Source organism: Bicyclus anynana, chromosome 2, assembly GCF_947172395.1.
Source record: "Bicyclus anynana chromosome 2, ilBicAnyn1.1, whole genome shotgun sequence".
NCBI lineage: Eukaryota > Metazoa > Arthropoda > Insecta > Lepidoptera > Nymphalidae > Bicyclus > Bicyclus anynana.
In genome coordinates, this window is record NC_069084.1 from 16,363,014 (window position 1) to 16,651,371 (window position 288,358).

General features: G+C 36.9%; 17 protein-coding genes and 1 long non-coding RNA gene across 25 annotated transcripts in view; 7 read left to right on the forward strand and 11 right to left on the reverse strand.

Moving 5' to 3' along the window:
- Positions 1-2,077: 2,077 nt before the first annotated feature.
- Positions 2,078-8,555, reverse strand: LOC112055754 (uncharacterized). Its single transcript, XM_052885504.1, has 14 exons — positions 8,510-8,555; positions 8,041-8,123; positions 7,566-7,761; positions 7,252-7,324; positions 6,877-7,004; positions 6,317-6,388; positions 5,511-5,594; positions 5,130-5,175; positions 4,693-4,862; positions 4,254-4,321; positions 3,985-4,120; positions 3,660-3,769; positions 3,365-3,458; positions 2,078-2,286 (listed from the first exon to the last, which is right to left on the reverse strand). Exons 1-14 carry the CDS (start codon positions 8,553-8,555, stop codon positions 2,078-2,080), a joined length of 1,515 nt encoding a protein of 504 aa, XP_052741464.1.
- A 459-nt stretch (positions 8,556-9,014) lies between these two features.
- On the reverse strand, positions 9,015-19,869 carry LOC112055760 (mitogen-activated protein kinase 15). The gene is made up of 7 exons (XM_052888514.1): positions 18,977-19,869; positions 14,985-15,191; positions 13,963-14,103; positions 13,067-13,206; positions 12,307-12,505; positions 11,822-11,983; positions 9,015-11,581 (listed from the first exon to the last, which is right to left on the reverse strand). The coding sequence occupies exons 1-7, from the start codon at positions 19,297-19,299 to the stop codon at positions 11,137-11,139; spliced, it is 1,617 nt and encodes a 538-aa protein (XP_052744474.1). The 5' UTR covers positions 19,300-19,869; the 3' UTR covers positions 9,015-11,136.
- Positions 19,870-19,967: 98 nt separating this feature from the next.
- LOC112055757 (plasminogen receptor (KT)) lies at positions 19,968-22,381 on the reverse strand. Its single transcript, XM_024095952.2, has 4 exons — positions 21,991-22,381; positions 21,783-21,913; positions 21,565-21,674; positions 19,968-20,877 (listed from the first exon to the last, which is right to left on the reverse strand). Exons 1-4 carry the CDS (start codon positions 22,069-22,071, stop codon positions 20,744-20,746), a joined length of 456 nt encoding a protein of 151 aa, XP_023951720.1. The 5' UTR covers positions 22,072-22,381; the 3' UTR covers positions 19,968-20,743.
- Positions 22,382-23,662: 1,281 nt separating this feature from the next.
- LOC112055759 (flap endonuclease 1) lies at positions 23,663-30,515 on the forward strand. 2 transcript variants are annotated; one of them, XM_052888943.1, is made up of 9 exons: positions 23,664-23,846; positions 23,918-23,983; positions 24,792-24,995; positions 26,012-26,121; positions 26,269-26,304; positions 27,315-27,482; positions 28,439-28,657; positions 29,081-29,230; positions 30,046-30,515. In XM_052888943.1, the coding sequence occupies exons 1-9, from the start codon at positions 23,765-23,767 to the stop codon at positions 30,148-30,150; spliced, it is 1,140 nt and encodes a 379-aa protein (XP_052744903.1). In that variant the 5' UTR covers positions 23,664-23,764; the 3' UTR covers positions 30,151-30,515. The 2 variants fall into 2 exon arrangements, with proteins under 2 accessions (XP_052744896.1, XP_052744903.1); XM_052888936.1 differs by lacking the exon at positions 26,269-26,304 and having other exon boundaries at positions 23,663-23,846; positions 26,012-26,157.
- Positions 30,516-31,044: 529 nt separating this feature from the next.
- LOC112050247 (glucose-6-phosphate isomerase) lies at positions 31,045-39,370 on the reverse strand. Its single transcript, XM_052888918.1, has 12 exons — positions 39,129-39,370; positions 38,130-38,269; positions 37,477-37,645; positions 36,478-36,586; positions 36,149-36,313; positions 35,769-35,881; positions 35,443-35,569; positions 35,058-35,152; positions 34,611-34,769; positions 33,365-33,497; positions 32,614-32,755; positions 31,045-31,859 (listed from the first exon to the last, which is right to left on the reverse strand). Exons 1-12 carry the CDS (start codon positions 39,353-39,355, stop codon positions 31,669-31,671), a joined length of 1,770 nt encoding a protein of 589 aa, XP_052744878.1. The 5' UTR covers positions 39,356-39,370; the 3' UTR covers positions 31,045-31,668.
- Positions 39,371-39,959: 589 nt separating this feature from the next.
- On the reverse strand, positions 39,960-58,870 carry LOC112050245 (heparan-alpha-glucosaminide N-acetyltransferase). Its single transcript, XM_024088465.2, has 10 exons — positions 58,509-58,870; positions 55,992-56,208; positions 55,750-55,873; positions 54,609-54,785; positions 53,909-54,080; positions 52,828-52,901; positions 45,737-45,870; positions 44,809-44,976; positions 43,963-44,186; positions 39,960-43,383 (listed from the first exon to the last, which is right to left on the reverse strand). The coding sequence occupies exons 1-10, from the start codon at positions 58,753-58,755 to the stop codon at positions 43,205-43,207; spliced, it is 1,716 nt and encodes a 571-aa protein (XP_023944233.2). The 5' UTR covers positions 58,756-58,870; the 3' UTR covers positions 39,960-43,204.
- On the reverse strand, positions 45,881-52,820 carry LOC128199444 (uncharacterized). The gene is made up of 2 exons (XM_052888966.1): positions 52,045-52,820; positions 45,881-49,189 (listed from the first exon to the last, which is right to left on the reverse strand). Exons 1-2 carry the CDS (start codon positions 52,432-52,434, stop codon positions 48,164-48,166), a joined length of 1,416 nt encoding a protein of 471 aa, XP_052744926.1. The 5' UTR covers positions 52,435-52,820; the 3' UTR covers positions 45,881-48,163.
- Positions 58,871-60,616: 1,746 nt separating the features above from the next.
- Positions 60,617-62,314, reverse strand: LOC112050251 (dolichol-phosphate mannosyltransferase subunit 1). The gene is made up of 5 exons (XM_024088473.2): positions 62,151-62,314; positions 61,854-62,064; positions 61,422-61,612; positions 60,999-61,082; positions 60,617-60,756 (listed from the first exon to the last, which is right to left on the reverse strand). Exons 1-5 carry the CDS (start codon positions 62,276-62,278, stop codon positions 60,621-60,623), a joined length of 750 nt encoding a protein of 249 aa, XP_023944241.2. The 5' UTR covers positions 62,279-62,314; the 3' UTR covers positions 60,617-60,620.
- Positions 62,315-62,454: 140 nt separating this feature from the next.
- On the forward strand, positions 62,455-70,511 carry LOC112050262 (NF-kappa-B inhibitor-interacting Ras-like protein). 2 transcript variants are annotated; one of them, XM_024088489.2, is made up of 3 exons: positions 62,455-62,946; positions 67,274-67,443; positions 67,804-70,511. In XM_024088489.2, exons 1-3 carry the CDS (start codon positions 62,724-62,726, stop codon positions 68,062-68,064), a joined length of 654 nt encoding a protein of 217 aa, XP_023944257.1. In that variant the 5' UTR covers positions 62,455-62,723; the 3' UTR covers positions 68,065-70,511. The 2 variants fall into 2 exon arrangements, with proteins under 2 accessions (XP_023944257.1, XP_023944258.1); XM_024088490.2 differs by having other exon boundaries at positions 62,457-62,934.
- Positions 70,512-71,170: 659 nt separating this feature from the next.
- LOC112050257 (sodium- and chloride-dependent transporter XTRP3) lies at positions 71,171-118,513 on the reverse strand. 3 transcript variants are annotated; one of them, XM_024088479.2, is made up of 14 exons: positions 118,402-118,513; positions 101,691-102,480; positions 95,589-95,821; positions 95,032-95,262; positions 94,732-94,842; positions 93,983-94,224; positions 89,564-89,714; positions 89,068-89,269; positions 88,465-88,624; positions 87,976-88,138; positions 87,326-87,526; positions 86,340-86,417; positions 79,292-79,362; positions 78,026-78,162 (listed from the first exon to the last, which is right to left on the reverse strand). In XM_024088479.2, the coding sequence occupies exons 2-13, from the start codon at positions 101,953-101,955 to the stop codon at positions 79,294-79,296; spliced, it is 2,106 nt and encodes a 701-aa protein (XP_023944247.2). In that variant the 5' UTR covers positions 101,956-102,480; positions 118,402-118,513; the 3' UTR covers positions 78,026-78,162; positions 79,292-79,293. The 3 variants fall into 3 exon arrangements, with proteins under 3 accessions (XP_023944246.2, XP_023944247.2, XP_023944248.2); XM_024088480.2 differs by lacking the exon at positions 86,340-86,417; XM_024088478.2 differs by lacking the exons at positions 79,292-79,362; positions 86,340-86,417 and having other exon boundaries at positions 71,171-78,162.
- Positions 118,514-128,657: 10,144 nt separating this feature from the next.
- Positions 128,658-227,189, reverse strand: LOC112050265 (uncharacterized). Of its 2 annotated transcripts, none has more exons than XM_052888208.1 (13): positions 226,938-227,189; positions 190,317-190,526; positions 187,644-187,831; positions 186,257-186,352; positions 156,118-156,267; positions 148,344-148,439; positions 145,470-145,583; positions 145,005-145,171; positions 144,571-144,778; positions 139,063-139,221; positions 137,785-137,855; positions 136,001-136,174; positions 128,658-134,986 (listed from the first exon to the last, which is right to left on the reverse strand). In XM_052888208.1, the coding sequence occupies exons 2-13, from the start codon at positions 190,486-190,488 to the stop codon at positions 134,800-134,802; spliced, it is 1,782 nt and encodes a 593-aa protein (XP_052744168.1). In that variant the 5' UTR covers positions 190,489-190,526; positions 226,938-227,189; the 3' UTR covers positions 128,658-134,799. The 2 variants fall into 2 exon arrangements, with proteins under 2 accessions (XP_052744168.1, XP_052744170.1); XM_052888210.1 differs by lacking the exon at positions 226,938-227,189 and adding an exon at positions 200,595-200,781.
- LOC128199303 (uncharacterized) lies at positions 159,238-165,877 on the reverse strand. Its single transcript, XR_008251967.1, has 2 exons — positions 164,703-165,877; positions 159,238-164,624 (listed from the first exon to the last, which is right to left on the reverse strand). It is a non-coding gene; the product is annotated as an uncharacterized LOC128199303 (long non-coding RNA).
- A 295-nt stretch (positions 227,190-227,484) lies between the features above and the next one.
- LOC112050243 (uncharacterized) lies at positions 227,485-229,941 on the forward strand. Its single transcript, XM_024088463.2, has 4 exons — positions 227,485-227,746; positions 228,084-228,221; positions 228,404-228,568; positions 228,883-229,941. The coding sequence occupies exons 1-3, from the start codon at positions 227,621-227,623 to the stop codon at positions 228,482-228,484; spliced, it is 345 nt and encodes a 114-aa protein (XP_023944231.1). The 5' UTR covers positions 227,485-227,620; the 3' UTR covers positions 228,485-228,568; positions 228,883-229,941.
- Positions 229,942-230,480: 539 nt separating this feature from the next.
- On the forward strand, positions 230,481-237,248 carry LOC112050242 (cytochrome c oxidase subunit 5B, mitochondrial). Of its 2 annotated transcripts, none has more exons than XM_024088462.2 (4): positions 230,481-230,664; positions 232,310-232,483; positions 234,633-234,676; positions 236,953-237,248. In XM_024088462.2, the coding sequence occupies exons 1-4, from the start codon at positions 230,577-230,579 to the stop codon at positions 237,013-237,015; spliced, it is 369 nt and encodes a 122-aa protein (XP_023944230.2). In that variant the 5' UTR covers positions 230,481-230,576; the 3' UTR covers positions 237,016-237,248. The 2 variants fall into 2 exon arrangements, with proteins under 2 accessions (XP_023944230.2, XP_052744206.1); XM_052888246.1 differs by lacking the exon at positions 230,481-230,664 and adding an exon at positions 231,370-231,445.
- A 4,524-nt stretch (positions 237,249-241,772) lies between these two features.
- On the forward strand, positions 241,773-253,726 carry LOC112050253 (uncharacterized). Its single transcript, XM_024088475.2, has 8 exons — positions 241,773-242,412; positions 242,718-242,871; positions 243,466-243,559; positions 245,045-245,288; positions 246,280-246,414; positions 248,962-249,084; positions 251,794-251,917; positions 252,682-253,726. Exons 1-8 carry the CDS (start codon positions 242,406-242,408, stop codon positions 253,469-253,471), a joined length of 1,671 nt encoding a protein of 556 aa, XP_023944243.2. The 5' UTR covers positions 241,773-242,405; the 3' UTR covers positions 253,472-253,726.
- A 4,253-nt stretch (positions 253,727-257,979) lies between these two features.
- LOC112050254 (coiled-coil domain-containing protein 102A) lies at positions 257,980-264,566 on the reverse strand. The gene is made up of 2 exons (XM_024088476.2): positions 264,330-264,566; positions 257,980-261,342 (listed from the first exon to the last, which is right to left on the reverse strand). The coding sequence occupies exon 2, from the start codon at positions 261,323-261,325 to the stop codon at positions 260,186-260,188; it is 1,140 nt and encodes a 379-aa protein (XP_023944244.2). The 5' UTR covers positions 261,326-261,342; positions 264,330-264,566; the 3' UTR covers positions 257,980-260,185.
- LOC128199297 (uncharacterized) lies at positions 261,363-266,884 on the forward strand. Its single transcript, XM_052888256.1, has 2 exons — positions 261,363-262,004; positions 266,730-266,884. Exons 1-2 carry the CDS (start codon positions 261,787-261,789, stop codon positions 266,833-266,835), a joined length of 324 nt encoding a protein of 107 aa, XP_052744216.1. The 5' UTR covers positions 261,363-261,786; the 3' UTR covers positions 266,836-266,884.
- A 952-nt stretch (positions 266,885-267,836) lies between these two features.
- The window catches only part of LOC112050261 (uncharacterized), a 23,982-nt gene continuing 3,460 nt past the window's right edge, over positions 267,837-288,358 (forward strand). Inside the window, exons 1-10 of one of the 2 annotated variants that reach the window (XM_024088488.2) lie at positions 267,837-268,060; positions 268,527-268,592; positions 274,298-274,472; positions 275,035-275,470; positions 275,963-276,243; positions 276,715-276,920; positions 277,780-277,954; positions 278,282-280,445; positions 284,816-286,435; positions 287,462-288,358. The exon at positions 287,462-288,358 is cut by the window's right edge and continues 3,460 nt beyond it. In XM_024088488.2, the coding sequence (XP_023944256.2) occupies positions 274,299-274,472; positions 275,035-275,470; positions 275,963-276,243; positions 276,715-276,920; positions 277,780-277,954; positions 278,282-280,445; positions 284,816-286,435; positions 287,462-287,529 (5,124 nt within the window). In that variant the 5' untranslated portion in view covers positions 267,837-268,060; positions 268,527-268,592; position 274,298 and the 3' untranslated portion in view covers positions 287,530-288,358. The remainder of the gene's footprint in view (positions 268,061-268,526; positions 268,593-274,297; positions 274,473-275,034; positions 275,471-275,962; positions 276,244-276,714; positions 276,921-277,779; positions 277,955-278,281; positions 280,446-284,815; positions 286,436-287,461) is intronic. The other variant, XM_052888178.1, reaches the window with a different exon arrangement.

Sequence of the window (288,358 nt, forward strand, 5' to 3'; positions counted from 1 at the left end):
ACATAGCTCAATGAGTCGAAGCTGAAGTGTCAATGGGCGGGGCACATAGTTCGAAGAGCCGATGAACATTGGGGTCCCAAAGTGCTGAAATGGCGACCCCGCACTAGTAAGAGCAGTGTTGGCCGACCCCGCACCAGGTGGACTGACGACATCAAGCGAGTCGCAGGGATTACTAACACTTTAACATGTCAATTGTTATTGTTGATTATTCTGCCTAGAATATGTATTTATATTACGCTTTATATTATTTTTACTCTATATTTTAAATGTATCTCCTATAGTGTACAATTTATACACTAATCAAATCGTAATCGTATCGTTACATGTAAAGGTCCCTTCATCCGATGTTTTTATCTCTTTCGTGTTTCAGTTGCCTCATATAAATAAACAACAAGGTATGTCTGTGTATAACAGAGCTAATTTGAAATAGCATTGACTCAGCTTCAACATAACGTGAAATGTGTGCTATTTTCAAATGTCTGCATTATAACTAGTACATATTTAACTAACGAACGGCGACTACGTCAGTCTAATTTTTTTTTCTGGATAGATCTTTTCTGATCAATGGTAACGAAGACTGCAACATTATTTAATATCTTAATGTAATTTGCAATGATTTTTTGCATTTTGGATTGGAAATAAATGGGCTTATTATTATTATTATTAATTATATAATCAAGATCAAGAGATAAGCGGGTTGCAGGGAGCTCGAGACTGTTATGCTTGGAGGTCCATGCAAATTGCAAGAGGCCTATGTCCAACAGTGTACGTCTATCGTCTGATAAGGTAAGGTTAGGTAAGGTTTAAAAGATCATTTTTTCCTTATATCGGATCTTTATGAAATTGCCTCGTTTATCTAGTGGTTAGCCTCTATGGCTTCCGATAGTGATCATGAAGTCCCGGGTTTCGAGTCCTGGATTGGCCTATGATATATATCTAGAGCTTACTTTTTCCTAGAAATTCTTAGTAGATACGTTGCCGGTCGGCTTTTCGAAGTTGGTGGTGTCACACGGTGCATCACATTCCTCAGAAAGGCATAAGGCTTAGCCATCTGATAGATAGCCATCTTACTCGTAAATTTCCGAGAGGTCAGCCCCATGGTCTGTAAAGTTACAGCGATGTGACATCGCTCATTTCCATGCCACAGAAATTAAGTTCAAATTCTAATAAAACTTGCTATATTACATCGACGAGTAAAAATTGCGGTTTCACACCCCAGGAACCCGATCAGAGGAGATGGGTAAAATAAATTTGTACAAATTCCAAGCCCGCTTCCATCTTAGACTGCAGCGTCATTAACATACGATGAGATCATAGTGAAGAACTAACTTGTCATATAATAATGAAAATAAAACTATTAACGTGCTGTGGTATGAAAAAATCAAAGATTGTCAAAGGAAATACCTAATACTTAGTTATTCTAAATTTCTTTAATTGTCTCTGATTGTCGTTATGTTAATAGCATTCGAAAGCATTACTTCACGGGCGCCGAAGCCTAATAACCCAGCACAGACTCCTCGGCTTCAGACTCATCTGAAAACAAATATACTTATGTAATTATTATCTATAAAAAAAACAAAACCTAACTACGTAAAATAATGGTAATTTAAGATTTAATTAAGGAACATAAAGAGCTTCATTAACTAAAAAAATACTAGGCTTAGTCCCAGCTGGCATATTCTCTTACTAGCTATTCTTGGTGATTCTCATGTCACTTGATTTCGTATAGAATATTCATTGATAACAGAGGGCCTAGTGGCAGTTTGATACTGTTACCGTCAACGTAAACGCGAATTTCTAAGGAATTGAAACAGCGCCATCTAGTGGCACTACTGCGCAACTGTTTTAATTCCATATAAAATTTGCGTTTACGTCAACGTGATAGTAACAGTATGAAAATATTGGAAACTCCCACTAGGCACACTGATCAAGAATTACTAACCAGTGTGCACACTAACGATAAAACGCAATAGTGATCTCTTCCAGGCTACCTAACATGAAGGTGTATACATATAAACATGTGAGACGATTTGATGATGATAAGTTGATTTGGCAGAGGTGGCGCGTGAAAGTGAAGTTAGTACATGATGATGATGATGATGATGATGATGATGATGATGATGATGATGACAATGATGATGATGATGACGATGGTGCTATAGTGAACCCTACTCTTCATGCGTTGGTACAGATCCTCCGTGTGCGCAGTGAACGTGGCCTGCTTGTAGTTCCCGTAGCCGTCGCACTGCACCTCGGCGCCCGTGCGACACTTCTCGCGCACGCAATCTAGGGAAAAGTATTATAAATAGAAATAGTTTATTTGATTAAATTTCTAAAACAGAAAAAGTATATTACATAAAAAAAAGAAATCTATATAACATATGACATTGTGCAACAATAACAAAAAATCGATAATACTACTTTACTGGAACACTGTGTTGCATTTATTATCGCCCATCTCATATAATCTTACACTCAAGTACTGGCATTTTTTTTTCTTTTATTATTATTAATGGTTAGACATTATATATTATATCAAATAAAATTTCAGCATAGTTATAACGCATAACGCAGCAAAATTATATATACGGATTATGTGAATAAATTAAAATTAGATTTAGCAAAAACAAAGACATGGAAATTATTAAGTAATCAATAGCATTTTACAGTTAATAATGTGCAGAATAATGAGAATACAAACAGCAGAATTAATGTTAATGAGATAAATTATTAAGTGTAATGTTAGTGGAGTAGTAACAATGGTCCATTAGTTAGTTTATGTGGTTTCGAATCACGAGGTCTTGGGTTTAAGTCCTGCCCACAAATTATCGGCGGCGGCCTACTACAGGGCTAGGTCTCCCTCCTTATAGAAGAAAAGATATAAATCGTAGACCCACCACGCTGCTCTAATGCAGGTTGGCGGACTTAGAGTGACCGGGACCGACGGTTTAACGTACTCTCCGAGGCACAGGGGCGTGATACGGGCGATAAATCTTCAGTTCTAACTACGCAATTTTAACTGTACAGTTTTTTCTAATCAAAACATCATTAGAAACAACCGTATAAGTAGTTAAAACTGTGCAGTTTTCAGTTGTGTATATACAAGGACGATTTAACTGAACAGTTGAACTGTGCAGTTATAACTGCAGGTTTGTTGACTGCATTACACTTCCAACTTCCAACTCCAGGCTGAGAATTTGTACTGAGAATTTCTTGGAAAAAAGAAAATCACAATAATATAGCTGGTCGTAAAACTAGAACGTCGTGATTCGAAGTCCTATGACTTCAAATCATCATCTAGTCACTGGAACACCGAGGTAGGCTGAACTGACCATACTAAAATGAACAAAACAATAATTCTAACCACAATTCATGTTGGAGACCTCAACGCGCGGAACCTTAATGCCGTCTATGAAGGTGCCGTCTTCCAAGGAGCAATAGCAGACGAACCGTCGACACTGTCAACAAAATCTCCACTTGCATAGCTTGCTAGCAACAAAATCTCAATTTATTGAAATTCTGTAAGAATTAGGAAACAGACTTCAAAAGAGAGTTCCATACGTCTATTTAATATTAGTATAGATATTACTTTTTTAATAGTTTTTACATCCTTATATCTTTTATCCTATTATCTTTTTATTATTTTTATTATATTCTACCTGAACTGGAGCGTAGAGCCAAAGCGGAGTGCACTGCGGGGCGTTGAAATGCAGATGGCCGTTCTTGCCGTACTTCTTCTTGTAGTACTTCAACTCCTTCTTGCATGGCTCTGTCATCAAATACAACTAATCAATTGTTAATCCTTTCAACAGCTTTTACCTGAAAAACCTAATTTTTGCTAAACAAAATATTTAAATTTTTAGGTCTAACCTACCTATCTGTTGGTTAGTACCGCGACCAATTGATTAGGTACAATCAGTCAAATAAAATAATATGATGATATAGCGGAATGGATTCCAAATATAAAAGAATCATCACAGCTACCTTTAGCTTCCAGGATGTTCTGGTCACGCTTTTTCCGGAAGCCAGCCGAAGTCTGCACGGAGTGTATGTCCTGACAGAAGCCCTGGCGGCAAACCAGCCCATCGTCACAGCCTGGCTCCAAGAACTCTTCTTCTATCTATTAAATAGCAAAACATTCAAACAGGCGAATATAGAACATTCTTCTTTTTGTAAATCAGTTAAAAATAATTAGTTTCAAACACTCTTAGTGAGTTGTTATAATATAAATACGTAAATCTTTAATTTTTTACCTCCGTTTCTTCGGTTCCATTAACGCGATGAATAGTCTTCTTAAATTCTGCACATTTTTGATTGAGTTCTAAAAGAAAATACAATTGTAAACTTTTAAAGGTAACTTCAAATAAATTAATTGTGTAATTTTTAGTCCCGTAGGTTTCAACTGCAACAAAATCTACAAATTACAACGGGCAATTCGGCAGCAATTCTAAAGATGCTCTAGTAGACAAACTAAAAATTCTGTCAAGCAGTGATGATGATGAAAAAGAAACACTGTAGTAAGCCATAAGCAAAAGGTAATATGACGAGTATTTATTACTTTTTGCTTATGGTTCACGCATTAAGAGGTCAATGGGTTCACGGGACGACACGACGAGACAGTAGTTGCCTTCAATGAGAGGCTCGAAACTAATGAGTCCTAATACTGAATCACCACAACACAAAGACACTAACGTTGGTAGGCGCTACATTTGCCGCAGCAGTTGCACTGTTCTTTGTCCGGGAGGAACGCGCCCGCAGCGCAGTCAGCCTCCTTCACCAGTCCGCCGCGACAGTCGTAGCCGCGACAAGAGACAGGACAGTCGCTGCCTTCAATGGGAGGTTCGAAGCGGTAAGTGCGACGGCTGAACAACAAAAGCCAGTCTACATAAGTTTATTTGTTGATGGCAGATTAGTCATCGAGCACATAGCTTGCTTCAGGCGCTTGCGAGTGAGCTATCGAGACGAAAAGACGTTGAGATTACCGTCCTTTATGCTTTTTACAGTATAAATACGTGACAGCTTTAATGTCGTGGCAATCCATTGTCTTTGCCTACCCCTCTGAAATACAGTGATGAAGTTATGGATGTTCAAACAAATTGGTCAAAAACAATGCGGTGTTTAACACTTACATGTTCAATGTTTCACTAGGTAACGAAGGCACGGTAACAGGTACACCTTTAATCAAAAATTTTAATCTATTTCAAAGTACTTTGAAACCTCAAAGGTTAAAGAAGTGGGAAGTAAAAACCAAAGATCAGGAGAACACATGTAATGATACTGCCATTAATTGTGTATCAGTAATCAGGATATTTCATAATTCATTAGATATTAAAATAAGGTAGAAAAGTGGATTTATTTTTGCAAACACAGATGGTACACTATAATCTTCTGTGTAGAGGGTTAGTGGCAACATAAGATTGCCCTCGTTTAACCAAAATTCGATTGCGAGGATGTTATTGCTACTATTATTATCGAGATAAAAGTTATCCAGTGATGCTATAATTTCTTACATCTCCTTAAGATTCCGTCACAGCGCAATGCCCTGTACTCCTGTTCCGGATGACCCCAATAGGGGTTGCAGCCAGCTGTGAAGTCTGCAACAAATTATATAATTTATGTTGTTTAGGAATTCAATTTAAAGGCAATTTAACAGAAGTAATCGTAATTTAACACGCGGAGAAAAAATAAAGTCTTGCCCAGTTACCACCTAGAATAGATCCCTCAATTTTTTACGTAAACAGAAGGTGATACTTGTCGAAGGTGGTACTCGTATAACTACGATAAAGACAGTCATGATTTATCTCACTCAGCCCACAAACTACAAAAGGTGGGAAAAGTTTCGTGCTCGTACTTCTAGCTCTTGACCTCGACTCACTCTGATAGAACTTCTGCGTTCACCCAATCAGTCTAGTCCAGTTACTAACTAGAACCCCTCCATTCCTTTACGTCACTCGGAGGTGGTTCTTGTCGCATGGTTGGTAAAACTACGGTCACGACTGTCAAGACTGATCTCACTCAACCCACAAATCACAAACGCTGGGAAACGTTTCGTCCTCCTACGCACTTTTAGCTCTCAAATTAAACTCTGCAAGAGTTTCTGCACTCGTCCAAATCCCCGATGACGCCGATGCGGTTCCAATGAGAAAGCTACAGCAATTAGAACAAAAACGCTAATGACTCAATATTTCTCCGGTTAAGGTTCGGACTCATTAGTTCTAGACTGCGATACCAGTCTGTTAGACCCACTCCGAGCTTAAGCTCTTAGTTCTTTCTTTCGAGGGGAAAAGGTAGGAGTAAAAGGAGGGGTAAAATTTACCAATCGTGGCTACAGGCAAAAATTCGTCAGCATCAAAGTTATATTCGTCAGCTACACAGGATTGATCCATTTCTGCAAAACCAAAAATCTTATTAGAAGAATTTTCTTTTTATTGGAAGAAAGAATAGCTTACCTACCTACCTATACCTAGGAATCGAGCCCACCTCTCGGTATTGGACCTCATCCAAAGCCACATAGAGCCACCGATGAGGCAGTACATTTTCAGTTCATTTTATGTTGCTGGACATAGCCTCATGATGCCTCTTGTAAGGACATCCAGACACCTCGGTCTGATTCTGACGCAGCATGCGTCCTGCAACTCCTTGTTATTCGCTTGATCCACCTATTGGGTCGTCAGCAAATACACCACTTTTCGGTGCGGGTCGTCATCCCATCACTATAGACCAACAGTGACATAGACCAATGTGTCCTGCCAATTGTTACGTCTGCATCGTGACTTGTAGAACTGTGTCTGTAACTTTAGTTCTTCTACGGATTCCCTCATGTTTGATTAGATCGCGCAGAGATACTCCGAGTTATGTTACTTATGAAGCAGTTACCTCTGTAGAACACGCATTCGTCGCAGCAGCGACACTGCGAGTAGTCGGCCGGGACGAACATGGTTCTCCACCGACCGTACTTTTTATCACAGTACGTGCGGTACTCCGACGGTAACACCCTGCGTTCTCTACAAACACAGTGTAACAATAGATAATTAAGTCCAGGTCAAAGTAATTAAGACTTTATTATACCTACTCGTACTCGTACTATATTAAAACAAAAGTCACTATCACGAAATATCTAAAAGCGCTTCACGTACACGTCGATACAAAGATGGCAGGATGTAGTATATAGATAGTAGAGCTCCGCTAAGAACAGATTTTGCGAGAGAGATTAAGATCTAAGCTCGGACGCTAGTAGCTAAAACAACTCACTTGCATGAATCACTGAATAGTTCACACTCTGTGATGTTGTTAAAACGTGGACATTGAGGACAAAGCTGGAAATCTGTAACAAAATTCACTGACAGCTTGGCAGCACTTAAGGAGGATATTATTGTATTGCCTACGAGTAGGTAGTTGTTTTAAATTGATCAATTTTGCGCACTCTGGTGCGAATTGGGTGTTCAAATTACGCTCCAATTTAGAACTCATCATGCCTTTCGATCAAGAGTGATCGTATTGAAATGCAAGCCTATAAAGAAAATCGTTGTTAAACTTCCTACCTATGAACTAAATAAGAAGCTTACCGTTATTATTCCTACATATCGGTCGTACGGTCCTTCTGGTTGGGATGTGCACCAGCATCTTCTCAGGACTACTCATCTCGCACTTCTCGTAGTCTATGTTTGCGTCGTTGTTCTTTACCAGAGACAGAATCTCAGTCTCTCGCCAGTACTCGCTCGTGTCTTTGTCACGATCGATGAGCATGATGAACGGGAGGAACTGACAATGTTTAGATGGTTTAGATGGATGGCAATTCGAGGTAGGAATTGGAAATATACGTTAGGATTGATGGCGTAGCGACCTCACAGGGGGAAGACAAAAGCCCTCTAAGCCAAGGTCCGTGTCTCAAAGCAGAAGCCCTTAGAGAGTCGCTCCACCCTCATTTGCTTCTGCCTTCGGGCCCCATCAGCCGATGTCATGAACCCCGGTGACGCCGCTGAAGTCCCAATAAGGAGGATAGTGGATACGGCACTTACTCAATCAGAAAAAAAAACCTACCCTCAAAGGTTCATTGACAGTAGTTTCTGTTTTATTTTCTTTATGATCCAAAGATATCACGGGTACCTTTATGTCTGCGCACACTAAAACCATAGGACACAAGAAAAGAAATATAAATTGGAATACAATTAAGAGTTTCATTATGATTTTACTATTTTTGGAGACTATTTATTCTGTATGTAATAGAGGTGTTGACATCTGACGTTCTTTTTTATTATAAACTATTTTATTCTTTCACTTTGAGCCTTAGACGAATTATTTGAGTAGCCTTAGCTGCGTAGACAGAAAAAGTTGGTTAGCGTAAATCTATGGTTAGCCTGCTTACGTCTTAGATTGCATCATCACTTACCATCAGGTGAGATTGTCAAGGGCTAACTTGTAAAGAATGAAAAAAAATGTAATGCTATTAAAAAAAATAAAGAATGATGACTTAGAAGAGCAGCTTTTGAGTTGCACTCTTCTTAGTAACCTGCCTGCCTTCTGAACAGCTGGTAGTCTACAAAGTTGCAGTGCATTATTACATCTATGAAGTGCACTAAGTACCACCAAGTACCTACTCTACGTAACTAGCGGACGCCCACTACTTCGGTCGCTCTTAGACCTCTTTAATCCGACCTTCTCGAAAAATCCGGTAATAGCGGACTTCTACTAACTACCTCCCGGCTCCCTGCCAAAGCAAATCCGGTGCGAGGCATGCACCTTCAACTTTTCAGTAAGATGTGTGCATTTTAAGAAATTAAATATCACGTGCCTCAAACGGTGAAGTAAAAACAATATGAGGAAACCTATACACTTGAGATTTTTCTTAATTCTCTAAGTGTGTGAAGTCTGCCAATCCGCATTTGGCCAGCGTGGTGGCCTAACCCCTCTCATTCCGAGAGGAGACTCGTGCTCAACAGTGAGCCGAATGTGGGCTGTTGATGATGATAATGAGATAATAAAGATGATAAATGAAACATCCAAGTTAGGTCCTGAATAACCAATTTTATTATTACTATAATATCACCAACATTATAGGTTTAGTTAATTCTTGTTCTATGGCAGTGTTGTGAATTTCATACATAGGTAAAAAGTAGGTCAGCATAATTAGTCATTATATCGAATACAAACACGTTTCATATAGGCTTTATTTAAATTATATTTAGGACCGCGAGCCTGCGATAGTCAGACACGCCGCATTCACAGTTTCTATGACGCTTCATGCCGGAACACCAAGTCGCTAAGTGGCATGTCTTCGCCAGTAGAGTGGTTACTAACCACCGCCGTAGCCTCTCACCGAGCAAGTCTTGAGGCAGTTTAAAAATATATAAATTACAAAATTGAGTCAAACTGAGAATCGAACCCAGGGCATCAAGGTTTATATGCGACGCAACCACGCCAAACTGTTCGTTAAAATATGCCTCGGTTAGATCGTCCACTTATAAATTTAAAAAGATCTCAATCTAAATTTAATAGTCTACAAACACTCGTTAAGATACTTTCCGCACAGCGTCGAATCCGAATCTGGGATAATCGAGATTTATAAGAATTGGATCGAATCCAGATAAGCTATTAGCAAATAGTCCAGCTGCTGGACTATAGGAGTTATTCCTCACTGAAACCGTAATAGAGCTAAATTTAAAAACAAGCCATAGTAAAGCTTTGCTTGCGTGATGTGTTGAGACTCTTCAGAGATGTTTTTGAGTTTAGACAATATTAATTGTCAAAGAAAGTATTAATAGAAGAAAAACATTACCCTCCTTCTGACGCAGTCGGGTAAATATTAAAGCACAGGGTATGGCTCAGCTAAAAAGAAACGTTTTCTACACACGATCACGATTTACTGACTAAACAAGCTTCTTAAATATTAAAAACCTGATGGAATGAGAAACCGGAGTTTGTATCAAGCATTAAGAACTTCCTTTTCTTTGGGATGGCTTTCCTTCGTCAAAACTCCATCATTCGCCACTGGTAGGTATAGGTTATATTTAGGTTCAATAGAACCTAACGATGTCAGTTTTCCAAGAGTCGGATTATCTGGCGACCATCCTGGTTGCAGCACGAGGTCAACACATCACGTCAAACTTATAACACCCCTTGCGTGGGGGTTAAAAACACATCTGGGTCTCCCAAATAGGTATTACAATATTAGACTAAACCTGAGACTTTTCGGATTTGAACCTGCTGCGGAAAGAGTACCCTACTTAAAATTATCCATCTAAAATATTCGAGTACTTCATAAGAATTCCATTTGCATGTCTTGGCTAAATTGCTTTAGATACACTATACGCTCAATAAAAAAAATACGACATTTAAAAGTTATTAAACACAAATATTTTCGAAGTTTGTAGAATACCTGACCAGAAATACAAACGCTGGGGGCCACAAGTATTTTTTAAATAATAATTGCTAATTAAAGAAATTACTTCGTATAATTTCCGCAAAATGACGAAATTTTTTATTTCTTTGGTCAGGCTGAACAAAGCATCAGTAATTCAGTAATGACTAGAAAATATCGAGAAAATAAAACATTTGTCTGTTGTAGACTTTAATAACGAATGACTAGAAAATGTTTATGGTGGTTACATTATCAGTTTAGTACAAAAATACAAATAAAATGGTACAAGATTTTCACTTGCCCTTTTATTTAGTAAGAGAGTTTTATTGAACTCAACTATTACTCATGTTTTGAGCGTGTTCAAGTTGTAGCTATCAGGTGAAGAACCAGGAGAAAAAGAAATCCCATCAGGTTTCCAGAGTTTCACTTGAAATAGTTGTTTTTTTTAGCAGAGAATAGCAAAACAAATCAATCTTGCACTAGAAAATATTTAGGCATTTATAAAGGAATTTATGTCGATAAACGGTATTCGTATTTTTAACGACACAAACAGTAGTATACAGTAGTGTTTTAGTATCAATTCGAAAGTAACGAGATTACCACGTATAGACAACTGAAACCTCTCTAGATCTCTCTAGCCTCTCTATTCCTAAAGAGCTGTTTCTAAATGTTGTATAACACATCAATTGAAAAAAAATAACACTATAAAATCCAATCCAAAAAAACTATCCACACTAATTATTATACTAAGAGATTCTACCAATAGTTTACGCTTCTTTTCACCGAATGCTCGTTCTTAGATCCATGAGTGCACTTGCAGTTATGACTCCATGCTTCTGGTTTCCAAAACCATAGCCATCACCACCGATGGTTATGGTGGAAAAAGATGTGGAATTTCTCCTTTGTTGAACAACTTTTTTACCCCCACTCATGTACCCAGCATCGGATGGACTTTGTCTCGTCACTGGTTGAAAGTAATCACCGTGGCAATTCACCATCCAATCTTGGTGGCCTCTGTTTTCAAATAATTTGGTAGCTTTGAGAGGTTTCCCAATACATTGGTCAGAGCGGTATTCTTTGAGTGGTTTTTCGACTTTCGGTTTAGGTCTCACTTTTTGGTCAGCTGAGACACTTAAAAGTTTCGACTTGGCGTAGGATTTCGAGAGCTCAGACGTTTCTTGGAAACTCTTGCTTTTAATTGTTGTTCCGACAGTCTGAGATTTGCTGGAATAACACAAATTTTATTTAACAAGTAAAACTCTTGCTAGTGGTGTTAGAAGCTTTGACTAGACTAGAAAACAATAACGTAATTTTACTTTGCAAAAGGATCTAATAAGTACTCGTAATAAACTCATCCGAAAAACACTACATGGAATGCTACAAAATATGCTTGACTTCTCAACTTTGTAAATATCTGAATGGTTCACATGCCCAAATATGTGGCAGCGTCCAAAAGGCACTCACCTGGAATGTGGTTTTCTTAATTGGCTGGTGTGATTCTGAAAGCCCTTGGCCATGATGCTGTACAGTTTGTTCCTGTAGTCGTCCACTGACATCTGCTTATCATCTCGCAGTGGTAGGAGGACGTCCGATGGTAAGATTGGTTCGTCTTTTTCACGGTGAAATCTAAAAAGATATTTAATCTATTCACTTCTTAAAAGCATGAAATATTTATGTTCTGTACAACATCTACTATCGCTTTTGCATTTACAATGGCTTTAATAAACAAGAGTGTCTTCTAAAAATGCACAAGTATTTTTATTTACTTTATTGCTGTATTTTTTATAGTTTGCAGACATCCTCAACCGCAAAAATCTTTGGTTGCTTTTGTAATACAACTTTTTTCGCAAAAAAAAAATGTTTTAACTAACACCCTAGTGCATATCTTTTAAAACGTTCAAAACAGAACTTAATAACAAAGTTTTTTGATATTATTCACAAATTCATACTTGGCAACGTATTCATGATGCAAAGCGCGTTCAGCACTCAGCCGCTTGGCCGGGTTGAACACCAGCAGCTGGTGCACCAAGTCCGCCGCGTCGCGAGGGGCGCAGGAGACCAGCGCGTTGAGGCTCGCTCCCCCGGCGTTGGTGGCGGCCTGCTCTCGGATCAGAGAGGAACCGTAGCCGCTGCAGACTGTTGCGATGTCTGGAAGGCGACGATGTATTAACATATTTTGTTTATTTTTAGAAAAAAAAAAATATATGAGCTCTATCTTTTGATTATGCAAACGCATTTAATGTGCAAGCGGTGCACATCTCCATTGCGAAGGGTTTGGGCACCTTTAGGGCGTTTGCTGATAGCATACAATATAAGTACGCTGAATATAGGTTAGCTGATAGACTTAGTCAGTAGGTATCTGAATCACAGTTCTATGGTGACTATGATTCATGTGCCGAAAAGTCGTAAGTAGGCTTAAGTATCTTACTAACACCTAAGTTACGATATTTACTAACACCACTATAAATCCTTCTTGAGAGTGGAAAATTATTATTGTATTAAAAGAATGAGTTAGACTGGATACGTCAGTCTAAGGGGTAGTCTGTAAACCTGTCCTTTTAAGCCCACACGGTCCAATCTCCATAGTTACCTACAGCACAGTAGAAGCATGGGTTATCAAACTTTCCGCTTTTATAAAATGAAGGTCAAGCCATCACAGACTTACAAAAGAATACTTAAAAGTTTTAAAAGAATACAATTTGAACAAACCTTCGGAGGATGGCCGTGGCAGAGCACCCATGATCCTCTCGATCTGATTGACGGTGGAAGATCCCGGGAACAAAGGCTTGCCCGTCAACATCTCCCCTAAAATGCATCCCAAAGACCACATGTCTATGCCCTTTGTGTAGCTAAGAGAAAACAAATGCTTAAATAAAATTTTGAATCTCATTAATTAAAAGTGCTCAGAAGGATTAATGAGCTACATAGAGTTTTAATTACTTTGTCATCTATTTAGGACCTCGTAAGAGGATTTACAAGTCGACCTCGACGAGTGGTCGAATAGCACATTCCAGAGCTATACTCGCATGCTTTTGGTTGATCAAATTCGAAATGCGATTCGCATGGCAAAGCTAAATAGGCGGGGCACTTAATTAAGAATCAAGTCTCAGTCTATGAATACCACTGTAAGAATCTTAGTCCAGAAATTGATGTCAATTGACCAATCTTTTTCCTCTCTCTTGAATAACTCCAGGACCCACAGCCACAGGGAATAAAAATATAATAACGCATAAGTTGATAAAAATTAAATATTATTTCATTGCCAAAGTCTATCACTAAAGCGCAAGAGCACCAAGATATCTTGAGACAAGAGAAAGACAAATGGCGACCAATAGTAATGCAACCGGAAATATCGCTTTCTCTTTCATTGCGTTAGGACGAATGAGCTGAGACAACTCTGCCGTTATTGGTTGACAATATATCTTTATCTCTTCACAAGATATGTCACACACAAGCTATAGCTTGGCAAGTTCAATCATGACACTCCCATGATATGCGGGCGACAGGGGGGAACGACGGCGCGGGCCATCGGGAGTGTTACGAATGAATTTGCCAAGCTATAAGGCCTACCGGACATCACGTAAGCGATAAACTTCGATACTTACTTCTTGCTAGCAATGAGTATCTCAGGCGCGCGGTACCACCTCGTGGCGACGTAGTCGGTGAGGCAAGGGTCGGCGCCGTCCTCCCCGCCCGAGTACATTGCGGACACAGAGCGGGCCAAACCGAAGTCTGCTATTTTCACCCTGGGGAAATAGTACAGCGTTATTTTGGGATACAGAGTGGTAAATTACACTTACACTTGAACTCAATTTCCTTTTGAGTGTTGTTTTTATTAAAGTATTTCCATTTTCGCATTTAAAATTAGGTCTCGGTATTTTTCTTATAATTTGTAAAACTACGTGTGGAGGTAGCCGTTTACTGACAACGGTCCCGGTGAGCAGCACATCCCTTATCTCTATTGACATTTATGACCCTAAAGTGTTTTTCAGATAGCACGCACAGATGGGTACTGTGACAGTTGCCTTATGACGTTCATAATACGTACTATTACCGTGCATCGCGGCAAACTTTTAAGAAAAACACTATAAGGGACAGTTCTTAATGAGCTAACTATAAATATAATTATGTACCCACTTATAAAATATTTTCATGAAAGAAGAAGAAGAAAGAAAAGAAGAAATACTTTATTGCACACAGAAATACAATAAAAATTAAAAACATTCATAAAAAAACATTAAATAAATAATAAATAAATATACTTAAACAATACACATCACTATCTAGCCCCAAAGGAAGCATACAGAGTAGCTTGTGTTATGGGTGCTAAGATAGTTGATATTATAATATTAATATACAATTATATACTACATATAATGTATAAATACACACAGACACTGGAAAACACCCATGTTCATCACACAAATATTTTACAGTTGTGGGAATCGAACCCACGGCCGTGGACGCAGAAAGCAGGGTGCCCACTGCGCCACGCGGCCGTCAAATCATTGTCATTTGGTAATGACGGTCTTAATGTCATTTATGTAAGGCGACGTCAATTTTAGTTCAGGTTTTAGCCGCAAGACTTCTTTCATGAAAAGGACTCTACAGTCTCTCATTCACTCACCTGCAAGCGCTATCAATGAGCACGTTACTCGGCTTCTGGTCTCTATGTATCACATTCCCCGAGTGTATGTATTTGGTCGCCTTCAGCATTTGATACATGATGTACCGCTTGTGGATGTCCTTGAGGATGTTCCCGCGTTTGATCACGTTATGCAGATCCGTCTCCATGTACTCGAAGCCGAGGTAGATGTCCCGGTTGTTGAGGGCCCTGGAATTTCAAGGTCATCAACATTATCACCACATTTTAACTACAGGGCCAGGCCTCCCTTGTTTTAGGCAACACCGGCCCAAAGTAAACTTTAAAATGGAGCGAGATCCAATTATGGCGCCTCTCCTGTTTGCTCCTAATAATATGTAGGTACCTATACCAAATTATGAGTGTAAAGTATGGAACACGAAGATCTCGACCAAAATCTGGAGTGACCAATTGAAAATCTGGCGCCGTAACGTCTACAGTACTGCGCCTGATTTTCGTACATGACCTACGTAATATCGATAACATTTAATATCATACTGACATCTGATAGAGATGCGATGCGACCTGTGCACTATACGCGCGTGTCTTGTTGGTCTCTTCTCCTTAAATATAGACAATTAAAAAAAATTCTTTTATTTTTCTTTACCATTTAAGGATTCGGCGCCTGGAGCGACTGCTCTTTTCGCCGTATGGACGGGCCGGCCCTGGTTATAGGAGAGGGTATATGGAGTATAGATTCATCAACGATGCCCCAACGCAGGTTGGCAGGCTTACCTAATAGTATTTAATAAAATGATTGTACGATATTGACAGGAACCGATAGCTTTTTGCACTGAAATATACCTACAGACATAGAGGAGTAACCAACTTCCCAACTCCGAGCTGAATTTTTTTTCTAAAAAAATCTTTTTGAAGGCTCAACAACTCAAAGAGTAAAGGGTTAATGGACTCAAGACGGAATGGCTATGGGCTCGATCTATCTCGACCATATTCAAAAGAAATTGTCGGGGACAGAGCAAAAGCGCGTGACCCAGCATTGAGAAATCCCGAATGTCTAAATGAAAATGAAAATGAATTTGACATTTCGCTTTTTCGATTTTTTTTAGGGAATAATTAATTCGCATTTAGTTAGACTAAATAGAACATCAGAAATCGCCTAAATACAATACTGCAATAGATACGATATACCTGGCAAGTGTCGAATACTCGATAGGTGGATATGTTCAGTGAATTGACAAAACTATTTTTTAAAGAATATCTATTAGGTTCTTAATCATAATCATCATCATCATTTTGTCATTATCAACCCATATTCGGCTCACTGCTGAGCTCGAGTCTCCTCTCAGAATGAAAGCGGTTAGGCCAATAGTCCACCACGTTGGCAGACTTCACATACGCAGCGAATTAAGAAAATTCTCTGGTATGCAGGTTTCCTCACGATGTTTTCCTTTGCCGTTAGAGACACGTGATATTTAATTTCTTAAAATGCAACTGAAAAGTTTGAGGTGCATGCCCCGGACCGGATTCGAACTTACGCCATCCAGAATCGGAGGCAGAAGTCATATCCACTGGGCTATCACTATAAGCTGAAACCACGACTTTCGTAAAATTCCAAAGAAAAAGGAATTCGCCGATTCCAAACAGCAGATTTTAAATTGTTATCTACGGAATTTGACAATTATGTTAATTTTCGAATTTGCAGGTAACAGGGGCCGATGCCATGGAGATAGCATGATGAATATGAAACTCCGTGATGCTATCCAGGTCAAGGGCGCATGGAACTGCTTGGAGCTACTAACCACCTACTTGCAATTCGTTTGTCGACCTCTCATCGAAGCTTCATTCCAGGTCGGGTCAGTTGCAATGGCGTGCAATTCATACATTAATCAAAACACTGCCTATTTACTGTGATTTTATTGATGTATTCTTCTCATATTATAAAGTTTGTTCTGTTTCGGATACAAAATTCTTTATACTGTCACGCAAAAATGGCCCAACCTCACCATTATCAGCCTATTTTAATGGCCCAATACAGGACCAGGCCTTATAGGAGACGGGAATGGATCTTAGACCCACCATATTGCTCCAATGCAAGATTTTTTAAAATAGTATTTGCCATATCTTTGTTATTATTATGACCAATATTCCTATTCCCCTCCAACTAGTCGGGAAAGGCTGTATTAGGAGAGGGTACGACAATAGTCCAACGGGGCGGGTCGAAACCACCACCCCTCGATGATGAATCCGATAGGTTGAGCTATTGAGGCTCTCAAAAGGTCGGTCCTATGTGCAGAGCATGCATGGAGGAAGAAGAAACCCCGATACATGTTATGCTTAGATGCAGAGGTGTATCTGAACAACGCGCAGCACATGTTGCATCCCCAGCAACACTCCATGAGGCGTTCGGCGGGCAGCCTGCTAAGCTTCTGGAGCGAGCTCGGTTGCCTGGAGTGACTCCAGCGGGGACCAGCACTAAATGGACTTACGTACAACGGCCAACCCCTAGTGATCAAGTGCGGAAAAGGCCCAGGAAAGAAGAAGAAGTTCGGGCGTAGGGTGATAATGTTTTGACTATTAACGCTTAGGTACTATCAGATAGTTATAATAGGTAATATCCGGGGACCAACGGTTAACATGCTTTCTGAGGAGCCATTGTTATAACGATGCAGACCAAAAACTTTATACGGAAATGGATGAGATGTCGGAAAAAAATGTTGTACCAAAAACGTTGTACAAATAACTGGACGACAATCGCGGATTTCTTGAAGAGTGAAGAGAAAATCAGAAAGACAGAAAAAAATAGACCATTGCCGTGTTTTAGGCTCAAAAGGCTACCGCCTTACAACCATGGACAACCTGAATGAGCTAGTTGTCCACGAGGATTTAACCTTCCCCTTTTCCACTCAAATCCACCCCGCCTAGTCACAACAAGAGATATGGACGGCTCGAGCGCCACGAGTATACTGAAATCGACCGCACGACGAGCGCCTTTCATCGCAAGTCGTTCCCGCCAACCGATCGGTACCCGTCTCTAACTCCCCCCTTTTTACGGAAACAAGTCGCGCCACCTGACGTCATATCCGTCTCAGACTACTATTTCCTACAGTATCCAGTATCCTACTCATCTTATATTATTTTTATAGGTATCCTGAATTTCTATTTTAAACTGGAAACACGATGTTTACCTTTCATCCGATACGCAAAAAGTTGTTTAAGCTTTTAACTGCAGTTAGGCTATACCTACTATACTTTTTATAATCTACACATTGGTCATTGATGGTCCCGTGGTGGTGGTTTTCTTACAAGAAAAATTGGAAGTTGGCGGTGTTAGTACACTCCCGTGCCTCCGAGAGCACGAAAGCCGTCGGTCCTGCGCCTGATCTCCCACCGGTCGTGTCAGACTGCCGTCCCATCGGATTATGACAGTGAGGGAATAAAGAGTGCACCTGTGCTTGTGCACACACATGTGCACTGTAACATTTCCTTCGAATGTGGTTAACTTCAACCTGAGATTGGCCGCCGTGGTCAAACAAATCGGTCGAGAGCATATTATATCAACATCTTCAGCCAATGGACAGCCATTGCCTTTTGTAGGGACTTCCAAACATCACGATCAAGCCGCCTGCATCCAGCGAATCCCTGCGATTCGCTGGATGTCGTCAGTCCACTTGATGGGGTGTAGACAAACACTGCCGTTTTCTAGTGCGGGGTCGCCATTCTAGCACCTTAAGACCCCAACGTCCATCGACTCTTTGAACTATGGACAGGGCGCATAGTTCCCACCAGCTCGACCTGGACCAATTAAGAAAACCTCAATCGCCCCAGCCGGGGATCGAACCCAGAACCTCCATCTTGTAAATCCACTGCGCCACGGAGGCCGTAAAACCCTAAGCCCACCAACCCACATTGAAGCGTGTGTGGGCCTATGCTCTCAATCCCTCTTTACAGGCGGCCTAGATTTGTAGAGGACTATTAAAAATAGCTTGATTACATTGGAATTTAAAAAAATAACTTACCTGTGTATACTGTGTAATTTAACGATGTTAGGATGATTCCTGAACGACTGCAAGAAGATAATCTCACGGAAGGTCCGTTGCGCGTCTGTTTGATTTCTGAACGCGTCAAAAATCTTCTTTATGGCCACGACGTCCTTGCTCTTCTTGTCTACTGCCTTCCACACTATGCCGTAAGCGCCTTTGCCCAATCTCTTTTTTATATCAAACCTTTTTAATATATGCTCATCAATCTCTGACATATTTTTTTCCGGACTCTTTTTCGCCACTTTCGGTACATCCTTCTTTTTTTCATCCCTTTTCACGTTAGCAACGTTGTGATTCATTCTCAAACCGCCTTACACTACAGCTTGACTCTGAAATAACATAAATTCATGTGAAATACCTAGCAGAGGCAAGTCTCGAATATTATGCAAAATTATGTTCAAATCGTTACAACCTAATTTGAATACCGTAGCATGACGAACGAAATTTAAAATCACAGATATCGATTATATTGTATATTGGTAAACCAAGCAACGAATGAAGTGTTGGACGAAATACAAACATTTTTTTTATTAAAAAAAAAACAACTTAAATCATACATCTCAACGTACTTACGATATAATATTTATTTCAACGTGCACTTATATTTCAAGTAAATATGGATTTTACAAATCATTTTAAAAATGTCTTCAATAGAATAGGGTTTTGTATAATCAAAATATCACCACGTTTTGTTCCGATAGACAAAATTCATTTGTTTACGTCGCCAAACAAGTTGTCAGTTGCCATGACAACCGCTGAACCGCACAGTCATATCACATTAATGATGACCTTACAACAAATAAGGTTTGATCGATATAAAACCAATTATTAAAAAATCGATTTATGAGTCCTTTTCAGTTTCGGGTTATTCGGATAGGTATTATATTGTCGTTAACCGTAAAATATCTAATAAAATATGTGGTAACTAAATGGAGAATGGCTTAGGTACTCAAATAATAAAAAATAGTTTATATAATAATCGTTTTATTTGAAATAACATGAATAGGTAAATGTAATAAATAATAATTTCCTATTAACTAGTAATACTTATTTATTTGAAATTGGCAATGTTTTGTTTAGGATAAATAGATACCTACATTTAGAATATCCAATCCATAGGAATCTTAAATCACATTTAGAAGTTACAAATTACAATTTTAAGTTAATTTCGTAAGATATAATAAATTATCACTTAAACATATAGCACAGAAAAATATTTTTTATAAATTATATAAAAAAAATAAAACTTAAAATATTATTTTCAAATAAAAACATTACAAAAATAAGAAAAAAAAAATATTTTTTATCACAATTATGAGTAGGTAAGTATTAAAACTTAAATATAAAATAATTTAAAAATTATATAATTTTATTAAAAAATCCCTGAAATAAATCTAATCAACATAGTTTTACTAACAATAAAAGCATATATTGCAAACAATCAAACTTATTACAACATTTTTACATTGAAATGTGCGTTAAAACTAGTTTTAAAGTCAACATTTAAGTATATCCAGAAAATGGATATTAATTGAATTATATAATTAATACTTAAAAGTAGACCAACAGCTTTAATTTTTATATAGTAACTTCGAATATTATTATTGCACACTTTTATTATGAAAAATTTTACTTAATTTAAGTATCAATTTGAGAAGCCAACTAGCACATACATATCTAAAAAGCCTTCTAAACTACAATGCAGTGAAGGCACACTTTATGTCAATTATTGCTGTATTTCCACTATGGCAGAGGAGGGTGAATCTTTTTCTTTTCCTCTTCGTCCATACGGCCTTGGTCTACTGAAGATGGTGTTGGCAGACCACATGGTAGCTCCAGCATGTCAGACTCATGTGTCATAATATGCTCTGCTTCCACTAAAAGAAATTTTTCAATAATCAAAAATAAGTACAATAAAATAATTTCAGTGTATGTGTATACAGGGTGTTAAATTAAAATACTAAAAAAGATTCCAACAAATTGATATATATCCTCCTTTTTTTGAAGTCGGTAAAAAATACCCACAAACATAACTTTATACTAGATAATAAGGTCAAAGATTTTTAGAAAGATTATTTGATTAATGATCTACTTTAACATTATCAACTTTAGAACAATCAGTGAGATTTTAAATATTCTAACTATGTACACAGATTTAATGTAGTATTTTATTTTTTATTATTTTTAAAGTGTGTAAAATAAAAGATAGACTATTACAAAAATTACAAATACAGAAAAAAAATGGAAAAATACTCATTGGTTTTTTATTATTATAAAACCATACCATGATAGAATTATATGAAAAAAACGAAAGTAAAAAGTAAAACTTGTCTTTTCTTTATGTATGTATGTATAGAATAATACTAAAATAAATACTATAGTAATGAATGTAATTGGCAATGTTTTGCTTAGGATAAATAGATACCTACATTTAGAATATCCAATCCATAGGAAATAATAATAGTAATGAAGTCCATAAGATTATTATATGTTGAGATTAGACGGTTTTGATATTTTAAGAAGGCATTGCAATAGCTTATATGTGGCACTAGGCATCTACTTACTTCTAATGCGGTGAATTTTGTTTCCATATGCAAGATCCCAATAATATAGATTCACAAAAGTAAGTGGCAACAATGGAAATAAAAAATACGCTCTTTTAGTGCGCCTGAACCTGAAAGTTAAAAAAAACATTTAAGAACACACCAATACTTACCTAAATACGAAAATATCAAAACAGGTAAGTACATATTAGTCTTAAATTAGTATTTTTGTAACCTACCCTGTAAATAAACCTGTAGCTGCAGCAAAATAAAAAGCTGTAGTCCAAAGAAATAAATCTCTGCTTTTTGCTATTTCCATAGCCCGCTGCCTTTCAGCCATTTGGTTCCTCAACTGAATTTGCCTTTCCATCTAGGAAAGATATACAATTATTAATGCGAATATTAATTTAGTAAGTAAGTTCAACTAAAAGAATATCAATTACTTACAGCAATTTCGTTGAGATTTTGAAGAAATTTCTCATTGTTTCGGTAATGTTCTTCCAAGTTAATTGAAAAATAATTCCCCATTTTCAGAACTTTATTAAAATTGGACTTCGCTTTTATCCTTTTCTAGTTTAATAAAACAACACCCTCTATTTTCAGTTGTAAATAGGTACCTCTGCTAACTAGTCCAAAATAATGTTTTTTTGTTTAGCCAATAAGTACTATCAGTCTGACTAGTACCTAACTGGATTGTATTGATTAATATATTTTTACAATTGGGCTAAGAACACAACGAAGACAACACGATTATTTAATTCCATTTTTAATATGTAATCAACAGACATCAGTAAAGGTCTTATCACCAACCAACCACAGACTCTTAAAACAAAACAAAATAAGAATGATAAGTCTGTCAAAAATGACAATTTTCATTATCACTGATAAGCAGCGTTGTCAATATCTAAACCTATTTTTCATAACTCCACACAAATAGTAGCGTAATTCCTCAAACTGGTGGTAGAAAATATCCCAATTCCTCGCAAATTTAACTTCGCCTACATGTAGAAATAAAGAAAAAAAGTAATTATCCTTATAATTTAACAATTTCTTAAATGTTAGGCGCCAAACGGCGCTAGAGCGTAACTCATATCTGCGAACAAATTATTCTGTATCAAAATATTTATAAAAAAATATTTTTTAAATAGAATAGCAGAATTATTAAACTAAATTGTCTTTAATCGATTTTATTCAAAAGTTAATACTAGCTCAATAATATGCCATATTAACGAGCTTCTAGCATTAATGTGTCTTGAATTAGATTTTGGGACTTAATGAAATGAAATGAAAATACACACCACAAAGAAATAATACAATAAATACAAAAAAATAGGTAGTTTTATTGATTCGTCATCAGGCCCATAGAAAACTTTAGTTTTTACTCGAAAAATTAATTGGTGGATTATAGAAGTTGGAAAATCGATTTTAGATTGCTGAATGATCGACAACAATCAATCGCACGCAATCACTATGTTAGAATATATTGAAACTGTCAATCCCTCAGACGAATTATATATAGACCTGTCTTGCCAGACGTTACCCTTCTGTATAGTTCTGTATTTATATGACCAACGATCTAACCCGTTTATAAAGACTATAGAATCGAAGTTTCATTGTTGTAAAAGTTTTGTCGTGTAAAGAGCTTTCCAAAAAATGACGGTTTTTGTAGATGAATGGCATAAAACGATTAACAACCTCTAGCTTATTATAAAATGTATAACATAATTAAATCAAATTTGTAACAAAAATAATGTCTAAAAAGAATCGATGTTTCAGCTGAAACAGCAAAACTTCGTTCAAGTAATCGAATATTCTGTGTAACGACTTAATGTGACGTGTTTATTAATGTGTTAAAGCGAATCAGATACACAATATATTTATTGGTGCTAAGTATTTTCGATGTGTCAGTTTACCAAAACCATCAAAATTGTTTTTCTTTTTTGAGGGAGACGCCCTAAAAAAACGACAGATATTTTTGTTGGTTTTGGGTGCGACTCAAGTCCATAGGTATTTGGTCTGAGCAAAATACTGTAGATAAGGAAGGCTGTTTACCTTTGCCTTTGCCTTTTTTAATCTTTGCTCTCTAAAAATGACAGACGTGAGACGTCAAAATCTGTATTGATTTTGTTTTTGGCGCTTTTTTAGTTTTTTGAAACGCCATGCGAAATTTTTACAATTGAATTTATAGTTCTTGAAAAATACTTTTACTAACGAAAATAAAATGGGTATTTTAGGCTTATCAAAGTTGATTGCAGACATTGCACCGCAAGCTGTAAAGGAAATGGAAATTAAGAATTATTTTGGTACGTAAAACATGTCTTTTTTATTGATTAGTATTGCTAGCAAGATTCTTACTGTAACGTTCGGATTACAGGGCGGAAAGTAGCCATCGATGCGTCTATGAGCTTGTACCAGTTCTTGATAGCTGTAAGGAGTGAAGGTAAGTGTTTTAAATATTAATTCTGGTTATTTTATAATTTCTGCCAATAAAATTATTGGTATCCATACATGCCACACCTAAATACTGTGACTCGCTCACTCGCGTTTTTTTAAGATTTAATTATTATTACTTGTAAATTCTCATAGTGAGTTTTGATGTCTTGAGTGTTTGATTTTTTCACATGTTCATGGGACCATAGACTCGATTCAGTTTAAATTTTCACTTGATACATCCATACAAATAAACATTTTATATTATTATAGTTGAAGTTATTTTTTAGCTTAATTGCAGATGGACACCAAGGTCAAATCTTTGTGATTTTTGTGGTTGTCTGTTTAATTCATCTTTTTATGTTTTGTAATTTTAATAAAAGTTCAAATGATCTTGACAAACAGACAACAAAGTGATTTTGTAATGGTTCAGTTTTTTCCTTTTGAGGAACAGAACCCTAAAAATAACTAAAACTGCAATATTACATAGTTTGTCTTCTAGGCAAGCATGTTCCACCATAGGCTACATTCAATCATCATTGCTTATCCTCATTGATTGCACCTGAACGCTTGCTTATATAAAAAAAAAGTATTAACAATAATATTTTATGAAATATTGTATAATTTAGTATATTAAATAGTTTACCCACTTGTTATTTTACATTTTCATTTAAATCATACCAAGTTATAAATTTTCTTAATAATTAAAAATTAACACTAAACTATAAGCAACATTGTAATTGGTTGTGCGAACAGGAGATTAGTGGACTATAGTAATTTATTTTAAATACTTCAATCTCCTATAAATTGATTACTAGGAGCTCAACTGACATCAGTGGACGGAGAGACCACATCACATTTAATGGGAACATTTTACCGCACCATACGCCTGGTGGAGAATGGCATCAAGCCAGTGTATGTGTTTGACGGCAAACCACCAGACATGAAGTCCCACCAGCTCAACAAGAGGGCCGAGAGACGAGAGGAGGCTGAGAAGGAACTGCAGAAGGCTACAGAATCTGGTAAGATTTTATGGAAAACAGTAAAGATAGAAAGAAAATTATTTTAACTTCACAAACAATACATCCTTTCTAACAATATGTAACAAATAAATGTAAGACTGTCTGTACCACCAAAGAGGATGGTCATCTATATATCTTCTTGATGTAGCAGCTTTGCAGCTCTTCAAGAGGTTCCTATATGGTCTGTAATGGTCATACAGCTCAGCATATGCTTAGATACAAAATAAACAAGTGACAGTAAATATACAAAAGTTATAAAAGTGTGTTTGTCCTGCCCTTGACAATAACTAACTATTATAAATTATATTATTATCATCATCAAATTAGCAGATGGACACCCACAGCATGACATGGGTCTTTAGGAGGAACTTAAAACACCACATTCCTGAGTCACCTGCATCCAGCTTTATATTGTCAGTCCACCTAGTAGTCACTCCACCTATTGATCAGTCCCCTTGTGATGAGTCCACCTAGTGATCAGTACAACTATTGGTCAGTCCACCTACCTAGCGATCAGTCCATCTAGTGGTCAGTCCACTTAGTCATCAGTACACCTATTTGTCAGTCCACCAAGTGATCAGTCGATCTAGTGGTCAGTCCACCTAGTGATCAGTCCACCTAACTTTTTAGTGTAGAATTGCCATTCCAAGACGACAGACTAATATCCAATGGCTCTTTAAACTGTGTGCACTTTTGCTGTGCAGCTTTCTGAGCAATGTTAGTAACTTCAATTATTTTCTCTTCTATAGCTTGATCTATTGCACTTTTAATGACTGACTAAATAAACTCATTATTATGGTAGTTTAATGAGTTATTCAGTCTAGTGTAGTCCACTTGTAGTAGTGGGCCCCCGCGACTTTGTCTGACTTTAAACCTTAATATTAGCAGATGTCTACTAACTGTAAACTACCTCTCTGTCACATTTTATATGTTAAGCTGTTTTTGAGATTTCATGATGAGTGACCTTTCTCATTTATGTATATTTTGATAGACATCATACCACAATATATTAACAGGAGACACAGCGTCAATAGAGAAGTTCAACCGTCGGTTGGTGAAGGTGACCAAGCAGCACGGCGAGGAGGCGAGGCAGCTGCTCAAGCTGATGGGCGTGCCGGTCGTCGAGGCGCCGTGCGAGGCTGAGGCACAGTGTGCACAGCTGGTGAATGCTTTGTTATATTATATTGACAGGAGATTGGTGAAGGTGACCAAGCAGCACAGTGAGGAGGCGAGGCAGCTGCTCAAGCTGATGGGCGTGCCGGTCGTCGAGGAGGCGCCTTGCGAGGCTGAGGCACAGTGCGCACAGCTGGTGAATGCTTCATTACAATATATTGACAGGAGATTGGTGAAGGTGACCAAGCAGCACGGTGAGGAGGCGAGGCGAAGGCACAGTGCGCTCATCTCGTGAATGCTTCGTCACAATATATTGACAGGAGACTGATGAAGGTGAACAAGCAGCACGGCGAGGAGGCGAGGCGAAGGCACAGTGCGCACAGCTGGTGAATGCTTCGTCACAATATATTGACAGGAGACTGGTGAAGGTGACCAAGCAGCACGGCGAGGAGGAGAGGCGAAGGCACAGTGCGCACAGCTGGTGAATGCTTCGTCACAATATATTGACAGGAGACTGGTGAAGGTGACCAAGCAGCACGGCGAGGAGGAGAGTCTGAGGCACAGTGCGCACAGCTGCTGAATGCTTCGTCACAATATATTGACAGGAGACTGATGAAGGTGACCAAGCAGCACGGCGAGGTGGAGGCACAGTGCGCACAGCTGGTGACTGCTTCATCACATTACATTGACAGGAGACTGGTAAAGATGACCAAGCAGCACGGCGAGGAGGAGAGGCAAAGGCACAGTGTGCTACGTACAAAAACAGCGGCCGGTAAAATACTGAACTTATTCATAAGAAAATTATTAATTAAATTAAAAAATGAAACAATTTCATTGTCAACCTTTAACGGCTTACAAAATGGTCAGGCCTCTTTCCTTACAGGAGAGAGAGCGCTTTCCTAATGATCGAACCTGACATTTAAAAAGTACTTGTAAACTAAGCCTACTTTAAATAAAGGAATTTTTATTTTTAACTAAACCAGCTTACTTCGGCTTCCACCTGCAGGTGATATAAGGTCAGAAACAAACATACAACAGGGGACTGATTTCTCAAACAATTAGATTAGGTTGGTAGTTAAGTTAATCACCTGCAGGCGAAGTAAGCTCAGAAACAGACATACTAAAGGGCACTGATTTCTCAAAAGAAACCATTTGAGAAATCAGTCCCCTGCGGTATGTTTGTTTCTGACCTTACTTCGCCTGCAGGTGAAGGCCGGCAAGGTGTACGCAGTGGCCACGGAGGACATGGACGCGCTGACCTTCGGCGCGGACGTTCTGCTGAGACACCTGACGTTCTCCGAGGCGCGGAAGATGCCGGTGCAGGAGTTCCACCTCAACCATGTGCTGAGCGGACTCGAGCTTAACCACAAAGAGGTAAATATAATGATAATGATATCCAGAAAGAAGTTTTTTGGAATGCGCTTTTATATTTTGTAAATAAACGAAATTTAATAGACACGTATTTTTTTCTTCAATACTGGTAGGCGGGCAACTGTACTGTCAGAATATGTCAATATGATAATGATGACTTAACATGCTCTCAGAGGCACAAGGGTAGGTGTCAAGGGGTGTATACCAGTTTTTCAACTTTGGGTTGACAATTTTTAACTGAGAAAAATAGAGAAAAAGTAATACTAAATATTTCATAGTCTAACCCAAGACCTTGTAACCCAAAGCCACATAGGACTAGAACCCAACTAGACCTTGAAGGCAGTTGAAAAAAAGGATTTGGCAGATGCTCAAACCAATTACCATAGGACCTGCCTCGTTACATGGTACCCCTCTGTCAAAAGTATATGATCACGATCTAACGAATTTATACAAACTGCGTCTATAGGTGTTAAAATTTCACTTGTGTGTATTACGATTTATAGTTTTGTGTAGTGTAAGGACATAAGATATATTTATTGGTGTTAAATATTTTCAATGTGTGAATTTACCTCGTCCTCTTCAAAAAACGACAGACAATTTTGTTGGTGAATTTGAGTGCTAGTCCATAGGTCTGAGGGCATCATTTTATTTTTATTCTTTAAAAGTTAGCTCTTGATTACAATCTCACATGATGGTAAGTGATGATGCAATCTAAGATGGAAGCGGACTAACTTGTGAGAGGAGGAAGAAAATCCACACCTCTGTCGGTTTCTACACGACATCGTACCGGACCGCTAATTCGCTTGTCGGTACGTCTTTGCCAGTATAACTAGCCATGGCCAAAGCTCACCAGCTAGGACTGGGCCAATTAAGAAAACCTCAATCGGTCCAGCCGGGGATCAAACCCAGGAAAAAAATCCCTCCTGTAAATCCATCAGGCACATGTTTTTCCATTATAGTTCATTGACCTGTGCATACTGCTCGGCTGCGACTACTGCGGCTCCATCCGCGGTATCGGCCCCAAGCGCGCCATCGAGCTCATCAAGCAGCACCGCTCCATAGAGCAGGTGCTCCACAACATCGACACCAAGAAGTACCAGCCTCCAGAGAACTGGGACTTTGAGAACGCCCGAAGACTATTCGTTGAACCTGAAGTCGCTGATGCCAAGGATATTGAGGTAAGGTCAGCTTTACAGCTCCCAACTCCAAGGGAGAATTGGAATTAACTTGAGGGGTCTTGGGTTCAATCGCCGCTTTATAGACTGTTGGCACTTACATAATCTTCACAGAAGAAGAACGAAGAAATACTTTATTGCACACAAATGTACAAAAATAAAAAAAATACATTAAAAATGAACTAAGAACTAGCACGCAAAGACGGCTTAGAAAAAATAATAATAAATATAGTACATTGTTATGACTAATTTATCAATAATTGTGCCACATATCATAATACTTCCACCACCTGGTCATGTCAAGACTAAAACCGAAGTAGTGGAAGCATCAAACACCACTTTGTTATATTCGGCACAAAAAAATACCAGCTTAGCATTATGCTGCATGATGGAGCACACAACGCTGATTTTTGACAATATTTCCAGCTGAAGTGGTGCGACCCTGACGAGGAGGGGCTGGTGAAGTTCCTGTGCGGCGACAAGCAGTTCAACGAGGAGCGCGTGCGCAACGGAGCCAAGAAACTGATGAAGGCGCGCACTGGCACCACGCAGGGACGACTTGACGGGTTCTTTAAGGTATTCAAATTATGTGGCTCGAGCTGATTACTCCAAAATTCGAAGCCCCAATTTTGAATTTTTTTAACCGACTTAAAAAAACTTTTTATAAATGTTTGTTACCTCATAATTTCGTAATTTATTGACCAAGTAGCGAAAGTGACTTCGTCCCCCCTAGTTACCTCTTTAATCTAACTGTTACAGTAAGTAAGTAGTACCTGCCCAGGAGTATGAAGAATAATTATTGTACCAAATTTCGTTAAAATCCGTCGAGTAATTTTTGTTTCTATAACAAACATACAGACAGACAAACAAAAATTTTATTGATTTTTGGCATCAGTATCGATCACTAATCACCCCTTGATAATTATTTTGAAAATATATTTCTTGTACAGAATTGTCCTCTTTACAGATTTATAAGTAAAGATTTTGAAAAATATTATTTGTTTGAAACGTAAGATATTTCTAGATTGGTCTGTAATTTTTAGTAATTTTTTGTTAAACTCAAAATAACTAAAATATGTGTACAAACTTGCCTACAATGTGTTTACGGTCACTATGTTAAGACACACTATGCTTAAAACAGAAAAATAATATTGTACCACCATCAAACCGCTCAATAGGGTCCTAAGGTATGCCAAATAGGTATTTTTGTTTTTGGCACCGCCTTCGAAATGATCAATAGAAAAGACATAGACGATGTTATTTTTCGCTTTTAAGGGTAATGCATCTTTTAAAGTCGGTTAAATTTTTTGTTTTTTTTTTATATTACGTATAATTAAATTAAGTGATTACTTTTATTAATTAAAAAAATCCTGTAACTGTTTCTATTTCAGGTATTATCAACAACACCAAATCCTAAACGTAAGGCTGAAGAAGAGAAAAAGAACGCGAACAAAAAGGCCAAAACCGGCGGCGGCAGGGGTCGGAAACCCAAATAACAGTGTTTGATTTAAAAAAAAAATAATAAGACTGCTAAAAGTTAACTTTAAGAGGTAACATCTCAAATCATAAAAAATCCTTTTAAATTGAAAAAAGTGCTGCCAAATCGAAATAAGACAATAACTATTTTTTAAATTAATACAATAAAACAATTTGCCCAAAAAATATAGCCAGATTAAAATATAGACATGAAAGATTTATATTTTTTCACAATTATAAAATTTTGTATGCTGTTGTTAATTAAATGTTAAATATAAAATGTTATCAGTCGCGGGTTCGATGTTTTCATGTGACGAAGTAATAACTTTTTATTTAGCTGTATAATTAAATGTAAATAAATGATAAGTAAGTTACTGATTTTAAACTTTGTATTACTGAATATCCTTTCACAATAAATAACTCTCCGATTGAGGTCTTCTTAATTGGTCCAGGTCTAGCTGGTGGGAGGCTTCGGGAGTGGCTAGTACCACCCTACCGGCAAAGACGTACCACCAAGCGATTTAGCGTTCCGGTACGATGCCTTGTAGAAACCGAAAGGGGATGTGGATTTTCATCCTCCTCCTAACAAGTTAGCCCGCTACCATCTTAGATTGCATCATCACTTACCATCAGGCGAGATAGTAGTCAAGGGCTAACTTGTAAAGAAAAAATAATAATAGTAATTACTTTCGAAACGTCAGGTAAATAATATTATAAGATAATGGTGATAATAATTAGTCGAAAACTTGAAATTAAAATTACGAGGGTTCCAAACGTGCCTTGGTCCGAGAAGCACAACAAACTCAGCCAGGTTTTTCCATTAAACGTTAAACCTAACTCTAAGCATTGATAATTAAAAACATCAGTCCCCTGTCTTGTATTTGCAAGGTTTACCATAAAATAAAAACTCAAGATAAATACATAATATTTATTCTAAATCGAATAAAATACATCTATAAACATTTAAATGAGATAAAACATTTCAAAATACATCTCAAATACTTTTTCCTTACTTTACAATAAATACATTAATCAATCACTAACATACCAATAAAAATTTCTCTATACGAATTAAATAATAATTTAAAAAGTTTGTATGTAATCTAAATTATATTTTAGTTAATATTCGCTACTGCGACCATATTACCTCATTGTAATTTCTATAAAATATTTGCACTTTTATATAAAACTTTTAAAATGTATAAATCTATGTGTTTACAAAAAAATATTAAGTTGGTCAATTTCAAGACTTCTGTCTGTCTTATTGATTTTGTTAAATTCTAATAAAGATCTAGTTTTAAGATTTCGGTCAATTAGGAAAAATTAGGAGATTTAGAAAATAGCAATAGTGCCTTGATTTAAAAATGCGAGTGAAAATAAAAAAATGGAGTTTTTACAATTAAAGCTCAGAGGATATACTAAAAAATTAGACAGACCCAAATCCAAAGTCCCAAAGAAACCATAGATTTAGACAGATCCTCTTTATACAATTGTGAATCACAACATCAAATATATGTTTTGCGTCAACTATTGATGGTTCAAGCGAAGTTGGCCTTCAAGAAGTTGATGAGTCCGTTGGTTGAGCCGTCGTGGGAGGAGACAGGACTCTTGTCTTGCAGCTCTGGCTCTATGGCTTTAGCCAACTGCTTGCCGAGCTCCACTCCCCACTGGTCGAAGGAGTTGATGTCCCAGATCACGCCTTGGGTGAAGATCTTGTGTTCGTACATGGCTGGAATTAAAAATTTTTATAAACATTAACCCGCAAACTCATATTGAAGCAGTGTTTTAGCTGAAAGGCCTGTAGTGGACCGTTAATAGTCAAAGCCAAAGATAATGTCTTTCTACGTTGTCTTTTAGAGCAAGAGTCTTGTTAGTTGATCATCATCATCATCACCATTTTCGGTGTACTGCTGAGCACGAGTCTCCTCTCAGAATGAGAGGGGTTAGGCCAATAGTCCACCACGCTGGCCCAATGCGGATTGGCAGACATCCCACACGCAGAGAATTAAGAAAATTCTCAAGTATGCAGGTTTCCTCACGATGTTTTTCCTTCACCGTTTGAAAAACCTGAAACTTAATTTCTTAAATTGCACACAACTGAAAAGTTGGAGGTGCATGCCCTGACCGGATTCGAACCTACTCCGGAATCGGATGCAGAAGTCATATCCACTAGGCTATCACGGTTCTAGGCTAAGTTATATCAACGTACTGGCGGACGCCCGCGACTTCGTCCGCGTGGAATTCAGTTTTACACAAATCCCGCTGGAACCATGGATTTTTCCGGGATGAAAAGTAGCCTATGTGTTAATCCAGAGTAAAATCTATTTCCATTCCAAATTTCAGCCAAATCGCTTCAGCAGTGTAAAAAACGAACAAACATACTTACACACAAACTTTCGTCTTTATAATATTAGTGTGATTCCTACAAGAACAGAAGTCTGCCAGTTAGTCGACAATAGTCTAAAATTAGTTCAAAATTTTACCAATCAGTGCCCCAAGTACAAAGGGGGTGACTTTTTTCACAACGATGGAGTTGGTGGGGCGGTTGCCCTTGAACACCTTGTGCGGCAGGATCTTGGCCACCGCCTCGGGCGCCATGCCGGACTTCTCCAACTCCGCCTTAGCCTGCGGACGATTGAAATAATCAGAAAGGCTGGAACTCAGAGTCTTAAAGCCAGTTTAACAAAAAAAAAAAGAAAAAAGTTAAACACACCACAAAATATTTGTAAATCACAGACAGACATTTATATTTTATTTAAGGAATAAAAGGTGTTGTTTAAAAACAAAAATAAATCAACTGTCAGAGACATCAATGTGGCGAAGTCATCTCAATACAATTAATGAGAAAGCGATGTTTCAGATTATGCTGATATTGGTTGACATATTTTGTCTATTTCGTTGGTTTCTAAACTGTTTCGATTTAAAATATCGACTTTTATTTCTTTTTCTCCCATAAATTAAACGTAAATATTGAAATGTGTGTCTGTGATTTCAAAATAAACTCTTTTTTCTGCATATTCTTATTTTGATGATACTAAAACACGTTTTATTTTAATTTTGCCTATCTATTTGTCCAGGCTAATCTTTGAATTTATTTCAATGGAACTTTCACTGGAAAATAGAGGAAATTGTTGCAACATATAGGCTAATATTAAACACTGGGCTAGAGTAATGTATAAACAATAAATTAAAGAGTGGGGACAAGCTTAACAGGTCTCATCTTATAGTACTTACTTCATCAGAAGTCTTCCCCTTCATGAGAGCTTCCGTTTGAGCCAAGAAGTTAGCCAACAGGATCTTGTGATGGAGTCCACCGGATATCGGATTGTGGGTTTGCGCTGGCGCTATGAAATCACAGGGAATTAACCTATAACAAAAATATTACTATAAAAATAATTATAATGAAAAAAAAGAGTGTGTTTTAACCAAACTGAGGTAAAATTTACAAAAATAAAATAATACTTGTAAGAGAAACTTAAAAATTAGTAACGGTTATCTTTTGTGTTGGACTTCTTTTCCGTCCCAAAACGGAATGGCGACTACGCACCAAACAGCGCAGTTTTGGTCGACCCCTTGCTAAGTGGACTGACGACAGAGATCGGAAGTAAGACATTGGATTGGGGCGGCTCAAGACCACTGGCTAGTGCAGCTCACCTGGTGCCCTGGTAGATGAGCTGGTAGAAGGCGTGCTGGCCGTTGGTGCCGGGCTCGCCCCACACTATGGGCCCCGTGCTGGAGGCGCCTGTTACCGTCACTGGCTAGTGCAGCTCACCTGGTGCCCTGGTAGATGAGCTGGCAGAAGGCGTGCTGGCCGTTGGTGCCGGGCTCGCCCCACACTATGGGCCCCGTGCTGGAGGCGCCTGTTACCGTCACTGGCTAGTGCAGCTCACCTGGTGCCCTGGTGGATGAGCTGGTAGAAGGCGTGCTGGCCGTTGGTGCCGGGCTCGCCCCACACGATGGGCCCCGTGCTGGAGGCGCCTGTTGCCGTCACTGGCTAGTGCAGCTCACCTGGTGCCCTGATGGATGAGCTGGTAGAAGGCGTGCTGGCCGTTGGTGCCGGGCTCGCTCCACACGATGGGCCCCGTGCTGGAGGCGCCTGTTGCCGTCACTGGCTAGTGCAGCTCACCTGGTGCCCTGGTGGATGAGCTGGTAGAAGGCGTGCTGGCCGTTGGTGCCGGGCTCGCCCCACACGATGGGCCCCGTGCTGGAGGCGCCTGTTGCCGTCACTGGCTAGTGCAGCTCACCTGGTGCCCTGGTGGATGAGCTGGTAGAAAGCGTGCTGGCCGTTGGTGCCGGGCTCGCCCCACACGATGGGCCCCGTGCTGGAGGCGCCTGTTGCCGTCACTGGCTAGTGCAGCTCACCTGGTGCCCTGGTGGATGAGCTGGTAGAAGGCGTGCTGGCCGTTGGTGCCGGGCTCGCCCCACACGATGGGCCCCGTGCTGGAGGCGCCTGTTGCCGTCACTGGCTAGTGCATCTCACCTGGTGCCCTGGTGGATGAGCTGGTAGAAGGCGTGCTGGCCGTTGGTGCCGGGCTCGCCCCACACGATGGGCCCCGTGCTGTAGGGCACCTGCTGGCCGCTGCGCGTCACGTATTTGCCGTTGCTCTCCATGTCACCCTGCTGGAAGTACGCCGCGAACCTGCCGCAACACAAATTACAACATAACTCTATATTTGTCTCCAAATGTAGATAAAGCAGTAGTGCAGATAAAGCTTCAGGGTTAAGTCACTGGGAACCATGAATTCCAATAACGATCATGGGGTCAGAACTGATCTCAATCGCCCCATAAACTTCATGGTTCAAGTATGAAAGGTGAGAAACATTCTGAGTCAGGGCTTCATTTTGAGCGTTTGGAGTCACACAAATCCGCCTGTTTTCAATAAACCTATTGATAAGCCATTAAAATAGTGCATAGCATATTACACACCTGTGTAGGTACTGGTCGTAAGGCAGCAATGCGTGCGTTTCAGCGCCATAGAAGTTGCTGTACCACACGCCGAGCAACGCAAGAAGTACTGGTGCCTGTAATGATACACTTTTTGAAGGCTCTCCCTAAAAATTCAACTGAAACTAGTCACCAATGTAAATGGAGCTTCACAACGATGGATTAGTCTCTGATATGAGCGACAGTTTCTCGCAACACAATAATCTATATTTGCATATGGTGGAATTTTTGGTTATCTAAAGGATATCTACTCCTGGGAATTTTCGGCTAGCTTATACTTTAAGGGATGTTTCTAATTCCCAAAAAAATCTTGAAGTAAAACAAAATAGACTCTTAGCAAATTATTTAATAATGATACTTTACTTACATTTTTCTCCAAAGGTGCCGTCGTGAAATGGTTATCCATAAAGTTGGCACCGTCCAACAGTTTCTCAAAGTTATCATAGCCAATGTAGAGAGAAATGGACAGACCGATCGCAGACCATAAGGAGTACCTGAAAATGTCACATCAACTTTCTATAAACTCCAAAAACAAAGTACGGCTTCAAGGGCCTCTTTTAACCTACGCCTGTATCATGGCCTTCATTATTTATCCGATTACTGTATGGTGAATCAATGGAATGGAACAAAATCAAATGAAACAGAAATATTGTGTGTCGTAGGATTTTGTATAGAGTATAGAGGTTCCCTCACCTGCCTCCCACCCAATCCCAGAAGCCGAACATGTTCTTGGGGTCGATGCCAAAAGCGGTCACCTTCTCGGCGTTCGTTGACAAAGCAACAAAATGCTTCGATACTGCTGATGGCTAAAATAGAAACAAAAATATGTTTCACTAAATTGCATTGCAATACAATTCCGTTTGTTGACCTCCCTAAAACTAAAAACGGCTTGACCCATTTGAATTTGTTTTCTTTTGGTTCCTCTAATATGCTTAAGAAAAGAAAAACAATAGAAAAACCATCAACGTTTTAAATAAATGTGAATTGATAATTTTGGTTTGGGAATTGCCACATCTACAATTTCAGACAGAGAGCAAAGTCTAGTTAACTATTTAAATAAAATGATGCCTTACATCTTTAGCGACTTCAAGGAACCAGTTCTTGGCCGAAGTGGCGTTGGTGATGGTCTCCTGTGTGGTGAAGGTTTTGGACGCGATGATGAAGAGCGCTGTCTCGGGGTTCAACCGTTTGAGCACCTCCGCTAAGTGGGTGCCGTCGATATTTGACACGAAATGCACCTAGAGAACAGAGAAGCAATAAATGTAATGGAGGGCAATGGACAATGGTCATTGAATGCAAATGGCAGTAGCAATTAAACTGTAATAAAATTTTTGGGAATTCTTAAGTTCCTTTAATTTATTTCAATAAAAACTCTCAGATTTTGTTGTACAGGATTTTTTACCTTTAGTTGATTGGCGTATGGCTTAAGCGCCTCAGTGACCATGAGAGGGCCGAGGTCGGAGCCGCCGATACCAATGTTGATGACATCTGTGATAGATTTGCCAGTGTACCTGCAGGTGTACAATATTAGATGGTTATGATTGAATCAATGAAGGACATATTGTCAACCAATAGCAGCGGAATCCAAAATATCGCTTTCTTTCGTCCCATCACAAAGACAGCGATAATTGTCTTAATCAGATTTTATAAAATTGTTTTGGATGACTCTAACACTAGACTCCAACACACATTCACCAGTGTCTTGACACTCACCTTGTCCATATTTCTTATTATTAACCGACTGATTGAATTTACCTCAGCACAATATGTATGTCAGTTCTTCCACTCACTTCTCTCATACATCAACTCACAACTCCTACTTCTACACTTTTTACACACAAATTCTTTTTTACACAAGCTAACCATATGTCTATGGCCTGCCTCTCCATTTGTTACTTGACATTTTTTATGGTCAGGCTAAAATGGGACACACTTGCCTACAAAGTGCTTATCCACACTTTGGAAGTGTTTAGATTGTAGGTGGCAGGAACTCAGACGCCGGATGAGCATTCCACACTTTAACAATTCAAATAAGAAACATACTAACTAAAACATTTTGTGTGAGTTGTCTGAAAGTCAACAACATAGGGATGCCACCTTGTAATGCCATCATTTCTGTCACTGGTCACTTTCAGACTTCCCCTTATATCATTCTCTGTATCTTAACTATTCTTGACAACACGGACGGTCACCCATGCAATGGATCCACCAGATTAAATCTGCTGTAGGCGGACCCTTACATTAATGTACACAACTCACTACACACAGGGAGAAGTGGCGAATGCTTGTGAGGTGTATCATCTATCATGTACATCTGCCTCTAACGCGTCCTAAAGACCACGACCACTCTGTCGAGAGTACAACAACATAGAAAAAGATCTTAACTATAAAACCCACATACCCTTTCCAACTGCCACTGATAATTTGTTCAGAGAACTCCTTCATGTGAGCCAGTACAGCGTTCACATCAGGAGTGACGTCCTTGCCATTGACCAGTATGGGCTTGTTCTGTCTGTTGCGGAGAGCTATGTGCAGCACTGCTCGGTCTTCAGTGAAGTTGATCTTTTGGCCTGAGCATCATTCAATTACAAATTGTTAATTTCAAGTAAACTTTTTATTCATCACCATCATCATTAACAACCCATATTCGGCTCACTGTTGAGCACGAGTCTCCTCGCAGAATGTGAGGGGTTAAACTTATTACTATATATTATATAATACTTATTTGAAAATTTCAGTGAATTGGTAAAATGGTTTTTATGTTTTATAATCTGTTTTATTTTTCTATTTATGGTTTTAATCTTATTACTATTAATATTAATATATTACTGTTAATCTATTTAACCTAACTTGTCAAAATCTCTGGAAAATCTATAAAGTTTGATAATTCTAGAGATTATCAGATCCAACAGACGGAATATGTAAAGATTGATTTTTTGTATACTGTTACACTACATTGCCAACTAAATATTATTTAAAATATACCTAAAATAAGAATTCTTTTTTTAATGTATTTATAGATTAAAGTACTTGTGATGTAATATAAACACCTACCAGTAAACATAGCATCTCTAGCTTGTTCCACATTGCGACTTCTAGCCAGTTGTAGCAACAGAGCTAATGCAGCATCGTCCACTCTGTTCTTTGAGTAATCCAACAAGATGTCTCCATCATTAGGTGTGGGGATGCGTAGACTAGTGACAGAAATATTTTTATAAAATTAATTCTTAAATTAATTGGGAATGAAAATTACAAATTTCACGGCAAACATAAAAAATAGAATAATCTCAGTACATAACAGACTTTCATGCACTTTACACAGATAGATTAAGAAAAATCTAGAGACTGAGAGTCCTCCAAAAAATTTTTTCTTAAAATATTTAATTTAAAGACTTTGTCGCTTTGTGACATACTGACTCGAGAATATATTACTTTTGGAATTCATATTTGAAATTGCTGCATCGCTGCTGTTCCGTTTTTCTGGTTCCATGTGCTATATCTGCGTATTATTCTTTAATCTTTGGTTTTAAATTGAAAATAATTATATACCCAAGCTGACAAAAACATATCCAAGGCATTTATAGTAAAAATGCTAAATAAAATTACAATACAAATTTGTTTAAAAAAATATTTTTATTGTTATTATATATAGTAATTTAATTGCATAGATAAATAAATTGTAAAGGTATTTACAATAATTATATTCTGTCGTGTACATTTATAAAACACAATTAAATAAACAAAAAAGTGCATTACAATGTACAATTATAACAATGCAACATATTATTAAAATACCTACTTGTAGTTGCATACAGTTTAGTAAACAATTAAACAATAATTATTGAACGCCGAAAGTGCGTTAATCAAGTATGACATTGCTTCGTTACCGGTGACCTTTTAAAACACTCGAACTTGAATGATATAACTTTATGAAATTAGAAAGTAGTTTTAGAGGACTTAGTAAAGTAATTTAACAAGAGCTTGATATTATACACTTTAATAATAATACGTGTTAGAATAAATTACAAGTATTATTATTTTTTAAAAAAATACCTGAACTTGTTGAAACGTTCGGGATCCTTTTGAAAGAGTTGTTGAATATTAATTTTATCGGCGTTCGAATTGTAGAATTCTTGTAGTTTCACGTATGCCGGGTCTTCTTTTAAATTCACTTTTGGTTCCATTTTTATTTTACAAAGTTTACATTTACGGGTTCTCGGCAAAAAATTACAGCGAAACTGCCGTATCAACAATATTGATAACGTATGTCGATTTGACATTTCAATGACAAGCGAAGGTTATTTGCGTTTTGTTTATGCACTGAGGTCTTTGGAGGAAAAAAATGAATTTTTTTATGGACATTTTTTCGATAAAATATCAATTTCATTACAATTAAATCTATGCATTTTAATAGGACACAATATGATAAAAAAATTTCAAGTCAAAGCATTTTTATATAATCTATATTAATTTGTGAAGGTCACAATTCATTTGTGGTCTGTGGTCACAATCATTGTATCGAATCGTTAATCTATGGTCACAATCGTTCTTGTTTTTTGAAAATAAATTTAAATTGATTTTATGGCTTGCTGCTGTACCAACCGACTACAGTAAGTTGGTGAATGCGTTACGAAAAGTGTAATCGAGCGAGGCGTTTATGCGTGCTTGATCTACAGGCATAGCAAAACCGAGTTTGCTATTTTAAACTACCAGTAAATGGCGTTCGTAGAGAACTTTGAAACAATCCCTTTTTGTACACATAAAGACTGCTGCGAATGCGATGCAGTTATATATTTATACTACAGCCTTTCTTGATAACTTTTTAAATAATAAACTTAAAAATAAAAAAAATAGTTCTAAATATTTTTTTGAATTAAAACAACATTATAACGCGTAATATAACTTGTTTATTTGATCAAAACATACAGGTAGTTTATAATACACCATTGCATAGTTAAAGTTGCTGCAAAAATAAACGTCATTTAAATCTAAAATAAAATAAATTGAAAGTCGTTTGCACATGGTGATATTTTGTATTTTTAAAATTTGGTTTTTTAGTTAGGTATGTATTGTTTTTTCAATATGGTATAGTAAGGTAAGGTATTGAAAAAAACTGTAAAATACCATAAGTTAACATATTATAGAATTTTAAATCAAAGGTTAATTTTTTTAAATACATACTTAAAGGTAACTATGTATTTACATGCTCACTTTTCTTATTACTTTTCCAGAACATTTTGCTATGATAACATTTTCAAAAATGATTTCTAAACCACATAAAACGGTATGAAAGTCTAATAAAAAATTAAATAAATATTTTTTTGTTCAGGATTGTACGCCAATTTAACAAATAATTTTGATGCTGTTTCACAAGTAGGTATACTAATTTGTCAAGTTGTTACTTGACAAATTAATATACCTACATGTGTTACGAATGACAATGAATTAATACATAGAAAAATCCGTGCAAAATATCACCATCTACAAATTACATATTTTACTATCCTATTAATATAAACTGGAGCGTAAGATTATTTTGATAAATAAAAGTTTTTAAATCTAACAAATATGTATGTTACTTATTGGTGCAAATTCGGTTACACATAAATTATAATCTGTTATGAGTAGGTATGCTTTAACTAAACCGCTTATCAGAGACCTCATTTGCGCGGTACAGTAGCGCGGGTGACTGCAATTGTTTTTTTTTAACTTAAACTAACAGACGCCCCTCAGTTTTACCCGCTTAGTTGTCATTCTTGTGGAATAAAATATACATATTAAATAAATACAGCTATAGAATAAGTTATCAGTCATGATGTAGTTTTATATTGACGAAAGAACTTTGAAAGATTTTCAGATAATCACAAACACAACTCAACGAACAAACAAAAAATTTAATCTTACTTTTTATAATATTAGTTTACGTAGGTTTGCGTTTGACTAATCATGCCTGATGGAAATCAAGTATGAGGTCCGAGATGAGACGCGCTTGTCTAGAAAATGCCTATTCACTCTTGACTTGAAGCTTGACTTGAAAGTGTGAAATTGTACGTTGGCTGGATGGAAACAGATGACAGAAAGGCATTCCATTGTCCATGAATGAAAATGAATAATGATTGCGTTCTGCCACCCGCACCCGTCGCTCCCTTTGGACATCATACCATCCATTAGCGATAAAGCCGTCAATTGTGTATTAGTTTTTAAATGAATTAGTATATTTTATTAATTTATTCATCCACGCACACTGCACCGTGCAAGCGAGTTACTCTATAATATAGTTTGGCTATAAAATGAAATCAAACAATTATATCCATTTCCTTAGTGACCATTAAACAAGGGTAGCTTAATAATATTCAATTTATAGTACAACTGAACTAGCACCATGATTTTTAATTTTTTATTCTTCTAAAATCCAAAGCAATATAGTCAATTACAAACTATGAGATACTTTGTTTAAATATACTTCTATGGAGTGTAGAGTCAAGGAGTCAAAGTGTACTGAATTTCAAAGTTCAGTAGGCCTACAATGCTTAGACATATATCACGAAGACAAAAATACATAGTCAACCGATCAATGGAGGCCAATACAGCTCTCACTTTCGTTTAAGCACAACGAAAGAGAGCGATACTTCCGGTTCGGGGCTATTAGTCGACAATATGTTATTTTGTCTTCACGATATATGGGGCGCGCATCTTAGGACTTCAGAGCTTACGCAAATTGACACTAGCGCCATTCTGGTCGCATTATGAACTCCGATTTACCGGTAATGGCGGACACATGATATGATTCTCCTTACTTCTACCATCCATATAGTCTCAAGTCTCGACCGATATATACTAATATCAAATATCTTTCCCAAGGTCACTACAGCCCAGTATTCTAGGTCTATAGTGCGCGCCACGAATTATCTCGCGCTGAAAATGACATATTGTCAACCAAGGGCGAAACGAAAATATCGTTCTACCTTTGGTAGAAAGAGAAAGCAATATTGTCGATTCAGCCGCTTTTGGTCGACAATTTCTTATCACCACGAGATATTTCGTTGAGGCATCTCGGCCATACTGGTTAAGGTTATAAAAATCCAGATAAGACACCTCCCAGTAGTTCCGTTCTGCTTTTTATGCAACGTTTGGAACTTTTATCACTACACAGCAGGTGGTCAGACAGCGAAACTAAAACTAATGGGGGCTTAATCAAGTTTGTTTCCTTCATCCAATTCAAGCACCATGTGTAGGTATAGTTTAGGTCTTAGGACGTATTATTGCTATAATTTTTATTGAAACGTCTTATAACTAAAATGTGGGTTTAGTGTTTGTCAGATAGCATGAGTACGGTGACAGTTCGTTTTACTCTTGACGTTCGTCTTTCAAGAATAAAACGAACTGTCACCGTATCCATGCTACCTGAAAAACACTCTGAATACCCAGTTCAGGTCAATTAAGGATTTTACACCTTTAAATGCCAGTCCAGATGAGGTGCTTTACGACGTGTTAGCATCTGGACGGGACATATGTTATGGAGGCAGCGGCTCAGGATCATGATGTTTGGAAGTCCGACCATCAGCTGATATGATAATGATGATGATATATTTGTTCGAGCACCAAATAAAACATTTTATTATTTTGCATATACCAACACATAGCATAACAGCCCTGCAGTGTTAGCAATGTAAATGTAACAAGCAAATATAGACTTTATTACAAGATATTAAAGATGAATCTCTTTTGTAGAGTCACGTTTGTATGACAACTTACGCTTGTATGTAAGGACACTTACCTGCCAGGCACCAGGCATTACTGTTTAATATGTGTTACTAACTTAATGTAATAATCAAATATAGACTTTATTACAAGCCAATAAGGCTGACTGTTTTTTGTAGCGTCACATGTATACTCAAGTATGTGACGGTACATGCCTTCACGCTGTATTAGTCTCAAACACAAGACAATAAAGATCAGGTTCCTGCTGACACGTTTTCCAAATCATAACAACATGGGCACGCCTGTACTGTCTTAGTAAAATATTGTAACAAGCAAATATATACTTTATTACAAGACAATAAGGTTGAGTCTCTTTTGTAGCGTCACATGAAGCGATGGTACATGCCTTCACGCTGTTACAGTCACTATTACAAGGTGATAAAGATCCGTTTCCTGTGCAAAGCCACGCCGACAGCTAGCCACATTAGCATGGCGGCCGCGTGCGTGGCTAGCAGCTGTGAATGTGTGGGTGCGAGCAAGTGCCAGTACAGTGGGAAGTGACGTTTGAGTAACTCGCTGCCGATGTATAGGAACAGCGCGTTTTGACCTAAAAAGACAAAAAAAATATTAATAGAAAAAAGAGAATATTTTAGGTTAGGACAATACACAAAAATTAAAATTAGCTTGTGTTTAGAGCACTAACTACTTCGCAGGTGAAACCACGGAAGTCGGCTAGTCTCTGGATATACTGAACCGACGACTTTTGACGACCTCCGTGGCGCAGTGGTATGCGCGGTGGATTTACAACACGGAGGTCCAGGGTTCGATCCCTGGCTGGACCGATAGAGGTTTTCTTAATTGGTCCAGGTCTGGCTGGTGGAAGGCATCGGCCGTGGCTAGTTACGACCCTACCGACAAAGACGTACCGTCAGGCGATTTAGCGTTCCGGTACGATGTCGTGCATAAACCGAAAGGGGTGTGGATTTACATCCTCCTCCTAACAAGTTAGCTTCTATCTTAGATTGCATCATCCAGGTACATTGTAGTCAAGTTTATGTAAGAATAAATAAAAAAAAATCCGATTTTGAAAACCCTTTTACCCCTAGAAAGCCACGTTATTTATGAGTGTAAATGGGAACGGTATAACCGCGGCGCTTCAGCTAATAAACAAATAAAGTGTACTCACCAGCATAGTACAAAGGCCGGCCCCCCCATTTATTCTTAAGGTCCACCAGGAAGTAAAGCACGGCCTGCAAGAAGAAGGCCATGCCAGCCGTCACCAGGCAGTAGGAGACGGACCACAGGTTCTTGTTGATGGGTATGGGGCCACCATTCTTGGAGAACATGCAGAGGGCGCCACCGGAGACGCCGAACACTATCGACCAGAACACCCAGCGCATTATCCGTGCTCTGAAATAAAAAAAAAAACAAGTGTGCTGTAGACCGAAGTAAAACTTTAAAAAAAGTATCCAACGAATTGAGTATCTCCTCCTTTTCTATAAGAAAACTAAAAAACAGCGCCATCTATGAGCTTCAGGCATAACTGCGTCGCAACAGGAAATGTATAAAAAGGGATTGTTTCAAAGTTTTCTAAGAACGCCATCTACCGGTAGTTTAAAATAACAAACACTGCTTCACTATGCCTGTAGATGGCAGCATGCATAGCCCGATTAATTTTCGTAACGCATTTACCAACATACTCCTCAAGTCAAGCATGCTTAAAGAAGTTGTACTTCTACTATAAATTGATTTTTTTCAACCTATTTAAAATGTCCTAAAGGGCTACGCCTCCCACTTTATAGGGTTAATGCCACTTAGGGTAGTGTTTAATTGGGTATTTCCTTTCAATATATTGACTTTTACGAGTCATCGGGAAAGTCAACATTAACTAAATAATACATAAAAAATAAAAAATGCCAGAATATTAGTAACGTTTTAAAAAGAATCAATTTTTTTTGGCGTCAATGTCATGTGTAGTTTAACACCTGCTCTTAACTGTATAAGACTAAATAAAGATCAAGATCAAACTCACCTAGCATGGTTATAGACCAGCATGATCCTCGTGGCATGAGCTCCAGCTTGCACCACCAGCACTCCAGACAGTATGCCGAGGATGCCCTCCGGGTCATGTGGCACCACTGTGTGGTAGATCTTTTTGAATGTCCCGTGGTCATATAGATGGGACGGACCCAACAGAAGCCTGAAATAAAATTGATAAATACAAATAATATACACCTGACTGAATTATTTTTTTGACCACTGTGGTCTATCTCATTTTGAAATAAACCATATATACAGGAAATAATATAGTGCACTCTCCATTTCCTTACTCTCATAATCCGATGGGACTGCAGAAAATTTATCAATATACAAAAATGATAATTATCATCAAAACATCTTCGTCGAGAAATAACTCATTATGAGACAAACATATAAAACATCGCGAGTATCCAGCGGCACCTTGCAACCCGCTTGACATACTCAGTCCACCTAGTGGGAGGTCGACCAATGTCTACGCTTTACGGTGCGAGATCGCAATTCTAGCACTTTGGGACCCCAATTTCCAACGGCTCTTCGAAACATGTGGCCTGCGCATTGCCACTTCAACTTCGCGACTCGCTGAGCTATATCAGTGACTTTGGTTCTTTTGCGGATCTCCTCATTTCGGATTCGATCACACAGAGGAACACCAAGCATAGCTCGCTCCATCGCCCGCTGAGGAGTGATTTGAGCCTTTTTATGAGGGCCACAGTTAATGACCAGATCTCGGATCCGTCAGTCATCACTGGCACGCACGCACTGTTCGAAGACTTTCGTCTTCAGACACTGAGGAATTTTGGACGAAAAGATGTCGCGGAGTTTCCCGAAGGCTGCCCAACCTATGTGGATCCGGCGGTTTACCTCCTTCTCAAAATTAAACCTAATTGAAGTAAATCAACTCTGACTTGAATACAACGAACCTGTCAATATATCCAGCGATGCCTCCAGTACAGTTCCGCAGCGAGAAGTCTCCCAGGGCGGTGCGATGTAGACCACCGGGTCCGGAGTAACCGGGGGCACAATCAGGGGCTGGCACAAACAACGTTATGCACACCTGCGTCAAAATAGGAAGTTTAGCGTTAGTTGCTCAAGATTAAAGTTATTATTGGCTGTTCCACCTTCTATGATGGACAGCGAGACATCTTGAGATTGTAGAGGGGTAATTTTAGAATCTTTATTAAAACTTATATCCTGAAAAACACACACACACACACACAAACGTGCAAAACAACTTTTTTATAATAATTTTGTAATGTTCATTTAGAACCTGATATTTCTGTACTAGCTATGGAAGAGCGGAGCCTTCTAATACAGAGGTAGTTTTTACTACTCCTAAAAGAAGGTTTTAAACTCGCACTAATTTATGTAAATTTATAAAACTGAAATAAACGATTTTCATTTATTTATTTTTTTAAAAAGAATATTTGCTATATACTTTAAATATATTTATTTTTTGTTCTTGATATCTGCGATCAGTCGTTAGACTAAAAGCAAGTGAGTTGCGTGACTTAGGCGATTTCTAACAGGAGAGCCAGAGCTATGCCTTGTCAATGACAAGGCATAGCGTAGTTGACAATTATATAATTGTAGTAGTATAATTGTATAAGTATATAATTGTAGTGCTCGATGAGTAGTTGTCAAGTTGTCAACTAGTCATTGAGCACGTCAGCTATGCCTTGTCAATGACAAGGTCCGGAGTAACCGGGGGCACAATTTGGAGCTGGACCAAACAATGTTATGCACACCTGCTAAATTAGAAGCTTTGCTTCAGTCACTCAAGATTCAAGTTATTATTGGCTGTTCCACCTTCTATGATGGACAACTGCTTTTTTTTTAAAAAGTATATTTGCTATGTCCTTTAAATATGAACAATATTCCTGTGAAAAGAGCAGTGATAGCTAGTGAATATGACTTCTGTCTCCGATTCCGGAGGATGTGGGTTCGAATCCAGTCCGGGGCACGCAAAGTTCGGAAAAGTTACTTTTGTTCAGCTATTTCAGGTTCAGCAATCAAAAGTTCATCAAAGCAAAAGTAAGTAAGTAAAACTTTTTTTTTTTTTTTTCAATCTATAAGTTTTAAGGGACTTTTATTATAAATAACATGTCAGTCCCATCGTACCCTAATTAACAATGACAATAACATGATAAAAACAAAGCTACTTAAATTAATTACAAGAATCTTCCGTTGATATTACATATTATATAAAAAAAACAAACTAATTTTTCTAATCTTAATTAAAATTAAAATTTATCTTAATTATAACTATGAGTTGGAATATTCAAAAGATTATTTATTCAGAAATATCTCAATAAAAGATTTGAAACCTTCTGATGTTGGTTGACAAAGAAAGCTCACCAGGGCTCCAACATCGAACTTACTAACTCGATATTTCTGAATAAATTCTTCTCTTTCTGCGTTATACTTGCCACATTCCATTATTATGTGCTGGACATCATCTATCGTATCACAAACTTCACATATGGCGGAAGGAACCTTTTTCATTAAAAATGCGAACTTCTTAGACGGATAATGTCCAGAACGCAGCCTATGAGCTAACACTATGTATTTTCTGCTTAATTTAATACCGCCAAACCAGGGGAACCGAGGAGGCTGATATTGTATAGTTCTATACCAAATTCCTTTTTCTTTACTTCTTAAATCAAAATATTCTCTAAATTTATTATAACATATAATTTTGAATTTATTCAATATTTCTGATACACGACTCTGTGCCTTCCATTATTGCTGATTTTGCGAGTCTGTCAGCCTCCTCGTTTCCTCTTATACCTATATGAGATGGAACCCATTGCAACTTCAGACTAATATGACGTGAGTCATATATATATTTTAGAATTTTGTAAGCTACTGGCATACCTCTGCTATAACCAGAGGCGCACAGAGCTAAATGCTGCAAGGCGCTTTTGCTGTCTGTAATAATAACAACATTTTGCTTATTTAAATTCCTAATATATTCAAGAGCTTCTAAAATTGCAACGAGTTCCATGGTCATAATAGAAATTTGGCGGTCAGTTTTGAACATAGCCGAGTTACTTTGCTCTAAATGAATAAAGGCTGCGCCTAATCCTTTTCCATCTTTAGATGCATCAGTATATATTTGTGAAAATCCCTTATATTTTTCCAAAAGTTCTTTTATTACCAAATATTTTAAGTGACGATCTTTTCGATATATATCATAACCACTAACACGCAGATCATAATCTGCATCCAACCATGTTTCAGAGATAACGGCTAAATGAACTTTTTCTTGATGTAACAAGTTATCCAACATTAACAATTTAGGTTTCAAACTTTGTGCGTTCCATTGAATTATGTTTAAATTGAATGCTTTATCCATTAAATATTATATTTGTAAGAATGTCATATAACTTTCCTTCTTTCAAAAAATCAACTAAAAACAACTTACATTCTTCAAAAACAGCTTTTACCACTAACAAAACTTTGTCACCAACGTTTTCTTCACAGACAATAATTTCCTTAATTCGTTGAAGTAGTTTCCACACGTCAAACTTTCTTTTTCTTCTTTTTTCTGCTTTTTCTGTAGGATCTGTCGTATCCTGATCGCTGTCTTCGCTTCGGTCGCAATCCATTTCGAAGTTCTGGTTTTCACTATTATAATTATTTGAATTAACCTTGGTTTTTTTATACTTATTTTCTGTTTTGTCCTTATTTTTACTCTTATTAACTTTATTCTCAACTAAAGGTTTTTTTTCATTTTTATGTATTTCCGCCTTGGTTTTGAGTACACTGCTGTAAGTTCTATTCACATTCGTTGGAACTTCCTTTATAAAGTCTGTATCTATTTCTATGTTTATTGCGTCATTTATGTCGTGATATTTTTCATCTTCTTTTTTATTTTTAAGAAATAACTCAAGACCCACCTTATATGTTACATTTCTTTGATTCATTATTTGTCTAATTTCTTTTTCTTTAATAAAAAAAGGGCAGCTCTTATCAAGAGCCATATGGGGACCTTTGCAATTTACACATTTGAATTCCTTTATTTCACAGTTATCATGATATTCAGTACATTTTGGACATATGCTTTTATTTAAATTACAAAATTTCCTAACGTGATTAAATTTCCAGCACCCAGAACATTGTGTCACAGGAAACTCGTATCGTTCAACATCGAATCTACATCCATACGCGTTTATGTATAAAGGCGCAGTAGGGTTATTAAAACATAGTCTCACCGATTCGCTTTCAACCCATTTACCCTCATTATTCACACGTCGCAACCTTTTAGCAGAAATTATGTCGTAATCACAACTTAGACTCTCCAATAGCTCTTTTTCGCTAGTATCCAGATCAACACCTTTGATAATGCCGTAGGATAATAGGCTGTCAGTTATTTTTTTTATTTTATTTATTTACAAACTTACAAACTAGCATTACAGGTCGTCCCCAATTCGCTAGTGTAGCCATACACAATTTACAAGTAATAAAAAAAAAACTAAAACAATAAAAAATCAAAAAAAAAAAACTTATTTTACCTAGGTACTATAACAAATAGCCCACTGGGCAGCCTTTGTGAGTTCACTCAAAGTACAATTAAATAAATCTATGTTGTCAGCGACGATGTTGAGAGTGCGAAGTGCGCGCGTCAACGGAGCCTTGTTGAGTAGGTTGGTGCGCCCGCTCGGGACCGCCAGCAACTGCGGCTTGCGTCGCCGCCACACGTACCGCTCCGGAGCACGGAGGCTCACCTGGCTTAATACATCCGCATTATACATCTTACCTCTAATCACTTTAAAGATGTATAAAACAAGTGCAAATTCCCTCCTAACCCGTAATTCGGTATACCCGACCATTCCCAGTACGAATAATGTTGGATACATTAGTGGGTAGTACGGGTATACGCCGTATAGCCGCATATATAAATACCTAATGAATTTATTTTGCACTCGCTCCAACATGAGACTATATTTAACCTCATGTGGAGCCCAGATGACTGAGTTAGTTTCTAACTGACTTCTAACTAAAGCGTTATACAGCACTATTACCGCCTTAATGTTACTGAAGCCCCTAACGGTACGAAGTAAGAAGCCTAAGTTTTTATAAGCTTTCTTGCAACACTTCGTAATGTGGCAACGAAACGACAGTTCCGAGTTCAAATTCACCCCCAGGTCCCTAACATCTGAGACTCTTAACATCGATACCCCATCGATATTGTAATCATAACGAAGGGGGGACCGCGCCTTAGTGAATGAAATAATTGCGCATTTCAATGTATTGAATTGTAACAGGTTATCCCCACTCCATTTGACTACTCTATCAATGTCACTTTGTAATTTCACGCAGTCTTCTTCGTTATCCACAGCCAAAAAAAGCTTGAGATCATCCGCAAACAACAAGCAAGTAGCGTCCTTAACCACCTGTGGCAGGTCATTTATCATCAAAATAAACTGTAAAGGTCCTAGGTTGCTTCCCTGACTTACACCGGATCTGGTAAAATACGATTCGGATCTATAGCCCCTATAATCTACATATTGTCTTCTATCACGCATGTAACTCGCAAACCAATTTAAAAGATGTGGAGTAAACCCGACTGATGCTAATTTTTTTAACAGCACATCGTTGTCTACTAGATCAAAAGCCTTTTTAAAATCAAAATAAGCTGCATCAGTCTGTCTCCCCCCATCCACAGCCGGAACAACGTGAGACATAAAAGCGAGAAGGTTGCTCGTCGTACTTCTCGCCGGTCTGAACCCATGCTGAGCGTCCGACAGCTGCGCACTAACCTGTTTATATATGATGTTATGGATTGCCGACTCTAATACTTTCGCGGGTGTGGACAGCACCGCTACAGGCCTATACCCCTCTACCTGTATTCCTGAGCAACCTTTAGGTACCAGGACGACCCGTGTTAATTTCCATATATCAGGGAAAACAGCTTTTTTCAGACATTGATTAAATATGTGAAGCAACGGATCCGCTAGTACAAATCGACAGTCTCTAAACAAGTAAGGTGGAATGCCATCCGGTCCCGCGGACTTCTTCGGTTTGAGCTGTTTAAGTGCCTGCCTTACTTCGTTCAGTGTCAGTCGTTCTACGTGGACTCGCGCCGCTGCGTTGGCTCCACCCGCTGCCGCTACCGCTGCGTCAACATTCAAATCTGCTCTCTGCGAGGTATAGATCGAATGGAAGTAGTGAGCGAACTCTGTGGCGCATTGCTCCGCAGTCAACGGGATCCCGTTTTTCAAGATTTTTTGTGGACCCCTGTTACCTCTTTTTGATTTGGTAAAATTCCAGAAGGATAACGGATCCCTGATAAGTTGATTTTGAACTCGGTCCTTATAGTGTTCGTGAGCCACTTCTATCATTCTTTTAACCGTAGCCCTACTCTGCGAAAATTTATCATAATCCTCTTTTAAATTAGTAATTTTGTACTGTCGGTGAAGATTTGCTTTGCACTTTATGTTGCGAATTAGTACAACCGTGTACCATTCAGGGTAATTATACCCGAGGGATACAGGACTTCGCTTTTTTTTCGGAACCCAGTCATCGATAATTGATATTAAAACTTTATAAAAATAATCTAAACTATCTTTTAAATCCAAGTCATACATCGGAGTCCAGTCTGCGGCGGCCATTGCTGAGTACAATGAGTCAAAATCAGCTTTATAAAAATTCCAACCTAACGACGGTAACGCTTCCGCCTGATGACGGCGTGAAGGCAAAGTCACAGTAATGTCGAGCGGCGGGTGGTGCGCGTCGACCGGTACGAGCGGCGCCGCGGCCGCGCGCACGTTCACACTGCCGTCTGCTGATAACGCACTCAAAACCAGATCCAAACATCTATCATTACAATTCTTTATTGTGTTACTCTGAGTGAACTCGCAGTAAGTCTGAATATATTCAAAATAATTTTTTATATTTAAAGAGCACGAATATAAGTTGAAGTCGCCTACAACTACTACCTCGGTACAACTACTACAAAGTTTCTCAATAATTCTAAACAACACCATATATTCGTTTTCACAACTATTAGGCGGTATATGTATACACGACGCATACTGTCAACAAAAATCGCTCGCGCATATGTATTGTGGCAGCAATCAGTTCGAATGAATGCGCGTCTATGTTTACGTCACACGAAACTCGCCGTAGTTCGAAGCGCGGTGTGGCCACGAGAAATGCGCCGCCTTGCTTGCGGCCGTCCGCTCGGTCACATCTTAAAATTGTATAACCGGGAGGAATGAATTATGAATTGAGCCCTTATGTTCAATTCTTCTAATTTTTTCAAATTAACCAATTTTTGGGCATTATGTTTTTCGCTAAATCGTATTATTAATTTGTATGGGCTTTTATATTTAATTTTCATGACATTTCCAATATTTTCGTCTCTCAAAAATCTTGCAAAGGCCATCTGTTTCGGGAGTGTATGTGTTCCAAACAAACTAACTTCAGTATATTTTTCCTCAGCACTCCTTCCCTCCTCGCATACATTATCTCGCCCGTGATTTTCTCGCTCGCCTCTCTTCGACTTTCGTCTTGTCACCGTTGTGAATCCGTCATCACTACCATCTGACTCCCTCGGCCTCTTACACCCTATTTTTTCCGTCGATTCTGAGTCACTCAAACCATCTTCCTCCATTGTAAAAAAAAAAAAAAAAATAGCGGGTAGATTTATAAAAAATTACACGTTGGCGCAATACTTGACTTGGCAACTTGCGTTCGCTAGCGCGGTTCGCGCGCAACTGAAGTAAGTAAAACTTTTTTAAATGTGAAAGTTTTGAGTTGAGGTTGGTCATTAAAATATTCATAAGATAGTTATTATTCAAAACTAGTTAAAGTTTTCATTAAATGTATTAATATTTATAGTCACAAATCATTGTCTGTGATAAGATAACCTACTCTACCTAAACTAAGCTTCACGGAAATGTGTTTCGTGATCGGTTTGGTCAATAGCTATGTCGACTAGTCGGCTAGTCGGCTAGTCGGCGCATCTCTAATAATTATAATGAAATTAATAGTGAAATGTACATACTTGTATAGCCACAATCAGAATGGTCGCGAGCCATTGTTGCCAGCCGGCCGATATGTCACGGAATAGTGAATGACCTGGGGATGTAATATGGAAAATATTTATCAATGATAACTAAATAATTAAAAATAATAAATAATAAATAAATATACTTAAACAATACACATCACTATCTAGCCCCAAAGTAAGAATACAGAGTAGCTTGTGTTATGGGTGCTAAGATAGTTGATATTATAATATTAATATACAATTATATACTACATATAAATACTTATATAATGTATAAATACACACAGACACTGGAAAACACCCATGTTCATCACACAAATATTTTCCAAAATAAAACTCATCTTATAGTATTTAGGCCTGGGAACAAAATGTTTACGATGATCACATTGCTGAAACTTGTGATATATGAATACATACACAAAGATTCAATATTTTCAAAACTAGTTTTGAAAGTAACAAACCATGGTGATGGGTCATTTTTCTTCTAAGTCATCTTCCACATTTTGGTGAGTCCAACAAATATATTAATATTAATGATAATGATTATTTGATAAAGTTTTTTTTTTCTCCTAGAATTGAGCATTAGATCAATAGTTTTCTTATACAGGGTGTTGTGGAGTATTTTCCATAACGTCAAGGTGTTGACAAGTCCACTTATAGGAGCCGAACTACTTGAATATTTTTTTTAATTTAAAAAAATCTTTTTATGTTTTCATATAAAGTAATTCAAATAATTCTGACTATCCTTGCATTTTAAAACATGTAATGGTGGTAAGACTGTCAATATCGACGAGATATTGCAACTGGCACACCACACTTCACTAGTAAGCTACTTCATGATCTTTATCAATGAATACATTTGACTAGGTCATACAATAAGGATGTGACTTATGGGACACAATTTAAGTTTTTTACTCCGGAAATATTAAATTTAGATCACATGTTTATTAAACATTTTTATTTAATTTTCCTTAAAGAATAAAGTTATGGCCCGAGCATCCTGTATACTTACACCATACACAAATAAATTAATCCCACCACTGCTGGTGTTTGTTAGTTATGCTGTCAGCTATACCTGGTGTAATGTTCTGGCTGGTCCTCATGAAGGCACACTCCAGGGCTCCCGTGATGAGGTACATGGCAGCCAGTCGCTGTAGGACTCCGGGCAAGCGGACGTTGCTCCACGAAGAGTTCACCGAGCTCAGGATTATGCCTATGAGGGCCAGCAGGAGGGATCGACGAGCTACCTATGGAACATTGTTTTTTTATTCTTTACAAGTTAGCCCTTCACTGCTATCTCATCTGATAGTAAGTGATGATGCAATCTAAGGTGGAAGCGGGCTAACTTGTTAGGTTAGTTTAGGTAGATATTTGCAAAATAAATGAGATTATAAAATTTCAAAATCTATTAAAAATCTTTTATCGTTAGATTGATTACTTTTATCATTTCGATGGAAATTCATACAGTTTTAGCTTCCTTACATTAAATGTGACATTTTTCAATACATGAACTATAAAGATAACCGCTCTCTATCTAGATATAGAATCTAAAGATCATTATGACCTCCGATGTCATTAAATCGTACCATTTTGTAAGGGGCCTTTTTTTAGGGATCCGTGATAGAGCTGTAAATCTAGACTCTTTAAATCCCTATAGCTTCGAAAGTAATGATCACAGATACCGTTACTTTTACAAAATTTCTTTACTATTAGCATACCTACTCCTAATATATATACAATTTAAAAAACTGTCATCCCTATTGTATGTTACATACTTGTGCAAGAGCAGTGGTCCTGGGCATTGCGGTCCTAAGTCTAGCGTTGAGCGAGAGCACCAGGGCTTCGCCCATCGCGAAGGCGAACCACGGGAACACCACGTCAGCGATGGTGAGGCCGTTCCACGTCGAGTGGGAGAAGATGCCATAGCCGCCGCCGCCTGCGTTCACGAAGATCTGGGCATAATCAGACACAGCTTTTAATGTCATCATAATCATTAAAGCACGAGAGCACGAGTCTCCTCTCAGAATAAGAGAAGTTAGGCCAATAATCCACCCCGCTGGCCCAATGCAGATTGGTAGACTTCACACACCCAGAGAATTAAGAAAACTCTCAGTTATGCAGGTTTGAGACACGTGATATTTAATTTCTTAAAATACACATAACTAAAAAGTGGACTGAAACTGAAAACTGGAGGTGCATGCCCCAGACCAGGTTCGAACCTACGCCCTCCGAATCATATCCACTGGGCTTTCACGACTTACGGCTTATGCTTTTAATGTAATAAGCCTCAATAGCTATTTTTGTACCCACTCCCATATTTCTATTTGGAGGGGAATCAGAATATTTAAAAGATATAGCAAATCTACACTAATAATAAAACTGTAACAAGTCAAATTCTGTACATTAAGTACCTATATTTAACAATTTGTTTTGGAGGGCATTATTTAGTCGATATAAAGTAGTAGTAGTCCAAAAATACCTTTTTTTTGTGTCTGTCTGTCTATATTTTTGTTTATTGGATAGAAGCAGGCGTTACTTTGCGGAAGTTCATCAACGTGCAATTGCAAAGTCTTGGACTTTGCAATTGCACGTTGTAGAGTCAACACCTCCTGAGGATGCTCCGGTTTCGGGGTGAAACGTACGTAGAGAGTATTTTGTCAGACCTGGGTGACGTTGTCGCATGGGTTCGCCGAATTTTCGCGGATGATAGCAAAATAAATAAATCATTATATATATTTTTGTTGACATCACACTAAAATTACTGAATGAATTAAAATGAAATTTGGCACAATTTAAGACCATAATACGAAGAAGGTTACACATATATACGGAAAACGAGTGTATGCAGCCAGCCTCATTAAAGCCAGCCTAAAAAGATAAACCTGTTTTGTTATTAAGCCTGGCCCTTACACTTACCATAAGAGCAACAGTGAAACCTCTGAAGATGTCAAGCGAGCGAAGCCGTGAGCGTGTGGGAGAGCGAGGCACACTCGCCTCTGTAGTCAACACTCTAGTCTCTGAACCCAACTCATTGTCTTCCCTGAAATAATTATTATAGACTTCAAGTGTTTTGTAGTTAGGTTTAATGAAAAATTCTGTTACACAAAATACTTAACAATAATTGCTTGATAAATGTAAAATTTCAATCCAATATTTACCTTGCAAAATAGGTGGCATAAAGTCGTCCAGCCACAATCCGCTTGCCGATTCCCTTGACAATGTACCATAGTGTGGCCATAGACAACAACACCACCACAGCGGTGAGGATGGGCAGGTAGGCTGCATCCGGCTCAGCTGTCATGCGCGGCAGACATTTGTCCTCCGCCGCTGACACATTTATACTGTACTGACCAAACTCTTGAAACTGATAGGTTCCTGAAAAATAAAGAATCATTAAGTACAAAACAAAATAAAGTATATAGAAATCAAGTAAAGTATATAGAAAGTTTATTACAAGGAGGCTCTTAAAGTCCAGTCTATCTTTATAATATAAATGTGAAAGGAATCTCAAAAACCTATAAATAAAAAAAATTACAAAATTTGGCAGACATAGTGTCCAAAGGCAGACAAAGTCGAGGGCGTCTGCTAGTATATCTATGAGACAGTAAAAGTTCTTTTTTTTTTCGAGTTGAATCTTCCAAACAGTCAAAGACTATGAGCAGATGGGTTTTAGATTGAATGTTAATGTGATATGAGTGTCCCCCGTTGCAGACAATCATATTGTTGTTCTAAGTGGAGTATTGCATATCCAGCTCCAAGATTCTTTTTCTTTTCAGGCATTTAAAATAGTCTTGTATAGTGAGCTGAGCTGAGTTGCCAGTGGATTGGGATTGTGTTCAACCTCTGTTTATTATTTCTGCTATTTCCTCTTTCACCGTTTTGATACACAAATACTTAGGATCTCGCTTTTTTAATGAAACATGGTGCTTTCCTCATTTCCTTTAGTATGTAGTCCTCAGCTCTTTGAATTATTGCAATGCTGGACTATAATAAGTAAATAAATTTTATGTAACCTAACTTAACTAGGTTTAATTATATTATACAGTACAAGTGTAGTACTATACAGTAGTGTAGTACTGTGTGAATGAGAGTATACCAGCACCTACAGCCTGCTTATAGACCTTTGCCTGACTAAAACTACAGCTAGATAAGCAGTGATGCATAATATCAAGAGGCCCCTAAACCTACACCCACACCATAAATTCAAGGATCTGCTTTGAGTTTTTTCTCTGTCACAAAATAGACCCATAGAATGAAGAATCCATAAAATGCTAAAAGTTAGATATTTCTATTTTCAAAATCTGCTCTGAATTATTCTCTCCCACACAATATATGCTTAATATGCAACCAATGTATATTGCCAAGAGAAAATATAGACAACCTATAGCAGCACAACCAGAAATATCACTATCTCATTCATTGTAGGGACAAAAGAGATGGGTCTGGGACTACTCTGCAGCTATTGGTTTCATTGACATTTTGTCTATTTCTTTTACCAAATATGTTGTAACTAGCATGCTAGGCCTACAGGCACCCACACAATGAATCCACAGAATGCTAAGATATTTGTCTCTCCCTACTTTTATCAAGCTCCCTACTTTAATAATCTAATGTTGGGGTTATTACCGTCAAATATTTTTTGTCTAAAACATCACATTATTGAAAAGTAGAACAGCTCTAGAGGCCATCAATTACATACACATATTGTTACATAAATAGTAATTACTTTATGCAGTTCAATGTGAACTACATTCACTACAATCCAAATGGTGTGTTATCTTTATACTATTTATGCAAGTGGTTATTATGTAAACTAAGTGTAACTAGGTAATTTTATTTATAATATTTATTTCTAGAAAAGTTTCATAAGATTATTTTAAAGCCTTTTTATAAGATTATTATTAAAAACTGTTTATAAAAAAAATTAACAGTTAATAATAAATAAATTTGCTATAGTGAAAAAGTTTCATAATCATTGTTTACTTAGTGAACTTCCACAAAGTAACATCACTACTTTTCCATACTAATATTATAAAGAGGTAAAGTTTGTGGTATGTAGGATACTATCTCTGGATCTACTGAACCAATTTTGAAAAATTCTTTTACCACTAGAAAGCCACATTAGTAGCGAGTGTCATAGGCTATATTTTATCCTCGTATTCTCAAAAGAACACAAACTATGTGGTTGAAACTAGAGGGTGTTAATATAATTGGTAAAAATATAATTTATTTATGACACAAATATTATTTTGAATTGTAAATAAGTAAGTATCATAATAATGTTTGCATTATTTTATGGTAATGAATTTAAAATTAATATAGAGCTTATACCCACCAAGCTACTGTAAAATGAAATAGCAAGCTTAGATTATCATCACAATATTTATTTATATCAGCTAATTAGTTCAGGAAATCATTGTTTAGCAATACAAATCTGTAATATTCAATTACATGACTCATTTGACCCTTATATTTATACATTAGGTAGGTATACAAATAATTAAATTAAACTTTCCTTCATTTTGACCTGTAAGAGGATACCTATATTATATTACAGTTGTATCTGTAATATGTACAGGTTTGAGTGTACCCAACCGGTTCGAGGACGACATATGCATAAATTGGTTAATAACAAAGAAGAACATGTTTGTAACAAAATCCCGACTCATACATACCACTACATATTTGTCCAGAATGATCTCTTATCGCATATTGCAGAGGACTGAAGGTTTGGAGGACCACAGCCCCAGTACTCGGCAAATTCTTTGTTGGAAGCAACATACACTTCTCGCATTCTTTATACTGGCTCCAGAATGTTATGTTTACTTCTGTTAAAATCTCCAAACAAGCTTCGTCGTATTTTAACTTGGCGCCGTCGCAGTTGCGTATGAACGCGCCCACGTTTTCGAAATTTCCGAGCATTTTTTACAACTTCTACATCGGTTTTACGAGAATAATAGAATTAATTATTCGATACGCACAACTGAAGACAATGCACTTGCAAAATTGTGAAATGTGAATTTGCAAAAAAAAACATTCGGTAAATATGTCAACGTTGAATCATCAAATCCACAGATTACTATGGACACAGATTAAAACTATGGTATAGCAAATCACATCACAGATTAATATGTAGGGATTCAGATTCACAGTCTCACAGATTAATAATACGATTACACGAACTGCATGCGAGTCTTAGACCATTAATAAGCGAGCACGACCACGAAATGACCGCGAACTCCTTAGACCAAATGGTCTAAGGATTGCAATGATAGGCGATGTCTCGGATTTGCGTGTAAGGACGGTACCATGTTTAATCCATACAAATTTATGTTTTTTTTCGAGGGCCTTTCCCGACACTGTCGAAATAAAATTTTATTCGCTAAAGTTAAATGCTCATTGCAATAGATAGTGTGCGGTTGTCCGCTTATTCCAAGTTTGTTTGAGTCCACTCCTTTTTTCGCTTTGAAAGCTGCGATGAAATTATCTCTTATTATCTTGGTTGCAAACTTGACAATTATGTTTTTAGGGCGCGTATTCTGCTGATCTGCATGCGGAACCCGATGGATAGACACAATGTTGGATGATGCTACGGGATATTTAATTTCAGTACTCAAGCGATCCATATAGACAAGAAGGTTTTCGTTTTTTTTTTCTGGCATGTTTGAAATTTCCATGTTGCACTGTCGTGCCTGTTGTTCCATAGATGCTATTGTGTTACTAAGTAATTGAATTTGCTCTTCGTATTGGGTCAACGTGGCCTGTTTATCTTCCACTAGTTTGAGCCGACTGTCGAACTCACTCAGGCGCTCCTTGTTGTAGTTTAACGATTTGTCGATTTCGGCCAGTCTGCTGTTGACGTCCACCAACGTTTCTTTAATTGTGCTGTTATCTGATGCAATGACAGAAACTGCCGCCGAGATGTTCTTTAAGGAGTCTGTTATCTGTATCAGTTCTGTCGATAGCACCTGCCTCACAGTGCTTGTGAGGATCTCCTTCAACCCACTGGTGCCGTGTTCCAGGAGCCAGGTGCTTAGATCCAGCTCGTCACCTTCAGAATCAGTCTGCTTCCGTTTACGAGTATTAATGAACTTGTTTAGGTCGTTCAGGGCCGTTAAGTCTGGATTTGACTTAGATTGTCCTGGCTGGCCGGGCGATGCACGACGTGACGTCATGATTATATAATTAAATACACAAGTGCGACACGAACGACAATTATTATGACAACGATACTGTTTCGCGAGCAGCAGCTCGTAGATGCGGCGCAAGACAGAGATAGGTATACGAACGTCTCACTAACACAGTCTGAACAAATTGATATTTCAATCAGAAATAGCACTTATTGTCATAACGTTAGAAATGATTTTGATATAAAAAAAACTTTAATATTTAATTGAATTTCGAGTACACGTTCACTTTCAATAGATGCACGAAGACGAAAGGAAATTATTACATAAACATCAAAATAACAAAAAATCATTAATGTACATTATAATTTTTATTTAACTCAATATACAAAAATCTTTAGCTTACAATTTTTGTTAATATTTTATTTGTAAATAATGCATATATATATTTTTTTAAAAACAACAATACTGTAGAGTTTGAATATACTCAGTTATTGTTCACTATAATTATTTATAGTGTAGTAATTTATTGAATATTTTAAATACAATATTTCTATTATTGTAGAATTAATAAATATTGTTTTTGATTTATTTATCATTATATACCTTAAAAGTCTATGTATTTCTTTAACCATATACTATTTTTAAAATTAAAGTATGTTATGTGGTGGCAAATAAGTACAATAATGCTTTAGCAAATTGTAAAATTTCAGATCCACCAAGTTTAGACTCTCCATACACACGATCTACAAATGTTATTGGTATTTCACCTATAGTATAATCCAGTTGCCTTGCTCTGAAAATAAATACTGTGATTAATATAATGCAAAAAATATACTCAGAGGCACAATTATCTGCCCACTTTAATATGACGCGAGTATATTAAAATGGGCGGATAATTGTGCCTCTGAGTATATTTCCAAATCCAAAATTATTTAAAAATCAACCTTATTAATCAATATTGATATGTATAATAAATAGGCATTATACATTGTTACTGATTTGTGCATTATAATATCTTTCTACAAGTTGTATTACCTTATTATCATTTCCATTTGAAAAACATATCCTTTGGATACACAGCTGTCTATTAATTTCTGCAATATATCCTTTTTGTAGAGTCTGAAATTAATTATGAGGTATTTTTACTTATTATAAATTAATTTAATTATATCAGTAATATTTTTTATACATAAGTGGTTAAACTATTGCCTATACAGGATATAAATTCTTCAGACTTCAACTGAAGAAGCCTCAATAGCTCTGTGGTTAAAGGGGACAGACTCATCACAAGAGGTATTGTTTCAATTCCCACCTCGCATGCTGGATTATTGGAACAGAACAGAAATATTGGTCATATTTAAAAGAATTGGCAAATATTTAAAAAAAAAACTGCTTATAAGCAATTGTACCCTCATAAGCAAAGAGGCAAAGAGAGTAAGTAAGTTTGAGTATTATTACCTAAAAGATCCTGTTAAATCAGATGCACCAGGCCTTAATAAAAGTTGGGTTATGAAGTTTGCACCCCTTGATATAAGCTTTCTCTTGAAATCCCATCCATACACTCCACCACCGTCTTTGTACCGAGTCCCTGATACCAAGTCAAGGTCATGTTTCTTTTGTAGCTCTATAAAATTTGGAATGAATTTTGGCTGAAAACAAGCAAAATATTCTTATAAGCTTTTAAATATTACAATTTGTGTCAGTTGCTCATGTTATGATTCTAGATTCTACAGATATCGAAGTGTATTTTTTCAATTTCTTTTAGCTTTGATTACTTTCTTTTAGCGTTGGTTATTGTAATGATTGGAAGGAAGAATTTCTTTATCTCTAGAATAACTAATATTTTTAGACACTAAATATTGTGGATTTATTTTAAAAATACAGGCTTACATGGTGGCTTAAATCGGCATCCATAATGATTATAAAATTCCCGGTAGCATGTTTTATACCATGTATGTAAGCAGTTCCTAAGCCCAATTTTTTTTCTCTTGGCCGCAATACGATTTTGTTCGATCCATACAACTTTTGCAACTGTTTCGCCACGTCCAGGGTACCATCAGGACTTCCATCGTCGATTATAATCACTTCGTAATCATAACCACTGTAAAAAATCCCGATAAATATAAAAAAAACAACGTTGTTTATTATGATCTCACTATGGTTGTTATAAAAGTAATATGATCTTACCTTTTATCTAAATATTTGGTTATAAGCCATATTATGATCGGTAAATTCTCCCTTTCGTTGTAAGTGGGCAATAATATCGAATATTTATCACTTTTTGTTATTTCTGAATCTACTACCGTGGAAGCCATGCTGTCAAATCAAATTAAATTACGAAATTTTAAATAATGTCATCACAGCACAGCTGTCAATTAGAAAATTTCCATAAATTGTGATTTTTACCGTTGATTCCGTGAAAAGGAATATAGTGGTCAAATGTCATTTCTCAGGTTTGTCTTTGATCTTTGTTGTCTTGTCTTGTCCTACATTTGACGTTTATGGTCTTGTCAATTGTCATTTCATTTGTCAAATTTTTTAAATAAAAATAATGCATTTGAAATTAATTTTGGATTTTTAATTAAATAAGATATTCAAAAGAAATATGTAGCATGTTAATTTAATGTCTTGAAGAATATCTAATTTATATGAAGTCGGATTATTATGTACGGTCGGAGACTCGGGAGTACTTAACATTGAAATGTATTAGTGAAAGTAATACAATATTTACAGTGAAATTTATCTTTTTGGTTAAAAAAAATGGGTAAAACTAGTAAAGTGGTTGTATGCGGAATGAAAGGAGTGGGTAAGACGGCTGTATTAGAACAACTTATTTACGGTAATGTGAATTTAAAGGCTTCGTTTTACCCGACAATAGAAGATATCTATGTGGCGAACATAGAGACCGACAGGGGGACTAAGGAACGTGTCTGTTTCTACGACACGGCGGGGTTGGAGCCCCCCCTTACAGGCGAGTTGAAAGGTTTACTTCAGATTAGTTTATTTATTGCTTCCAGCTGATGCTTTGACGTTATCAGGGTGTCCACACATTGAAAGTCAGGATTGCTCAATATGGTCAGATAAATCAGGGAGCCAATCAGAAAAGTGAGGGAAATATTGTTTTCTTTTTATCTATACTAATATTATAAAGAGGTAAAGTTTGTAAGTTTGTAAGTTTGTCACATTTTTTAAATGGGGTAATCTTCGGAACTACTGGTCCGATTTTAAAAATTCTTTCACCAGTAGAATGCTACATTATCGGGGAGTGCTATAGGCTATATTTTATATTGGTATCATATATATTAGCCGAGTTATCACAGTTTTTGTCATACAGGTCGGACCGAAAATCCTCTTAGGCAGACTTATTCGCATGCGCTGCCTTAACCATTGTGTAAAATTGAAATTAATGTATGGAGGCTTTATGTATCTTTAAAAGTTCTACAAAAAAGTCCGCGACACCATATACCTATCTTCTATACATTAGCAGATATAGTACCTTTTGTGTTTTAAAAATTATTAATTTTATATACTTAGGTTTGCGTCATTATTTATGCTACTTAACTTAAATCCTTATCAAAATAAATTATTTAATAATCACAAGGATGTTATGGAGATAAGATTTGCCCTTTATAGTATGTTAATTAGTTAAATAGTTTCGGAGATAATACAAAATTTCTAAAAGGCGGAATGCCGCTTATGTTTAAGCGCCAACCGCCAAATTAAGTTGAACCTTCCTCTATAGGTTTCTACGTATTTTATAGGGATCAGCATTTTTGGTTACTAAACTCTATGTAGGCGTTTTATCCATTTACCAATAGATGGCGTTGAGCAAAAACACCATATTTTTGTACGGCGCTAGGGAGATTTATGCCGACTACATGATGATCGAAATTGATTGTTCATACATTGGTGTTGGTGGTGAAAAATTTACTTATATTTTGGCAAGTCGATGTTAATCTATACTAATATTATAAAGAAGTAAAGTTTGTAAGTTTGTAACAATTTTTTGAAATGGGGTAATCTTCGGAACTACTGGACCGATTTAAAAAATTCTTTCACCAGTAGAATGCTACGTTATCGGGGAGTGCTATAGGCTATATTTTATATTTCTATCATATATAACTATTAACTACTGAGATATCGCGGGTTTTCTCTTACAGGTTTCGCATGCGCTGCCTCAACCATTGCGTATAACTGAAATAAATGTATGGAGGCTTTTTGAACCTTTAAAAGTTCTACAAAAAAGTCCGCGACACCATATATCTATATTTTATATTTTAGCAGATATAGTACCTTTAGTACTTTAATAAATTATTTAAATTTTAAACTAAGGTTTACGTCATTATTTACACAACTAAACTTAAATCCTTATCAAAATAAATTATTTAATAATCACAAGGATATTATAGAGATAAGATTTGCCCTTTACAGTATGTTAATTAGTTATATAGTTTCGGAGATAATACAAAATTTCTGAAAGTCGCAGAAATGCCGCTATATGACGCCCCGCGGTTTCAATTACGTGGTTCCCGTTCCCGTATGAATATGAGGACCAAACATAGCCTATGACACTCGCAAATAATGTAGCTTTCTATTGGTAAAAGAATTTTCCAAATCGGTCCAGTAGATACAGAGATTACCCCCGACAACCACACAAACTTTACCTCTTTATAGTATTAGCATAGAAGTCGCTTGGGAAATTATAGTCTTTTGGTCATTGCACCACGCACAAAATGCTGGACCAATTTTGCTGAGGGTAGGGATAGGATAGAGGTAGGGAAGGGGTAGGATAGAGGTAGGGTAGGGGTAATTTAGGGAAAGTGTAGGGTAGGGTAGGGTAGGGTAGGGTACGGATAAAGTAGGGGTAGTGTAGGGTAGGGGCAAGGTAGAGGTAGGGGAAGGATATGGAACGTCTAGGGTAGGGGAGGAGTAGGATAGGGGTAGGGTAGGGTAGGGTAGGGTAGGGGTAGGGTACGGGTAGGGTAGGGTTAGGGTAGGGATAAGGTAGGGGTAGGGAAGGGTTAGGGTTAGCCGTAGGGTAGGAGTAAGGTAGGGGTAGGGTAGGGGTAGATTAGGGGTAGGGTAGGATAGGGTATGGATAGGTTACGGGTAGGGTTAGGGTAGGGTAAGGTGGGGGGAGGGAAGGGTTAGCGTTAGCGGTAGGGTAGGAGTAAGGTAGGGGTAGGGTAGGGTAGGGTTGGGTAGGTTTACGAGTAGGGTAAGGTAGAGGTAGAGAAGTTTACATCAATTTTTACGCGGACGAAGTCGCGGGCGTCCGCTAGTAGTGATTATAAAAGAATTATATTTGATCTATGTTATAACTAATGTTGTTGATAAGAACACATTCTTGATCAGAGCTTCGACAGCTCTTTGGAGAAAATATTATTATAATAGATAAAACATTGAATTTGCAAATGTGACTACGAGTGCCAAGAAGTTGTTTGGCACTCATTGAGTGGGACATTTAGGAGATTGATGGTCCAAATGCACCGAAAGAGAGTGCCATGTTTCTAGTTATTAGATGCCATTTATCTTACTGATTGATTTGTCTTCACAAGATAGTGGGTTGCACACACAACATTCATATTATCTGAATGATTATTCTTTTTAATTTCCTTTTTGATGGAGCTTATTACATAATTTTGGTAATATGTCAGGTATTATTTTTTAATGTGAGGGGATTTATTCAGGTAGTAGTGGATGCCCTGGTTACTTTTAAACAATAACAATTATCAAGTTATAAATGCAGTTAATTTGCACCAGCATTGCCACATTTTGCACTGTGCTAATAAATGTCCTTTAACCATTATGATACTGTCATACTTGTGTAACAGTTACTAATTGATCGTTTTTATCTCTATAACAAAACAAGGGCAAATATGTTAAGTGATACCAATGCCAAATTGACAACAGCGCTACTGTTTATATGTTGCCAGCTTTTGAGGAAATTTTTGATCTGCCTCCTGTGTGACAAAAATTGATCAAATTGAAATCAGTGTAAATTGTAGTTTACCACAAAAGTTAAAAAAAGTGATGTTTTAAAACCCAGCTTATAGTATGAAATTGAATGAAGGTCTATTACAAATGCCTAAAATTGAAAATGCAACACTGCTTTATTAAAAATCATCATATTTTAAAAACGATGTTTGGGAATGATACTTGGGAATGCAGTTGTTGTATTTGAATGATTTTTTAATGTCTGTTAAAAAAACTCTCGTGCAAATGAGGGCTTACTGTGATGTTATTGTAGTTCATTATTAATAAGCTGAGACTTAATTTTGTCTTTATTTGTGGTGTAAGAACTTGAGACTGGACCAAGCTTTTTAAAATAAAGATTATAGAAAAAGCCTATGATTACCAGATCTTCATGTTTTTGTAAAAGGCTCATGTGTTGGTCCATAATGCTCAATGATACCAAACACTGAAATAAAACAATGATTGAATTTATGGATGGTTGTTCCTGGTACTACACAGGTCACCATGGTGCAAACTTTATTTAAGTACTGGACCTATGGTAGGAGTGTGGGTTGAGAAACTTTCAGCTTTAATAAAATAATGAAGGTCCACCTATTACAGGCCAGACTGTAATTGTTTAAAAAATACATGTTTTCATATGTAACTTTGACTAAAGTTTTGGACTTTTGCCACAGAAAACATGTACAAGTACAGAAGATTCACTCCTCAACATCTTTAAATAAAAAGCGACTCTCGCTACGACACAATACAGCGCAATTCATATATTTTACAATGATTGCCCTACTCTACGAAGATATGCCTACACTATATTAAGTTACTGTGTATTTTGTCTAAGAAACTAAACTAGAAATGATTTAGATTTTATGTTAAAAATGATTGGTACGAGTACATGGGAATGATATTTGGAACCTGCTAAGACGCGAACTAAATAATAGACATAATAGTCTAGGAATCGCCACATAAAAATCACAATGTTGTATAATGCAGACTCAAAGCTCAGAATTCAAGATTTTTATTAAATACTAGCGGACACCCGTCTTCCGACCCGACTTCGTCCTCGTGAAATTCAATTTTCACAAATCCCGCGGGAACCATGGGGTTTTCCGGGATGAAAAGTAGCCTATGTATTAATCCAGAGTAAAATCTATTTCCATTCCAAATTACAGCCAAATCGCTTCAGTAGCCGCAGTGTAAAAGAGAAAACATACTACAACAACTTTCGCCTTTATAATATTAGTGTGATTTCAAAATAAATTGTCAATCTTAGGCCCTTAGTATAGTAGTACTATAAAATGAATTTTTGATATTTAGGTATAAATAAATCCCCATTGCAGGACCACCTCAATCACCAACCATGCAGTTGACTTCAAACCAAGTGCTGCAACGGCACTACCTGGGCTTTGCCGAGGGGTTTGTGATGGTGTACGACACAACCAGGCCTGAGTCACTTGATGTGTTGATCTATTTGAAGAAAGACATAGACAGGAATAAAGATAAAAAGGAGGTCTGTATAAATTAATTAAAAAGTGACTTAGGAAGAGTGAAAACTAAAAAAATGTTTTTATCTGTGACTACATTTAGAGCTTAACTGCAATCTCACCCGAAAGTAAAAGGTCAAAAAAATATTGCGGAACAAGTCAGTCCTTGGTTTATTACTACAGTTTATTCAAACCATAATCATCAAAAGAAACTTAATCCCAACGGCGTGACGTGTTAAGGTTACACCTAGTCACCAAAACAGCTCATGCCTTATTTTTCTCCCTAGTAGAGTGGTAATAAGGCTGACTTAGAGTTGGTTCCAATCATTAAGGCAGTGGAATATTTACAATCATTTTTTATAAAAAAAAAATAATTTCATTCACAGGTGGTAATGATGGTGATAGGCAATCGAACGGGTCCAGATGACCTCAACAGTTTAGAAAACACATGCTCCAAAGCAGCAAACTGGTGTGCGCGTGAAAAAATACGACACTTCGAAGTATCGGCAATGGACCGACCATCCCTGTATGAGCCCTTCATCTTCATGACTTCGAAACTGAACCCGGTTCAAAATAAAACTGCCTTCCCACAGCTCAGCACGTTGAGTAAGCTAACACAGAAGAGTAGTAGAAGCGACGCCATGTAACATTACGTTTTTAGACTGTGCCCCTTTTGCTACCACCCGTGAGGGTTTTGTTTTTGTAGAAAAAAATTCATCAATTCACTACTCACTGTTTTCACAGAGAGATTAAGCTAAAATTGAGATCCTTAATCTTCCTCAGTAAACAATATGAAATTCCGTTAAGTACTTCTTGGAATTCGCGTGTAAAAATACACAAAAAATCATTTTTTATGGTCCATCTCAATTTTTCGTCTAATTAATAATTGCATTATACCTCACTGTGATGTTAAAATCGTAATAATTTAAATAAATAATAATAAATATAACTATATGATTTTAGTTTTCTGAGAATCTCATGAATTTTGAATATTTAAATAAGATATTTATTATTGTTTTCAGTGTATGTACTTCATACTTATAGGCATTTTTTTATTGTTATTGGAACTTATGAACGAGTAAAATTATTGTACATATCATTTAAAAGTTCGAACTTTTCTAGTTAGCAGCATTGCTTTTTAATCAATTGACATATTATTGTACCTGCTATACTTCATTTATTCGTTCATTTGGCTGGTGGAAGGCTTCGGCCGTGGCTAATTACCACCCTACCGGCAAATACGTACCGCCAAGCGATTTAGCGTTCCGGTACGAAACCGAAAAGGGGCGTGGATTTTCATCCTCCTCCTAACAAGTTAGCCCGCTTCCATTTTAGACTGCATCATCACTTACCATCAGGTGGGATTGTAGTCAAGGGCTAACTTGTAAAGAATAAAAATATATATATTTAAAGAATACGTGTTAAAAATTCACGTTGCCTCTCGCACGGCACACTTCTCTCGCTCTCCTTTGTTATGCGATTTATTCGTTATTTAATTTTTGTATTTATTTAATGGTTCAAAATAATGTACTTATTATTTTATAGCAACCACAAAACGACAAAATATTACATAATATGTAATATGTAAGTAATCGGTTTAAGTTTGAACTATGTATGTATGGTAATTTTTTCAGTATTATATTTTATTATTTTGTTTTATGTACTGCCTCAAACTATTGCATTGAATGCATTATGTTTAAAAGCTTTACTTTATGAAAGTTGACAGTAATAATATTATGTTTATTTTATTATTTTCTACGGAAACTTTTGTGGCGTAAGACAGTACCTCCCACATTGAAAAGCTTCAAAAACCCTCACGGCCTTATTTAAAAACATGGTTTAGGATTTACACCTCAAATTTCTACAAAGTAAAGTGAACTTTAAACATCTGTGTTTAGGTCCTATTTAAAGGACACACAGGAAGAAAATTGTGGTTTTAAAGCTTAATCGATGTTTATGAATATGGAGGTCGATGCTCAGTTCACTGCACGACCAGGCACCAGAACTATTGACTAGACAATATTATAGTTTGTCCATATTGCCGAATATGTTGAAAAGTAATAAAATAAAGCCATTCTCTTTATACACTAATATTTTAGACAATATTGTAAAATTTTACAGGAATTTTCTTTCTGTTTTTCATTTACATCTACTGTTATTATTTAAATGAAATGAAAGTAGTTGATTTTTTTTTACATTCTTTAATAATAGTACATATTATATTCAAAGCATTCCTACTGTATTGAAATTCGCCCCATACTTTTATTTTTACATCCGTCTAAAAAAATGAGGGGCATAGGTAGATGAAAAAATATGTAAAATAAATTAAAAAGTTAGAAAAGTAGGAAACTTTTCAGTATTTTTATAACTAATTTTTAGCTTCTATGTAAGACAGATCTCCTTTAATGTTTAAAATTCTTTAGGAAACATTAATTTACCTACTAATTTCATAATTTGTTTGAACTGTATGTAAAAAATTGAAAAAAAAAATTACAATATTATTAGTATGGAAGCACCTTAACTCCTCGGTTTCCTCGTTTGAGTCTGAATAATGAAATGGACCACACTATTTTTTTTAGATCTAATATCTATTTTCAGAGATATGTCTAAGTGTAAAGACAGCGGAATTCATAGATATATTTCTTTATTATATCTATGGTGGAATTAGTAGGTACTTGTACTTAACTCGAATTTAGTATAATAATAGTTGTAAGAATATTTAAAATGTAGTTATGATTAATTTATTGTTTTTTAGTGCAATATTAATATTTTGAGACATAACTAACAGTGGAATTCATAGACGTTGTAAGACACCCCCAGGGGATCATTCACCCGCTGAGTGTCAAATTCTCAAACAAATAGAGGCTAAATTCGACACTCTGCAGCTGATCGATCCCCTGGAGGTGCCCCTACTATGTCTATGAATTCTACTGTAAAACATTTAAGAGCTAGGCTTGTTAATTTACGGATTTGTATGAACTGTGAATGTGAAAATGTGTTCTAAAATGGTAATGAAGTTTGATGTTTTTATTATTATTATTATTATAAATAAGTACTTAAATGAAATGGTATCAAATAAATGTTATAGTTTGTATTTCTTTGATTTATTTCGAACCCTGAAAGTACCCAGTTTATCTTAATTAAATTTTTAAATAATAAATAGCACAGATAAATAAGGTAGGTAGTATTTAAACACGAAATATCGAAATACATAATTTATTGCTTTAAACCTATCTTACCCGGTGAGGGTGTCGCTCTTGTGACTATTTTAATAGGTATAATCTATCGTGCGTGCGGGGATACTTCCCCATGAATCAGTCGTGGGTTTGTCATTCATCGCTACACGCCCTCCGGCACTAAAGAAGCCAGCCATCCATTGGGAATCGAACCCAAGAGTGCGCCAGTCAGTTTGTGAATTGGCTAACTTGTTGAATATAGAAAGGTTAAAGGCATTCCTATTCAGATTAACTTAATATAATATAAAACACGGCTAAAATTCACGTGATACAACGTTGGAATATGCCCGACTAATTTCGAACCCATACGGGGCTAGTCGTGGGCTGGTTCTTGCAATGCGGCACGATCCAAACTGAGTTTGGATCATGACTAAGGGCTCCGTATGGGTTTCAAACGTGAGTGAGTTTTCACGTGAGTTTTAGCCGTGTTTAATAATAAATTTATAAGAATAACACTCACTTTAAATTCTAAAATTCTAATGCAGTGTTAAAACAGGTAGGTAGAAAGAAAAACACATTAGTGGCAATATTTTTAATTTTGCATCTCAAAACATAATCACTATTTTATCTTAGATCAATGTCATCTTCTACAACTATAGCGGGATGTCATCCTGCAGCGAGCTACGGAACCAACACTTAGATCTACGGCTCTTTTGAGCGATTGTTAGCAAGTCAAAGACTCCTATATTACAAATACAGAATAATCGATTTTCCCGATCTCAGGTAATAATGATTTATGTGTGTATTCGGATCAAACAGAAGCCATCCATATGACAGCATAATTATATTAACGCTAAGTTTAGAAAGAGAATTTCTTTCTATTTAGGGTAAGTGAAGAATATATGTTTGTTTTATCACATTCATTATTGATTTCTACGCGGCATCGTAAAGCTAAATGACTTGGCGATACGTCTTTGCCGGTAGGGTGGTAACTAGAAACGACCGAAGCCTTCCACCAACCAACCAAATCAGATAGTGACAATATTGTTTAGAAAGAAATTCTCTTTCTGTAGGTCTCAACTTAGCATTTAAGCTAAGTTCAAATTGGCATTTAGGCTAAGTTCAACTTAGCATTTACGCTGTGCTTAAATAAATTTCCTTTATTTTCCTAATTAGACAAAGAATTACTTTATTTTTGCTATTTTCCGCAAAATCTGGTAGGTACATCCGTACTTCATAATCTGATAAAATGTTTAATTTGCACGTTTTCCAGCGGAGATCCGACAATCTTTTAAAAGATAACAAAAATCACTTGGTTCTTTTCAGGATTTTGCGAAAAATGGCAAATAATAATTTTGTTGTTTCGCTAAGAAACATGACTTTATATTAAAGCTACCTTCGTATAACAACCCATAGCCAATCAAAGATACCTTTTTAGAAATTACAGTATGCCGAGGCCTGCGTTTGCTTAATTCGGCCTTTGTCAGAGGATGCTAAATTTTCTAGCCTAAATGTTTAGAATAAACAATGTTTACCCTGATGAAAGTATGTGTACCATAATATAACAGGTGTCACGTAAAAAATACACTGATCTGCACATACCTAACCAGTCAGTGCCAACTTTATATAAGTATTGTGAGCAGTAGCGTGCCTTTTAGGGGCCCTGTATCATAATTAGGTAGGGCTCCAAATGAAAGGAATTCTCATAAAAAATGTTTGCTAATTAACGGGTTTTTTACTTTTATCATTTCTGAAGTGAAAAGTACAGTTTTTTTTATGATTTTATCCGGGAAGCACCAGATTAAGTGAGATTGTGGATTACAGTTTACTAATTTTTGCTTCCACACGTAAGGGGCTCCTGCAGTCCGGGGGCCCGTGTCATTGATACGGCTGATACGGCGGTAGCTACGCCCCTGATTATGAGCAAACTCCAGTTTGGGTACATACAACTTGTGACTCCATAATCAGTACCAACTTCATAATTAAAAGTATTTATTAAAAGTATTATCAGCAAACTACAGTTTAAATATTCGGGAAATTAAATTACTACCAAAGGATCTTAAACTTAAGAACATATAACTATAAGTTAAAAAGTCAGTATCATAATTCAGTCAGTCGACTAACAAAATTGAGTTAGTATTTTTTTGTTGTATTAAGCTAAAATAACTGAACTGTTTATGGAGCTGCACATACAATTTTTAATTTTAATTTTTGTTTAATTTAATTTATCGCAAAAAATAAAGCACTTACAATATTTAATTACCTAATGATATGAACGTTTATTAAATCTACGTTCGCTATAATACCTAAACTTACACAAAAAAGAATTTTATTTACCAAACTTTCGTTACCAACATGGAAAGGCATTCTATGCATTACTAAATCGGTGCTCTTTTTACGTGACACAACTTATATATACGTTTTACATCATTGTAAAGCTGTCCTATCCCATCGTAACCGCACCAGTTTAATGATAATTTAGTGTTGAGAACTACATCTAAATTCTAATACCTAAATTATCGTGACTAGCTTTCCGCGAATCCTTCATAATCTATTTAATATAGTACAGACCAGTGACGTCATGAGGTACCTTGTAGTAGTAGAGCGCTTTGTGTCAAAGCTAGTCCGGGCTGTACTACCACCATGCTAATTCGTGCTGCCTAGCAGCATTGCTAATAACGGCTCCAAATTCATGGAATGTGCGGATAATATAATGTCATCTCACTGTAGCAATGCGATGACTATTCAGTGGCGTAGCTAGGCGTGGGCGTGTAGACACCCACCCACGGACTCTCATTAAAAGGGGCTGGTGAGATCTCGTGGGGTGGTTCTGAATTTATGACTACCTTCTAGGATCGCTAACGAAAGAAAGAAGAACGAAAGAAAGATTTTTATTTGGCAAACACAAACAAACGAATCAAAAAAACATAAATACAATAGAAAATATTAATATTACGGTTAATTTTGTGAGTGCCCCAGTTATCCGACCTAGTAGCTACCGTTAGATTAATATTAAATTAACCAAAGGATTTATTTTTAGCTTAGACTAGTTTAGATCATCATCATCATCATCATATCAGCCGATGGACATCCACTGCAAGACATAGGCCTTTTGAAGGGACTTCCAAACATCACGATACTGAGCCACCTGCATCCAGCGAATCCCTGCGACTCGCTTGATATCGTCAGTCCACCTGGTGGGGGGTCGGCCAACACTGCGCTAACTAGTGCGGGGTCGCCATTCCAGCACTTTGGGACCCCAACGTCCATCGGCTCTTCGAACTATGTGTCCCGCCAATTGCCACTTCAGTTTCGCAACTCGTTGAGCTATGTCGGTGACTTTGGTTCTTCTGCGGATCTCCTCATTTCTGATTCGATCACGCAGAGATACTCCTAACGAAGACTTTTGTCTTCAGGCACTGAGGAATTTCGGACGAAAAGATGTCGCGAAGTTTCCCGAATGCAGCCCAGCCGAGTTGGATTCGACGGTTCACCTCTTTCTCGAAATTGGACCTACCTAACTGGATCATATGTCCTAGGTATATGTATTCGTCTACAATTTCGAGTGCAGCGTTCTCAACTATAACTGGGTGGAGCGACACATGAGCATTACACATTATTTTTGTTTTGCCCATGTTCATTTTCAGGTCCACCTGTTGAGAAAGGTCATCCAGAGTCTGTGCCATGATGATTACATCGTCCGCGAATCGCAGTTGAGGGATGCACTCGCCATTGATGTTGATGCTAAGTCCGCCCTAGTCCAGAAGCTTAAAGACGTCTTCCAATGCGGCGGTAAATAGCTTCGGAGAGATCACATCTCCCTGACGCACTCCTCGCTGCAACTGGATTGGCCTCGTAGTCTGATCCTGAATACGGACTGACATAGTGGTGTTTTCGTACAAGCACTTCAACGCTTGGATATACCTGTAATCAATTCGGCATCTCTGCAATGACCCTAGCAGCTAGTTTAGATTATCAATGTTTATCCTGATGAAAGTAATACGTGTATCATTAATCATCATAATAACGAGTTCCACGACCAATGATGTTATCGCAAACAACTTGATACCAACTTCATATTAGTACACCTACATGTAATCAAACTATTCGGGAATTTAATTACGATCGACGAATCTTATGATCATTTGATCATAATCACGAAAATAGCGCAAATTATCAATAGCTTGCATAAAATTAAATTGACAAGTTTAAAAAACGAAGGGACTATTCATAGGGAAACCATTGAAATAAATTATTCATGGTGGAGTGTACTCAAAGCGCAGCCAATCGCCAAAAGTGGACCAGCATTGCACAGAATTCGTCGCTCATCACTGCAACCATGACCACTCTGCCAAGAGTGAATGATTAAGAAGGAAGAAACTCGGTATGTGATTTAGTAGTCTTCTCTTTGTAAAGACATCTGCTAATTATTTTATCCCTTTTGTCGAAGGTCTTCGTGTCAATTTTCTTTTTTGCGGATTTAAACAGTTGGATTTTACATTCTTATAATAAATATAAGTTTAGTCAACTATTACTGTATAATTAACATGAAGAAAATTTCTACCATCGTACATAGCGATCAAGATTTTATTCACACGGTTACTGGATTATAAATAATTGGCGCAATTTGGAAATCACCGACAATTATCCACCCACGTGTACTCGTAAGTTAATCCACGCTACGCCACTGTTCAATAGGATATTTTCAAACATGATGACGAACCATGATATTTGCTCAAAGCATTCATTGCCACTTTGTGGTTGTTAATAATTTATATTAATTATGTAGTAATTTATTAAACAAATTTATAATTAGGTAGGTATACATACGATTCAAACACTATGGTCAATTTTATTACTGAAAATAAAAAACCAGTATTTGCTATACTGTAGTGCTAATTTTGTTGTAGGTACATAAAGTAAATTATGAAGAATGTAGGTAAATTTAAACAGAACAAGCAAAAAAACCATATGCTTACAAATTAAACACATTTGTAGGTTTTTAAACAGACTAAAAGTTGATTCGTTGAGGTGAAATTAGTGTACAAATCTTAATTATTACCCATATTTTTTGGATTTATTACAGATAGGTACATTAGTAGTGCATTAACAACATGGCAAGTAGCTTTTTTCCTAGCCATATGTAGACATTTTCAATTTATTAATTAATAAGTCTATGAATTTTATTCGTTTCGTGCAATTGTATTAACAAGGCTAGGATGTTAACAACATTAATTTATCGTAAGTCCTAATATAATTCAACAATAGTTAAATTTAGTCTTTAACTACGTGATCAATTAGAATTTGACAGTGATTTTGCTCACATTCTTCCTATCAATTTTATAAGCATTATGTATTTTAAATGATGTTTCAGATATTGATATTGATTACTGAACTAAATAAATGTACCTACTAAATTATAAATAGGTAATGTCGACTACTTTTAGGAAGTCAAACCTTCTAAAAAAAGTAGGTAGACGACAAATTAAAACTATTATTTGACCAAAATGGTTTAGAATTCAAATCTTTATTGAAATTCTAGCTGTCAGAATATATTTGTTATTCGAAATGTACCTACTGTAAGATGTAGCTTGGTAAGTTCATTCGTAACACTCCGATGGTTCGCGCGGGCCGGGGGGCGTGTAGCGATGAATGAAAAAACCACGACTTCCCTGCACGCACAATTTCATACCCGCGCAGTCGTTCCCCCCGTCGGCCGCATATCATGGGAGTGTCATCAACGAATTTGCCAAGCTATAGTGTGTTAGATCGGTCAAACCAGATCTAGACTTAAATAACACTTAATTTAGTCTACCCTTATTTAAGGTTTTTCAAGCCTAAGCCGATATTTTATATATTACTAACAGCCAATTGGGCAATTTATTTTACTTTTAACACTAAACTCCTATTTGGTTTCACCAATTCTCTTTTTATTTGCCTATAAAAAGTAGATAACAATTTATAGTTCGCCTTATGTATGTCTACTGCCGCCCTTAAACTAAAAGTGGCTAACTCAAAAATATAGTTTTTGAGTAAGGACTTTTTTTACATTTAACATTTAGTGGCTTAATATTAGCCAAATTATACCAAAAAAACAACGAAACAACAACAATATATGAGATACATATACGAAAGTTTTGAAGGAATAAAAAATCAAATCAAATGTAAGTTCTTCACCGTCTAGTTTAAGGACGGCGGCAAAGTTAATGAGATTTTGTAGCATCATTGTTGATTTGCTATTTATGGCACTTTCAGAATATACTTACATACAAAACTATACTGTACTTTCACTGAAAATCATTGTAAACCTGTTTCTAATTCAATTTCATTATTTTTAGTGATAATAATCAATGTCTTTCATTGATTATTATCACTAAAAATAATGAAAATTAATTTACTAATTTTTTTTAATATCAAACGAACATTGATCTATTGAAAATAGTTAAAAATGTTAATATTTTGTTGCTATTTTTAGTTGGAAAGCATTTATATTTCTAATTCTAATTAGAAAAAAAATGCAATTATTTCAACCATATAACATCCGCTCGAAGTCACTTAGCAATCTAATTTGTAATTTAGAATAAGAATTTATTTATTGTGTAATTCAAGTAAACTACAGGCATGGCCTAACCAAAAATTACTTAATATCTGCCGCGCCACAATCATTGCCAAATTAAGTTGCAAAAATTGGTTAATCAGTTTATCTGATCGGGCTATAATTAACACCTAAATTAATTGAAGGTTTTACTACACATTAATAACTAAACATCTAGCATTATTGTATGATTTTGTCGCTTAAAGGTTATAATCTACTGTGAGAGCCGCTATTTTTATTCTTAAGTCAATAATAATTTTTTTAATAACTTTGATTATACAAGAGTAATTAAGTATCTATTGAGTTCCAATTGTTGCTCCTTCTCGATTTTAAATTCAAGAATAATAAACTGTAACTAAATATTTACAATGACCAAAAGTCAAAAGTTGAAGTAATACGTAAGTACCTCAAGGGACATAAAATATGATATACTTATTATGTAATCTGTAATAATATATACAATAATGCAAATTCGGTATTATATGTATAAAAGATCAACCAAAATAGGTAGTTGGAATAGTGAAATAGTTTTTTTAATATTTTCTAAAAAAAGATATTGTTTTATTTTTAGTCGCATCTGTTATAGCGTCTTACCGAATCAGCACTAATAACGCTGAATTATAAGAACAAATTTTCGAATTTAAATTAGACTTAATTGAATCATAGGACGTAATGTTCTTGTGATCAGATCAAAGTTTCATTTAAATTTTAAAATTATGTTCTATCAATTTAGCAAAAATCACTTAAAAATAGATCACATCAAAAACTAAAATACAATTCCAAATTTAAATATAATTTAACGGTCAGTCAACAACGTCCATTTTGAATGTATTAGGATTGTGTCCAATTGGTTTCATTGCTAGACGTATTCCGGTTCCGGTGGAATATTTTGCATTTAGAATTTCGTCGTCACTACTACTCGAATCTTCATAGTGAGCAGACGTGCGCGGTTGACTTGGCTCTGAATCTGAAGACTGTAAAAGAAAATATTATAAATTGAAAAAAAAAATTAATATAATAAATAAAAATTTAATGTACTAAATGAAATTAAAATTTCATGTAAATACCAACTGTTTTATTACTTATATGAATATTTATATACTCTTGTTATTTTAATTTAATGTATAGTACGCAAAGATCAGTACGCTTTACTAAATTGTATTTCAATTTATGCAAATGAACCTGAGACATCGTCGTCATCAACCCATATTCGGCTCACTGCTGAGCTCGAGTCTCCTCTCAGAATGAGAGGGATAAGGCCAATAGTCCACCACGCTGGCCCAATGCGGATTGGCAGACTTCACTCACGCAGAGAATTAAGATAATTCTCTGGTATGCAGGTTTCCTCACGATGTTTTCCTTCACCGATTGAGACACGTGATATTTAATTTCTTAAAATGCACACAACTGAAAAGTTGGAGGTGCATGCCCCTGAGACCTGAGACATACTATTAATTAATATGATAATAGTGAGACTTAATTGCGAATAAAGCTTATTTATAAAAGCATAATGCATATACTTTTTTTTTTTTTTTTTTTTTTTTTTTTTTTTTTTTATTCTTTACAAGTTAGCCCTTGACTACAATCTCACCTGATGGTAAGTGATGATGCAGTCTAAGATGGAAGCGGGCTAACTTGTTAGGAGGAGGATGAAAATCCACACCCCTTTCGGTTTCTACACGGCATCGTACCGGAACGCTAAATCGCTTGGCGGTACGTCTTTGCCGGTAGGGTGGTAACTAGCCACGGCCGAAGCCTCCCACCAGCCAAAGTTACTACATTGGGATTAATAGCAATTTATTACTTAGATACAAAAATCTACAAAAAAGAGCAAGCTAGCAAAATTTTAAGTACACAACAACAACAACAATAAATACATTAAAAAAATAACAAAAAATACATTAAAAAAATTAACATTAATCAGAACATAAAAGACCTTTTCTCTTTCACCGCCGTAATATAAGATAAACCTAAAACAAAACTTCAATATGTATTTAAAAAAATCAAGATATATAATTCCAAAACCCATAATTATAAATCACTAAATAATATTATTCAAAATCGTTGTTTTGCGTTGGCATTAATATTAAAAAAAAAACAAACATTTATTTTTTCGGCCTCCGCACGATGCTGGTGGGAAGTCGTGTAGGCCGCTCGTCGCTGCTGTCCACACCCTATGTACATAGATTGAAGATATTTACAGATTTGTTCATAGTTTCAGGCTACCTTTCTACTAAAGACGTAAGAGGACGATATACACACAATGAAACTCAACTTTTACAGATTGGCTTTAAGCTTCAATATATTTAAAACCTTGGGTTGACTTTCTCAAACATCATTAATACAAAGGCAGCATATACAAAATACATTTAATATTATTACACAAAATAAATAAACATAGATAAAACACACAAAGTAATAAACATACGAAACCCTGACCTTTACCATGGAGAGAAGTGGATTCAGTTGTTAAAAATTTTTCGTAAAAATAATTTTAAAAGTTTGTATAGTTATTCATTAGCGAGTGATCTTAAATAGTACGATTTTACAGGTACCATCAGATGGTCAATGCAGTGTTCGAATATTAGACGCACTCGTGGAAGGAAGACACTATTTTAGTTTTGTTTGTTAAAAATCAGATCTCAAAAAGGTATTCCAGACCATGTGCAAATCAGACGAATAGGTATTTGGTCAGAGATATGCAAGAAAGAAGAAGATGCAAATTACTTAGTAGGGGTCCCAATGATGTGATAAGATTAGTCACTAGGATTAAATCAAAATGGCAAATTATTTCCTTAAAAATTCATTATTTTTTTACGCTTTATTAAAATATCATAACTATTATGCATTGACGTTGGAATGTTTAAATACATTTTCCAATGTCTTAGTCATTTCATATTTCTATAGGATACGTCACTCTATTTAACCTTCAATTCCATCTAACTGATATAGGAATACGTGCACCTAATCTAATGACTTCAATTATCCTATTAGAGCTATGTTAGTCATTTAGGTCATTGGGCGATCTCTAATTAAACGAAGTATCTCTCAAATTAAATGTAAGGTATACAGTTTTTTGTATAGGAATCTTTCCTTCTGTTTATGATAGTAAACTTTTTACTTGAATTGACACAGTAGTTTCCTAATATAACCGTTTTCCCCCCAAAGGGCAGAAAACGATTATTTAGGTTTCAGCCGAAGCTTGATCCACTTACGAGATTACCCTCCAAATTTTGCCCGTTTGCAGTGTTCCTACCCTACATTTCATTGGGTAAATGAGGTTTTGACATAACATCACGCCGTCATCTGCCGGCATGTCGCTTGACAGTTGTCAATGTCAATCAGTACTCTCGTAAGCCGGCAAGGCATGAAATTTTAGTGGATCAAGCTTCGGCTGAAACCTAAATAATCGTTTTCTGCCCTTTGGGGGGAAAACGGTTATATTTAGGTGTTCGAGCCTTCAGCTTGATCCACTTACGAGATGTGTTTATATTCTGCCGGCGATGGCAAGGCGTACTGTGATGACCATTTTTATGATAGTAAAAGAAATGATAATCATTATACATGTAAATTAATGATCAACGACGTTTAAATTATCAGTATATAAATCAGTATATTATCAGTGATTATCATAGAGACAAAATATTTTTCTCATCTCTGAAGTAATTAACTAGATATCAAATTTAATTGATATTAAAATTATTGTCATTTAATTAATCACAGTTATTAATGTAGATTTCACCCAAAAGTAACACACATATTTTTATTAATTGATATTTTATTTAATGGTAAAAACAAAACCTATACAACCCATATATTCATTTAAATTGGTGTAAATATGCTGCACTTAATGCTGTAAAGTAGTAAAGTAAACCTCAAAACATCTGAGGAACTTCTTCAAGACAGCGTATTGACTACCTACTTTAAATTTCTATTGTATTTTATTAAATCTGTATTTACAGATGCTTTTAAATTATCTGAGAAAGCTGAAAACGTGCTAATTTCAATAAGCTTCGCAGTTATACCGAAATAACTGCGAGCAGCAACTTTAATCTTTGTCTTCTGCTAGACATAACAAACAAACCAGATTCATTGACATGTCCAATAATTTCTTTACCCAAATATAACAAATTTGTAATATCAGTTTGTACTAATAGATATAGCCCTCTGACTACATAAAGTTAACCAAACCAATGTTTGATCTGTATTTTGTCAGAACCGTACTGTGTATAGTCAAAACATGAACTCTCCACTCAAGATTAAATCAAGGAGTCATGACATGCTACTTAAAATAAGCTATCAGTTGAGTATTTAAATAGACTTATAGGTGACCAACCATGTTAGAGGTTTTGGTTTTAAAATTGGTTTCAATGCTAGTCTAACTTTAGGTTGATCAAGTACCTAGGTAATTATCTACTCGATAATTTTTGGGTTTATAAACCTATTTGACTAAGGATTTCTAAAGATCAATAGCTCTGAGTACGAGTTCTAATTATTTATTAAGTATTTGCTAAAATGAAGTCCTACCGAAGTAGGATCTAACTGTTAACCCATTCCAACATATCCAGGCTTGATTACACGTATTAATTGTGAATTTACGCCAAGCTGTTTCTAAAATATTCTGTCCTCTGTTGCCAAGGACCTTAGTAGTACAGCAAGCACATACAATATGTTACTGAATGTGACCTGTTGGTACTCGCGAAAGAAATGTTAGATTGTTAATTGTAAATGGTTGGCTCTTGGTTCTCTGGTACAATGGAGACCTGGAGAAGAGGAATATCATAAACTTTCTCTCCTATCTGGAGCTACCAGAAGATAGGTTCTCAAGCAGTGATTAAGATGTCTCGAATTGAAGGTACTAGCGTTGAAGATGGAAATAAGCTAGGGCCACCATAGCCTTTAGTTTAAGTCTTTGCTGAAGACGTCGACGAATGGGCAATACTAGAAAAGCAATCATATTTTAGATTGGTTAGATCACTGCCCTTGTACTGGTAAACAAGTCTACTTCTGGTTTTTCCATCACCTTGAATGTTGTCTGAAGAGCTTCGTAACTTTAGAATTTAATCTAGCAATTCTAATAATTGGTATAGACCCGTCTATAATCCCAGAAAAGTACCTGGCTTAGGTATATTTGAAGTTGGTTAGCTAAATCTAGAATTTACTGCTTAATGCAAAGAGGTATAGATTTATATATTTGTTATCTTCTTGAAATATTGCATACAGTTTTTTCTATCTAAGGTCCTTTCTCACTCTCTCTCTCATAGAAAATCCAATACAATCCATAATATCTCTTTAAGCTTGTGTCAAACATGTTGCCGTTCATTTTAGAAACTGTTTATGAATATTAAGTTTCTTATAGTTCTCTACTGAATCCTACTGCATCTGATGTTATAAAATTTCAAGTAGATGGTCTTCTCTAATACGTATGTAGATATATTGTATAATGTATACTGAATGAGGCGAGGAGCATGCATAATTTATAAATATTATACACTGCTATAACAGTTGCAAGCCACCATGCCCATCAGCGAAATTTCTTTATGAGTAAGTAGCATTTCTTGACTGTTCTTTTGTACTGTCTTTGGCGACATACAGGCGATTTTCCTATTTGTGTTGACATGAGATTGAATTTTCGATAGTTTATATAGATACCACCCAATATTGGGTAGCTGTATCTACCACCTATATGATGAATAGAGGCAGTATGCTTGAATCGTTGTTAAAAAGAATATCATCTATAAGTAAAGTAACTAAGTATAAGTAGGATGAAATCTGAATTACTTAGCTAAATATATATCCATTAACAAATCTATACAGAGTTATCATTCTACAAAGTAGACATTTTTCAAAAGTTTAAGAACAGAAACCGTCTATGAGGCAGGTAAAGATGTGGCTTGTGATACCTTTGCCTGTACATTCAAGATATATAAAGCGACGGAATGATTGTATCGGCAAATCAAATAAGCTTTTGTGGGCAAGAGTAATTAATTAATACGGCCATATTTTCCCCTTGAAGGAGAAGGAAATATTTATTCGTTCCTAACTCTCTTAATTTCCCCACAATATATGTATTATATGAAAAAATTTCCATAGATTAATTTTAAATCTATCATATATGACAGATTGACAAACTTAGAGAAGAAATGCAAACAAAGTGTAATTTTAGATCCAGGCACACTTAATTAAGTGCATGAATATTTTGAGCACTAAGATCTTTTCTGACTTCAAATATAATTTATTTATTTTTTCTTCTCATATTTAGTTCGTGGACATTTTCTCGAGCCAGAGATTCTATGGAGTGACCTGTTTTAATTGGGTCTGGTACCGGGAATCGAACCCGAGCCTTTATGTGTGAGCCAAGTATCTAGCCAATAATGACTAACCCATACCGGAAAATATTTATTTATTACATCTTGCATTTTAATATGATAAAGCCAGTTGACTTTCGGTGGCTAAATGGGTGTTGTACAGTGAAATACATTGCAAAAGATTGTGGAATCTCTTATTTGAGGCTTTATATATAGGTCTCAGGCATTGTATGATTTCCACCCTTTTTGTATCTAAAGTGCAGTCATGTATCACGAGTATCTGAAGTGCAACATTTACTGTCACTGTCACTGCATTATGAAGTGATTGTCTGTGAACGCGGGGTCATCTTTGCTAATGCACTATTTAGTATTATCTTCAGTCAAGTGAAGACTGGACTGTTGTTGTATATTCGAATATTCGCGAAGCTTCTGGGAATGATATCCTTGCTTGGCTAGGAATTTTTACTGCATGTCCCATTTTGCTTTAAGATAAAGTATTTATCAAAATAAAAAGATTAGTTTCCTGGTCTTGCTTGTCTTGCTAAGATAATCTTCTAACTGAACGGGAGCAATCCAACAACATTCAGTATTTATATACTCTAATAACATCGTATGATGCTTGGTTCTAAGATTTTATTACGTTGCTCCAATAAACTTTCTGTGCAAAGTAAATTTTTCTTCCGATACAGTCAAGACGAGGCAACTTCGTCCATAAGGAAGGCCATCAACTGGATCTCTTAAAATATACAAAGCCTCTCAAAATAGAGGAAGGGCAGTAAGGACAAAGAACATCCGTTTTAAAGAACCTATTATCGTATGCATCGATCAGAAAGATTTGTTTCATTGTTGAAAGTAGGAAATAAATCAGGACTCACAGCAGTAGTTAAATAATTATGTTAGCTTCAAATGATAAGTATGCTTTTGCGTTCTCTAAGCCCATGCGAGCTTTAGACACTATAAACATGCGGTAGATGGAGAGTAGGTATAGTGAAACGCAGTAAACGCGTAGTTTTCATATTCCACTGAAATCTTTTCTTCGAACACATCCAGGTTTGATGTGTTACCAAGGAGCTTCAATATTGATAATAAAAATTCATCAAGCATTTATAACTTTCTTAAAGACTCCCAATTAACTTGAGTTTACATACGTTATGTATTCCATGATCTATAAAGATCGTCATTAAGCTGATTACTGACGTTCAGGGACCCTGGTAATTGAAAAGTACCCAAATACGCGCCTTAGACTTCAGGCGCGCAGCCGACAAGGCAGCAGTCAGAGGTTACTTAAAGGACAAGCAAATAGCAAATAGCTGACAAATAGGCATCGTAAACGCCGGCCGTCTCAGCCAAAGCATCGACGGACAACTCAGATGACGTCTCAGTTAGCGAATCAGCCGTGCAGCCGACATTCCAGACGACGCGTTGGTCAACATCCCAGACGACGCGTCAGCCGATATTTTAGACAACGTCTCAATCAGCGAATCAGCCGACATCTCAGACAACACGTCAGCCGACATCTCAGATGAAGTCCCATTAAACGACACCTCAGCCAACGTCTGAGCAGCCGACGTCTTTGCGGCCGACGTCTGCACAGCCGACGTCTCAGCCGACGTCTGCACAGCCGACGTCTCAGCCGACGTCTGAGCAGCCGACGTCTCAGCCGACGTCTGATCAGCCGACGTCTCAGCCGACGTCTGAGCAGCCGACGTCTCAGCCGACATCTCGGCTGACGTCTCAGCCGACGTCTGAGCAGCCGACGTCTCAGCTGACGTCTGCGCAGCCGACATCTCGGCCGACGTCTCAGCCGACGTCTGAGCAGCCGACGTCTCAGCTGACATCTGCGCAGCCGACATCTCGGCCGACGTCTCAGCCGTAGTCTGAGCAGCCGACGTCTCAGACGACGTCCCAGGTGGGACGTCATCTGCTCATCATTCAGTAGGACTATACAGCGAGTCTGCCGTCCGAAGAGCGGGCATTCGCTAAGATGAAAAAGAGAAAAACTCTCATTCAGTATAGATCTACATAGCAAGTCTGCCGTCCGAAGAGCGGGCATTCGCTAAGATGAAAAAGCTTGTCGGGAGTCACGTGGACACTCGACAGCGAACAATACACATCGGTCGTACAAGATGGCTACGAATTTTTCGTTACTGTCTTCATTTGGTAACTAGGTCTATCCAGCGAGTCTACCGTCCGGAGAGCGGGTATTCGCTTAGAATTGAGAATAATCTTTCATCTAACTAGACCGTTGACAAAAATATTCTCCAACAAATTTCACTGTGCACTATCACTATTTATTAATATTCACATTTAACACTGCTCACTTAACAAAATTTGAAGACGTACTGATTGACATTGACAACTGTCAAGCGACATGCCGGCAGATGACGGCGTGATGTTATGTCAAAACCTCATTTACCCAATGAAATGTAGGGTAGGAACACTGCAAACGGGCAAAATTTGGAGGGTAATCTCGTAAGTGGATCAAGCTGAAGGCTCGAACACCTAAATAGAACATTCTAATGCTATAAATAACTGCCTATTATTAAAGGCCTATTAAAGTTTGTACAATACTGGCACTTTGTTGACGAGTAACAGGATCGATACAATGAGCGTATTGAATGTAATGTTTTTCATTAAAAATATCGTGTTAGTGGTTGATGTTATAATTTTTCGTACTACCGAGTTTTGGACAGAGAGATAATTTTCATTTGATTGTAAATAAATACCTGTAACACTTTTAATACACGCCTTCCCCATGCGACGAATATAATGTCACTAAAACCAATGGAACCCTCGTCTCATATATACTTATAAATAAAATTTAACAACTAATGTGATCTTACATCAAAATCCCCGATGGTGAACTTAGCAGCGGCGTCAGGTAGAAGCTGAGACGGCGGCGCACTCTCCGGAGACAACACCTACCCCGATTCACCCCAGTGTTAGTCACAAACAAACATAGCATACGTACAAGTATGTGATAAATACGTGATTATATATCCCATTAAAACCTAATTTAAAAAGTATAACATTGCATTAACACTTAATGAGAAATAAAGTGCTTACAGTTTTAATAAAAAAAGTTAAGACCAGCAAGCTATATAGCAACAATTGCTGTACTGAATGAATATTACTAAATTTTAAGTTACCTCTACTTGGTTTCTGGGGATCTTAAAATGGCAACGCTTCATAATATTTCGTTGAAATTGAAAACACGATTTCAATAATATTAAATCACGTATTTATCTACACACACACACTAATATTAGCACAATGAAACTTTACACACAACAATTAATAGCGAACACATTGTTAGCTTTTACTAGACTGCATAAAATTTACATGTACCTAGTTAGCTAGTTTAATTACACATATTATGTAAGGATTATTATAATCACTACATCTTTATGATTTATTTATTTTAATCTTTTCAACATTATGTAACACAATTTGTGAAAGAAGTAAATTTGAAATTATGTTTAGTTTTAAAGAATTTTCTCCAAAGGAATTAATATATTTTTTTATTAAAAATACGAATTTTTTGTTTCAAGCTGTTTATCTAAAATTATAAAAACTCAAGTTACCTAACTTTAATTTCGTTGGCTTACACTTATAGAAGACGGTGACGTTCTAAAAAATATTTTTAAATTTTTAACCGATTTCTAAAAATAAGAGATTTATTTTTGGCTGAATGTATATCTTTTTCGAGTCACCGAAGAAAATTGATAAAATGACTTCCCTATTAATGAAAATAAAAAATATATGTCGCGAAATAAGTAAGTATTTTTGAATATTTTTCTGTTTTATAAAAATTCCGTTGTATACTTACATCCTGGTCACTCATCATTTCCTTAGTGGAGACAGTGGTCTCGATCCTCCTAATGGAGCCCTGGTGGATGTCCACGTCCAGCGCCAAGCACTGGAATCTCCTCAACAGCAGTACCACGGGGATGGGCAGGATGCCAGCCAGAATCATCGCCACCGCGATAGCCAGCACCCAGTCAGGGTAAGGAGTCTTCTCCACACGACCCTGGACATTGAAGTTTTAAGGCGTATTCCATTATGTTAAGATATCTCTCAACAATGACTATTATTCCCACTAATATTATAAACTCGTAAGGTATTGTGGATGGCATATGGACCACATAGATGTTCGTTACTCTTTCATGCAAAAACTACTGAATAATTGATGAAAATCATGTAAGAAACATCGTGAGGAAACCTGCATACCAGAGAATTATCTTAATTCTCTGTGTGTGTGAAGTCTGCCAATCAGCATTGGGCCAGCGTGGTGGACTATTACCCCTCTGGCCTTACCCCTCTCATTCTGAGAGGAGACTCGAGCTCAGCAGTGAGCCGAATATGCGTTGATGACGACGATGTAAGGAACAAGGGAAATATACCAGGATCGTATAAAGTGGAAGGACGTTGACTTTGCTACCCCTACGGAAATAAGGCGTGATGATAAGTAAGTCTTACCTCTTCAGCATTCCAAGCGCCGTAAGTAGGAGGGTAGAGCAGCATGAAGATGAGAGAAGATAGCAGAATACAGGAGACGATGAAGGGGCCCACGTAACGCCAGGTCACCTGCCAGTACCAGCCCGGGCGGTAGCCGGTCATCTCGTAGATGTCATTCGTGAACCTAAACAATAAACAAACCCATGTACTTTAGACTTAAAACTCAACGTAAACCTTGTTTCAAAAATAAAAAACAAAGCGCCATCTATGTGTCTCGGGCTTAACTGTGTCGCTACAGGTATTGAACAGTACAAAGAGGTATTGTTTCAAAGTTCTCTAAGAACGCCATCTACTAGTAGTTTCAAAAATCTGTAAATGGCAGCATAGATAAGAACCTAAACCTAACCTAAATATGACATTTTTTTATAAAGGCTTTATAAAGGCAGGCTTAAATTGATGGTTAAGCATTAGATGCTTCATAGAAAATGGTCATTGTACATAATAAGATACCTCTCGTGACCGTAGATGTAGATGACAGAGACCATTTCAAGCAGAGCCACGACCACGAGACCGATGGTGCCGGCGAAGGAGTCAAACATCTTGAGCCAGTACTCGCCAGCGCCGGTGGTGAAGATGAGCCCAACGAAGAAACAGAACGTACAGACAGCACCTACGATAAGGTAACGTAATATAATAAATAAATAAAGAATAATTTGATTTCTGGCTAGATAAATGCGTTATAAAAAACAATCATTCTGAAAGATCCAAGAAATTCATGTTAGATAGCTAAATACTAAGAAAGAAACTCTTTACATTAACAGGTTGACATTTATTAATTACTTAGGTTAAATAAATAAATAATCAATTTAATGGATGGACATTTGTGACGCCAAGTGTTTTTCATTGAAATATTTAGGAAATTGCTAGACAATTTAGTGGAAAAATCGCTAATACTATTTATCCTGCAGATAACTATGACAAAGTAGAGCTAATACAAGACCTTTAAAAAGACAAAACAAGACACTTCAAAATAAATGAAACAATTAGTAAATTTGCAGCTACTTTCATAATTATTAACTTGAAAATTGTTTTATCATTAGTACAGTGACTTACCAGTGATAACAGGCTTGCTGAATCTCTTGAAGAAGTCGATATCGAAGATAGTGCACAGCATGCCTTCCATGATGCCGATCTGACTTCCGAGGCCCAAGGACAGGAGCATGAGGAAGAAAATGATAGACCAGAACGGAGCGGGAGTCAACTTGAGGATGGCTTGGGTAAAGACGATGAAAGCGAGGCCTGTGCCTTCTGCAGCCTGAGAATAACAGAAAAGCAACACTGACGAATCTTAAGGTACTTATAATAAATAATACAGAATAATTATCGTCTTTTCTACAACCACTGTTGCGCATAGTAGGTTTTCTGAATACTAAGCTTCCGAGCAACATAAATAGGTTTTCAAATAGATTGAATATTTGCAGCATCATATAAAATAGAAAAATTCATGAAAACTGAAAAATATCACGCAAAATCCAGTGTGTGTAAAGGTTACATAACATCATGTAACATCGAAGCTCTTATCTTATGGTGTAATAATAACAATGGGTACCTCTTCCAAATTCTTGCTCATGGAGCATCCAGTGAGATTCAGTGCAGCAGTGACGGTGCTATTAACAGATGGATAGTGAGCTTCGTAGTATTCTTGAGTGGAGTTTAAAGTGAATCCGTTTATATGATGCAGCGCTAGTATCTTTATTTCCCTGAAACAAGAGTAATTATTTAGTACTTTTCCACTCATTCTTTGAGTGAAACTTATACTCGAATTTTATGGCATTAGATAAAATTACATCGTATTTTTTGGTGTATTTTTGATTCAATTTATCCCAAACAGTGATTTGTGTAGAGCTGTCTTATTAGTTTGATTGGTTAATTATTTATATCAGTTTAATTTTTATTCGCCAACTTTGCAGTTTTAACTACTTTAGCTTTGTAATTTGTTGCGATATCAATAGAAGATAGATGCGATTCTTTTACGGATCTACTAACGTCAGCTTTCTCATATCTCTCTTGAACACCTGCTATGTGAGTTGTAACCATTATGATTCTTATAAGGCCCAAATTTAACAAATAAACTCATCAGTCAGATCCATAAATATGGAAACGAAAGGCATTTTGAAAACTCAGGGTCAGCTCTGAGATTTCCCATTGCCTTTTGTTTCGCTTTCTGGCACCGAAAATTTTTGGACGAAAATATGTAACGATACTTAGGTTCGTTACTGAAATTTGAAAACCTATGTCCCAGTGTAGGTACACTGAACGATTTGTAGCAAAATGTCCTATCCTACTGAACAAATTTTGTACACACCTAGAAATACAAACAAATTATCTTCCATGTTGCTGCTAGACAAATGCTGAAACACTGCTAAATTAGGACAGGCAGCGACAAAGTAGGCACTTTCCGTTAAAACCAAATAGATTACATCATCACCGCACCTTTGCTTTGCTTCTTTGACGCTCCCTATTAATGTTCTTGACCTTAAATTTAGTTAGGGAATCTTTGAAGACATAATGGATTACGAAACGGGGTGGCGGCAAGCATTTCGACAGTTGAAAATAAAATATTAAAAATGTGCATGCCTTATAAAATGCATTAGACAAGGCCGACGAGCTATGGAGAACTGCTAAACTTCGTGTTCGAAATCGTTTAAACAGCTGCAAAATCTAGTACGAAAATTTCCAGAAGAACGCTACTGGAGGCGCAGGTAAGATTCATAAAGAGCCAAATTAAAAAAAAAAATCTCCATAATAATCGCAATTTTCTTTTCGCGCACACTAAAACTTGATCCCCATTCACGCTTTAACGTGAGAACGACTTTTATCTGTATTGTGATGAAATGAAATTCATACTAAACGAAAAATTATGAAAATTGCGCAGAATATTTCAAATGACGAAATTATCGCTGGACATACATACAGCCGAACGTAGAACCTCCTCCTTTTTGGAAGTCGGTTAAAAATTAAATATGTTTTTGTGTATGATTGTTACTTAATTGAAGTTTATGATTGAACAGATGGGCACATAGATTAATTATAGTAGGTACATATCCGATGACCGATATTATATGGGATCTAAGGGGGTGATACCGCAGGACACAGCTAGTACATTCTAGATTTTATAATTCAGTAGGTACGTCAAGTTTCTTCGGATTGATTTGCCCTTTGTATGGAGTGAATACATTGTAACGAGGTGTGTTATATAAATAGAAAATATGCACACGTTCAATCTCAATTGCGATAACCGACGAAGGCCACAACTTTATGAATAGAGGCATGAATATAGAAAATGAAGAGATGGCAGTGATTATAGACTTCCATTGTCATTCTTCCAATCTCGGTTCATCTTGTCGTCTTTACTAAAGTTGAGACGACATCGCAAATGTTGGTATCTACAAACAATGAATACCTACTACCTATAGAAAGGTATATAGGTATAACATCGGAAAATAACCGCGGAGACTTTTAAACATACTTAACAAATATAATATAATATAACCTATAAAGAAATATTATTTCGAGATTAAGCTACTTGTATCGACTGCCTCATTGCCATCATTCGAATCCAGGTTCGTGCTATGAAATGTTGAGGTGTGACAACCCTCATTATATCCAAGAAATTCTTAGCATAGCAGCCAGGAGTTGAGAAGTTAGCGATTTTTTATGCCTCAGACGAATTTAGTTCAATAATCTGTGGTCATAGACATAGGAGACATAGACAGTAGGTGATAAAACAGTAATCATTAGGGAATCAAACACTGCATTCTATAAAGTTACAACATTGTGACATCGTTGGTTTCCTTAGAATCATCTCTGTAAGAGACATTTTATGTTTGGCATCCCATAGAAATAAAGTTCAAATTGTAATAGAACTTGATAAAGGCGAATATTACATCGACGAGTCGGATAGTCGAATAGCGGAATCACACCCTAAATCATTTTCACCCTAAGCCAATCCTCAATGGAATAGCGTGGTTCTTAGAGCTCCAAATCATCTCTCATTTAAACAGAAAGGCCCAGCAATATATTAGCTATTGAAAAAGACTGATGATGGTGATAATAATTCTGAAGCTGCAACTGTAACCATACAGTAGAAGCTTCAGAATTATTATCACTATAAAAACTATGGCAAAATCGGGAAAAAATAAAGTCTATGTTAACTCCTTTAACAACAAGTATATGCCAGTATAGCTTTTTCAGAGAATAGCAAACAAAAAACACCGTAATGTACCGTAAGTGTACACAGTACCTACACTTTCATATGCATTTTAAGTGAAGAACTGTTAATTTAAAATTACAAACAGACACTTAAATTTTATTTATTTGAATAGATAGAAAGTGTCCATTGCATGCAAATCGATTCAAAGAAACTCGAGATATCAATCAATAACTTTACAGAGGTGCCCCTGAATGTGCTGACCTTCAGAACAAGGAATATGATTGAAACATCTCCATTTCTATTGATTGATGATAAGTTTTAATGATGTTGTATAATACGCCATTGTATTGATTACCGTCGTCATGATTAGGTACATATGAAGTCAGCTATGAAATCTTCCAATTGAAATTAAAACATTTGTGTTTGATTGTACGACTATGTGATGGAATTTATTTCAAGGCGTATTATTCTTTGCGTTATGACATATGTTTTCTGTGGTGAATTAGTTTAAACGTTTTAGATCAGAGGCCGTGTGGAGTTTTGTGTGTTGAGCTGTATCATGAGAATCGCATTCTGTGCACTGTATTGAACTTAGAAAAGCTCGATGGATCAAAATTCTGGATGCTTCCAGCAGGTTTGATGTTTTTTTTTTTAAACCCCATCCCTGAAATAGGATAATACTAATTAGGTATAATCGAGGAATTCTGTATTGTATATACTTGTATGGACTAATAGATCGTTTGAAATTTAATTACATTTTTGATGCCTTGCATTTATTTACCTACTTACTGATTTCCGAACGAACAATTATATTCAAAGAAAAATTAAGTGCATCAGATGTCTACTAAAGATATTATAGAAATATAACGATATCACTTTTTTCCAATAATCTAATAATTCTAATTAGTACGTTCATTATTGTATATTTTAGAAGTTACGTCATCAACTATAGCAGTGCGTAGAGTTTTGTCTATAGGATTTTTTACTGTTACAGATATAATATAATATACATATCTGTTCATAATAAATTTACAACACTAAGTGAATAATTAGGTATGACTCAACGTAAATAGCGAATTCGTTTCATAAGGTCAAGGTTAAAGGGCAACTCTTTAGGGTGTTTGGAAGCAATTAGTGTATTTATTTTTAGGAGCGACGTCAGGCGTCGAGTGTCAAAACTAATTTATAAAGTTCTGGAAAACTCAGCGGTCCAAAGATACCTATTATAATAAAAGTTAATCCAAGCCTCGGGGTCGATTTAAATTCGAGATGTCTTGAAAATTGAATTGCAAATGCGATAGAATATTGCCGAGGCAACATATTTTCAAGATGCTTTGATGCTGATGTTCGAGTGAAACTTGTGAAAATCATTTGTTTATTAATTATAAAATATGTGTTGCCGTTTTACCGAGTTATTAATATGCTTTATCAGTTGTACTAAAGATGCTTCACACATAATCGGTTTCCCCGAATTCAGACATTTGTACTTTCAAGTGTGGTCACTAAGGGTAAGGCATTAGGACTAGTATTATAAAACCTATAGGTATACCTCATAGGTCCCAACGTCACTTTTAGCAGTATTTCGATTTTGATAAAGAGATGCTAATAGATTTTCCCTACACACTAGGCTTTAGTTCTCTCTGAACACGAGGAGCCGAGGATACTAAAGATGACCACGGAGGCGAAGGTAGCGGTGAGCACGTTAAAGACAGAGACTAGCAACTCATACCTCACGCAGTTGTTGATGGGCGTGTTATAGGAGCCGAAAGCGATGAGAGAATCGAAGAAGTAATGTTCTTTTTAATAAGCACTCACTTGGTGATACACTTCTCGACCATAGTGAAAGCCTTGAAGCCGAGGATACTGAAGATGACCACGGAGGCGTAGATGGCGGTGAGCGCGTTACAGACGGACACCAGCAACACATCCCTCACGCAGTTGTTGTTGGGCGTGTTGTAGGAGCCGAAAGCGATGAGAGAACCGAAGGCGAGCCCGAAGGAGTAAAACACTTGAGTGGCTGCGTCCAACCATACTGTCGGGTCGAGGAGCTTGTTTAGCTGGAATAGATTAAATGAATTAGAGGTATTTATATATTTTGGGTAATTTGTGTAAGGAATATTAAAAAGTTAATATGAACATTTCGTCATAAAAATCGGTGAATATTCGAATATTGAGAAATCTGTCTGTTGATGAGTTTTGAGATCATGTTGATTGATTGATAATCGCTTTAAATTAAGTTGCGTAATGGTTGCGTACATATAATTTATCAAACACGTCATATTTGACAAACTACGAGTAATTGATTGATAACCAGTAACGTATTTTTACCGAGAGCATACAAAATACATGTGATGTAGACAGTATTCATCTCTACCTATATATTACGAGTATATTATGTACTCGTATATATTTATTGCCAACATATAGCTTTTTTGATTATTTGAGGTATTGATATTTGTTTTTTTGCACCGCAGCCGGAATCAGTCTTCAGATTCTATGTGTATGGTATGTATGGATTATTGTTATTTATATTGCTGGCTTTTGTGTAATAAACGTAAAATTACCTTAGGTTTATACATGTGAATAATACCATCCGCAGAACCGGGTAAAGTTATTCCGCGGACGAAGAATATTGTAAGCACCACATAAGGAAACAGAGATGTGAAATAGACGACCTAAAAAGAAAAAAAGAAACTAAACTACTAATTCTTAACGAACGAAAAATATCAATAAACCTTGTAGTTAAAACTAATACTAAAGAGAGTGCCTCAAGGATGGCCTTTAGGACCAATTATGTTAAAAGTTTATACCAATGGTAAGCTTCTTAAAATAACAGTTTAATGTAAAAATATTAATTTAAATACCTTTCCACTACTTTGAATACCCTTCATAACGATGAAGAAGACAATAATCCAAGCCAGCAGAAGATAAAGCACAATCCACCATCGCGGTGCACCGGGTTGATCGATACTGGGCGACGCATCCAAAGCCTCTCTGTACCAATAGTAAACAGTTGCAGACGCTTTGGTACATTCAGCTTCAGCCGTGCCATTGTCTTGGGGACAGTGTGCCCAGGGCAATTGATCTGCACTTAACTGTAACCAAAGAAAACGCGTCAAATTATAGTTTTTATTCAACTAAATGAAATGAAGTACATTAGGAAATAAAAATCCCCAGAATGTGAAAGTAAATTTAATAAAAATTAGTGTACTTTTCGTTGTGATAGACAAGGTGTAAGAATGAATTAAACATCCTTTAGAAGTTTTTTATTTTGATGTCTCATTCGAGGGTCTTGAATAAATTTTAGCGCACACATTATTCCGTTTACACCATTTTGCCTTTTTGCCTTTGCTGCTGTCGGATAAAAATATTGCTTTAGGTTTATGTAAATCGAATATCTTAGAAAGCTAACGAAGCTTACCCGAATACTATTGAAGAGGTAGAAGAAGACCCAAGTGATGATAACGTTGTAGTACAAAGCGACGAACAGGGTGACAACACAGCTCGCTATGCCGATACCGCCAAGCCATGGGTGGATAGTATTCCAGACACCAAGGGAGCCAAGCCGCATCTTCTGACCAATTGCCATTTCAATCAGGAAGAGTGGAATACCTTCCAGGATCAACATGATCAGGAACGGGATGAGAAACGCACCTGAAAGTCATGATCCTATGATATGATAGAAATAAATGGCATGATAACAATAAATGTCATGACAGCAATAAATGTAAAATACATATCAGACAAATTTTTAGGGTAGAAAGTATCACAAAGGTATCACTAATAAATGTTTATTTGAAAGTATAACGTAACGTATGTACGTACGCTTGTATGAAATTTACTACGATAATAGTTCAGCTGCGGAATAACAAATTTATATTGATATACAAAACAGTTTTGCTAGTATTCATTATTTTTTTACAGCTTTAACAGATTGAAAACGTGCCAATCAAACATTGATTTCAACTTGATATTTTCATCCAATCCGAAAGAATTCAGAAAGAATATTAACAAGTAGACAGATGGACAATAAAGTCGTCTCGTATATTGATTTAGTTTTTTCTTTTTCAATTAAAACTCTACACAATAGCGATGTGAACATCCATAATACGTTGTTCACATTAACGAAATGTTTATTTCGATATTTCTTATTAGATCAGGTAGATGTAAAATTCTGACACTAATGATACTCTAATGAATATCTAATGATGATTTGAGTTAGTGATAGCCCAGTGGATATAACCTCTGCCTCCGTTTCCGGAAGATGAGGATTCGAATCCAGTCCGGGGCATGCACCACCAACTTTTCAGTTGTGTGCATTTTAAGAAATTAAATGTCACGTGTCTCAAACGGTGAAGGAAAACATCGTGAGGAAACCATAGAATTTTCTTAATTCTCTGAGTGTGTGAAGTCTGCCAATCCGTATTGGGCCAGTGTGGTGGACTATTGGCCTAACCCCTCTCATTCTGAGAGGAGATTCGACCTCAGCAGTGAGTCGAATATGGGTTGATAACGAATGATTTGTATCTACGCCTTAGGCCTTAGGCCTACGGTTTGCATGAGGATGCATTGCATTAAGCATTCCAACCAAGGTTAATCATTCCTTTCCATCAAGTATATTTGTAATCATGTGCTATCTGTAGGTAAAAAATGACCGCGCATTTATTTAGCTTATTGCTGCACTCTCCAGGGAGTAATGCCCCGAGAGTGTGAGCTACGCTTTTATTTACACTCACTTATTGATAGCACTCGTACGAGTTATATCGATTATACGGTTACTCAACTCACCCACACGATCTGTGTTTTTTCATTTGCCTATACTTTAGCATACTTTACAGAACAAACGAAAAACATAAATTATACAGGTTCAATATCACTTTTGCGTAAGTAATCTATAACATTGTTATCAACCAATATTCGGCTCACTGCTGAGCTCGAGTCTCCTCTTAGAATGAGAGGGGTTAGGCCAATAATCCACCACGCTGGCCCAATGCGGTTTGGCAGACTTCACACACGCAGAGAATTAAGAAAATTCTCTGGTATGCAGGTTTCCTTACAATGTTTTTCTTCACCGTTTGAGACACGTGATAATTAATTTCTTATAATGCACACAACTGAAAAGATGGAAGTGCATGCCCCGGACCGGATTCGAACCCACACTCTCCGGAATCGGATCATATGCACTGGACTACCACGGAATCTTTAACCCTTAATAAGGCGCGAGCCTGTGTCATAGCTAGAATGAAATTTAGGGTGGATTTAAGGAAATCAATACCGTAGATTTCGAAAAAGTAGTTAAAAAAGAGGGGGATTAGGGGGGAACACCCCCATTTTTCAGTGGGAAATATATTCCCTTTGCCCGATTATGTCTGTGTAATGAATTTGAAAGTGGGAAAATAATTCCCCTTGCCTGTTTAGGTTATAACTTTTACAGGATTTTTGTTGTTATTTATATACTAGTATTTGCCTCTGGCTTCGTTGGTTTAGTATTTTTTGTATGTTTGTATTACTAAACTAAAACGACTTAAAAATATTATTATAAAAAGATTTACTCACTTAATTTGAAAACAACTTTATTAAAAATATATAAAAAAAACTATTCTTCAAGAGAAGGAGCTTCATAAAACAATTTGAAAAAGTACAACTTGACAAGTGCAGTATAATATTTTAGTTCTCTTCTCTTCCTTCTTTGTGCTATAGAAACGACATCTTTTGGTAGGTATGCCTTCCTCAGGAAGATAAACCCCAACATTGAGGAGAAGGATCTCATCTGGTACGCCGAAATTAGAACCCTTATTTTTTAGACAAAATTAGCCGACTTTTCTTGCTTAAGTAGATTAAAATCAGCTGACCACTGCTCAACTTTCTTGTTTTCCTTATTTATGTCTATAAATCTAGAAATAAATATCCAAAATATCAGAAATAGCTATAGAATATGATAAGAATAATATGAAGAGGAACATATGGTAGCATAAGTATTATGTACGTCCCTTATTAATCTATGTCCCCAATTTTAGCTTTATTTTCAGTAGATTTTTATTTTTTGTCCCCCATAGTCATACTAAGTATTTTATATATATATACCGAATAAGAAATCAACAAGACGCAATCGGGCAATGGGAATTATTTTCCCACTTATAAATTTCAACAATTTGAGGGTAAAGAACACTAATAAAGACGTAAAACCAATATACACATATAGTATGATAGTAATGTTACATAATACAGAAATCATAATCTACTTACAGGATTTTTAGTAGAACAATTTGATTTTTTTTTCTTTACATCTACCGAAAACGTCCGTTATTTTTACTATTTTCACGTCACTGCACTTTTAACATTGATATATCAGTTCAAGTTCGCCATATTTTGTTAAGTGTCGCACGGTAATTAGTTCACAGTTTACTAAGAAACTGTACTGTATGCTTGCGATAATTCTATGGGCTATCTTTAATATAAAAATGGAAAAAAAGTAAAATGGTTCGTGGTGGGAAATATATTCCCCTTGCCTTATTAAGGGTTAACATACACAAACCTATCTATTATAGAGATAGTTTGTACACAATCTAATCAAATAAATGGCATGGTTAAAAGTGAACCTAAAAACGTGATAATAATACAAAACACTATTAAAAAATTATAAAAAAATAAACCCACCCGGTGCGGGACATTTGAGTGCCCAAGCAACCGGTGGTCAGGGGTCAAGAGTGAGGAACCTACTTACAATACGCGCCGTCTCAAGAATAACTGCCTTCTGTATCTAATTCTTGATCCAACAGTTAAGTGAAAGCTTCTTAAGATGTTGGTCGAAACTTTTCGCTATAAGACCATTGACTGAATTATACTAATTTTTTTAATTATACTAAATTTATTATTATGCTTTTACGACTATAGTCTGAGAAAAGGTCATAAGAAATTCAGCATTCATGTAAGTTTGGCGAGATATGCCGAAGATAGGTATAAGTAAAATGTTATTACAGAATTGGGACGCTAAAACATGTAGGAGTATGAATAATATAAGACCGGTGAACGTTTTTATTACCCCAACACGCCACCTCGATACGCCGAAGTTATACAACATTCCGGGCCAACTGGGGGTATGCCAAGGTCACCGTATCAATACTTAATGCCTGCGAACTTTTAGGACTACCTACATTATGAAAGTCCTGGAAGTATCTACCCTCGGTAGTATTAAATTAAGTATTGAAAGTTTCAAATATAGACCGTTTATACTAAGTACTTAGTCATGATGCAGCTTAAGTTACATATAATAAATAATAAATAAGGGTTCCGTAGTCCACAAGAACTCTTATTTGTCATTCCACCTTCACACAGGAAATAAAGCTATAAGAAATTGTAATTGTTATCAATTGTAAATTATAATACTGTATGACTTTTTCAAAAGAGCAACTGTTGAGTTTCTTGCCGGTATCTTCTCAGCAGAACCTGCCTTCCGAACCGGTGGTAGAATCTTACAAATAGTCAACTGACGTGTCAAAAGTCCTCGTAAACTGAGCCTACTTGAAATAAATGATTTTTGATTTCATTGATTTGATTTGATTTGATGATTCGTATAATGTACAATGAACATCGATTCGACGACGTAGTCTTTAATTATAATTTTATATGTCCTTTTTTTATTTTTTTATTACAGGTTAAGGTAGTTGATTAAACATTATTGACAGTCAGTATAAATAATTACAAATTTAGATTTATTTAGAAAATTGGCTCCATAAATTCTCCTTATTTATGGCAATTTTCAGCTCTGTATCATTCGCATAATTTGGGCCCGAGTTTGTATGGAGACTGGGTGTCTCCTTTCAGCCAAACCTATTCAGTAGTTAGTAGAGAACATCTATATCGCTTCTTTGCTTCAACAACTTTTGTGATATCTCGAAATCTCGAAAAACACTATTTTACAGGAGGCTAATTCTTTAACTTGCAAAAAATGTTCGTGTTCCAACTAATGTATTTTAAAGTATTATAATTAAATTAAATTTTTTAAATTAAATTAAATATTTAAAATAAATAAAATTAAATAAATAAAAAACAATTTTTTGCCACGAAAAGTTTAAAAAGAGCCTCGTCTAAAATATTTTTTTTTTAAATAATACGTTATTGAAGCAAAGCGGCATATTCACACAAAAACTAAAAAAAAAAATAATCACACATAAACAAAAAAAAATAAACCTTGGCTGAGTTTGTTGTGGGTTTGGAACCCTCGTAACTTTAATTTTAAGTTTTCGACTATTTTTACCACCATTAGATTAAATTAAATTATGACATAATCCTGACATTTCAAAAGTGCTTGTAAACTAAGCCTAAATGAAATAAATGAATTTTAGAATTTCATTATCAATTAATATGAAATAAATGAATTTTGATTTTTTTTTTCATACTGCCATACAAAGTTTCGCATTTATAATATTAGTAGGTATTAGAATACAGCGAGAGTACTTCGTAAGGATAACTATTGAGCAGCGGCGTGCACACCAAAGATGCAAAAATGCGTTGTCTATGCTGAGAACTCATTACGAACCTTTATTGTGCACCATTTTGTATCTATGCATATCCTAGTTAAAAATCCTGTGCACGCCAATGCTATTGAGTAGTATAGATATCTCTAGGGTCCCAGTAATATCGTAGGCGGAAACAAACATGAAAGTTCGTAGCGAGCTCTACGGCGTAGACTCGTAGCATCAAAATCAATACCGCGGTACCGACCCCTGCCCCGCGCGACCACTAAATTTAGATTCACTGAAATAATCTGAAACTCTAGTTCAGTTCGTATTCCTTCTGATGACCTACATTCTACTGTCCACAAATATTTTATGAAATAAACATTTCGTTTAACTTGTTTGATTTAATAAACTATAGAAATTAAAATATTCGGGATTTTTAAAGAATGAATTTTTAGAAAGTTTATTTACAAATATTTGAAGAAATAAATATTATAAGTAAAACTGTGTTTACTTAACACACGTCGAGTGTCAATAAATATTTGACACTCGACCAAATAAAAAACTACAGTTTGAGTTTGAGATTCTAATATTTTCATATTTAGGTAAACGATAAAACGTAATTTCTTTGAAAAGATTTACGTCTAAGATTTTCCAAAATAAATCGTCTACTATAAAAATCATCGCATTTCTATTTATGACCTAGATTTTGCTGTTCACATATAGTTTATGAAATAATGATTTCGTTTAACTTGTTTATGTACCTATGTTTCTAAAATGAAATATACGAGTATAGCATAATATAATATTCCATTATTCGTAAATCTGGCGATTGGTAAAAATATATGTTTGATGGAATTTAGATGAAGGTAAGCCGTCCCAAAGAAAAATAAATTCATACAGCGTGACACAAACTCCGGTTTCTCATATAACTAAATACAGTACAACAATGAATATGCATAAATTTTTATAGGTAACCCGGTTTTCATGAACTTTTCGCCGCTGGTAGCTACCTAAATCAATTATACGTTAGATAAAAAAAGAATAACAAACTTTATAAATACCTCCACCATTTTGCTGACACAGGTAAGGGAACCGCCAGATGTTGCCCAAACCCACAGAATATCCAATAATAGACAGAAAGAACTGCAGTTTTCCCGACCAAGCTGCTCTGTCCTCTCCCGGAGCATCTCTCTGCAAGGAGTTTGATCTAGATCCTTGCAGCACGATGGTCACTCCATGAGGCCTTTCTGACCCATCCGCCCTTGTATTTAATGGCGCCAGTTCATGGCCATTAAGTGGACCAATAGGTTCAGCCTTCGCCGCCATTTTTTTTATTTCAAATTTAGAATGCCTTGTCTATGGGTGTGTTTTTTTAATTAACGAAGCGACTTACGTCCTATTATTGTTGAATGAGTAGATTTTTATCAATAATTAAGTAAATTATAAATTAATTATCACCTTAATAAAATTATTGTCAATTGACTAAAAGTAATTGTTGAATGTGTGAATCAAATTTTCAATTTGACGAGGTTCTTCGAATGGTAATCGTTACCTATGAATATGTTCATAATATTTATTTGGATTTATGTTTGGTGGATCTCGTAATCATACGTGAAGTATCGTATGGCGTCTTTCTTCACGAATTCTACCACTTTAAAATACGTGGTGGTCCTTTGGAGGAGTTTTTGACGTAATTTTAGCGAATCTCGGAATACGTACAAAGCCTCTCTGTGCATATATGAGCGTTATATGTACTAATAGCTAAACGAACATGGCTCTCAAGCGATTAGCATTAACGGAGCGGCTAGTTCCCCAGAACGCCCATCTTGATCTACTTGAGTGACTGATGATCTGGAACAAAGAGATTCGTTCATTAGTCACATACAACTCTGACGCATAGATACACTTATACAATGCTTTCTTTAATTGGGTTGTCCCGGGTTGATTCTCAGCTTGACGTGTCTCCAATTTGGCGAAGGAGGGGAAAAAATGTTGTCCAGTAGAGCCATCATTTAGGTAACATAATTATACAAGAAAGCCGTGATAGCCCAGTGGAAATGACCTCTGCCTTCGATTCGGAGGGTAGGTTTGTATCCGGTCCGGAGCATGTAGCATACTTTCAGTTGTATGCATTTTAAGAAATTAAACATCACGTGTCTCAAACGGTGAAGGAAAACATCGTGAGGAAACCTCTAGGTGTGTGAAGTCTGCCAATCCGCAGACAATATGAAAAAAAAACATACGCGTCAAATTGAGAACCTCTTCCTTATACACCGTGCTACCGGCCGCGTCTATAATCCGCCGCGACATGTATGTATCCATTACGAGAAACTCTATAGTAATATTAAAAATAAGCTGAAGCACATTCACACGCTATCGAAAAAAAAAAATTAAAATTGATGAAAATCTTCAGAACATCCTGTTTCATTGTGTTTGGAAAGAAGAAGTTAATGAACTTTAACCTAGTTTCAGAAATTTTGTTGTTTAATACCTACATACCTACTATTTTTGATACACCTAGTCGGCGGCAGTGTCTTTACTAGGGCTGTTAATAAAATATCGATATATCAAAATATCGATATTATCACTTAATAGCGATAAGTATTCATTACTAATATTTTTATGGACGATATATCGATAGTTCGATATTGAAACGTAGATATCGATACTAGATATTTTTAACAAGTTTTAATTTTTTAAATTATTTAAACTAAAACATTATCAAACATAATCTACTTTACTTTATTTATACTTTATTACGTTTTTCATATTTTAGTTTATTTAATTGCATTTTATCGAAAATGTCACTGAAATAAGTAAAACATAATGTATTCAGATAGTGTACACTACTTTACCCTCAGACAAAACTTTAAACATGTTTAATCGTATTAATTTACTTGTCAATTTAGTTACATAAAAAAATAGTGAAGTTTAATAAATACTTAATTGTTAAAAGTTTTCATTTAGCCGAAAAAATTATTTTGAAATTATCGATATATCGAGAATCCGATATTTCAAAAAATAGCAAGCCCTAGTCTTTTGCGGTTTCCTTTTTGATAACGCCGCTCGCCGCCTAACCCGTAACTATTGTCGGCAATGTCCAAAAATAGGTACAGGTAAGAAATGTATCTTTCGATCGTTTCTTATAACGCAAGGTGATTGGTTGGGTCTTAATAATTCGATCATTCGGGTCACGGGTCTTTCGTGTTTTGTGTATCGTTAAAACTCGACTTAAAGTATGTAGTTACTTGAGTCTTAAACTGAACATCCGTAGAACATGAATCGGAACCCTTTTCTTATTCGTTACAAGTTATCCATCGACTACAATTTCACCTGACGGTAGTGTAGTAAGTGATTATGCAATCTGAAATGGAAACGGACTAACTTATTAGGGGGAGTATTTGAATCCACGGCTTGGCGGTACGTCTTTGTCGGTAGGGTGGTAACGAGCCACGATCGAAGTCTCCCACCAGCCAGGCCTGGACCAAAACCTCAATCGGCCCAACCGAGGTTCGAACCCAGGACCTCCGTCTTGTAAATCCACCGCGCACACCACTGCGCCACGAAGGCCGTTAAAATTCCGAACTGATCGGATTTTAGGTTGCTATTCTGTAGAGTGATGTTGTACGACTGACCGACGAGTATTCGATCCAGATAATTGTTACAAGTCCAATTCAGTGTGGTGAACAAAAATCGTTCGCAGATTATTTAAGGCGCTGACGGCCGCGTCACTCGCTCACGCACAAGTACTGATCGGGTATCAGAGATTCGATCAATCGCGATCGACACAGGTCTAGTACGGGTTAACACCCGTAAATAAAATAAAATTTAATTTAAAGAAATAAAGTGAATGACCTCAAAGCTCAAAGGGACCGACGGGCTGCCGACGTGACTGCGGCGAGGAGGTAGGTAGATGTTTGAAAATACAGGATGTGTTAAAATAATCGATTTTTGAAAGTTTATTACAATTGTAACTCCTTGAATTGTACTTTGTTTTTTTTTTTAATAACACTGATGGATAATAGACATTGGGTACATTATGTGGGATTTTGGTTTAAGACGAATAACGTAGCGCGGTGTATATAAGTATTTTCCAAAACTTTGTTTAATTTTATTTAACGCAATAAAGTATAAATAAATATCTACATACATCGTTATCAACCCATATTCGGCTCACTGCTAAGCACGAGTCTCCTCTCAGAATGAGAAGGGTTAGGCCAATAGTCCACCACGCTCGCCCAATGCGGATTGGCAGACTACACACACGCACAGAATTAAGAAAATTTTCTGGTGTGCAGGTTTTCTCACGATGTTATCTTTCTCCGTTTGAGACACGTGATATTTAATTTCTTAAAATGCACACAATTGAAAAGTTGGAGGTGGTCCGGACAGGATTCGAACCTACGCTCTCCGGAGTCGGAGGCAGAGGTCATATACACTGGACTATCACGGCTCACATACATACATAGATAGCATAAATAAATCTCCATCGGTAGTTGGGTAAAAACAACATTTATTAGTTTTTGAACTGTGAAATAGGTTTTGAAGTTTAAAATTTGCCGTCCACTCAGCTCCTAAAGCGCTGAAAGCATAAAGCGGTTGTATGCGGCAGCGGCTGGCACGTCGCCAACATCATTTTGAAATTCCATTAACGAGGGCAAACTCTATGAAAGAGTCTAGCTACATTATACAAATTAATTAAAATATACGGTACATAAGTACCAAAGACTTCATCTTTTACCCGCGGTTATACCTGCTTGGTTTCCGTTTCCGTAGGAATACGGGGATAATATATAGCCTATAGCCTTCCTCGATAAATGGGCTATCTAACACTGAAAGAATTTTTCAAATCGGACCAGTAGTTTTTGTGATTAGCGCGTTCAATCAAACAAACAAACAAACAAACTCTTCAGCTTTATAATATTAGTATAGATGTGAAAGTGTGTCTGTCTGTCTGTTTGTTTGTCCGTCTTCCACGGCAAAACGGAGCGACGAATTGACGTGATTTTTCAAGTCGATATAGTTGTAAGGATGGAAAGTGACATAGGCTACTTTTTGTCTCTTTCTAACCCCCCACTTCCTAAAAATGGGGGATGGAAGTTTGTATGGATGTGACAAAAAAAAACGTGCATAATTTTTATTTTTAAATCCGCCGCCAAACCTTTAAAAGAGGGTAGAGTAGGGGTAGGGTAGTTATAGGGAAGAAGTGCACATAAGTCAAAGCGAATCTAGTAACATTTCATCATCATCATTATCAGCTGATGGACGTCCACTGCTGGATATAGACCTCTTGCATGGATTTCCGAACAAAACGGTCGCTAGCCACCAGCATCCAGCGGCTCCCAGCTCACCCGGAGATTCTTGAGGGTTTATAGAGAATATGGGTTGATAGCGAACGATAATATGTTGATATGATGTAGGAAAAAACGAACAATACGCAATCTAAGGCGCGGATGTTTGTATATTGAAAAACACGCTTAATTAACTAACCGTCATCTACAAAGTGTCGGAAAATCTCTCACTAACTGCCCGCTCAGACGCGAACCAATTAGGCGTTCATTAACTAACCGTGCTTATCAAAACATAATTATAACCCAAGTTATTACCGGAAAATGGCGTTAAAAGAATTTTGGTTTGCGGTGTTTGTGATGATATGGCGATAATACATTTTTTTTAATATCTCTTTATTGAAAGCATTTACTTAACTATGAAATAAGTTTATTTATTAGGTACTAGTGATTCGTTATCAACCCATATTCGGCTCACTGCTGAGCTCGAGTCTCCTTTCAGAATGAGAGGGGTTAGGTCAAATAGTCCATCACGCTGGTCCAATGCGGATTGGCGGACTTCACTCACGCACGTTTCCTCACGATGTTTTTCTTCACCGCTTGAGACACGTGATATTTAATTTCTTAAAATGCACACAACTGAAAATTTGGAGGTGCATGCCCCGGACCGAATAACATATTATCATAATCATCATATCAGCCGATGGACATCCACTGCAGGACATAGGCCTTTTGTAGGGACTTCCAAACATCGCGATCCTAAGCTGCCTGCATCCGGTGAATCCCTGCGACTCGCTTGTTGTCGTCAGTCCACCTGGTGAGGGGTCGACCAACACAGCGCTTTATAGTGCAGGGTCGCCATTCCAGCACCTTGGGACCCCAACGTCCATCGGCTCTTCGAATCATATGCCCTGCCCATTGCCACTTTAGCTTCGCAACTCGTTGAGCTATGTCGGTGACTTTGATTCTTCTGCAGAATCTTCATTTCTGATTCGATCACGCAGAGATACTCCGAGCATAGCTCGTTCCATCGCCAGCCGTGTGACTCTGAGCCTTTTTATGCATTCTTTTTCCTACAACCTTAAAACAATGCCCGTGTTTTGTTTCAAGGTGAATAGTATGCTTAATGATTACCTAATGTAAAAAAATCAGGTGACGCGTAAGTAGGTACCTTATGGCTTAACATTGCCGGAACTCGGAAACACGGCAGCGCATTGTACAACAAGTTTAGCTCGTCATGCAGGTCAGCAGGGCTCGATCCAGGGGGGCAATATGCCAGAGCGGCAAAAATGAGGGACATTTAAGTGTGACAAAGGGAGGGCAACAATTAAGTGTGACAAAATTGACTTATTCCCCAGCAGACTTATTTTATTTCTTTCAACTAGTTTAGTATTTTTACATAACAAACTAGACTCAAAAACTATGCTATTGAAACAGTATACTAATTTATTAATTAAAAAAAAGAGCGGAAAAAATCATATTTGCAAAATTGCTGGATCAACTCCTGCATGTCAAAAGCTGTGGCGTCCACTCTTTCTCTTAAGTCAGTTAAAAATGTTCATTAATCAACAAAGTTTGGTTTTGTCACGGCACGTCCTTTTTTATAGGGGAATTATGATGGGGCGAGTTAAGTACATTAGAGGGGTCTAGACTCTAGACGAACCCCGCGCTCAGCACCCTTCCCCTTACAATAAGATAGACAGATGCGTTCCTGCGTCCTGTCAAAGGACTTGTAAGCTAAACACAACTAGTTCATACAGTTATTTACCCAACCGTGTCTATATTCGTTCGTTATCGTTATCAATCCATATTAGGCTCACTGCTGAGCTCGAGTCTCCTCTCAGAATGACTAAGGCCATTTTAATTATTAATATCGATTTCGTTACATATTTTTAAGCAAGTTTAGAAGATAGCAATGATGAGGTGATAGCCGTGGGAATATGACCACTGCCTTCGAAGAGCGTAGATTCGAATCCGGTCCGGGGCATGCACCCCATGCAACCATGCATGAGTTGGACTCATCAGTTATGTGCATTATAAAAAAAATTAAATATCACGTGCCTCAGACGTTGGGAAAAACATCGTGAGGAAACCTGCATACCTGACAAATTTCTTTTTTTATGTGAAATCTGCCAACCCCCATTGGGCCGGCGTGGTGGACTATTAGCCTAACCTCTCATTCTAAGAGGAGGCTCGAGCTCAACAGTGAGCTGAATATGGGTTGCCAATGATGATGATGAATGAAGAAGTTCATGTTGAGGCACATTTATCTTATACCATACGTATTATGATTGCCATACGTATGATTTTGAAAAACCAGATATTTTGCCCTAAGCCAGGACTCGAACCTACGACCTTACGATCCTTAGCATACCACTGGACAAGGCAAGTATACCCATCGATAACACGATCTCAAAACCTCATTTTTTATAACCCAGTGAACGAGAGTTACAAAAGAGGTCAGTTTCTGTGCCAAGGACGCGTAAGACCCTTTATTCTACCCAATATTGAATAGGGTTAACGTCTGTATTTGGGGGATTTTGGCCTCTGTTATATATAAAATGTGCAGTTTACTTTAGCAATAAGTAATAGTCAAATCACTGAAAAGTTAGCAATCAAAGTTAAGCTTTCTATCTTTTCTTTTATTATTATAAAATGAATTGATGGGCTCGCACTTGACTACAATAAGGATGATGATGATTTTAATGAGACATTCCCGAATGAATAAAGTTCATGTTAACTAATTTATACATAAAAAGCAAAGATTGACTATTTATTTGAAAAATAAACAAGTGCCGCAAATCTGACCCTTTAAATCCCTGTTGCTGCTAAAGTAATGATTGCAGATACCCTGTTACTTTTACAAAATTGCTTTACTATTAGCATTCTCTTAATTTATATACAATTTAAAAAACTGTCATCATCCCTACGCGTTATGGAAAGCATTATGTTATGTGGCTAAGTTACATAAAAGACTATTTGACTTTGATTGACTATACACTTTCTTGTTCAAAAAAAGGAGTACTTTTTCAATTCGTCACGTTTTTCTTTTTAGGGTCCCTTAGTCCACACTTATAGTTTCGTCATATCTGTCTGGCAGAGATTGTTACTATTAGAAAGCTGTAAATTAGCATAAATATGTAAATTAAAAATGTGAACAAAGTCGTAGACAAAAATCTTTAAAAATATTTTTTTAGGGTGCCGTACCTCCCCTACATGAAAAGTGGGGATGATTTTTTTTGCTCGTTATTTTCATAGTGTGGGATCGTTGGGTAGGTCTTTGAAAGTTCTAAGGGGTCTTCTACCAACATATTTCGATTTGATTTAGGGATTCGTTTGTAAAATACGAGCAAATTTTTGTTAGAGTCAAGTGTCCCCACCCTCTACCAGCTAAAAGGTTGTTTATGGATACGTGAGAAAATTCACGAAAGTAGAATATATAATGAAAGTACTAGGAAAACTCTAACGGCTAATAAGCAATTGCTATATATAGAGTTATAGTCAACCAACTTAAAAAACGTAATTGGAAATCTAAATTTGCATCCTAAATCTGTTTATATAAGTAATTCCTGAACACACAACTCGACATTGTATACAATATTATTTGCTTAAATAACTTTCGTTGATTATTAAGCGGCTCGATGAAAGACAATAGCTGCTTTTGTTCGCCTCAGTTTTACGCACTAGTGACATAACTACTCGTATCTCCATTATAAAATTTATGATGGCAAATATTTAAAAAAAAAACAATACCACGCGGAGGAAAGCCTCGTATATAAGTCAAAGGCGTCAGCTTTCTACTAAGGGAAACGGTGTCAAGGACGCCGAGGCAAAGGGCATTGTTTTGTCCCCAGCACGCTTACTAGTTCAAAAGTTAGGGGCCTAAAACTATTGAATCACATTATTGAAGCTATAACGATTTTTTATTATTAGTCACTCTGTTTTAACCCTTAGCCGGAATCTTTGGACCTATTTGGGTCGGCGTTACAGTTTTGCGCATTTTTTTAAAGAATATTTGCAATTTATTTTTAATATGACCAACACTCCCATTTCCCTCCAACTAGTCGGGAAAGACTGTATTAGGTACGACAATACTCCAGCGGGCGGGGATCGAACCACCACTGGTGATGAGTTTATTTAAATTATGAGTTTTCCGCTTTACTGTTCAGCTATAGGCTATAAAATATCTCATCTCATCACATAGCAAGGTGCTTTGAAGGCAGCACTTGGTCCGACAATTAATACAATTATTATATAATTCTCTTCGAACATAGTTCGAACTTTAGAACAGAATTACGTGCTGCTCGTGTATGTGCTCGAGCCCTACCAAGAGGCATACATATTTCCTGCAGTGGATGTGGCTGAAAGTGCTGATGATATATACGAGTGTAATATCTTCTATATCCATGACTCCCTGTTTGCACGCTAACTATAAAAAACTACTCAATGGATGCCCTTTTTTAAGAGACGTTTGGTGAGTGAAGTTTACATAAAATAAGACACCACAGAATATACTAAGAATAAGTTATGAATTTCTAGGTTATAAATAGGTAAAGTTTAAAATCAGTTTAGTTATAATCTGTGTCAAGGGCGACGTACAGGGGTAGGGTAGGGGTAGCTGCCCATTGTTGCGCCTAAACTCGTTCCGGCGAATGGGAACGAGGGTAGACTTGCCAACTTTACGACCGAAGGAAGTACGTCTATTCAAACAGCTATCAAATAAATTTATTTTTAAACCGCAAAGTAAAAGAAAGATTTTATAAGTTTGCCAAATTGAGTAGGTATATATGTGTGTTGGACGTTGGTGTGTGTGACTACATAGCCTCTTAAAGGATGGGATTAGACGTAGTTTTTGATTGATTAATTGGGAAAGGATTAGGCTTATGTTGGAAGAATCTAATATAGTTATAACGAATTACTACTGTTTTAAAAGATTTTCTACTGCTTTTGATCCAATCACAAAGTATCGTAAAGTGAGTCTTTACAAGCAACATATTGAAGCCGGTGAAATCCTTGACAACCATACAATTTTTTTTCATAATTTGTATTTCAAAATTTAACTCTTAAAACAATTACGTAAATTAATATAATAATCAATAATTCCCAATAAAAAAAAATCCAACATAAAACGCCATTTTTCTTGAATAATATTGAAAACTGATGCGACGGTTCGTGTCGTACTGACTCGTGAATGAGAACGAATTATTATTACTTTTGAATTTTGTATTTGGAGCGACTACGACACCGTCGTGTTCCGTACGCTCCATCTGTATATTATTGACTAATCTGTGGGTCCAATAAATAACTTACCTATGCGTTTTTGGATCGTTTGGCAAGTCAATTCAAGTCCTGCGTCAGGCTTGAAATATTGAAGTTTTTCTTTTTCCAAGAAATTCTCAAGTAGGCAGTGGTTTGTGGTAAGATCATTGCAATTTCGAACATTATCCCGTTTATAACCCAACATTCGTCGTCGTTATCAACCCATATTCGGCTCACTGTTGAGCTCGAGTCTTCTCTAAGACTGAGAGGGATTAGGCCTTAATCCACCACGCTGGCCCAATGTGGATTGGCAGACTTTAGACACGCAGAGAATTAGGAAAATTCTCTGGTATGCAGGTTTCTTCACGATGTTTTCCTTCACCGATTGAGACACGTGATATTTAATTTCTTAAAATGCACACAATTGAAAAGTTGGAGGTGCATGCCCCGGACCGGATTGGAACCCACTTCCTGCAGAGGTCATATCCACTGGGCTATCACTGCTCCTGAACCCAATACTCCGTCGATATAAATCGGGAGTGAAACCACGAATTCAATTGGAGTAAAAAAGGTAACTGACAGATAAAAATACCATAGTTTTGTGAATGAGTCGAAACAAGACAAGGCCGACAAATGAATGAATGAGAGAATGAATGAATGCAAATCACACGCCCAAGTTATTTTTAAACCACGTAGCCATAATGGAACAAAAATCCTTTTGTGGTCTTTGTGTGGTGCGGAAATCGGTTGACAGAATGTGTAAAGTTGATGCAATCATTGCGATAATCGGCGGATAGTCGCAATCATCATGACAGGGATTGTTTATGCAGGAACCTATTGCTTGGCAACTTCGTAACACTCTCGATGGTGGTAGCGATGAATAAAAAACCCACAACTTAGGTATGCACCTCACTTCCCCGCACGCATGATTTCACACCCGCGCAGTTTTTCCGCCCGTCGCCCGCATATCATGGAAGTATCATCAACGAATTTGTCAGACTGACAGACAGAATAAGTACTGTTTTTCACACATCCCGTGGAAACCATGGATTTTTCCGGGATGAAAAGATATGTGAATAATGTTGTTTTGGGTGAAGGGAGGCTTTCGGCCGTGGCTAGTTACCACTCTACCGATAAAGACGTACCGCCAAGCGATTTAGTGTTCCGGTACGATGTCGTGTAGAAACCGAAAGGGGTGTGGATTTTCATCCTCCTAAGAAGAAAGAGAAGAAACATTTTAGTGTCCACTGAATGGGGATGATGACTAGAATACTTAGAATACTTTGAATATATTGATTTTTATGAGACATTCGGGTAAATAAGGTCAATGTTAACTAATTTATACATAAAAAGCTGCATAATTGTCTGGATATTTACAAAATACATAAGATCATAAAATTTCAAAATCTATTAAATTTTTTTTTATCGTAATTAGATGAAAATTCATACAGTATTAGCTTCCTTACATTAAATGTGATATTTTTCAATAAATGAACTATAAACATAAACGCACAAATAACAAAGATATTAGTAATTTGGTTTGAACGCCCATACAAACCTAACGATCAGCGAGCCAACGACGTCACTAAATCGTGCCATTTTGTATGGAGCGTTTTTCAGGGATCCGCGGCAGCGCCACAAATCTGACCCTTTAAATCCCTGTAGCTCCGAAAGTAATGATCGCAGATACCCAGTTACTTTTATAAAATTGCTTTGCTATTAGTATACTCTTAATTTATATACAATTTAAAAAACTGTCATCATCCCTAAGAACATTAATAGCGCCACCGTATTGGTAGGTATACCTTGCCTAAAGCAGAATAATTTGATTCTTGCTTCATTAAATTATTCTGACGAAGTTGTTGGGGAACCTGAATTTATATATAACATTAATGAACTTAAACCATTGTCATTGGTTTAAGGTAACACTCTTCAGAACGAGATACGTCCGTCGCAAATCTCAACACAGTGAGCGTTAGTAGGTCAGAGACGATCGATAGCACTGCCCCCTCGGCGGCGGCGACTGCACATTCAGTGCTTCTCTGACTCTGAGGCAATAACTTAGTTGACAGTCTCGCTTCTCGGTTGATGGGCCGGACTCAATCAATTGCGAGAGATCTGAGGGGGATTTGCACTGTTGTATGAGAAAGTAGTTTAGAAAGAGTTTTTTTTTCAAGTAACTTTACTTGAAAAAAAAACTCTTTCTAAACTACTTTCTTGACGCACGCTTGACTTGGATAAGCACTGAGAAAAGCGTAGTGTTCTATGGAGGGGCACTTTATCTAAAATAGTTAGGGGCCCCAAAAAAGGGTTTAAATATCTCACAAAACAAAAGAAATGCTTGCTTAAATTAATTATGACAATATGACTTAAACAAAAGGTCAAGAAAAAAGGAGATTGCTTTTTTTGACTCTTGTCGTTTCTGAAGGCAGTTTTTTTGTATGTTTTCCGGGAAGCACCAGATTCAGTGAAATTGTGGATTAGACTTTACTAAAATTTGATTTTACACGTAAGGGGTCTCTATAGTCCGGGACCTCCTTATCATTTATACGGCGTGCGGCTAATATGGCGGTAGCTACACCCTTGGGCTGAGACTGAGAGCTAAAGCAGTTTTACTTGAGTCGTGTGGTCATTTTTTGTTTGTCTCAATTTTCCTCTTTTTGCTTCTACTTCTGGCTGGAACAGGTCCATCTCCCACTCTCACTGTATACCAAGTCCAGAATTGTTGTAACAAGTATCTATTATCAGTATAGTAGAATATTAGGGACCTCAGCGACGTTACCTGAGGATTTGGGCGAGCGCAGAAGCATAGTCTGATGGGGCCCGAAGGCAGAAGCAGAAGAGATGGACGGAGCGACTTTCTAAGGGCGTCTCTTCTGAGACTCGGACCTCGAATTAGAGGGCCGTTCTGGAAGGGTGTTTTGGCCCGAGTGTATTAGAGAGAGCGCCCCCGAGTTGGTGAGTGGAAACCCTACGATCGGGGAACTCATTTTCGCCGGCAAAGACGCTATGTCGCTTGTATCGTAAAGAAATATTTTCGGGTGTTTTTGTAACAGCACTAGTCCTGTCCTATCCTGCCTCAGTAGCCAAGTGGCACGTCGATTGTCTTTCTACTATCGCAAACGCTTCGAAAACTAGAAAAATGTATGGGAGTGACAGATCGTGACTTGTCGACAGCCAATGTCTGCCAAACCGCATTGGGCCAGTGGAATATTTGGCCTAACCCCTCTCAATCGGAGTGGAGACTCGAGCTCAGCAGTCAGCCGAATATGTTTTGTTTATGATAATTATGGACTATCATAATAAAAAATAATGTACATGTACAATGTATATAGGTAGCTTTATCAAAAGAATTATAATGTGATACAAATCCGACAGTCGTGCGGATTCTGTGCGATTGTTGCGGGTATTTAATGCTTCGACGAACACACTTTCAATGTGAAGGCATCGGTGCCTTCACAGATTTATTACGAGCTGGTATATTATCCTACTAATATTATAAACGCGAAAGTTTGTACGAATGTTTGTTACTCTTTAACGCCACAACTACTGAACCGATTTGGCTGAAATTTTAAACGAAGGCTTCCTACTAATATTAGTAGGATAATATTATTATAAACGCGAAAGTTTGTATGGATGTTTGTTACTCTTTACATCGGTACAAAAAACATAGTTATAATGTTCTAGCATTTTTTTCAGGTTAGATGAGATAGTAATCTATATGTGTAGCACTAAATATTTTATTAATAGCATTGCATTACTTCAATAAAAACCTCGAAATTTTTCATTGCCGTGTTTGTCCACACGGCACCTTGATGTTTACCTATTATGTATACTTAATTGATAAAAATCTAATGGTTGTTTAATATTTTATACAGCAACATTATACGCTCAATCGTTGTTGAGAGAGCAGAGGTTTCAAAATATTTTCAACCTGTTCATAATCTACTAAAACCCAGTGGCGCCAAAATTCGCTATAGTCGATACCGTATTGCGTAGGCTGTCGGGATTATGCCGGCGCACACGAGGTTATAGCACAGTAGATATATTACAAGCAGTATAATAACTCGGCCATATTTTTGAAATAAATACCTACAGCCGCGCGCTCCGTAAACATGTGATAGGGCTGCCTGTCTCTAGCATTTTAATTACATTTGCCAACTTTGTGTTTCCATTTAGTTATGTGATTGTAAATATACTTTTTTTTAAATAAACAAATAAAATACTTTGTAAATTGTAGTAAAATAGGAAGTGATCAATAAAATGCGTGTTGTTTTTTGATTGGTAGATTTAAATAAGGCTGATACTAATCAATGATCTTGAAGGACCTTCATATATTTATTTTTGTGATGCCATCTATCTATTACCACCACACTAGGTGACCAAATAATAAAAAATCGGTCAAGTGCGTGTCGGACCACGCGCAGTGTAGGGTTCCGTAGATTATGTTAGCACTTTAACCCCTTATGTAATGTACAAAAATACCGATAACGATACCCCCACACTATAGAATAGACGATAAAAAATTGACCCTGACTTGGCATGTAGGGAAGGAACTACAAAAAACAAATTGAGATTGACCGGGTTCGCTAGTAGTTTAATAAAAAAATCTGGATAGGTATATTGATATCAGCTGGCTCTTTACTTTTTTTATTCAAATACATTAAAGTATGAGCAACACAATAATGTTGTTAAATTCAAACAACTTCTTTACGTAACTTCTTTATTACCTTAAAATACAGGTATACAAAACATACATGTCATAAGATTTAAATCTATGTATTACATAATAATCAAAGAAAACAACCTAAATGAAGAAGTTAATAAATAATTATTTAATAATATTATATTAACGTTTACGTCATTTACCTATTTACACAATTTTATCATTTAAGCATTTATTTATATATATATTTATTAAATTATGCCTTTAGAATACAAAATATTAATCAAACTTTATAAAAATAATAACTTTTTTCCTAGTCGTCATAATTAAAAAATCCAATACACTGCGTTCGTCACCGCGGCACAGTCGCAACGGTCTTCACCCCACGATCACCCCACGTACGAGCTGCGTAGGTATAGCTCGCGTTTCGACCTTTAGTATGAAGTCCAACTACTGCTTGTAATATATCTACTGTGGTTATAGCATATATAGTTAAGAGCGCGCAGCGCGTCGGTACGATATGGATAAAATTCGATGAGATGCAGAATTATGACTTTCACTGAGTGAAAAGCACGGAGCGATTGACGCGCGACGCAAATTTTATGACGTGAGCGCCAAAACCATTTTTACCTAATTGCAAGTAAATTAAACAACATAACGAAAAACAAAATGGCCATGTTCAAGATATATATACCTAATTTTCTATACAACACAAAAATTTAAGAAAATAAGTTTGCTTTTCCTGAGATTGAAAGCAATGTGAGCAAAACATGTACTTTTCAAAAAAATAAACTATCGAGAAAAGTTTTACAAATTGTGTATTTTGTATAGTTATAACGAAGCTAACACTTTGAAATATCATTTACCCAAATATCAGGCTCCTAACTTTTCCAGAATCTGAGATCCAGAACCATTTGTAACCACCAAATTACATATTGCACACTCTTAAGAAAACAATACTGTAATAATTTCAATGGGTATGCACGTGAATAATATAGCAGCTCAACTAATTTGTTCTTTATTAACAACCAACCTATAAACATCAAATCAACTGAGAAATGTAATTTACGTACTGTATGATATCTAGTAGCGTAGCGTGCCTTGGTGAGGCCCTGTAGCAAAATTAGTTAGGGGCCCAATAGACAAGCGGCAAATCATAAAATTGTAGTATGCTTAGTATGTTATAACAAACATTTTGGTACCTACTCATTTTACTTATGTAAGGTTTAGATGTTGGTTGTTTTGTTTTTTCTGGAAGCATCAGACTAAGTGGAATTATGAATTACATTTTACTAATTTTTGTTTTAACATGTTTAAAGGGGCCCCTGTCATTCGGCGGTAGCTACGCCCTGATGATATCCACGCCACGAAAGGTTGTCTATAGTCTGTCAAGTTATGGCACTCCCATAATATGGGGGCGACGAGGGAAAGAGTGCGCGGGTGTGAAATCGTGCGTGCGGGAAAGTAAGGTGCATCAGTCGTGGGTTTTTCATTCATCGCTACATGCCTACCCGGCCCGCGCGGACCATCGGGAGTGTTACGAACGAAGTTGCCAAACTACATTAGGCACCGTATGACATTTGTTACATAGAATCTTAATGAAAGTCTAGATAGAAAAGCTGTGTTCATGGTTTAAACTTATTACCTATATTTGAATAGCCGTGATAGCCCAGTGCCTTCGATTCCGGAGGGTGTGGGTTCGAATCGGTCCGGGGCATGCACCTCCAACTTTTAAGAAATTTATTATCACGTCTCAAACGACGAAGGAAGTGACGAAACCTGCACATAAATGAGAATTTTCTGCCATTGGGTCAGAGTTGTGGACTATTGGCCTAAGCCCTTTCATTTAAAAGACTTTTACATTCACGAGTTCCTTCTGTAGGTCTTAGCAGGGATTAAGTTTTGCTAAATTGCTTGCCCGATTTGAATGTCTGAACGTATGATTTAGTATGATAATTTGTGTATATTGTCTCCCTAGATGATTTGATAAAAGAAGATACCTAAGCCTAACCCTATAAATGACGCTATGTTCGCGTTTTCACCTCACTCACCCCTTACATGCGTTCCTACCCTCAAGGCGGCGTGTAGACAACCTTGTGTATTAAAAAATAAACAATCTTATCACGTGTAAGAACCACGTGGAAAGACAACCAGAGAGTCCCGGCCCCGCCCGCCCCTGGCACCTCACCCCCGCACCGCGCACAATCAATAAAACACCTTCGGGACATGTGAACAAACCTTCAATGCACCAAACCTTTGCTGATTTAATTATTATCTATCTAAATAAATATTTAAAAATCGCACTTGCCATGTTATCTACCTGTTCTTTTTTTAATTCTAAAATTGTGTCAATTTTAAACAGGCAAAGGAATGTACCTACTTAATTAAATATCAATTATAAATAAAATATTCATATCCTGTGGTTCTCCTCTTTGTTGATAATCCAGTTAGGAACCTATATTTGTATGGTATAAAAAAAATTACTCAAAATACATTATGTTTTAAAATATTAAGAATAAAATACTTAAAATAAATAAACAGTGATAAAACTCAACCTACTTTTTCACAAATTGCAACACTGGCTATAGACGCAAGACCGTTTTTTTCCAACCCGTATTTTCATACGATTTTCAAATATCGAACGCGAGCGTTATTTCGCGTCGGGCGAGCTTCACTGACTGCCTCCATAAGATCAGGAACAGTGGTGTGCAGTTTTATAATTGTCGATAAATTAAGAGCAAGAGATTTAAAATAATAATTCCTACTACATAATGATACTATGTTTCTGACCTTTTATGCACTATCGAGAACATCCAAAACTTTACAATCTTAATATTATTTGGATTTTAATAACACAATAAATAAATAATTATTATTACAAAAATTTCGTAAACAAGAGTTTTTAATAATTTTAAAACGCTTATCAATAGATACTTATGTAACGAAACAATTCTCTTGCGTCACTTTACCCATGAAAAAGATGAATGGGTTACAGCTCGGCGAATAAACTAATATTTAACTTGCAAATATATTTGCTGAAACACCAAAGTAATCCATTAACGTCGTCGATAATATAAAATAGATATAAGTAAAATCGGAATACAAAAAAATCACGTAACGTTATTACGTTGGATACATCGTCAGCATATTCTGTAAATAAAGATCTATTTACACTTCGTAAAAATATCGTTATTATAAAAATTAAAGGGAACATGTACAAGTGATTTATTTGGTGGTAAGTGATTTTTTAGTAGGTAGCAGTGCTAGCTTTTCAGAAATTTCTTTGTCCCTGTCTTGATTAAACCCTAAATCGGGTCCGAATATCTTCGAAAGGTATAATAAATCTGTAGAGAGGTCAATTCTGTACATGAAATATATTTCCAAAATAACTATCAGGGGGTCTGATGATCGATACTGATGCCAAAAATGCAATCAGTAAAATTTTTGTCTGTCTGTTTGTTCGTCATAGAATCAAAATCTTTCATACTTCTGGACAGGTTATAGAATAATTTTCATCACGCTACAATCAATAGGAGCAGAGCAGTGAAGGGAAATGTTTGGAAAACGGGAGAAGTTACTCCATTATTACAGCGATACTAAGGGCTGGATTGAAGAAGTCTAAGGGCGGACGAAGTTGCGGGCGTCCGCTAGTTATAAATATATTTAAACAGAGTCATCCTAAGCCTGCCAGCACGCATTGGAGCAACGTGGTAAATCTTAGCTCTAAGACGCTCTCTCCCATAGTAAATTGGAAGCATGTGTCTCAAAGAGGTTGATGGGATAAGATACATCAACCCTATATTACATTTCGTTTTATGAAAGAATAGTATTTATATTGTGTAGACTCGCGTTTACAACAACAATAATACGATACTACGTATTATTAAATAGTAATTTATTGAGTGCAGCATTGATTATGAACAGTATACATTCTTCTTTATATTCATTAACCGTGACAATTTACTTATTGTCCTTGCTTTGCGTTGCACATTTTGACATGTATATAAATAAACATGGCATTTAAAAATAGCAACGTTAGAAGATACTTAACAATAATGGTAAATATTGCACAATATACATTATTTTTCATTACGTCCTGTCCTTGAGCATATCCCAATGTATGTGTATAGTCGGCATCATATGTCTTCCTCTTCCACTAATTTCTATCTTATCTACGTAAGCTCATAAATCTACTCATAATACTTACAAACCCTGTTTTAAAACTTCAATTATCTCTTTTTTGATATTTCTCTCGCTTTTTGTCCTTGAGCAAGAAATTGTTTATTTTTTTAAGAAATTAAATTCATAATAATATGTATTTACATTATAAAAAGTATAATGAAAAAATAAATGGTTTTTGATATTAAAAGTATAATATGTTTTTTTATCGTAGACAAGGGATGAATTTCGCATCCCTAAATCGGATGACGTCACGCCGATTCAGCCTAGGGTGGGCATGCGCGAAAGCCCTCCGCCTTTCCTTTCATTCTCGTCCACTTTCGGCTAAACTCGTTTACCTTCGTACGGTATAGTCGCAAAATTAGGTTCTTTACGTAACCACTTTTATGTGAAATATTAAAATCAAATTAATTCATTTTACTGTCGACATTTAAAACGCTTAATAATTTTCTATTAGCAATTAATGTTAGATGATTTTTTTACTTTGCAGGCTTCGTAAAGGTTGTGTAACACGGGTGTAGGAAAAATCAATAGCCATGTTGGTGTCATACCGCTAGAGTACAGACAGACTTGCGCTGCCAAAAGACTAATAAAATCGCAACACGCGGAAAATACCGTTCTAATTATTCAATCGACTTTAAAAGGTTCTGTATTGGAACCGTATATATGTAGGTACATAATACTTAATAGGGATGATGACAGTTTTTTAATTGTATATAAATTAAGAACATGCTAATAATAAAGTCATTATGTCGAAATAAAAGGCTATCTGCGATCATTAGTACTTTCGAAACTATATAAATATAAAGGGAAAATTTTCAGGGGTGCCACGGAACTCTGAAAAACGCACCATACTAAATAGCACGACAGAATGACGTCGGCGCTGATGGATTTTGTGATTTGTATGGGCGTTCCACAGATTAAACAGATATATTGCACGGAACACGTCAGTGTCGTAGCCGCTTTAAATACAAAATTCAAAAACGAATGCATTCACAAGTCAGTACGGCACGAAGCACTGTAGGGATGATGACAGTTTTTTAAATTGTATATAAATTAAGAGTATGCTAACAGTAAAGCAATTTTGTAGAAGGAACAGGGTATCTACGATCATTACTTTCAGAGCTACAAGAATTTAAAGAGTCAGATTTGCGGCGCTCCTGCGGATCCCTGAAAAACGCCCCATACAAAATGGCACGAACTAATGACGTCGTAGGCAATGTAATGATCGTTAGATTTGTATGTGTGTTCAAACAAAATTATTAATATCTTTGTTATTTGTGCGTTTATGTTTATAGTTCATATATTAAAAAATGTCACATTTAATGTAAGTAAGGTAAAACTTATTAGAAAAAATATATAGAATTTTTATCTAATTACGATAAAAGATTTTTAATAGATTTTGAAATTTTATAATCTCATTTATTTTGCAAATATCCAGACAATCTTTGCTTTTTATGTATAAATTAGTTAACATTGACCCTATTTACCCGAATGTATCATAAAAATCAATATATTCAAACCTAGTCATCATCCCTATTATCTATATCTATCTATACTTTGCTAGTTTTCAATATTATTAAAGAAAAATAATAATATTGGGTAGCAATAGAGTAGTATAGAGTAATGTTTTCTGTGAAATAAGTCAAAGCGAAGCTTGACCGGGTCCGCAAGTTTCATTATAAATATCCATAAACAACCGTTTAGCCAGTAGAGGGTGGAGACACTTGACTTTCTTTCTTTAAAAATTGGCCCCATGAGTTCTCCTTGTTTGTCCTAATTTATGGCCAATTTTCAGCTCTCTATCATTCGTATAATTTGGGCTCGAGTTTGTATGGAGACTGGGTCTCTCCTTTCTTAGAAGAAAAACTCAGTAGGTATCTCATAGCTTAATTACTCGAATCCCTCGAACCTAGAACCTCGTTTTCGAAAATCATATAGATCCACTGGACTAACGGGACAAACAAACGTGTGGACTTATTTTTTTTTTAAAAAGCCACCATTTTAGCGATTCAAGATGGCTGACCGGAGCATAAACAATTTTCAAACCCCTTTGTAGTTGACATTTGAAGCTTTTTGAAAGCGTTTCGTGCGACCTTCTGATATTTTTAGCTTCAGATCTAAAACAGCGTGGGCTGCACTTAAAGAGGACTTGGAAGCTTCTGAGCAATGGCATTGTTGAAACTAACAGTCGAATGTGCCGACAACATAGATCTTGAGACTTGCTCGAAAGCAAATAACTACACGGTAAAGTGCTCGGATTCAACACCGAGGGGTCCTGGGTTCGATTTTCGCCCGTCGGACTCACTCCTAACCAACCATATTTTATACTAGAGATAGGGCACTAGCGCATCAGAACAGAGACGGACAAATTAATTTTCGCTTAAAGCATAAACTATGAAAATTATTTAAATATTTAGAATTTTTTTAACAATTTATGTTTATTTCAACTGATTTACATCTTATAATTATACGACGCCGCGCGGATTCACCCGCGTGGTTCCCGTTCCCGTAGGAATATGGGGATATAAAATAGCATACAGCCTTCCTTGATCTAGCACTAAAAGAATTTTTGAAATCGGACCAGTAGTTTCTCAGATTAGCGCGTTCAATCAAACAAACAAACAAACTCTTCAGCTTTATAAAATTAGTATAGATATACCTTATCTCTTCATATTTTATATACATAAGCCTCTTTCCCAAAAAAACACTGTACCTACTTTTTACCTACTGAAAACGGCAAAAAAATCCGTTCAGTGTGTAAGTTATACTTTGAGTTTATCGCGAATAGACTGATAGACGTGGCGAAGAAATTTAAATTTTTACAAACTTCTATGTTTCATAACTAGCGGACGCCCGCGACTTCATCCGCGTGAAATTCAGTTTTTCACAAATCTCACTGATTTTTCCGGGATATTTTTATCCCGGAAAAATCAGATGTTGATGTTATCTAGAGTAAAATCTATTTCCAGTCGAAAATCGCTTCAATAACCGCGACGTAAAGGAGGAACAGACATACAAACCCACTTACACACATAATATACTTTCGCCTTTAGAATATTAGTGTGCTTTATGATACTTAAGTAGATATCTAGTTTTATATCGTCTGTTTGTACATTATGTAATCCACAAATTGATTAGTCTAGTTTGCTGAGTATGCTTCCATAGTCTGCGAATGACCTTCGCCTTGCTTTGCTGGCTGAAAGCCAAACATGAAAATCAATGCAATGTACGTAGATAGTGGGTACGAGGTACCAACGCTCTGTACAAAATTGCAACTTGCGACTAAGCCGAATCGATACGAAGTAATAGAACCTTTTATTCGAAACCATGCCTAACTATACTAATATTATAAAAAGGTAATGCTTGTGGTGTTGTAGGTAGGGTTGCCAACACTTTTTTACGAAAATATCATTTATATTTAAGCTGTAAAAAAATATAGTAGGTACATTATAGAAAAAATAGTATTTTACAAAATAAGTGAAAAATAGAATAATATAATATATTTGTTGCCTACTTGTTTTCATAAAAACTTAATTTATTAGCACTTAGTACTTAAGAGAAGTAGGTTTCACATTTAATTTAAAAATTAGTGAAACCCAACATTATGATCAAAAATTAGTAAAAAATATACTTTTTTTGTATTTTCGAAGAACATCTTGGAATCTTAATTTGACCCACTTCCCGGTCTTCGATTATGCACACGGTCTGAATCTGAATAGGGATGATGACAGTTTTTTAAATTGTATATAAATTAAGAGTATACTAATAGTAAAGCAATTTTGTAAAAGTAACAGGGTATCTGCGATCATTACTTTCGGAGCTACAAGGATTTAAAGGGTCAGATTTGCGGCGCTGCCGCGGGTCCCTGAAAAACGCTCCATACAAAATAGCACGAACTAATGACGTCGTAGGCAATGTAATGATCGTTAGATTTGTATGTGTGTTCAAACAAAATTATTAATATCTTTGTTATTTGTGCGTTTATGTTTATAGTTCATATATTAAAAAATGTCACATTTAATGTAAGTAAGGTAAAACTTATTAGAAAAAATATATAGAATTTTTATCTAATTACGATAAAAGATTTTTAATAGATTTTGAAATTTTATAATCTCATTTATTTTGCAAATATCCAGACAATCTTTGCTTTTTATGTATAAATTAGTTAACATTGACCCTATTTACCCGAATGTATCATAAAAATCAATATATTCAAACCTAGTCATCATCCCTATTATCTATATCTATCTATACTTTGCTAGTTTTCAATATTATTAAAGAAAAATAATAATATTGGGTAGCAATAGAGTAGTATAGAGTAATGTTTTCTGTGAAATAAGTCAAAGCGAAGCTTGACCGGGTCCGCAAGTTTCATTATAAATATCCATAAACAACCGTTTAGCCAGTAGAGGGTGGAGACACTTGACTTTCTTTCTTTAAAAATTGGCCCCATGAGTTCTCCTTGTTTGTCCTAATTTATGGCCAATTTTCAGCTCTCTATCATTCGTATAATTTGGGCTCGAGTTTGTATGGAGACTGGGTCTCTCCTTTCTTAGAAGAAAAACTCAGTAGGTATCTCATAGCTTAATTACTCGAATCCCTCGAACCTAGAACCTCGTTTTCGAAAATCATATAGATCCACTGGACTAACGGGACAAACAAACGTGTGGACTTATTTTTTTTTTAAAAAGCCACCATTTTAGCGATTCAAGATGGCTGACCGGAGCATAAACAATTTTCAAACCCCTTTGTAGTTGACATTTGAAGCTTTTTGAAAGCGTTTCGTGCGACCTTCTGATATTTTTAGCTTCAGATCTAAAACAGCGTGGGCTGCACTTAAAGAGGACTTGGAAGCTTCTGAGCAATGGCATTGTTGAAACTAACAGTCGAATGTGCCGACAACATAGATCTTGAGACTTGCTCGAAAGCAAATAACTACACGGTAAAGTGCTCGGATTCAACACCGAGGGGTCCTGGGTTCGATTTTCGCCCGTCGGACTCACTCCTAACCAACCATATTTTATACTAGAGATAGGGCACTAGCGCATCAGAACAGAGACGGACAAATTAATTTTCGCTTAAAGCATAAACTATGAAAATTATTTAAATATTTAGAATTTTTTTAACAATTTATGTTTATTTCAACTGATTTACATCTTATAATTATACGACGCCGCGCGGATTCACCCGCGTGGTTCCCGTTCCCGTAGGAATATGGGGATATAAAATAGCATACAGCCTTCCTTGATCTAGCACTAAAAGAATTTTTGAAATCGGACCAGTAGTTTCTCAGATTAGCGCGTTCAATCAAACAAACAAACAAACTCTTCAGCTTTATAAAATTAGTATAGATATACCTTATCTCTTCATATTTTATATACATAAGCCTCTTTCCCAAAAAAACACTGTACCTACTTTTTACCTACTGAAAACGGCAAAAAAATCCGTTCAGTGTGTAAGTTATACTTTGAGTTTATCGCGAATAGACTGATAGACGTGGCGAAGAAATTTAAATTTTTACAAACTTCTATGTTTCATAACTAGCGGACGCCCGCGACTTCATCCGCGTGAAATTCAGTTTTTCACAAATCTCACTGATTTTTCCGGGATATTTTTATCCCGGAAAAATCAGATGTTGATGTTATCTAGAGTAAAATCTATTTCCAGTCGAAAATCGCTTCAATAACCGCGACGTAAAGGAGGAACAGACATACAAACCCACTTACACACATAATATACTTTCGCCTTTAGAATATTAGTGTGCTTTATGATACTTAAGTAGATATCTAGTTTTATATCGTCTGTTTGTACATTATGTAATCCACAAATTGATTAGTCTAGTTTGCTGAGTATGCTTCCATAGTCTGCGAATGACCTTCGCCTTGCTTTGCTGGCTGAAAGCCAAACATGAAAATCAATGCAATGTACGTAGATAGTGGGTACGAGGTACCAACGCTCTGTACAAAATTGCAACTTGCGACTAAGCCGAATCGATACGAAGTAATAGAACCTTTTATTCGAAACCATGCCTAACTATACTAATATTATAAAAAGGTAATGCTTGTGGTGTTGTAGGTAGGGTTGCCAACACTTTTTTACGAAAATATCATTTATATTTAAGCTGTAAAAAAATATAGTAGGTACATTATAGAAAAAATAGTATTTTACAAAATAAGTGAAAAATAGAATAATATAATATATTTGTTGCCTACTTGTTTTCATAAAAACTTAATTTATTAGCACTTAGTACTTAAGAGAAGTAGGTTTCACATTTAATTTAAAAATTAGTGAAACCCAACATTATGATCAAAAATTAGTAAAAAATATACTTTTTTTGTATTTTCGAAGAACATCTTGGAATCTTAATTTGACCCACTTCCCGGTCTTCGATTATGCACACGGTCTGAATCTGAATAGGGATGATGACAGTTTTTTAAATTGTATATAAATTAAGAGTATACTAATAGTAAAGCAATTTTGTAAAAGTAACAGGGTATCTGCGATCATTACTTTCGGAGCTACAAGGATTTAAAGGGTCAGATTTGCGGCGCTGCCGCGGGTCCCTGAAAAACGCTCCATACAAAATAGCACGATTTAGTGACGTCGTTGGCTCGCGGATCGTTAGGTTTGTATGGGCGTTCAAACAAAATTACTAATATCTTTGTTATTTGTGCGTTTATGTTTATAGTTCATTTATTGAAAAATGTCACTTTTAATGTAATTACGATAAAAAAAAATTAATAGATTTTGAAATTTTATTATCTTATTTATTTTGCAAATATCCAGACAATTTTTGCTTTTTATGTATAAATTAGTTAACATTGACCCTTTTTACCCGAATGTATCATAAAAATCAATATATTTAAACCTAGTCATCATCCCCATTCTGATGACAATATAAGACTAGCTAAGAAACGTTATTACAATCCAATATGGCGGCCTCCCCATATCCAGATGGCGGATTGGCTGTTTGAAATCCAGCCCCATGATATGAATATCAAATAAACGGGTTTTTTGTTAGGAATACGAAAATTAGTGCCTGCTAAAAGCATGATTTTTAGTTTTTTAATTTATATTTCGAAACGTTTGCTATTGTAGAAATAGAATAAACGTGTCACATGACTACAGACCCTGCACCTCCAAACTCCGTATTGGTAAGCGTAAAGCGACAAGAGATATAAATAACCAAGACAATATGCCGATATGACAAATTGCCGCACACGTCGCGCCGAGCTATAACATTTACGATAATTATTGTGTGATAAGGAAATAATTAGCGTTTATTAATTTTTATGGAGATCATTGGCATTCAGGACAGAGTAGATAGTTACCTATCTACCTACCTATGATTTTTATTGTTGATATTGCATCAATCGTTCTGATGTCGATCCTGTCAAAGCCTGGGTATAAAAAGAGATTGTGTGCAGCAATAAAGTCGCCTTTGGGGGTTAACATTTTTGATCGATTTATGTCCATTTTGTTTGCTATAGTGTTTTTTCTTCCTTCATCATTATCAACCCATATTCGGCTCACTGCTGAGCTCGATTCTCCTCTCAGAATGAGAAAGGTTAGGCCAATAGTCCAAACTGGCCCAATGCGGATTGGCAAACTTTACACACGTAGAGAATTAAGGAAATTCTGTGGTATGCAGGTTTCCTCGCGATGTTTTTCCTTTACCATTTATGACACGTGATATTTAATTTCTTAAATTGCACACAACTTTTCTTCTTTGTGACAAACTAATACGGGGATGGACTACAACTGTAATCGTAAATGCCGCAAAAAAATATTGCTTTTTTGCAGGACTATATAGTAAATAGATTATTATAATCTACAGGGTTTTAAAAAATAAAAACAAACGATAGATTTTAAAATAATTTCTATATTATTCAAATAACAATATAATACGGATGTATCTACTTAATACAAATTACTTTTTATAGTATAATTTATTAAGGTAAAAGTTTTAAGCCTCTTATTGCAATACAGAAAAATATTTCTTCGTTAAGGGGAATGATCTCAATTTCAGAATAATCTTATTCATTGTACTTTAAGAAATATTTGACACATCTCGGAAAATTCGCCTTAACAAAGCGATAGACAAATATATCTAGAATACGTAAAACTATTACGTAAGAAACTGTTGAATCAGCAAAATGCTATTTGAAATGAGAACTATGCGTGCCAGGAGCGTTTGTGGCAGATATCGTAATGTCAGCCACTGACGATCAAGTAAGTTCACATCGGTATGATGTCATGCACATCGTGAGCAACACACGATCAGTTTTATCGGCTATCAAGGCATTAGGCAGGCATGTGAGATTAGGTACGTGATCGTCAGTGGCTGAGATAACGCTGGTTCGAATTGGCACTCGTAGAGCGAGTTCTACACGAATGTATATTTACTTAGATACCGCAAAAATAGCGATTCTCCTCTTACAATAGGTTGAGGTTCATAAAATAGGATGTCAATCCTATTTTATGAATTTCTAGAACTTGTAAATAAATTAAAATGTTTCTCACTTCGCAATCGTAGAGCGAGTACTACGCGGATTTATATTTAATAAAGTTGATACCTTAAAAAAATATTTGTAATTCTCTTACAAAACATCCTATTTTATGAACTTCTAGAACTAGATAATAAATTAAAATGTAATCCAGAGGACAACAATTTCTTAGAAACGTGGCAATCGAAATGTCTAGTACAGGTAGGTTCCTACTTTTGGGTATTGTAGGTAGGAAAAGGTTGAAATGGTTGCTAAATATAAATCCGTGGAGACAATGCTACTCGAAGTTACAAGCAGTTTTTGAAATAAGGCTTCTTCAGCATGTCTGTTTTGACTAAAATTGAAAGTTGAAACTAAAACTCGTAGAATTTGAGTGCGGCATCTCGAAGTATCGAGACTTCAATTGGAACTCTTTCTTAAGCGCAATATTTACTCCAGGATATTATGTAATTTTACAATAACCTAGTATCAAATTGAAACAGGCGTTATTTAGTGAATGTTCATTATAAATGGTGAATAATTGATTTAATAAGCTAAGTATGAACTTCGCAAATTAACGTTTTAGGGTCAACATACGAGGAAACGATTTCGGAGGTTTTTCTGTCAAATCTGGGGGAAGCTTTTGTGATTGTCGGTATTTCGCGAACTGCAAAACAAATCAATTATTCACTTTTAATTAATTAACTATTATAGACACTATGTAATGCTACATAAGCTGGTAATACTAAAAGCTAGTACCATTTGCTGAAATCCTTTAAAAATAAGGGATAGACACTGCGTCGAAATAAAAAGAAAAAGAAATACTTTCGTAGTCACGTATTTATTAATTTTCTAGAAACACCCTCATTAAATCAGAAATGCCCTGATTTTTACAGGCTTATTTGAATAAATCGAACATTTTTATATCCGACACTAAAATACAAATAAAAATATGATATGCGCCAGCACTTAGGGAGCGTTCACATTTAACGTGACATGACATATGTCACTAACCACGAGCAAGCGTTATGCCGAACTATTTTTGGTCTTTATTATAAACCTATTAAAATAAACAACAAATAAATTGACCAAATGTCATACATACATAAACCCCATAGTAATCACCGGATGACATTTGTATTTTGTATCATAGTGTGTAGATAACATTTTGTCAATTGATTTGCTGTTTATTTTAATCGGTTGATAATAAATACCAAAATGGAAAATAGGCCAGCAGTTCACCGAGTCCATACATATCTCAGACGATTTATTTACCTTCTATTGGATTTGTATCGCAAATTCACCAACAAAATTGTCTGTAATTTTTTGAGGACACACACACATCGAGAATATTTAACACCAATAAATAGATCCTGTGTCCATACACTACACACTACAATATATTTTAAATCGTTATACCCACACGTGTAATTTTAACACAATGAAAAATCGATTCTATAGGTGAACAAATAGTTTTGACAAAGGAGTAACCTCCAGCAGGCAGCTTATGGACGCTAATTGGTCTGAGATACATATTAAAGCTTTTTCTTTTTTTAATACAAAGTAATTGTCCTATATTTATTTGTTATGTTACAACATAAGGGTTCATGGTACGATAATAGTCTACAGCTCATAGCTCCTCGGTGTAGAGTTTGAGCCATTTACAGTGAAACTAGAGGTTTCCTTCTAATAATACCATTAATAGTAAGTTCAATGGTATTTTGAGAACAATAAAGCCACTGTGAACTCTGCGTGGGTATAGTAAGTGCGTTATCGACTAAGTCGTCAGGCCATTAGTAATTTTCCTATCTGTTTATCCATTGAAATATATTCTTACCAGTCAGTCGATAACGCGCTGATTATTAGTAGATGCTCTAGCGTAGTCAGCGTAGTGTACGAAATAAAGATATTTCCCATGGTTGACATTACGTTAGAGGTGAACGCCCACATATCGTTTCTTAAAAAAAGAAATCAATAAATATAATGTAATATACATCATAGAATATATCTTAACAAGGATACACAATTACGTAGTTGATATAAATTACTTTAAACTTTACTTTCCACAGTCGAATAATTGGCGTCTCAATAATTTGGCAACTTTTCATTACTACATCTCCTAAGATGAGACAAGTCTCGCTACATCTACAAGAATATTCCAGAAAGAATTTCTAATAGCAACAGTATCTATTATATTAAAAATGGCGTCCTCTATATTTAATCACAATTGACGTAACCATCTTTGTACTAAAATAATTCACTTTCACAACACTCATTAAAGGTACTTATTAGCGTAGACAGAGGAAGTAATAGACGAATACGTAGCATGAGTCGTGTTCCTTAAAAAAAAGACAACCAAGTTATGCGTTCTGCAACGAAATGAGAGAAAGCGATGTGTATTGTCACGACCAGTGCTGTTTTTCTAGACCTGCTTTGCTTTTAAAAATATATAAAATAAACGTAGTGTAAGCACAATATAACAACTTATTGGAAATTAAAATAAACAATTAGCTTAAAATAATGCTTCATTGTAATGTGTTGTGATGTAAAAAGCACGTCAAAATAGAATATCTTATGACTGACAACGAGACGTCAATCAATGGTCTATTTATTTCTCAGTCTACGCTTGCCTAGTTTATTTGTACACAACACACTAAATTGACAGCACTAAATACAAGACACAGCACAACTGTGGCTTCTCCATCAACACGACACTGACGAAGTGATCTATGTCAAATTGGCACTCATGAACGCCATGAAGAAGAACAGAATTGGTAGCACTACTATGACAGCTGTCAATTTAGTTTTGACATTTGTATACTTACACAAATATTCACGAAATATTTTCATACTCTCAACAAAACTAAATTGAGATGATAGATAAATAAGTATTTACAAAACTTTAGCTATTTTTCCGATTAATCCGCTTTTTTGTTTCATAAAATACACAATCAGATTTTAGTTATTGCCAATTTTATATAGCTTTGAAAGACAATAAGTTTAAGGTACTTAATGGTTATTTTCTCTTCTCTATTATATCTAGATTTTAATGACCTGTCATGACACATTGTATAAGGCTAAATAAAACAACATGTCATTTTAGTGTATCACTAGCTTTATAGACATGACAGCAGCGAATGTGTGGAGTGTTTAGAGCATTTATGGGCCAGGTTCAAATAATCTAGATATTTGGTATTTTTGAAACATAACCACGGACTTATATTAAGCCAGATACCGTTAACCATCTATCTCTTACTCGACTAACGTGCTCGTCAAATTTCGTATTATGTATTTCTGTTTTCAAACATCTATCGTAAATTTTCTCAAAAGATTCATTTCATAAAAAGGTAAATAGACCAATATCTAAAAAACACCCCTTTAGGTTATATTATAGCAGCAAGCGGGGTCTAGATAAATATAAGTCCGTGCTCGTACCAATGCAACTTAACAATTTATGAGTTACTGAAAACTGTAGTTAATTAATTTATACATGTCTAAGTATTACTTATAGCACACAATACAAGTTAAACATGTAATTTTGTACTTTTAACAGTGTATTTAGATTAAAAGACGTGTCAAAATTGGCAACATTTATGGTCTATGCCGATAGTTAATGTATCTCAATTTAGTTTAATATATCACTGATAGTTCAAAGAGCCGATGGACGTTGATGACCCCTTGGGACCGGGAATGGCGACCTTGACCGGAAAGCACAGTGTTGGTCGACCCCCCACTAGGTGGACTAAGGACATCAAGCGGGTTGCAGGGAGACGCTGGATGCTGGTGGCTCGAGACTGTTGTGTTTGGAAGTCCACGCAAGAAGCCTATGTCCAGCAGTGGACGTCCATCGGCTGTTAATGATGATCATGATTTCACTGACGTAAAATATAATGTATAGCTTGGCAACTTCGTTCGCAACACTCCCGATAGTCCGCGCGGGCCGGGATGCGTGTAGCGATGAATGAAAAACCCACGACTGATGCACCTCACTTTCCCGCACGCACTATTTCATACCCGCGCAGTCTTTCCCCCCGTCGCCCGCATATCATGGGAGTGTCATCAACGAACTTGTCAGACTATAGTAGACTCAACCAACTCACACACAAAGCTTAGTTTTTATGATTACATAACTGAGTCATCGCCTGCAAAGTACAGGGGTGCGGGGTGTGACGTCATAGGGGAGCGAGAGGGGCGGGCGGCATGCCCAGTCTTTATAATAGAAGACACGAATTAGAAACGACCTTCACCCATCTGATTGCCTAAAAAACTCCTGGCCAAATATTTTTCATCCATTAAACATGGGTGGATGGATGGGTGAAAGTCGTTTCTAATACGGATCTTACGACTATTATTCGATAGCGCGCGTTTCCATGCCTCTCTTTACAGCCTGTTACGCGCGGAAGAGGACTGAGTTATGTTTGCATTTCTTCTAAATATCCGATTGAAATAACGTTTAATTTAAACATTACATTAATTTATAATTCATAAATGCTGATTATTATTAACAGTCTATTTATATTTTTATACACAAACATTACTATAAATCGATGTACAATCAAAAATTGTAAATTACCAATTGTTTGCAACACCTAAGTACACCCAAAAGGAGAGTGTATGTAACTTTGACAAGAAAAGTAAATGGATATAGAAAAAAATTCGAGACTCCAGTGTATAATGTTCGAAGTTTGTCGATGTCCAGTCGACTCGCACAAAACGTTTCGCATCGACGTTTCGAATAAGAACAGCGAAGATGTGGAATGCCCTTCCGGCTTCTGTGACTCCTGACTCATCATTGCTTTTTACCAGGCATGATTGTAGTCAAACGCAAGTCTATCCTACTTCCTACTTACTATCTATACTAATACTAGCGGACTCGCTCAAGCTTCGCTAAGAATAAAAAAAGTTTCAGTAGCTGGTAAAAGGGCCGCACTCAATAATGGTAGAGGTCCATTCGTTCCCAACCGCGCTAGACTATCGTTCCTATTAGTCTTTCGAACTAATACGGGAATAGTTGTAGTGCTTGACAAATATATTTAAAAAAAAAAAAGAAATTGACTATGAAAAAAGCAGTAAATTTCAGTAACATTTGTGTATAAAGTTTTTATTTTACGTCACAAATTGTCTTTATCGTCCAAGCGCTGCTGACTTTAGCCAGGGTTCGCTTTTAATACTAAACATGTTTAGGACATGCTACCGTTCCAGCCCATATAGCCAAGTGGCACGTCGATTCTCTTTCTACGATCGCTAACGCTTCGAAAACTAGATAAATGTATGGGAATGACATTTGTTATCGACAAGTCACGTGACCAAGACTATCAGATCAAGGTAGTTTGCGAAGCGTTTGCGATCGTAGAAAAAGAATCGTCGTGCCAGTTGTATACAGGGACAGTTTTCTTAGACATAAAAGAGTAGATTAACGTGACACTGTAGAATAGAAAATTTTCAAAAATTGTTTTCCTAGCGAGATTTATCATCACTAAAGGGAACTAGTGTAGCTTGCTAGTATCTGTAGCTATGGGTTAATATTATCTTAATAAATTTTTGCCGATGTACATTCATTGCTGGACATAGACCTCTTGTAGGGACTTTCAAACGTCAGTTTTAGAATCTAGCGGTTGCAAAAATACATTCTATGTAAACAATCAAATGAGATCTTGCTTATGGCATAGTTTATCTTACTATATCTCTCACGTGCCCATCGATAAGAACTGTGATAAAGCCTTGGAATTATCTTTTCTATCCACACCAAAAGATTTTAGGCATCGAACATATTTATATACTCACAGGCACAATTATCCGTCCACTTTAATATACTCGCGTCAAATTAAAGTGGGCAGATAATTGTGCCTTACAGTTTATTTTAAGATATTTACGAAATCCTTTTCTACATTATTATATTGGTTAACATATTTTATTGTGGAATATAACAAAAAATTGTTGAGTCATCTTTATGACTGGTATTTTTTTAATTAAGCACATTTTGTAGTCTTTAAACATTAATGTTCTTAATTTAGTCTCTTTTTCAAACATTTATATTGCAGAGAATTCGTGCAAATGTTTTTTTTTCGTTCATCGTGAATATGTTATATAGTTCACTCACTTTTTCATTATAAACACTCACTTTAGTCTTGAGCACTTTCAAAATTTAGAAGAAAAAAACTCCATTCTTGCAAATGGTGACTGAAATGGTCCATTCAATATTATATGATTTTTGGAAACACCTTTGTCCTTTATAATTTTAACCAGAAAAAGGAAAATTTACTCGATGTTAAAGTTTTTTTTAATCACTCTATTCGATGTCTCCCTTCAACGCTTGGTCGAGGACGGTCTTGGACGCTATCTCCACGGTGACAGTCTTGCTGATGGTAGACAGCTGGGTCTGGTCTGCCGCTGAGGTCTCGTGGGGCTCCGTGAGGATCCGGAGCGACAGCACCTTGGCACGCTGGAAGGCCATCGTCGTGTCCTTTGCGAGGAATCTGAAACAAATATACTTGATATGGATTTGTACTTAAATACACTATTTAATATATTTGGTAAAATATTATTATGTGCATAGTCAGTATTTATTTGAAAATTTAGTATATGTACATAAAAACGTACGAATGTACACGTGCGAATAACCAAGACATATTTTTCATGACATTTGCTTATGGTACTGAGTGCAAAAAAAGTTTTCATCGTTTGGTATATGGAAGTAGTTACGCGTTTATGAATCACTTTGGTTATTGTAGTGTCCAAAGTGCTTGTAAACTGAGCCTACTTGAAATAAATGATTTTTGATTTGATTTGATTTCCCTAAATTATATATCTGCTGAATTGTGACTAACAATGGTACAATATAAATACTTACAATATAAAAAAAAAATCCAACACAATCTATTGATTAAATCAGCGTGCAAATTTTGACAGTATTTTACAATAATATGTTAAACTTGTTTAAAAACAAATTAAATTAAACAACTCGTGAATATTTTTTCGTTTACATAATGTTTCATGTGTACCTGGAACACTTTAGCAAAATAACGAAAGTGATGCATAAACGCGTAACTACGTAACTTTTTTTTGCACTTAGTACCTTAAGCAAAATGTCATACCTCAAAACCAAGTTTACGCGTCTGGGTAAACTTGGTTTTGAGGTCTGGGATGTGTCATATGTAGTCTCAGACCAATTAATGTATAGGACCTGCCTCGCTAGACGTTACTTTTCTGTCAAAGTATATGATCAACGATCTAATGCGATTATAAATACTGTCTCTATAGAATCGATGTTAAATAGTTGTAATTGTGTTCGTCGGTTAAAGAGCTCCGTAAAAATACCTTTTTGTGTAGTTGAATTGTGTAAAAAACGAGCAAAAACTTCTAGTTTTGTATAAGATATATACCAAATCTAAGCTCGTTTTCCTCAGAAAATGACAGACAATTTTGTTCGTGACTATGAGTGCGATACAGGTCCTTCTATAATTGGTCTGAGTATGTAGTTGTGCACTCACTGGACCGCGATGTAGCAGATGATGACGGCGGTGCCGGCGGCCAGCACGCGCGGCACGGGCGACGGGAACAGCTGCGCCACCGCCCACGCCGCGCCCACCGCGCCGCACACACACGCCACGCCCAGCACCGTGCGCGCCCAGTGCGCCACCGTGAACCCGCGCTCCCACTCCACCCTGCGCACACATATTAGCATTACAATTACACAGCACTACAACTGCAACAGATGACATCAGAAGTGGGATAGTCTTCGATCATTAATAACAGGACCTGCCTCGCTGGCCGTTACCCCTCTGGCAAATATCAAAAATCAATGATCTAACGCGTTTATAAAAACTGTTGCTATAGAATCGATGTTTCATTGTAATCGTTTTCGTCGTGTAAAGAGCTCCCTAAAAATGCCGGTTTGTGTAATTGAATGGCATAAAAAACGACCAACAACTTGTAGTTTAGTAAAAGATGGAGTAACGTTACATTTGTAAGTATTTCTACCATAATTTTATCAAATTTGTAATAAACACAATTTCTTAAAAGAATCGATTCTTTTGACAGAACACCTAAAAATCGATCAAGTAATCGAACATTCTATGTATACATTCTGTGGATAGTCTAAGCGATGTGTTGGTTAGTGTGTGTAAAAATTACGCGTGTGTGTATTGCGAGTCAAATATATAGTTGTGTGTAGTGTATGGACACATAATACATTTTATGGTGTTAAATGTTTTCGATGTGTGAGTTTACCTTGTCCCCCTCAAAAAACGACAGACTTTTTGTTGGTGAATTTGGGTGCGAAACAGGTCCATTGTCTAAATAGTCAAAGGGGATAGTCTAAGTAAGGAGTAGGTATAGGTAAGTAAGAGAAAAGCGTCCGACCCGAGCGGCGTGCGAGCGCGACACTCGCCTGTTTACGTCCCCTCCATGGTGGTGCGACCATATACGTTTTTGCTAAAACACGCAGTGCGCCAGGCCTGACGTGGGCGTGGGCAGTCCCTGGCGGAATGGTTCCCACCATAGAAATAGCACACGCAAGCTATGGGCCTATGGCAACTGTGCCGGAACTGCTGAGTGTTGGTCCTCGCATCAGCACCAGAATCTAATAGTGATACACGCTATTAAATCCTGGTGTGGGTGCCTTTGAAAGGTAATGGACTCCGATTTATAGGTATTCGATAAGAACTCTTGAAGCGCGACACAAAATCATACAGCGCCATCTGTTGACAGATTTCAGCAAATGTTCGTAATATTTTTCATACTAGAAAGTAATTTGAATTTAAAAAATTCCCACTTCTGATATGGCACCTGAGATTTTTATCCAAATCCAAATACGAGTGATGATGCAGTCTAATACGGAAACAGGCTAACTTGTTAGGAGGAGAATGAAAATCCACTCCTCTTTCGGTTCCTACACGTCTTACCGAAACGCTAAATGGCGGTACGTCTTTGCCAGTAGGGTGGTAACTAGCAAGGGCCGAAGCCTCCCACCACCTCCCCTGGATCAATTAAGAAAACCTCAATCGGCCCAGCCGGGGATCGAACTCAGGAGCTCCGTCTTGTAAATCTACCGCGCGTAGGAGGCATACCGGAGGCCGTCAGGATTTACGATATATCGAAAACCACCTGACGTACAAAGATGAAATTTGGCAGGGAGGTAGGTTAGAAAGTTAAGCGAGAGGGCCGGATTCAGGGGCAAGCCATATCAATGATACAGGACCCCCGGAATACAGGGGCTACTTACGTTTAAAAGCAAAAATTAGTAAAAGTTGGAAACGCATAGGTTAAGTCTTACTTGTTCGTCTGTTGCACAATGTAGGGAGTGTTGCAGACCTTGCATTTTAGACCGTCAGTGCCAGTTGAACTCTGAAATCATACAAGATATATTAAAAAAAGATCTATTATTTCTTTAATTATAATAAAAACCGAACAAGCTGATGTCTCCCAAATGTCATATAGTTATAAAAAGGAACAAGATTCCCATTTAATGTTATGTGCGCCCCCGAGATCGTGAGTTACAAGATCCAAGAAGGTGACGTCAGATATCGGGGACCTCGTCATCGCCGGCCACAACCACAAACACAAGCTACACAGCTACTTCTGCTGTGTAGCTTGTGTTTGTGGTCTGGGAAGCGTTGTCAGTCATTATAGTAGGGGAGCCCGTGATGCTATATTTACAGTTACTCAAACGTCATTGGAGTCGATTAGATTTGGTAGATTAGATGATAGAAAGAATAAATGGTTATACACTGCCGTTATGCCGTGTAGAAACCGAAACTTTTTTCGCTTTCAGCAGTGGGGAAATTAACTACATACTTTAAAAACTATTTTTATTACTTCGGCTTACTGAAATAATCAGAAAACATGAGCGATTATTCAGGAGATCAGTTCATTCAAAATAAGTAAAAAATTAACCGCGCTAGTGGCTTGATAACAGAAATATAAGGGTTTTATTTTGTAACTTTAAAACCCTCCTATTCGTCAGATTATCGAAATGCACACCTTTTCACCAGCTATCAACTCACCTACCTCTTACTCTGACGCGCTGATTGAATATTTCTGTAGTTAGTTTTTTTTGGTTGCCCTAAACGTACCTACCAATATTAAGGGCTCTTACATGGTGGAGGTACTGAACAACGTGCAACGTATACTCCCTTATGTTAATCTGTTGCGCTCGAGTAACTGCAGAAATCCCCTTTTCGGCTCCCTTACTATTATAGTAGGACTCAAAAGTAATTACAAATATAAGAAAACTAATGTCGAACAAAGGTTATGATTCACAACACTTGTCAGGACAACTTAATTAACAAATCAAACTGTAACCAAAATAAGACCCTAGAATGACAGAGAATGACCTTGAGAGTCACGCACTTGTGAACGATGTGTGTAGGGTTAAAGGATCCTTTGACTATTAACAAACACTTCCCTTTTCCACTCAAGTCACTCTCCCCACCTATCCCAAGTAATCCATTAAGAATTACACAACAAGAGATGTGGACGGCTCGAACGCCACGAGCACACTGAAGGCAACACGAGATCGAGCGACGTCATATGGTGCTGTGAGTTCGCTCACCTCTACGAGCCACCTGCGCAGGCAGTCGTGGTGCACGGCGGCCACGTCGCCGGTGCAGCGGCACGGCGTGATGAGCGGCTCCTGGCGCGCGCTGTCGTAGCAGATCCAGCAATCGCGGCTCGAGCCCACGCTGCCCACCAGGGAGTCCGTCTCCACGCTCTGCAACATTTTGTTGTTATTACCATCTAGAGCAGTGATTCCCAAAGTGGTCTATTTCGACCCCTAGGGGTCTATGAAAAAAAATTTAGGGGTCCATGAAATGAAAATGGGGTTCCACGATAGTGTATCTTAACACTTACACTGATAGTACCTATTTACTTACATCATACTATTTTATATCTTTATTATTAAAGCATCAAGTTCCTCCTTCTCACTAAAAATATTGACTTATTGCTTATGTTAATTTATTTATAGTTTATTTTATGTTTATTTAATGTTACGTATATTTTACATAACAGATACAAAATTTGTTTTAATTTAATCAGTGATTCTGAGTAGTAAATTAACATGTGTTTTTATTTTAAGTGTTTAACACTAAACTTCACTGCAGTTAGAAATTTACAGGAAATCAATATCAGGTAAGTAGGGAGTCTACCCAACACGGAAAAACATGGTAAGGGGTCTACGACACAAAAAAGTTTGGGGAACTCTGATCTAGAGTATAGCATTCAATAAATTCACTAGAATCCAACCATTTTATGGTAGGCGTCTACAGATCATCAATCCATCAAACGGATTTTTAATTTTACGGTAGATAAATTCCGTTTGAAGCGATCCGTAAAGATGTGGATCAGTGGACGCACTTTTAGACAAAGAATATTAAAATCTATTTAATGCGATGTGTCCGATACGTACGATGCGGATCTGTGAACGTCTCCCATTAGGGACCAAAGCTCTATAGACAAATCGCAAAACTATAAGTCATTGTCTGCGCAGTACAGGAGTGTACTCGTATTATATGACAACAGACATGGGTGAGACAGAGGAATGTATGAACTTATTCGCTCACCTCTGTATCTCTCTGTATCTCTCTGTACCTCTGTACCTCTGTATGCGCAAACGGAAGAATGAGATAGGATGCTAAGAATAAATAGATATACACAAGTGTTCGGTAGTGCCTGTGAGGTTATATTAAAATAAACTATTTCTTTCTTCATGTGGTGTACATAAAACTTACAGAATATTATTGGTTCCTTTGCGATTTAGAAAAGTTCAGGGTGGTTAAGCCATCGTGATTTATATTACAAAACTGTCGCAGCCTTTATAATAACCTCATTAATTTGTGTACTACAAAATAAGTATCCAGAGCTGCTGCATTTCTCTGTACTTTATGCATTTAAGATAAAAATAACACATTTCCTCGAACTATAAATAAACGCTTTTTACAATACAAACATCTCTCAAGTAGCAATATACAGATAAACTGGTATTTACCTATTATATTACAGAAAAGAGTGAGTAAGAAATGATAATAATAGTATAGTAGTTTAAAGGTCAGCAAAACAAAACAACACAATCTATACCGGCTAGGGCTACATAAGCAGACGACGCCCCGCGGTTTCTCCCGCGTAGTTTTCGTTTCCACGAGCATAGGGTGATAAAATATAGCCTACTAGCGAACGCCCGCGATTTGGTCCGCGCCTACCCTAAGTATCCTATATCTGTCTTCTGGTTCTAAGCTACTTCTCCACCAATTTTCAGCAAAATCGGTCCAGTCGTTTTGAGTTGAGATGAGTTGAGATTATTGAGAGATTGAGTTGTAAATACTGTAACTAAGAGGACTTTCTTTTATATATAGATGACATTTACAAATAACATGGCTTTCAAGAGATTACTCCCAACAATACCACTAACTTTTTCTGTTTATAATATTAGTATAGAATAGGTGTCGATAACCTCCAACATCAATTATCAAATTATTTATATGTTAGTAATTATCAACTTTATATATTATATACTGTAGCATACAAAACAGCTAAATTTATGAGATCAACTGACAAATTCAAGCCTAAAAAAATCCACAAAAATCCACATTATGGGAATGGCCTCGACACTAAAGGATCATGAGTTACCGCAGGAATACATATCTTAAGAAAGATAATGGCGTATTGAATAAATCCTCCAACTGTCAATACAAAGAATACTAAGATGGTAGCAGAGCGTGGTTCAAAGAGAGATTAAATTTTAATAAGCACGTATGCCGTGTTGGCTGTGTACAATTATATTGTCTGTGGTTTAATATTTATCTTCTGTCATTTCCTCTCTCTCTGTGTTAACTGCTTAATAAAATGTCTTGCATTAATTAAAGGTTAAAATGTAGACGTTTTATAAAAGGATTACATAGACTTGAATTGAGAACTTCCTCCTTTTTTTGAAAGTCGGTTAAGAAGCAGAATGGCGTACTTAATAAATCTACCAACTGAAAATTAAGAGTTGTTATATAAAACGTGAAAATATATATAGTCAACACTCACCACCTGAGCGGCACAATCGGCAATAGATCTCACAGGCTTTGCATACAGTGACATGGCGTATAAAACACTCCACACAGAGTACCGCCAGTGGTGGACAAGCCTCAGTATGAACAGCGCCTTTTGACGCCACGACAGACGCGCAAACACTTCCAGGATCTGCGGACTTACGGACTTTGCACCATTCGACAAAAGAAAACAATAATATGACAAGATCTTCAAAATTACTAAAACTGCAAAAGCCACAGAATGCATCGTAAGTCCAAAAACTAACAACTAATTATTGAAATAATTTGATTATTCAAATCTTCAAGATGATAGCATTTTTTTACATAAAATGATGCAATCCACTGAATGGGTGGCTAAGATTATCCAGGACAAGAGACATAACATGTCTCAGTAGAACAAAAAGTTCTATTAAAAATATAATAATAACAGTTGTAAGCCATTTTAGAGAGACATCCCACAAATACCAACCGGGAGTCGAACCCGGTTGTGCCCGGTCTCCATGGTAAATCACATCAAAGCGATAAAAATTTCGATGTAAAAACCTACAGAGTTTACAATATAGGCTTGGCTCAGCTAACTTTTTGGTTTCGACAATTTCACCCTCGTGGCTACGAACCACTAAAATGGCGGAACAGACGACATACAAAAACAACAAGCAAGACATTTTTGTCTAGACACAGAACAAAAGCATAAAAGCTGACGACCGGCAACCCTTATGACACCAAATGAAGAGATTCTGACAACACAAACTATGACCCAATATGAAGAGATTCTGACAAGACAAGTTATGACTCGAAATGAAGAAGTTCCTAACGAAAATTACTTAAATCAACTAACGACGGTATTGTGCCCTCAGTTTATTTAACTTAATGAACTAAAAACACGATGAGAAATCAGTCAAACACCGATAAACATTTTAACACTTCTTTCTTTAACAAAAACAAAACACTATTATTTGCTTGCTCTACATCCATTTTAAATCCGTGAGTTCATAAATAACACTTAAATTAGAACTATTTAGAACTTAACTATGCAGAATACGACTATGCTCTAAGCCGGCAGTGTAAAAATGATACGAATTTATTCCTTAAATTACAATAAACAATACAATAAACGCATTTTATCATGTGAACTACTTTTAAATGTAGATTAAAATGGAAAAAGGAGATACTAAAAATCTAACGTATTAAGACTCTTTCACATTATTATCACATCCATGAAGAATTACTTGTTTATATCCTCGTATATTTTATTTTTAATATTTTCTAATTTAATTAGTTTGTATTTTCTTTTCAGTTTATAAGGTTTACTTATTGTGTCAGACGACAGATTAGCAGTTATTAGCTTCAACAACACCGATATCGTGTCACCTAAGCATATTCTTCTTGTTTCGTACCTCAGACTAATAACATGAGGTCCTGCCTCGCTAGATTTATAGTTGTAAAATAATAATAAATAAACTTCTAGTTTAGTATAAGATATATACCAAATCTAAGTTCGTTTTCCTCAGAAAATGAAAGACAAATTTATTCGTGAATTTGGGTGTGATACTAGTCTTTATGTATTTGGATGATATTTTTGGTTTCATCTCGCTATGGCTTTAGTTTTATAAAAACTAGACAAGTATTGTGTGATAATGTGTTATGAGGCCAGATCTTAGAATAGAGAAAACAAAATAGTATTCAATAATATGAAGGCCAGATAAAAATTACCAACAAGTACTCGTATATTTGTATGGTGTGTGTTATGTTTGTGTGTTGGGAGTTTGTGTAAGTGTGTAAGAGCCTTTACTATTGTTCACACATCAGCGAGAGAAATGTTGTTGACCGATTAATTAGTGATATGAACGGTGTATTATTTGTGCCATAATCGGCTCTAGATAATTGCTAAATGCTTGTTATTCATTGTTAACAATCATAACAATGGTCTAGTTGCATAAATATGTAAAAAAACACTGTAATAATACAAAAAAATAATGTAGTTTATGGTCACCCAATCAGCGCTAACATTGAATACATCCAAAATCGCAAAACAACCGACAGCAAAAACAAAATCATCACTATGTCACATTAGGTGATGATTTTGAACATACCAACATATATTATCACACAAAACTGTGATGGCTTTTCCATTTCATCCAAAGAGAACATTCGAATGATAATGTAACTTTTCTTTGACTTGTAATTACCATTCATATTTTGTCGTTAACTGCCAGTTGGTTCAATAGTTAGCCTACTTCGATTCATGAGGTCATTTCATTTTACAAGAACCACAGTAGCGGCCCCCTCCTCTGCCTCACAGAGCAAGTCAAGTCGTCGGTTCCAATGATCATCATTAACATCTGACAGTGATCATTACAGAGGCATATCGTTTTAAGCATTCCATTTCTTATTGGAATTAATAAAACGTGGAGCAGATCCTCTTGTATATGAGAGTGAAGGCTAGTGCCCTCTAGCGATTAGCCTTAGGCTGATGATGACCATTCACTATGGATGTTCAGCGCTGCAAGGCGTCGTCCTAGTTGGCGATTATTTTTATTGTATGACAAAATCGCATCATTTGTTTTAGTTAGCCTGTTAGGATGACGCCTAAGTCCCTTGTAAGCAACAGTCGGCATCCTCGTATTTCCCATCGATCTCACCAAGGGACCGTTGGGCGGGTTGAGCCGCTCAGGCGCCATGCGGTTCCGCAGCACGCAGGGGAGCACAGCGCGACCTCACCTTGGCATCGTTGGGCGGGCGGTGCGGCGCTAGCAGGTCGGCGAGGCGCGCGTCGTCGAGCTGGCGCGCGAGCAGCCGCCGCGGGTTGAGCAACCAGAGCCGCTCGGGCGCCATGCAGCTCCGCAGCACGCAGGGGAGCACAGCGCGACCTCACCTTGGCATCGTTGGGCGGGCGGTGCGGCGCTAGCAGGTCGGCGAGGCGCGCGTCGTCAAGCTGGCGCGCGAGCAGCCGCCGCGGGTTGAGCAACCAGAGCCGCTCGGGCGCCATGCAGTTCCGCAGCACGCAGGGGAGTACAGCGCGACCTCACCTTGGCATCGTTGGGCGGGCGGTGCGGCGCTAGCAGGTCGGCCAGGCGCGCGTCGTCGAGCTGGCGCGCGAGCAGCCGCCGCGGGTTGAGCAACCAGAGCCGCTCGGGCGCCATGCAGTTCCACAGCACGCAGGGGAACCATAGCGCGACACCGATCTCCACTATGCGGAACACCAGGTCGTGCCAGTTGCGCGACCCGACCGGTACTCTGTTGTGTGGGCGAAAAAGGCATATTTCAATTGTTATTGCTTTATACGGACGCTAAAACTGCTGACACAGTCATAAGACACATTTGGCAGCGTGAGGAGGACTCAAATATCGTTTAGTTTAGATATTATTATTCAAACAAAATTGACCTTCAAGTTCTTGTTATATCAGTGCCAGTCAAAGGTACTATAATAATCCGTCTATTTTGGCGTCTGATGATTACTCACTTGGCCTTCCAGAACTCGCTGAGCGTCTCACTGGCTAGAAAGCCCACGATGAGGATGAGCATCAGCGCCTGGCTGACCAGGCCCACGCGCGACTGGTGCAGCTGCGAGTGGTTCACCGAGCGCGGGTCCACACTGCCATCGGGGTCCGCCAGGTCTGTCTGGACTCCCTGTAACAAATGGGTATTTATTATTTAACTTGCCCTATTAGAGCAGTACCGATCCCTCAAAGCTCGAGTAACGGAAAAGAGCAGTAAAAATAAGAAAAACAACTAAAATTCAAGACTTATTTGCAACATTTAAAAAATAAAAATTTCATTGGACTGGGCGTATGACAAGGGAGAGGAAAGAGGAATTGCGGGAAATTGGCACAAAAGATAAAAGAGTGTATGTCGAGCTGTGTGGATATGACCTATTTTTTGGGGGCCAATTAGAGAGTAAAGAAGATGAATAAATAAGTGGTGTAACCTGTTTAGTGACGAGAGTGTCTTGAACATCGTCCCCCTCCGCAGCGGTAGAAGGTCCGGCGCGCGGCGAGACGATCGTTAGCACTTTGGTTTCCTTCAGGAACTCTCCGCGAAGCTGGAACAATTACAATTTTATATGACAAATACTATGGCATAACCATAGGGTAGCACTGGCCAAATGTCACGGGCCCACGGTCTAATGGATCGTCCGATACGAGAGGCTGTGAACTAAAAAATAATCGAACATCAAATAAGAAATGGTCAGCCAGCCCGAGAGGATATTATTAGGTAATCTAACATTAAAAACGAATATTTTTCTAAGGCGCCATACAATGAATTCGCCAATTAGTTCGTAAATGGGCAAATACCACATATCCTGACCGAGCTTGCAAATGGCCCATGGTGATGATGGTTTCTTACGTTTCATCAGGTGATAGTAGTTTAAAAAAACGTCATTACATAGAGCAACAATTCACAGAGCATTCAAAGAACATGCTCTAAAATTTATTACCCTGTGTTCATCAACTTGAGGCGTAGGTTAAGCCTATAATTAAACCGGCAACTATATTTCAGACCGTAATAAAACAGCGTGCTTATTTCTGCTGCCAAGCAGTGTTACTCTGTAACAGAAGTGAACAGGGAAGCAGTACCGACTTCCCTAAGATGCTTTTTATGCTTATAACCAGCATAATAGCTCCTGCATATATTCCCTAAGATATTAATCAACAAACCTTAAACTGTAAGGTGTATTATACCACACACGCTACACTACGGTAACCCAACAATGGCGCATTAGCGTGACCTTAGCACACCACAAAAGGATCGAGTAAGCATTAAATATGATTGTATCCTATAAGAATCTATTGTTGCCAATCTTTAGAGCGCCTTTTAAAATAATTCAAAGGTATAATACATAATACTGTATTGTTTGAAACATTTTCCTTCCTCATAAAATCCGCAACGTCATCATTATCGATGATTTGGTGCCAAATTTAAATACAGTTTCAAACAATGAATCAAAATGTAGTAAGTGTAAGACAAGTCTGAAAAAGGAAAAAAGAAACAGGGCAATTTAGTGATATTTTGGAAGTTTCAACATAAATAGCCATAACAACAAGAAAGCAATGTTGAATTGATTTGTTACTAATTAAGTTGTACCTACTGATGATTTTGCTTAGTTCTTTACATGACCCAGTGGATATGACCTCTGCCTTCGATTTGAAGGGCATAGGTTCGAATCTGGTCCGGGGCATGCACCTCCAACTTTTCAGTTGTGTGCATTTTAAGAAATCAAAAATCACGTGTGATTTCCCTCAAACGATGAAGGGAAAACATCGTGAGGAAACCTGCATACCTGATAATTTTCCTAATTCTCTACGTGTGTGATATCTGCCGATCCGCATTGGGCCAGTGGTGGACTATGGGCCTAACCCCTCTTATTCTGAGAGGAGACTCGTGTTCAACAGTGAGCCGAAAATGGGTTGCTAATGATGAATGATTTTGCTTCTGCCTCGTTGGCCCACTGACTAAGCTGAGGTTTAGGATCACGATGCCTAGATCTAACCTCAGTTCGACTCCTGATGGGTCTGGATATGAGATACTGAGGTTTTCTTAAGCCGTCCCGTTCTTTAGCAGTCTGGTCACATCATTATCATTGACAACCCATGTTTGGCTCATTGTTAAGCACAAGTCTCCTTTCAGAATGAGAGGGATTAGGCTAATAATTTTTTGACACAATGCGGATTAGCAGACTTCACACACCTAGAGAAAATTCTCGGGTTTTTACTTCACCGTTTGAGACACGTGATATTTCATTTCTAAAAATGCATGTAACTAAAAAGTTAGAAGTGCATGCCCCGGAACGGATTCAAACCTACACCTACCGAATCGAAGGCAAAGGTCAATCATCAATTTAACAGTGATCGTGTATAAATAATATCACGCTAAGCCCGCCATCATTCGAAATAAACGGGATTTTATAAGGGATGGTGTTTGGCGACATGTTTTGTGTACTATTTGTTGTAGATGCTTCCACTTGTAGCTCAATTAGTATAGATGGACTTACACCATGATCTATATCATATTATAATGCTTATGGGGCAATCGGAGCTACAAAGGGTAATCAGAACCTAATAAGCTCTGATTACCCGACTACCATCATTTTTAAATAAAATAAAATTATTTATTGGAACTAGCTTGTAAAGAAATTATACGCTCAGATACTCAAAATTAATACCATTAGCTATACAATAAAATAGATTTGATTGTAACAAGTGCATAACTTCACACTTACCTGGCCGATAAAATTTCGTATTTTTTATAAGCGCGGAGCAAAAAATCGACAAACGCCCGTGGTCACACAACGCGTGGCATTGGCGAGTCTAGAACAGTAGAGAAACGCGATCGCAGCATGCCGAAGGTGTCCGAGTGACAACCGAGTGAATACGAGGTCTAGTTTTGTCTCTAGTCGCACCGCTCCAATTACCCTCTGGCTCTCATTACCCTCTGTTCCCCTAGTAATAACTTTATGCTATTACTAAAACCGTACTATAAACGTCAAAAAACAACCAACTCTTTCATCAACACCATAGTAAAACTCTTTACATTTATATTTGGTATGTAATTAATAATTATTTTAAATTCCCCTTCCGGCGTCGGTGTTTCCGGACACGTATAATATAGGCATCTTCCTCATCATTGCTTTCCATCCGACTTGATTGTGGTCAAGCGGAAGCCTACATCAAAAAAAACAAATCGTTTTAACACTGAAGGCAGTGTGCCGCATTACAGCAGTGTGGTAGGTTTACGCTCCATATCCCGTCTCCTATGTAGTTGGCCGTTAAAATATGCTAATAATGATGATGAATGAATTTACCTTAAAATACACTTCGACCCCGTAGATGAGGAAGAAGACCACCACAATGAAGAACAGCACCGCGTAGCAGCCGTTGAAGATGTGCTGGTAGAAGCTCTGTAACAAAATATGAAAGTAATATAAAGTACATATATTACTAGAAAACGTTTATCTAAAAATTGTACCATTCATCACAATGCTTGAGTAAGCACTATTGTAGTGACTGATGCTTCAACCACCAAGAGAACTGAAGATCGAAACTTAAGTAGTTGAAGCATCAAACACCACTCTGCTTGGCACAACCTTGAAAAAGGTAGTACAAACATATACAAAACAAATACTAAATACTAGCACAGACGCTCTGATGTTTCACGTGCGTAGTTCTCTTTCCACAGTCACAAATAAACATGGTTTCCTTATTAGTAGAAGAAATTTCAAAATCGATACATAAGATTGAGAGATTGCCACCTTGTAGGTGATTGCAGAGATTACCACTTCACAAACTTTACCTCGTTTTAGCTTTAGGACGTAGTTCCCGTGAAAACCTTTGGCGATGTTGCGTGTGGAATATGATCTTTATCTTTTTGTCCTTCGGCCCAAGATTAAAACATTCATACATGACCATACTGCTTTAACTTTGTGTATGTGATATTCGTATAGACGAGCGCTTGGCAATAATGCCTGGTGGCTATGCAGTCTATGTTGGAACGCGCTTGCCTAGAAGGTGCCTCGGTCTCTTGACTTGAAGATATCCATGTTTAGGTGGTAGGGAAAACAAAAACTGAAAGGAACTATGAACAAAGCGAGCGATGGCGTTTTCTTTCCAGTCCATCTTCAGCCATCGGAGACTGGATCTTTGGTGCATATGACAAATAAGCCCCCTTAAAAAATTGTCTGGCAAATTTGATTTAATTTGATTTAATCTGAAATACCTTTCTTTATCTATACTGCTGGTTCTGTAATATTTTATAAACAAATCAACAACCAACTATAAATTTAGGATAAATTATATTTAAAATAATGTGGTAGCCTTGTCAGACAATATTCGAGGCGAGGCAAAGGCAGAGGCTGGTTTGGGGTCGGGTAGATGTAATGAGTTATTACCCTTAAGTAAATAAGCGATTTAGTATGTACTGGTATACAAGTTTGAATAAGCTTTTGTATTGTGTATGTGCTATCTCATTACAATTACCTCATTAGGCTAATTTATGTTAATCCTAACGAACAATCTAGAGGTGATCAATTTATTTAACTAACGGACGCCCGGCGGTTCCACCCGCTTAGTTCCCGTTTCCGTAGAAATACGGAGATAAACTACATTCCTTCTAATATCAGATATATGTATCTAGTGAAAATCCTTTTAAAACCGGTCTAGTCCTTTTGGCCGGAACAATCAGACAAACAATTTAAAAATATATGATATATTTTTTTTAAATAAGTACCGTATATTATTAGCCCAAAATCCGTGCAATTGATTACTATCACGTTAATAAATATTTTCCGTGATGCGACGCTCAATTTTTTCATTTTCAAAAATTCTTGATTCTGGTAGCTAACTGGTTTACCAGATAATAAAAATTTCTGAGCGGAACGAGAGAGATTTTTCTTTTTGGATTTATTTAATATCTTTAAATTATTGGTTTTCTTTATTTTTAAAATTTATTCCTTTTTTTATTTGTTGTCTTCTGTGTATTATGTGAGTGTGTGTGTGTCCAAATAAAATAATTTTCTTTCTTTCTTTAGATAAAGTACCACGCAATTTGTAACCTACTCACGGAAAATTCATTTGATAGTAATCAATTGTAAATTTTCCACGGGGTTATATACATTTAATATGCATTTAATGAAAAGCTATCAATTTAAAATAGAAACAGACACGAAACGGACAAATTAATTTTTGTTTATTCATGTAAATTACCTCATTAGGCTAATTCATGTTAATACGAACAAATAATCTGGAGGCGATCTATTTGTTTAATAAGGTGAATGATTCGTCAGCACATCAAGTATTTAACTTTGGTAATGATATGATAAGTATACGGAACTCTAAACGGAAAACGGCAGTCATCACTCACAGAATGATTTATGGTTAGTAAACAATATATTTTCAAGCACATTAAATTCCGTTTTGTACACATATATTTTTTTTATTAAAAAACACTAAAGATAACTCGTTTGCTCGTTTTTAAACCCTTTAGTCTCGTTGGTAGAGATTTCAGATTTTGAGGTATTAGGTTAGGTCACTTTTAACCCCTATTTCGCCCCCTTCTATTTATATTTTCGCATGTTTTATATGTAATAGATAGTCCTAGAGTAGTTAGTTGAAGAGATTTTGAGGTATTGGGTTAGGTTACTTTTAACCCCTATTTCGCCCCCTTCTATTTATATTTTCGCATGTTTTATATGTAATAGATAGTCCTAGAGTAGTTAGTTGAAGAGATTTTGAGGTATTGGGTTAGGTTACTTTTAACCCCTATTTCGCCCCCTTCTATTTATATTTTCGCATGTTTTATATGTAATAGATAGTCCTAGAGTAGTTAGTTGAAGAGATTTTGAGGTATTGGGTTAGGTTACTTTTAACCCCTATTTCGCCCCCTTCTATTTATATTTTCGCATGTTTTATATGTAATAGATAGTCCTAGAGTAGTTAGTTGAAGAGATTTTGAGGTATTGGGTTAGGTTACTTTTAACCCCTATGTCGCCCCCTTCTATTTATATTTTCGCATGTTTTATATGTAATAGATAGTCCTAGAGTAGTTAGTTGAAGAGATTTTGAGGTATTGGGTTAGGTTACTTTTAACCCCTATTTCGCCCCCTTCTATTTATATTTTCGCATGTTTTATATGTAATAGATAGTCCTAGAGTAGTTAGTTGAAGAGATTTTGAGGTATTGGGTTAGGTTACTTTTAACCCCTATGTCGCCCCCTTCTATTTATATTTTCGCATGTTTTATATGTAATAAATAGTCCATTAATTATTTTGAAAAAATATAACTCAAAACGATTTAAATAACAAAAAAAAAACTTCAACTCCTATTTAATTAAAAGTATCTCAATTAATTCAGTAGTTTCAAAGTGATGCACAGTCAACATAAAATACAGACAGACAGACTGATAGACCAAAAATCGAAAAAAAAAAATTTGGTTTCAGAATCGATTCTATAATGCCCTCTAACAAAAATTTTCAAAATATCTTCCATGTACAAAATTTGACCAGTTACAGTTATATTATAAATATAGATAGATATATATTTTACTTCCTACGCGAAGTCGTAAAGCAAAACGTCTATAAGTTAATTTTTATTATCAATGAACCTTTGCTCTCTAAAGTTTAACTACCCATAAAATCGCACCGTATCATTGTATGTACACGTATACAATATTAGTATTTCCCACATAATAACAGTGACCAAAGTAAATTGACGGAGAGCCTGTCATAGTCAGACATACCACATTTATAAAGGAAATGTTTGTCTGTCCATGTTCCTATCATAGGTAAGTCCCTAAAATTAATTTAAGTAATCAAAATTAATTGAGTCACAAATACAATTATGGAGTGAGAAGCAAGCCAAAACCAGCCAAAATGGACCTAGCTCCTAAAAATAGAGATAAAAAACAGGTTAGCAGGCGAGGCGAAATAACTATGCGACATTCACGATACCGGCCCACTCTCGGATGTTTCGAAACCAAGACTCTTTGCGACGACCAACGCTTGTTTTGCCGGACCTTTGAAACCGGCTAAAATCAAAGTCACCACAGGCCAAAATTCCATATCTACCGTACTTATCTATGGAAAAAGCTTTGGCTAAAAACATTCACCCTTCCTTATATTAATACTAATATTATAAAGCTGAAGAGTTTGCTTGGTTATTTGGTTGAACGGGTTAATCTCAGGAATTACTAGTCCGATTTGTAAAATTCTTTCAGTGTTAGATAGCTTATTTATCGAGGAAGACAACCGCGCGGCGTCAGGTAGTTGGGTATAAAATAGGTCTGACTCTCGCAGGTTCTCGGTCCAAAATACGTTATTCTATTTAGCATTAAATATTTCTGTAATGATGTGTGCTGTTGGCAAGCGACCATCATTATGTCTTTGTTTGAGACCAATAGCTGACCTTCCCGACGTTGTATAGCGTTGTGGCAGTCAAGGGCAGCGATCGATACGTCTACAAGGAGAAATTATCAAGTGTGCTTAATTTGCTTATCTACACATAATACTATAGAGGTAAAGTTTGTAGTGTTATAGGGATATCTCTGGATTTATTAGACCAATTTTAAAAATGCTTTTACCACTAGAAAGCCACTTTATTTGTGAGTGTCATAGGCTACATTTTATCCCCGTATTTACACGGGAACTGGAACCAGGCGGGTGAAACCTCAGGGCGTTGGTCGGCTTGTTAAATTTCTCATGCTTCTATTAGGTAAGTATAAGTACGTTAGGGAAATATGGAGTTTGGACCGCTGTGGCTTTGGGCAGTTAGGTTTCTCAATTGTATACAGTTTTTTTAACACCTGCCAGATCATGCAAGGAACACGTCCAACAATGTGTTGTCCCACCCTCGTATACTCATTCTAGCCTATTAATTAAGCAACATTAAAAAAACCAGATGGTTAGTAACCCAGTTAGCTACCAGAATCAAGAATTTTCATAAATATAAAATTTGAGCGTCTCATCAAGATGAAGCTACTCACGGAAAATAAACTTGATTAGTATAGTAATCAATTGTAAAAATGCTCCACGAATCCTGGGCTATTCCTCCCATCGTGACAAACAAGGAATGTTTTTAGAGTTTACTCCATAAGAATCGCTTTTTAAATTTTACCGGGGACTATCCCCGATATAAAAAAATATGGGCAGTAAAATTCGATGAACGAATGACAGCGTTACGTTTTATAGGCGCAACCTATTCTGCGCACCTTTCACCGGGCGCGCACGCCGCGACCTGCTGCTACTCGGTTGCGCACCTTTCGCTTATAAGGCGTAGGTATTGGAACGTACATAGTGTATGCTGCGGGGCAACATACACCTATTTAGACAGTCAATCTGAAAGAGTAAACTCCATTCGTGCATCGGAGCTGACACACACTTTACAGTAGTTGTTTGTAAGACTCAGTTGACGAATAAAGATTTTTTCATTTCACTTTTTTTTTGCCGCGATTCGTCGACGATTTGTACGAGCATCTCTCTCATCACGAGATATGTCGTTGACGAGCTAGGTACGTGCAGGAGATCATGCAATTCTAAACATCGCAGTTGACGCGACGATAAGTGGGCATGCGGAGACGAGCTGATGGTCGTCTGACACCCACGAGCAATTTGAGTAAATTAAGTACTTTGTCAGAACACTTCCACAACGCAAGGTGTAATCTATCTCTGAACGATTTTATCCAGTTATATGCAAAATTCATGCAATTGTAAGCGACAATAAGCCTTAGTATAGATGACGCCGCCGCACCGCAAGACTATGTAGATAAGTAAAAATTCGATTCTTTACGACGGCAGTGCAGGTTACCACAACCTTTTGCATAACCATCATGACTATGCGGCAGCAGTGCCTATGTCACCTCAGTAAGTGATACAAATTGAGTGAATGAAATGGCCGATGACGATACAAAACTATTCTGCGATAAGTTTAATGGCCCTCAGGATACTAAATGTCGAAACATTATGGAATCATTGCCGATTTAAGAGCTTATGGTAAGGCGCAACTGCGACGCCGCTGCGATTTTAAGGCTGCGGCGTCATCTACGTTGTACACGAAGTCCGTAGCGGGGGCACACGATGCGTTGCGGCAGCGGTGCGGCGCCGTAGCGGTATCGCTGCATCGTCTTCCATAGAAATATCTGTGGCTTATCACACGATGCGGTTCGGCACCGCACCGCAACCACCGAGACGAGGCGGGGAGGAGTGAATGCGTTGCGACGTCGGAGCGGCACCGCTCAGTTGTTTATGCCAATGTGTTATTAACTGTGTGCTTAGTTTTAAATAAGTTTGTAAAATGGTGGAAAACAAAAAAAAAACCTTGGCTGAGTTTGTTGTTGGCTCTTCTCGGACCAAGGCGCGTTTGGAACCCTCGTAACTTTAGTTTTAAGTTTTCGACTATTATTACCACCATTAAATTAAATTAAATTATGACATAATCTTGTCTTTCAAAAGTGCTTGTAAACTAAGCATAATTGAAATAAATGAATTTTGACTTTTGACTTTTAACAGATGGTCCAACGCTGCTACGGCGTCGCTGCGACATAACAACGTTGCGGCGCCGCACTGCTCGCGTGCCCGTTGATACTGTGAAATCTTTGCGATGCGGCGCCGCAACGCATCGCGTGCCCCCGCTCTAACTCGCTGTGAAGACGCGCTGACGGCCGGGTGACACTCACGAGCAATTTGAGTAAATTAAGTAATTTGTCAGGACACTGTTCCCACAGCGTAGATATGACGCAGACAACACAATCCGGCCACATATTATCATATAAACGGAAATGAAACTCATTACGAAACGCAATTTTTTCGCTCAATGGCTCATAAAAATGGTAAACACATTTTTAATTAGTGTAACTCTGTAGAGTACAGTGGTGTAAAAACATCGCAGTGGTACATCGATTGTAATGTAAAAACATTAAGCGGACCCATTCATCATAATGTTGTTAAATTAGCCTAAAAGTTACAAAAAATATTATAGTTAGTAGTTTCTCACCATAAATACAATTAGGAACATTAAAGTCTTCTTAAATGAGTTAATGACAATGCTCTTCGTCAATTTCGAGCATTGTTTTCGTACTTAATATTCAGTTTGGTATAAAACTCATACGTCATTAACTTGGTTGGATGCTTACATTCATATAATCAACATTGACATAATGTTAAAATGTTAATAAATATTATTATCCTTGTAGACGAATCGATAATACATAAGTAAGTGATATTGTAGCGGGTAATCTATAGATCTACCGAACTAATTTTGAAAATTATTTTACCACTAGAATCCCACGTTATTACTATAACTTGGCAACTTCGTTCGTAACACTCCGCATGTTCAGCGCAGGCCGGGGGGTGTGTAGCGATTAATAAAAAACCGACAACTGATGCACGTCACTTCCCCCGCACGCACGATTTCACACCCGCGCAGTCATTCCCCCTGTCGCCCGCATATCATGGGAGTGTTATCAACGAACTTGCCAGACTATAAAACGTCTTACATTGATATACCGTGAATATAAATACACATGTGGTACCATGCCGGTGTAACTAAAAACGTACAATGAAAAAACGAGGAATGTGGATGTCCACATGTTGCTTATACTAATCCTAAGCGGTCCGAACCTCAGAGGAGAGTTCCGCCCATCTTTCTGCTTCTGCCATCGGGTCCCATCGTGCGATGCTTCTACGTTCGCCCCCCGGTGACACCTCTGAGATCCAATTAAGGAGCCTTACGGCATACGGCCTCAGACCAATTATTATACCCGCCTCGCTAGACGTTACATTTCTGTCAAAGTATATGATCAACGATCTAATGCGATTATGAAAACTGTCTCTATAAAATCGATGTTAAATAGTTGTAATCGTGTTCGTCAGTTAAAGAGCTCCGTAAAAATACCTTTTTGTGTAATTGAATTGCGTAACAAAATTGCAAAACTTCTAGTTTAGTATAAAATATATACCAAATCTAAGTTCGTTTTCTTCAGAAAATGACAGATAATTTTGTTCGTGATTATGAGTGCGATACAGGTCCTTCTATAATTGGTCTGAACATACGGCACGTACACAAACAGAAAAAGAAAGTTGAAGAACTCACCTTCTGCTTGGGGGACGTGTCAGCGACGTTGATGGTGAGCACCTCGGCCGCCAGCAGCGAGTAGCTGAACACGTTGAAGGTGACGAACGCCACGAACGACTTGGAGAGGAACCGCTGCCGCTCCCAGCGGATGTCGCGCAGGTGGAACACCTGGGGACAAGCCAAATAATACTTTCATTTATTTACTGTTAAAAAGATAACATCAACTACCGAACAAAGACCCTTTAGATTACTCTCCTTTTTGGTAAGAGCATTCTTTTGTCACCAACTAAGTAATAACTAAGCACGCATTCGTTTTAATAAGGTGCTTGCTCCTGAGCAACGATAAGGGATACTCGAATTAAGTCATTGTACCTTGTACCTTATCATTAAAAAACCCATATTCGCCTCGCCTGTTGAGCACGAGCCCTGTTAAGGGAACGATTCTAATAACAACATACTCGAATTTAGTCATTGTAACTCATTAACAATCCATATTCGACTCACTGTTTAGTCTCTTCTCTGAATGACAGGGGTTAGGGTTAGTTCACCACGCTGGCCCAATGCGGATTGGTAGACTTCACACACGCAGAGAATTAACTAAATTCTCAGTTAAGCAGGTTCCTCACGATGTTTTATTCCTTCACCATTTGATACACGTGTTATTTAATGTACCTAGTAAAATGCACATAACTAAAAAGTTGGAGGTGCATACCCAAATTCGAACATACGCCCTCCGAACTAGATCTATCACTGCTCTTACTGGAATATACTATCATCAAAACAAGGTCCTCTGAACACTGTATTATTTCAGTTCCTTTTCTATAATGGAATAGTCGAGCTGTTTTGATACTGTATCACACACCGCAGAGAGTGTTTAAACATAACTGGCTGCTGATTGTTATTGTAATTCGTATTATGTTTATACATTGAATTCTCTGTCCTGTTATTTGTTTTGTTGACGGTGTAGTTTTAACGACCGTGTGGCGCAGTGGATAGTGACTTAGTCTTCTCTAGCCGTGGGTTCGGATAATCATTAATCCCTCTATCCACGACAATCATCCATTCTTTTCTATTAAAAAAAAAATATGACACACGGATGGATACGTAGATTCCAACCACAGTCACGGGAGCTTCAGAACTGACCACTGAGTTCACATACCCCATTGATCCCAAAGTTTCTACAAAATCTCAGATCGAGTCTCAAGTAGTCTCTAGCAAAGCTTCTATGCCTGCATTATCCCTGGTCTGTTAAGTAACCTAGCACGCACACAAGAAAAAATACCAATATCATAGAGGTAAAGTTTGTGGCGATATAGGACGTAATCTTTAGATCTACAGAACCGATTTTAGAAATTCTTTTACCAAAATATAAATACCACGGTATTTATGAGTTTAAATAGGCTATATTTAAACCCCGTATTCTCAGGGGAACGGGAACTACCGGGTGAAACCGCGGTGCGTCAGTTAGTAGTAAATAATCTAAAACTATCTAACACTTACTACAAACATTTGAAAATACACTAATCAAAACGGCAAATCACGATAATATGCAAAACTGCCCAATACATTTGTCGCTTTTTAGGTCAAGGTACATAACCGTTGTGTTATATATTAATTTTGTCATTCGCACGACATAAATGGTATTATGCTTATTAGCGTTAGCTCTAACGCCTACATACATGCGTTTTTAGACGACTTGTTTGTTTGACGAAAACTTTGCGCTTGGCTGTGATTTCTTTGAAGGTAGAGTTGTTTGCGTGCAATTTAATAGAATATCCCACTTAGTAGGCGTGTTTGTAGAATTAGACCCAAAGATTTTATAATAGAGATATGTCACTAGCGCGTCAAAACTGAGGCGAACAAAAGCGGCTAATTGACCGCAATTCATTGTATTTGTAAACATTCGTAGTAAAAGCAATGGAATAAAATAACACAAGCTGGAATGTATAAACTGTATTTCAAATAACTTATTACTCATTCTTAAACAAATCGTTACTTTGGTAGATGGATAATACATTAATTAAATTTACTTCACGCCACTTCATCGCATGTTAGCCTCTTTTTCATAGAGTATATATCACAATACCCTACCAACCTCAGAATAAAACCATAATCATTAATAAACAGTACAGATTAAAACATTTATCTGGAAGAAGGAGTTTTTATATGTTGTCTTATGTATTTATAATTATTTAAATAATTAAAAATCTAACATTCGGCCATACTGACTACAAGTTTGTCCTCAAACTTTGTAAACACAAATAAATTCTAACATTACATTATTATAAAGATTCACTGAACTATGTCTCATAGTATTTAAAATTTTAATTTATGTTTATTACCACAACTCATTAATTCTCCAATAATTTCTAATTATAACAAAAGTGAGTCCCAATTAATCTATTATTATTACTACTTGCTAAATTCACTGATTTACAAGTAGTAAAATTCAATTTTGTCATTACAGATATTTTCTAATTTTAAACCTTGATTTAACAATATGTTGAAACACCCTACAATACATTTAATTATTCTTTAAGAATTAATATAATTATAGTTTAACAGATTTCTCATTCAATATTTACAAATTGTGAATACAGACCTATACAGATTTTGATAGTGATTCTATTGATAAAAATCCAAACACTTAAATTCAGTTAAACTGGTATGTTAATTCTTGTTTTTACAAATTTGAAATAAATTCAATCTTTAATCACTTCCAGATTCAGTCCAATTACCCAAATTCATGACAAAATTGTCTGTCATTTTGTCATTCCTAAACTAAACTAAAAGTTATGTTAATATAAAGTTATAACTATGAAACCTCGATTCTACAGAGACAGTTCTTATAATCGCATTAGATCATACAAGTAAATCATGTACTTTGACGAAAAACAACATCTAGCGAGGTAGGTCTTATGTATGTCTGAGCTTCCAGATGACAAGAGGGAGCTTTACTCTAGACAGAGACTTATTAAATATTGTAATTAACTTAGACAGAGTAGTAGATTAATTTAAAGCATTAAGTACATAGACGATATGTAATATTTACAAATGTAATGTCTTTATCTTCTAATATTTGTCTGAGCTTCCAGATGACAAGAGGGAGCTTTACTCTAGACAGAGACTTATTAAATATTGTAATTAACTTAGACAGAGTAGTAGATTAATTTAAAGCATTAAGTACATAGACGATATGTAATATTTACAAATGTAATGTCTTTATCTTCTAATATTTGTCTGAGCTTCCAGATGACAAGAGGGAGCTTTACTCTAGACAGAGACTTATTAAATATTGTAATTAACTTAGACAGAGTAGTAGATTAATTTAAAGCATTAAGTACATAGACGATATGTAATATTTACAAATGTAATGTCTTTATCTTCTAATATTTGTCTGAGCTTCCAGATGACAAGAGGGAGCTTTACTCTAGACAGAGACTTATTAAATATTGTAATTAACTTAGACAGAGTAGTAGATTAATTTAAAGCATTAAGTACATAGACGATATGTAATATTTACAAATGTAATGTCTTTATCTTCTAATATTTGTCTGAGCTTCCAGATGACAAGAGGGAGCTTTACTCTAGACAGAGACTTATTAAATATTGTAATTAACTTAGACAGAGTAGTAGATTAATTTAAAGCATTAAGTACATAGACGATATGTAATATTTACAAATGTAATGTCTTTATCTTCTAATATTCGGCCATCCTTACTAAGAGTTTGTCCCCAAACAACACAAGAATATCATGAAATTATGACATTACTATAATATCAACTATAAATAGAACAATGTTAACAATAAAATTTTATAATTAATTATCACACAGCATCCCATAAGTTATTTAAAAGAATCCAATGAAACTATAATGAAATTCTTGATTTCTTCTATAAACTTTTATCATAAAAATGTTAAATAAGAATAAGAGTGATACATATTATAAATAAACATAATGTTCATGTGAAGCTTTTGTCAATCAACTTATCTATTTTCATCATTTCAAAACATTATTTATATTTGTCAAATTCGTCATCATCGATTCATGGCATCTGCACCGAACCCCTCACCACCCAGTCCAGAACTAGTAAAGTTACAGGACTTTGTGATCGTGTTAGACTTCCAGATGATGTGTGACATCTGCACCGAACCCCTCACCACCAAGTCCAGAACTAGTAAAATTACAGGACTTTGTGATCGTGTTAGACTTCCAGATGATGTGTGACATCTGCACCGAACCCCTCACCACCAAGTCAAGAACTAGTAAAGTTACAGGACTTTGTGATCGTGTTAGACTTCCAGATGATGTGTGACATCTGCACCGAACCCCTCACCACCAAGTCAAGAACTAGTAAAGTTACAGGACTTTGTGATCGTGTTAGACTTCCAGATGATGTGTTGCATCTGCACCGAACCCCTCACCATCAAGTTCAGAACTAATATAGTTACAGGACTTCATGATCGTGTTAGACTTCCAGATGACATGTGATAGAAGATAATCAAAATATAAAATCAGATATAAATACATATACATACATTTTTAAACGACTTCAAAAAAAAGGAGTTTATCAATTCGTTGGAATCTTTTTATATTTATTTATTTATTTTATTTTGCTGTGTAATAATCAATAGAGAAATTATTATACAACAAATATATCCATAATCATTCACAAAACAAATAACGGTATATTAGTCGTCATAACACTACTATACTATAATACAATCTAAAATATTATCGATAACACCGGCCGACAAATGAATACTTTTTGAACGTTGTTTTGATTTCAGTAAAAATTATCAGTAATTTATAGTATTTTGAACACAAAAATACCTGCACAATTACTCTATCACATCAATTTTTTTTTTTACAAAAAGGAAAACAAATTTTACTTTAAAAGCTTCTAACATACAGCAAAAATAACAATATCTGTATGATTGTCTTGCTTTCACTATATCATAGGTAGTACCAAAAGGTAGAGATTGTCTTTTGCTGTATGTCCAGTGTCCACTGCCTTAATTGTTCAACACGATTAGTACAAACTGCAGAGTCCACGATTTTATTTGTATTTTGAAGTCAAAATAAGCTACATATTTATTATACATATTTTCCACAAATTTTTCAGTTTTTGCTTAGAATCATAAAGTTTCAACAAATGTAACAAAATATATCTGGACTATTGTGACACTTTATAGAAGACGTTATGTTTATCAGACGTTTTCCAACAACAAAAAAAACCATTAACTAAAATATATATATATTTTTTTTAACAAAGGCACTATAACAGCTTATTTCCACGAAACGCGTTACAAATAGGTGTGTCGTTGTTATAACTGAAGTAATTTCTCATGAGAGGTTGCTTAATTCAAAGAAAGAGTGCCAAAACTCGAAAATTTCACTGAAAAATCAAAACTAGCGAATATATTAATTTTACTAAAAATCTGATGTGGTATGATAAAATTAGGTCTGATTTCGTAATCAGCACTACAAAATCAGTAGAAAAAAAAAAAATTATATCTTGGACAACGAAAATCGTGTCGGCCTGTGTAATACATCTATCCTTATATTAAAATTTTACCAAAACACAAATCGTCATCAGTAAGTCATAATTAATGAATAACATCATGGATGTGAGCAAATATTTAAAATATATGTATATATGATATCAAAACTAATAACTCTCAATATAATACATAATTATAATATCATCATATCATAAATAAAAATACTAAATTTAAATCGTGTGTTATCAATACATAGTGTAACTTCTCTCATCTTTGTGATTTGGGTCAACTGTCGAATAGGGCTGTGTTCAACCCAATGATTATCATGAGAATCTCATATATCCCATATTCATCAATCAATATCCATGCATCTCGGATCTGTAATCAAATATTTTCACACAGTATCACATAGCTCAGTCACTTAATCGTTCAGATAAATATCATACTTGTTTGACAAATAATTTAATTTAACATAACTAGCATACCTAGCATCCAAGAGAAAATCAGTCTATAATTGAATGAACCTTAGACCCGGTACATAAAATGAAATAAAATGTTAAACATGTGTTAATCTATCAATTTACTTTAATTCAGACAAAAGACTCTTTCTCTTAAAGAAATGCTTTTTTTTTTAATGATAATAAAGACTTCTTGAAAATATTGCGATTTATGATTGTAATAATTTTAGTATGTAATCCAATCCTAGTAGTTATCACTAGATAAGAAAAGATGATATTTGACTATGTATTGTATAATTATCTTCAGACTACCCCCTTTTTTGTAATAATAGTAGCATAAACCTGTCTTAGACCAGACCACCCCCTTTGTTATATACCTCTAGTTTGCTATCAGAGGTTTTACCTATTCATTAATTTTAGTATATTCTTTTTTTTTAATTCTGTTAAATTTCTTTTTTTTTTTTTTTTGGCTATATCCATTAATTATTTTACTGATGTAATGATTTAAGTCTCTATATTGATTCATACTTGATGCAGACCACCCATCAGTTGCATGCAGGTACCAACAACTCGGTGGCGTGCACTTTGTAGATGCACAAATGTACTGACTACCTAAGGACCCAATACAAATCTATATTCAAAACCTATACCACTTAATATGTTGGCCAAGGAATTTTCTAATTTTTTTTTTTTACCTTTAGTGTACTAGTATACCCTAGTTAAAACCTTATGCACATATCATTGTAACCATCCGAATATATAATTCTAACCACAACCCCATAATAATTACTAATTTTCATAATTATACAAAATGTTGCAATCTAATAAAATGCTAGAAATAAACAAATGAGACATGGATTAAATACACTAGTGTATCTGCAAATAATAAACTGATTGATTGAATCTAAAACAACAGCAATAGTATGGTTAATTTACTTGTATGTAGAATCTATACATCTGCACATGACCATTAATGAAAAGAGAGCCCAACGTCACCCACCCACAAAACTGTCAAAATATGTCTTAGACAAATATTTTACAACCTATTTATGGCAATCTGTGTCTCTTTACTTGAAGTCCATACAGACTGGGCTCTAAGACAATTTGTGATCAATGATATTATTATAATTAATTATTTATTACTCAATTGTCACACAAGTAACTTTTTAATATCACCCTAAAAAAAATCTCCAATTTAATTAATTATAAGATTTCATTAAGATGAATATCATAATATCTCTTAGTACTCTTGTAGATAAGCCGAATATAATAATATTCATGGATAAGAATCATTTACTGTGTTGCTGCAGATTGTTAATAACTGTTCTATACTAAATAGGCTGAAGGCATGTTGTCAACGCTTGAATAGTTAAATAGGTTTTCAAACATAACTACAAATTTATTTTTCAAGAAATCTATCAATCCAATTTCTTAAAAGATTTAAAAAAAATTTATATTAAGTACATACAGTAATCTACATAATGATATATCTAAGCAAATCCTATCTGAAAATATTGTAATAGCTGTCTCAAAACTTGTTATCAGGTACCTACATCAAGGCCTAAAATAATACTTGAACCATTACATAAAACTTCATATATTTTTAATTTTTATGTTATTCAGTCATAAAAACTCACATATAACAAATGTATAGTTTGAAGTTACAGGCACAAAAAAAAACAATATTTTAGTTAATTCATTTTAGTCCCATGTCAGCAACGGATGTAATGTAGTCCCTCCTAGTAGTCATCCTAACAACCCTAGAGTGGTCTGTCTTCATACGTTAATTTCTTGAGCAGTGTGTATGTGTGTGTGTGTGTGTGTGTACTTTTCACTTAAATGATTTTGGTTTCCTAGATATAGTCATCTAACAAAAATGTTTTGACAATAAGCCAGACAAACTGACAACCTATCAACCATACTTAGTTTCACCTAGTGATTATTTATTCTTTGTAATTTTATTTCATATTAGTCACAACTGAATAATTTATGAGGCTGTTTAATCAAAATAATAAAACTCACCAGACACCTAGTTTAATATATTTAGACATCATTGGTATTTCTCATCCGTCAAACCAACAGGATTCCATCTCATATAACTCTGCAGCTAACACCACACATGCATCTTTGTATTTTGTTATTAATTTACACGTTCTTCTCTGTTCTCTCGCAGTTTTTCAAATAATATCCTCTTATGAGTGCTGTTGGACTGTTTGACTGTTTTGCTCATAAATATCGTCAACATGGTATAAGTGTGTTACGTTTACGTTTCTTCATTCTTGTTAGATATTGTAAGCATCGACAACCGACATCGCATAAATACTTTTACCGGGACCAGTGCGGCGTGGTCCCATAGCCGTCAGTGGTATACATACTTAATGGTTGTACACACGTATGATTTTTATCGCATTTCTCGTAATGTAAACCACTGTTTCCCAAATTCACACTTCATTTAAATGCCGTTACATTTTCTTTCTGTAGATCGACTTTAATGTAGGTAATGACATCGTGTTCGTAGGTACTCTCACTTCTGATAAAAGCAATGGAATAAAATTACACAAGCTGGAATGTATAAACTGTATTTCAAATAACTTATTACTCATTCTTAAACAAATCGTTACTTTGGTAGATGGATAATACATTAATTAAATTTACTTCACGCCACTTCATCGCATGTTAGCCTCTTTTTCATAGAGTATATATCACAATACCCTACCAACCTCAGAATAAAACCATAATCATTAATAAACAGTACAGATTAAAACATTTATCTGGAAGAAGGAGTTTTTATATGTTGTCTTATGTATTTATAATTATTTAAATAATTAAAAATCTAACAATAGTAAACAACGAAAGTTATTTAAATATAATGAAGGAGATGTTGACTCTACAACGTGCAATTGCAACGTTTGCAATTGAACGTCTGAGGATGCTCCGGTTTCGGGGTGAAACGTACGTAGAGAGTATTTTGTCGGACCTGGGTGACGTTGTCGCATGGGTTCGTCGGCTTTTCGCGGATGATAGCAAAATAAATAATTATTCATGATGAACTTCCGCAAAGTAACGCCTACTTCTATCTAATATTTGAAAGTTATTTAAACAAAATATATAAACTTATACAAATAAAATACTTATACTATGTCGAGTTGTGTGTTTAGGAACTTTAGAAACTGTATAAACATAAATATATAATAGAATTAAACACAGAATTGTACATGTGTGCGCTCAGTGGAGTCGCTGAATTCGGCCCACTTTTTGCGGTGATTTTGTAGTCATGTACTCGTAACATGTCTATAGTATAAAAATGTCGTTGACTAGACCTACTAGAATAATCACTGCAATATAAAAAACTAGCGGACGCCCGCCACTTCGTCCGCCCTTAGACCTCCTTAATTGGACCCTCTTGCAAAATCCGTTCTTAGCGAATGTCTACTAAGAACTACCTCCCTGCCAAATTTCAACTTTGTACCTCAAGCGGTTTTCGACATATCGTGAGTGACTTTTATACATATACCTACCTAATACACATCGTATTATTTTTTAAACTCGACTTACAGAAAAAATACTTAATCCTTTGCTCCGCTTTTCGTCTATTGTATCCTAAAAAGATGCTCTTTAAAAAGGAAAAAAAAACAGTTTATTTGCCAAAAGATGACATAATACACAAGATTATGCACTTAACATAAATTTAATAAATAATGTAATAGCGTACTTCACATAGCTCATTACAATTGAAAATTTAGCATTAAAATTCAAAGTGAGATGCAAACATTTCCATTTATGCCTTAATGGACTCATTCCAACTGCGTTCATTTTGGTACACGGATCTTTATTATGTTATCTATGATTGTGTAACATTGTTACATAATCCCCTTCAAAGCATCCCACCCCCCCTCTTTTGTGTAACATTATTATAAAATCCCCTTCAAAACACCCCCCGCTGACACTTACACAATCAGACAATTATCCCTACAAAAAGTTTAAATTAAATTCAAAATGAGTGTAAACTGGGCCTTAGCCATGTTGCACGTCGATTGTCTTTCTACAATTGCTAAAAAAATATATGGGAATGACAGATCTGATCGATAACTTGATCAAGTGACTGTTGATAGCAAATCCCATTCGTTCCAATACATTTTTTTAATTTTCGAAGAGTTTGAGATTTTAGAATTTTTTTCGCGTATTGTATTGATAGATAAATATAGTATGCAGGTACATACTTTGTCAAGTTTTCGACTTTACTTACTACGTTAACAGCATAACCTAACGTTTCGAAAGTGCTTGTAAGCTAAGTTTACCTACTTCAAATAAATTGATTTTGAATTTTTGATATTTCTCAATGATATATTTTTGTTTCCGGGCTCGACAGTAAAATTATGCCCAACAATATAAAAAAACTAAGGAATCAGTTATTTGTTACAATGTTTAATTACAAAGTGTACAAAAAATCAAAAACCTTGTTCCACTTTTGTACAAAAACATCTGCAATTCATAAATCACTAATTATTATAATCAACAAAACGTTATTATCCATTAGGCAATTATAAATTATTTACAAATTGGGCATATCAGTAGAATTCATTACATACTTGTAATTTGTGCGCATTGATCAGATTTTTTTTTAATTTTTGTCGGAAAAAAAAAAACAAATGAAATCTAACCCTTTGCAAAGCCACCTAAAAGTTAAAAGCACACTTTTTCACACATTTTTAGTGTATTTCTTGTGTCCGTCTAATTTCATAACAATCTCTTTTTAACAGACTTTTGAACAATGAATACTTAATTATATTTTTTTGTTATTCTCGCCGAATAACTGACGGAAACAATCATCAAATCCGACAAAACCCCGTTAATATACGGTATGTACCGTTTTGTACTCTACTTTTTGATTTTACAAGATAAATTGCATTATGATTAATATAACTCAATAAATAAAAGAATACTACGTATAATTCATATATAAATACGTATAAATACATATATTCATCATAAAAACACGTTAATAAGGTATGTATAAGTACTAAAGACAAACTAACTAGAATAAATTTCTTTTATACGAAAAAAACTAATATCGCGAATTGAAAATATAGGATGTCGATTGTCGATGAGATACTCTTTACGACCTATCCTCATAAATGCCAAATATATAAAAAAAAACATTAAAATCAGTCGAGCCGTCTCTAAAAAGTGGTACCAAAACACCGTGACACGAGGTTTTAATTAAATAAGAAAAGATCTCTATTTCAAGTAATGCCACATATCACATTAATAAATTGTAAAAAAAAAAATATGGCTGAACTGTCCACTCAAAACAGTGGAGCAATATAGAACGCGATATGTGGCATAACCCAGAAAAAGAAAAGAAAACTCAGCATTTTGCCAAAAATCTATTTCCATTTCAAATTTCAACCAAATCGCTTCAGTAGCCGCAGCGTGAAGGAGGAACAAACATACTTACACACTTTCAAACTTACACACACAACAACTTTCGCCTTTAAAATATTAGTGTGATTAAAAAAAATATATATTTATAAATAAAATTATTTCAATTGTCTTACTCGTTTGTTAGATGCTTCAGGTTGAAATGAAAAAATAAACTACGAAGCACACAGTTTGCTGAGAGATCAATTATTTCGCTTGTTTCACGACAACTGCAGATCTTATCGATGTCTGTAAATGCATGTGACAACGGGGAAATATTTATCTTTATAGTGCTTAAATGTTTAAAATTACAAAGCACTGGTAAGGTAAACAATTACAGCTGTAATCTATTTCGTACACGTGGACTGCAGAAATGTTTCTAAAAGTTTGCTTAACCAAACTACCAAAAAAGAGGTCTTACTACTAAATTATATCTATACTAATATTATAAAGAGGAAAACTTTGTTTGTATGTTTGTTTGTTTGTTTGTTTGTAATGAATAGGCTCAAAAACTACTGGACCAATTTTAAAAGTTCTTTCACCATTCGAAAGCTATATTATCCACAAGTAACATAGGCTAAATTTTATTTTGGAAAAAAATAGGGTTCCGTAAGATATTTGGGTTTTTCGGACACAAGGTGTAAAAAATCAACCAGAAAAGCAGGCTAGGGGTAGGGTAGGGGTATGGTAGGGGTAGAGTAGGGGTAGAGTAGGGGTAGGATAGGGGTAGTTGAAAGTTTACATCGAGTTTCACGCGGACGAAGTCGCGGGCGTCGGCTAGTTGGGTATAAAGTATCCAATTGTTATTATGTAAATAACTAGATAGTATTACTTAATTAGGCTTAAGATAATTTTAATTAATGTATGTTATAGCTTAAGTAGCATTACGAGAGCTACATAGTCACTTTAGAGACTAAGCTCTTTAAAAAGGGAATAAAATAAAAAAAGAAAAAGCAGAACGAATTAATATCGAATACGAATAATTAGCATTACATAGAAGAAGTCGTGTCGACATCGATTGATCAGTTCGGAAGCAAAATAAAGGAAAAGCTTTGCGAAAGAAAAATCTTTAATCATTTTATTTTATGTTGTTTTATTTACTAGCTGACGCACCGTGGTTTCACCCCCATACTTCCCGTTCCCGTGTGAATACGGGGATAAAATATAGCCACTCAAAAATACCATGAATTTCTAGGGAAAATAGAATTTTCAAAATCGGTCTCGGGCCGCGCATTTTTTTTTTAAACGGCTTGAATCGAATCGAAATCGAACGGTCGAATTGAGAAACCTCCTCCTTTTTTTGAAGTCGGTTAAAAATGTATGACATTCAGATATACGTTAGGCTACGAACTTTTCAAACGTCCCTAGTTTATAATGTTAGGAGCAAACAGGAAAGGCGCCATAATTGGATCTCGCTCCATTCTAAAATTTACCTCGGTCCGGTGCTGGTTCGAATCCGTATCGGGGCATGCACCTCCAACTTCTCTGTTGCATCGAGTATCCTCTCAGCTACTGAGAGGGGTTAGGCCAATAGTCCACAACGGTGGCCCAATGCGAATTGGCAGACTTCACACACACAGAGAATTGAGAAAATTCTCTGGTATGCAGGTTTCCTTTCAATGGTTTTCCTTCACCGTTTGAGACACTTGATATTTAATTTGTTAAAATGCACCCAACTGACATGTTGGTTGAGCATGCCCCGGACCGGATTCGAACCCACACCCTCCGGAATCGGAGGCAGAGGTCATATCCATTGGGGTATCACGGCTCACATAATAAATATTTATTTATTTATTTATTTAAGCCTTTACAATCTAAATTACATAATATTTATTACATGCTTTACAGTTAAATTTCATCCCACTGCTGGGCAAAGGCCTCCCCCATCCTCTTCCATTGTGTCCTTTCCATTGCTGATCGGGTCCAGTATGTCCCTTCAAAGGCAATCAGATCGTCATTCCATCTACTAATTGGTCTGCCTCTTTTTCTTTTTTCCTCCCTTGGGCACCACGATGTTGTTATGCTACTTAATAAATATTACTACTTTACCTACATATTTAATATAATTACTACTCGTAAATAACAAATTCCTCACAGTAATTATGTTATAGGACAGGAAAAAAAAAGAGTAGATAATTAAGTACCTATATACAAGATTACGGTATCTATATACATATAAATGAATTCGAAAAAAAACTGTTCGTTAGTCTCGCTAAAACTGGAGATCGACTGAACAAATTTATTTTATCTTGGTCTTGAGATTATCGTGGAGGTATAGGCAAGGTTTAAAGGTTGGATAAATTAGAATAATTGCCGGTAAAACCATAAAAGCAACTATTTTCTTTTTCCCCTACAAACGTTTAAGAGTCAAGGGGTAGGAGTAGGGTTGGGGTTGAATAGTGTAGAGTAGGGATAGGGAAGAAGTGTCCATTAGTATAATATATGTATGAAATACATTATTTATTTATGTAAAATATTTAATATAAATACTAGTGTTTATCATAGTATCTAGGTACCTATTTCGCGATTTATCCTGTTTTATGAGATCATTTATGGTGTGTACTTGGTATTGCCGGTGTCTCAAATTATACCTAGGTATTTAGGTAGAATTGGCTAAAGGTCGTTTCTTATAAAGATCTGCTACTATATACGCCCGCGACTTCATCCGCGTGGAAATCAGTTTTTCACAAATCCCGCGGGAACCATGGATTTTCCGGAATGACAAGTAGCCTATGTGTTATTCCAGAGTAAAATCTATTTCTATTCCAAATTTCAGTCAAATCCATTCAGTAGTTGCGGCGTTAAAGAGTAACAAACATCCAAACAAACTTTCGCGTTTATAATATTAGTAGCATGTATGTCGGTGAAGCAAACTCACTTTCGCATTTATAATATTAGTATAGATTGACATTTATTTATATTCACATTAATATATTTAACACAAAGATTAATTTATTTGATTAGAAATTAAAGACACAAGTTTCACAAGATGCCGTTTGGTCATCTGCGACCCTCGCACTCATTTATCCGAAGGCTACGAGTGTTGACGTACCTTGATCAGGTTCATAGGTTTACTGTGAAACCATTAGATACAGAGCGCTAAGTAAATACGACATTGATTATTATTTAGAGCCTGGATAAAAATATTTTTTGTTTTTCAAGGAAAATCGAAGCAATTGCGAATAACTCGTTAATTTTTTTAACCTTAAAAACTTTCAGAAATCGATTTGTCTTTGACTTTTAATAGCAATAAATAACATTCATCATCATTATCATCATCATATCGGCCGATGGACATCCACCGCAGGACGTAGGCCTTTTGTAGGGACTACCAAACATCACGATTCTGAGCCGCCTGCAGTGAACCCCTGCGACTTGTTTGATGTCGTCCGTCCACCTGGTGGAGGATCAACCAACATTTCGTTTTTAAGTGCGTGGTCGCCATTCCAGCACCTTGGGACCTCAACGGCCATCGAATCTTCGAACTATGACCCGTCCGCCCATTGCCACTTCAGCTTCGCGACTCTTAGAGCTTTGTCGGTGACTTTGGTTCTTCTGCGGATATCCTCATTTCTGATTCGATCACGCAGAGATACTCCGAGCATAGCTCGTTCCATCACCCGTGTGACTCTGATAAATAACATTGCAGCAATTATGTCCTATCTACTGATAGGTTTGTAGACGGTACCATGACAAATAGACTCTTTAGGTTTTATACTGTTTTTTTTATTATGCCTGCCAATTAATTAATATTATTTGCTAAGTAAATGCGTGAATGCATTAGGAGACGTAAGTGCCCACGTGCGATAGTGCGGCTTGATCTAGTTGACCTTCTAGTAGTATTTTTATAGGCATAGACAGTAGACACCATTGCGAAATGGTAGAAAGAAAAACAATGTGGACCGAGATACCAGTATTAATAAACATGCCGCCGGTGATACCGGCCTTAACCGTTATGTCACATTACCTGGGCCACGGACCTATCGCTTAGTAAAACACAAAAATAACTTCAAATTTGATGATGCTGAAATTGCAAGTGGAAAGGCGCAAGAAAAGAGTAAGAGGAGAGATAGAGGAAGAGTATACTGCGATCGCCTAAGGATAGGGATCCGCTGAACGTGCCCGGGGTGTACAAGATTCCGTGTGACTGTGGTAGATCATACATCGGTGAGACTCGCCGTAACATCACCACAAGAGTAAAAGAACACATACGGAGCATGAAGAATGTGGACACGGACGGTTCAACAATAGCCGAGCATGTTCTAGCTTCGGGTACGACTCATTATATCCGTTTTGATAAGGCTTCTGTATTGTCAAGGGAAAAGTTTCTAGTACCTCGTAAGATGCGTGAAGCGATAGAAATTAGTCGTCACCCGAATTTTAATCGGGATCATGGATGGTTGCTGCCCACAGCGTGGAAACCGCTATTTCTTTCATTGTCACATACAACAAACTTGGAACAAGATAGCATTAGTTCGGTTTGCTTACAAGAAGACGAGTCTAATGAAGATGACATTAATGAACCGTCGGAGAGTGTAACGGAACCTTCACTCCCCACCACTCAACCCCTCTCCGCGCGCGCAATGCGTGCAGCAGCGCGTCGCGCAGCCGCTTCGCAGTTTGGATCGTGCCGCGATGCAAGAACCAGCTCATGACTAAGGGCCCCGTATGGGTTCGAAACTAGTCGGGCATACTCCGACGTAATATCACGTGAGTTTTAGCCGTGTTTCATAATCATTTAATATGAATAACACTCACGATAGTTTAAATTCTAAAAGAGGAGAGATGGTTGGAGTGTACAAATAATTAACTGTGTGTAAAAGCTGATAAGTGTTGACGTGATATGATAGAAGTGAATGACCAATTTTTCAAGTGGGATAAGGACAAGGAAATGATGATGATAAATTGACTTCAAGAAGAATAAAAAAAATTATAACGATTTTACTTAAAGAAAAGTAAGGTGCTTAAGCTCTCTCTGCAATGTATCTCATTTACTGATCCTAATCTGAGACAATTCAGGTTTCAGACACAGAAATCACCAAAATATATTGTTTGCGAATTCTTGAGAATGGCCGTCACATTTGCATTCGATTTCCTTTTATAGATGAGGTCAAAACTAAATAAGGATTTCTGATAACAATTAGTAATAAAGTATTTGAAAGCTTGTAGAAAATCCTTCGACGTACATAAATCGATCGATAAAGTCGCGGAAGTCCGATGACTCCTTTATGTACTCGTATAATATGCGATTATTAACGCTTGACGCTAACGCAATCCAGCAGAGTTTTCTTAGAGCGTTAGGACCAATGGCCTTCGGGAGAGCAAGTAGCTCCGGCCACCTTGAATGATCTTTCTAATCAGGTTGATAAATAGAATCTACACACCAATCGCGCCGACCCAGTCCGTCACCATATGGCCGGCGCATACTGGAGAAGTGGACAACAGAGGATTTTTCATTTATCTTTAACTATAAGCGCCATTTTAAACAGCTTTTTCACACGCTGCTAGGGGACAAATAGAATACCGGCAGATGTGTATACAGATACTGAAGATTTCTCTTTTCAATCATCCTCGGTTTCTTCAAAAGTTTCTTTCAGGGGGGGACTGGCTGTCGTCCACAAGTGTGCGTTAATCGTTAATCAGCAAGTTTGTTGTCAAGACTCTAATAAATAATGTGTAGGTATTCACGTTCTGTCAAATGTCGATGACCTTGCTTGTAGGAGAAAATAAATTATATAAAACATTAATTATAAATGAAGAGTTCCTTTATAGAGTTACGCAGGAATTAAAAGTTTGAGCCACTTTGTAGTACCTACATGTGTTAAAAATTCAACTACACAGTTTTCAAAATATTTTGTTTTGTTTTTTATGAAATTAATAAATAAACAAACTTCAGCTATTTAATTTAGTTACCACAACCTGATAGAGATGCCGATGACCTCCTTGTATGGAAAATTTGAAAAGGTAGTAATTTTCATGTTACTTTATTACTTTTTTTTATAATTTGAATAATCCATCCCGTCGTAAAAACGTTGGTCGTTAGCATTCGCCTTGTTCCGCGGTTCCGTTATCCGTTGTTAAACGTTCCGAAAACAATCTCGCATGTCATAAATTGGGTGAGAAAATTTAATGTTTTTAATGTTATCTCGCTTATTCACAAATAACTGACGTTGCCCCATGGTTTTACCCGTATCAATCTTATATCTGTGAAAATTGCATACGTAACCGCAATGCCAAACTCTATCCAGATCAATTGAGCCGTGAACAAGTTACATAGAATAGTGGTTAAGTTTTCTGAATTTTGCTACAATATACCTACCTACGGAAGTGGATTGATTTCATCAAGTCGTTAGTGGAACTGTTTATTAGGTAAAATTACCAGCACATAGCACACAACACACATATCCTAAGAGAGAGTAGCTATGCTATGATTTGTCAACTGTTAGAAACTTATCCTAAATAATATTTTAAATGTACATATGAGTTTGTTTGATACGCTTTCACGCCTAAAGTACTAGGTACACTCATTATAAAAATCCTTTTACCAATGGAAAGCCACATTATCAGCGAGACAGAGATGCTATATTTTATCCCCAAATTAGTCTGCTACAAATAAATAGAGCCACGGATAAAGATTCTAGAAAACTGCTGAACATAATGGCTAGGCATAAAATAAGTACATATTATCTTTCTAAGAAAATTGACGAGCAAACAAGAGCAAGGTGTAAATCAGAGCAGGATGTTAGCTTAAGGACTAACAATATACTCAGAATTAGGTTTAGAACCTAATATTTATGTTGCTAATATTGACGGACAGCGTATTTTTATTATTTTGGCCGTACAGCGCTTTATGAATAGCCAAAAGGTGACTTATGGCCAGTTTCTTCATCGCAAGTAACAGTCAAAGTAACGTCATAAATCAGTGACGGTCTTATTCACTGAATAATAAAGTCTTCTTTACTACTTACTACTTTTACTGTTACTTTAGTTTTACATGAAGAAAGTGGCTGTTAAAAGGCAAGATTGGTGTCTTTGTGAAGAGTGGTAGTGAAGAAACTCATAGTGTTTGTGCCGAAGTTAGGTATGACAGAATATGCAGAGAAGTAAAATAAATCCAGTTTATATGAGATCATTGAGGAGTACGAGTTTGGAGTACCACTGAACGAGAAAGAAATCTATACATATATTACAAAGAGGAAAGATTTGTTCGTTTGTTTGCATTGAATAGGCTCTGAAACTATTGTACCGATTTGAAAAAATAAATCATCATTAGAATCCTACATTATCCCTGATAAACGTGGGATATTTTAGAATTTAAACTATCGTGAGTTTTATTCATATTAATTGATTATGAAACACGGCTAAAACTCGCGGGATATTAGGTCGGAGTATGCCCGACTAGTTTCGAACCCATACGGGGTCCTTAGTCATGAGCTGGTTCTTGAGAGTTTGGATCGTGCCGCGATGCAAGAACCAGCTCATGACTGGGCCCCGTATGGGTTCGAAACTAACGTGGGATATATTTTATCCTTTATATTCCCACGGGAACGCGAACTACGCGGTATAATAAAACAACGTTGAAAAGATAAAGAAAATGTAGTGACTATAGGAGTATAGACGAGGCGTTTTACGCGCGAGTCCATTCATAAAACGCCTCATCTGGACAGGCTTCAAAGGTTCTCGACTTGGAAATGGCAAATATTCTTTAACAAAAAAATGTAATTACATGAATTCGTCGAAAACGGGAAATTTTGTATTGCGCTTATAATTCAATGGTATTGCGTGCATTTACGTTTATTAGTCGTTACTCGGACATCACCCTGAGGGGTTTCGAATGAACCCGAAGTTAATCGTTTAATTAACAAAATACTGTTGTTCACCGATCGGTTAAATTACAATGGAAAATTACGAAAAAAATGTTGGGAAAATCCGTTGCGTTAACCGAGCCTAAACCTACCTAATCATAAATTTAAAATTAAAAGTAAATATTCCGACAACATCAACAAACCTCTAAAGATATTGCAGATTTTTTAAATACTTTTAATCATGAGCGATAAATATAAGCGAAGAATTCGGAACGTATTTCTTCTTAGTAGATAAAGTTAAGACATAATTTCAAGCAGTTAACTCGTATTTTCTAGTTTACAATTTTGTGGATTTTCATCCTCTCCCTAACAAGTTATCACGCTTCCATTTTAGACTGCATCATCACTTACCATCGAGTGATATTGTAGTCATGGGCTAGCTTGTAAAGAATAAACAAACAGAAAAAAATTACACAGCTAACCATGCCCTTCAGACTGAAATTCAGCAATACTGTTTAGCGGCAGAAATAAGCAACGAGCTTTCTTACAAAAAGCTCAACACTTAAAGTGACAGCATCTAAACAAAAAAAAAAACCGGACAAGTGCGAGTCGGAATCGCCCATCGAGGATTCCGTACGTTCATGAATCGCGAATTACGCGAAATTAAGTCGAAGTTCTAGTCTAGGTCAGCGGGAAGTACCGTATGAGTTTTGATTCCCTTGAGTGTCGAAATATGCGTCTTTTGTTGACCAAACGAAAGGTTTTTAGAAGTTTGAAGTTTGATTTTTTCACAACTTCATGGGACCGTAGACCTGAAAATACGGTTTGAATTTCAACTTGATATACCTCCAAGCATTCCCGAAATAAACGATCAAGTCATACAGACAGACAGACAACAAAGTAATATCATATAAGGGTCCCGTTTTTTAACCCCCGACGCAAAAAGAGGGGTGTTATAAGTTGACCAGTCTGTCTGTGGCACCATAACTCTCGAACGGATGAAGCGATTTCAATTTAGTTTTTTTTTTATATCAAAGGTGACTTATGTGCGAGTGTTCTTAGACATGTTTGATGAAAATCGGCTGAGCCGTTTAGAAGTTGTGGGGAGCTGAAAGTGGGGAAGAATAACCGAATGTCTGCAAATAAACTCGAGTGGGGTCTCAAATGAAAGCGCACTGAAAGATAATATTGATGCAGCATGTAATTAATAATTTCATGACATTCGGGGTTTATCAAAACGTTTACATTGTTCCATTAGAAGTACGGAACCCTAAAAAAGGATAAAATAGAAAATTAAGAAAACATTTAACTGTTCGATTTAACCGCATGATAGGAAATCCAATTAGCCGGGCTGGCGGAAATGGAAACCGTAACCGAAAGTAGATTTCAAAGTTATTGTAGTTTTCAATTAAGTTTTTATAACGCTGCTGTTCAAAGAGCTACTCGCTAGACTACGTGGACTGAAAGCATAGACTGTACTACCTCTGTAGAACAGTTAGTAATGCTGATGAGATGAGAGATGTAGTGGGTTCGATTCCCAACCCTTATCAATTTAAGATTTTATATTGTTAACAATTTAGTGCTAAGCTAGCGAATTAGGTTGTACCTCTAAGGCTAGTTTTAAATTAAGAAGATAATAAATAAATATTTTCTAAATTATCTGGTCTATTCACTTATTCGGTCTATTATCCAGTTAATATAATTAACATCAAATCAATAACAATAAAAAATAATACATTTTTTTTTACTCTTTACCAGTTAGCCGTTGACTACAATCTCACCTGATGGTAAGTGATGATGTAATCTAACATGGAAGCGGGCTAACTTGTTAGGAGGAAGATGAAAATCCACACCCCTTTCGGTTTCTAAACGACATCGTACCGGAACGCTAAATCGCTTGGCAGTACGTCTTTGTCGGCAGGATGGTAACTAGCCACGGCCAAAGCCTCCCACCAGCCAGACCTGGACCAATTAAGAAAACTGCTGGGGATCGAATCCAGGACCTCCGTCTTGTAAATCCACCGCGCATACCACTGAGCCATGGAGGTCGTCAAACATTTCAAACCCTTATTGCAGAGTACAAAAAAAATTTAAATGATGTTATCCATAATTTTTGAAAACTTATTCAACGAAAAGGCACTCTGTCTTTGAACCCTAAAAATTGGTCTAAAGTGCGATTTGGATGTGTGAATCTTTTTTTAATTTGCACAAGATTATATTCCAGCATTTTTCCATTTGTAGTCCAGCATTGACCATAAATTATAGGAGACATCGCATATAGAAGGTACAAGATTTTTACTCACATTGAGATGAAAAAAAAAATTGTTATGCTTAAATACATTGCTAAAGTACTTCTCATTATAAAGCAAAATTATGAATGATATAATCAAAATGTTATTGAAATATTTCGTCATACCTCACCTACACCTTAGGCCGTCCAAAGGGCCAAGGGCATTTGTAGCATATAATATGATATTTACAAAGTAACAATTTGACCTTAGTACGCACATTTGTAGATCTAAATCAAAGGTAAAGGTTCTCAGAGAACATGAAAATAAACAAGGAAATATAAATCGTATCAAAATATCAAACGGATTGATTGATATCCAACGGATGGATATGATCTTTGTCTCCGATTTCGAAGGGTGTGGGTTTGAATCCGGTCCGTGGCATGCACCTCCAACTTTTCAGTTGTGTGCATTTTAAGAAATTAAACATCACGCGTCTCATACGGTGAAGGAAAACATCGTGAGGAAACCTGCATACCAGAGAATTTTCTCAATTCTCTGCGTGTGTGAAGTCTGCCAATCCGCATTGGGCCAGCGTAGTGGACTATTGGCCTAACCTCTCTAATTCTGAGAGGAGACTTGAGCTCAGCAGTGAGCCGATAATGGTTTGATAACAAACACACACAACAACCTTACACTGGAACAATGTGACGAACTTTCAGCTATTATAAAATCAAGAAAGTCCAACCATCACAGACCCTCACCCTACATCTTTATTTATTGACTAGCAGACGCCTCGCGATATCACCCGCGTAGTTCCAGTTCCCGTAGGAATACGGGGATAAAATATGGCCCATAGCACCCGGGAATAGTGTAGCTTCCCAACAGTGGAAATTTTTTTCAAATCAGTTCAGAAGTTTCCGAGCCTATTCAATACGTAAACAAAAAATCAAATCTTTCCACTTTAACTTTTTTTAGGGTCCCATAGGTACATAGAAATAAAAAAAACGTTACTCTTAAATATAACACCACTTTGTTGTCCATACCATCATGAAGTTGTACTAAAATCAAACTTCTACACTTACGTAAAAATAAGATAAGGCCGTCTATTCAACAAAAAATGCATATTTCGTCACTCGTAAGGGACCAGAACTCATAGGGTACTCTCCATTCACCTAGAATTGTGAAATTTGGCAAAAAACATCGATATAGACTACGAGTACATATCTACAAAAAATAAATCAAATCAATTAAAAGTATAGGAATCGATTTTTTTTAAAAAAGGGGTAAATGTTTGAGGCTTATTTTTGAACATTTCCTTACTTTGATCCTACGTACGGAACCCTCGGCAGACGAGTCCGACTCGCACTTATTCAGATTTTTATGTAAATATATCTATCCAAAAAATTAAAGATACAACATGTTCATTATAACGGTCTTCATACTTGTTATTGAAACAAAAATCTAAATATAACATGAACTACATTAAAATAATTCTAAAATATTATAAATAATGTAAAATTATCACCATTGTGATCGTGAGATATAAAAATGTAATAATATGTAAAAATATGACTAACAAGCAACATAATTAAGGTCTGGTGAACATAGAACATTATGTAAAATATAGAAAAAAATATTATTTGTAAAGTGTGAATCATATTCAAACTACAAGGGTTCTGTACCTTTATCAACATCATCACTGATTAGCTTATTTTAATGGTCCACTAAAGACTAGGCATTCCTAGAGGAATGCATAAGGTCCGTATATCGGAACCAAGTTATTAATTGAATTTTAATAATAATTATTATTTTTTTTATTTTCTAATGCTAAAAATATATTAAATCGTTTACATAAGCAAGATTACTGCTACCGATTTTTTTTGATTTCTCAAAATCTGCTGGTATGAACCGTTGCAAATTATTTGTGAAATCTAAGTTTGGTGTAGATAGCCCTTTTAAATGCCTATTTGGTTCAAATCGGTAAAGCCGTTAAAAATTTATGAGAGAGTAACATACATACATATCCGAAACGATTCACTAGTTTAAATGTCAGACATGACAGACATGACATTTGCATAGGGGGTTAAAAGCTCTCTACGCACAGTTCTACGGTCTACGATTCAAAATCCGCCCCTCGGACTAATTGTTGATTGACGATTAAGCAAATATGAGTAATATTTTAAATATAACATGGCTATTATTAAGTTTAAAAAATCAAAAATTAAAAATCCACATACCTATTAAAATGCGTGCAAAAAATCCATACTACGTAAACAAAATACGCAATAAAAACGCACAAATACACGCAAAAAATAAACAATTCTAATTCAAACACGACTTATTTACATTAATCTCGTAAACAAGGTCTAAATTAAAAAAAAAAAAAAGTGTATTTAAAAAAAAAGAAAATATTTCCGAACGCTTTATTCGAAGCAATTCTAAATTCAAATAATTAATATTGATGGACGTTCGCGCGCGACGAGTTTGGACGCGTACTAGGGTATGGTATACTATAATAGTGGTTCTGGTTCATACATCATGCTTCACTTCGGCGAGCAAGTGAGCTGACGATTATGGTGAACTATTATATACAATAGGGTTGTTCCCAGTATTCCAATACATACGTATGTACACCCAATACACAGTAGGTACACCTCTTTGTGTTCCTCGTTATACCTTTCATAATAACCGATTATTTATTAAACCACAATCTATTAGTAAAAGTACAATAGGGACGAGCTTAGTATTTTCATACATATTTATACAATAAGCAAGTATAATACGTATTATTTGTTTGGTTTGTAACTGAACAGTAAAAATTTAATTTTCATAATAAAACTTTGCGAGCTCTTAACCTTGTCTTTCGTCCATTTCACATTATGTTAGCCACTCACCATCCGATAAGCCTGATCTAATTGAGAGATAAAATTGATCGTGTGTTGGTCAACGATCAGTTTTATCGGCTGTCAAGCCGTTGGCGCTGCAGGCATGTGAGCTTACTTGATCGTCAGTGGCTGACATTACTATCCACCATCCTATTACCTACCACGCACTTGCGTATTGCGGTTTGGCGGGTTTAGGATGACACTTGTTTATTTTGTAACTATCATTATGAAATGTAAAATTATGAGCCGTGATAGCCCAGTGAATTTGACCTCTGCCTCCGATCCCGGAGGGTTCGAATCCGGTCCGGGGCATGCATCTTCAACTATTCAGTTGTGTGCATTTCAAGAAATTAAATATCACGTGTCTCAAACGGAATTCTTAATTCTGTGCGTGTGAAGTCTGCCAATCCGCATTGGGCCAGTGTGGTAGACTAACCCCTCTCATGCTGAGAGGAGACTCGAGCTCAGCAGTGACCCGAATATGGGCTGATAATGAATGAATAATTATGAAATGTCGATAAAAATAATCGAAACCAACGCCTTAGCGTGCTCTCTGAGGCATGGGGGTGTAACACCACCAAAAGGGATGATAATTTTTTACTGAGACTTTCTATTATGAAAGATAAATTCGTGTTCCGAATGTCTTTAAGACTAGCCACTAAACCAATGAATACCTATTACAAAAGTTTTATTATACTCGTAAATTTTCTATTTATAGATAAATAGAAAAGTTACGAGTATAATAAAAAAAAATTGTTTTAATATATTTTTTGATAAATGTTTTTATGTTACATAACATGTTATATTAAATATCGATTGTAGCTAGGCACAGTAATGTAATAACACATGGCAAAGTAAGGTGGCTTGGTAATAAAACTTGCCTAACTAGAAAGAGCTATAAATTTTATATTACATGAATAATTCCAACAACTGCGATTAAAGGAGTTGCGATTGAACTAGGCACCGATAATTTATATTTTCAGACTTTGTATGTAAGTGCCGTAGGCGGCGTCATCATGGGGTTTGGGCGAGCGCTCAAGCAACGCCTGGTGGGGCCCGTAAGCAAAAGCAGTCCCTGTAGCCAAGGGGCGCGTCGATCGCAAACGCTTCGAAAACTAGAAAAATGAATGAAAATGACAGATCTTGACCACGTGACCTGTCGATAGCAAATGTCATTCCCATCCATTTTACTAGTTTTCGAAGCGTTTGCGATCGTGGAAAGAGAAGCTGGCTGTCTGGCTACAGGGGCAGAATAGATGGGCGATCGTCTCCTCTGAGACGCCCTTAGAGATTAATGTTACCTATTTTATAAGTGATTCGAAAGATTCCAAAGATTTTTGTAAAGAATTTCACATTCATGCTTTTATCTATAAATTAGATATGAATTCAATTTATTGTAAACTAGCGGACCCGGACAATCTTCGCTTTGACTTATGTGCGATTCTTCACTACCCCTAGCCTTCCCTACTCCCACCTTACCCCTACCCTGACTCTACCCTATTCCCACCCAATCCCTATTCTACCCCTACCCTACCCTAATAACTATTATGTATTTATTATATTTCCCGACAAAGGGCAACTGTAACCCCTTGAACCCTGTGACCAAAGTCCACGTGTATACACATACACACACATAAACTCTACATAAATAGCTATTTATGGAGAGTTTACGTGTAGTGTATACCTACACATTACACATGGAGCTGGATAGTAAAATATAATGCTTGAAGTTTTTACCTTAACCAGTTCACATGAATTGCAATACCATTAAAAGAAACTTGCAAGCAACTAATTCTGTCATTATAGTAAGCAATTAATTACTGCAATCTTGCTATTTAGGTGACCCCAAAATGGAAATTAAGTGTCTACAATTTATAACTATTTATTAGAAAAATATTGTACGAGTTGTTTAAGTAAGATAATTTAAAGATAGTACTAATTTAAAGAAGGGTAATATTTTTTTCCATACTTTAATAACTTTACTTATAATAAACTGGTCAAGGTTGGGTATAATCGGTACTGAAGCCAAAAATATTTTTTTTTATGTTACCGGATATCACGCTGAAACTACTAAATGAATTTAAATGGTAGGATTTGAGACGATAATACCTAGAAGGTTGTAGGATACTTTTAGTCGCGAAAATTAAATCAGAAGGGGGTCTTTAATTTATCTAGTTACATATTTGTTAAAATTGGTATGTGTCCTACCCAAAAATTCAAAATTTTTAAAAAATCAAGTTAAGGTTAAAAGGGGGTTGAAATTTTATTAATATAACTCGTTCACGTTTTGTATATTTCGAGAATAGCTATACTAAAGCTAAACCCGATGTGGAATGTTTGTCAACAAACAAATTAAAGATAAAGTTAGTTAACATGTCATTTCATACCTAATTTATTTAAACTTGTGTATTGTTTTGTTATAAAATGTTATTAAAAAGATAATAATTATTTCTAATTGTTAGAAGCTTATTATCAAATTGTAATTTATTTAGGTACCTACATGTTAATTAAAATTATTTATCTCTCAGAATGAGAGGGGTTAACGCTGGCTCAATGCAGATTGGCAGACTTCACACACGCAGAGAATTAACAAAATTCTCTGAAATGCAGGTTTCCTCACGATGTTTTCCTTCACAGTCTGAGACACGTGATATTTAATTTTTTAAAATGCACACAACTGAAAAGTTGGAGGTGCATGTTCCCATTCGAACCCACACCCTCCGAAATCGGAAGCAAAGGACATATCCACTGGGCTGTCACGGCTCTTTAAAATTATTATTAGGTGTAAAATGCCTAGCGATTTTTTATACCATCATTTTTAATATTTTGTTGACAAACATTCCACAACGAGTGTGGTAGTATTTTTTTATATCTAAACTGTTTAACTATTCAGGAGTGATATTTTTTGTCATACAAACTCTTCAGCTTTATAATATTAGTATAGATAAGTAAGCAACTTAAATCCTCGAATTTGCAATCATCAGTTTTCTGAATTGCCTCGCCACAGTAGGCGAAATTTAAACCGGACGGATTGGAATGCCAGACGTTTTATTTTTTTCATATTTCATATCGTATTATAATTGTATCCCATACTGCGCTTCTCGGAAGTATTATCTCATCTCACTGGACCGTAGTGTGTTCTGGACTTTGATTCGTAATTATTTTGAACGATAAAGATTCAAAGTCCAAAGTTTTGAGAGTTAAAACCAAAGTCACATAGCTCGACGAGTCGCAAAGCTAAAGTGGCAATGGGCGGGGCACACAGTTCGAAGAGCCGATAGACGTTGGGGTCCTTAGGTGCTGGAATGGCAACCCCGCACTAGAAAGCGCCGTGTTGGACACCCCACCAGGTGGACTGACGACATCAAGCGAGTCGCAGGGATTCACTGGATGCAGGCGGCTCAGGATTGTGATATTTGGAAGTCCAATTAAATTTTAAACATCACGCGTCTCAAACGGTGAAAGAAAAGCATCGTGAGGAAACCTGCACACATGAGAATTTTCTTAATTCTCTGCGCGTGTGAAGTCTGCTGAGAGGAGACTCGTGATCCGAAAATGGGTTGCTAATGATGATGAACTTCCAACTCTGGGGACACTGTTACTCGTAGGATGTTGTTGAGAATGGACAATATACCTACGAGTACGGACTCCAGTGACGAATTCATATTTTAAAAATAGCCGCGAACGTTTCATTACAATAATTAACGGCATTCGCGCGCGTATCATGTTAGCGACATCTACCGGAGGATTACAGAACTTCTAAGTCGAAAGCCAATACACGTCCGTTATATAACGTATATAACGTATGAGATAGTTTCATAAGTTTCTGACAGATGGCGCTGTACGGTAATGAAGAGAAATATTTTTAAATGATGTTAGCTTGTTTACTTTAAAATTTCAATTCAATTTGTATTAGGTAACTATTTATTACACACACATTATGTTGAATTTGGCTGCTTATTTCTAGTGCTTAAAAATAACAGATGACATAACCGATAATTCTAATAGGTAGCTCTATAGCTGAAAAATTTCATTAAAATCCATTTAGTATTCTACTTGTACTACCTTTTTTTTAAACGTTTACCAGTTTTTTTTAAGACATCAAAAAAAGGTTCTATAATCAGTCCCTATGCATTAATGTGCCAAATACAATACAAGTTAAACAAAAAATCAGATTTAAATAGGGTTTTCTACGCATATTCTCAATAAACGATTTTATATATTTCAATGGTGGTGCGTATTTCATTGATATTAAGGGTTTGACATACAGTAACGTTAATATTTACGTATATGTTCTACATTTTGCTGGTCTATTGCCAATATTATTTAGGTTGCACCTCACCTTATTACACAGAGTCAATAACCTCCCCAAATGACCTCAATGCTTTTGCAAATATACGTACCACCGATTTCTGCCATCATTATCTACATAATTTGTAGTTGGTCGATTTCTAATGTCTCAAATTCAAAATAACTTTTATTTTTCTTTTAAAGTTTTTAAAAAGTTTCATTATTCTCTTGTCCTGTTTGAATTGCTTGTGTTGAAATGGACTTTATTTATTGGATATATAATTACGGGCTTATTTATTCCCAGTTCAGTGTGTTGCAATCACAGAAATGACTAGAAGTTTGGCGTATACCACTATAAAAAATATGAAGCAACTTCAGAGCGGCAAACTTACTTTTTTTTTATTCTTTACAAGTTAGCCCTTGACTACAATCTCACCTGATGGTAAGTAATGATGCAGTCTAAGATGAAAGCGGGCTAACTTGTTAGGAGGAGGATTAAAATCCACACCCCTTTCGGTTTCTACACGGCATCGTACCGGAACGCTAAATCGCTTGGCGGTACGTCTTTGCCGGTAGGGTGGTAACTAGCCACGGCCGAAGCCTCCCACTAGCCAAACCTGGACCAATTGAGAAAATCTCAATCTGCCCAGCTAGGGAACGAACCCAGGACTCCGTTTTGTAAATCCACCGCGCATACCACTGCGCCACGGAGGCCGTAAAAACTTCAAGTCCGTCAAGTCAGTACTTGATGCGTACTGTGCAGTCCGATACAAACTATATGACAAAATTTTAGCTATCAGCGAGAATGTAGCGACGCAGCGGCAGGGCAACCCGCGCGCTTCTCTCCCAGCCATCGTCGCCAAATGCTAGTCCAATAAGTCCACGTGCCTGCAGCGCTAACGGGTAGGACATCCGATAAAACTGATCGTGTGTTGGTCCCGAACTGCATGATGTCATGCACATGCGCTGCAGGCACGTGGACTTATTGGATAGTGAGTGGCTAGCAAAATGCTTTTTAGTCTTAATTTTAGCGTACTGTACTACCTGCGCTTGTAGGCCGTACAGAAAATTTTTGGATTTACCACCCAAAAATCGTTCGTAATCGACTAAAATACTAAAATAGTCCGAGCTAGGCCTTAGCGACGTCCGGAGCAAATTCCCGTGACGTCATAAAGTTTGTATCGGACTGTACCTATAATACATAGGTTTGATTGTTAAGTTATACCCACTTACGGCCTTATCATACGAGCGGATTGCCAGCGGTTGCAAATGCGGCTAAAAAAAACTATTGTTTATATTGTTTGTATTTTTCTTTCCAAACCAACAAATCATCGCCGGTTAATTTTCCGTCGACCAGTTAATATTTTAGTTCGTTATGATAATGGGAATATTTGAAAAAATCGTAAGTTTTGCGTAATTCGCTGCGGATGCGCGGCGCGTCCGTTGCGCGCCCGCTCCGCTTTGAAAATGCTCGCAATCCGCTGGTGTGATAGCTCTGTTACATTAACTCAATTTGCGTTGTTTTTATTTTCCTTTAAATGAAGTAATGGGATTCCACTGACCTCGGCCCAGAAGCAGACGATGAGCGAGGAGCCCGACATCATCAGCGGGTAGTAGGCCGACAGCAGGCTGGTCGCCCAGCCCTCGTGGAATGCATTCTGTGTACAAATAGATACATTAATGCAAAAGCTCTAGTGGAATATGTTGGCCTAGTATCATAGTATGTGGTCTACAAGATAATAGGGATGATGACAGTTTTTTAAATTGTATATAAATTAAGAGTATGCTAATAGTAAAGCAATTTTGTAAAAGTAACAGGGTATCTGCGATCATTAATTTCGGAGCTACAGGGATTTAAAGGGTCAGATTTGCGGCGCTGCCGCGGATCCCTGAAAAACGCCCCATACAAAATGGCACGATTTAGTGACATCGTTGGCTCGCTGATCGTTAAGTTTGTATGGGCGTCCAAACAAAACTACTAATATCTTTGTTATTTGTGCGTTTATGTTTATAGTTCACATATTAAAAAATGTCACATTTAATGAAAAGAAGCTAAAACTGTATGAATTTTCATCTAATTACGATAAAAGATTTTTAATAGATTTTGAAATTTTATTATCTCATTTTTTTTTCAAATATCCATACAATCGTTGCTTTTTATGTATAAATTAGTTAACATTTTATTATTTACCCGAATGTATCATTGACCTTATTTACCCGAATGTATCATAAAAATCAATATATTCAAACCTAGTCATCATCCCCATTGCCTACAATTTGTCTTCTATATCGGTATCTCTTTCATTACAACGGGAAGAAACAGAGAGTGATACTTTCGATTTTGTTTTTGGTCGACAATTATATCTCCCACCGTGATATCGTTGGCGCAAGCTAAGCGTAACTAGCAGTGAAATTATTATAGCCTAGTCCCTCAGTCGAGTTAATCTTCTAATCATCCAATATTCTGATGTGAAAAATCTAAAATTTATTTTAAACTAGCGGACCCGGTCAAGCTTCGCTTTGACTTTTGTAGACTTCTTCCACACCCTTACCTACCCTATCCCTACCCTATACATATTAAAATTCAAATTATTACGAATCGTTTCTATGGGAGTATAATTTTTTTTTATCTTTTTATTTTTTTTTCGCCGTAAAAATCATCCTAGAACTTCAACGAACATTTTAAAAAAGAATTGGCCAAATTGGCCCAGGCGTTGTTGAGTTATGCGCTTACCAACGCATTTTGCGATTCATTTTTATATTAAAAGAAGATCTATCATCAGTAAAAATATTCATAGAACCCGATCGTACCTAAGCCCATTATCATCCTAAGCCTACCCGTATTTTGACCGCGTCTAAGCTGCATATATGCAAGGAGAGGTCAGCCTATTTCAAAGTCCCATCAGGCCATTGAAACACGCTGACGATAATGATATAAGGTGTAGTTACCGGCGAGACGAAGTATGCGCCGCGAATGAGCGAGGCGAGGAACGCGATGAGGTAGAGCATCTTCTGCGTGGTGACCTTGCAGGCGCGCAGGAACGTGGGCGCCTTCAGCCGCCGGTACTCCGACACCACGCAGATGGTCAACTGCATGGCGCACACGAAGGCCACCAGCAGGAATAGGCCGCCTATGCCTGCAACCAAAAAAAAAATATAAATTAATTATACCTTCTATATTTACGCTTTAAAACATATATCTTGACTCGCAGAGTTTTTTTTTTTTTTTATTCTTTACAAGTTAGCCCTTGACTACAATCTCACCTGATGGTAAGCGATGATGCAGTCTAAGATGGAAGCGGGCTAACTTGTTAGGAGGAGGATGAAAATCCACACTCCTTTCGGTTTCTACACGACATCGTACCGGAACGCTAAATCGCTTGGCGGTACATCTTTGCCGGACCTGGACAAATTAAGAAAACTGCACCACGGAGGCCGTCAAAAAAGTCATAGTAGTGTTAGTATTTGTTTAACCTATTAGTATGGTATTCGTAATCGTAAAATACCATAAATCTATGACATGAGGAACATTTCAGCACAATGGATCAGTTATGAACAGAACAAGCAGATAGAAAAGCCTGACACGAATAAAATAAGTGAGGGGATGACATCGCAGACAGTGGCAGACTTACCCTAAGGCAGGCCCGGGCCTAGAGCGGCCATATATCAGTGGCTGCCACTCGTGACTCACGATTGAGTCCCTGACATTAGGAGTCGTGACTAAAAATGAGGGAAACTAGATGAGTCAGTAACTGAAAAAAAGGTATCGCCTTTTCTTCGATGCCGAGAAAGCTACAGCTCCCAGCTGATACTTTGGAGTCTAGGACCGCCTATAAATCCACCACTGTTCGCAGGGCTAGAACGCAAAAAACACTTTGCACAACGTGTATCTCTTTTCCGAAATTGAAGTATGATGATAAAATAATTCTGTGTGCAGAAATTCAGCGATACTTATTGATGATAGCAATGAAATTTTCTTAAAAAATTATCTTGCAGTAGTATGTCAGAGAGCATCTCACTCATGTCTTTTAATTAGCTAAGCACCTAAATAAATTAAAAGGTCAAATAAGAGCCAATTAAAAATTAAAACCTTGCTCGAACTTTTACGACAACGATAAACAGTTTTATTACATAGTTAGATTTTACAATTTTTACAAACTACGAGGGGAAAGGTATCTAAATTGTGGGTAAAACCGTGACTCATTTTATCCAAGCCATCCCTCTAATTATATGCGGGAAATCCCCATGAATAACACAACATATAATTTTAATCCTCAAGGAACTACAACTCCCTAGGGTAAAAGGTTGAGGGGAAAGAGGGTGAAACCGGCTTCATGAAATTCATTTTTCACAAACCCTGCGGTTAGATGAAACCATTGAATATAGTGGCATAAAAGTAGCCTGTGTTAATCCATATCCGCTAATCCTTTCCAAATTAAAGCCAAATCATTTCAATAGATTTTGTGTGAAAGTCATAGCAACTTTCGTCTTTATAATATTAGTAGATTTACAAATATAAATAAGGCAAACATCATTTACCATTGTTTGTTTACCTCGATCAAAATTCAGCTAGTATCACAAAGACGTTTATGAGGTAGTAGGGGGTAATTTCTGGATATACTGAATCGATTATAAAAAATATTTTACATCTTTACAAAGTAACATAGGCTATATTTTATCCCCGTATTCCCACAGGAACTACGCGGGTAAAATCGCGGCGCATCCGCTAATAGTTTTAAGGTAGCAAGCTAATAGCGTTGCGTCAATGTATTTGAACCCCGGGTCATCATATCCTATTTGGCACACAATGCTTTCATATCACAAAACAATGGATGCTGTTTACTTCTGTCTTGATGCAAGCTTTATATTAATTTACGCGGGTTAAAGTCGGACATTGCTTCCGCACGTCTATCTGATTACAAAATTGTTCGGAATAATTTCATATTATATGTTAGGATATCCTATGACTAAAATAACATAGAATTATCTAAGACATTACAGGATCCTGTAATTTCCAAGATAATTCAACACTTTACTTTACTATGGATCTTCTCCTGTGTGTGCATTAATCGTATTGTTTGTAATATGTGTGGCATAGATGTACAGATTTTTCAACTTGTGTATATGTATGTCATATAGAATAATAAATCGCTATCCCATGCGTAGCCAGGGATTCATTGTGCATTGTGACTTCGGTAATGTATGCTATTCGTGTATTGGTTACAAATTGAGCAAGCGAAGGATTCCAAGGTTGAAAATAGAATCCCAAGCGTAGCCAGGGATTCATTGTACATTGTAAACTTTGGCAAAGCATACTGTGTGTAGCCAGGGATTTAATGTTAGTTGTGAACTTTGGCAAAGTCTCTACGTGTATTGATTACAAACTGAGCAAGCGAATGATCGCAAGATCTAGACTAATTTATGAAGAGTTTGTTTGTTTCTTTGCTTCAAAAATTCTTTTAGTGTTAGATAGCCCGTTTATTGAGGAAAGCTATATATTATCCCCGTATTCTTACTGGAACGGGAACCACGCGGGTGAAACCGCGCAGCGTCAGCTAGTTGTAAATAGAATCCCAAGCGTAGCGTAGGATTCTTTCTCCTCGTATCAGTCACAATACTCACAGGCGTGGTACGGCATGTTGTGTCCGGCGCACTCGTCGCCCGTGTACCGGATCTCGCAGAGGCAGGTGCCGTTCATGCAGTCGCCGTGGCCGCTGCAGTCGCGCGCGCAGCCCGCGCCGCGCGCCGCGGCCGACATCACCGCGTCAGCGTAGTATGCCAGCAGGGAGCGCATGCTGCACCGCTAGCGACGCCGAGCGCCGCCACAACAAGCTGGAAGCGGAGAAGACAAGACTGTATATTCAATCTTATTAAAATATATTTTTAACAATGTTATACATAAAATATACAAAACAAAAAAAAAAATTCAACCCTCCCGCTGCGGCACATTTGAGTGCCCAAGCAACCGGTGGTCAGGGCTCCAGAGTGAGGAACCTCCTCACAATATGCGCCGTCTCAAGTATCACTTTTGTATCCGACTCTTGATCCAACAGTTAAGCGAAAGCTTCTTAAGGTGTTGGTCGAAGCTTTTCGCTATAAGACCATTGTCTGAAACAACTATCGGAACAATAATAGTTGATTCAACATTCCACATGGCGGTAATCTATTAAAATCATCATTATTTCGCTTATTTTATAGTCCCATCACACGGCCACGACGCTTCCGCCCTTAGAGAGGGGATGTGGATCTTACACCCGACTATTCTGTTCCAATTAACTCTCTGACTCTTGACCAGGAGGTAGTAATTTGATCCTCGCCCGTTAAACTAATGGCGTACCCACTACTAATACAGTATTTCCCTAAACTCCTAAAACAGTACTGACTAGTTGGAGGGGAATTAGAATATTGATCTGAAACCTGGTGGTGAAAATGCTTGCGTGGTGGTCGTTGGAGTTTATTAAATAGGTAAGTAAAATTAAAAAAAAAAAAAAGAAGAATCGTCTATCTATGCGCATTGTTTTACAGACATTTCGCGAACGTCACATGACGTAAACACGTGTCACGTGGACACCGGAGACCTTTACGTCGACATGCTTTGTTCGAATGTACTTACTCATAAAGCGAGCTGATAAGGAAAATAAATGGCGAAAATAGTATTTATGAGTCATTTGCACTGAATGACAACAAACATATCGGAAAGAATATTGGACAATTTAATAATTGGAAAAAGAAAATTTCGTTTCAATAGGTACCAATACAAATTAAACGTCACTAGACGCGACGTGCATTGTGACGTCATATAGGGTGTTTTTGACAATCCACGGAAACGCCTCAAATATGTCCATGTATCTTCGAAAATAATAATGGCAGATACAGTGTTACTTCTATTATAATGCTTTAAAAATTGACAAATACTATATTGACAAAAACACGAGCAATAATAACCGGATTTCCGATGGACAATTCACGTCACGGTCATATTTGACGACTCATGGACACGCTAACACGGATAGATATCGCCAAAATTATAATAATAAACCATAGACAAACGAGTTTTTATTATAATGTATTATTCATGAGCCGTCTATACACATTGAGGTACATCCTAAGTGATGGCGTACGCGGAATCGAAGTCGGCGTATCACGAGATAATTATTATTCGACAAGTTTGAATTTGTCCTAAGCAAACGGCCGCAATTTCACGAAATTCAGTTTCCTGTCGAATAATGTAGTGCTAACATGCGACCAAGTGTAGAGAAACAGACAAAATGTCGTCCAATCGCGGCCGAACTGTTCCAGTCCGGCAGTTCGTCCCAAAGCGATTTTAGGAATTGTGGTATTTCCGGTTGCCATTGGTTGAAATTTGTCTATTTCTCTTTACGAGATTATCTCATTAATCTCATGTTAGCGCGAAGATGTCGCTATCTTTCGTCCCATCACAAAGAAAGAGCTATATTTTTGATGCCGCTGCTATTGGTCGACAATTATCGTACAATAGTACATTCTCTCTAAGCGATACGCCATCACTCGAGACATACACTTGTCCATTACACAAGAAACTAGAGGCATAAGGAAAAAAAGCGTTGCAAAAGTCAGTATCAGGAGTTTAATCAACAATTAAAAAAATTAAAAAACCCGACTGCCTAATCTGCTCGCACTTTGTCATCCGCCTCGTGTATTTTGTATAGCGATTAATAAATAACGTTTTTCTAATTCTAGGTTTTTTTTAATATGGCCATAATATACCATTTTCAAATCCCTTTGATGAGCCCTTGAATTTGATATCCATATCTCAATATTCGAAAAAAATATTTTCTTTTCACCTCGAGTCTTACAGGCGTGGTGTTGGTTTTTTTTTTTAACTTCACCTATCTAAGAACACTTGGGTTACTAAGACGAATCTAACAATATCTTAGTTACGTAAATCCGTTCAGCTGTTTGATGAGGTAATAAAGAATATTATTACATACATACAAGATACGCGTGAAAAAAATAACATGCAGTCAGGATTGTTTTTTTACAAGTTAGTCCTTGACTACAATCTCACCTGACGGTAAGTGATGATTCAGTCCAAGATGGAAGCGGGCTAACTTGTTAGAAGGAGGATGAAAATCCACACTCCTTTCGGTTTCTACACATTGTACCGGAACGCTAAATCGCTTGGCGGTACGGGATATAAAGTAAATACCCACCACGCTGCGCAACTGCATCCACTTCCATGGTCAAAGAGTCAGACTGTTGGACGGAAGAGTCGACTGAGAGGGCGTGTGTTTTTTGGATTTGTAGTACCCACTCCTAACACAGACTAATAATACTAATTGAAACGTATTTCTGTATTTGGGTCAATTTAGTCCATGTGATTAGTACAACGGATACGTGATAGCCCAGTGGATATAACCTCTGCCTCCGATTCCGGAGGGTGTGGGTTCGAATCCGGTCCGGGGCATGCACCTCCAAATTTTCAGTTGTGTGCATTTTAAGAAATTAAATATCACGTGTCTCAAACGGTGAAATAAAAACATTGTGAGGAAACCTGCATACCTGAGAATTTTCTTAATTCTCTGCGTGTGTGAAGTCTGCCAATTCGCATTGGGCCAGCGTGGTGGACTAAGGCCTAACCCCTCTCATTCTGAGAGGAGACTCAAGCTCAGCAGTGAGCCGAATATGGGTTGATAACGATTAGTACAATAAAAGACACTTCAAAGAAATCAGCTTTTTTTTCACAACTCACAAAGAAATCTGCAATTTTGAGATAACGTAAAGTTCTGAGAATTTCAATGTTTTTTTTTTATATATTTTGTTATGAATAAAATCTACTTTATAGTCCGGAAAGGAGATAAGATGACCTAGATACGAATGAGATGATGAAGTTAATACTTAAAATGCATTTAATAACCCGCAATAGCTACGTATAAGAGACCAGCTGTTCTATTCACTATTTTGGTCTTTATTATCAATCTATTATAATAAACACAAAATTATCAATTATCAATCAATCTATTATATTACAAGACGGAGGTCCTGGGTTCGATCCCCGGCTGGGCCGATTGAGGTTTTCTTAATTGGTCCAGGTCTGGCTGGTAGAAGGCTTACGCCGTGGCTAGTTACCACCCTACCGGCAAAGACGTAGCGCCAAGCGATTTAGCGTTCCGGTACGATGCCGTGTAGAAACCGAAAGGAGTGTGGATTTTCGTCCTCCTCCTAACAAGTTAGCCCGCTTTCATCTTAGACTGCATCATCACTTACCATCAGGTGAGATTGTAGTCAAGGGCTAACTTGTAAAGAATAAAAAAAACATCAAATCATTAGACAAAATGTCATTTACCTACTGTGTACATTTTTACAGAGAATCTCAATTTCGTTCATGTCAATGCATACGTCAAAGATAGTGAATTAGCTTACAGGTGCCTACAGATGTAATTAATTATATACAGTTTTTATTAAAGTTCCTAAATAAACAACTCGACATTGTGGAACGTCGGTCTAGATGTGATACCTCGTAACTAACAATTTTTGGTAAAAATTGATTTTGATGCAGAAAGCTTCAAAAAGCTTTTCTGGTGGTAGCCCGTAAATATCTTGTAGTAGGTACGTACATTAAAAACGTTTTTGGTCGCATAAAACGACTTTTAGTGATACCTAAAAGAAGTTTCTTGTCTCTCCTGTAAAGTTTGCACTTACGAGCTATTACATCTAGACCGACGATATGTATATTTAGGTATTATTTGTTTATATAACTTGTGTTGTTTACTATTCGACACAATGAAATGCGGTCAATTAGCCGCTTTTGTTCGCCTCAGTTTTGACGCACTGACATATCTCTATTATAAAATCAAAAATATAAAATTGCTGATGATTATGATGAAAATAATAAACATAATAAAAAATGCCGTCATCGTCGCCAATCTAATCGGACTATAAAACACCTCACCTATTTGCGTAATTCAACTTTTAGCTTGAACATTCGCAACACGTAAACCCAAATGGCATTAAAGAGAAAACCAACGAATGCTGTCCAAAGCACACGTGCGCTGTAATCAGTACAATTAGATTAACATCGAATTAATCGGCGACAACATCACGTGGGAAAGCGGTGGCAAATATGGATGGATACTGACGATTTAGATATCGACTAGCGAACGCTCCTAACGTCGAGAAATACAAATATTCACACTCGCAACTTAGAGATAGAGATTCAACTTCGCAATTTAGAGATGAGAACTTATACTGATATTAATTTCTTAGAAGAAAAGCTCTCTAACTTTATAAAGCTCAGCAAGGAGATCCACCATGATTCGCCAAGTTGTTAGTTTAGTTTCTCGAATATCTCGTACTCAAAATTTGATCAGTATCGTCATGAGTAAATATTTCGTTCCCGTCATTATCAACCCATATTTAGCTCACTGCTGTGCTCGAGTCTCCTCTCAGGGGTTAGGCCAATAGCCCACCACGCTGGCCAAATTGCGGATTGGCAGACTTCACACACGCATAGAATTAAGAAAATTCTCTGGTATGCAGGTTTCCTTACGATGCTTTTCCTTCAGCGAACTGAAAAGTTTGAGGTGCTTGCCCCGGACCGGATTCGAACCCACACCCTCTGGAATCGGACGCAGAGGTCTGGGTATACACTGGGCTATCACGGCTCTGGTTCCTGTGCCCAAGGACTATTATCTAAGTCAGACAGTTGTCCTTTACACGAGTAGATGGCGTTTACATGTGTGACCTCGTTTTCCGTTGTACGTTCATATTGATAGTCAGTTATCCTTATGTATAGTTACTGATGTTTGTATGAATGACCACGTGTCCGTCGGTGTGTCATAACAACACGCGCTCATAGAACGCTATTTTGAAAAGCGTGTGTAGTGTGTATGTACTTAACCAGTGCATGAAATGAATACTAAAACAGTTACTGTTAACTAGCGGACACCCGCCTCTTGCCTGCCCTTAGACCTCCTTAATTCGGTCGTCTCGCATAATCCGTTCTTAGCGGAATTCTACTAACTGTAAACTACCTCCCTGCCAAATTTCATCTTTGTACGTCAAGTGGTTTTCGAGATTTTGTACCTTATACTTTTTTTCCTTTCGTATATATATTTCCTGCTTTTAGGACAAAATCCGACTGTTTACGTTTTACGCTGAAATCTGAGTATCCTCAATCCGTTATTTGACAGCGGAGGAACCGAAAATGTCCTCCCTCTTTTATCCCATCGCAACAAAAAAAAGAGCGAGATTTTCGCTGCTATTGGTCGACGATGCTTTTCTCTCGTCACATGACATTATGTCGTTGAAGGTCTACTGAAAATATTGTTGGCTCTAGGTATAATGTTTAAATACAATTTTTAGTACAATTTCAGCTTCATTTTCAGTTTCCAGTTATTAAATCTTACGCTGATGTTTTTGTTGATATCACGGTGGCAATACCACTTGGGCCCGTCAATTCTTCCAGCAATAACAAAAATAAATAAATCATACTTTTCATAATGCACTTTCGCAAAATACCGCCTGCTCGTATTCAACGTTACATTACATTAGTAGCGTTATTAAACTAAGTACCATTTAGTTTGTGCAGTTGTTTACGCAACGAGGCAGGGTCGACGAACTGAAACCAACTTCTAAAATTATCTACGTGCGGTTGTCGCGGCGACGCGATGCATTCATACCTACGAGTATGCTTATTTGTGTTCTTTCTTTTGTATTCCATTTGGGAACATCTGTACCTCACGCCAACGCTCCTGGGACGTGGGAAAAGTATGGCTTTATAAGAGTTAACAACGAAAGTAAAGTAAAGTACGATGTCGTGTAGAAGCCAAAAGGCGTGTGGATTTTTATTCTCCTCCTAACAAGTTAGCCAGTTTCCATCTTAGGTTGCATCATCACTTACCATTAGGTGAGATTGTAATCAAGGGCTAACTTGTAAAGAAAAATGGTATGAAGTGCAGATGTTCCCAAATCGAAAACAAAAGAAAGAACACAAAGTAACCGATGAAACTAACCGACATAGCTCTCAAGGTCACGTACAAAGGCAAATCACATGGCCAAGTGCGGAAACGACCCAGAAGGAGGGTCTCAGGGCAAGTACACTGAAGTAGCAGTGGGCTGGTCATGTCTGTCAGACGACCGATGATCGTTGGAGTGGAAAGGTACTTGAGTGGAGACAGCGGTGCGGACGATCTCCGGAAGGAACTCGCATCGATTGGATGCAAAAAGCTTTCCCCTTAAAATTAAGTGGGCCATTTGCTTGATCCATCAGTTAGTAATATAAAAATAAAAACACAGGATGTCCCGTAAATAGACATACTCTACAGGGTGATAGCTGACACCAAGGCCGAAAATATCAACCTGTAGATGTCGTACGGTTTACTGGACATCCTATATATACACAACACAGTGTTTAACGCGATGTAAACTATCACACATCGGTAATAATTTACATATTATAATATCAACATATTTATGTTTGCGGAAGAGCGTGCTTATGGGAATTCAGGAACTCTACCTACTTGCCAGTAGCTGTAAAGCTATTAGCAACATACCGACAACGTCGGCAAAATAACAAGAACTCACTAAATGCTTCACACAACAAAGAAGTCAATATTAATTTATATTTATATGTATACATAGCAGTTAGCGAGCAAATGTGATTAAGAGATTTGTCCATTAAAACTAAGAGATTGTTGTGTTTGGTAAGACCAAAACATCTCTTTGATTTCAATGCGAGTAAAAGTCCACGGACCGTCTAATATTATAAATTCGAAAGACTAACTGTTACACTATTTACGGCTACATCGTTAATCCATTTTTTTGTCTCGAAAAAATTTATGGATCCCGCAGTAATAAAGCTGAAAGTTTGGGAACCGATGCTCTTACTTATAGTTCATTAAGAGCTTGGACAACCTGGTTTTGGGTGGTAGCAGGTTTCAAGGTTCTAGAAACCCCTTAATTATCCAGATATGTAATCCGTCCTCATTAATATTATAAAAAAGTCGTCTTATCTGTTAAATTTTTTACGGCTAAATCGCTAAACCTATTCTGATTATTTTTGGTATTGAGATAAATTTGACATTGCAACAGGCTACTGTTTATCTTGGAAAATTCAAAATTCCCACTATATATATATAAAATTATAATTTATTTTTTTCTTCATTTATATTTTCTACGCTATATAATCAGAAACTGTACTGCCCCCAGACACTGAGCTTCGTAGCTATCTCCGTAGAGACCCAAGGTTTAACGGTGTTTTTCACGATACGAATACATTAATAAACCATGTAAATAGATTTGCGTTACATTAGCATGCCCTAAAGGTTCGGACAGCTACTGGTGTATTAATACAAACCTTCCAAGGCCAACCGGCTCTAGTCAGCCGATTAATAGATACTCTCATCAATTCGTTTGCGGTGCCAATTTGATATCTATTGCTATACCATTAAAGGCTATAATGCTGCTACCATCTACAACCGTCAGATAACTGCCATGGTACATATTCTATTGTATACAAATATTTTAACCAAAACAATATGTACCTACTACGACGTTTTTGTACAGACAAATACTTACACGTGTTCAGAATCAATCAAAAAAAACCTGGTAACTCAAGATTTTCACCAAAATCAATACATATAAATAAAATCGAAGTGTATGTCGGTGATTTCATGATAACTGTGTTTTCTCAATATGCTTTAAGTTATTTACCTACACGATACCAAAACAAACGAGTTTGGACGGATCGAACGCCAAGAATGAGCTACACCGTACAGCGAGCACCTTTTATCGCCAGACGTTCCCACCTGATGGCTACCCCTCTCTAACTCCCTACTCTTTACGGAAACAAGTCTCGTCACCAAGCGTCGGCACAAGTCAACACTACATCGAGCGATGTCATATTCTTCTCAGACTACTATTTCCTACAATACATATTAACCGCCGTGTTACTATATAGTATAACTGCTGGTCGTATAGCAACTGGCCGCGCAAGTTCTCAGGCGTTAGGGAGTAACCCGTTAACGCCAATTGACCCAGCCTTGACATCTGTGTTTGTAAACATCGCTCAATACGTTCAACGTGCGAGTACGTATGGGACGGAGCAGAGCGTTAGAGATACGCCGGTCTGGGGGTTACGACCGTGGCTTTATATTTATATCAAGACTTGCTGACCTGCTGAACTTAATACATACCAGTAATATATAGGCTTTTAATTTTTTTTTTTTTTAATCTGACTAACTAGCTGACGCACCGCGGTTTCACCGGACGTAGTTCCCGTGACATTCACAAATAACGCAGCTTTCTAGTGATAAAATAATTTTGAAAATCGTTTCAGTAGATCCAGAGATTACCCCCTATAACAACACAAACTCTACCTCTTTATACTCGTAACATTATTATAGAGTGTAGATTTAGGTCTCTGTTTTGACGAGGATTTGTGCTGGAGTGATAAATTAGGCGGTAACGAAGGTCTAATGATGAAGACAGAAGGAACTCTTTAGTCTAAGTTAATAGCCCAGATGTTACGGTGGTAGACTTCGGCCGTGGCTAATTAGTTACCACCGTAACGACAAAAGTGCCCCAAGCGATGTAGCCTTCCGTTACGATACCACGCATAGCTAAAGAGCTGGTGGACATTTTGGGATAGGTATTCGAGGCACGCTAAAACCACGTCCTGTACCTCTTCTATACTAGACTACATAGAAGTGAAGATCAAACTTGGAAGTAGTGGGCCTCAATCAACCCCAAAAAAAAAAATTAAAATTCTTTTCTAAAATTTTTAAATCGAACATTTAATGAGTTTAAATTAAATAACTGAATTCTATATATACCTATATTTTACTCATTAAGGCAAAAAAAATCAAATTAAGATATAGGGTTGATTTAGGTCTTCAATTCTGACTGGTCTACGTGATATTCAAGACCAAACTTCAAGCTTGCTTCAAACACCTTCCCAAATATGTCGACCAGCTCTCGGCTCACTAGAAACCGAGCGAAAATTCCAAAATAACCACTAACCAGTCAAACACTTCCATCGTAGAATAAATGATTGTCAAGAAGCATTGTCATCGTGGATCCATTCAATTTATTCACGAATGTTGTATGAAATATTCAATAGGTGCCCAATAGCTCGCTACGCACAAAGACACAACGTTTTGTACTTACATTGTTCGTCAAAATGTATACTTACTTATATGACGATGAACTATTTAAAATGAACAATAATCGTTATTAATCAAAATTTTATGAACATATACTCGTATTATATTTCTAACTAATGATATAAATATAAATGTGAGTTTGCTTGTTGTTTGTTACCCTATCAAGCATTAAAGCACTAAGACGATTTGCAAAATTTGATGGTTTTCCATTAATATCCATAAGTTTCTTGGACCGAACTCACAGGCATTCGCCAGTATAAGTATATACAATTTTGTTTGTTCATTTTGAACAGCTCATCGTCAAAATTGATAATTTGACGACGAACTGTTTAAAATGAACAAAAAAACATCGTAATTAATCTAGAATTCATGAACATACCTACTATATTTCTAACTAATATCTATACTAATATTATAAAGCTGAAGAATTTGTTTGTTTGGTTGAACGCGTTAATCTCAGGAACTACTGGTCTGATTTGAAAAATTCTTTCAGTGTTAGATAGCCCATTTATCGAGGAATGCTATAGACTATATTATCCCCGTGTTCTCACGGGAACGGGAACCACGCGGGTGAAACCGCGCGGCGTCAGCTAGTTATTAAATATGATGTGAATGAGTTTGCTTGATTGTTTGTTAAGCTTTCAAGCATGAAGCACTAAGACGTATTGAAAAATTTGGTGATAGTTTTCCACTACTTTTCTTTATTTTATTTTTTATTTTATTTAATACTTTTACAAGTTCTTATGTGTATACTCACACGAAGACATTCTTCAGACGTGTAAATCCAATTGCAGACTCAGAAAAGTGGTGTAGTTGCCAACAAAGGAATCTCGCCAAAATTCTCCGACCACTATGTGTTCCACACGACCGGATGGTTCACTCACATTTCACATGAATACATTCGAAGCTCATTCACTAAGAATAATTTCCCAACACTATAGCGTATTTAAAAAAAATCACCTTTTTTCACAATCAAGAACAATTTAAAAACAAATTAAAATTTCGAACTTATTGGCTTTGCAGCTTTTACGTTGGACCAATTTTTTTTTAAATTTGTATTGGAATTTGAAACACTTTGTTTATTCAAATTAATGGAATTTTGCGCGCTGTTTTCGAAATTATTGGATTATCGAACACAACACTTTGTTTTCAACTATCGTAATTTATAAATACATTTGTCCAATTAACACCAGAGCATTATTTTCGCATTGATAAAGTAATTAAAGTTGCGAAACTGTATTTCCTACCAAGTACGTTTGTTATCGTTAAAAGGCAGACGTCAACTGTTGTATCCGTACTTTATATATACAGTAAGTATACACGTGTGATAAAACAGTGCGACGCGAAAACTATATGATTATATGCATAACATATAGCCAGTGGTGTGCACAAGGTATGTAACAAAGGTAAGCACTGGCCATAAATATCGTGAGTAGGCAGTGCTCTCTTGCATATATGAAGTACACGACACAGTAAATAATTATGGCTTAAACATAAATCCGTAAAAAGTTTTCACTGTAAGAGAATATTTTTTTTTTTTTATTATCGTCACTATTTAATTTATTTTGATAAATTATCGTCATTATTAATGTATCTATTTTGTTTGCAGTCATTTTTTGATTATACAATAAAGCGCTGTCAATATTTATTATCAAAGAAAGATCACAACAAACAAGTCATGTTTATAGAACTTGACTATACGGGTAAAGAAGAAAAAGCAAGTATTTGTTGTTTCCTATAGATTGGCAAAGGTCAGATACCATACAGCCTATTCAAACTTATAGAACTCTTCGAAACATTAAAAAAAACTAAAACAAACAAAAACCAAACACGTTTAACGACCGAACGAGTATAAACTCTCGCATAGACTGTCAACATACGCCATAACCAATATAAACGTTAATCCAACAGTTGATATCAAAAAAGACCGACTCACGCATAGACTTAATAAAAAGTCCAGACACCGTCGCCTGAACTAAAGAGCCCCCATTCCCATATACGTAGGCGCCGGCACCGACACGTAACACAGTTGCACATATGAAGACAGACCGACCGCCATTAATTTCCTATACCTGACAACACACTTCCCACTCACTCATTGACAGTCGGCGCTATTATGGTGCTTCAGTTGTTTGACAGCGAGATTTTTTCCTGATTGTGTAATTTGTGTGTTTTTTCTGCGTGCCTTGGGCTCCTTAGTGGGACCTCAGCGGCATCTTCCGGGGGTTTTGGCGAGCACAGAAGGATCGTCTGATGGGTCCCGCTCCCGAAGGCAGAAGCAGAAGAAAAGATGGACTAAAGGACTCTAACCTGATGGGTCCCGAAGGCAGAAGCGGAAGAAGAGATGGACTAAAGGACTCTAATAATACGAGATCCGGCATAAAGCCGGATTTATATTTGTCTGACGTGTCCTACTGTTTCGTTTCCATACATTTTGTATGCGACGCATCGAGAAACATCACGACATGTCACAACACATAAGTGTAAACGTTGCCATACAAAATGTATGATACCGATTCTATTCTGATGCGACACTTCACGTCACGTCAGACAAATGTAAATCCGACTTAATATCCTCATCTGTGAATATTGTCATTTATTTCGTTTCACAAATAAATGATAGATGAGGGTATATATTTCTATACTATACTGATCTTAGCCCATAAAAAAAATACAGCGAGACACCGTCTGCCTATTTTATGTCTATGGACCCACGTATGTATTTATTCAGTTTGGGTGGCAACGGCTTTGTTCATTTTACATTTAGTACGATGACTTCTGAATGCAAGCGGCAAGCAGCTGATCGGAAATAGGCTTTCGATTATGAAACGAGATTTTTCGACTGTTGACCGATCCGGTTTCGTTAATCGACTGTAACTGACACATACATTCAAGACAGTCTCTTTGTTCTTCGTTTTTCGAATACTATAAGTAAGTTGTTCTACCTTGTTGTTCTATAGCTTAGCCTATGAGGCTTCGGATAACGTTCTGGTTCTGGGTTCGAGTCCTGGGCCTCTAGCCATGTGGCACGTCGATTCTCTTTCTACAAACGCTAACGCTTCGAAGACTAACAAAATGTATGGGATTAACTGATCCGATCAACACGTTCATGTGACTTGTCGATCAAGAATGTCACTCCCATACATTTTTTAATTTTTGAAGCGTTAGCGTTTGTAGAAAGAAAATCAACAGGCTCGCATTCTTTTTTTTTTTTTTTTCCGTCTGAGTAGGTGCCGATAGCTCCCTGCGGAACCACTACGGCGTCACCGGGGGGGTTGGGCGAGCGCAGAAGCATCGCCTGATGTGACCCGAAGGCTGAAAGAAAGATAGAGGACGGAACGGCTCTCTAAGGGCGTCTCCTATGAGACTCGGACCTCGGCTTAGAAGGCCATTCTGGAGGAGGTAACCGTGACCTGAGTGAATCAGTCCGGACGCCCCCAAGATCGTGAGTTAGAAAACCCACGTCCGGGTGACGTTAGATATCGGGGACCTCGTCTTCGCCGGCGAAGACGCTGTGTAGCTTGTGATTGTGTTACCTGGGAAGCATTGTCGGTTGTTATGTCATCGTCTGGATCGTAAAGGACGTTCTTGGGACGCCTCTGCTTGCAGTTAGCGTTTAGGTTGGGAGTGTAATTGCAGGCCTCAACCACTAGTTGGTTGGGATGGATGGCAGCTCTGTCAAAATAGTTTTGAGAGAGCTGTTTCATGTACTTAGCTATTGTCGGTAATTCTAGATCTCTATGGAGGTCATTATTGCGTAAAAACCACGGCGCGCCCGTGATTTGACGCAGAAAACGATTCTGTAGGGTTTGAAGCGGCCTAAGGGTCGCTTTTGGACGGTGGGCAAAGACTACACTAGCGTAGGTTAAGATCGGACGGATCGTAGTTTTATATAGCGTTAGCTTTGAGCGGAGGGACAATTTACTTTTCTTATTTATCATAGCGTAAAGGCGGTGCATTACGTATGCGGCCTTTTTTCTCGCTTTGTTAACGTGCATGGAGAAGCTCATGCGGTTATCGAAGGTAACGCCTAGGTACTTGGCAGTACGTTGCCAGGGGATGGGTGCTCCGTAAAGGGAGACTTCTTTGAGTCCGGACTTGAGACGGGAGACCGCTTTGCCGGTGAAAAGCACGGCTGCGCTTTTCTCTGGGTTGACTTCTATACGCCAAAGGCGGAACCATTTACCTATAATGTTTACCGCCTTCTGGAGGCGGGCTCTAATGTGGACCCGGTTTACTGCCGTCGCGTACAGTGCGGTGTCGTCCGCAAACTGGGCGACGTGTACGCCCGGGTGGTCGGTGGGAATGTCGCTTGTGAAGAGCGAGTATAAAAGCGGGGAGAGCACGGAGCCCTGAGGGACTCCTGCGCGAATCTGTCTGGGTGAAGAGAGAGTGCCGTCTATACGGTACCTGAAGGTGCGGTTGGACAGAAAGCTGTGTAGCAAGCGTACCATTTTGTTTGGTACGCCGAAACGGTTTAGTTTGAATATCAAGCCTTCGTGCCAGACGCGGTCAAACGCTTTAGCTACGTCAAAGAAGAGCGCCCCGGTGGCGATGGGGTTATGAAATGTATTAAAACCGGTTAGAATGTGCTCCGTGAGGCGGTGCACTTGATGAACACATGAGTGTTTACATCGAAATCCAAACTGTTGTTTGATGAGAAGTTGCTTTTCATCGCAAATGGCTTTGAGACGATTCAAAATGATTATCTCATACACCTTGCCAATGGTGTTGAGAAGACTAATTGGGCGGTAGCTAGTCGGGAGGTCGCGGGGTTTACCCGGCTTGTGGATGCCAATGACCGTGGCTTCTTTCCATGCGTCTGGGAAGGCGCAGTGAGCTAGGAGAACATTGAAGATGTTCACCAGGAGGTTGATTATCTGGACCGGGAGAAGCTTTAGAGCTTTGTTGCTAATCGTATCAGGCCCCGGAGCCTTCTTTTTGCGCAAGCCCTTGATAACCGCAGAGACTTCCTCGCATGACGTAGGGGTAATTTCGACTCCGTCCGGGGGGCGAGATAAGATAGAAGTGAGTTCGGACTTCACTTTTTTCGCGTGTGATTTTACAAATGCCGTAGTGCTTGGAGTGCACTGGGCTTCCAGACTGTCGGCTAGGCATTCGGCCTTATCGATGTCCTCGATCGCGTGTGGGAGGCCAGGGCGTTTGAGAGGTGGGGTGGCTGCGAGGCGGTCGGCTTTGAGATATCTTGCCACGTCGTAGAAGGCTACGTGCGATGGCTCGAGCTCTCTCAGTCGGTCGTCCCATTGTCTGTCATAACGCCAGCGCAAGCGACGCTTGCACCGTCTTCCGAGAGTCCAAAGAAGACTCGCGTTTTGTCGGGTCGGTTCAGATTCGTAGCGTCTTTGCTGTGCGTTTCTATCCGTTAGTAGGGCCCGTAGGTCCGACGACAAGGGGGCCTTGCTGAAGGCAGGGACCTCCTTGGTGCAATCTTTTATTGCTTCGCGAATATGGCCATTTAGGTTCGAAGAAGCTGCGAGCGCTTCGCCTAACGTTTCTATCTCGTCAGGAATTTGATCTAGGTGCTGTGAAGCCAAGGACTTGAGACGCTCAGACAGTCTCCCGTAATTAATTATAGTTTTGGTCGGGGGGGTCGTGGAGGGCGGGGGGCCAAGCTGGAGTATAACTGGTCTGTGGTCCGAGTCCGAGGCCAGATCCGAGAACACCTCCAAAGGACTCACTTCAAGAGTGATGTTCTTTACGAGTGCCAGATCCAGTACGCTCGGAGTTTGGTTTCGTGTGTCCGTCAGTCTCGGGTAACGTGTTGGTTTGTCGGGGGTGAGCAAAATGAAATTAGCATCGTCGCGGTCAGTCAGTCTTCTTAGAGTGTTGCCGCTAGTGTTATTATAAGCGTTGAGCCAACTTGTATGTTTAGCGTTAAAGTCACCGGCCAAAATGACGGAGTCACTTAAGGAGAGGAGTGTCTGAATGTCACTCTCTAAGAGACGTTTACCGCAGGGTTGGTAAACTGAAACCAGTGTGATCGGCGGATGGCCGGTCATACTGACCTGACATACTGAGACTTCCATGTTAGTAAGCTCGGGAGGATCAAGAGGAGTGCAGTGAAGAGCCCTTCTGTGATATATAGCTGTACCTCCCTTCCTTTGGGTGGTCCGGTCGTTTCTAATCATTAGGTAATTCCCTATTTTGGGATCGCGAAGGCTAGGTTTCAAGAAGGTCTCTTGCACCAGAAAGATGTCCGGTTTGTGGTCGCTTATCCATTCGCGGACCTCGAGTAATTTATCGGTGAGCCCGTCTGCATTGAAGAAGCCGACAGTCAGGGAATGTGGTTTTAATCTACCGTTGTGAGCCATTTAGAAAATTTTTATAGTTTTCGATCGCGCGGAGCATGATACTGTGCTCGCCTATTGCCCTTAGGGGGTCTACTTTATATTTCTCAATGAAGAGATCGTATTCTTCCATACGGAATACATCCGAGAAGGAGTGAGTCGCGTATGAAGGTTTGGACGAGGCTTGAGGGGCCGAGAGAGGGGGTTGGGCCGCAGGAGCGGCCCTCGGGGGCTGTTTGGCGACCGGAGAAGCCGGTGCCGCACTAGGAGCGTTAGGCGCTCCGTACAATGGCTTGTTCCAAGCGTTGGTGGTAGGCACCGGCGCTTCAACAAACCTGTGAGCGGGCTTTTTGGGTGCCGCCGGTTTGCGGCCCGCTGCCCTGCCCCTTCGCTTGCCTGGCTGTGGGGCCTTCCGGCATCCGCGATAGTTCGCGGGATGGCCGGCTTCGCCGCACAGCACGCAGCTTGGGGGCACTTCAGCGATCCGTTCCTTGCGGGGACAATCTATCGTGCCGTGATCTCCCAGGCACTTAACGCACCTGGGACGGGCAAAACAATTCCTTTGAGAGTGTCCATAGGTCTGGCATCTATGACATTGACCTATGCGGCCACGGTTGTTGGGCTTCTCAAAGGAGAGGCCAGAGAGGTGGCATATCGCCTTCAAGTTGTATATCCTCTTGCCCTCAGGAGAGAGCTCGAGGATCACTAGACAGAGGTCTAGCGGCTCTTTTGAGCGTGATCGGTACATTCGGTGTACCTCCTGGACGGGGAGATCCTGTTTAAGCAGGTCGGCTTTGATGAGCTCAGTATCAAGCTCCTTGGGGAGACCGCGGACTACTACGCGGAGGACTCGCTCATCGCTCAGAGCGTAAGTGTGATAGCCTATTGAGTTTGACCTCAATAAAGCTGTCAGACGCCTATGGTCACCGGATGACTCGCATTCCGCACGAATACCTAAGGTGGTAAGCTGGGCGTTTGGAATAGGGATATTGTTTTTTATTAGCATGGGGACAATTTTGTTTGCCCATGCGTCCTTGTCCCTAATAAACATTGGGGGGATCTTCTCCTTGCGAGGTTCCTCCATAGGAGAGTCCTCACTTTCGGAGTCTGAATCGGATAAGGTTTGTGACCGAGCTTGGCTCTCGGTCACAGTGACCTTGCTAGTGGTAGTGGGCTGAGCGTCGGTTTTAGTAGCCTTTCGCCGTTTTCGATTACTTACGACGACGGTGAAGCCATCGTCAACTGGAGCCGGTGAGCCCTGCGACTCTGGGATATCGCAAATGTCCATGGCGGAAGGCCTATGGACCGTGTTGGTCGGAGTGCGAGTCATAGATTCGCGGGAGGGTGGCAAAGTGCCCTTTGGGTGGGCTGAGGGCCCGGGGAGCGCGTTAGGCGCGCTAGGCCCTACGGACGGAGCCGGAATCGGTGTTGCCGGGCGACCCGAGGCCGAGACACGTGGGTCGCGGGCCGCGGATTGGCTGCCCAGCGGCGGGCGCACTACCTGAGCAGGTAGCACGTGGCGCTGGGTCACGAGTGGCGCGGGGGTTGCGGGGATAGCGGGGGACGCGGCGGCATTTCCCGGAAGGGGACTACCTGATTGGGGTTGACTTTGAGTCAAAGTCACGGTTTGAGACGCAATCGGTTGCGAAGACATAAAACTTTCCAGATAGCCTGGAAATTTAACTCGGAGGTCCTTGAAGAGGGCCTCCAAGTACGGTGGCGGAACGGAGTTGGGGTCCATAGTGGACCCCGGAACTAACAGGGCCTCCCCACCGGGGCGGGGAGGTGAGTACCTACTGTGTGGCCCTAGTGGTCCACGCCTTTAGGTGACGTGGGTGTACCTACTCTTATTCTAGTGTACTCACGGACCGGAACCACTTAACTACACTAGAACAACGCAGAACACAACACAACACAGCACAATGAAATCGGTGGTCAAGACAGTACTAGAAAAACTAGCACCCTCTCAAAAGAAGAACCAATATTGGTGGCCTCCACCGTGGGATCGAAAACCTGCATAGGCGAGGACAGACGACCGCACGGGACGGCTGCCAAGATCGGAGTCTAACTAAATTTCATCAATCATTCTTACTTTCTTACTTTCCATGGAATACAAACATTTCTTACTTTCCATGGAAATTTTCAACTAATACCTAAACTAAAACTAAAATATTATGAAGAGGAAAGATTTGTTTGTTTATTTGATATTGCTATATATTATTGCTATATTGAATAGGCTCTGAAACTACTGGACTGATTTGCAAAATTATTTCACTAATGGAGAGCGACATTATCACGGTGTAACAGGCTATCCCTGCATTCCTCCGGGAATGTTAAATACGCAAGTGAAACCGAGGTTCTTCCAATTACTGAATACAAGTAATGTGAATTAAATAGAATTTATTACATGTCGAGTGTACAAAAAAACAAAGTTATTTGAATAACAGTATGATACTATTATCTTATCAGTTCCATTCTCATTAACAAAATAACACAATAAATCATACCCGTGGTTATCAATATGTTTAGGACAATTTTTGTACAAACAAGTTACAATGGGAATGATGACTAGGTTTGAATATATTGATTTTTATGATATATTTTGGAAAATAAGGTCAATGTCAACTAATTTATACATAAAAAGCAAAGATTGTCGGGATATTTGCAAAATAAATGAGATTGTAAAATTTCAAAATCTATTAAAAAATCTTTTTAATTAGATGAATATTCATACAGTTTTAGCTTCCTTACATTAAATGTGACATTTTTTAATAAATTAACTATAAACACAAACGCACACATAAGATATTAGTAATTTTGTTTGAACGCACATACAAATCTAACGACCATTTGTACCTACCACGTCATTAAATCGTACCCATTTTGTATTAGGCGTTTTTCAGGGATCCGCGGCAGCGCCGCAAATCTGACCCTTTAAATCCCTGTAGCTCCGAAAGTAATGATCGCAGATATCCTGTTACTTTTACAAAATTGCTTTACTATTAGCATACTCATAATTTATATACAATTTAAAAAACAGTCATCATCCCTATTCCCTGTTTTGTTCTCGTGGGCGTTCGGAGGGCGGAAATCGAATCAGAACCAACAGAGTGGCCGTGGTCGTCATTTGGGTATGGTGTCAAGCCACGCAATCCGTCGCCATTCCTCCCGTAGTGTGGCTCTCCTAGCACATACGTGGAGCGAGCCATGGGGAGTGGTTTTATCCCCCGAAGCATAAACAGGGGTGTTATAAGTTTGACGTGTGTCTGGCACCATAGCTCCCGAACGGATGAAACGATTTCAATTTTTTTTTTGTATGAAAGGTGACTTATGGGCGAGTGTTCTTAGAGATGTTTGATGAAAATCGGTTGAGCCAGTTCAGTTTAAAAGTTCTGGGGGTTAAAGGTGGGGAAGAATAACTGAATGTCTGCAAAATATACTTGAGTGAGGTCTCAAATGAAACTTTGAGCGCACTGAAAGAGAATATTGATGATTTAACCGAGAGTGTGATTAATAATTTCATGACCTTCGGGTATTTTTCAAAACTTTTAATTTATGTTATTACTTGGTCAGCCCAGCGCATTGGTGACCTGCCACGCGCTCTTGTGCCCTCCACCTTTCCTTGCACCACAAGTCTGATGATTTTGATATACGAATGTTTGTTACTCTTACACACCTCAACTACTGAGCCGAATTAACTGAAATTTGGTATTAAAATATATTATAGCCTGGATTAACACATAGACTACTTTATATCCCGGAAAAATCCACGGTTCCCGAGGAATTTGTGAAAACTAAATTCCACGCGAACCAAGTCGCGGGCGTCCGCTAGTTAGTACATAATAATTAATATAATACTTAGATACATTGTTATATTACACCTGCAATACATGCCAGTCGTATTTGAGTGTCAAATTGATTTGATCTCAGATTCAGATGCCAACAGATCGGTGCGCTGCCATTTGGCTTGTTCGGTAGAAAGTGGTGACGCAATGTCTCATGGCGGTTATGACATACTTGCAATAGAGAAATGGTACTTGTTGAGATTGTTTTATGTAACATTTTATCTTATTGGCCTTATTATCGTCGTCATCAACCCATATTCGGCTCACTGCTGAGCTCGAGTCTCCTCTCAGAATGAGAGGGGTTAGGCCAATAGTCCACCACGCTGGCCCAATGCGGATTGGCAGACTTCACACACGCAGAGAATTAAGATAATTCTCTGGTATGCAGGTTTCCTCACGATGTTTTCCTTCACCGATTGAGACACGTAATATTTAATTTCTTAAAATGCACACAACTGAAAAGTTGGAGGTGCATGCCCCGGACCGGATTCGAACCCACACCCTCCAGAATCGGAGGCAGAGGTCATATCCACTGGGCTATCACGGCTCTCCGGCCTTATTATACAGTGTACCTTTTATTATACAGTGTACCTTTTATTATACAGTGCCTTGCACAAACTTCATCAAGGTATAATAGCATGCAAAGGGGAATGCCCACCGGCCAATAGTCCGCCACAGGAATCCAAGTATACCCCCGTATAAACGGTAAGAGCGGTTGGACACATCACCAAGAAGTGGTGGTTTAATCCTAACCCCGTTGGTCTATTGTCGTACCCACTCCTAGATAAAAGATATGGCAAATATTCCTTTTTTTTTTAAATATGAAGTCTAATTAAGGATCTTGTTATATAAAAAACACCATGGGCTGATCAACTGAGGATAGGATGACTCATTTTTAATTTCTATCACCACCATTTCCACCACGACCACTATCTTCAGAAATGAAGGAACGACTACAGAGAGAGGTACCATATATCGATATCGAAAAGCGGTAACTTTCAACGTTTTTTATCAAAATATGAATTTTAATTGAAATACCTCTGATTTAATATATGTCAAACGTTTCGCTTCAACGTTTCTTGTCCGAACTGCTTAAGTGTTGAATGCTCTTCTGCATTTCCTGACACCTACCTTAAGACTTGTGGTGCAAGGAAAGGTGGAGGGCACAAGAGCGCGTGGTAGGTCACCAATGACGGACCAATGGTGGACTGACCAAGTAAACACCGGTCTCCATGGCTCGCTCCACGAATGTGCTAGGAGAGCCACAATACGGGAGGTATGGCGACGGATAGTGAGGCTTGCCAGCACACCCAAATGACGACCACGACCACTCTGTCAAGAGTGTAACGACAAAGAAAGAAAAAATAAACCTACAACTTAAACACCTTCTAGACAAGAGTGAACAGTCATTTCTAGGCAAGCGCGTCCCACCATAGACCTCATTTGTAGAGCATGCATGGAATACCGTTGTATTCCATGCATGATTGTAATCAAACGCAAAAATTATCATTCTTCTCTTTTTCGTTGCTCTCGGCAAGTTACCAACGAGATAATGTCTTGTAAAGAAATAGATAAAAGTCAACCATTTACTGCGCTACTGGAAATATCGCTATATCTTTCATTACGTTGGGACGCTACGCTGCAATTTGTTGGAATTTTGTCTATTTCTCTTCTTGAGATATCTTCGATCGCATGTTAGCGCCGCCGAGAGCCGTGATAGCCCAGTGGATATGACCTCTGCCTCCGATTCCGGAGGGTTTGTGTTCGAATCCGGTCCAGGGCATGCACCTCCAACTTTTCAGTTGTGTGCATTTTATTAAATCAAATATCACGTGTCTTAAACGGTGAAGGAAAAACATCGTGAGGAAACCTGCATATCAGAGAATTTTCTTAATTCTCTGCGTGTGTGAAGTCTGCCAATCCGCATTGGGCCAGCGTGGTGGACTATTGGCCTAACCCCTCTCATTCTGAGAGAAGACTTGAACTTAGCAGTGAGCCGAATATGGGTTGATAATGATGATGATGATGATGTTAGCACCACAGGGATGGTGTGATAACAAGCTTTATGATCCGTCGCCATTCCTTCATCCAATACAAATTATCTATTTCTATATCGTGAGATAGCGTATTTTTTGGCAACAATGTTTGGAATCTGAAGTAAACCAACCAATATTTCAAATGTTATCGCCTACCGTCATGTTTCACTGAATTCAAAGATTAGATAGGTGAAGACGTAAGTCTTTTTGTACGCAAAGTTATAATCCAAGCCAACCATGCCAGCGATTTGCGAACAGAAATATAATCGGATTAGCACTCGAGGTTTGCCACGGTTTTGTCGGGTTTATCTGATACACATCGGTGGTGTTGACCGATTAGGACTTTGAGGTCAAAAATGATGTACAGACTACATACCATACAATGTTTCCGGCTAGATATGATTATTTGATGATTATTAATGCAATTTTTCTTCTGACTTCTAGGCCCAAGTCCTCATTCGCACGTAAGTTAAAAAATCGCGTTAAACTCCAGCGTGGGCAAGCGTAACGTATAGTATAATATAAAGTTGAATGAAAGTCTATTTCCAACATCCAAAATTGAAAATGCAACGCTTTTTTAACGTCCGTTAAAAAAACTCTCGTGCGAATGAGGGCTAACATCTACGACGACCTCTCTAGCACAGTTTGTACTTTGTAGTGTATTCTCAACGACTGTTCAAAATCTCAACAACGGTTTGAGTTTTTTTGTATGGAAGCTGGCATATACGACCCGCCGTCATTCCTTTTTTTTTTTTTCAAAATCACGGCGAATCTATTATCCCAAAAAAGTTCAATGATACAGATTATATGTGATGGATTTAAACCCCATTTATAAAGGATTATCCTTTTTTTAGAAATGGCAACATGATCTAATTTTAATTTTCAAAATAGAGCCTCTCCTTTAATAGAACAAATTTTTTTTTTCGTGATCATACTCTTATTATTTTAATCTTCTGGAACAACACATAGATAAAAAGTCCGGGAACGAAATGAACGGGGGTGAGCTAGGTCGTTATTAAATTAAATCTACTGTGTGCCAAAAATTATAATGATAACATGCCTAAGAACGCCGAGACAGAGATCTCCAAGTTGCTATCATTTAAGTAGAAATCTCTGATACTAGACACAAAAATAAACACGAAATGAGGGAAATGTCACTCGCTATCAGTGTTTTTATCGCAAAGAGCGCATAGCAACAAACTGATTGTAACAACACTGAGATATTTGGATTTCGTCCAGCGGAGGAAGTAACGAGGAATGTAAAAAACATTTCCATGCCGCGTGAACAAGCTAATGACTAATACCTCAACAGTAAAGGAAGTCAACACCTATAATAGTGGTCGTGGGTACCCCGCCCGCTGGACTATTATCGTGTCCCACTTCTGACACAGTTTATTCCGTCTGAACGTAGGTATTCACTTATCCGCATCGTACGTATCGGCCGCATCGCATCAAACGGATTTTTAATTTTACGGTAGATAAAATCTGTTTGATGCGGATCAGTGGACGCACTTGTCTGACGGCCTCCGTGGCGCAGTGGTGTGCGCGGTGAATTTACAAGGCGGAGGTCTTGGGTTCGATCCCCGGCTGAGCCGATTGAGGTCTGACAAAGACGTACCGCCAAGCGATTTAGCGTTCCAGTACGATGTCGTGTAGAAACCGAAAGCAGTGTGGATTTCATCCTACTCCTTACAAGTTAGTCGCTTCCATCTTCGACTGCATCATCACTTACCATCAGGTCAGATTGTAGTCAAGGGCTAACTTGTAGAGAATATCCGTTTGATGCTATGCGTCCGATGCGTATGATGGGGATCTGTGGACGCCTACCATAATTGGAGAGGAACGGGAATATCGGTAATATTAAAAAGTAATGACAATTATTCTTTAAACAAAAAGTCAAAGCTCAGAATAACTACGTCGATATTATTGATGGTATTTGTTAGCGTATACCGTTTGTTACATACTGTGTTTTTGTTATTAAACTTCAAACTGTAATCTTGAACTTTTTAAGACATGTTACTTATGGTAGGCGTCCATACGTCGGACGCATCGCATCAAAAGGATTTTAGTATTATTCACAGTAATTTGTACAGAAAGTCATACAATTGCGTCCACTGATCCACATCGAACGAATTTTATCCACCATAAAATTAATAAATCCATTTGATGTGATGCGTCCGATACGTACGATGCGGATAAGTGGACGCCTACGTTTAGCAACTAGCATGCGGAATTTAGATGGAAGTTTCCTTTTTTGCAAGAAAACTATAATGATATCCCTATAATATTCGTACATAATACATTAACCGGCCCTGACGCAGGCTAAAATCCATTCTTAGAGGACGTCCTCTAACTTAGACTCGAATTGAGAACCTCCTCCTTTTTTGAAGTCGGTTTTGGCTAGTGGGAAGCTTCGGCCGTGGCTAGTTACCACCCTACTAACAAAGACGTACTGCCAAGGGATTTAGCGTTCCGGTACGATGTCGTGTAGAAACCGAAAGGAGCGTGGATTTACATCCTACTCAACTAACAAGTTAGCCCGCTTCTATCTCAGATTGCATTATCACTTACTATCAAATGAGATTGTAGTCAAGGGATAACTTGTAAAGAATAAAAATAAATACTTCCCTACCAAATTCATCTTTGTGCGTCAAGAGGTTTTCGATATTTCGTGATGTGTGACCTTTCGTTTTTATAATTGCAGCCTTGAGGTTAACCTTAAACGGCAAAACATGGCGCGAATTAGTTCTATTATTATTATGTTGGTCTTGTATTTGTGTGACATGGTCGCCATGGGGACGAGTGACATGCGAAGAAGGCGTTTGACGAGGAAAAAGTCATATAACCCTCATTCGCACAAGAGTTTTTTTAACGTTAAAAAAAGCGTTCAAGTACAACAAATGCATTCCCAAGTATATGCTCACACGATAGCGTTTTTAAATTTCAACGCTTTTTTTTCAAGCATTTTCAATTTTCGGTGTTGGAAATAGATCTTCATTTAACTTCATACTATATTTGAACGCTTTTTTAACGTCCGTTAATAAAAAATCTCGCGCGAACGTATGCAATGTTGGAAGTAGGTCTTGTACGACGATGACATTTGATTTTCGTCACAGCTTCAAGAAAAGAAAAAAAATAAATTTATTGATATTTAAGTGTTACCGACAAGCTCACACTAAACACAGCACATTTGTCTGTAACCTTAAAGATAAAGGGTGTACGCTCTAAGGTCTGTAAGGGTGTAAGCTCAGCATAACACGCCGTGCATTAAATACAGGCATAATGCATGGCGCTGATATTCAGATAACCTGATGGAGCCTGACACATCCACGCGCTCCTAAGATAAAGGGTCTTGAGAGACAGACAGACAACAAAGTATTCTAATAAGGGTCCTTTATTTCCTCAGAATACAGAAAACCACCAGAAGCCACGTTTAGATGTCATTCTATAGTGCGCAGTGTGTCCAAAAATTGTACACAACAGCCTGCACTCGTCGCAATTCTCACCCGCGTAATGTTGCTAGTACATGAGGCTGTTAAATTTTTCCCTATTTTGTGGTAAAAATTTATAATGTTAAAAGGAAAACAATAAGTGTACAGTTCATCACATTAAATGTTAACTTGTATGGTAAATAATAAAAACAGTGGGACCAGTTTTCTAGTGATTGCTAAGAGTCAGCAAGAAAATGAACTCTAAAAAATTTAAGACAAGGACAAATAAATAATAGATATAATAAGACGGTTATTATAAAACTTATCAAATAACAAACTAAAGAAATACATATTTACAATAATAATTTTATATATTCCATATAATTATATTATACTAGCGGACGCCCGCGACTTCGTCCGCGTAAATTTCGATGTCAACTTTACTGCTACCCCTACCCTACCCTACCCAACCCCTACATCTACCCTACCCCTACCCTACCCCTACCCCCACCCTACCCCTACCCTACCCCAAACCTACCCCTACCCTACCCCTACCTTACCTACACCCTACCCCCATCCTACCCCTATCCCTATCTCACGCCTATCCTACCCCTACCCTACCACTTTCCTATCCTACCCGTACCTCTACCCTACCCCTACTCTACCTCTACCCCTACCCTACCACTACCCTAAACCCGGCCCTAAACCTACCCTACCTCTACACTACCCCTACGCTTCCCTACCCGTACCCTACACTACCCTGTAACTTCTCTATCTTACTCCTACCCTTAGCAAAATCGGTCCAGTCCTTCGAGGGTGGTGGTATGACCAAGAGAAATAGAGACTTCTATGCTAATAATATAAAGGGGTAAAGTTCGTGTGGTTGTAGGAGGTAATCTCTGGATCTACTGGACCGATTTGAAAAATTGTTTTACCAATAGAAAGCTACGTTATTTGCGAGTGTTATAGGCTATGTTTGATCCCCATATTCACACGGGAACGGGAACTACGTAAATTAAAGCGCCGGGCGTCATATAGCGGAATTTCTGCGTCTTTTAGAAATTTTGTATTATCTCCGAAATTATTTGAGTAATTAACATACTGTAAAGGGCAAATCTTATCTCCATAATATCCTTGTGATTATTAAAGAGTTTATTTTAATAAGGATTAAAGTTTAGTTGTATAAATAATGACGTAAACCTAAGTATATAAAATTAATATTTTTTAAAACACAAAAGGTACTATATCTGCTAATATATAGAAGATAGATATATGGTGTCGCGGACTTTTTTGTAGAACTTTTAAAGATACATAAAGTCTCTATACATTAATTTCAATTTTACACAATAGTTAAGGCAGCGCATGCGAATAAGTCTGTTTAAAAGGATTTTCAGCCCGACCTGTATGACAAAAACTGTGATAACTCGGCTAATATATATGATACCAATATAAAATATAGCCTATAGCACTCCCCGATAATGTAGCATTCTACTGGTGAAAGAATTTTTAAAATCGGACCAGTAGTTCCGAAGATTACCCCATTTAAAAAATGTGACAAACTTACAAACTTACAAACTTTACCTCTTTATAATATTAGTATAGAAGTATAGATTATTATTATAAATATGTATTTCAATCGTGTGCACAGTTATTATTATCTCGTCTTATTTCTCTAATTTTTATGTCTCTTAAAATTCAAGTATAAATAAGGCCATTGAATTGGTTTAATATCTTTTAAGAATGTGTTTTGAAGATAAAAATATTTTATTTAATCCTCTTGCTCAAACAAACAAGCAAACAAGTAGGTACACAAACAAACAAAAGACCAAACAAGCACACGAAAACAAACAAATGTGCAAACAAACACACAAACAGACAAGAACGAACGAACTTATTATAATATAGCACGCCATTGTTATTTGTAAAATTTTAAAGCTTTAAGATTATTTTACACTTTCTTTATCTGAGCTGATTACCACAATTTTATTTCAACTTAATTGCCGGAACCTATGCCTACCTATTTAGTTGATTAATATTTTACATAAATAATAAATCCTTGAATTGAAATTAAAAGTAGGGAAAATCAAAACAATTACATTGGCAACACTTGAAATGAAGTCATCGGTTTCTATGACAACTAAATTCACGTAAAAATTATTCATTATTTTAACATAAGAATATTTATTTGTGCTATTTACACGTGAAATGTGATCCTATTCAGTTTCTTTTTTTTACCAACGGCATTTTTACACGAAGGAATAGCACAAGACGGCTTAATTTAATTAAATTTGTCACCTGTATAGCACGTCAAACAACACGACAAACACAGAGTGAGTAATCGTAAAATGTGTAGTTTAAATGGCTTCACTTCTTTGCGCTATCATTCCTTCTGGTGGTTTTCTGTATTCTGAGTTTATTTCCTTTTGGGGTACAGAACCCTAAAAACTAATTCAACGCGAAAGAAGTCGCGGGCTTCCACTAGTTATCTCTGATGACGACTATAAACGGGCTAGTTGCGCAGCGCTCTCCAAAAACAACAATAACAATGGGTGAAGTATACATTACACTTTGACCTCTTTAGCGTTAATTATCCGCAAAGTAGTGTTGTCAACAGAATCACAAAACAGATTAAATCAATTAATTATATTTATATTATCTATAGGTAGGTACTAACCAAAGACATAAGAGAGTTTCCAAACCAAAAATTCTTAGCTCTGAGTGGGGAATTTGGTGATGTTATTAAAACTTCTTCATAGTATAATATCTTATAGAAATATCCCTATAGATTCAGATTATCTCCCACATTGCAAGACCGTGCAGGATCTAAATTATTAGTGAGATGAAACACCAGAGTGAACCATTGAGATGACAGATTTCATTACATGATGAGGAATCATGAAAGATTTAGATGATTGAGAGTCATCATCATCTCCTTACCCTTATCCCACTTAAGTGGGGTCGGAAAAATATGTCAATCTTTTCCATTCGTTTCTATTACTCGTCAACTCATCATCCACTTTGAGAGTCATATGACAACAAAATATTCCTTGGACGCATACAAAACGTTTTGGTCCCTCGTTCCTGATTCGCCCTGCGTATAGATATGGAATACTCTTTCAGCTATAGCTATTTACCCTGGCACCTATAATTTCACCATCTACACTTACCGTCATTGCATCTTCGCTTATCGTCAGCCATGATCGCAGTCTAGCGTAAGCACATATTAGGAACATAACGCTCCTGAGCCGTCTCTAAACAAGGGCTTTTTATTAAAGACTAGCTGATACTGCGCTTTTTCAACCGCATGGTTCCCGTTTTCGTAAGAATACTTAAACCAGACCAGTAGTTCCTGAGATTAGTGCTTTCAAGCAAACAAACAAAAGAAATTATTCAGCTTCATAATATTAGTATAGATAGGCTCGCGCTTGACTAAAATTACGCTTGATGGAGAGCAGTAATGCGGTATAAGTTACAGTGTCCTCGCCTAGAAGATGCCTATTCAGTCTTGCCTTGAATATGTTCAAATTGTAGGCGGCAGGAAATACAAACGTCGGAAGGGCATTCCAAACTTTTGCTATGCGAGTCAGTAACGTGGTAGCAAATCGTTTACTACGAGTTGCCTGGATACTCCCTACGAACCAAAGACAGGCCCTGCATTCTGTTCAGTTACATCGCTATGACATCATCCGTTTCCATGGCAGCTTCGTTGATAGTGAAATTTAAAGTTTGGCAACCTATAAGCAATATAAGTTCAAATTCAAATAAGACGAGTTATAGGCGGCAAGGTCGTCGACGAGTGTAAAATAGGGATTCACACCTGAACACTGCGCTTTCCTAAGCTGGACCAGGTTGTCAAAAAGAGCAAATGGAGCTCTACTAAAAAATATACAGCTCAAAGTATTTGTTATTACAACCAAGTAGCATAGCCCATTAGCCAGCCCAGTGGAGCGCGAGTTCTAAACAAGAGTGAAGCGAGTTTCACTTTTATTTGGGCTGGATAATCTCACCACTACTCAGTACGCACTGCGCGCATGATGTACCGCCATTTTGTGATGCGGAACGGAAATAATAATAAACGGTCTGCCACGTGTTTACTACTAATTGCTGATTGCCTCGGTGCTCCAGTTACTGACTCTATGGGAGCAGTTGGTAAAGCTTTGGTTTTTCTACAGAGAGAGTTCGATTTTCAACTGAGGTCAACTTTTGAACTAAGTTGCTTATCACACTCTGAACTTATGTAACTGTGAAAAATCCCTATAGATTTCTGTGCGTGCAAAAAAATATTCAAGGTCAAAGGTCGCGAAAAATGAGTTTTTTTGGACTTATTTAGCGACACGACTTATTTTATGATGAAAATAACTTAGACAAAATTGTAGATTATGCAATTAAGTATCTACAAAAATTGCCCTTAAACTTTTTTTAAATATGTTTGAAACATCACGTTTGACTGTTTGTAGTGACTGATACCGGTCCCAAAGTATTTAAATACTTGTAGTGCTAACATGCGACCAACGAGATAATCTCGTGAAAACAAATAGTCAAATTTCAACCAATGGCGGTGCAATCGAAAATACCACTATCTCTTTCATTTCGATAGGACGAAAGTGATGGAACTGGGACACCGCCGCATTTTGTCTATTTCTCTACACTTGGTCGCATGTTAGCAATACAGGTGAGATGTAAAAAACATGTGAACATGTAAATAATAGACGCTTACGTCAAAAGCTTTATCATATGCTACATAATATTATCTTTGGGATTATAAAGTTTGCGCTAAATATTACTTTTAGATGCGGTGCATATCTGGCAAGGCGGAGTGCATTTTTTTTAGTGGGATTCCGGTATTAGTTATATACATATTTTTTCTGTGGTTACATCTAAAGCTAGTACGTCTACACTAGTTGTGATCCACGGTTTTAACCACCTAGATCTTGACAATATTAGGATAATAATTAATTACTATGAACTATAAATCTGCAGGCTAATTCACCAACTTTGATGTATGTTAGTGTTGATATACGGTGCTTATTGAAAACCCGTCGTAGATATGAGTAAGTAGATGACATTTCTCAGTTGATTTGATGTTTATTACCCGACTGTGTAAGAGGAGGAGGGTTATGTTTTTCGAGAGTATGTGTGTATGTGTGTTTCAAACGTATGTATGTATGTATATGCGTTTCGCATTTGTGTATGTGTGTATAATTGTATATATGTCCATTCCCTACGGCTAGACAGATTTTGACAAATGAGGTGTCATTAAGAACGTGACGATTGTGATAGTGAAATGGGCTATATAATCTTCAAACTATTAACTAGTACCTGAACAGAACTGAAAACAATACTATTTTACCTACGGGCAAGAAATTATCTATCTATCAAAACTACTCTACTAATGTTTGTCCCCGTCTGTAGCACCATAAAGTATTTAATTGGAATTTTATATAGATATTGTAATTCTTGATTTTCCATTTTCAGTTCATAACGCTGCAATCGGATATAATATCACGTGTGCTCGTAATAACATCAAGATCCGTTCAGTCGATCTGTAGTTACAAATGGTGTAACTAACCCGACTTCCTTTTATCTATACCAAATAGATATAAGGGTATACAATTATACTGCCTTTATAATAGCAAGTCAGCCTTGAACTGCAATGGACTGACGAAAGTGCATTAAACGCGACGTGATACAAACAATTTTGACTTCTATTTACAGTGAGTTAAAGTTACAATTCGTTTGAGAGGTTATGTTTTTAATTTTCATCGCATTGCAGCAAAACGCCACTGTAGAAAAGGAGGCAATAATGCCGCATTATATCGAACGGTAGGCGTTTGTAAAAGTAGAAGACCGTTTGGTCAAAAACGTCAATGATTATTATTTATTACCCTAAATAATATTATAACGTAAAAATCAGTTCGATTAATTAATGTTTATTGATTATTTGTTAAGCTTTCATTATTAAATAGTAATAAAATATTGTATGGAAAGTTGTTAGGGTGTACCCGCTAACAATCAGCATTTCAGTATAAGAGACGATAGACTATATTTTGTAAGTCGAGAGATGCGTATACTCTATAGTATAGAGTATACGCATCTCTCGACTTAAGAACACTAAAGTACAGCATATAGTATAGAGTCTATACTATATGCTGTACTTTAGTGTTCTTACGTTCGAGAAAAAAATATAGAGTTTGCCCTTGTGTAAAAAAGAATATGTGTCTCACACAGCGTAACATTTCTTAACCTACTCTGTATAATTATAATACAGGGTCTTATGCTTTGGGGCGAAATAACCCATTTCTTTTGTCTTGTTATTAAGATTTCTTAAAATGTAACTATACTTGTTACAAAAATTTGACTTTGACTTTGCATTTTGTATTAAATACTTTAAATTCGTTGATCGTCACTTAGTCTCATCCCCGCACGAGTTCGTGGCGATCTATTCATTTCTTCCAAGTGCATTCGGTGCGTGTGTACCGGAGCGCGCTCTGTTTATAAAGCTAAGGCTACATTGGAGAAAAAATTAGACAATCAACGCTAGGCAACGTTAATATATAAATTATTTTTATCTGGCTGTAGACTGCTGTATGTATAATGGGATTCTGTCTTTATTTTTATTCAATTCAACGATCGATCGATCATTGAATTGATGTAAAAAAATAAATAAAATGAGTGAGATGGTAAGTCGATCACTTACCATCAGGTGAGACTGTAGTCAAGGGCTAACTTGTAAAGAATAAAAAAAAACGATAGTCTTACTTCGAAAAGGTACAAGCTTCTACGCGGCGCCGTACCGGGTACTAAATGAAAATCGCTTGAAGGTGCGTCTTTGCCAGTAGGGTAGTAACCCGGGTGCTGACCCGAGCTGTGAATCGAAACTTGTACATCATTATTGAGAATCACTTCACTACCAACTGCGCAAAAGTTAAAACTTATAACTTTAGTAGGAAGTAGAATATACAGATTTTCATTAATTTTAGACTTTAAGACAAAATAGTAAGGTACTACAATTTTTTTTATTATTATATTGATTTTATTAGAATATACAAACGAAGCAAGTTGGCGATCGTAATAAATAATAGACCAATTGAATTGGATCGTATCGAATCGTTAGTTCAGGGAAACGTGCAAGGTTGTAAATCGATTGTCAGCAATAGCTACGTGGAAATTAGATTCAAATGGAGGGCAGATTTTTAAGAATGATTTTTTATTGTCAAATATATAAAATCTTAGAGGCGGCAACAGGCACTATGAACTACTAGACATAATATAAGAAACCGAAATATGTATAGTTTTGGTTTCATTATTATTATTATTATTTAGTCAAAAAAAGATTTATAGCTGGCACAAAGACGTACCGCCAAGCGATTTAGCGTTCCGGTACGCTGTCATGTAAAAACCGAAAGGGGTGTGGATTTTTATCCTCCTCCTAACAAATTAGCCCGTTTCCATCTTAGATTGCATCATTACTTACATCAGGTGAGAGTCAAGGGTATATGTAATGTAGTCAAGGGCTAACTTGTTAGAATTAAAAAAAAATCTTCTACTAAGCAGCGATGCTGTGTTATCGTATTAAGTTTCATCATCATGGGGTGGCTTGTTCACAGCTGCATATTGGGTCGCACTCTTATCAAGTGAGCTGTTATGTCAGCCACTGACAAGTAAGCTCTCGCGATTTGCGCGATCAGTTTTATCGGCTGTCAAGCCGTTAGCGCTGCAGGCATGTGAGCTTCCTTGATCGTTAGTGGCTGACATTACTCACTCAGCTCACTGGATATATACATAAATAAATAATGTAATTAAAGACAAAATTGTGCATGTGTGCGCTCAATTTCGTAGCCTTTTATTCCGATCACTTTTTATGGTGATTTTGTAGTGACGTAACCAATCTATAGTACAAAATTATCATTGCACTTGCATCATTCTGTACTATACCTAATCATAGTTAAGTAATGGTTATATTAAAACAACTATTGTTATCAGGTAATCTTCCATTTACATTAAATTACATAGACCCTATGTATTAGACAGTGTTTATCTATACTTATAATAAATCTGTAGAGAGGTCAATTCTGTACATGAAATATATTTCCAAAATAACTATCAGGGGGTGATTAGTGATCGATACTGATGCCAAAAATGCAATCAGTAAAATTTTTGTCTGTCTGTCTGTCTGTCTGTCTGTCTGTCTGTCTGTATGTTCTTAATAGAAACAAAAACTACTGGACGGATTTTAACGAAACTTGGTACAATTATTCTACATACTCCTGGGCAGGTTATAGTATACTTTTCATTACGCTACGATCAATAGCAGCAGAGCAGTGAACAGAAATGTTGAGAAAACGGGAGAAGTTACTCAATTTTTTAAGCTTCCGTCGCGTATACAGCCTTAATGGTTAAAGCTACATAGAAATAATATATGACGGAAATGTTCTCCTTAAAATGATCTATAAAAACACCACAGCATATATATGTCTATCTTTTATGGTTGACTCACAATAACACGTGTAACTCCAGATAGCTTAGCAGTTCCGAGCTTTCTAATTATATTTGTCTACTCTTATGTTTATAACACTCATCACTTATATTATTCTTTATTTATTTTATTCATCACAATAAAGAAGTGCAGCCCTAATGAGTAGGGTAGGGGTAGGGTAGGGTAGGGTAGGGGTAAGGTAGGGGTAGTGTAGGGTAGGTGTAGGGCAGGGGTAGGGTAGGGTAGGGGTAGGGTAGGGGTAGGGTAGGGTAGGGGTAGGGTTGGGATAGGGTAGGGGAAGGGTAGAGGTAGGTTAGGGTAGGGTAGGATAGGGGTAGTTGAAAGTTTACAACGACTTTCACGCGGACGAAGTCGCGGGCGTCCGCTAGTTTTAAATAAGCAACAGTTTCTATTCTAAGCATTAGATAGTTACCTTGTGAAAGCATTTTGCTTCATCATATTTTGCATGAACGCTATGTCTAGGGTTATGAAGGTTACATTAATTAAACTAATTAATGTTTGAGGTTATCAAGAGCACAGTTAAGTTGCATATTTACTTGCAATGGAGGTAATTAAACACAATTTAAAAAAAATAAAATGCTCATTTGTTATTACTGCATAAAGCCAAAAATATTTTAATAACCAATTTTTTTATTTTTTATTACAGTAATAATAATTGCAGAACCAAGCAGACGGCCTATGTGATGGTAAGTTTTTTTTATTCTACAAGTTGACGCTTGACTACAATCTCTCTTGACGGTAAATGTTGATGCAATCTAAGATAGAAGTGGGCTGACATGTTGAAGTAGGATAAAATCCACACCCCTTTCGGTTTCTGGAAGATATAATACTGGAACACTAAATTGCTTGGAGCTATGTCTTTGCCAGTTCAATTTATTTTAATTTAGTTTGTTAATAAAGATCAAATCAGTGAATAGGGCAAAGGGTTTGCTCCATCCAGTGGCATGAATATTTTATTTAGGGTATGTGCTATAAGTAAAAATTAGAAATTTGTTATCCAACCATGTAATCTATGGTCGAACATAGGTTTGTACTGAGTCCTTAGGGTAGGCAGTGCATTTTAGCATCTATGAAGTCACACCACTGTATAATATATCTTATACTAATAATATAAATGCGAAAGTAAGTCTGTCTGTTACCGTTTCATTGTCATACCACTTAACTAATTTAGATGAAATTTGGTTGAAATTTGGTATAGAGATAAATTGCTTTTTAGAGCAGAACATAGGATACTTTTATCCCAGAAAAGTCCAAGGTTCCCGCTTGATTTGTAAAAAATACAATTTCACGTGAACGAAGTCGCGGGCGTCCACTAGTAGTTATAAAAAAAAATTAATGTGTGAAGCAAAAGTGGAACTACTGAGGCCTCTATAGTTTGTAAAACATACTAAACTTACTTATTGTTTACAGAATGTACAGCATGAGTCATACAGTATTGTGAGTCATTCATTTTTATTATTTTATACTTAGCTGTATTGATAAAAACCCTCATCAAAGTTAGACTAGATATTATAGTTTTTTAATTGTTAGTGAAAGCGCTTATGAGGCATTTTAGTTATTACACAGAGAACACAGTTAAACTTTCATCAATATGATTGATGATATTATATTTTGACCGCCTCTATGGAGCAGTGGTATCACGGTGGATTTACAAAATGGAGGTCCTGGGTTCGATCCCCAGCAGGGCAGATTGAGATTTTCTTAATTGGTCCAGGTCTGGCTGGTCGGAGGCTTTGGCTGTGGCTAGTTACCACCCTACAGGCAAAGACGTACCGCCAAGCAATATAGCGTTCCGGTACAATGTCGTGTAGAAACCAAAAAGGAGTGTGAAGTTAGCCATCTTAGACTGCATCATCACTTACCATCAGGTGAGATTGTAGTCAAGGGCTAACTTGTAAAGAATAAATAATAAAATATAGGAATCAGCTTAACTTTGTTATGTGTTTGACAATTTTTTTGCTGGCCTACAATTTAATAGGTTTTTAAAACCCTGCCTAAAATAATTGGTCTTTATTAAAATACTCATTAAAGTATTTGTATAGTCTGTTATTGAAAGCATCATAAAGGCTATTATAGGTGTATAAGTATGTCATGATATGCAAATAATTACTGCATTTGTTATTATGGGTTTTTTGAAGGAACCATTACATCTAAATTGTTATGAAAAAAAAGCAATCAACATCCTTAGTAAACAGATTTAAGGAAAAAACTGCAGCATTACGAAATCACCTTTTACCTAACAACCAATTTAACAAAAGCTTTAACGTGGTAGTGTTAAAGTTTATATTTGCAAAGCAAATGTTACATCTGAGTACATGAGTAACACAAAACAAGATTGCCAATGTAAAGTGAACATAATTCCTTTGTCTTAAGGCTCATTTCTCAATAAATGTGATACAGTAAGTACATCTGCACTAAGAATGCACTAAAGCATAAGTATAAGGGTCAACACTCAGTTGTTAATACTTTTTAAAGTCTTTGTAAACTTGTAAAAGTAAATTAACAAAGGATGATTATCATGACTGACATGATGTTTATCAGGTATTTTGCAATAATCATCAAAGAGAAATAAAATATTTTCATAGGTACTAACTCACTTATAATAAAAACATGTTTAATAAAGGTTACAAACTTATTGCATTCATAGGTGATACACTATTACAATATAATAAAGTTATGATAAACAAATATTAAAATATAATTATATTTTTTTATAGACTATCAAAAAGAAGTTAATACTTGGGAATGTAATAGTGTTTGATTCTAAAAGAAAATTCAAATCTATAAGAAATAAAATAAGCAATTAATGACTATATTTTAATCATCATTCATTACATAAATTTAAATAGATTCTTATCAGGTAATGCCAATAATCTAGTACCTAAATTAGTTGCTATCTTTTATTTCTAATAGTACCTAATGATTGTCGATAGTTTAATATTAGTTATTTTACTTAATAGAAAGGTAAGTAAATGTTACTTACGTATTTCGTTGAATTGTGAACTCCTTTATTGCACTGTGTTTAATAATCCAAGTTATATTGTTTTGATAAACGACACGGCACTATGTAAGCACAAATATCAAAAAGAAAATTACGAAAACCCGAAAAGTACACAACGTAACAACAAATAATCACTGAAAATAAAAAAGATTTCGCACAATTTTATCTTGATGCAGTATCCACAGTTTCACAAAACACTTTTGAGCACAAAACAAACGTCAACTTTTGAGCTTTTAATTTGACACATTTTGACACTGACAGTTGAAATCTTTTTTTTTTGCGACTAGATCTAGGGATGTATACTAAATTTCTACCGATTTCTATGAAATAAAATAATAAATAAATCGGTAAATGTGTAAAATCTGTTTCTTTAAAAACATGGATTCTACTGGATTACATTATATTGTTGATTTTTGATGAACCCTTTATTCGTAATTAAACTGAATGCGACTTGATCGTTATCGATTGATATTATTCAACTCGAAAAGTCAAATCTCTTCAATATCTTGTGAACGTCCTAATAGCTTTGAAAATGGAACATGCGCAGTAGCGTATCGCTTTAGCAACATGTGGTTATCACTATTGATTTTTGAATTCTATAACTAACACGAACATTATAACGCACTATTAAAATTTGATGAAGCTACAGATATAAATTTTAAAACATGTTTCGAATAGCATCACTATTAGTCTGGTTGTTAGTTTTAAAAATCTTCGACAGTTGTTTATGTGATAAAACTGGTATAACTTTTACTTTTAAAGAATATCAGTACAAGGATACCCCTAAAAATGTACGTACACTTTTATGTTTAACTCATAAAATATAATTGAAAAGTTACTTGGGTCTGAAAGAATACTAGTCTATTTAGCGTCATTATAGCTGCCCAACGCGGAAATGCATCCAGTATTCTTGCTACCATTCCCACGTGGGCATGATTTGTATAGTCATTACGATAAGTTAGTTTAAGTTCCTTATTGTACTCTATCTCAATAAAAAAAAATATAATTATTATGATTATATTTATTGTTTTTAATTACTTACGTTAACTGCCTACCTGTCATTCAATGTACTTACATGACAAATGAACATAACTTACTGTACTTATTAGTCGGTGGGTTAATTTACAGGAAATGACTTTTCATGAATTTGAAACCGCATGTGAGCAGAGCAGCGCCTGTAATCAAATGAGTGGTTTAACAAGAACGCGATGTGTTCGAGAATGTGTATCACCATCGTGTTACAGAGAAATATATTCTTCGGATCCGGTAAAATGTTTAAGATAAAATGAGAGAGTTGAGTTGAGTTGAAAAATTAATTATTTAGCAAAAGCAAAGCATGCCGTCTTTGCTATTTCATTTAATCGTTAGATAAGAAGATATGACACATAATATTACAACTGCAAATATAGTCACTGGTCCCTAATAAATTAATGATTGTTTATTTTCAGCTAGAAGAGGGTGAAATTGATGTCAGACTTAATTCATTCAAAGGCTGTTTTGTTCAAAGAAGTGGTCGAACACGAAATTGATTTTCTTCAACAGTTATATCATCATTTATCTTGTGCGTTAATAAGATAAATAAAACACACCAAAAATTTGTATTCATACTGCTAGTAAGTATATTTAGCTACTTCTCTAAAGTCAATTCGCAGTAAAATAATTAATATAAAATCTCAATAGCTATGTCCCGCGGCTTCATCTAAAGGGCCGCCGCTTTATATCTAAGGGTTGTAGCGAGATGCTAAATAGATAATGATGAACTTATTATTTAGCTATAAAAAATTATACCTGAAAGGTACATTTATTATATAAAAAAAACCGAGATCAATAGAGAACTAATGTTTTCTTTTCAAAGTAGAAAAATTTGCTTATGTAATCTTACAATCTATAAAATAAATAATTGTGTTGTTTTCCATTTTCGTTTTAGCTCCTGACTACAGTTGCTTATAACGGCAAGACGTTAACGAAGAAAATTGTAACAAATTATAGACATAAGCCTTTATTTTAGTTACAGTTAGTGATATTTTTATTTAAAAAAAAAATAACTCTTTTATAAAGTTAAGTTACTTTAAGGTTGTTACCTACTATTGCGAAGCACCTTACAAAATATGCGATAACTACGCGTACTTACCTATTTGCATTTTGCAGTGTTCTTGAATCACTAATTAAAGTAATGTGGTTGAGCACCGTAGACACCACTTTTTATTCAAAATAGTTATTACAAACTCGCTGAAGGTGTTAATAAATCAAAGATTTTATGCTATAGATATGTCTATAGCAATTCGAAACGAAGGCAGACAAAAGTGGCTGATTGTGTTAATTTCATTTAGTCGCATTGCTAGTTAAACAGATAATACCTAAACTATTGTCTACAATGTCGAGTTGTGTGTTCAGGAAGTGTAAAAACTAAATATACATAAATATATAATGTAAGTAAAGACAAAATTGTACATGTGTATGGTCAGTGGAGTAGCTAAATTCGGATTGATTTTTTGGTGATTTTGTAGACACATAACATATTAATTAATAGTAAAAAATCTTTGCAGTAAAGTAGTTAATATCTGGACGGCATTATTGGGCTAAAACATAAAATCCGTGTAAGATACACATACCTACATTACTTAACAATAAATATGTAAGATAGCTAATAACATTTTTGCTCATCTTAATAATATAATGCACTACTACATTTTGGTAGCTTTCTCATAAATTATAACACTGTCAAATAATCTTACCATCAATTTAACATGGCACGATATCCTATGACCAAGTGTGGGCTATTATGCTCAAAAATAAAATCTTTACAAAATCACGATCAACTAGAAATGACTACGCTAATTAATATTGTAAAAATTAAACAATTATCTTTCGTCATTTGTATAATATCGAAGAGAATAGGAAATTCAATAGATAAGGAATCTATTGAACTTCCTATTTCATTTACCAAAAATGTCTAAAGGTCTAATAAAATTTTAAAGATATATTATTTAATATTGTATTATTTCACTTTTTTTTAAATATGACTTTAATCCTCAATAGCTCCACTATTAAGTGGACAATCTCAATATCGAAAAAGAAAGAGATTGATTCGTTCCCTGTCCGTTTTCCTATTGTCGTTCAGCACAGTCATGAGTTATTAATTATAATAATTGGGGAGAAATTAGATTTTTTATTGTCAATAAGACCGCTATTGCCAAACGACAATGAGCGCCATTCATTTAGTATTTTAGTAATTTTTGGATTTACCGCCCAAAAATCATTCGTACTCGACTAAAATAATCAATAAGTAATCCAAACTATTTTAGACATTAGCGCCGCGTCTAGGGAGCTCATAAAAAGAACAATGTAGAATAACTACATTATTCTTGGTAAAGTCTTTTCATGAGTTTCATTTCATTGATAATGTTTTTTAATAACCGAGAAAAAAAAACCGGTAATTGAAACCGATAGCATATATTCTGTGCCAATAGTAGTCTAAATAGTCAAAGATAATATATTCTTTGAGCGAGCAAGGCAATACAGTACTTTTCGAATTTCGATATTTTGCACTTGGCAACCCTACGAAAAACTGAAAATCCACTTGCTATCGTGAGAAGCGGTCTAGTGAAAAATTAAGTGAGAATGGCTTCCTTGTGTAGACAAATTGTACGCGTAAATGCCCTTCGAAGTGTTATTCTATCCACCGCTCGACGAGGATTTGCAGACAAAAGTAAGGACGACAGTAAAAACATAAGTAAAAAACACCTTGCTTCAGCTGTCATTGTAAAGTTACGTAATGTCAAAAATATCCCCATAATTTCCATAAAAACAATACCATTATATTTTCAAACCTTTTTTAAAATAGGTTTCGTTATTATCATTTTAAGGACCCGTGCGATTATAGCCGTAAAAAATAGTTATATGATTTAACTGCAGAATGTGTGTGATATGTATCGCACATTTTATTGATTCTTTAATAAATCGTAGACCTACACGAGTTTAGATACAAAAATCGCATTTTTTAAAATTCAAGTCATGACAAAACAACCTTATGATTAAAACTCTTAGTATAATATCAAGTATATGCTTAGAGAGCCGCAATAGAAAGGATACTTTTTGTATTGTAGGTTATATCTTATCTAGTACAAATTCCTTCTGATAAGTAAAACGTCGATGTTGTCTATAGTTCAGCTATAGTTTACATAATTATTCCAATGGTTATATTAACATTTTCATTTTTATGATTATATTAACTTAGCTTACTTTATAATGATGATGAAAAATGTTCAAGGTTATGATGGAAAAAGTACCCACAACTACCGTTTGTTATTTTTTCCTTGAGTAATGGCTTCTAGATCCCAGGTGAGGGGCGGAGGGAATCTGTCCCCTTCTATCCCCATATCAAATCAACATTTTATTTTATTTATTTGATACACCTACAGCTAGTACAATGATCAACATACATACAAAAGTAGACAATGATTGTGGACAATGTGTCCAGCCACTTACAGGTATTTACAGCTTGATAAGAAAAACATATAATAATTAACAAATTAAGTATTGTGCTCCAACTATAAACAGTTCACATATTCAAGATATTCTAAAATGTTAAAAACAAAGCTTAGAAACTAATAAATGAATAACTAAGTTATTAATACCTACATAATCACTGGCCGATTGCAGGTTTGACGATGAAGCCTTAAATTTTTTTTAAACTTTGCCGGAACAAGTCAATGCTGCCATTGGTTTGAGATAATTCGTTATAAACTCGACATAACATCTAAATTAAATGTATAAAAACAGATATATTTCCAATATGCAATATAAAGTGGGCCAACAGATATCTCCATATTCTCCCCTCCCCCATTACTCCCTGTTGTCTATGAGTGTAAAAGTAATTATTTAAAATTTAACTAAGTCTGCCCTGTGTTGGAGACATAAGTAATATGGTACTAATCTCATTAACCTCCTTCATAAATATATCTAGATTTCTATATTTGTTATTCTGTGATTTGAGTTTTACGGACATAAAAACTCAGCCAAAAACACATGACTATAAACACAAGTTCAAGTTACCTATTGCAAAATTCCAACCCTTGCTACTGATATTTATGAATATTTTTAAAACAAAATTGTTTCATTTATTTTTGAAGTGACATTGGGCACTTTTGGGATGAGGAAAAAATCTCAATCAAAATCAAAATCTCATAATTGAATTTGTGTGAGATCACTCTAAAATATGTATACTGTATATACTATAAGTTAGTTATATGTTTTACTTCTGACTTTTTAATTTTACAATTTTTTCAGACACTTTCAAAATGATTCGTCACTATAAAAGTATGAGAATATTAATGTAAACTGTTTGTTTCCAGTGATGCCGGATCCCCTGGAGCACGCTACAGGTCTAGAAAGGAGAGAGTTAATGGCACTAGAGTCTGGAAATGATGACCCCTTCAACATGAAAGTGTTGAAGAAAGCAGATGGCACCCGCAACAATCCCACACTGGTGCCCTCATGCTTTGATGCGCGTATTGTAGGATGTATATGTAAGTTATTTTTTATTACATTAAATTATTTTAAAGTCAGGAAAGTGAAAAAAAATGTCAGGGCAGCTCAAGGTGATTGGTAAGTCAAAATTAAGCTACATGAAAAATCTACAAATTTAAATATTTTCTGGTACTTTTGATTGTTAGTGAAGTTTCCCACATATCAGTGGTGGATATCTTGAAAATTTTTGATAATAATTTTTTTTTTTTTTTTTCTTTTCTTGATATCTGCGATCAGTCGTTAAACTATAAGCAGGTGAGTTCTGTGACTAAGGGACGGTTTCTGACAGGAGAGCCAGAGCTCTGCCATCAACTACTCATTGAGCACGTCAGCTCGCTTCAGGCGCTTGATTCGCGGCGCTACCACCAGTGAGTTAGCGAGGCGATTGGGATGTCGGGTCAGCCTTTCTTTATGTTTTCTACAGTTGAAAAGAACTCAACACAAGGTTTAGAAATCTGCTCTGGTTACTTGGCAGACAGTCTACACTGAGACTTAACAACAAATTGCTCATTTACTGTGCAGTCTTGAAACCTATCTGGCTTTACGGGATTCAGCTGTGGGGCACCTGCAGTAAATCCAACGCAATGCGTATCCAACGGATCCAAAATAATATATTAAGGACTATTACTGATGCCCCTTGGTTTACTCGCAACGATGAAATCCACCAATATCTGGAAATGCCAACTATCTTTGAGGAAATCAAAAACAACTGATAATAATTGAGAATCAATTATTATCAATAAAAATAATGAAAATCACCCTTACGCTGAGCTACTAACTAAATACAATCTTCTAACTCTTGAATCTAGACACAAGTTGCTTCAAGCAATGGTATTGCATGGACTCATCAACAATAAATACGATTGTTCTGACTTAGTATGTAAGTTATCAATTAATGTTTTGAAGTACGCAGGTCAACGTCAAGTGCGTGCTTATAATTTATTTGCTGTCAATATCTGTAAAACCAATGCAGGAAAGCGTGCGCCTGTGCGTCGACTTGTGGACTCATACAACATGCTATTTGACGATGTGGACTTATTTGCCTTGCCCGAACCCCAATAAAAAAATTCCATCTCAAACATTCTCTAAAAAATTAAATATTCGTTACCTGAGTAGTAATAGTCTTAATTCTTATTATTAAATGTTTATTTATTTTTTCCATTTAGTTATTTTATTACTTAGTTACCACCCTACCGGCAAAGACGTACCGCCAAGTGATTTAGCGTTACGGTATGATGCCGTGTAGAAACCGAAAGGGGTGTGGTTTTTCATCCTCCTCCTTGACAAGTTAGACCGCTTCCATCTTAGACAGCATCATCACTTACCATCAGGTGAGATTGTAGTCAAGGGCTAACTTGTAAAGAATAAAAAAAAAAAATTCTCTCAATTTTTTTAATAGATTTATGTTAGTATGTTTTTTTTAATTGATTTATGTTTGTGTATTTTGTGACGCCATTATTTTCGTATGTGTATTCGTGGATAGTATCGTTGTTTACATGTTTAAACTATTTTTACATTTATTTTAGATTTAAGAGATAATATGTAAATGTTAACTATCCCTAAGAAATAAAAATAAAATAATTTAATATGGCTGTAATCTGTAATTCTAATATTACTTCAAAAAGAACTCATGCAACAATGCTTACAGATTAGGCATTACCATTTAAGAATATACTTATCTTTCGTATCTTTCAGCTAAATAGTGTGTAACTTGAACCTTTCTGTAGATCCAACACAGCTTATACAACAAAGCTCTAAAGGAATATTTTTTCCTGTTTTTGTCACATTTTGATGATGCTCTACTACTTTTTATATTGTTTATGTAATTATAACAGCCAAAGCACAGTAAAACCAACTGTAGTTTGTGTTGCATTGTGGTTAGGCTGAATTTCATTATGTATTTTGTAGAATAATAAATAAAAAAATTTATTAAATTTAAATTAGTTGCATCGTCATATGTCATTATATACTCAGAGGCGCAACTATCCGCCCACTTTAATATGACGCGAGTATATTGAAGTGGGCGGATAATCGTGCCTCTGAGTATATATAAATCTAAACTATCCAACAAATACAATGTTAATTGTAACAGTTTAAAAATGATTTTAATTTTCATATATTATAGGATTGTTTCTTCTTATTTTACAGGTGAAGAGCACTCCACAGTGATTAACTGGCTTTGGGTACATAAGGTAATGTTTTTATTAATTTCATAATTTCTTACTGACTAAACTCTGTCCTGTCGAAACTACTTAAATGACTCAATAAGTCATAACACTTTAAACATAATCTCTAGAGTCTAGACAATCATTTATACATGGCATATTAATTATATGTAGAGTTGATTCTAGAGGTCATTTGCAATTAACAAAGCATAAGCTTAATTTTAGTTATTTGTTTTGTAATTCTGACTTCGCCCTCATGTTCTAAATGTGCAGGAGGTATCTAAACTCATAATAAAACTGTTAACAGGTCAATTTCTGTACATTGAAAATGTTTTAAAAGATTTTTGGTTGAGGTTTTTATAATTGATACTGATGAAGACAAAAATATTTTTTGTCTGTCTTCTTTTTTGACCGTGTTTTCTTTTGCCTGGGCATCATGTTAAAACTACTAAATTAATTCAAATAAAACTTGGCGCTATTTGATACCCGAATACAAAGAAGGTTATAGAAATATTTATTGTCGCGAAAATTAAATCAATAGGGGGTCAAACTGGGTTTGAAAGTCTCTATAGAAAGTCCTTCATTTTTCTAGTTATATTTATAAAAATTGGTATGTGTACTACAAAAAAATATGTCATTAGTGATTTTTAAAATTCTACCCCTTATGGGTTTAAAAGGGGTTGAAGGTTTTTTAATAACAATCGTTCATGTTTTAAGTAAATGGACTATATATACTAATATACTCAGAGGCACAATTATCCGCCCACTTTGATGTGCCTCTGAGTATATTATAAATGTGAAAGTAAGTCTGTCTGTCTGTTACCTTCAAGGCTGAACCAATCAAGATGAATATTGCTATAGTGGGAAATGGGACCTTGGAGTAAAACATAGGATACTTTTTGACCCTAAAATAAAAAAGAAGGGGGTGAAATAGGGGCTATATAGGCTGTAGGACGAAAGAGAGCTATTTTTCTGTATCAGCCGCCATCAGTCTACTGTTTATTTTCATCACGAGATTTATGTCGTGGGTTGTGTTAGTTCATCACTAACAAACCATAATCGGCTCAATGTTTAACACGAGTCTCCTCTTAGAATAAGAGGGGAAAGGCCTTAGTGCACCATGCTAGCCCATCCATGTGGATTAACAGATTTCACACAGGTAGAGAATTAAGACAATTCTCAAATTTTCACTATGGTTTTCCTTCATCGTTTGAGACACGTGATATATTTAATTTCTTGCCCCAGATCGAATTCGGACCTACAGTCTCCATGCACCAGTTACGCATAGTTAGTTAAATATCACGTGTCGCAGGTGACGGATCGTCGGCGTGTGTAATGTCTGTAAATCCACATTGAGCGTCGTGGACTATTAAACCCTCTCATTCTGAGAGGAACTAATACGGTGCATAACAGTAAGCCAAATTTGGGTAACTAAGACCAATTATAGAAGGAACTCATATTCACGAACAAAATTGTCTGTAATTTTCTGAGGGAAACAAGCATAAATAAAGCTTTTATCTTATACTAAACTAGAAATTTTAGCCAGTTTTATACACCACTTAACTTCACAAAAAGGTATTTTCGGTGCTCTTTAACCGAACACGATTACATCTATGAAACATCGATTCTATAGAAACAGTTTTTTTAATTGCATTAGATCGTGGATCATATACTTTGACAGAAAAGTAAAGAGACAGTTTTTATAATCGCATTAGATCGTTGATCATATACTTTGACAGAAAAGTAAAGAGAAAGTTTTTATAATCGCATTAGATCGTTGATCATATACTTTGACAGAAAAGTAAAGAGACAGTTTTTATAATCGCATTAGATCGTTGATCATATACTTTGACAGAAAAGTAAAGAGACAGTTTTTTAACCGCATTAGATCGTGGATCATATACTTTGACAGCAAAGTAAAGAGACAGTATTTATAATCGCATTAGATCGTTGATCATATACTTTGACAGAAAAGTAAAGATACAGTTTTTTAATCGCATTAGATCGTGGATCATATACTTTGACAGAAAAGTAAAGAGACAGTATTTATAATCGCATAAGATAGTTGATCATATACTTTGACAGAAAAGTAAAGGCTAGCACGGTCTTATACATTATTTGGTCTGAGATTAATAATAATGATGATGATGATGATGATGATGATGATGATGATGATGATGATGATGATGATGATGATGATGATGATGATGATGATGATGATGATGATGATGATGATGATGATGATGATGATGATGATGATGATGATGATGATGATGATGATAAATTATGTTTTGTGTCTCCAGGATCACCCCCGTCGCTGCGAGTGCGGACACTGGTACAAGCTCATCGAGAAGCCTTTCATATAAACAGCCGTTTTCCTAGTTTTTACAATAATTAGTAGTGATTATGAAGCATAAACACCTAACGAGCGCGCATCGGCACATATTCCACACGATCCCGTATGATGCGTCGGCGTGTCAAACTTAATTAAATTGTATGCCTACTATCAGTGTTTCATTCGATTCGTTACCTGCAGTGTTGTGTTATCTGTTAACGGGATTTTATTTTATGTAGATAAAATTAAAATACTTAAATATTCTATTCGAGTTTTATTTAGTACTTAAACCTTTAGCATTTAAACCTTGAGACTGAGAGTTAACTTTTGACTGCTCAGACAAATTGTTGACTGTCATTTTCTTTTTAATTCTTATACCTTTTTGTCTGTCAGTCCGGGTACCGGCTGAAGTCTGAACCGATTTTAAATGGGACTCGGTAAAGGAGGTTAGTGAGCAATATGTATGGTACATAAATATTAAGATGAATGTATGAAATGTGTTGCTAAGCGCAAATCTCGAGAAAGGCTGAACCAATTTAGCTAATTCTTTTTTTTTTAAGTATTCCTCGACACGATGGTTTTACTGTAGAAGCGTACATAAGTCAAAGCAAAGCTAAACCGGGTCCGCTAGTAGCCCATAATCTCTTCAAGGTCTTATTTAACTATCACAATGGACTAAACCGAGAATAGCCAATAGGTAACGATAACGTAACGGTCTATTTTCGTATATCCTAGATTGAATATAGTATTCTATTTAGAATCCTAAAAGGCTAATCCAACTTTAAAGATGAATAGATTGATAAATAGTGATTAGCCCAGATGTAAAGGGAGAAATTAAAAAAATATACCTCGACTTGATTAAAGTTTATATTTGTTATCTGTCAAGGAGGATTCAAAAAGATTAGAACCCAGAGTCGCAAAGTCAGTTATTAAAAAAACAACTGATTTGAACATGACAGATTAAAAAGATGAAATAACTAAAATCTTTTTTCGGTTTTATCGATGTTTTGACGTTAATCAAATTAACGTCAAAACATCGAAAGATGATTTTACTTGTGCGTATCAGTGCGTTAAAGCTACGTGCTCGCATTTGCTTTGAATATACTTTGTATCGTTGAATACGTCTTCTTCTCTCGACAAACAAAGGAAGAACATTAATTTTGTAGTTATCTTTCGAGAATTACGTTGGCATAAACGCATTTGCGTATTGAATTTTCGATTGCTTATTGAAACGCAACCAAAGAACTTATTAGAGCTGAACACTGCAAGTACCGTTTTTAAAATTTGAGAAATCCAAAAACGTTAGATTTTCGATTCGATTCGGACATCGAGCTGTCAAAGGTAAGAAGTGTCAAAAATCTTAGCCGTCTATTAATAACCTGTGGCCGTTTGTGTCAAGGTGGTGTCAAATAAAGTTGTCATAACCCTCAGATCAATTACAAATGGACCTGACTCGCTTGATGATGATCAAAGATCAAAATCAAAAAGATCTAACGTGTTTATAAAAACTGTTTCTATAGAATCGATTATTCATCGTTGTTTTCGTCGTGTAAGCCCCTAAAATGCCCGTATGGCATAAAAACCGTCAAAAACTTGTAGTTCACTAAAACATGAAGTTACGTTTCATTTGTATGTCTTACTTAATTAGCACAGATTTAAGACGATACAGAGTAAGTCTTTACAAGCAGCGTGGTGAAGCCGGTGAAACCCGGTAAAAAAAGTCACGCGTCTCCTTGACATCCGCTTATACAAACTTTTTTCATAATTCGTATTTCAAAACACTAACAACAATTACGTAAAATAATCAATAATTACCAATAAAAAATACTCCATTTTATTTCTTAAGTTTTTGAAAACAGTTTTTAAAGAATTTAATAACTTAAGACGCCATTTTTCTTGAATAATATTGAAAGTTACTGATAGCGGCGCTTCGTGTTCCGTACGCTCTATCTGCCTATTATTTATTAATCTGTGTTAATTAGTAATAAAAGCAATATTAAAAAATAATCGATTCTTCCGACGGCACAGCAAAACATCGATCAAGTAATCCAATATTATGTGTAAGTGTAAAGAGTGTAAGCTATCTGATTGTTAGTCTGTGTAAATTGTTAGTTTGTATTGTGTATAGTATTAGGACAAAGAAATCAGAATATTTATTGATGTTAAATAACATTAATGTGTGAGTTTACCTCGTCCCCCTCAAGACACGGCTGTCAAGACAATCAGACAATTTTGTTGCAGAATGTGGCTTTGGGTGCGATGCATCTCCTTAACTAGTTCCTCTATGTCAAAACTCAAAAGAAAGACTTTTGCTTTTGAAGTTTTGAAAATTAGGTGTGGGTAATATCGGATTCTCTGTGTATCAAATCGAAACTATATATTGATATTGAATATCGGATTCTGAAACTATATATTTTTTGAAACTATATATTTTCTAAGACTATATGTTTTCTGAAACATACATTAGTTTGAATCTATCTTGTATTACTGAATTCATGTCACTTCCTTATCGCTCTGGTGAGATTATGGCAATACATTTATAATTTACTTGAGGCACAGATTATGTACTTGAGGTTAAGTTTTTTAAGGGTTTATATATTTCCCCTTTTTTATATTAATTTATTTAATGATTATTTAATTAATTTGTTATATATTTATTTATTTAATTAACCGACTTCTTTATTTACGAATTAAAGTTTTTTTTTCTTTGCGCCATCTATGTTTGCGCCAAGGAACAAATTGGTTCGCGCCATTAACGCCATCTATTAATAACATGTTAACATTGTAATTTATATTTACAAGAATACTTAATTGATAATATAATTCCTTTATTTTCTTCGTTGCGCCATCTGTTTAAAGAAACATAAACTACAGTGAATGATATTTACCTGTGATGCCATCTTTTAGGGTATTAAAACAATAGTTCGTAAATATAATGGTGATAAATTGAAAATATCTCATAAAAGTTGACCCTGCATTAATTCGACGTACCTCTTTTTTTGATGACATTACCTTTGCATACATTTTGTTGTATTACAATTTAAATCTTATTTCTCTGTTATAAGTACCATATTGACTTGTATTGAAAAAAATATAGTGTTTTGCTGAATCGCGTTTTGGAATAAATTAATTAGTGCTCTATGTAATGAGATTTAAGTTTCATATTGACTTGTAATATAGGGTTTGGCCGAAAATACATAGTTTGAGAGCGAATCCGATTCAAGTACGATTTGCTCGATTCAGTTACATCGGAGGATTTTATTTTTCTCTACAGGCCCTTGACTACAATCTCACCAGTAATGATGCAATCTTAGATGGAAGCGGGTTAACTTCTTAGGAGCAGGATGAAAATCCGACATCGTACCGGAACGCTAATTCGCTTGGCGGTATGTCTTTGCCGGTAGGGTGGTAACTAGCCACGGCCGAAGTCTCACATCAGCCAGACCTGGACCAAGACCAAGAAAAATCTTGTCTTGTAAATCCACCACGCCTACCACTGCGCCACGGAGGTCGTCAAAAAAATGGAATACAATACGGTTGTCTTCGAATTCACGGAAGACTTTGAAAATAATTAACAAGCCGCGAAGCCTGCGAACGGGCTCTACAGACTACAGTAGCAGTTCATTCATAGCGCTATCGCCTCGAGTGTAGAGCGCGCACAATTATTTTTATTGTTTTTTTGATGCGATGGTTACACAACATTAAGTACTATAAAATTTACTTGATTTTACTTGTTGTTTGTTTAATATAAAAAACATTATTTTATAGAATTAATTTCCTTTTAAAATAATTGTAATTTTAAACAAATTACAATCGGTTGTTCTAACTCTACTTCTTTTTTTTTGGTATACCTGTCTACTTATCAATCAAAATATAATAAGCAATTTACAGGTGTTTGTAATAAGTACCAAATTAACTTGTAATCTAGTGTTTTGCCGAATAGATAGTACGAGAGCGAATCAAATTCACGTAGCATGTGCTCGATTTAGTTGATTCGGAGGCAATACAATAACAATTTACTTGAGGTTACATTTTTCAAGTTTTATGGCGATTGTCAATTTTTTTAAAGGTTTATATTTCCCCTTTTTATTTTAATTTTGTTTTTTTTTCTTGGCGCCATCTGTGTTTGCGCCAAAGGAACCTATTGTTTTTCGCCATCCTTTGAATAACATGTTCATTTGTTTTGGTTTGCAAAAAAAATGCATTACGTTATAGGTTTTTTTCCTTTTGTATGTAGGTAATTTATTATTACAAATTAATACAACACAACAATACCTATATAATTATTTAACTTCCTTCGTTCGGATATCTGCTTACAACAACATAAACTATAATGAAGATACATGCGATGCCATCTATTTGAGTATTTGGGTAATCCAACTCTTAGTTAAATAAAACGATGGTTTAAGAAAATAATCGACATACTTCTTTTTTCATGTTTTATTTAAACTTTGCATACATTTTGTTGTATTGGATGAATATAATATACAATTTAAATCATATTAGTTTTTATTTTTATAAATTAATAAAAGATTATTAATTTATTATATAATTCTTTTATTTTCTTCGTTCCGCCATCTGTTTAAAGAAACATAAACTACAATGAATGATATTTACATGTGAATTGTGATGCCATCTATTTGAGTATTAAAACAATAGTTCGTAACTATAATGGTAGAAAATTGAAAATACCTGCTATAAGTAGACCCTGCATTATTTTGACGTACTTCTTTTTTCAATGTCATAATATGTCATTCATTTTGTTGTACTACAATTGAAACCTTATGCATTTATGATAAGTACTATATTGACTTGTATTTAAAAAAATATAGTGTTTTTCGGAATCGCGTTTTGGAATGATTGAATTAGTACCTTATGTAGTGACTCATAAGTTTCATATTGACTTGTATTAAAAAAATATAGTGTTTTGCTGAATCGCGTTTTGCTTTTGGAATGAATTAATTAGTGCCTTAAGATTTGAGACATAAGTTTCATTTTGACTTGTAATATAGGGTTTGGCCGAATACATGGTTTGAATCCGATTCATGTACGATTTGCCCGATTCAGTCACATCGGCAATATAGTGTTTCAGAAAATATATAGATGCCGAATGTTTTGATATATAGATTTTGATATTACTGCAATATATAGATTTAATATCTATATATGTTTTGTATCGTCCATACCTATTGAAAATTTGAAAGAGCGCAGTGACAATATCAGCTGAACAGAATTTGGCAAAATTTCGAATTTTGTATTTTAAATAAACTTTGTTCATCAAGTTGATAAAAAATATCAACATTAGATATTCTAATATATTTATTACAGAGTTATGATGGAGTTATGCTTCTACAAGTATGAAGTAACTAATTAAACTGTTAGGATAAGTGAACAATAACTTGAATAACTTGTATTCGAAAAATGCCGCGTAAGTTACTCTTTATTTTATATACAATTTTATTTTTATGTCTATTTTAATCTATTACTAGATTGCCAACATTTGTATTTAGATATTCCATTTTTTTGCCGTAAGTTTTCTAGTTTTTTATTGATATAAAAAATATTTTTAGGTTAGGTATATTCCTCTTTTTAAAAAAAATGTTGTAGGGGATCAGAAGACCCGGCAAAGCAACCTATAACCATTACATTATCTTCTCTCTGCCGTGACGACCTGACGATCTGGGTTCAAATTTATACTTAAATTAAATCGAGTTTTGTTTTAATTTGTTGTAGGTTACTCTAACATTCAACTGTATCAAGTGAACATAGCGGATGGATTCGCCAGTGACTGTGATGAGCTGGTGCACAGGTGCCTGCAAGTTCCAACATTAGACTTTCAGGAGTTCTCCAAGATATGGAAGGCAATGAACTTTGATTTGCTCTATCTGTGAGTACATCCATACAATCATGTTGTTATCAACCTATATTCAGCTCAATGCTATTTTTTTATTTTATAATTATTGTAATTGTTATTTTGTTAAGAAGGTCTATAACAGGGTAGGCGAACCTTTATGCATCAACGTGCCATTTTTTCTAAAAAATGTTTAATGGGGTCATTGGCGTGCCATCAAATAATTTTGACTTTCTGATTATTTGGAGAATAACAATAATAAATACTATCAAAACTCTTTATGAAATAAAGTAAACAAAAGAGGTACATTTTGGAATGTTTTTATTACACGCATAAATTAAATTATTGTAAAATTAGTGTGACTTCTGTTGCTGCAGGTTAGATGACAAATAATTTATGTCAAATACCTACTTTACACATGTTTTATGATCGGCGACGTGCCCAAAATATTGTGTCGCGTGCCATTGGTTCGCCTACCCTGGTCTATAAGCTATTTCTGTACATGCCATTCGTTTTTTGTTTAATTTTTCTTATTTTTGTTTATTTTTACTGTGGTGTTTTGTTTCTTTTTAATTTTTATTTATTTTTCATTATTTTGAATAATTTTTGAAAAATTCCTATTAATTTCAGGGGCAGGACTTCAAGTGCAGAAATAGCTGAGTTATCAGAGGAATTGGTTAACACAGCTAAACGTTACATGGTTAAAGATACAAGCTATTTTCAGGTACAAAAATCTATAACTATACTAATATTATAAAGAGGTAAAGTTTTTATGTTTTGTAGGAGTTAATCTCTAAATCTATTGAACTGATTTTGAATATCCTTCTACCACTTGAAAGCTACATTATTTATGTGTGGCATAGACTCCCTGTTTTGTCACAGGAATGTGAACTATGTGGGTGAAACTGGTATGTACGTACGGTACCCCCAGATCCCCAAGACTGTGATGGACTTGCCAATGCACAACTTTAAGCAATGTGTTAAAAAACATTTACTTAGTCGAGGTTACTACACTATTGATGAGTTCCTTAACGACAAAGGTGCTTGGAGGCCATTGGATCAGCTTCCACCTTCACACAGGAAATAAAACTATAAGAAATTGTAATTTAATTGTTATCAAATGTAAATTATAATACTGTATGACTTATTCAAAAGAGCAACTGTTGAGTTTCTTACCGGTATCTTCTCAGCAGAACCTGCCTTCCGAACCGGTGGTAGAATCTTTACAAATAGTCAACTGACGTGTCAAAAGTGCTTGTAAACTGAGCCTTCTTGAAATAAATGAATTTTGAATTTTGAATTTTGTACAATATTAAATATTGTAAAAGTATACATATTAAATTTTAATATGTATACTGTTACATACTTATAAATAAATGTCACCATAGAAAATGATAGCTTTTCTTTAATAATGATAATAACTGACTTGAAAGTCTAGTAGTTAGCCTATATGGATTGGGCTCTTTTTCTTGAGGTAGCAACTCTGCCTTGGTTTGGTCTTCAAGAGGTCCCTCTCCCTGTATCACATTGACCATTTACAACTATTATGATCCACTAACTAGATTTTTTGGCTACAGTTCCTTAGCTTGTTGCCCACGCGTTGGCTTTGGATCCTGTTCCTGGATTCCAAAGAGTTGGAATCTTGGTGGGAAGTTGCACAATTCAGCTGTGTTGCAACTACACTATAAATAACGATGTGGTTTTTGATCACGAGATCCTGGGTTAATTTAAACAAATTTAAAATAAACAATAATCAATATTGTTTGTATTAATTTGCTATGAGTCAACTACCTTACTTGGATCTTCTAGTAATAGTTGTTTTTTTTTTTTGTTTTATTGATCTCTTGCAATCAGTCGATAGACTATGAGCAGAGGAGTTGTAGGGAGATTTGGCGGTTAGAAGCAACCTTCCCCAGCGGGAGAAGCTTGCTTCTAACCGCCAAATCTCCCTGAAGCCATATATATGTATGTCATATGTGGCTTTCAATCAAGAATTTGCCGTCTTTTCAAGCGTCGAATCGCCTGTGGTATCGTAATAGTTGTTGTTAATGAATTGATTATTATCACCCTAAGCCCGCCAATCCGCATTGAAACAGATTGGCAGGGGTAGATGTGGTCTAAGCTCCATATAGACCTTGCTCTGTAGTGGGCCATTCGAATAGTCTGATAATGATGATACCCAGTTATTGATAAATGCAACCGTTTGCAGGAGTCTGTAGCAGGGCTATTTCTTGTGTACAGCCTGCTACACCTGCAGCCATTCAGCGGCTTCGCGTATCTGACGCTGGTGCCCGCTGACGTGCGGGCGGTGACCAGGATCGAAATGGTGGCGCGGCGCGAGCGCAGGCTCGACATACTGTACATACTGGGCGAGGTGCTGGTCAAGTGGACGCAGTACCATGTGGTGGAACGGCCCCGGGGGATGGAGATGGTCATCAGGAAGTATTTGGAAGGTACGATCTGTTTATAGGATAGTCTGGGCCTGGTGAGGTGAGGACAGTGACCAGGATCGAGATGGTGGCGCGTCGCGAGCACAGGCTCGACATACTGTACATACTGGGCGAGGTGCTGGTCAAGTGGACGCAGTACCCGGTGGTGGAACGGGCCCGGGGGATGGAGATGGTCATCAGGAAGTATTTGGAAGGTACTATCTGTCTATAGGATTTTCTGGGCCTGGTGAGGTGAGGACAGTGACCAGGATCGAGATGGTGGCGCGTCGCGAGCACAGGCTCGACATACTGTACATACTGGGCGAGGTGCTGGTCAAGTGGACGCAGTACCCGGTGGTGGAACGGGCCCGGGGGATGGAGATGGTCATCAGGAAGTATTTTGGAAGGTACAATCTGTCTATAGGATTGTCTGGGCCTGGTGAGGTGAGGACAGTGACCCGGATCGAGATGGTGGCGCGGCGCGAGCGCAGGCTCGACATACTGTATATACTGGGCGAGGTGCTGGTCAAGTGGATGCAGTACCATGTGGTGGAATGTTTATAATTCATGTATTGAAAAGAGTCACGTATAATGTAAGGAAGCTAAAACTATATGAACTGTCATCTAATTACGATAAAAGGTTTTTAATAGATTTTGTAATTTTATAATCTTATTTATTTAGCAAATATCCAGACAAAAAGCTTTTTTTTTTATTCTTTACAAGTTAGCCCTTGACTACAATCTCACCTGATGGTAAGTGATGATGCAGTCTAAGATGGAAGCGGGCTAACTTGTTAGGAGGAGGATGAAAATCCACACCCCTTTCGGTTTCTACACGGCATCGTACCGAAACGCTAAATCGCTTGGCGGTACGTCTTACCCGAATGTCTCATAAAATCAATATATTCAAACTCACATAACATTTAACTAAATATGCAAGTACTAATATTGTGAACTTGAAATACCAAGTGATATGGTTCTATATAACATGCATTAAGGAAGATTGCACTTGCAGGTTTCACGTTCAGTTTAGACAAACGCGGCGTGCGGCCCATGGGCGTGTTCTACCGACAGAACGAGGAGCTCGACCACATCCGGGACCTCGGCTCCGTCACACGACAGTACCTCCTCGCCAAGAAGGCACTCGTTGGTAACAATATAGACAGAGAGCCAGTGAACCCTCAGACCAATTATAGATGGACCTGTATCGCACTCACAGTCACGAACAAAATTGTCTGTCATTTTCTGAAGAAAATGGGCTTAGATTTGGTATATATTTTATACTAAAGTACGGTTTTTGCCCGTTTTTTACACAACTCAATTGCACAAAAAGGTATTTTTACGGAGCTCTTTAACCGACGAACACGATTACAACTATTAAAGATCGATTCTATAGGGACAGTTTTTATAATCGCATTAAATCTTTGATCATATACTTTGACAGAAAAGTAATGTCTAGCGAGGCAGGTCCTATACAATAATTGGTCTGAGCAGTGAACCCCAGTCCTTCGTCTTTTTATAAAAGCTAAAAGGATATGTCCCAATTTTTTATCCAAGTGTCAACTAAGCAGAACAAATTATTTTTATCTTAAAAGAACATAAAATATAGGGCTTAAAACACAAAATAAAAATATTTTTTGAACCCGCATTTTTTTAAATTAATTAATTGGCTGTTTTGAACACTTCTACTAATTTGTAGACTTTGTGGAATGGTGAAATTCTGAAAATTATTTTCTCAACAGCAATTTGTATCTTCTATCCGTAAAAAATACTATTGACCTGCTTATGAATTATAAATAATAAAGGCCAATTTTGGCACATGCCCTTTGCCAATTATGGAATTTGGACCATGGTGACTTGGGAAAGTAGCAGGTTTTAAGGATCCAGACCCTCAAAAGGCGAAGACGAAGGGTTGCCATCTCATCTATAGTAGGATCATGAGCTCACAAACTTTTATAAAATTACGAAGGTCATGGGGTTCATGGGTTCTTAGCTAATACTTATAATACTTATTTTTACATTATTATATATATATATTTTTATCAGAGTTTCTATGAACGTTAGAGTTATTAGGCATTGTGCTAGAATGCTAAATCGCTTGGCGGTACGTCTTTGCCGGTAGGATGGTAACCAGCCACGGCCGACGCCTCCCACCAGCCAGACCTGGACCAATTAAGAAAAACTCAACTTCCCAGCCGGGGATTGAACTTAGGACCTCCGATTTGTAAAACCACCGAGCATACCACTGCGCCACGGAGGCCGTCAGAGCTGGACCAAAGCCATTTTCCTCTAAAGGTGTATAAAAAATCCGCTAGGAACTGCACTGGGGGAGGTACAAATAGACATAATGACCGACAAATTATAGTAAGCGACACTTTTATCATTTGTGTCAATTTTAATACAATTAACATTTTCAAAGGGTAAAATTTTAAAACTAGTTTTACTAAAGATAACGAACCGATAATGTACCCGTCTGTATTGTAACATCTTTATCCTAAGTGTAAAAGAATTTTATATTTTTTGGCGCAAGCGGTATTAGTTAATATGGGATTAGACTTTTCCTGGGAAGATTTAATACAGGTCCATAGCTGACAGGTTTTGAATTCTCTATTGACAACAACGTCGAACGTATGTGTGTAGGATATAGTACATTGTTATACAAGGGGCTAAAAAAAACCCATTTTAAACGAGGTATTTTTAGGGCACGAGCGCGAGTTTCGCCTAAATAGAAACAGAGTTTATAATGGGTTTAGCCCCACGTTTTACACAATACTTTTCACTACGATTGCGAGAAAATAACATAACTCGGTACAGTATTCAATGTTTTATTTTATTTGAAAATTAAATGTAGGTACAAAATGCTACAACTTTGGATGTTAGGGGAGATGCTTTTACCCGGTAATTTAATTTCCAACTACTGTGATGTTGAACAATGAGTATGAGGAGTAAACATGGGAGATATTTTTTTAAAAAACACCATCCGTAAGTGAATGCGCTTGTTGTTCTTTTCTCCACTTCTTTTTTCTCTTCCACAGTGGTTGTCTGGAAGAAATCGCTCTTTAGCGATAAGACCGCCATTTGTACATTATAATTCTTTCTTCTTCTTCTTCCAGTTATTAAATTTTTCGTAAGTAGGTGTTTCATTCGTAAGTCTTTTTTGAACCATCTCCAAATTAGGGTCACCATTCTTATTAGATGAAGACCTAACAATTAATTTTGCTATACATGTAAATTACGGTCACAAATTCACAATGAATTTCTTTAAAAAAATCAAGTATGGATTTTATGGGTTTCACCAGCTTCACTACTGTGCTTTTTTTTTATTCTTTACAAGTTAGCCCTTGACTACAATCTCACCTGATGGTAAGTGATGATGCAGTCTAAGATGGAAGCGGGCTAACTTGTTAGGAGGAGGATGAAAATCCACACCCCTTTCGGTTTCTACACGGCATCGTACCGGAACGCTAAATCGCTTAGCGGTACGTCTTTGCCGGTAGGGTGGTGACTAGCCACGGCCAAAGCCAAACCTGGACGAATTAAGAAAATCACAATCTGCCCAGCCGGGGATCGAACCCAGGACCTCCGTTTTGTAAATCCACCGCGCATACCACTGCGCCACGGAGGCCGTCAAAAAGCTTGTAAAGACTCTGTATGATCAGTACTCTGTGCACGGAGTGAAGTTGGCGCTTTGTGTCAGGCGACGCGGCCAGCATGCCGAGCCTGCAGTACATCAACAGCAACCTGGCCGTCGACCTCAACGCGTCGCTGCGGAAACTGGTCAGCGGCGTCGCCGAAGACAGCGAGCCTGAAGTCATCAACGGTAATTTACTTTTTCATTAAATGACAACTCCTTGACTGGAACATCGTATGATCGGATGATCACACACACAGTCACAGTCTAAACTAAAGGTAGGCGTCCACATTTTCGCATCGTATCGGACGCATCGCATTAAATGGATTTTGAATTTTACGGTACACAAAATCTGTTTGATACGATCCGTACGATGCGGATCAGTGGACGTACTTGTATAACATTCTATACGAAAAATGCTAATATCCGATTGATGCGATGCATCCTACCTACACATATCCGACAATATCATGGGAGACTAAAATTCCGAATTATGTGGTCCACAGTATAAAACTGAATAATATTAGGACCTAATAAATAGCTATGTCGTTAGTCTGTACGTCGTAGAAGTAGGTGCGAGAGGACTACCAGCAAAATCTCTCTATGACTTGCTTAAAGACCTTGGCCTCTCTAAGACTGCAGCTAGTTCTATATTAGAACGGGTATCCAAAGCTGCTCTAATAAGATCTTACCAAATTTGGCTAGGCAGGGAGTGGTACTTAACTGTCAAGGACGTCCTTAATCCTACAACATGGTGAATTTGGGACAGTTTCTTAAATTGTATATAAATTAAGAGTATGCTAATAGTAAAGCAATTTTGTAAAAGGAACAGGGTATCTGCGATCATTACTTTCGGAGCTACAGGGATTTAAAGGGTCAGATTTGAGACGCTGCCGCGGATACCTGAAATACGCCCCATACAAAATGGTACGAATTAATGACGTCGTAGGTACTTATGTACCTACGACGTCATTAATTCGATCGTTACATTTGTATGGCCGTTCAAACAAAATAACTAATATCTTTGTTATTTGTGTGTTTTTGTTTATAGTTCATTTATTTAAAAATGTCACTTTTAATGTAAGGAAGCTAAAACTGTATGAATTTTCATCTAATTACGATAAAAGATTTTTAATAGATTTTGAACTTTTATAATCTTATTTATTTTGCAAATATCCAAACAATCTTTGCTTTTTATGTATAAGTTAGTTAACATTGACCTTATTTAGCCGAATGTATCATAATAATCAATATATTCAAACCTAGTCATCATCCCCATTTACTTTTTTATTAAATGACAATTCCTTGAGGAATATCACAGTCTAAATCATTGGTTCCCAAAGTGGTCCAGATGGACACCCAAGGGTCCACAGGAGTCTCAACAGGGTTCTACATTGGCGTGACAAAATTGGGGTTCACGGTTCGTAAGCGGGGGTCCATGGAATTTTATCCAGTTTCACACTGAAAGAGCCGTTTTCTAAATAAATCAAGTTAAAATTTATTGCGTTTTCTAAATTCGATAAAAGATTTTTAATAGATTTTGAAATTTTATAATCTTCTTTATTTTGCAAATATCCAGAGAATCTTTGCTTTTTATGTATACATTAGTAAATTGATACATTACATAACCTTATTTACCCGAATGTATCATAATCTATCTATACTTATAATAAATCTGTAGAGAGGTCAATTCTGTACATGAAATATATTTCCAAATTAACTATCAGGGGGTGATTAGTGATCGATACTGATGCCAAAAATGCAATCAGTAAAATTTTTATCTGTCTGTCTGTCTGTCTGTCTGTCTGTCTGTATGTTCTTTATAGAAACAAAAACTACTGGACGGATTTTAATGAAACTTGGTACAAATATTCTACATACTCTTGGGCAGGTTATAGTATACTTTTCATTACGCTATGATCAATAGGAGCAGAGCAGTGAAGAGAAATGTTGAGAAAACGGGAGAAGTTACTCAATTTTTTAAGCTTCCGTCGCGTGTACAGCCTTAATGGTTAAAGCTACATGGAAATCATGTATCACGGAAATGTTCTCCTTAAAATTATCTATAAAAACACAACAGCATATGTATGTCTACCTTTTATGGTTGACTCACAATAACACGTGTAACTCCCGATAGCTTAGTAGTTCGGAGCTTTCTAATTACATTTGTCTACTCTTGAGTTTATAACACTCATCCCTAACTAAAAAAGGTAACATTATTACCTATTCAATAAAAAAAGAATCATAAAAATCGGTAAAGAAACACCAAAGTTATTCAAGAAATACGCTAAGCCATCGCGCGTGAATACTAATTCATGCTTTAAGGATTATTTTTGTGTAACGGTTGCCGCGCTCGATGCGTCTCGCGGGAGGGGGGGGGGGAATAAATAAAGAACTGCAACCTTAATGAGTAGGGTAGGGGTAGGGTAGGGTAGGGTAGGGTAGGAGTAGTGTAGGGTAGGGGTAGGGTAGGGTAGGGGTAGGGTAGTAGTAGGGTAGGGATAGGGTAGAGTAGAGGTAGGGTAGGGTAGGATAGGGGTAGTTGAAAGTTTACAACGACTTTCACGCGGACGAAGTCGCGGGCGTCCGCTAGTAATCAATATAATCAAACCTAGTCATCATCCCCTATGGACACGGCACTCGCACAAAATTAATGGAATGCAAATATATTTCGTCCCTAACGGCCAGTTTCTTCATCGTAAGTAACAATCAAAGTAACGTCATAAAGCAAAAGTGACGGTAAGAACGTCACTTTTGATCTTTCTTGATCTAGAATCTTTGAATCACGGAAAAATAAAGTCTTCTTTACTACTTACTATTTTTACTGTTACTTTAGCTTTACATGAAGAAACTGGCTGTAAATGTGCTACATTTAAATAAAGTATGATGTTGTTATAGATTCGTCATCAGAAAACGAAATGAACGGCACAGAGGATCGTTCGAACAGAGTGCAAGCCATAAAGGATAGAGCTATGAAGAACTCAGTCGGCCCTATGAACCATCTCACTTGTGTAGATGACAGGTATTGCTATTGTTTCATTATTATCAGCCGCAGACCAATTACCTTTTATTGGAAACTCAAATTCAACAACAAAAAAAAACAAAAAAATTTTGGCTGGCTTCGGCCGTGGCTAGTTACCACCCTACCGACTAAGACGTACCGCCAAGCGATTTAGCTTTCCGCTACGACGTCGTGTAGAAACCGAAAGGGGTGTGGATTTCATCCTCCTGTGGTGTGTTACATACACACGCCTTTAACTATCCTTGCATTTTAAAATACGTAATCGTAAGAATATTGATATCGACGAAATATTGCAACTGGCACTTCGCACTTCATTAGTAAGCTACTTCATGATATTTATCAATGAATAAGTTTGGCTAGGTCATAATATAAGGGACACAATTTAAGATCTATTTACCTACAAAAGAAATATTTTTTACTCCGAAAATATTCATTTTAGAACACATGTTCCTTAGACATTTTTAATTAATTTTCCTTAAAGAATATAACCCTAGAGTTATGTGAATTACTCCCGAGCACCCTGTATACTAGCCAACGTCCGCGTGGAATTCAGTTTTTCACAAATCCCGCGGGAACCATTTTTTTTTTCCGGGATGAAAAGTAGCCTATGTGTTAATCCAGAGTGAAATCTATTTCCATTCCAAATTTCAGCCAAATCGCTTCAGTAGCCGCAGCGTAAAGGAGGAACAAACATACACACACACAAACTTTCGCCTTTAATATTAGTGATATAAATTTAAATAGATATATTTTTTATTTTTCAGAAATAAAATAATAACCAGCCCGAAAAAGAAGGATCTAAAGAGACCGACTGGAAAAATAAAAACTGACAATCACACCAAACCGGTCACCACGTCACCAAAAAAGAAAAAAGTGAAACCGAGGAACATATTGTCTAGAAAAAGAATACTCAAAGGAAACTTTGTCAATAGCTCAGGCAGTTCCGACAATTCAGACAATGATGACGACTTGGATATAGATGAGTTCCATAAAGAAGATGAAACGACAGAACGAGAAATCGAACCCCAAACCGAGAACCAAGATATAGAAGTAAACCCAACAAACTTACCACTAATACTGAAACCAGGTGATTTGGGGAACGACATAGAAATCGAAATTATAGATTATTCCGATCTAAAAACTAAAACTGATGAAACAGCCAATTCAAAATCTGATGATACAGCCAAATCAAAATCTGATAAAACAGTCAAATCAAAATCTAATAATACAGCCAAATCAAAAACTGGTGTGGCAGCAAAATCAAAAACTAATGGAACAGCCAAATCAAAAACTGTTAAAAAAACCAAAACAAAAACTAAAACTAAAACCAATACATATGAAAGTTCTAGCACAGACGACGAGTCACTGGTTATTTCAGCGGCAAGAATAGTACATAAAACATACAGAAAACGGCAGCGTAAAGATGAAAAATCAGAGGAAAAATTATTGCCAGTGAGGAAAAAAGAAAAGAGGGAACTTGTCCGACGAGACATGAAGTCAAAGTTTAGAAGAATGGGAATGTTGCCTGTCGCCAACTTCGAAAATGAAAAATAAATATTTTTTTGCTGTGGTAACATTGTGTAATAGATTCCTTTAAAGCGCTTAAAACGACCCAAAAAAAGGCACAAATCAATAATGTTCCAATCATCATTAAGCTTCTTTAAATCAACAAGAACACATTAATAAAACCTGGCTTAAAAAAAATCGGTTGTCTGTAAAGTCGGGTTCGAAAATACTGACGGAATGGTTTTTTCAAAAGATAATGTTTTCTAAAATACTGTTTAATAAATCTTCATAGACCAGAATATACTTTATTTCTTGTAAAAAAGTTGGCAAGCCGCAGCCGGCTCCATCGAATTATAAGACGTTGTCACGTCAAAAATGGAAAATTAAAGCCAGTGCAACTAAATCAAGCCACTTAACATTTACACTGAAAAAGGGAAATTGACCACCTTTGAAACTAGACGAGACCATCTTATCCCACCATTGACCTCATATAATAAAAGGATGCACAATCATGTAGAAAACTTCACTTAATAACTGGCCCTTTTTGTTTTGACAGCTTTAGAATTATTGGTAAAGAAAATTATACAAGGCCTTTAAATTTAGTTCAATATTCAATAAAATCCCAAATTCAACCTTAAGAATTTAATTTAAGGTTGAATTTGCAAATGCCACTACTTGAATTGAGTGCCAAGAAGTTGTGTTTGGCACTCATTGAGTGGGGACGTTTTTTTATTGCCGATTGTGCAACCACTTCTTAAATAGGAGATTGATGTATCCCACCAAACAACCGTACAATACATAGGTTTTCTGTACGCCTAGCATGCAACCAAAGATAACTCGTGATAAGAAATAGACAAAATTTCGATTAATGGCTGCGGAGTAGCCCCAGTCCTATCTCTTTTTAACCGACTTCAAAAAAGAGGAGGTTCTTAATTCGGCCGGTTTTTTTTTTTATGTATGTACACCGATTACTCAAAGACGCCTCTACCGATTTCAAAAATTCTTTTTTTGTTTGAAACGGTATAGTCGCCATTTGGTCCCATTGCCATCATGTCAAGATCTGATGATGGAATCCTGGAGAAATTGAGGGGAACTTTCGAAAATTATATGAGTGTTTAGTGTGTTCGAAAACTTTTCCATTTAATACTTTTAAGCACTACAATTTCATGAAGGTTTAAAATCGATCTGATGATGGAGCCATAAAACAGACGAGGGAACTCCTCGGCGATTTATAGCAGTTACCTTGTGTTTGAGCTTGTTTAATTTGTATTAATGAGAACTTTCCACATATATAGGTTATTTATATATATTTTTCGCTTTTTAGTTTAGTGGGTACTAGGTTTTCAAGTCGGTTGTATTTTTTTTATAAAATTTTTATTATGTCACGACGCCATGAAAGTGATAACAATATCTCCGATAGTTGATTGACTTTTGTCTATTTATTTGTCATTTGGTCTCATGTTAGGTCTGAATACGATAACTAAAATTAACTAGAGCTATTACATTAAGGCGAAACGAGACCAAGCCGAAATAAAAGGAAAACTATAGTCTTATTGGAAGAAAATCCTCACTAAACCTATAAAACTCAGACCTCATACCCCTGAGTCTAAGCTAGAAAACAAGCTAAATGTGTCATAAAACCAGTATGGACAATTGGACAAACGGTATTCAACTCTGGGGTTCTGCAGCCCAGTTAATTGATATACTTCAGCGCTTCCATTTTAATTGAAATCTATACTAATATTATAAAGCTGTAGAGTTTATTTGTTTGTATGATTGAACGCGCTAATCTCAGGAACTACTGATCCGATTTGAAAAATTCTTTCAGTGTTATATAGCTCATTTGTCGAGGAAGGCTATAGGCTACATATTATCCCCGTATTCCGACGGGAACGGGAACCACGCGGGTGAAACTGCGCGGCGTCAGCTAGTACTTTATACATTCTCCTGGAAGGACGCTACATCATGACTGTGCTGAGCCTGAAATAACATACTTAGCAGTTGATCGGATTAAGCCGGATTTATATTTGTCGGACGTGTCGTGTCGTGACGCATCAGAACAGAATCGGTATCATACATTTTGTATGCGGCACATCAGAAGCCATCACGACATGTCACAACACATATGTGTAAACGGTGCCATAAAAAATGTATGATACCAATTTTGTTCTGATGCGTCACCACACGTCATACAAATATAAATCCTGCTTTATGGTCTAGACATGAGATAAAATATTCACAGCCAGTGTTAGGATGTGTCCAAATGCCGCAATGAGCTGAGCATACAGTAATGGTTCCTTGGTGACTACGGAACCCTAAAAACTGTGCCAATGTTATTGCAAGTAATCAATGTTTAGTCATCACTTGTCACTATATGTGGCAAATACTTACAAATTATGGCGTAAATATGTTCCTGTATATCCACTGAGTCATCGTCACATCTCACATCTTTTTATTAACCTACTGTAGGAAATAGTAGTCTGGATATGACGTCAGGTGTCGCGACTTGTTTCCGTAAAGAGTGAGGAGATAGAGAGGGGTACCGATTCAGTGTGCTCGTGGCGTTCGAGCCATCCACATTTTTTGTTGTGTAATTCTTTATGGGGTACTTGGGATACGCGGGGAGAGTGACTTGAGTACATTTTGGTACCACACACATCATTTTTTTTTTTTTTTGGATTTAATTTAATCATTAGTTTAATATCTTTAAATTATTAGTTTACTATATTTTTAAAATTTCTGTCTTTTGTTTTAGGTATTTGTTGTCTTTTGTGTATTATGTGTGTGTGTGTCCAAATAAAATAATTTTCTTTCTTTTCTTTCTTTCTTTCTGAGTGAAAAAGTGGAGTGTTGGTTAACTGGAAAGGGCGCTTTTAACTACACACAACGTTCACAAGTGCGTGACTCCACTCAAGGTCATTCTCTGCCATTCTAGGGTATTATTTTGGTTACAGTTTAATTTGTTAAAGTTGTTCTGACAAATGTTATGAACCTTTTGCTCGACGTTGGTTTTCTTATTTTTATAATCCACTTCTGAGTCTGTTAAAACTATTTATTTTGTAACTGTCAATATCTGTTTTATTTATTATTTCTAATTTCTATTTTTAAAATGGTTGTATACGTTACTTTGGGTAAAGATGACGTCATGTATTTAATTCTAATGCAGCCGTGTAATGGTATCATAAATACAATCTCTATATTTTTCATACTCCAAAAAACTTCGTTATGAAAATTGTAAATAAATTGTGTAACAATGTAAATAATTATGATTGTTTTATTTATTGGTTCCTATAGGTTTTCGAAGTCTGTGACAGTTGAAAGAAAATCCATGGGTCATGGATTTTTCCATCACATTTCCATGGGATTTATGAAAAATTTAATTTCACGGTAACGAAGTTGCAGGCAACCGCTAGTCAATAATATAAACTATATTGTCAGCAAATCCACCCTATAGTTACGCCACTAGGTGATGCTATTGAAATACTTTTTGGGACAGGAATTATTACTTTAATAAAATTACTTCTTTTCATTCTATATCTTTATTTTACCGCAAATAATGCTATTGAAACAGTATGTGCACAATTCTGCTTATTTAGAAGACAGTGAAACGGCAAAATTAAGATAGAGACTATTTAAGGCAAATTCAAGATTTGTTCAAGTATTATTAAGTATCTATATAAATCTATATCTACCAGGATTATAAAAAAATATCAATTAGTCTCAATTAGTAAAAATTGTTACAATTTACTAAAACAAGTATTGCATGAAAATATAGTCATTAGTTTATTTTACATTTCCACTGTCCACAAACAGGAATGTTTTGCAAGTTTTTGATAATTGGGTAACTATAATAATATAGTGGATTTTGCCGCCCGGGGCCAATTCGAAATTTGTATGCTGGTCATGGCCATGAAGCCCCCCCATAGATACACCACTGATAATATTGATCCATAAAACCAATATGAAATATATATATATGATGCAAAAACTATATAGATTAATGTTTAGAGCTATTTCATGGAATTCATCAAAAAAGTTGCTGCAAAGGCCAAAGACATTTCAGTCTTACTAAATCAGATTCTTTATGTACTACCCTCATAATAGGATCCGGTTTCCATTTGGACAACTGTTGAATAGTCTAAGAGCGAGTGCACACATCCAATTATATGTTGGCCAACTATCGAACTTTATTTTTTATTCTTTCAAAGTAGGGAAGTGATAATGTAGTCTAAAATGGAAGCAGGCTAATTTGTTAGGAGGAGGACAAAAATCGCTTTCGGTTCCCCGTACCGGAACGCTACTGGACGTTTCAAAAGTGCTTGTATACTAGCTTATTCGAAATGAATTTTGATTTGATTTAGTGCCAACCCACTCTAAGACCAGGGTCACCGCCCACCGGTTACGTAAGTAAAATCAGCTGTTCTCTCGAATTTGGTTGACGCTCTCCGCGCGTCTCATTTAGTAGTTTAGTCTGCGATTTACTCAACCAACTTACAATTGTACGTGAGGTGAGGGTGCTCTTATCGTAAATTTTGATCCGAATAAATAAGGCTTTATTTTTTTACAATTCTGGTATTAGCTTTTTAATTATAGATTAGTTAGTTTCATAGTGTATTATGACTATAATATTTCGCAGGCGAAGACGATATTTTTATAATAGGAGTCTTACTAAAATAGATAATATAAAACATTGATTCTAAAAATTTTAAATTAAATCAGGCAAGTCAAGCTAAATAAATAGATCCTTAACATTAAAAAATATACATGTCTATGAATACATTTTTTTTGTTTGGTGTCCGTTAGGCCTTACATAATTTATTTCACTAACTAAAACTAAATTAAACTTAAATTTATTGTGAAAATAATATCACCATACTGTTATTACATTATAAATTATTATTATGTATTAAACAGATCAGAAAATGATGTAAAAAAATCTCTAACCGTAAACATTATTTTCCAGAAGGTGAGTCGAGTTATTTTATGTTTATGTCGTATGTTAGGAGTTTACTCCTTAAGAATCGATTTTTCATATATACCTACAGTATGAAAAACATGGGCAGTAAAATTCAACGAAATCGAATGACAGCGTTACTTTTTTGTGCGCAACCTATTCTGCGCACCTTTCACCGTGAGCTGCCGCCAACAGCGCGCATATGCGTACGGGCGCGCACGCCGCGGTTTGCTGCTCCTCGGTTGCGCACCATTCACATTTCAGGCGTAGGTATTGAGACGTTCATATTGGGCAACATAAACCAATTTAGATAGTCGATCTGAAAGAGTAATATCAATTTGTGCGTCGGAGCTGACAAACACATTTTTTTTATTCTTCTTCTTTTTCAATATTCTAAATCTACACATTGCATGCACATTAAAACTACACTATCACAATTGTTAACAACCTCTAACATTTAATTATACAGAATAATGTTTAATTTGAACCAAGGAAATCTAAAAATACTTTGAATTCTAGTCACCAATAAGTAGGTATAATATTATGAGAAACAGACACAAGGTAGGTACTTAAACAAGGCCTGTTGGACTATTTACTGACTTGGTGCCTTTTGGAGGATAAAGTCCTTCTCTGTAAATAAGTATATGTTTACATTATAATTTCACCAAGTGATTCAAAAATACCATTGAGCGATTCAAAAATTCCGTAAGGTTACGACCAAATCGTGGCTCCTGCGACCGCGGTGCTACGATGTAAGCTGACTATCAGAAAACTACGCCGCGGTCTGACCGTGGCTATCGGAAAACTACGGCTGGATGCCGCGGTCTGGCCGTGGCTATCGGAATACTACGGCTGGACGCCGTGGTCTGGCTGTAGCTTTTGGAAAACTGCGGTCTGGCGTTAGCTTTCGAAAAACTACGGCTGGACGCGGCAGTCTGGCCGTAGCTTTCTTAAAACTACGGCTGCACGACGCGGAATGGCCGTAGCTGTTGGAAGACTACCGAATAATACCGACGAATATTAGTTCTTTAGAGGCTTTTTTTGCATTGTCTAATGAAGGCTGATTCAGTAAATTGTCCAACTAGTCTTATGCTGATTGGTTGATCACAATTTAGCAATAAAATATCAACAGCTGATATTTTTAGATTTAAAATATAAAAAATTATGTTAAACTTTGAAACCAAGATTCGGACTACTCGAGAAACATTTATGAACATGAAAGACAATTTATATATTTTATTATCTAGCCTACAGTTAATGGCTATGGAGAGAATGTTAAATTTCTAAACATTAATTGAAACTGTTTATATTTTCGAAAACATAACAATGTTTTTGCTAATTTCATAAATACCCTGGAAATTTAGGCTTAGGTACAAAATATAATATTAATAGATTAGATCTCAATACATTTTTTTTTTAATGAAATAAAATTAGGGATATATACAAATTTGTAAACTAAAATCAATTGAACAATTCCATGATAAATTGCAAAATTTTAGGTACTGATTTTTTTTTTAAAGGCTTAATATATCTGCGGAATGTTACAAATGGAATAAAATCAATAAAAACTGCGAAATAATATAAAATTATAAATCGCAACATCCAATTTGTACTTTGTTGTCGTGAATGCTAATATATTGTAACTGGACACTAGACTATTTGTGTCACTCGCTAAACTTTTTAATTTTTACTTAATTTTTTAAAATAACTTGACATTAACGTCATTTATTTGTGATCACGATATTTGTGACGAGAAAGTCTACGAAATTTTTAACAGATTTCATCCTGTTTTCTCTCAAGGTAAGTTCTCAATTTTCATTTCGTTCCACTATCGCTAATTCGTCGTCTTCGCCCGACGTGTTCGTTTTAGTTTCGTAATGCGCTAAATTGGCTTCCGACGAACCGTTACTGGATTCGTGAGACCGGGGACTTACGCTGGTTTTCCTAACGTACAAGACATTGGAGTCCAATCTGTTGAGATCGTTGAAAGGCACCCCATACGCACTTCCGTCTGATATTCTGTTCAGTTTGTGTATTTGTTCTCTCAGTTCACAAACTTGACTGTACAGTTTCTTATTCTCTCGCAATATCGCTATATTTTCAGTTTCTAAAAGCTCCCGTTTGCTCCACTGAATGTTGTTCTCCGATTTGAGCCGCTCCACTTCCATTTTGTACTCTGCTATTTTCTCTTCCAAGACTTGCTTCGCAGCTATTTCGTCCTGCAATTCGTTTTGCAACCTCTCCACTTCGCTGTGACTAGAATCTGAGCCTAGAGTCCTATCGTTGTGTGTTAACTCAATTTTAGTGTTGTGCAGTTCAGCTGTGAGAGATTCTATTTTCGTCAGCAGAAAGGCTTTCTGATCCTTTTCACTTTGCAAACTTTTACACGCTTCGTCTAACCTCAGTCGCAGTTCACCTAATTTATTTGCGAGGACATTGTCTACGTTTGCAAATTTGTGAGAATCAAGAGAAGCTCTCTGCCTCATAGACGGTTCATTAGGTGAAACATAACCTATACCTTTTCTCCTCAACTCTACGCTGTCTTCTGCAGTTAAATCACCTGAAACTATTCTACTCTCACCTATGCTCAACAGTTTTTCGTTATCTTTTTTCAGCTCTACCAACTGTTGATCTAGATCACCTTTCTCAGTTTTTAATACTGCCACTTCTTTAGTTAGGGCGTCAACTTTGTTCTTGAACTGTTTGGCTTCGTCCCTGGCTTTGTTTCGTTCGTTACGTACCTTGGTCCATTTATCTCTCCAGTTCGACGTGCAATCTGACCACCAGCGCATGGTTTTTTCCATTTGCGTGGCGCGAGCTCTCGCCTCGTCGAGTTCACGTTGGTAGAGCGCTTCCTTCGCTTCCCAGTCCGTGTTCGTGTATCGCATCGAACTCGCATCGTGGTCGCGACTGCGTCGGTGGCTGCCTCCTTGTGAACTCTGCGCCATGTTTCATTTATAGGGCACTGGAACCAAAGATAAAGATTTCATCAATGCAATTTTCTTAATATTATAATTGTGAAACAAGATTCTGGTGATACACTGACAGCAGATAATAAAAAAAGATTGAGTATAGTAGATATAAACAGTACCACCACATGGATGGTTGTTACACCACCAACTTCCCAACTCCAGGCTAAGAATTATCACTGTGAATTTCTAGGAAGAAACAAAGCTCCATATTTTATAACCTGACCCAGGACTTTGTTCTGTAAAACCACAAAGACTAACCACACATTTTCAATGGTCCACTTTTAGCCAAGCCTCCCTCATAGGGAAGGGATGGTTACTCAGATAAGACTGAAATCGAAAAGATATGGAATTTCTGCCCTTTAGCCAATGGTCACACCTGAACACCTTAAAAAAAAAAAATAAGGCTAATGGGAAGAAAATGATGTTTCATTTTCAGTATGAGCTGTCCCCCACCCAGCCCGGAGGTCTGCCCACAAGTGTGCCCTCCCCCGCCGCCACCCCAACCTTGCTATGTCAAGCCGGTTATGAGATGTCTACATCATGCGCAAACTGTCAGAACGCTGTGGGAGGCTATGCTTCTATGTGCTGTAGGTGGTACCTGTGTCTATTTTTTCATTGGGGTACCGAGAAAAGCTGCTTACAGAGATTTTTATGCGTAAGTATTGATTTCTAATTGAATCACCATCATTATCCACCTATTTTAATAGGACCACCCTCTATATAGTAAAGCTTAGACCCACCACAGTGTTCCAATTAGGCTGCTTAGGATGATATTAAATTTCTTAACTACCACTGTTGTTAAAAAATGGTTAATAACTGCAACTGACGTCTTGGGTCAAAACTCATTATAATGCCTCAGACACATAACGAAAACGCCTCGCTGCAGGACAAGCTTACTGTGAGTCATCACCTCTCTGAGTGCTCGTCAGCAATGGCTTACTTCGCTTCAGATGTCCTAGAGCTGGTGGACATTTTTGGGTAGGTATTTGAGGCAAGTTGAAAGTCACTTTTGTCTCCTATGCTACCCTAACATAGAACTAGAGATCATTCAGGGAAGCAGTGGGCATTTTTTTTGCAAAAAAAAATTTTATTTATAAAATGTCCTCCAGGCAATCTGTAATTTTTATACTCTAATGAACATTAATAAAAAAATAAGCTGGCTGGACAGTCTCTCAAAACTTGAACTGGTGCTTATTTAAATATTTACGCATTTAACTATGATGATAAGATACAGTCCTAACCGCTAAATTCTCTATAACATTGTAAATGGAATTGATGGAAAACTAATTGTTTTATTCAACAATAATATAAAAAATAGGTTAGGGGCGGGGTAGGGTTGGGGTAGGGGTGGGGTAGGGTAGGGGTAGGGTAGGGCAGGGGTAGGGTAGGGGTAGGGCAGGGGTAGGGTAGGGGTAGGGTAGGGGTAGGGCAGGGGTAGGGTAGGGGTAGAGGTAAAGAAGGGTAGAGTAGGGATAGAGAACAAGTGCACTTATGTCAAAACGAAGCTTGACCGGGTCCGCTAGTATGATAGATACTATAGATACCTACTACAAACCACCGCAAAAAACAATCACCAAACAAAACAATGCCAACAGAAAACAGATAAATAATATGCACAAAAAAACCAAATATTATCAAATTTACGTTTATTTCGGACTATTAATATACCTAATGCCAATTTATAAGATATATACAAATGGGTTGACAAGTCTTTCCCTCCGTTTATCCACCGGGGATATTATATCCACCGACGTGCCCATGCGCGGTGAGTGGATAAAACGAGTGTGGGGGATAAACGTTTTATCCTCTCCCCGTGGATAAATTTCTCCCTTGCCCGTGCTAGCCCTGCTGGAGGACATTTTATAAATAAAATTTTTTTTTGCAAAAAAAATGCCCACTGCTTCCCTGAATGATCTCTAGTTCTATGTTAGGGTAGCATAGGAGACAAATTATTATATATATTATTTATTCAAATTTTTATAATAATTTCGGTTATAGATTTTAAGAAAGAAAATTTTAAGGAATTCAATAAATTCTGTAACACAACACTTTCGTTTCAATTTGTCAAACTATTAGTGAATGTAACAAGTTTTATAGTAAGTTGTTTATGACAACAACAGAAGAAAGCAAACAATGTGTCCGCTGAATGAAGCGTGGCAATTGGCTGGGAGTAGCCAATTAGAACAACTTGCCACGCTCCGTCTCTATCTGATATTATCCGATACTTTTATTTTGGATTTGGTTACGGTTACAGATAATTTTTTATATCGGATGTCCAATAGTTACGGTTACGGAGCTCCCTAACACTCCTGGTAACCAGTCATGCCCAAAGCTTACCAGACTAGACTAGAGCCAATTTTGAAATTATAAAATCCTAAATTAACCTGACCTGGGATTGAAACCCAGGAGGGTTTCAATCTCAGCTCAGGTAGAAAATCATGTCAGAGAGGTCATCAAAAATCTTGTCTTCCTCTTGTCATATTCTTAGGATAGGATGTTGTATAGAATTATATTATTGTATTATATATTACTGAATTATATTATTGTATTGATGTATTATAGAATTATATTATTTGAAGCTCAAACCTAAGACAACAACATGACAGTACTTTTAAAGTGTGCAAAGACGGTTTACTCCTATTACTAAACCTCCCTCTTTTAACTCCACAATCCTCCCCTCTCATCAAGAGTAATTATGAAGCTGCTTGATGAATCATTACAAAATCCAGCTTTACAGGGCTAGCGTTCGAAATCTTGCTAATCTTCCGGCACGTTAATCTTGGTTTATTGACTAAAATACCTATTGACAATTCTGTTTACCAATTCTAATTCTTTAATCATATTTTAGTCTAAATGTTTCATGTATAATTATCAAAAAAGTGGTGATAAGACAATAAAACAAAGAAAATTACTGCAAACATTTGTTTACATAAAGCCCCTGAAAATGTTTTGAGAGAATGTATTTTGAAATGCAACATACCCCGTTTAGAACATCACACGAACGTACGAAATATTCTTCTCCAGTCTCACTCACAATAATCACTCTTGTATCAGCTAATTTAATTTGTAAATATTTTACATTACTGAATTTGGAATTTCTTTCGATTTCATTTCACGATCACGATTTTTTTTCGAAATTAAATGCGAATGAGTATGATGAATCGAATTCGATATCGATTAACGAATGAATCGATTAAAATTATTTTAAATCCAAATGCCAATTCAACTTCATTTGACATTTGTCTAAGTCCAACTCTCGCACACAGACAGACCACAGACTACCTAATGAAGTAATCTGTGCATTACGCAATAGTTCTTTATCTATGGACCAACAAAGAGTAATAATCAGAATATTAGTACCGACCGAACCGATAATTTTGCAGTCACAGATTAATAGATACTTGTATTTTGCAGTTCACCTTCACCTTTCAACCTTCTACTTTTTGACGAGCTTCCGAGTCTTAGACCATTAATAACTATTAATTAATTTATTATATTATTATTATATGATTAATTAATTATTAATGGTCCATTAATAATTATTAATGGTCTAAGTTCCGAGTGGACAAAAACTTAAAGTTATACTGTAACTTAATGTTACGCGTACGCCTAGTTCGAATTAATTTAATATTTTAGTCCAGTCGTCGAGTCGAACAATTTTGGGCGGTAAATCCAAAAAATGTTCGTACTCGACTAAAATACTAAAGTAGGCCGAACTAGGCCTTAGATTATGAAGATAACAGAATAGAGAATATCCAGAATGAGTCTTTACAAGCCGCGTAGTGAAGCCGTCCATAAAAATTTTAATAAAAAAAATTCAACCGACTTCCAACTCAAAAAATAACTTTAACTAAAAAGCAAAAAATAACATCCTACCTATGTGCTACCTTCTGATCAGTTTGAGGGCGGTGCCAAGCCAGTGATGTTTTAATTAAATACGTTTAAACTACAAAATTTCTGTGTTTATTCCAGAAACAGCTTCAATTATAACACGACACTGGCTTGGCACCGCCTTCAAACTGATCAGAAGGTAGCACATAGGTAGGATGTTATTTTTTGCTTTTTAGTTAAAGTTATTTTTTGAGTTGGAAGTCGGTTGAATTTTTTTTATTAAAATTTTTATTTTTTTATTTTTAGTGTTAGCATACCCACTGCGTGTGTCACAACCTATCTAAGTGGAAAGTTCTTATCAATACAAAATTATCAAGTCCAAACACAAGGTAGCTACTGTGAACCGTCGAGGAGTTCTCTTCACTGTGCTTCGTCTTCATCACCAGACCCTTAATACAGTCGCAATACATCTAGGTGGAAAGTTCTCATCAATACAAATTTATCAAGTCCAAACACAAGGTAGCTACTGTGAACCGTCGAGGAGTTCTCTTCACTGTCCCTCGTCTTCATCACCAGACCCTTAATACAGTCACAATCCTTCTAGGTGGAAAGTTCTCATCAATACAAATTTATCAAGTCCAAACACACGGTAGCTACTGTGAACCGTCGAGGAGTTCTCTTCATTGTCCCTCGTCTTCATCACCAGACCCTTAATACAGTCACAATCCATCTAGGTGGTAAGTTCTCATCAATACAAATGTATCAAGTCCAAACACAAGGTAGCTACTGTGAACCGTCAAGGAGTTCTCTTCACTATCCGTCGTCTTCATCACCAGACCCTTAATACAGTCACAATCCATAGAGGGGGAAAGTACTCATCAATACAAATTAATCAAGGCCAAACAAAAGGTGACTGCTGTAAATCCTTGACGAGTTCCATCGTCTGTGTTTCGGCTCCATCATCAGACCAACTCCAAACCTTCATAAAGTTGTAGTGGTTTAAAATACCTTATGGAAACACTAACAAACGTACTAGCCGTCTCTACAACTTTCGAAAGTTCCCCTCAATTTCTCCAGGATGCCATCATCAGATCCTGACATGAAAAAAATGGGACTACCCTGGAAGTAAACCCTACAAAACAAAAAAAGAATTTTCAAAATCGGTCCATAATTGACGGAATTATTGATGGACATACATAAAAAAAAAAAAAAAAAAACATACATACAGCCGAACGTAGAACCTCCTCCTTTTTGGAAGTCGGTTAATAAAAAACAAACGTCACGCATGCATCTTCTTGACATCCACTTAATGTGTCCTTTTGTGCAGTTTTTTCGTTGCCGTGGTTGCCGTGTGTACCAGGCATTAATCTATACTTATAATCAAACTAGTCGAAATCTATACATTTTACTTATACCATTTGTATCAACAAACGTTAGCGTGGCATAGAGCACTACTACCTTAACTATGTAAATATACTGCGCTTACCACTACGCCACGGAGGCCATCATAATTAACACGTTTATTTCTTAATAAACTTTCTTTTTGCAGAAGGGCAGAATTTGAGGACTGGGGAGACGAAATGGCTAGAAAAGGTTTATTTCAATCAGTACCAAAAGAAGGCTTGAAAGACAATCAGCAAATGAAATCGAAATAAAACAAAAATGGATTATAATGCAATTCTTATTATAATATGAATTTTATTAGTCACCTTACGCATATTAGATACTGTTAATAAAGTATTTGGATCTTTAATATTTTTATATTAATATATTTGCTGAGCAGAGTAAACCACACGAGTTGATAGGCGACTGACAGGCATCAAACCTATCGTAGTATTCTTTTAAAATTATAGAAAGTCATACAAGTGCGTCCCACTGATCCGCATCGTACGGATCGCAATAATTCACATCTATGACTAGTAACGCCACGCGGTTTCACCCGCGTGGTTCCCGTTCCCGTAGGAATACGGGGATAAAATGTAGCCTATAGCCTTCCTCGATAAATGGGCTATCTAACACTGAAAGAATTTTTCAAATCCGACCAGTAGTTCCTGAGATTAGCGCGTTCAAATTTCAAACAAACAAACTAACTCTTCAGTTTTATAATATTAGTATAGATTTACTAAGAAGCGTATAATTAAAAAATCCGTTTGATGCGATGTGTTTGTAATGTACGATGCGGTTAAGTGGACGCCTACCATAGCAAAATATAATTTGGTAATTAATTAATTTACATTATTTATATCTCATTTTGATAAGTTGGGTTAACTGGTGGGAAATTACCATTGAAAATTTATAGAAAATGTTATCGAACATGGAACAGGAAGTGAATCGTGTCCTCAAGTTTTTTGGCGGTAACCAATTAAATTCGTCTCTAATTTTTTTTAAACATAGAGATTAAGTTCTGCACCAATCACTGAAAAGTTGCAGTGGAGCATAAAAGTTTAGACTTTGTAATGCAGTATTGAAGTAATTTTATCATTTAATAATTTAAAAGAAAACAAAAAATAATGAACGATTAAATTTCAGGACTTGAAAAAATATTCTTCTAAAAAACTATAATACTTTAATTTATTAATTTTGTTTTTTTTTTTTTAATATAGTCCAAAAAGGACTTCCTTACAAAGCTATGTCACGTATGTTTGTCTACTGCGAGTCAATGCGCATGTCAAGTTGAAAATTGCAAATGGCGTCCGTTGTTATTGTTCGTACCGAATAACTATTTGTAAAATATATACTAATCTTTTTAGCGATTTTTCTAATGGACTGTTATAATAATGCGATGCTTTAACTTCTTATGATTCGACGCGACACGTTTTATGTACGTTTTTATGTGTTTTGAGTGTTTATTTCAAATTCTATGTGTGTCATGCAAATGGGGTAAGCTGGAATTGTCGGATGTCGCATAGGTTGTTTTGGATAGTTTCAATAAGAAAATGAAGTGAAGTTGTGTGACCTAAACTGTGAAAATGGAACCTGCATAAAGTTTATTCCGTAGCGCGTTAAGTTTGGAGCGACTAAAGAGACGGGAACGGGCGGAATTTACTAATGTTCCATGCCGTGACTGCACTCCCCGTACATTTCAAAATGGCTGCTGCTCTTGATATACGAGCTTTGCGTCACTGAAATATAAATCTGTGGTTTCGATTCGTAAGGAAACTCGCGTGTTCGTAGTCGGGTGAGCCCATGTGAAAACTCGAAATAAAAGTTTGGACAGTGCCCCAGGCGAAGCTGGGGCGAAACAATAGTGGCATATCATATGTTTTGGCAGTAGAGGACGGTGGCTGACCATAGGACTGATATTGCCGTGAATTGCCGTACTGTAATGTTGCACTTGATTTTCCAGGATGATTTGGAACACGACAGACTAGAAATTGTGTGTTATTGAGCGTAATGTGACATTGTATGATAGGTGAGTATTCATTGATTTCGTTTATTTACATTGAGTCGGTGTGCGGTAGAGCGATGTTGTGAACAGAATGGACATATTGGATGATGACAGTAGGTCGGCCGGCAGCGCCCGACGGGCCGCGGCTGCGGTTTCCGCGCCCGCGATGAAAACACTGAAATACGTAATAAAAAAGTTGTGTAACACGCAACGCCGCTTGTGCGACCTTGCTATTCAATAGGAAATATTCTTCCCCACAAACTTACCATAGGGTTATTAGGGACCATAAAAACACTGGCACTGTCAAATGATGATAAATAAGTCCACCTCTAACCTAATGCTGGATAATCATTAAATGTATTAAGTATTCAACTTGGTTTGAAGTACTGTAATTCTGATATGCACAGGAAGTGCCCATTTTGAAATTAAATTATTGTTTTTTTATTACAATCTGTAATTAAAAGTCTAAATAATTACCTCTAAAGTTGAATGTTTACAAACCATTGTTGTTAGTTATATAGGAATACATTTGAATTAATGTTTTTAGTTAATGTTACTGATAGCTTTTGTTGATAAGATCTTACTGTCAAGTTCACAACACATGTTGACTGTCATTTATGGCCTTTTTGGTACAAATTAATGATTATATACATAATTATTTTATTTCTGTAGTTTTTAGAGATAAATAACAAATAAACTTATTCTCTAAAACCACTTATTATTAAGAAAGATAATCAGTTTTCTATTCATAATATATTTTTGTTATATTCTTTTTTAATTTCATAGCTTTTATTGGCACATAATCTTAATTAATATATATAAAAGAAAGTTCTGTTAGTTACACTATTTATAACTCAAGAACAGCTATGCTATGCTATGCTATGTAGCTAACAGTGAAAAATTCTTTTTTTCCGAAAAATATAAGTTATTTTAAAAACAAACAAACAATCTAATCTTTTCTCTTAATACATAATATAATAGTATAGATAGCAGATGCCCACAACTTTGTCTTGTGTTAAATTTGGATTTTCTGATATTCTATGGGACTTACAGATTTTGTACAGGATAATATGTTGCTTTAATAACCTCCTCTATCTTCTACAGACAGACAAAATTTTGTGAGTTGATTGTGTTTAACTAACTATATGCACTTGAAAAAACAAACATTTTAGTAAATATAGTATAAGGCCTTAAATTTAAAAAAATCACAATAATCAATTGGATTTTGAGGTATAAACCCTCACTCACTCTAATAATAATAAACAGTCTTTTAATAGGAAAAGTACATACATTGTATAACATTGTAGTAAAGGAATTGAGATAAGTTCATTCATAAATTTAATTACAATGCATTCATTGATTTTGTTTTCTTGTTTATCATGATCATGATGTTTTATAAGTTTCACGTACTGACTTGAAAATAAAATAAAAAGTACCAGAATAAAGTAATAAAAAGTAACCATTGCACTATACCAAACTATTTCCATTCATTCGGATCCATTCAGTTGTTGATTGAGTAACAAACATCCATGAAATATTCATAAAATTTTTGATTTTTAATATTCTGCACAATTTTTTTTTTTATTTTCTGTTCCATACAAGCTACAAAGCATCAGAAAACTTAGATGAAATATGAATTATAATAGAGATAAATTTTTGGGTTGTGTACAAACAACAGTGTTGTTTATAATATATTCCTCACAATTTTCACATATTTTCTGTCTATAATAAAGTTTGTTATCTATAATATAAAAATAAATCACTAAATATGTTGCCAATTGCAAATCTCAAGAACAGCTGAACCAGTTTCGCTAATTCTAGAATTTCTAGAATTTTTAGAATATTTCTAGAAATACGAACATAGAGAAAATTTTAGGAGAAGCATAATATTCCTGGATGGTATAAAAATATTGAAAATTGATATTGTTGTATAAATATCATTTGGCATTCTTACACCTTCACTTGGATTTTTCAAATTAAATGTCATGTTTTCAGTGCTTGTTGAAGCCTTTTCTACAATATACATATTTAACATTTCCTCCAAGCGTCTTTCAAATCTTTACCTTGTGATTTCAACTCTTGAATGTCACTTGATTCCCTGTTCAAACTCCTATTCTAGAACAAGACATCCTATGTTTGCAATAATACTTTGGACTTGTGCAGCATCTTCATCATTTTCCAGTCAGTCCTGTTAAAAAATAAATCTTTGGCCACAAAAATAGAATTGGGTTAGAACTTTTTTTATCAGTTAATAATGAAAATATAATTCTTGCTCTTTAAAAACGATTTTTCTTTAAAAAAAACTATAAAATCATTGTGTAATGATGAACTAACCCTGTACTGGGAGATAAAATAAAATTATGAAAACATCTGGTATGGCAAAGAAATTAATTAAATTTACTCAGACTCAGTTTAAAAGGTACAATAAAAGTTAATATGAAATCCTGTTTAGAAGTTATTAAATTGAAAGTTGAAAATTGATATTTGGTTAACAGTTTCACATAAACATAACAATGTAAACTTGTATTTAGATTGAAGAGGATGGGTAAATTATAGGTTATTAAGATATTTACACAATAATTTTATAAGAAACCATGATCCAAGCTTATACCTATCATACCTATGGTAAGAGCATGGGCTGACTTTAGGACATGGCCGCTTTTATAAAATGACAATGGTTTGGCTACTGTGGACCAGTGGTTCCCAAACTTAGTTGGGCTCTTACTCACCTAATAAAAACAGATGAAGTAGGGTAGGACCTCTTGGTTGTCTCAATAAGGGGGACATGAAAAATTTGCCTACGCGAAGTCTCATAACGTGGACCAACTGACAGTTTGTTTTAATGTGCAGTATTTTTCTAAATTTGTTAAGAAATGGTCATCATCGTCACAGACAAGTATAAATATATATTTCTTTTTATTTAGTAACTTTATTAATAGTTAGTTCAAGCCAATGGATGGCCACAGGCTAGTAGTACTTGTTGTTATATGCTAGTACTTATACTCTAAGGAAAAAACTCTTTTTAACAAAAACAAATGACAAAGATGCAGTGCTGTACTGCTGTATAGACTAAAAAGCAAAAAATTACATCATCCTTTGTAGGCTTTTAAATTTCATTTTGGTTTTTGGCACCACCTTTTAACCAATCAATAGAAAAGACATCTTTGAAGTCAGTAAATGTTTTTTGTTAAAATGATTTTATTTTTCAGTTTTTAGTGTGTCCTAGCATAATGACCGTAACTACACTACTACTGTATGCGCAATTTTATTTACTCATTTCAGTTCCTTTAATTTTAACAAAAAATTACTAAACAGTTTTTTGTATGGTCCCAATAAATTTGTACATATCTATCTATCTTAGATAATCAAAGTATACTCTTTCAAACAAAAAATAATTTTCAAAATTGGTTAATAAATAACGAAGTTATGAGGTAACAAACAAGAACCTCTTCCTAGTCTTTAGTACTTAATTAATTAATTAACTTAATAAATATTGCAAAAAGTAAAATAGCATCCAGATTAATTTTTTTAAATTATTAAATGTATCTAAGTAATCTACTTCCCTCATTCAATTAAAGAATTGTAAATGCATATACCCAACAGAACTGAAAACATAAACGTAGCCTGAGTAATGTTATTGTTTTTTTTTTTTTTGTTAAATATTTTCATATCTTTTTTATTTTTTTTTATAATATGACCAAAATTTCCATTCCCTCCAATTACTCAGGAAACACTGTGGTTAGAAGTTGCACGGTGGTTACGACAATAGACCAACTGAGCGGGGATCAAATCACCACCCTCGGTGATGAGTCGGACCGCTCTTACAGTTGAGCTATTGAGGCTATAAATATATTTATACTCCCTCATCAGTTAATTAGTCGTCTTATATGTCATGAAAAGCTTATTTTATGCATAATTTACTTGTAACTGTATTAAGTTGCCTTTGATTGTTTAAGTTCATGGTGTCCTAGGTTTTGTATTAAAATTGTGTCTGGTCACAATTTAACTAGGCAATCTATTTGCAAATGTGTCACTGTGAATATTACCTATCATTTATTTCTTATCACTAATAAATAACAGATGAGAGTATATATATCTAATGCCGGATGTTAGGTGACTGAAAATATATACCTCGATGAATATCTTTTATTTGCTTGTATTCAATATGTAGTCCTAGACTCTCAAAAGATGACATAATTTTATTTCATGAATACACAGATTAAAGAATAATAGGCAAACAGAGCGCACGAAACATGATGGTGTTGTAGACATTTCAAATACATAATTAAAAAAGTAATAGTCAGTAGAACACAAAGTGTGCCATCAATAATTTTCTTTATTATTCAAGAAAAATGGCATCTTATTATTTTAAATATTTTAAAAACCGTTTACAAAAACTAAAGAAATAAGATGGAGTATTTTTTTATTGCTAATTATTGATTATAATATTAATTTACGTAATTGTTGTTACTGTTAAATTTTAAATACAAATTATGAAAAAAGTTTGTATATGGGGATGTCAAGGAGACGCGTGACGCTTTTTTTTATGGGTTTCACCACACTGCTTGTAAAGTCTCATTCTGGATCATTCTTTATTCTGTGTATGAATATAAATGAAACTAGATATGATCAGATTTTCTTATACTAATAGAATTGCTAGCTAGTGTATCTTCTACTTGTGCAACAACTGATTGTATTTTGAAGTATTCAAAATTGTTTTTTAAAGTTTAAATAATTGCTATAATTTTTAAAATTTTTCAAGAAACATACTTTACTTTATGTTACACTACTTAAAAGGGTAAATAATAATAACAAATACTCAAAAGATTAGTAATGCAATATTGCACACAGACATCGAATATTTGAAGTTTTCGAACCTTAATTATTTTATAAATACATAACCTTATAATTTATGTTTTTACATATTAATCACTTAATATTAACTTAATTTTCCTGAAAAATCAAAATATTCAAAGTGAATTACAAAATTGTAATCATATAAAAAAATTAAATGTGTGACTTTAAAATAACTGTGTTATATCATAGCTTATAGCTATTTACACAACACTAAAACATAGTTGGGCTTTCTGTTGCTTAGTCTGGGTGAATATCTGAACAGCTCAACTTATTTTAACGGGAGTTTCACTGGTATGAGGAGGTTATTAGCAACATTTAGGCTACTTTTTATCGTGGAAAAATCTATCGAAACGGTTCCTGTAAATAAAAACGATTGCTGGAACTTGGCTTGCGCACTACCGCGCGCTTAGGTGGTGCTGGGCGGATTTGTGATAAACTAAATGAATTTCACGCGGGCGAAGGCTAGTACCCATAAATAAATTCTGACAGCTTTTAACAAACCCATCACTGGATTCCTAAATAGTATGGAAAGTCTAAATCTGTTTGGTGTTTGAAGGTGGTGAATTGACGTAAGAGTGCCACTTGCTGCTTGATGTAGGAAGGAGGAGAAGGATCAGGATTGTGGAGTCACATGTATTTATATATTTGACTTTCCATGCTACAGGAAACCAGTAATAGTTTGGTCAAAAGTTCAGCAGAGGCCCATGACTTCTAGTACCCATAAATAATTACTGACAGCTTTTGATCAACCCATCACAGGTTTTCTGTAGCATGGAAAGTCAAAGTTGATTGGTGTTTGTGAAAGTGCTGACGTAGGAAGGAGAAGGAACAGGATTGTAGAGTCAATGTGTTTATATGTTGTTGCATTGCAGTATGGCAGCGGATAGCGACGGGCTAGGCTCGGCGGGCGGCGGCACGTGCGGCGTGGTGGTGACATGCGAGGGCGACCTGCGCGACCCGCGCTTCCCCGCGCGTCTCCGCCGCCTGCTGCGCGAGCTGCGCGCGTTACTCGCCGAGCCGCACCCGCACACGCTCAAAGTGAACAAGGTGAGCCTCATCAATAGGTGATACCTTTTTTTTTTAAAGAATATTTGCCATATCTTTTAATTATGACCAATTTTCCCATTCCCCCCAAACTAGTCGGAAATGACTGTATTAGGAGCGGGTATAACAATAGACCAAGTGGGCGGGGATCGAACCACCACCCCTTGATGATGAGTTCAACCGCTCTTGCCGTTGACCTATTGAGGCTCTAAATCCAGATCCTGATGTGATACCTGGATCACATCAGGATCTGGATTTGGTGTTTGATGGTGGTAAATTGTTGGTTGGTTTCCTCTAATACTCGGACTTATGCTTAGAGCATAAGTCCTAGGCGCCCCTGATATTGTGGGTTAAAATAAAATACCCACATTTGGGACTTAAGGATCACATTATATTGAGGAGGAGACGGGCGACACAATATGTCTTGAAATAATAAAGAACTCAATATTTCATAATTTTCAACGTCAGGGACCACAACTTCAAAATCTAAACCTACTCCAGTGAAAATATTCGGAATATTAGTTAGATAGTTAATAATACAAAAGTTTTTTTCCAATAAAAAAAGGTGGAGCCGTGGAACTCTGTGCGCGTGACGCTGTCGGTGCCGCGCGCGGCGGCGGCGCGGCTGCGCGCGCTGGCGGCGGCGGGCGCGCCTCAGCTGCGCGCGCTCGGCATCCTGTCCGTGCAGCTGGACGGCGACGCGGCCGTGTCGCTGCGGCTGCAGCACGGCGCCGAGCTGCGCATCAACACCGCGGACGCGCCGGACGCGGGCTCGACCGAGCTGCTGGCCGGCTTGGGCGGGCTCGGCCGGCTCATCGCGGACGACGGCGCGTCCACCAGCGCCGAGCCGCCGCAGAACAGCTTCAAGTCGCCCAACACTGTGTGCCCGATGGACGGCAAGATACCGCAGAACATTCCCACCGCCACCAGCGACCGCTGCGAGTTCCCCTTCGGCAGCATGACTCAGGCGAGGGTCATACACCGCAAGGAGAACACGTTAGGTATGTCAGAGACGCTTTTGTTGACCTGTTAAGGTCCAACACCCAACAGTATTTACAATAAAGTAGGCTAATGTAACCTGATGTTGTTCCCCTAAACAAATAATACTCTAATATACCAGGATAATACTTTAGTTTGCAATGCTTAACAGATATAATCAACATTGGTATATTAATTTCTGACTCATCCATTATGTTTTGATCAGTCAATGTTTTTTAAATTGTTATTTTTTTGGGTTTTTTTTAAATCATAGAGAGTTTCGATTTCATGTGAGAATGGACAATAATTGTTGCGTTTAAAAGAAAAATAGAAAGAAATTTATAAAGAAAAATATGATGGATTTTGCAACTTTTATTTAATTTTTTGTTATATTGCAAGACTGAAATGAAATGAATGAAAGCTGAAGCTCTTTATTGTATACCATAATTATAAACTAGGAATACAAAAACAATAAATGTTGTAAAAAAAATGAACGCAATACATGTACTTTCCAGGTATAGGCCCCTGCGCGAGCAGCCTCCGACCCGGCACGTCAGACGCGCAGTTCGTGCGTCCATCCACGTCCGCGTTCGCGGGCCCCCCGCCGCCGTACCCCGCGCCCCCGCCGTCGCCGGCAGCGTCCGCGCCCCCCACGCCGCCGACCGCGGCGCCCCCCACGGTCGCCATGTCGTCTCCCCTGCTGGTGAACTTGCTGCAGACCGACGCGCCGGCGCCGCAGCCCAGGCCGAAGCCAGCGCAGCATCCGGCGAAGCTCGACCGGCTCGAAGACTCGCAGGTGAGTAGCCCTTAGCCCTTAGTAAGTTTTTACACGACATTCGTTCAGCTTATTTTATGATTAATTTAACTGAGGTTGCCTTTGATCTAGTTCATGGTTTTGTTGATTTTATCCTACTATCCTATTCTGCCACTGCCCTACCCTTACCCTACCCTACCCCACCGTACCGTACACTGCCCCTACCCTACCCCTACCCCTACTTCTACTCTACCCCTGAATTCATTTGTTACGAAAAATGTGATAAATGAAGAATCTCTCAACTGATTTTGTGCAAACATCACATAAACCATCCATCCATTAATTTTATTATATGTATAAAAAAATTATTATAGATGTGTTTGGTCGCAACTTAACTAGGCACTTTTTTAGCCGCACATTGCAACTATTTGCAATGTGTCACTGTGAACTTGAGGGTATATATTTCTAATGTCGTATCTTAGACTTAACACTCTGACGTCACGTGTTCCCCAGGTGGAGTTAGCAGTGGGCAGAGCGCCGTTCGAGTACCGGGGCGGGCGGGCCGCGACCCCCCGGCCGAGCGTGCCCGCCGCGCCGCCGTCGCCGCGGCCTCCGCCCCGCCCCGCGCCATTCGTGCGCCGCGCGTTCCCCCCGCGGCCTACGCAGCCAGTGCAGTATAGGACCCCCGCGCCGAACGCCACGGTCGTTGGTCGAGCCAGGTCAGCTTTACCTACTAGTATTATTTTTTTTTTCTCTTGAGATCAATCGGTATGAGCAAAGATGTTGTAGGAAAATTTTTATGATGAAAAAATGATGAATTTTAGTTGAACTTTCATCAATATTATTAAAGATATTATAATATAGGGGTCTATTTAATTTTGTCTTGAGTTAGTTGATCAAATTTTATGGCCTCCATATTTTCAAGTGTCCACCTAAAACATACACCCGTTTCCTATCTTCAGAACTGTGAAGGAATATAGGTTGATTAGGATAGGGGTACTTAATGAAGATAGGTGTAGGGAAGTGATATGGATAGAGGTAGGGGTATTGTAGTGTTAGAATAGGGTTAGGGTAGAAATATCGGAGAGGTAGGTGCTAGTGGTAGGGGTAAAGGGTGGGGAAGATCGTAAAAGTGCACTCTCTAGATCAGCAGTTCTCGTAAACTTTTTTGGTGACAGAACCGTCTTGGAAGGCGAAATACTTGATGGAACCCTACAATAAAACAATTATTTTTTGTAAATGTATTATTTATTAATTAATATTAAAAGTACAAAGTAACAGTTACTACTTACATACAACATACTTAATAAGTTATTACATAACAAGTATAAGTAATAATAGAAGATATAAAAAAAAAGACTAATGGGAGGGAGGTATGAAACTGTTTTTTGATACATGATTCGACGCGTAAAAACGTTCGACCTGAGAGAGGTGTTTTGTTTATTTTTTTTCTAAACTGTTGCGGATCACCTACAGGGGTTTCACGAAACCCCAGGGTTCCGCGGAACACACTTTGAGTATGGCTGCTCTAGATGATACTCTGCTAGAGTAGTCCTATATAAAAACCATTTGTTCCAGGTTTCCCACTTCGTCGTATACAACGGAAACGTTCTCAGCGCCGCCGCCGCCGCCGTACCGCCAAGCGCTGCCCCGGCCGCGGCTGCCGCCCACTAGGGTCACGCCCGAGGACCTGCAGGCCTTGCTGCCTCCCCCTCCCACTTCCATGGATCAAAAGACGCAGTCTAGTTTTCAGGTTTGTTGATAGACACACAAAGCCCTAATTTTTACACATCTAGAGCCCTAATTTTTCTAGACCCATTACTTTGAAATATTGGCTTTTTGTTGCTTTCATTTCAAGGTTGCAGCCCTGTGCAGAGAGCATGTTTATTCATCGGTCACTCTTTTTTTTTTTTTGTATCAACATCTGATTGTTACAAAGTTAAACATTATCACTGCAAGTTCATCAACTTGCTTTGAAGCTGTAAATATGAGAGGGAGAGAAGAGATTTGATCCCTCAAGACTTCTTTTGGATACACAGTGCTTCAAAATTTTATATCAGTTGTATGGTTTATTTTCCAGGAGTTTCAGAGGTATCAACAGCAGTACAACGCGCGGCAGCGTGCGGCCTCCAGGGCGGCGTCCCAGCCCGACTGGAACGAGCCGTACCGGGACACGCTGGGCTTGTCCATACCTGACCTGCCGGACAACTGCGACCTCGACCAGCTCCTGCCCACGCTGGGTGGAGACCTCCACCTGGACGACACCGCCCTCTCCGCTATATCAGATCTAGACACCAACTCCAAATTAGACCTGCTCTATGGCACCTCTCAAGATGCGCTCCACAACGCCAACGAGTCCACCCCAGACGCCCTCCTCCAGGAGATCACCGGTGGCCATTTTCCACCCACCCTCAATGGGCCGTACACACAAGAGATGGCCCCTTCCACGAGTCAAACGAACGTGAATAACGATGTGCCTTCTAAACCTGCGGACCCTCCGTTCCAGTTGAATACGGAGACCGCATTCATGCCGCCGCCTCCCGTGCCCCCGCAGACTTCGAAATTCCACACGAACTCCCCAAACCACACAAACTCCCCAAACCATTCTAACTCCCCAAGCCACACGAACTCCCCAAACCACACGATAGTTAATACGCATCATCCGCCTTTTAAATCGCCTCCGAACACGTCGTACACGTCCCTGAGTAGTTTAAATTCGGACAGATCGATAGACAGGAGTATGAATCAGTCGTCGACCATGCCACCCCCGATGAGACTGCCCATGAGGGCAGCGTCGGTGGCCACGGCGACCGTGGGCTCGCAGGCTTCTGCGCAGGAAATCGAGGAGCAAAGCAAGCAGTATCTCATCAAAACTCTCATGAGGGACGACGACCCTCCGCCGCCGCCGCCGCCACCGCCACAGCCGCCGAAGCAGCAAGAAAAGAAAGTCGAAGAGGTGACCGTAGTCGCTCAGTGTAAAGTTAAGGAGATAGCCACTGAAACGACACCAGAAATGTTCGGTATCGCAAAAGTGGTGGAGGACGAAAGTAAAAAAGAAGAGGATTTAAAGGTGAAAAATAAAATTATTAAGAAAGATGATAAGTTGCTAGCGCAGAAGGGTGGCAAGCCGAGAACAGGTGGAGCAAAAGAGAAGCCTGCTGTTCTGAAGGAAAAGATAGTGAAGGATGTAAAACCTACCAAAGTTGCCTTACCGCGACCGCACGTCGCGAAACCTGCTACTCCCGCGCCCGAGGCGCCTAAGTCGCCTTCTGGAGAAAAGGAGTCCATCAAGTTGAGGTTGAAGTTAGACAAGAATGAGCCCATCGTTCAGCCTGTATACAAGGCTGACGTGTCATTCGTCAATCAGCCAGTGAAAGGAGAGAAACCTGTAGAGGGTGAGCTCCGGGTGCCACCCTTACATATAAGCTTGAGAGGAAGAAATTCGGCAGTTATAAAGAACTCGAAGAAGGAAAAGAAAAAGGTTGGACCGGGTGAACTCAACTTGAAAAAGATTAAGATTAGAAAGTCTCTGGAGTCAGATGAGAAGTCTCACAGACGAGATTCTGAAGAGAGTCTCGCTTCAAAATCGGGTGATAGCACTGAAAACTCAAAGACTGATGAGTATTTACATGTTAAAAATATAAAGCTAAACAACCACTATGGTGAGGGGGAGATAAAGACAGATATCACGGGAGACAACAATGTTGTGTACAGAATGAAGACATTGTCAAAGAATGCACACATAGTGACAAAGTCACACGACTACAAATTCAACAACAAAGTGCAAGGTTTGGTGAAGAAGAAGTCCAAGCTTCTGAATGAGAGTAGTAAATCCTTGGACAAAGAGAGAGACAAAGAATGGAGGAACGACTTGTTAGAGAAGGAGGGGAAATATGCGCAGAACGAGGGCTACAGAGAGATGGCCAACAACCATGAATTGAAAAAGAAGTTACCTACGTCAAAAGTAGATAAAGAAGGTGTTAAATGTGATAACTCAAAGTCCAGTGAGGTAAAGACAGTGTTGGATGCGGACTATGGTGAAGTGAAATCTGGTGCTAGTGAGTTGGACAGTCGATTGTTAAAGTGTCATAAGAGCCTCGAACGGACGCTCAGTGTAGACGATGACAAATATGAACGCGACGATAATAAACTGAAACGGACACTTACAGATAGTGCAATAGTATCACCAAACGGATTGATTGCTTCAGAGAAGAAAAGGAAGACGAGCCATAGTTCCTGTCCAGGTACGTACGTAGACTTGCAGGCATAGTTGTTAATTGTATATATATGAAATAATAACATGTACAGTAGAATCTGTTTATTATGCCTCTGCTTGCTTATATTGACCAACCTCATATAATGATATAATTACACAGTGAAGTTTGGTTTTCATATAAAATTTTTTGGAATAAAGTCACTTATAATGACTTTGCTTACTGTGACATGTCATTTATTATGATCCATTTTAATATTTTTTTCCATTTAGAATAAATTTTGTCTATTTAAAGTGATGAAATGATTCTTAAAACCTTTGGCAATGTTCATTCATTGGGCAAGTGGCTTGTTCTGCTTTGAATCTCAATGAGTAATTGTCTGTTAAACATCACACATTGTTTTTAGACATAACATATGTAAAAAATGTCATCTCAATGTTGTAAAGCATTTACGTTTAAGGAGAAAGGTGCACTAATATGCACATTACCAAATGAAACAAACTCATTTAATATGCTATGTTACTCTATTAAAATAAGTATTTACCTAAATATCAAAGGTTATTTTTTTTCCACAGATTTGCTTAGTATAATGTGTCTGTCCTTTGATGTCATTATAAACAGATTCCACTGTAATTAAATAGTATTTATTTTGTGGAGGTTTTTTTATGCAGTGAATGACAAATCTATTTCACTATTTTCTGTGAAAACTAGAAATCATAGATTGCCCTATTCACAACTATTCTAGAGGAATATGCAGGAGGATTGACAGGTTTCCAGTTTGAATCATTGTTTTCAATGAAAATAAAAAGACAATTTGTCATTCATTGTTAAGGATAATTTCCTTGAAAACATCAATATTTTCATCTACTGCAATTAGGCTAAATTAGGGCAATAATTAGTGATTTTCTTTTATGGGCGGTACATACCTGAACTGAGGCATTATAGTAGCATACTTTTTATTATCAAATTATTATTAAATCAGCATTGTTATCAACATCAAACATAATAGTTTTCTCACCTCTGAATTATTTGTTGTGTTTGTTAATTGTGTAGTTTTGAAAATACAATGTGTTACTCGTCCTCTGACCAGATATGAACTGAAACTTCATTACTCAACAGTTCAATACATTTGGAAAAATATCATTTTATTTGGTTCAATTTCCTTTTCCTATTTTGAATTTCATTAATACTTTAATTTTAATTTAATTTTTGTTAATTATTTATTTAATTGGTGGATTACTCGTAAAATATGTTTGCAGAGATATCACATCATTCCTTGTTTGGGACTCATAAATTGTGTCACATTAATTTGGGGGAAGGGGGGTATGATATTAATGTAATAGTAATAAGGGATCCTGACAATTTTAATAAGGGTCATGAGATTCCTTTTTAACCAACTTCAAAAAAGGAGTAGATTATCAATTCGTAAATATTTAGTGCTTTAAATTTTTTGGAATATTTTTCTTTTTTTATAATTAGTGCATTTGAAATGTTTAAAAAAAAGTATAAGAAGTTTGCAGTTTAAATTTAATAATTTCTAAATGTAAAATCTACAGGAGGCAGTCTCACAAATGTGATGAGCTGTGACATGGAGGGGGAGGGAAATTTGTGTGATTTAATTTGTGGATGACTCCTTTTTTATAAATTATATTATATTTTTTAAATTATGGTTGACTTTGTGATATTCAAAGATATTTTATGAAAAGCCCTATAGCTCTTAAGTTAGAAAAATGCCCTTTTTTACCTTGTAAATAAGACTATGTGTAATTTATAATATCTTGTAAGTATTTGATTATTTTAATTGGAATCACAAAGGTATTTAAAAAAATATATAAAGGAATAACTTACATTAAGAGTTAAGTTATAGTTATTTTGTAAGTGATAGAAAATTGTTGCATAGTACAAATTTATAAAATTCAAAGTAATTGTTCAAGTTACTATTGGACAATAACTTTATATAAATATACTTTTTTATTTTTGTTATATAGAAATATATAAAAATAAATGAATGGAATTTTTATCATGTTTAGAACGATTATTGCATGTAGAAATATTTAGAAATTATGTGAATATTGTATGTTCATAAACACGGAATAAATTTATTTGATTCTACACTAATAACTATTTTATTTTGTTTCAAGTCAGCATTTATTTTTAAATATATCTATTTTTAAAATGATACATGACCATTTGAGTTTCCCAAACAACAACTGTAATGGAAACTTTCTGCCAAAACCATTGATCTCCTATTAAAAAATGGATGCACAATCAGCGACCAAAAACATCCCCACTCAATGAGTGCCAAACACAACTTCATGGCACTTAATTCAAGTAGCCGCATTTGCAAATTCTTAAACTCAATCCTTAAGGTTGAATTTTCTCTGAATTTGGGATTTTATTGAATATTGGACTATATTTAAAGACCTTTGTATAATTGTCTTTACCAATAATTCTAAAACTGCCATAGCAAAATTGGCCAGTTTTTAAGTGACATTTTTTACATGATTGTGTGTCCTTTTATTATAGGAGGTCAATGGCCAAAACTGACTGTAATTAGAATAATTGAGCTGTAGACAGAGAAATAAATAGACAAATAGTCAGACCAACTATTGCATTCCCTCAAATATGAGAACAACTTGGACTTTTTAAGAAACTAGACAAGCAATATGGACAGTTGTTGTCAATATTTAGTGTCTTGACATATCCACTTCCACACAACCACACAGCTAGTAATAGATTTTTATGCCTTTACTAAATAAATATAGAGTGAGCATGAAATTACAGTCACAAACTTGTCGCAAATTATAAATAACCAGTAGATTAAAATATATTGTTCAAACACAGGTGTGATCAATAAAAGGAGGTTCTTAATAAGACGCATTATTTTTAAAAGAACACAGAAAAATAAAATATTATTTTATTTAGCATTACTCTAAAAAACGAAAAATAACATGGTACCTATGTCCTCTCTGTTGATCAATTTGAAGGCGGTGCCAAAAGATGAATTTTAAGAGCCTGTTTGGCATAGCAACACCTTAATCATTTGTCTATTTCCTTTTCTGTCTACGAATCGAGCCATGATTTAGCATCAGGGCTAAGTTATAACCCTGTTCAAACTTTGATGTCTCGGAACATTGTGAGTTAAGATGGGAATAGAGCATCACAGCGCGTCTCGATTGTAGTGTACTTTATGTAATGCCTGCTCGTAGCGGCTCTCAGCTAATTTCCAAGACATAATAAAGTTTGAATTGGGCTGTACACTAGAAGAATTTTATGTATGCAACAAGAATTCGTACTCACACTCTCCCTAAAATTCACGCTCAAAACAATAAAAACTCGTATCAATAAAGCAGTGAACTAGTCTGATTGCTTCACAATTATCTGACGTATCGCACCTTTTGATGCCGTACAGACGCCAATCTCGTCTTCTAAACTGATCTGGCCAGGATTCCCATAGGGCTCCAGTACTCTTCTCAAGGAAACTTTCGTGGCATTTCAATTGAAAAGAGGTCTCCCTTAAACGAACATGTAGAGCCCAATACCTAAGTGTGACATTTGATACCCACATGAGCTTCGCGACTCAGATACAGAAAGCCAGAAAAAGAGCTGCTTATGTGTTGGGTCGTCTCTTCCCTAAGAATTGCGCTAAAAGCAAAATATTTGTCCCCTCCAAGGTCACTATGTGAGACCTGAATCCATGAAATAATGGCCTAAGAGTGTTTGTTCACCGCTTAAAGGCAACTCTAAAACCCCTCCAAGTCCTTCAGAACCAATTCATGCATGACTTGGAAAGAGACCTCTCTCCCAATATATGAAACAGCTCTTCAAAACTTATTTTGAAAGAGTTGTCATCCAGTCAATTGCCTAGCAAACCTTTTGATCACATTTCAGAAATTCTTCTTGTGGAGATTTTGTTTAAAAAGAATGTTGATTTTCCATTATTGTGATTAATAAAGGCCTGAAAGATGTATAAGTATATCTTCCGGACCTATAATGCTATAATAATTGTTTATCTAGAACATATAGATAAAGAAAACGTTTCTTTTTATTAAACAGTTGTAATTTTTTTAATGCCGATTCAAATAAAATGGTCTTTGCTGACTTGTCACAGTAACAAAAATTTCATATAATATCCTCTATTGAAATAATGACTTGACTTTTCTTCTTAGCATTTTACAATTTTGGTACGTTTTGAATGAGCCCCTTGTCAAAAATAGAACTCTTACCAAATTGATACTCATTACTGAATATATAAATAAACAGAAACAAATTGTTTGTGTCGGTAGTGTGACTTGTTTGTAGAAAATGCAATACATTTATAAATGTTTGTGTTGTGTAAGTGTGATAAGTGTTCTGGGGCTAATAATGACTTTTCAAGAGTACGTTTGTTTGCGTTCCAGATCCCCCTGGTTCGACAAACGTAGGCACAATAGGCAGCAGTCGCGTGGAGTCGCCGCCGCCCGCCGCGCAGCGCGCCGGGGCGCTCTCCCCGCGCCGCAAGGAGCGGCCCAAGGACAAGTCGTACTGCAAGCTGGTGGCCGAGCGCACCGCCAGGCCGGACTCCGACAAGTTCGGCAACCGGTCGCCCAACTCGCAGGCGCAGGGCGAGGACTCCGGGATCGAGTCCATGGACGCGCTCTCCGAGAAATCGCCCAACCAGGCGAGCCAGTCGCCCCCCGGCCCGCAGAGGAAAGAACGGTTAGACATGCCCCGCTCCACTAGTCCCACTTCGGTGCAGAGGATAATAGGCGTCATAGAGCAGCCGCCGGCGTCCGACGAGCTCCTGGAGCGGCTGTCGCTCGCCGACGCGCAGCCGCACTACGAGCCCGTGCCGCCCGACCTGGACGACATGGGCGACATCGAGGCCGAGCTCGCCAAGATGCACGCCGACCACGTCAACGGCGACGACGCGCCGCGCCGCCCGCCCGCCGACGCGATAGCCAAAGAGGGGACGAGGGAGCCCACGCCCATCCTGCGCGACGAGGACAAGCCCGTCTCCGGCCTGGACAAGAGCGCACTGAAGTCGGAGTCCATGTCGGTCGGCGAAACTAAACTAGAATCTAATATTGCTCAAAACGACGGGTGTAAAGAGGAAGCGACGATGTCACCCAAGAAGGAAAAAGGGCTGGACGATTTCGATCACCTGCCGAGCAGAGTATCGCCGCCGCTTTTCACGTACTCCAACCAAGAAAAGGTTTGCGCGAACGACTCCCCTGAAGCGAAAGAGGACAAATCTTGTGTCGTCTCCGAGAACGGCGACTCGAAAGACGGCCACGGAGCGAAGCAGGAGCAGAAAATGGAACGATTGCCGCTCAAGGCCGACTTTCCGGACAAAAGCTTACTAGAGCAATTGTTAATAGAGATTCCTACGCCGGAGTACGTCGGCAAGAGGCCGGAGTCGCCGTCCCCTTCGGCCCTGGAGAGGGTGGCGCGGAGCAGTGTCCGGACCAGGTCGAGCAGCAAAATGAACAGCCCGGCGGACGGGCCGAAGACGCCGCGGCTCAGCCCGGGCACCGTGAAGGCGGAGCGCTCGGACTCGCCGGCGCTGCAGCCCAGGAACTGTCTGCGCAGCGGCTCCGTCGACAAGATCAGCCCTCGGACGGCGAACGCCGTGAGCGCGCCCACGAAACCTCCGCCCGGCGTCAAACGGAAGCGGCGCGAGTCGGAGAGCTCGTGCGCGTCCACCGTCAGCTGCGAGGAGGGGGTCTCTCCCGGCCGACTGAAGAAGAAGCCGAGACGGTTGGACCAGAAGATCATAGCCGCCGTCGTGAGCGGGGGCAAGTTGAAGAAGGAGTCGGACAGCGACAGTGACGAGCCGCTGATCTGCAAGGTGCGGGGCAAGGGGGTGAAGGCGGTGAAGCCCGGGCTGAAGGTGGCCGGCAAGGGCACGGAGGGGGTGGGCACGCGGCGCTCGGTGCGGCACGGCTCGGCGCCGCTGCCCGCCGCGCCCGCGCCGCCCAGCAGCGCGCCCGCCAGCGCGCCCGCCAGCACGCCGCAGCGACGGAAAACGCGCAGTGCGGGTGAGTTTACGGTATTTTTAAGCGACCATTGCTGGTGATAAATAACTAGGTTGTTATAGGACCCGTTTAAGCATTAAATAAGCATCCCGATCCTCCTTGCCAGCAAAAATAAGCAAGGTTCAAGGCAAAAGTATCTAACTACTGTATACTGTATTACCATGTTAGCCTTTTAAATAATAAGCCATAAGTCCATTTCATCAAAATTAAGCAAAACAAAAAATAGTGCTTACATAATACTTGAGCGCCTCCCTATCGCTGGAATGCTGGATGCAAATACCCCCAATGTTAAATGTTATCCTTGGTTTTACATTAAAATTAATGGGTAACAACTAGTCATCCCCTGTTTTCGTAATATAAAACCAAGCATAATTTTTTATTGAGCGGTCCGATTTCGATAATTCTTTTTTTCGAAAATGGCCCCATATAAAATTTAAAAAACAATTTCAACCCTAATGGTAGAAAAACAGAAGATGACTGATTGTTTTCCCATTGTAAAACTGTATTGTAAAACTATTCGTAACTTTTTACAAAGTGGTCTGATTTCGATAATTATTGATTGTAAAGGGTATTGTGATAAAGGTCCCATATAAATTAGAAAAACACAATTCCAACCTTATGAGTAGGTAAAGCAAGGGATGATTGATTGGTTACCCATTCATTTTAGTATAAAACCAAGGATAACTTTTTGTTGAGTGGTCCGATTTTGATAATTATTTTTTAAGTAAGAATAGTATTAGAGATCTTCACAGTGTTATCAAAAACAATGAACTAAAATTATTATATGCTTCCAAGGGACAAGCTGTTGACAAGTACATATTATACATAATTTTTACGTTTTCTTCAAGAAATCATGAACCCCTGTTGCCAGACACCTAATTTTGTGAGAATCCTTCACTAGAAATATGTTTTTCTGAGGGTTTTAGTTTACACTTAACTTTCTATCCACATTACAGTTAACTTTCTATCCATATGAGATAAATGTCCACCATGCATTTAGCAAGCTAGACAACGTTATGATATTTCCAGTGGGTGAAGGAGGTGCGCCGAGCGCGGGGGCGGTGCGGCGACGGCGCGTGTCACGAGACGGCAAGTGACGGCGGCGCCGCGCGGGCTGTGCCGCGCCCTCGCCCCTGCCGTTGCCGTTGCCGCTGCCGCTGCCGTTGCCGTTGCCGCTGCTCTACCCGCTCGAATGACCCGCCGTACACCAGCTCCGCATACTACGACCAGTTGACCACTGGCTGTGTACCATCCAACCCCCGTTGTCCGGTGATAGACAAAGTGATGCGGTTATCAGGAATCCAAAGTGCTTTTGTGTGCAAATTTTTATGGGATTTAAAAAAAAGTTTTTTTTATGAATCTCACGAGTTTGTAAAATAAAAATTAAATAATGAAAAAGTTAATTATTGAATGTTCGTGCAATAATGTGGAAAAAATGATATCCTTTGAGGAGTTTTTAATGATAACGAGAGTTTTTAATGTGTGCTTTTTTTATATTAATAAAAAAAAATTAAATAATAATTTCACGTATGTGATAAAGTGTTCATGCGATCCTGATACCATCTGTAGAACCAGACGGGGCGTGAGACTTTTTTAGAACTTCTTTGTTTTTTAAATTAGTGAACAAATCATGTTACCATTCACTATAAAGCACTCGACGTTTTGTTTAATTGTAAGTTTGTTTCTTCTATCGACTATTTTTAAGAGCGTCTTAATTACCATAGGGCCTGACTCGGTATAGGAGTCCGAGCCAACCGTGGAGCCTTAGTTTAGCATAGAGATGTATCAATATTGTACAAAAGAGCACTCGTCTTATAGGCACATTGTTATAATAGGATAAATAACCGAGAGATATACAGAAGTAAATGCATAAAGTTTTAAAAAGATATTTTCATACGTTTTTGCACGTAAATCGTAGGCGTCGTA

Coding starts and splice junctions, on each gene's coding strand:
- LOC112055754 (XM_052885504.1), bottom strand. CDS start 8,555: ATGCACTGCAACTTTGTAGACTACCAGCTGTTCAGAAGGCAGGCAG. Junction 5,176..5,510: donor TGACGGAATCTTAAGGAGAT/GTAAGAAATTAT, acceptor TTTTGATTAAAG/GTGTACCTGTTACCGTGCCT. Junction 3,770..3,984: donor GAACATCCTGGAAGCTAAAG/GTAGCTGTGATG, acceptor ATTTGATGACAG/AGCCATGCAAGAAGGAGTTG.
- LOC112055760 (XM_052888514.1), bottom strand. CDS start 19,299: ATGAATCACAACGTTGCTAACGTGAAAAGGGATGAAAAAAAGAAGGAT. Junction 12,506..13,066: donor GCCACGGCCATCCTCCGAAG/GTTTGTTCAAAT, acceptor GTCGCCTTCCAG/ACATCGCAACAGTCTGCAGC. Junction 11,582..11,821: donor TTAAGAAAACCACATTCCAG/GTGAGTGCCTTT, acceptor GTGTTATTCCAG/CAAATCTCAGACTGTCGGAA.
- LOC112055757 (XM_024095952.2), bottom strand. CDS start 22,071: ATGGGGAATTATTTTTCAATTAACTTGGAAGAACATTACCGAAACAAT. Junction 21,675..21,782: donor GCTACAGGTTTATTTACAGG/GTAGGTTACAAA, acceptor TTTAACTTTCAG/GTTCAGGCGCACTAAAAGAG. Junction 20,878..21,564: donor CAAAATTCACCGCATTAGAA/GTAAGTAGATGC, acceptor AATTTCTTTTAG/TGGAAGCAGAGCATATTATG.
- LOC112055759 (XM_052888936.1), top strand. CDS start 23,765: ATGGGTATTTTAGGCTTATCAAAGTTGATTGCAGACATTGCACCGCAA. Junction 24,996..26,011: donor GCAGAAGGCTACAGAATCTG/GTAAGATTTTAT, acceptor ATATATTAACAG/GAGACACAGCGTCAATAGAG. Junction 29,231..30,045: donor GACTTGACGGGTTCTTTAAG/GTATTCAAATTA, acceptor TTTCTATTTCAG/GTATTATCAACAACACCAAA.
- LOC112050247 (XM_052888918.1), bottom strand. CDS start 39,355: ATGTCAAATCGACATACGTTATCAATATTGTTGATACGGCAGTTTCGC. Junction 35,882..36,148: donor TCCTTGAAGTCGCTAAAGAT/GTAAGGCATCAT, acceptor TTTCTATTTTAG/CCATCAGCAGTATCGAAGCA. Junction 35,570..35,768: donor TGGGATTGGGTGGGAGGCAG/GTGAGGGAACCT, acceptor TGACATTTTCAG/GTACTCCTTATGGTCTGCGA.
- LOC128199444 (XM_052888966.1), bottom strand. CDS start 52,434: ATGGAGGAAGATGGTTTGAGTGACTCAGAATCGACGGAAAAAATAGGG. Junction 49,190..52,044: donor TGAACATAAGGGCTCAATTC/ATAATTCATTCC, acceptor AAAATAAAAAAA/ATAACTGACAGCCTATTATC.
- LOC112050245 (XM_024088465.2), bottom strand. CDS start 58,755: ATGCTCGGAAATTTCGAAAACGTGGGCGCGTTCATACGCAACTGCGAC. Junction 54,786..55,749: donor GTTTCACTGTTGCTCTTATG/GTAAGTGTAAGG, acceptor GATTATGCCCAG/ATCTTCGTGAACGCAGGCGG. Junction 43,384..43,962: donor CCGGCCTTTGTACTATGCTG/GTGAGTACACTT, acceptor TTGTCTTTTTAG/GTCAAAACGCGCTGTTCCTA.
- LOC112050251 (XM_024088473.2), bottom strand. CDS start 62,278: ATGGCTTCCACGGTAGTAGATTCAGAAATAACAAAAAGTGATAAATAT. Junction 62,065..62,150: donor ACCAAATATTTAGATAAAAG/GTAAGATCATAT, acceptor GATTTTTTACAG/TGGTTATGATTACGAAGTGA. Junction 60,757..60,998: donor CAAATGGAAATGATAATAAG/GTAATACAACTT, acceptor ATTTATTTTCAG/AGCAAGGCAACTGGATTATA.
- LOC112050262 (XM_024088489.2), top strand. CDS start 62,724: ATGGGTAAAACTAGTAAAGTGGTTGTATGCGGAATGAAAGGAGTGGGT. Junction 62,947..67,273: donor CCTTACAGGCGAGTTGAAAG/GTTTACTTCAGA, acceptor TCCCCATTGCAG/GACCACCTCAATCACCAACC. Junction 67,444..67,803: donor GGAATAAAGATAAAAAGGAG/GTCTGTATAAAT, acceptor TTTCATTCACAG/GTGGTAATGATGGTGATAGG.
- LOC112050257 (XM_024088478.2), bottom strand. CDS start 101,955: ATGGCGGCGAAGGCTGAACCTATTGGTCCACTTAATGGCCATGAACTG. Junction 88,625..89,067: donor CAGCAAGCCTGTTATCACTG/GTAAGTCACTGT, acceptor ACCTTATCGTAG/GTGCTGTCTGTACGTTCTGT. Junction 87,527..87,975: donor GCGCTTGGAATGCTGAAGAG/GTAAGACTTACT, acceptor TTCAATGTCCAG/GGTCGTGTGGAGAAGACTCC.
- LOC112050265 (XM_052888208.1), bottom strand. CDS start 190,488: ATGCGCTCCCTGCTGGCATACTACGCTGACGCGGTGATGTCGGCCGCG. Junction 148,440..156,117: donor ACACGTCCCCCAAGCAGAAG/GTGAGTTCTTCA, acceptor ATTTTGTTACAG/AGCTTCTACCAGCACATCTT. Junction 136,175..137,784: donor ATTGTGCAACAGACGAACAA/GTAAGACTTAAC, acceptor ATGTGTGCGCAG/GGTGGAGTGGGAGCGCGGGT.
- LOC112050243 (XM_024088463.2), top strand. CDS start 227,621: ATGTTTCGAATAGCATCACTATTAGTCTGGTTGTTAGTTTTAAAAATC. Junction 227,747..228,083: donor ACAAGGATACCCCTAAAAAT/GTACGTACACTT, acceptor GTTAATTTACAG/GAAATGACTTTTCATGAATT. Junction 228,222..228,403: donor AAATATATTCTTCGGATCCG/GTAAAATGTTTA, acceptor GTTTATTTTCAG/CTAGAAGAGGGTGAAATTGA.
- LOC112050242 (XM_024088462.2), top strand. CDS start 230,577: ATGGCTTCCTTGTGTAGACAAATTGTACGCGTAAATGCCCTTCGAAGT. Junction 232,484..234,632: donor GCGTATTGTAGGATGTATAT/GTAAGTTATTTT, acceptor CTTATTTTACAG/GTGAAGAGCACTCCACAGTG. Junction 234,677..236,952: donor ACTGGCTTTGGGTACATAAG/GTAATGTTTTTA, acceptor TTGTGTCTCCAG/GATCACCCCCGTCGCTGCGA.
- LOC112050253 (XM_024088475.2), top strand. Junction 242,872..243,465: donor AACTTTGATTTGCTCTATCT/GTGAGTACATCC, acceptor TATTAATTTCAG/GGGCAGGACTTCAAGTGCAG. Junction 245,289..246,279: donor CATCAGGAAGTATTTGGAAG/GTACGATCTGTT, acceptor TTGCACTTGCAG/GTTTCACGTTCAGTTTAGAC.
- LOC112050254 (XM_024088476.2), bottom strand. CDS start 261,325: ATGGCGCAGAGTTCACAAGGAGGCAGCCACCGACGCAGTCGCGACCAC.
- LOC128199297 (XM_052888256.1), top strand. CDS start 261,787: ATGAGCTGTCCCCCACCCAGCCCGGAGGTCTGCCCACAAGTGTGCCCT. Junction 262,005..266,729: donor GCTTACAGAGATTTTTATGC/GTAAGTATTGAT, acceptor TTCTTTTTGCAG/AAGGGCAGAATTTGAGGACT.